The sequence below is a fragment of the Phocoena phocoena genome, chromosome 14, assembly GCF_963924675.1.
Source record: "Phocoena phocoena chromosome 14, mPhoPho1.1, whole genome shotgun sequence".
In the NCBI taxonomy this organism is placed as follows: domain Eukaryota; kingdom Metazoa; phylum Chordata; class Mammalia; order Artiodactyla; family Phocoenidae; genus Phocoena; species Phocoena phocoena.
In genome coordinates, this window is record NC_089232.1 from 28,203,580 (window position 1) to 28,441,256 (window position 237,677).

At 48.6% G+C, this 237,677-nt stretch overlaps 2 protein-coding genes and 1 non-coding gene across 6 annotated transcripts; all 3 read left to right on the top strand.

The window, feature by feature from the left end:
* The first annotated feature begins 67,274 nt into the window (after nucleotides 1-67,274).
* On the top strand, nucleotides 67,275-67,378 carry LOC136134274 (U6 spliceosomal RNA). The gene has a single exon (XR_010656555.1). It is a non-coding gene; the product is annotated as a U6 spliceosomal RNA (small nuclear RNA).
* A 9,965-nt stretch (nucleotides 67,379-77,343) lies between these two features.
* On the top strand, nucleotides 77,344-111,098 carry RAB11FIP5 (RAB11 family interacting protein 5). The gene is given in 8 exon segments (XM_065891559.1): nucleotides 77,344-77,774; nucleotides 97,590-98,026; nucleotides 98,141-98,816; nucleotides 105,133-105,206; nucleotides 105,209-105,316; nucleotides 105,319-107,104; nucleotides 110,447-110,636; nucleotides 110,895-111,098. Coding segments are annotated over 8 exon segments (3,906 nt in total).
* Nucleotides 111,099-114,803: 3,705 nt separating this feature from the next.
* Nucleotides 114,804-228,513, top strand: SFXN5 (sideroflexin 5). 4 transcript variants are annotated; one of them, XM_065890915.1, is made up of 14 exons: nucleotides 114,804-114,905; nucleotides 127,814-127,882; nucleotides 139,446-139,523; nucleotides 154,925-154,951; nucleotides 155,449-155,503; nucleotides 157,496-157,521; nucleotides 174,805-174,858; nucleotides 175,877-175,933; nucleotides 177,292-177,357; nucleotides 188,091-188,181; nucleotides 204,091-204,206; nucleotides 206,198-206,283; nucleotides 212,061-212,178; nucleotides 228,436-228,513. In XM_065890915.1, exons 1-14 carry the CDS (start codon nucleotides 114,804-114,806, stop codon nucleotides 228,511-228,513), a joined length of 1,023 nt encoding a protein of 340 aa, XP_065746987.1. The 4 variants fall into 4 exon arrangements, with proteins under 4 accessions (XP_065746987.1, XP_065746988.1, XP_065746989.1 ...); XM_065890916.1 differs by lacking the exon at nucleotides 127,814-127,882; XM_065890917.1 differs by lacking the exons at nucleotides 204,091-204,206; nucleotides 212,061-212,178.
* The last annotated feature ends 9,164 nt before the right edge of the window (nucleotides 228,514-237,677 follow it).

The following is a 237,677-nucleotide window of genomic DNA, read 5'->3' on the forward strand; positions in this document are numbered from 1 at the left end:
CTGTCTCTAGGTCTGGATTTTCCATACATAATTCACTGTATTTCAGTACATAGTTATCTATATTCTGTTGTTTCACTTATTTCTCCTCAAACTGTAAGCTCCTGAGGATATAGACATTAATATCCTCAATTTACATATAAGTAAGTAGAGCAAAAGAGTTTAACAGACTGCCTAGGTTCAAATCCCCTAGCTATTTGACGCTTAGCAAAATTTGTTTTAATTTACATTTATTTCCCTGAAGACTGTTCAAGTTGAGCATCTCTTCTTAAGCTTATCAGCCATTTGGATATCCCCTTTTGTGTGAAGCGCCTGTTCCAGTGGTTTCCTTATTTTTCCATTGGGTTACTATCTTTTTCTTATTAATTTGTAAGAATATTTATGTATAGATAGAGATAGATATTTTGGAATCAAGTCTTTTGTTAAATATATATATAAGCAAATATCTTCTTCCACTCTGCGGCCTGCCTTTTCATTCTTTTAAAGTTTTCTTTTGGTGAACAAAATTACTAATTTTAATCAAGCTTAATCATCTGCTTTTGTGTCCTTTAAAAGAAACCTTTGCCTATGCAAAGTCGTGAAGATATTCTTCTGTTATTTTTAAAATTCTTTGTTATTTTACCTTTTATATTTAGGTCTGGAATTGATTTTTGTGGAGGTGTTAGAAAAAAGACTTTTCAAGGATGAGTCAAAATCTGAATCAATAAAGGAAAATATTGATTGATTTAAATACACAAAAATTTAATTATAATAATGGTTTGTAACTGTACTTTGTTTTCTAAATGATTTGAGACTAACACATTTGAAGAAAATATTATTAGTGTGAAAGCTAGTATTACTGTAATTTTGATTTGTAATTCCAAATCTTGTTTTCTACATAATTTGAGATTAATGCATTTAAAATAAGTATTAGCTTATGTTTTGGGGCACACACCATATAAAGATGTAACTTTGTTACATCAACAACTGAAAGAGAGTAGGGATGGAGCTGTGAAGAAGCAGAGTTTTTGTATGTTATCAAAATTAAGCTGGTATAAATTCAGATTAGAGTGTTATAACTTAGGATGTAAGTTAAATGTAATGCCCATGGTAACCACAAAGAAAATAGCTATAGAATATACATAAAAGAAGATGAGAAAGAAATTTAAACATTTCACTACAAAAAATTGACTAAACACAAAAGAAGACAATACTGTAAGAAATGAGGGACAAAAGCTATGAGGCATACAGAAAACAGCATGATGACGGAAGTAAGCCACTCCTTATCAATAAAGTAATAATCAATTACTTTAAATAGATTGAACTCTCCAGTCAAAAGACAGAGATTGGCAAAATGGATAAAAACACATGAACCAACTATATGCTCTATACAAGAGACTCACTTGACAAGCAAAGACATAAACTGGTTGAAAGTGAAAGGATGGAAAAAGATATTCCATGAAAATAGTAACCAAAAGAGAATAGGAGTAGCTATACTAATATTGGACAAAATACACTTTAAACCAAAAAAAAAAAAAAAGGGTTACAAGAGACAAAGAAGGACATTATATATTAATAAAATATTCAATACAGGAAGAAGTATAATAAACATTTATGTACCTAATGACAGACCATCAAAATATACAAAGCAAAAATTGACAGAATTGAAGGGAGAAATAGTTCAACAATAATAGTTGGAAACTTTTATATCCTACTTACAATAATGGATAGAACAAACGGAGAGAAGATAAGTAAGGAAATAGAAGACTTAAACAACCCAATTAACCAACTAGATGTAACAGACATATACAGAACACTCTACCCAACAACAACAAAAAATGTAAAAATTTTGTGCATCAAAATATGCTATAAACAGAGTAGAAAGGCCACACAGGATGGGAGAAAATATTTGCAATTTTATATCTGATAAGGGATTAATATCCAGAATATATAGAGAATTCCTAAACTCAACAACAAAATAGCAAACAACCTGATTCAAAAATGGGCAAAAGACTTGAATAGACATTTCTCCAAAGAATATATATGAAAGAACAATAAGCACATGAAAAAATGCTCAAATCACTAATCATTAGGGAAATGCAAATCAAAACTACAGTGAAGGGCTTCCCTGGTGGCGCAGTGGTTGAGAGTCCACCTGCTGATGCAGGGGACATAGGTTTGTGCCCCGGTCCGGGAAGATCCCACATGCTGTGGAGCGGCTGGGCGCGTGAGCCATGGCCACTGAGCCTGTGCGTCCAGAGCCTGTGCTCCACAACGGGAGAGGCCACAACAGTGAGAGGCCTGCGTACCACAAAAAAAAAAAAAAATTAAAAATAGAATTACCATATGATCCAGCCATTCCACTTCTGAGTCTATACCCAAAAGGATTGGAAGCAGGGTCTCGAAGAAATATTTATACACCCATGTTCATAGCAGCATTATTCACAATAGCTAAAACATAGAAGAAACCCAAGTATGCATTGATGGAAGCATGGGTAAGCAAACCGTGGTTTATACATACAATGGAATCTTTCTTCTTTTTTTCTTTTTTTACTGAAGTATAATTGAAAATGATCACCACAATAAATCTAGTTACCATCTGTCACCATACAGAGTAATTACAATATTATTGACTATATTCCTTATGTTGTACATTATACCCCCAAGACTTATCTATTTTATAACTGGAAGTTTGTACTTCTATTTATTTATTTATTTATTTTTATTTTTGGCTGCATTAGGTCTTTGTTGTGGCATGCGGGATCTTTTTGTTGTGGTGCGTGGGCTCTTCGTTGCAGCATGTGGGCTTCTCTCTAGTTGTGGCGTGTGGGTTTTCCCCCTCTAGTTGTGGTGTGTGGGCTCCAGGGCATGTGGGCTCTGTAGTTTGCTGCACGCAGCCTCTCTAGTTGAGGTGTGGGAGCTCAGTAGCTGTGGCGTGTGGTCTTAGTTGCCTCACGGCATGTGAGATCTTAGTTCTCCAACCAGGGATCGAACCCATGTCCCCTGCATTGGAAGGCGGATTCTATACCACTGGACCACCAGGGAAGTCCCTGGAAGTTTGTACTTCTTAATCTCTTTCTCTCATTTCACTCGTCTCCCTCCCTCCACTCTGGAAGCCACCAGTTAATTCTCTGTATCTCTGAGTCTGTTCCTGTTTTAAGTTTATTCATTTGTTTTGTTTTTTAGATTTTATATATAAGTGAAATCATATGGTACTTGTCTTTATCTGACTGACTTACTTCACATAGCATAATACCCTCTAAATCCATCCATGTTGTTGCAAATGGCAAGACTTCATTCTTTTTTATGGCTGAGTAATATTCCATTGTATATGTATATATACCACATCTTCTTTATCCATTCAGCTATGGATAGACACTTAGGTTCCTTCTATATCTTGCTATTGTAAATAATGATGCAATGAACATGGATGTGCATATATGCTTTCCAATTAGTGTTTTTGTTTACTTCAGAAAAATACCCAGAAGTGGAATTGCTGGATTGTATGGTAGTTCTATTTAAATTTTGTGAGGAATCACCATACTGTTTTCCGTAGTAGCTGTACCAATTTCATTCCTACCAAAGCACATGAGGGTTCCCTATTCTCCACATCCTCACCAACATTTTTTTTTGTTGTCTTTTTGATAATAGACGTTCTGCTAAGTGTGAGGTGATATTTCATTATGGTTTTGATTTGAATTTTCCTGATGATTAGTGATGTTGAGCATCTTTCCATGTGTTCATTGGCCATCTGTTATGTCTTTTTGGGAAAATGTCTATTCAGGTCCTCTGATCATTTTTTAATTGGGTTGTTTGTTTTATTGCTATTTAGTTGTATGAGTTCTTTGTATATTTTGGATATTAACCCTTTCTTGCATATGTCATTTGCAAATATCTTCTCCCACTCAGTAGGTTACATTTTCATTTTGTTGATAGTTTCCTTCACTGTTCAAAAACTTTTTAGCCTTATGTAGTCCCATTTGTTTATTTTTGCTTTTGTTTCCCTTTCATGAGGAGACATATCCCCCCAAATATTGCTATGTCAAAGAGCATACTGCCTATGTTTTCTTCTAGGAGTTTTATGGTTGTAGGTGTTACTTTTAAGTCTTTAATCCATTTTGAGTTTATATTTGTATATGGTGTGAGCAAGTAGTCCAGTTTGATTCTTTTGCATCTAGCTGTCCAGTTTTCCCAGCACCATTTATTGAAGAGGCTGTCTTTTCTCCATTGTGTATTTTTGCTGCCTTTGTCATAGATTAATTGACTGTAAGTGTATCGGCTTATTTCTAGGCTCTCTATCCTGTTCCACTGATCTATGTGTCTCTTTTTGTGCCAGTACTATACTGTTTTGATTACTGTAGTTTTGTAGTATAACTTGAAATCAGGGAGTATAATACTTCTAGCTTTATTCTTCATTCTCAGATTGTTTTGGCCATTCAGGGTCTTTTGTGTTACTACAAAAACTTTAGAATTATTTGTTCTGGTCTGTGAAAAATGTTGTTGGCATTTTGATAGGAATTGCACTGAATCTGTAGATTGCCTTGGGTAGTATGTCATTTTAACAATACTAATTCCTCCAATCTGTAAACGTGGTATATCTTTTCATTCGTTTGTGTTATTTTCAGTTTCTTTCATTGATGTCTCAGTTTTCTGAGTACAGGTTTTTAACCTCCTTATTTAGATTTATTCCTAGGTATTTTATTCTTTTTTATGCAATTGTAAAAGGGATTGTTTTCTGTATTTGTCTTTTGGATACTTCTTTTTTAGTGTACAGAAATGCAACAGATTTCCGTATATTAATTTTGTATCCTGAAACTTTGCCAAATGCATTGATGAGCTCTAGTAGTTTTCTGGTGGCATCTTTAGGATTTTCTATATGTGATATCATGTCATCAGCAAACAGTGACAGTTTTTCTTTTTCCTTTTCAATTTTGATTACCTTTTATTTCTTTCTATTGTTTGATTCCTGTGGCAAGGACTTCCAATACTGTGTTGAATAAAAGTGGCAAGAGTGGGCATCCTTGTCTTGCCTCTGATCTTAGGGGAAATGCTTTCAGCTTTTGACCATTGAATATGATATTGGCTATAGGTTCATCATATATGGCCTTAATTATGTTGGGGTATGCTCCCTCTATACCCACTTTGTTGAGAATTTTTATTATAAATGGATGTTGAATTTCATCAAGAGTTTTTCTGCATCAGATAATCATATGATTTTTATTTTCAGATTGTTAATATGGTGTATCACATTGATTGATTTGCAGATATTGAACCATCCTTGCAGTGTGGAATAAATTTTACTTTATCATGGTGTATGTTTCTTTTAATGTATTATTGAATTTGATTTGCTAGTATTTCATTGAGGATTTTTGCATCTATGTTCATCAGAGATGTTGGACTGTAATTTTATCTTTTTGTGGTGTCTTTGCCTGGTTTTGGTATCAGGGTGATGCTGGCCTTGTAGAATGAGTTCGGAAACATTCCTCCCTTTTGAATTTTTTGGAGTAGTTTGAGAAGAATATGTGTTAATTCTTCTTTAAGTGTTTGGTAGAATTCACCTGAGAAACCATCTGGTCCTGGACTTTTATTCATTGGGAGTTTCTTGATTGATGATTCAATTTCATTACTGGTAATTGGTTTGTTCATATTTTCTATTTATTCCTGATTCAGTCTTGTGAGGTTGTACATTTCTAGGAAATTATCCATTTCTTCTAGGTTGTCCTTTTTCTTTTCTTTTTTTTTTTGTGGTACGTGGGCCTCTCACTGTTGTGGCCTCTCCCGTTGCGGAGCACAGGCTCCGGACGCGCAGGCTCAGTGGCCATGGCTCATGGGCCTAGCCGCTACACGGCATGTGGGATCTTCCCGGACCGGGGCAAGAACCCGTGTCCCCTGCATCAGCAGGCGGACTCTTAACCACTGCACCACCAGGGAAGCCCCTAGGTTGTCCATTTTATTGGCATATAATTGTTCATCGTAATCTCTTATGATCCTTTGTATATCTGTAGTGTCGGTTGTAACTTTTATTTCTGATTTTATTTATTGGGACTGTTCTCTTTCTTTCTTGATGAATCTGGCTAAAGGTTTATCTATTTATTGAGCTTTTCAAAGAATCAACTCTTAGTTTCAGTGATCTTTTCCATTGTTCTTTTAGTCTCTTTTTATTTATTTCTACTCTGACCTTTACTATTTCTTTCCTTTTATTAACATGTTTTTTTTTTGTCTTTCTTTTTCTAGTTCCTTTAGGTGTAAGGTTAAATTGTTTATTTGAGATTATTCTTGTTTTCTGAGGTAGGCTTGTATCACTATAAACTTCTCTCTTAGAACAGCTTTTTTAGTATACCATAGATTTTGGATCATTGTGTTTCCATTTTCATTTGTCTTCAGGTATTTTAAAAATTTCCTCTTTGATCTCTTCAGTGACCCATTGGTTGTTTAGTAGTACTTTGTTTAGCATCCATGTGTTTGCATTTTTTGCAGTTTTAAAAATTGTGGTTGATTTCTAGTCTCATACTGTTGTAGTCAGAAAAAGTGCTTGATATGATTTCAAGCTTCTTAAATTTATTGAGACTTGTTCTGTGGCCTACAATTTGATATATACTGGAGAATGTTCCATGTGTGCTTGAAAAGAATGTATATTCTACTGCTTTTGGATGGAATGTTCTATATATATTTATTAAGTCGATGTGGTCTAACGTATCATTTAAGGCCATTGTTTCCTTATTGATTTTCTGTCTAGATCATCTGTCCATTGGTGTAAGTGGGGTGTAAAAGTCCCATACTAGTATTATATTTTTGTTAATTTCTCCCTTTATGTTTTGTTAATATTTGCTTTATATATTTAGGTACTCCTATGTTTGGTGCATATAACTTACAACTGTTATATCTTCTTGTTGGATTGTTCCCTTGATCATTATGTAATGTCCCTCTTTGTCTCTTGTTACAGTCTTTGTTTTAAAGTCTATTTTGTCTGATATAAGTATTGCTAACCTAGCTTTCTTTTCATTTCCATTTGGATGGAATACTTTTTCCATTTCCTCACTTTCAGTCTGTGTGTTGTCTTTAGATCTGAAGTGAGTCTTTTATAGGCAGCACATATATAGGTCTTGTTTTTGTATCCAATCAGCCACTCTATGTCTTTTGATTGGAGCATTTAATCCATTTATATTTAAAGTAATTTTTTTTGGTCATGCCGTGTGACTTGCAGGATCTTAGTTCCCGAAACAGAGATTGAACCCATGCCCCCTGTAGTGGAAGCATGGAGTCCTAACCACTGGACCACCAGGGAATTCCCTAAAGTAATTATTGATAGGTATGCACTTATTGCCTTTTTAATTGTTTTATGGTTGTTTTGTAGTTCTTTTTTGTTCCCTTCTCCTTTTGCTCTCTTCCCTTTTGATCTGATGACTATCTTTAGTATTATGTTTGGATCCCTTTCCTTTGTTGTGAGTGTCTTATGGGAGTTCCCTTGTATATAACTAGTGCTTTTCTCTTGCTGCTTTTAAATATCTTTATATTTATGCCAATTATTTTATATCTAAATATAATTAAATATCTTTAATTATTGCCATTTTAATTACAGCATGTCTTGGTGTGGACCTCTTTGGGTTCATCTTGTTTGGGACTCTACGCTTTTTGGATCTGAATATCTGTTTCTCTTCCCAGGTTAGGGAAGTTTTCACTTATTGTTTCTTCAAATAAGTTCTTTGCCCCCTTTTCTCTCTATTCTCCTTCTGGGCCCTTGGAATGTGAATATTACCATGTTTGATATTATCCCAGAAGTCTCTTAAACTATCTTCATTAGGCACTTCCTTGGTGGTGCAGTCGTTAAGAATCCACCTGCCAATGCAGGGGACATGGGTTCAAGCCCTGGTCCGGGAAGATCCCACATGCTGCAGAGCAACTAAGCCCGTGCACCACAACTACTGAGCCTGCACTATAGAGTCCGCGAGCCACAACTACTGAAGCCTGCGGGCCTATAGCCTGTGCTCTGCAGCAAGAGAAGCCACTGCGATAAGCCCACGCACCGCGACAAAGAGTAGCCCCCACTCACCGCAACTAGAGAAATCCCACACAGCAATGAAGACCCAATGCAGCCAAAAAACAACAACAAAAAATCAAAAAAAAACCTACAGGAAGAATTATATTTCAAAATGAGACTTCCGAAGTAGCCCTAATTAAAGTCAGGAATAAGATGTATATCCAGTATTGTAGTGTCTATTTATCATTGTACTGGTGATACAATGCCATAAGACACAAAAAGAAAGATGTAAGAATTGGAAAGGAATAGATAAAATTACTCTTATTTGTAGACAATATGACTATCTACAGAGAAAATTCAAGCAAATTCACAGAGAAACTATTAAAACTAATCAGAAAATTTAGTAAAGTTGCTGGGTATCTGATCAATATATAAAAATTGGTAAATGTAAATATTATTAGCAAATGTAATAGAAAAATATATCTCATTCATAACTGCAACATAAACTATAAGGTACATAGGAATGAACTTAGGAGATGTGTGAAATATTTAAAGAGAAAAGTAGAAAACAGTATTGAAGGACATAAAATAAGACCTTAATAAATGAATGGGAAGACTCAAGGTCAAAAGATGACAACTATTCCCAAAATTATCCAAAAATTAAATGCAATTAGAATTTTTAAAAATCCCAATTATAGAGCTTGACATACTGATTCAAAAACTGTAGAACAAAACACCAAGAGTATCTAAGGCAATTTGAAAAAGTGAATAAGGTAAAGGAACTTACCTTACCCAATATCAACACTTCTTATAAAGCTATAGTAAAAATGTGGACAGATTATTTGGTTATGAATATGGAAAAAGAAAAAAGGAGATTTCTTTTTTCAAAAGGCATAGTTTTATGACCTCAGGATAAGGAAGACTTGCTTAAATACAAGAAACACAATAAACTTTGATACATTCAAACTTAAAACTTCTGTACAGTAAAAGACACCATAAACAAAGATAAAAGCCAAGTCACAAACTGAGATAATATATGTACAACCCCCAGAGCTGACAGGGTTCAATCAGAGAATCCAAACCCCTAGGGGTGACACGCCATAAGGCATTTATTATGGAAATTTGATCTTATATAATTATGGGTACTAGTTAAACAGTTCACGTACAGCTATTGCTTCTGCATCTAGTACTGAGGCCTCAAGTAGGCAGGGTAGGCAGTGAGGAATGAAAAGTGAACATGAAGTGCGGAGGATAGGGATCGCTGGAACCTTTGAGGAAGAGCTGAAGCTCTCAAGAAGAAACTGGAATTCACTTCTTTCTTTCACTACCTCCAAGCCTCCTACTTCCATGATGCAGGAGATCAGTAGAAGAATCTGGTGTCTTTCCTCCCAGAGCTAAAAATGCACCTAGCCCAGGAGTTGAAGAAGCTGAAGGAGGAGATCCAATGAGAGCTGAAAGAGCTGCAGACTTGGCTCTTGCCTCACACCAGTAAAGTGAACCAACAGGTCCACAACACTGTGCTTGAACTGCAATAACACCTGACCGTACAGCGACCTTCCAAGTATAAACATAGCTGCTGCACTTCTACCTTGCAAATATCATGGAAATTTCTCCTGTGGCCAACCCTAACCTAGAACCATAGAGGAAAGGGAATTCTAGGAAGTATGATTCCAGCTTAGTTAAGGTGATACAGTCCAAAGCCATCACTGCCCACCCTTTGTCAACTTGGCATCCATAAATACCTGTTTTCACCAGACGTAACTTTCAAATAAAGTTTGAAAGCAAACTACAGCGAAATTCTGTTTCTGCTTAACACGATATACCTATCCCTGTACAATGAAAATATGTCGGATCAAGTGGTTATCCATGTGGAAAAAGAAAAAGTTCATTTCTAACCCTCCCCTGCCAAAAGAAGATACAAAGTCTGTGAGTTCATAGTTTTCATAGTTTGGTGATGTTCACTTCTCTTCTAGCTATGTCACACTGCCCCTGTGATATCCTGTGACAATTACTGATGAATAATGTTAAAAACTTATTTAGACAGTAGAGGGATGGGAAGCCGAAGGGAAATTTTGGTTAAAACACAAAAATATTTACATTGAAATAAGAAGAAATTTTTGTCCTCATTCCTGCAACTGGTTGTGTTGTGTTAGCTGATATTTAAAAATACGCTTCCACTCCCCATTTCATATTCCCTGCCTGTTGGGGTGACCCTTGTTTCTGCCAATAGCACTCCTTCCTGCATTAGTTTGTAGAAGTTTTGCTGTCGATTTTAATCACAGGAGGTGAGAATACTTGGTAAAGAGACTCCCCATTCCCCCCTTGATTGTCAGGACCAACCACCCCAGGCAGTACAATAACCTTCTTTGCCTGTTGATTCACTGGCAAGAGAAGCCCAAAGTAGCCAGGGCCAGTCTCACTTTACAGCTCAATGGAACCACTGCTGTGTTTCCTGTGGAAATATTTCTCTTTGGGGAACTAATACTCTAGATTAGCATAGCCCAAAGTTTCAGAGACAGAAAGCAATAATTCTGCTAGAGAAGTACTGTGTGTTATCTCATTTATACTCTGTTTCCTGACTCACGAATCCTTGCTTTGGGAGAAACAGCACCCTATGTCAGTTGCTCATTTAGAGCATAGCCTTCATCCTGAAGGGCATTACCCAAGCCCTCAAGGTGTTGCCACCCAGCTGGAACCATAACTGAGTCTTCAATAGACCATTCTACTGTTCTCTCAGGCCAGCTACTTTACAGTAATGGGGAACATGGTAAGACCAGTGAAGACCATAAACCTGAGCCCATTGTTTCTCTTCATTTGCTGTAAAAGAAATTCTTTGGTCAAAAGCAATGCTATGTGGAATGCCATGACATACAGATAAGGCATCCTGTATGCTCACAGATGGTGATTTTGACAGAAGCATTGTGGGCCGGGAAAGCAAATCCATGTCACAGTTACTGGATATTCCATTGAGAACAAAGCCCTGCTCCTTCCTTTGTAAACAACCTGCCACCATGTGGCTGATTGATTTCCAAATTGGGAACTCAGTGTTGGCTTCTACTGTTGGCAGGTTGGGCACTCAGCAGTGGCTGTAGCCAGACTGGCCTTGGTGAGTGAGAATCCCTGTTACTAAGCCCATCCCCATTGAATGTGGGGAGCCAGATTCAATAGTGTAAATTCCTACCATTATTTTTGGCCTACAGAGAATAGCCACCACAGAGCTCTTCAAGGATATCAGGGCTCTCCTTGTGAATGTGCTTCTCACAGCCTTGGGGAAAGGAGTGTCCTCTGGACTTTCCTGAGCACATTTTTAGGAGGTAGGTAAATAGGTCTTATATGATAAATCTACTGTAGCATTCCAATCTTCCTTAGCCTCTGAATACTTTCTTCTACTGTATACCAAAGAAGTTTTGGCATTCTAGCTTCCAGATTTCAATCAGCCAACTGAGCAAATGGTTGGAACCACTCAAGCTAACACATTGAATCAGAAATTTCTACATTAATAAATAAGTGTAGCCTAATCTGACTTTATATTCCTTCCACCCCGAGTCTGCACGTTAGGGATCCATATCTATACATTTCCCCAGGTTTCCGTTGATATAAATTGGCAAAGTCATGAAATTATTTTGGTGTGTATCACACCTTCTCTTGGGTCATGCTTTGTACTTCACCCTTTGGAGTCTGTTTGGACTTGAGCCTATAAGCAATGGAGGTAGATCCTGAGAAAAATCAATACTTCTATTTCAGGGAAGGCCACTACAGGCCCCACAGGCAAGGGAGACTTCCTCAGGTAGGGGTGGAAGGGCCATTTCTACTGAAAAAAGTCGTTCAGCAGAACTTAGGGACTCAAGGTCCCCAGGTTCACAGGAATCTGTCAATACATGTCTCCATCCTAACTTTCATGGTCCCACTCCTTCCCAATCAACTACCTAATTTTAACAGAAGAGAATTCTGAGGACACAAGCCATAGTCCCTACATGGACCTTGAGATGGGAATGTAAAGCCCTGACTCATCATATTCTTTCCCCAAGTTCTTCAGGGCACTTTAGCAACATACCAATCTCGTTCTAATTGTTATGCTCAAGCAAATACTTGGTCAATCAAAGTATTGACTTCTATAGGCACTTGATTATGATTGTCTACAGGTGAGTTTTTTTTCTTTCCTTCTTTCTTTTTTTAAAAAATTTTTTGGCCATGCCACAGGGCATGCAGGATCTTATCTCCCCAACCAGGGATTGAACCCACTCCCCCTGCAGTAGAAGCACGGAGTCTTAATCACTGGACTGCCAGGGAAGTCCCTACAGGTTATTATTTTAAAACGTTTTCTCCTGTTATATGCCATGGAGTAACAGTGATCCCTTTACCCCTGGTAACCCTTGGTGACCCTTGGTAAGGGTCATTTATGCCTTTAGATCTAATTAGATCACAGAATCAATTCTAGACAATTTAGACCAAATTTAGAGAACCCATCACTCACTAAGGTTCTGTTCTTCTTGGAACTATGTCTGCTAGCAAATTCTATTCCAGTCAGGATCCAATCTGTGAAGCAGAACCACGAGGAGTGACATAGGATAAGGAATTTATTATGGGAATTTGACTTTATGCAATCATGGGAGCTGGTTATAGAGGCTATGTGAGGCTGTTACTTCTTTTTCTGGGGCTAGGGACTGAAATCCCCTGGAAAGGCAGTCGAGAAGGAAAGATGGATATGAAGTGGGGAAGCAAGGACGAACCAGGATCCAGGAGGAAGAGCGAGAATGAGCTGGAAACGGCCTCCATCTCACACCCCCTCCAAGCCTCTAACTTCACTGATGTAGGTGACCTGCAAAAGACTCTGGTGTCCTTTGTTCTAGAGCTAAATACATACCTAGCCCAGGAGTTGGGGAAAGTGAAGAGGGTCTGGGGACAGATAAAGGAGCTTTGTGTCCAGCTGCTGCCCCCACCAGCAAGGGGAGCCAGCAGCTCAGCCGTGATGCGTGAGCCACCCCAGGGCCTACCTCACACAGTGTGAACGTGCTGCCTGCAGCGTCACTTCTGCCACATGAGTATCATGCAGATTTCTCCTGTGGCCAAACCTAGCCCAGAACCATGTAGGGAAGGGAATTCTGGGAAATGTAGTTCTAGCTTAGCTAAGTTGACCCAGTACAGAGCCACGAGCCTATTTATAAAAAGGTTTAAAAAAAAAAAAAAAAAAAAAAGGTTTAAAACATGTATAAGGTAAAACATAAATAAGTGGTACAAGTATAAAGACATTCTTGAGCATGGTAAATATGACAATTAAAATAGGGATGAGCTCCAGGGAAGAAGAAGGGAATGGGACTAGGGAGGGGTACATATGCTGTTAATTTTCTGTAATATTTCTTAAAACAACTAGAGTGAAAATGTTTGATAAAAGTGGGTGGTGGTGGGCATATGGCTATGCTTTGTATTAATTCTCTATACTTGTCTATAGGTTTGACATGTAGAGAGGAGGAAGAGGGGGAAAATGGTGATCATAATGATTGCTAATACTTACTGATCGCTTAAGCTTTGCACTTGGATTATCTCACTTAAGTAGAGAACTAGTTTCTTTCTCTGGACTGAGGGAAGAAACATAGCTGTAGACACCAATATTCTGAACCCTAGTCAGGACCTCAGGGCCACTGGGGACCGAGGAAGTTGGAGAAGGCATGTTGGGAGACCTCTTGGCTCCCCTTTCCTCCAACACCCTCGAGAATCCTTGTCCCTTTTCTCCTTTTCCACCTTCTCTTTCTCAGAGTCTCTCTCCATCCCTCTTTCTCTTTCATCTTGCCAAAGGGAGACTTTTTCACCCAGAAGAAAGGTGCTAACTAGGGAATATGGTGGTCATTGCAGCTGAGATGCAGGGCCCACACACATCAGGCCTCAAGTCCAGCCCAGCCTACAGAAAGAGAAGGCCTGAGGGCCACCTCGGGGGAAGCCCTACACCTCCTCCCCCTGCCCAGCTGTCTCAGCTCCCCCCACACCTGCTTCTCCCCTCATCTGCCCCTCCTGCACCCCCTTGCACCTGACAGGCCAAGAGCAAACAAGTTGTTGTTTGTTCCTCTCTCCCAGGAATGCACAGTGACACAGAAGAGGCACACATTGCTAACACACATTGCACTTTGCAGTTACCTACTGTTTCCTAGCTTTTTCTTATGTATGCTGCTTTTAAGACTTTCTCTGAAATCCTGTGCTCTTTAATTAGACTGAAGTCAACAAACATCTATTTGTTTGAGACCTATTTTATGTCCTGGGTTTATGAGGGGTGCAAAGGAATGAAGACTACCGTTTCTTCCCACTGGGAACTCACAGTCTCATGGTGGGGGAGATTCACAACTAAGTAATGCGACTGTCAAACTAAAAGGGCAGATTCTATGTGAGTATGAAGGACAGAGATTAGCTATAGCTTCAGAGATCCAGGAAGGCTTCTTGGGGAAGGCTTTCCTCTGCAGATACTTCCAAAGAGAGGATAGGCTACAAAGGCAAGGAGTGGGGGAGATTATGCAAAAAGAATGTGCTGTGAGAGAAGAGAGAAGGGCTAGCTAGTATGGACCCGTGTGGACTCCCAGCTTTAAGGAGGGCCAAAGGCAGAGGGAAGAAACAGTGATCAGAGAGGAAGTGTAAGGACCAGGGCAAACAACCCTCATTCAGTGCGACTAGTATGTTTTCTACCCACTTAGAGTACTTTAGAGCTGGTTGGAGCCTTCGCAGCCAACTAGTCAAAGCCATTTGTTGTACTGAAAGGGACATTGAGACTGAACTAAGTGGGGAGAGATTTGCACAAAAGGCAAAACTTGGTCCAGGACTCAGCTTCCAGCTCACTGTACACCATACCCCTGTGACAACCCCAGACCCAGGTCAGCAGCTTCTTTGTCATGTTACCCACCAGCCACGCCTACCACAGTACCCAGCACACAGTAGGTACACACATATTTGCTGAATTGAATTCTATTTCTCCTTTATTCCTCCAGTTTCTAAAGAAAGGAACAAGAAAGAGGGATGGGGGGCTTCCCTGGTGGCGCAGTGGTTGGGAGTCTGCCTGCCAATGCAGGGTACATGGGTTCGAGCCCTGGTCTGGGAAGATCCCACATGCCGCGGAGCAACTAAGCCCGTGAGCCACAACTACTGAGCTTGCGCGTCTGGAGCCTGTGCTCCGCAACGGGAGAGGCCGCGACAGTGAGAGGCCCACGCACCGCGATGAAGAGTGGCCCCCACTCGCCGCAACTGGAGAAAGCACTCGCACAGAAACGAAGACCCAACACAGCCAAAAATAAATTAATTAATTAATTAATTTTTTAAAAAAATTTAAAAAAAAAGAAAGAAAGAGGGATGGTCCTCTACCAAACCACTATTTATACCACAGGCACTGGGTAAGGGGTGTATCTTGTTGATCCCCATGATTCTGCTGTTATTCCCATTTTATAGATGGGGAAACTGGATCTTGAAGAGCTAAGATTTGCAGCTAGTGAACTGTAAGAATTCAAACCCACACTAAGAGTATCAACTTAAATGGCTGAAATTGAATTTAATTGAGTTAATTTCTCCTCTGTGCCCCACAGCCCTTCAAGGCGGAAGGATTATTTTTTCCCTTTGGGGGTACATGGGGGGATAGAGCTGTAGTAGAAGGGTGTATGTGTGTGAGAGAAAGAATAAATCCTTTTAAAGACCAGCTTGTTTCAACTACTCATAACTGACTGAACTTCCAACACCAGTAGAAGAAGTGAACAAAGGTATTGGTTCTTTTTAAAAAGTCACTGACAGGTTCAGCCCGTCTTTGCGTCATCACATTCAAACCTGGTCTGAGGGTCCAGAAACTCAGGGGTGTTGTTGAAATGGAAAAACACAGAAGGAGTTGGGTTATCATGTGTGTCATCTCTCCAAGTGTCTTGTAAGCAGATGGTGTTCGAGGGGGAGAGGATGAAAGAACCACCTAGAAAGTGGTTTCTGTGTTCAGAAGAAAGGAAAATAGAGATGATGGTAGTGGTGGTGGTGGTGGTGATGGTGTGTGTGGGTTGCAGGCAGATGTCAGGGGTGTTGGGCGGGGAGAAGAGGACAGACTTGTCACGGGCCCTCACACCAGCCCAGACCTTCCCTCATGCCCTTGTAACCTTTTTAAGGCTCTTCCACAAGTGGGCTTCTAGGGTTGTCACCAAGCCTCTGCCATCCCCTACTAAGGCTGAGGAGGTCAAGTCCGGGGATAGGGAGAGAACTGGGTGGAAGGGGGCAGTGGAAGTCCTGGGAAACCTCACTTTCCAGGCCAGGTGCAGAGGCTGGTCCTTGCCACCAGCTGGGGGTCTAGGAGTCGGGTGGGGGCTCTGGCTGCCTGTTTGTTCAGCCCTGAACTGAGGTTCCTGTTAGGAAGTTACCTTATTTGTGTTCAGACTGATTTGTTTGCTGTTCACACTCACATGGTGAGCTGCCCCTTGGAGTCCTGGCTTCAAACGTAGGGGTAGGCATGGGAAGTGGGAATAATGGCCAGACTCAGAGCCTGCAGGGTCCAGAGAATACTCTGGGAAAAATCAATGTCTACAAGCTCCTGATGAGGAGAAGGTGGGTTGGACCCCACTGGAAGCTCAGCCCTGGCTCCCTGCTTTCCAGAGGAGGACCACATGGGGCTCACCCAGTGAGGAGTCCTAAGGCAGGAAGCCTTGGAGTTTGGCTTCCTCACTCACCGGGGGAAGTGCCTAGTGAGGAACAAAGTATCCTAATGCCAGGCTCCCACCTTGAAATGCTGATTTAGTTGGTCTGTGGTGTGCCTGGGGCACCGGGATTTGTACAACTTTCCCAAGTGATTCCACTGTGTGGCCAAGGTGAGAACCTCTGTTGTAGAGTCTACTAGCTTCTCAAACTTTAATGTGCATACACAACACCCAGGAATCTAGTTAAATTGTAGATCCAACTCAGTGGGTCCGAGTTGGGTCCTTACATTCTGCATTTCTAACACATTCCCGTGTGATGCTGGTGCTGTTAGTCTGGGGACCATTCCTTGAATGGCAAGCCCCTATACCTGCTTTCAACTTCTCCTTCCAATTATCAGGGGGAAGGGGGTGGGGCCGTGTCCCCAAGCTTTCTGCACCTGTTTACTCGGCCCACCCTTTCCCCACCACCTTTCTTGGAAAAGTGATCAGCATACTTCACAGCCTCTCTGGCCAAGGCCAGTCCTCTAGTCATTTTCAGAGTCTAAGTGGACAAAACAGATCCCTTACCTTACCTGAGACAAACCAATTCAGCTGGCTCCAGCTGGGGAGTGTGGCAGAGGTATGGAGAGGGCAGCAGCAAAAGCAGCAGGAACATCCTTCTCTTGTCCTCTTGGGAACTCTGGCCCTATGGGCAGATAGGACACAAACATTGAGTGGTAGGGCATGTGTCCAAAGATGGCTTCCTTCCCATATGCTCTGTTTGCAGAGAGGCCTTGCCATTTCCCTATCCCCTCTTGTTGGATCTGGGCTAGCCCTGTGACTTGTTCTGGTCAGTAGAATATGAAGAAAGTGACACTGTGTAACTTCTGAGGCAGGACCCTATGATCTGAAGTTTTCCCTTTGCTATTTGGGGTGCTCGCCCTTGGGATCCAGCTTCTATGTGAGGAAGACTAAGCTAGTCGTGTTGAGAGAATGAGAGAGTCCCAGCCTCCCAGCCAACCCTGCCAAGACACTAGATTTGTGAATAAAGCTATCCTGAATGTTCCAGTCCCAGCCAGCATCTGACTGCAAGCCAGACCAGCTACATAATTTGTGGAGTCCAGTGTAAAATAAAAACATAGGGTCTATTGTTCAAAAATAGTTAAGAATTTCAAGACAGCAAGAGTAGAGCATTAAGCCAATTGCAGAATCTCTCTCAGCGTGAGGCCCTGTGCAATTGCATAGGTACCACACCTATGAAGCCAGGCCTGATTGCAACCTCATAAGAGGTCCTAGTTGACACCCTGTGAGGAAGAAGCACATCCCAGCCGAGCCCTGCCAGATTCCTGACCTCCAGGGTTGTGAGCAGGTAAAATAGTTGTTTTAAACCACAAAGTTTTGAGGTGGTTTGCTATGCAACAGCAGATAACCAAAACACATTGAATGGTTTACTCTGGCAGAATGGGAGACTCATGAGAGGAGGATGGGGGAGGTCAGTGATTTGGGAATCTCATGGGTTAAGACCAATGAAAAATGATAATGCTTGTTCACTAAACGGACAGATCTTTGAAGATGAAGACAGCTTACAGAATGCAACAGAGTCAAAAACTAACTACAATCCAGTGTTTGAAGGTGTCATTTCCCCATAATATGCTGATCTGACGAGGGCAGAGGAGGGCAGGGGTAGGACCCCTCTTGCTTTGCCTTTTCTCTGGGGCAGGCAGTGTGGAGGAGCTAAAGAAGAAGGGTCTTTGGAGTCAGACAGACGTAGGCTCACATCAGGCTTGTGCACATTCAAGCTGTGAGAGTTTGAGGGGCCTCCCACCTCCCCATCTGTCCCCATCCTGCTCCCACTACAGCCTTTTCCACCCCAGAAAATGGCAACTTCATCCTTCTAGCTGCTCAGGCCAGAAAACTTGGAATCATCTTTGGATCCACTCTTTTTCTCTCATCCTCACATCCAGTCCATCAGCATACTTCTCATAAGGCTCTACCTTCAAAATATATCCAGAATCTGACCTCGCCCAATCACCTCCCCTGATATCACTGTGGACCAAGCCTCCTGTCTCTTACTAGCATGACTGCAATAATGACCTATCTGCTCCCCTGCTTCCACCCTTGTTCTTCTACAGACTTCAACTCAATGGTTCTGGTAAACAGGGTAAGATCATGTCACCCCTTTTCTCAACTCCACTGACTCCCCAAGTCACACCAGGTGGGGACTGACAAGGCCCTCCACTCCCCTTATTTCTCTAACCTCATCCACTACTGTTCCCGAGTCTCACTCTGCTCTAGACACACTGGCCTTCTGGCTTTCCCTTGACTAAATACACTCCTGCCTCAGGGCCTTTGCACTTGCTATTCCCTCCTCCTGCTTGTCCTTCAGCTATCTGCATGGCTCATTCCCTCACTTTCTTTCAGTCCTTGCTACAATGTCACCTTTAAAAAAAATTTTTTTGTGGGGGGGGCTGCGTTGGGTCTTCGTTGCTGCGCACGGGCTTTCTCTAGTTGCGGTGAGCGGGGGCTACTGTTCATTGTGGTGAGTGAGCTTTTCATTGCGGTGGCTTCTCTTGGTGTGGAGCACGGGCTGTAGGTGTACAGGCTTCAGTAGTTGTAACGTGTGGGCTCAGTAGTTGCAGCATGCAGGCTTAGTGGTTCTGCGGCATATGGGATCTTCCCGGACCAAGGATCGAACCCATGTCCCCTGCATTGGCAGGCAGATTCTTAACCACTGCGCCACCAGGGAAGTCCCAATATCACCTTCTTAATGAGGCCTTCCCTGCCTTGTCCTACGCTCCTTATTTCCCTATACAGCTTAATTTCTTTCCATAGTACTTATTACTATCCAACAAACATACATTTTCCTTATTTATTTATTTTTATTAGCTCTTTCAACAATAATGTAAGCTCCCTAAAGAGCAGAGGTTTTTTTTTTTTTTTTTTTTTTTTTTTTTTTTTGCTGTACGCGGGCCTCTCACTGTTGTGGCCTCTCCCGTTGCGGAGCACAGGCTCCAGACGCGCAGGCTCAGCGGCCATGGCTCACGGGCCCAGCCGCTCCGAGGCATGTGGGATCTTCCCAGACCGGGGCACGAACCCGTGTCCCCTGCATCAGCAGGCGGACTCTCAACCACTGCGCCACCAGGGAAGCCCAAGAGCAGAGGTTTTTTATCTGCTTTGCTTACTGATTTTTCTCTTGGAGCCTAGAACTGAGCCTGGCACAGAATGGTCAGCCCACAAATATTTGTTACATGAATAAACCAATGAGTGAGTGAATGTTACTGATGGTATTAACTTCACCTAATACAGCCCACTTTGTTGGGTTTAGTGAAATCTAAAACAAGTAATAAAGATACAGTTCCTGGCACGGAACAGAGGCTCGTGGGATGTGAGCAGGGCAGGAACAGATCATCAGCCCAATCAATGTCTGCCCCTATGGCCAGGTGTCCCTCTCAAGGGCTCTAAAGGGGCCAGGTGAGCTGCCATCAGCCTGAGTTTCTGGCCCAGGATTACCAGGGCTTCAGCTTTTACTTAAGGAATTTGGGATAGGGATTGATTTAGGCAAATACATTGCCATATTTCTTCAAATGTCACTTTTCTAAGCAAAAATAAATACCTGATCTCAAGTTCCTGCAAGCTCTTCTTGCCATCTCTCCAAATCATCTTATAACTAACTCATCATTTAATCCATTGCCTGTCAACCTTTTGTCTGAATTTGGGAACATTTTTCTTTTTTAATGATTTTTTTCCCCTTTTGGACCTCAGGAGCAGAAGGTTGAGGTAATCTTTCCTACCTGTTCATGGCCATTACCATCTGAGGTCCATACCAGATCCCACTCTTCTTTTTGTCTGTCTTTTCCTCTTTATCCTCATCCCCTTGCCAATTCCCCTGCTACCCTAATAAACCATTTGCTATTGACTATCTATGGACCCATGTAAAACATGTAGGGCTGTTTTGTATATATGTTTTTAATTTACATAAATGGTAAACCTTTCTTTTTCTTTTCCTCTTTACTCAAAACCATTTTAAAGTTCTCTCTTTGGTGCTCTATGGATAGAAGTTTCATTGCTTCTAACAGCTGTTTTCTAGTATTTCACATTGCAGATGAAAAGTCTGCTGTCAGGTTGATTTTTATTTGTAGAAAACCTTTTCTAGTGTTAAAAAGCTTGGAAGATCATTTTATTTATCATCATCATTCAAAGATTTCAACAAGATGTTTAGGTATCTACCTTCTCTCAACTTGCACGTCCTTCCAGCTGTGGGCTGCAGGCAGTTGGAGGGGGGTACTTTTGGCTGTATTGAGGGTGAGTTTTCTGAGAAGTATTCCAGTGGGGACATCTGACAAGAAGTTAGGTAAGAGAAGGTGTCTGGGCTGGATTTGGGAGTCATCTGCATTTGGGTTCTAGTTTGAAAAGAAAAATATGGATGGATGAGATCAAAGATGGAGGAGAATAGGTCAAGTGGGAAGGTGAGTGGGTGGGGCTGCTGAAAGCAGGGGGTTATCATAGGGTCTATTATTAGGTAAGCAATTGTTTTCTTCTCCTTTTTTTATTACAATAAAATATTTCAAACACTAAGAAAGTTATAGATAAAAATATGATAAATACCCAAGAACTCAACATCCAACTTTATAGACTGCAGCTTTTGCTACGTTTACTTCAGTTTTTGTTTTTTTAAGTAAAAGTATATTATGGACACATATGTAGCCCCTTTGCACCTCTCAGCAGTTCCATTCACTGGAGTTAATTACTATTCTAACCTGGTGTTATCATTTCCATTCATGGTCTCATACAATTGCTCCATAGTTACTTACCCATAAGCAGCATACAGCATGAAATGTTTTGCATGCTTCTAAACTTTATATATGTGGCATCATACTGTACTTGTCATTCTTCAGCTTGTCTCTTTCACTCAGCACTATGTTTGTGAATTTTATATAATAGCCAGTTTATTAATTTTCGTTGCTATAGAGTATTCCAAAAATGAATAGACTACAATTCGTTTTTCCATTATACTGTTAATGGACATTTACGGATCATGTGCTATGTGCTGGATATAGCAAAATTGTAGCAGTGGATCCGCATCTCAACCTGTGAAAAATCATGTATGCTACTTTACAGATAAGGAATATAAGGCTCAGAGGGGGTAAGCTACTTATCCAGGTGACACAGCTAGTACATAGTAGAAGGGCACCCTCTCCTCCCTCCAGGATCCTCTGGCCCTGATCTTGCATTGTCTCTTCTTCCCCAGGGAACTCATAGACTCAGCCCTGGGGGAGGAGGTGCTGCTGGAGCTTTCCTGAGCTGGTGCTTTTCTGTTGACTGGAAGCACACCTGGACTTGGTACTGGGGAGGCCCTTGTCAGTGCTCATCACCTGGGTAGGCCCAGCCCAGTGACAGAACAGGTACACTCACAATGCTGGCCCCTGGCCTGTGTGGGCAGCTGACAGGACACAGAATCAGTCCTGCTCCTGCTCTGGGGCTCTAGGTTTTTGGAAGGCAGGACCCCGTTTTCTCAGCCTCCTCAGAGCTCCTCATACAGTGCCCTGGAGGATTTAAGCCCTCTGTTCCCTCAGTGCTTTGTAGAGGTCTGGACATGCGGTCAGGAAATGGAGGCTCTGCTCTGCCCTGCCCCTGTATCTAACTTGCGTGATGTGATACAGCAGGCACTTAGGCCTCCTCTGAAGTGGGATGATAGCCTCGGGGGCACCATTTTGCTTTTTAAGTGCCTGTCCCTCCTGGGCTCTGGCCTAGCAAGGCCTGGGGAACGCACGTAATAGGAGAGGTTCGGGGTCGGGGGCGGGGTGTGCTTGGCACTCAGGGACTGAAGGGCCAAATGGCCGGGCCGATGGGGAGTGTCATTTCTCGCGGCGGGCAGCAGGGAGCGCGCGCAGACCGTGTGATGGGGGCACCGCCTCCGCTGGCCGTCCCCTGCAACCGCACCTGCGGGGTCTCAGCAGCCCCGGCAAGGGCGCGCGAGGAGGCTGCGCGAGGAGGGAGAGGCCCCTCACCCGCGAGGCTAGGAGTTAGGGTCAGCTTGTTGTACACACCTCTCAGAAGCTCCGGGAAATGAAGCCCGATTCGGGAGGTGGCGCGCGGCACTGTGCTCGGAAGGCAGTAGAGGGGGAAGGAAGGACGTTAGTTAGGTCGGGTGCCTAGGATCACTGCTCTCTGGCTGGTGGAGTCAACGCTTCCTAACTGCGGGGTAGAAACAAGCATGCCCCCCTCCTCCCAGGGGGACGAGGATAGTCAATTGCAGGAGATTCCCAAATGTTAAAACGAAAAAGGCTACAATTTTCGTCTGGTTCCCTTCCAGACCCTGGGGCGGGGAGGTGGGGGGTGGGGTGGGGGACGGAGGGCGGGTTACTAGGAAATCCACCCTCCTCCTACGCAGTCACACCTAGGAGGTGGCTGTGTGTCGGTGGGACCCATCTTCCTGCTCCTAGACCACAACCCTTGCCAGCCTCAAATGTGCTTCCAGCCAAGACCCTTCTGTCCTGACAAGATGGGTCCATAGACTTATTCTTCTTTTCTAATTCCAAACATAATATATACATTTTGCATGAAAATTAAACAATACCAAAATTACCATTAAGAAAATGAAAGCCCCTCCATAATCCCCTAACAAAATTACCACCTTTTTTCAGGTTTACTTCTATTCCATACATATACTAACACATTTATTATAATGATTTTTACAAAAATCATTGAATCAAAGTATTTTAAACTGTTTTTAATCTTGCTTTATTTCTCACTTAATATATATTGGACACATCACTGTGTCAGTGTATATACCTCCACCAAATTTTTAACAAATGGTTGCACAGCATGCAAATAGTTGAGCCAGCCCACCACTGATGGGCTTTAAGATGGTTTTCCCTTTCCCCTCATGACAAGCATCCTTATAGGCGCTGTGCTCCCTGCAAGTACTTCTTAGGAGCGATTCTTTTTTTTTGACTGCGTTGGGTCTTCGTTGCTGCGCGAGGGCTTTCTCTAGTTGCAGTGGGCGGGGGCTGCTTTTCTTTGCTCAGGCTTCTCATTGCGGTGGCTTCTCTTGCTGTGGAGCACAGGTTCTAGGCGTGTGGGCTTCAGTAGTTGCGGCATGCGGGCTCAGTAGTTGTGGCACATGGGCTTAGTTGCCCCGCGGCATGTGGGATCTTCCGGACCAGGGATCAAACCCGTGTCCCCTGCATTAGCAGGCAGATTCTTAACCACTGCGCCACCAGGGAAGTCCCTAGGAGTGATTCTTAAATGTGCAGTTCCTGGGATGAGAGAGAGGCTCATTTGAAATGGCTGATGTTGCTGCATTGCCCTCCACAGGCTGTACTGTCTATCTGGTCAGTATATCCACCCATGGTGAGGGCAGGTTCCTTGTGGGTTTAGCCACAACCTCTCTTGAGGTGAGGGCTTAACCTCCCAAATCTTGGAGCTTGCCTGAACTGGTCATTTCTGGAGGTTTCAGCAGCTCACTAAGGACCTCATGAGAGGGTGAAAAGGAAGCTTGTTTGTTCAGTTCAGAGGTGTCAATAGCAAGAGAAAGGACTTCATAACCTTTCTGAGAACAGGGGTGATTACAAAGTGGCCTTACCTCCCAAGGGATCATGGTGGGGTGCAGGATGGAGCAGAGGAGCCAGTCAGAGGAGTGAGGAACTGGGTGGGGTTCCCTGGAAGAGAAACTCTGTCACTCCTAAGGGACAAGGGCCCTCCTGGGCACAAGTGCCTCAGGGACCAGCCCACTAACCTTTTAAGCTCCAGCTGTCTGGAGGCGGGCGGAGGGGGTGTGTGTGGGCAGATCCTGTCCCTGGCCCAAACCACTCAGTTCCAAGAGAACATATAGCCTGACTTTGAAGAAGAGAGAAGGCCAAGACCCACCACAGAGGGATTTTTTTTTTTTTTTTTTTTTTTTGCGGTACGCGGGCCTCTCACTGTTGTGGCCTCTCCCGTTGCGGAGCACAGGCTCCGGACGCGCAGGCTCCGGACGCGCAGGCTCAGCGGCCATGGCTCACGGGCCCAGCCGCTCCGCGGCATGTGGGATCTTCCCGGACCGGGGCACAAACCCGTGTCCCCTGCATCGGCAGGCAGACTCTCAACCACTGCGCCACCAGGGAAGCCCAACAGAGGGATCTTGAGATGGAATCAGATGCTAAATTGGTTGAAAGAGCCTCTGAGCTGGAGCAGCCCTGGAGGGCTTCCTGGAGGAAGAGGTTGGACACTAGATGTGCCTTGGTAGGTGGTGAGGATTTGGACCCTCCCAGAAACCTGAGGAAAGGCATGTTTGTAGTAATGGTCAGTCTGCTCAGGGAACAAGAAGCAGCACGGATTGAGGGTGAGTTGTGGAAGGGCAGGAGGAGCTCTAGCTGGGGATGTGGCAGAAGCCAGTGTAGGGGTGAACCCTACAGCTCCCAGGAGAGGAATTTGTTCTGGGGTCCTAGACTGTCCTTCTAACCTTTGATTCCCTGGAAACTCTGGCTTAAGAGTCTGGACATGTCCTCCAGGGCTCCTGGAGGCCTATCAAAGGCTCACTTCCCAGGGCAGCGAACTCAGACCTAGGGCGGCGGTTAGCGCCGGGCAGCGCGGTCTCCTGAACACCAGGAGGCGCCATCCACTGCCGCGCGGGTCCGGGGCTGCTCCGCCCACGGACCGCTGGATTTTCCGCAGTACTGCTAAGCTCCCTGGTGTTCACTCGAGCGAGGGGCCCACCACTCCCACACCTTCACCTTTGCCTCCTTTTCCTTCCCCATCCCCAACCGGGGGCTCTTTCCCCTTGCCTCACCAGGCAGAAGGGGAAGTAGGGGTTTGAGGACAAGGGTTTGAGCCAGGCCTGGGGGGCGAGTCATGGAGGGTCGGAGGGACTGAAGGAGACCGCACCTGGGTTTCCTCCATTCGCCCTCCCTTTTCCCCTTCCTCCGCCCTTTCCTTGTCCTCCCGACTCCACCCAAGTCCTGCTCTCTCTCCCGTGCCCTCCTTCTTTTCCTCATTCTCCCACCATGATCTTTGGTACCAAGCCAGTTTTTACGGAAGTTGGTCCTCCACGTGTAAGCGCATTAAGGAAAAGATGCAAAATTCATAAATATTTGAAGGAAGAAAAAAAATCCATTGCTTCTCCCGCCAGGTGCCAGTCGGCCCTGCTAGCTCAGCGCCCCGCCCCCGCCCGCTCGCATGCCCAGGCGGAGAGTCCCCTGAGGCGGGCGCGGAGGCCCTGGGCGGAGTAGGGGCCGCGGCCTAACCAACCCGCGTCCGCGCGTCGCCGAGTCACGGCCCGGCCAGCGTCGCCGCGGGCGGAATAGAGGACGGAGGATTGAGGCGGCCGCCGCGTGTTTGTCCAGTGCCCGCCCCCGCCGTCGCCGGCCCTAATCTCCGATACACTTGCGAGTTGGCTTCCTGCCCCGGGGCCCCCACTCCTCGAGCAAACAGGGCGGGCGCGGCGCTGCATCCGAAATGTGGCATTTGAGCAGCGCAGCAGACGAAATCCGGAGCGCGGCCGCTCGGCTGTAATTGCCCTTCCCCGCCCTAATCCTCCGGCCCGGCCCCGCCCGCCGGCTGCGGCCCATTGATTGTTAGCGCAGGAGCCGGGGTCTCGGCCCAGCTCCGGGAGGGGCGCCCCACCCCCTACCCGGGGCCTAGGAGGCAGTCCGGACCCACCTACCCGTCCCCCATGTCCTATCCCTGGCGCCTCTCTCTAGCCGAGGTCAGTCCGGACTTGGAGGCGGAGAATGTCCTTGGAAAGGGCATCGAGGTTGCCAGGGGTAAATGGGGGTGGGGCGAAGAGGGGAATAACCGCAAACTTGCCCCGGCCTGCCAGGCTGAGGGAGGTGAGATCCTAGATCGCGCCGGCCTTTGTTAGGTGAGGCAGGGGGTGCAGAGGACCCACAGGGGCCTGGCTGGGCTTGACCCCCTGAGAGCCCACTATGGAGCTGGGGTTGAGAGGTCCCTGTGTGCCCCAAACCACCCCGTAGACCCCAGTGCTTCTGCTGTGGAGGGGACCCACTTCCTCAGGTCTGCCGGAGTGGCCTGAATCTCACTGCAACCGCATTCAGTCATTCTTCACTGAATATGGGGTGCAGAGTGCCAAGTGCTCCAAGCTGGGAAATAGACATGGTCTCTTCTACAAGTTCTTAATGAGAGACGCCAGTGCCAGGGGAAGAGAGAAATAGCGTGATATGGGAGCCTTTGGGAGCAAACCCACTGAGGCCAAGTGATGGCGTTACAGGGACAAGACTCTGTTCCTCGCTGGGGTGAGTTTTCTTTCTTCCCAGCCTCCCATCCAGGCCCCACAGTGCACCCCTTCCCCTCCCAGCACAGCCACCTCAGGCCCGGGAAATTGAACCTTGGCCTTCTGAGCGACCTCCCTGGGCCTAGGCCCACAGTTCAAAGCTTGGCTTCTCTGTGCGGTCGGTGGCAAGCCTCGGCGCTGTGGTGGTGGTAGTGGGGGGGTTTGGTGGGCAGGGAGCAGGGGCCTTCTCTGACACCCTGAGGCCTAGGGAAGGAAAGCTAGGGCTGAGGCCAGAGGCTGGGCCAGGGTAAGTGGAGGTCTGCGGAAATGGAGCACAAAAACAGAGATATAGGAGAGAAATCAGGCTGCGAGGACTTGATAGCTAGAGGCTCATGCCTAGATGCCTCCCCTTAATGCCCTTGAATGGGGCTGGGATGAGGGTGAGGCAAGTGAGGCACCACTGAGGGCACAAATTTAAGGAGGCACTCCCTTTCAAGGTCGTACACTCCTGAGAGGGAGTGTCTCCTTGCTTCACCCTAGTCCCAGACCTGCCCTCATTGCCCTAAGTGAGCACTCCCCTGTACAAAGGTGGCCCCAGTCATTGCCCACTACCTGCTGATTTGCCTCATAGCCTGACACCACCTTGATATCATCCTTACTATTCACTTGGTTCATACTGACAGTCTCTCAGCTGGAACAGAAGCAGCGTGAGGCAGGGACCTCATTCCTCAAAGCACTAGGTAGGCAGTAGGTGCTGAATAAATAAATAGTTGATGGATGAATAAATGACTGTATCTCCTACCCTCCTTGCCCCCAAGTTTGAATTCTTCCCTCTGGACATGGCCGGCTGCAGTGGCCACCCCGGGGTTTCTTGTTTTACCTCGAAACCCGTTTAATCCTCAGGCCCTCTGCCTGAGAGTGAATTTGCACAATTGGTGTGTGTTTGTTCTTCCATCCTCTGATACTAAGCCCTGCTTCTCTCTCCAGCCTGACGCTGACTCTCTGAGGACAGGGACCAAGCCTGGCCTGGAATTCCTTATCTGCCCTGCAGCACCCAGGCTGGGGTGGCCCTCAATATATGCTGTATGATGAACACCCAGGGCCCTAACACCCATCTGAAGACTTTGTACAAGTCCTCCTAATGCCTTATTTCTTGTTGTGGAGAGGGTGATCCAGGTCACATGTTTCTGCAGTGACAGAACTGAGCCAAACCCAGGGTCCTGCATCCCAGAAGCAGTGGAATTTCTTCCTCCTGTTTCGTAATTTCATCAGGCAAATTATGAAGGTACAATGCTCTCCGCCTCATGCATTTAGGTGCGGCCTGGTGGGGGCTTCTCAGCTTTCTCGTATCATACCAGGTACATGGCCACCAACTGTAATAAATGTGACAGAGCACGTGTGAGCAGGTGGGCTTGTACATTGTATGTGTTAGGTGTGTGTGTGTGTTTGGTGTCTGCTGTGTATGAATGTGTGTGTGCCTGGGAAAGTGTGAGGGTGTATATGGATTCCGTCAGCAGAGGGTGTATACAGCTTCTGTTGGATATGAGCATAGGTTGGGGGGGGTGTTGGCTGGGTGTGTGTGTCTGTTGAGTGTGGGTGTGTGTGTAGTATCTCTTGGGTTGTGTCTGTGTGTTTGCAGTGTTTGCGAAGGATGAGGGTAAGTGGTGTCTGTGGGGTGTGTCTGTGGAGTGTGTGCTGTGCTGGCTGCGATGTATGTATGTGATGTCTGCTCTGTGTGCACGATGGCTAGAGTGCCTATAGGTTGTTACATGATACTGCCTTCCAGAAGCCTCTGTGCAAAATGCCTGATGATATCCCCTGACCAACGACCCTGTGCCTGGCCAGAGGCTGCTGCCTCTAGGCCTAGGCTGGCTAAGGAGCCATGCACGGAGTGTCTGGGGAGTCCAGTGTCTCAGGAGGTCAGGAAGCTGAGAGACAGCAGTAACTACTGTGAGCAGGGGCATGGAGACCCAGGCAGGGACAGGAGCTGGCTGCAATAAGTGGACAGAGGCCAGTCTCGAATCCCATTGAGTATAGATGGCAAGGCCCCACACACCACACAGATCCAGGATGGGGGAGGGGAGTGGACACATCAATCTGGGTCTCGATCCAGTCAACACATTCAGGCTTAGGACAATTCAGAAGAGCCTGGGGAGAAGGCTGAGCTCAGATGGTTAGGGAAGGTGGGACAGAGAAGTGAGTCAGCTCTGAGCGCTAAGGAAGCAGGGGCTGGATCTCAGCCCCACTGCTGACCTGACCAGTGCCCTTGTACAATGTACAGTCTGCCCAAGTGCACACAGTGACCCTGGACCTTGGCCTGGGAACCTGCAACTTCTGCTTACTCTGGGGTAGAGAAGAAGAGGACGGCTTTCTCAGGCTTTGAAGGCGGGGGAAGGCCTGGCTGGCTGAGGAAGGGATGGCTTTGGGGCAGGATAGCTGGAGGCCTGTTGGCTGGGCATACTGACTCCTGGGTCCTGGGCTGACTTTCACAGGGAAGGCAAGGCAGAAGCCACCAGCAATCCAGAACCTCTCCGCTCCACAGAGGGCCAGAATGGCCACTCATTGCCCATGGAAGAGCTAAGACAGGGAATGGATGACAGAAAAGTAGAAGGAGGGCTGACCGAAAAGGGCATTCAGAAAGGAGTTTGATAGAGGAGAGGAGAGAAGCCTCCCAAACAGTAATAAGAGTCACCAAGATGACCCACTCACTGGATTTGCCACCCCCGACTGCTAACTTCTGTCCTCAGTTTTGTCATCTGGTTTTGGGGGTTGAACTAAAACAATTTTAAGGTTCATTTCCCTGTGACTCTAACCACAGAGAACTGGCCTGGCCTCGGCCTGACCCAGTGATGGCTCACACTAGCTCCTGCCCTCAGTCACGGGGAAGCTGGGAGAGTGTGTGCCGCTCAGTGGAGTGGAAACCCAGCCCAGGGCCCAGATCTCGCTGTCTGGAACACCGTGCTCACAAGTGAACAAAGACTTGAAAGGCCAGTTACAAACTTTTAGCTCCAAGGAGGACTGTGTCTTTCTAACTCAATTCTAGAATTAAATTTGGAGCTCACATCTTTAAGACTTCCAGGGCTGAGATTCTGGGAAAGTCCAGCCAAACTCCAGAGCTAATGTGAGTAACCTGCGACCATTTCTTTGGTCACTGAGGCCTTTAGGACAGAGAAGGGCAAGAGGCAGAGAACACCAGACCTTTGGAGGTCGGGAGAACTTGGGGGGAGAACGTGGTGGAGGAGGGAGCCAGCTGTCTCGGCGCTGAAGAGGGAGGGGGGAGTGGTGAGCAAGACTTTCCATCCCTTCAGTAAAACCAAAAAAATCATTTCTCCTATTTCCTTGGCTAAGATTAATGATAAACTGTCTATCCCCTAAAAGAAAATGATAAAGACTCTAATTTTACTTGGAGGCTCAGAAATGCCATTTCTACGCAAAACAGGGAGCCCATAATCAGACTTGAGCGGGGAAGAGCTTTGATAGAAAATGTTTTCCTCTGTCCCTCTATTTCTTCCCCTCCTTTCCCTGTGAACCAAGATGCCCGACAGCTAAGAACAATGCTCAATAAAGTGAAATAATATTTTAGTCAAAATAGGCCGAGACTGCTCCCAGCCAACTGTAAATTAGCATTTTGAGGGCAAATATGCAGACAATTTGAGATAATGAAGCCTGATTATTCAATCCAATGAATGTTAACTAGGGAGCAGAGGCTCCTCCGCCTTATCTCACTCTCTTGCATTTACTTTTTAATCATTTCACATTTGAACTCTTTATTTGTTTCTGTTTTATGTGCCCCCTCCCTCCCTCTGTCTCTGTCTCTGTCTCTGTCTCTGTCTCTGTCTCTCTCTCTCTCTCTCACACACACACACACACACACACACACACACACACACACACACACACACTCGGTCTCCCTCCCTTCTCTCCCCACTCCACTCCTGCCCAGGCTGTAGGAGAGGACCATCGGAGATGGTCAGTCTGTCCATCCAGTCCACCTGGCCTTCACATTGGCTCAGCAAGCCCCATGGAGCACCCACCACGTGCATGGCTCTTTGTGGAGTTGGCAGGGGGTGGGGGACCAGTGTGCACTAAACAGTTGATACAGCCGCTGCTTCTCAGAGCTTAGAGCAAGGCTGGGTACAGGATATGCGAGAGTCACACGCACTTATAGAGGAATATACCGGGGGCTTGTGAGGTGCAGGAATCCAAAACAACAGGAAGAATGCCTTTTAAGGCCTTCAGTCACCCTCCCTGAAAGGTCCATGGGGAGCCCCCACCCCAATCCCAAGGAATCATGGAAACCTTTCTTAGATTATTCTTCATTCCAGGAAGGACTAACTTCATAATCTGCGGGCCCAGTGCAAAGCAAAAATGCAGAGACCCTTGTTAAAACAATATTGAGACTTTCAAGGTGGTGATGGCAGAGCACTCACTAAACCAAGCACGTGGACCTTCTTCTGAGCATGGGGCCTGGGCAACTGCACAGGTCATACATGTAGCTGGCCCTGGCTCCAGGAGCTCCTGGTGGAGGTAATCCAAGAAGGCTTTCTGGGGGAGGAATGAGGCCATTCTTAAGCAAGGAGTGCTGTTCCTGAGACCCTGGGGAGGGTCCCAGCTGACCAGGGCTAGCCCTGGGTGGGTGGAGGGGACAAGGCAGGAACCCCCAGCTTCTGAACAGCTGTCAGCACGGCTGTGTTTCCCCTTGGCAGTGCCTGTCCTCCAGCCCAGAAATGATGCTTACTTGGTTGTGGAACTAACAGCTCCCACCTGGGCAAGGCTGCCCCCATGCTCTGTTGCTCACCTGAGCCTCGGCTTCCTCCTTTGACCTTGACCTCGCTCTTTCCCTCACCAGTGCCTTCCTCCAGTTCCTGCCCCTTTCCCCATGGACTCCTGCCACGCAGTGCCAGGCCCTGTAGCTCCCCTTCCCTCTGTGCTCAGCGAGTGTCCCTCATGGTGTGTGCAGCAGGCAGTCTCCTCCCGAGTAGCCCATGGTCCACCCCTTCTCCACCCTTCCCCTAAGCATGCCCACTCCCTGCCAGACCTCCTGCTCGCTGCTGCCCACATCCAGCACGCTCAGACACCTCAGAGCCTCTGCTCATGTGGCTTCCTCACACGGAGGGTCTTCCTTTCAGCCCCCTCCCACCTCCCATCTACTCTATTTTCATCCCCTTCTTCATACCCAGCCAAAGAGCTTTGGTGTCAACCAGCCCTGGTTCTATGCCCTATTTTGCCCTTTACCTGTGTGTGCTCTTGGGCAGGCTGTTTAACCTCTCTGAGCCTCAGTTTCCCTGTGAGTAAATGGGGATGTACTAAGCCCTGTCTTATGAGGTAGGTGGGAGGATGGAATGAGCTGTGCAGGGGGCTGGGCCTTGTGAATGTGTGAATATGTTAGCTTACCACTCTGGGAGGCCATAAGGTGAGCTGCCCTCTCAGAACATCTGTACCACTTGGAGTCCCCATCACACTATGTGGCCTGCAGTCTTGCACTCTTTCCTCCATCTGAGTTTCCCACAAGTGGGGTGGTGGACACTGAGAATGGTCTCCCCCAACCTCCCATGTCTCCTCCCTCCTTTTGGCTGGAGAGGCTGGAAAACTAAAACCTGCATTTCCCAGTCTCCTTTGCAGCTAGGGCTCTAGAAATGAATAGGATTCCACCAATCAATTGCATTCATGACATCTGGAAGGTGGATGTGAGGCCGAGGCTGTTTTCTGTCTCTGGTTGTTTCTGGGTTTTTGTTTGTTTTCTACAGCAGCTTCACATGGTCCCTTCTCTAGCTTCTGGATGTCAAGAGGCAAAGACAGTGGTGACAATGTCAGTAGTGACTTGATTCTGGTTTCTTGATCTCTGTATTTTAGCTACAGTGGGTTTGAGCCCATTCAGAAGATGAGACCAATAGAGTTTGTAGTGGGGTCAGTTTAGAATTCTTCTGGAAATCATGCCTGGGTGTTCAGTCTCAAATTTACTATTCTGGCCCTTCCAACAATTTGGAAAACACCTAATTCTCTGTACTAAATCTCTCCTTGTTTAAAATGTCCAAAGGGTTTTTCTCCACAGAACCTTGACAGGCACAGGTGCAAACCAGGACTTCTCTTTATCCTGCATACTCACAGCGCAGCAGCTACAAGGTCTCCGCCTCTCAGAGAAAGCCTCACCCTTCACACCTGCAGATCCAGCACCACATGGGCTTCACGTGCTGGTCATTGCTCGTTTGTACTTCCATTCACCTCCTGCCCTTCCCCTGCTCTGTCCCATGTGCAGGGAGCTGACCCTGCAAATTATGTTTCCCAAGCTGCTCTGTCCATTGGTTTCCTGCTGGGTTCAACCAACGTGAGGCACTGGTGGGAGACTGGAGGGTGGGAGGAGGGAAAAGCCCAGAGTATTTCTCATCCTCTCTCTGCTTCCAGTGGCATCTATTTCTGTGTAGCCAGCTTCTGCCAGGCACCACCCTCCCCCAAATGACTCCAGCTCCCAGCTGTTGGCCCCTCGGGGTTGTAGCTCTCACCTGGAAGCCCCAGCCTCTGGCTCTGGTCAATACCACCTCCCCCCCTCATGGTCCAGCTCCGGGGTCCTAGTAGCTTCCTGCAACAGTTAATCTTTCAGTTGCCTCGCCTTCCCCAGTTTTCATCACTTCCAACACTCCCGTAACTGGGTTCTCGAATTAAATCCCCTCTGTAGTGAGCAATCTGGTGTGAGTGGCTTTTCCTGACTGTAACATTATTCCCCATACATGCCAGTAGTGGGGCTGAGGGCCCCGAGCCACATCTTCCCTCCTCAGGGACACAGCCTGTCTCTGGGGCCTGCTTGGCCAGCTTGTCCTGGTCCAGGTTGCAGATGCATCTGGGCAGGGTCCTGCAGGCTCCCCTTCCCTAGCTGGAGTGGGGGCTGGAGGAGGAGCCAGGGTGAATGGCAGCTTTCGCCAACACCTCACTCTTCTCTTCTTGACATGTTTACTCACAGGCTGTCTGGAAAGTGAGAATCCTCCCTAATGGATGTTTCCCCCAATTAAATAATTAACTCAGAGTGTTGCTAAGCATCCTCAGCAAAGCATCTTCCAGTCCTGGAGGCTCCCCCATGCCAGGCCGTGGCTGCTGCCAGCCAGGGTCTGGCCACAGCAGAGACTAGGGAGGCTGGTGGGTGGAGCCAGAGGTTGGAGAGGGGAGGGAGCCCCAGATGTTTCAGGGCCAGGGTAAGGGAGAGGAGTGCACTGGAGAGAGAAGGGAAGAGGAGTGTCTAGAAAAGGGAGGCCAAGGCTCATAGGAGGGGACAGCAGACAATAGGGTAAGGAACCTACAGGCAAGAGGCTAAGTGTGCTGTGGTTCATTCATACTGTGGAATATCACTCAGCCCTTAAAAGACATGAGATACATTTATATGTACAGACAGCAAGAGATCTCTACGATATCATAAGTGAAAAAAATGCAGAGTTTAGGTACACACAGTTTAATTTAAGTAAAACAATGTGCACACGTGCACATATATACCTGCCCATCTATGAAAGAGGGGCAGCGAAGTGCAGCACACTCGGTTCTGGGGTGACCCCGTGCCTGGGAGTGGAGTGAGAAGGAGGCCAGGTTCTTGTTTTACTCGGCACTCCCGAAAGGCTTGACTCTTACAACCAGAATGTATTCTTATGTAACTTCTATAATTAAAACAAAAAATATAGTGAAGAATACTGTTAGGAAAAAACCCAAATAGCTATATTTAAAAAAAATGGCACAGAGGAGGATGTAGGTGTTAGATAAATTGAAGAAAATAGATACTTAATCCCAGGAAGTCTAGACTCTCGAATCAGTAGATTTGAGATTGAAAAAAATCATTTTGGCCTCATGTCATAGTGAGAAATAGGTTTTTAGCAGATCCCAGTACACACATGTATATATATCTGAAATTCCACAAAATGATATTTGCATTTAGTACATGTCATACACCATAGTATTTTCTATTCTTTTAAAAATTTCCCTTTAAAACTATTGGTTGTGATCCTCTAAATAGATTTCAAACATTAATGGGTTCCAAACTGCAGTTTGGAAAACACTGTCTAAACTGATGGGGCTCCTGGGCCCTCTTAAGAGAGTCTTGGCTGTCAAGAGTCCCCCCAGGTCTGGAGAGGAAGCGAGGAGATTTTTGTTTCAAGTCCCTGAGGGAACTGGGAGAGACGTTCTTTGCTGGAAAGACCACAGGGCGGCAGCGCTGGCTGCATTCACTACCAACCCAAGCGTCAGCCCAGAGGTTTATCTTTCAAACAGAACTGAACCATCACCTATGCTCACCCCTACCTCCCAAGGGGCCCCTGAATCGAAAGGCATTACAGGCAGGCCCCCATATAGAAAGCAAAGCAAAAACTCAAAACACTCCACGGTGAGCAGCCCAGACTCCCCCTCCCCGCCCCCCCCCCCCCCCCCCCCCCCCGTTGGTGTAGCGAAGTCTTAAGAATGGAACCAAATCCCATCCAAGTTCAAAAGTGGCCTTGGGCAAGTTCCCTAACCTCTCTGTGTCTCAGTTTCTTCATCTGTAAAATGGGCATAGGTAATAATACCTCCTTCCCTCAAAGAGTTTCAAAGATCAAATGAGTTAATACATATAGAGCCCTAAGAACAGTGCCTGCAGTCAGTAATTGTAAGCTATTATCACACTTCTTTCCCTCCGATTGCTCCCACTCTGGAGATGTGACTGGCGGGCGGGCAGCCCTTTAGTGGTCAAATAACTGCAGACATGAATGAAATCCAGGAGAGTCTATTTCCAGCCTTTCCCTCCGGCTGGGCAATGGGCTGGAGCAGTTGGTCGGGGTGAGGGGTGGTGGAGTGTGGCAGGCACCGATGAGGTTGATAAGCCACGAGCCCCCGCTCCCTTGTGACCCAGCCTGGGGGGCCTGGCCGCCCCGACCCCTGACTCCTCCCATCCCCCCCGCCCCAGGCAGGCCTATCTTGGCCAGCACTGCCCACCCCCCTCCCCTAGCCAGTGGGGCGGGAGACAGACACGCCCTGCAGACCTGGAACGAGTGTGCCAACCTAAGGTCGTTTGGGAAGGTGGGAGCAGCCCGCCACTTCCCTCCTGCGGACTCTGCTCCTTCTCTCCACCACGTACAGCACTCTTGTACAAGCTCACCTCTCCCCAGGGCTTTTGTTCTCAGGTCAGCCTCCTTCCTCTCTTCTCTGATCCTGCTAAAAAGCATGCTTAATGCACCTGGCTCCCCAAAGCCCTTTCCTTGACCTCGGTTAAGCCAGGCCCATCTCAGCCATCACTGGCCACGAGGCCAGCACCTTCAATTTCTTTGTCTTTAGAAACCTGAAAAAAGCATTCAAAAGGGCTGTGTTTGTTTGTTTTAGCTGTCTTAATGGAGACAAACAACACAAGGGTGGAACAAAGAAGCACCAGAGAACTAGCCCCAGCATTTAAATTTGAACAAATTGAAATTTTTCTCTTTCTGGCACATAGTTTTATGGGTTTTGACAAACGCAGAGAGTCCTGTAACTGCCACCAAAATCAAGATATGGAACAGTCTATCACCTCCCCAAATTTCGTCCTCCCTCTTAACTTTGCTCAGCTTCTCTTCCACCCACCCCCTTGCAGCAACTCATTTGTTCTCCTTCCCCCTAGTTTACCTTTTCCAAAAATGTCATATAAATGGAATGCTAGAGTGTGTAACCTTTTAAGCCTGACTTCTTCACTCAGCATAGCCCATTTGAGATTCAGTCATGTCACTGCATGTATGAATAGTTCGTGCCTTTTTATTGCTGAATAATATTCCATTGTATAAGTGTGTCACAGTTTGCTTACCCATTACAGGTGACAGACATGTGAGTAGTTTCTAGTTTGGGGCCATAATAAATAAAGCTGCTATATGTACGTTGGTGTCCAGGTTTTTGTAAGAACATAAGTTTTCATTTCTCTTGAGTAAGTACCTAGGAGTAGGGTTGCTAAGTCACAGGCAAGTTATTTCAAAGTAAAGAGAACAAATCTCCTTCCCAGTCCTCTAGCTCCCCAGGAAGCCTCCATTACATTTTTCTTTGTATTTTGCCAAAGATGTGTGTGCGTGTGTGTGTGAGAGAGAGACACACACACACAGAGAAAACATATAATCTTTCTTTAAAGAATAGAAGTGATCAGATAATACACATATTTTGCTTTTGTTGCCTTTTTCACCTAATGGATCTTGAAGATTATACCCTCCTAATTCACATAGCCCTGTCTCATTCTTTTCTATGAGTACTGGATGTACCATACTTTACTTAACAACTCCGTATTAATGATTTCTGATTTTTTAAAAGTTACAATGTTGTAACAAACATCCTGTACAGGTTTTCCTTGCTGTCTGAAAGTAAAGTGTTCTTATGAAACCTTTTATAAGCTGAAATGGTGTAAAGTGAAGAAGCATATACCTTAGGACACATCTTGCTAACAGATGCACAAAATAAATGGAGATAAAGCACAGATGCTCACGGACACAGTTCAGAGCTATGGCAGCTGATGCTGAGATGCTGAGAGTTGTTCCCAGGGGAGGAGCTTGGTAGTGCCCCTCTTGCTGCTGAGGGTGCGAGCTGCCTCCAGGACAGCTCACTGCAAAACAAACGCAGAAGGCTATTTTCGCTTTTCACTGTAAAAGGGAAACTCCTCTTCAAATTTCTTTTGGTTAGCAAAAACAGTTGCCAATGTCCGTCTTTTTTAAAATCGTAAGATCGAAGCGGCATGGGGTGAGCTTTTGAAAAGTGGGGGACACCTGTATATGCTTCTTGCGCTGTGGTTTGAGCACGACTACAGGGTAACTCAAAGGTGGAGTTCTTTTTTTTTTTTGCGGTACGCGGGCCTCTCACTGTTGTGGCTTCTCTCGTTGCGGAGCACAGGCTCCGGACGCGCAGGCTCCGGACGCGCAGGCTCAGCCGCTCCACGGTATGTGGGATCCTCCCGGACTGGGGCACGAACCCTTGTTCCCTGCATCGGCAGGCGGACTTTCAACCAGTGCACCACCAGGGAAGCCCAAAGGTGGAGTTCTTAAAAGAATAGTGTACATCCCAACTGCCAGTTGCTGCCTGCCTCCACTCCTGCCTGGCCCATAGCAGTTTGGCCAGTGCCCCCAGCACACCAGTGACATGGCTGTCACCAAGGCTACCACTGGCCCTTCACACTCATCCTCCTCAATTTCTCAGTGTTGCTGACACCACCCTTCTGTTTGAAACATTCCTTTCGGGTTTTCTGGTCTCTCTTGGGTTCCTTACTTGTCTGATGATCTCTTCCACATTTCCACTTCCTCCCCACAGTCCTTGCAGATATTCAGCATGATACACTCGGCTCTCTCCTGCGCCCCTTGCATCCCACCCCCATCTTCAGCTGCGCTTGCTATCAGGCAGCTCCTGCTTTAAAGTCCACAGTTCTGAGCGCTGTTCTCAGCTCTAGTCAACGTCCTGCCCACATTGTGAGCCCAACCTCCCAAACCTGACTCAGCATCTTGCTGCCCTCCGCAGCTGTTCCTCGCTTGCCAGCCCTGGCTTTATTTATGCAGCTGCCATGCTTCTAGGAAGCTGGAGGGCTTTGTGTCCCCTCACTCTCTCCTCCTACTAATTAGTCACCCAAAGTTGCCCCTCGTGTGATTCTTCCCCTTCTAATTCCACGACCAATCACTCTGAGGCTGGGCTTCCCTTCACAGTAAGGGCTGACTCTTGCTGAGCATTTGCTGTGTCCCAGACGTGGTACAAGAATTACCAAGTGGGGCTTCCCTGGTGGCGCCGTGGTTGAGAGTCCGCCTGCCGATGCACGGGACGCGGGTTCGTGCCCCGGTCCGGGAAGATCCCACATGCCGTGGAGGGGCCCGTGAGCCATGGCCGCTGAGCCTGCGCGTCCGGAACCTGTGCTCCGCAATGGGAGAGGCCACAACAGTGAGAGGCCCGCGTACCACACACACACACAAAAGAATTACCAAGTGAATGTAAACCTCACATCAGCCTTCAAGAAAGATTCTATTAGCTTTTAAAGCTCAGATCCAGTAGCACATCTAGGAAATGGTGAACCCAGGATTTGGTCCCGAGCAGTCCAGAGCCTGTGCATGCCACTACATCATCGCACCACCTTACTCACTGAGATTGTTTTATAACAGATTGTCTGGCCTCCAGACCTTACCATATCCAACTGATAGTCGGCTCACAGATTGATATCCCTAAAGCCTTGCTCTAACTAGGCCATAACTTGGATCAAAACCCTTCACTGCCTCCAAATGAAACCTTGATGCCAGGCTTGCCATACAAGGTCCTCCATGCCCTGGGCACAGCCTGCCCGTCCAGCCTCCCACACGCACCTGAACCTCCAGCTGTCTGGGTGTGTCCTCCTCAGTCCCACATTTCCATCTCGGCTCACGCGTTCCTTTGCTGGGAGTGCCATTGCCCCTCATTTCAGCCAGGTCAAATCCATGCCATCCTTTATGGCTCAGCTAAATGTTACCTCCTCCACAAAGCCTCCCACTTCACAAAGTAAATAGTGGCCATAAAAAGAGAATACCTTCAACTCAGACTTCTCTCCTCCTTACCAGCCTCTGTACTCCCACTCTCACCAGTGCTACCTGCTCAGAGGTCTCTTTTAACGACTATGCTGGACTGAAACCAGTTTGATGGAAAAAATTAAAATGGATATTCCAGAGTCATTTAAAATGCATTTATTTTTGGATAACAAATAGATTTATATTGTTAAAAATTCTGCAGATAGAAAGGGTATGAAGTAAAATTCTCCCTCTCATCTCCCTGCCACCCAGTTCTTATGCTCACAGGAAACAAATATTATTAGTATCTTGTGCATTTTTTTTCAGAGATAGTTGGTTGTGGTAGTTTAAAAATGTCTAAAAATTCTTTGATACTCCTCCTTTGAGTGTGGGATGGACTAATTGACTCACTTGTGGTAGTGGGTAGACTTCCAAGACTAGGGTGTAAAAGGCATTGTGGCCTTCTCCTTGTTTTGCTCTAGTGGATCTAGCTGCCATGTCATAAGGACATTCAAGCGAGCCCTCTGGAGTGGCCTGCATGACAAGGAACTGAGGCCTCCTGTCAACAGCCATGTGAGGGAGGTGTGTTGGAAGCAGAACTTCCAGCCTCAGACAAGCCTTCAGATGACTGCAGCCCTGGCCCATGACTTGACTGCAACTTGACTTATGAGATACCCTGAGCCAAAACAACCCAGCTAAGTACCCAAATTTCTGGCCTACAGAGATTATGAGATAATACAGTTGATTGTTATTATTCATGGCAGTTATGTTCTATAAAGTCACCAAGAACACTGAATTTTCATATATTAAACCATTGCTCCTAGGGGAAATATAGTTAGGTTCCTGCAAACTTCTGGTCACATTTTCATCAACTGATCAATACATAACCTGTTTTATTTGTGTTTCCGTTTAAGGATACCTTAATTTAACATATATTGTTGATTCATTATCACTGAATTTATGGCCAACAGCACTGCAGCTCATGTCTGAACAAAGCTTCTCTCACACATGTGCTTTCTCTGTAAAGCACATCACAGTCTTCTTATGCCTAAGGGGGCCATTTCAAACAGTGAAATCACCCAAAAAAATACAAAAAACATGGCACTAAATAGACCAAGAAAAGGACACTTGTTTACAGTATGAAAGCTGAATCAGAGCACCTTATTCAACCTCAGCTGGGAATATGCCCACAGGGCAACTCAAATTTTTGCTGCTCTGTACACACACACACACACACACACACACACACACACATGACCATGAAAGCACTTTGAGTATTGATTTGGGGATTATAAATTAATTTTCATGAGTAGGTGAGTTCACAAATACAGAATACACAAATAAGGAGGACTAACTATAAACATCTTTTGTTTTAGTCCACTAAGAATTGGGATAACATACTCTGCAGCAGGAGAGCAATAATATGCATACCCTAATGTGTGCACTATGATCCCAGTTTTTGCTGAATAATGATAAATGCGTAGAAGAGGATCTGGAATAAAAAATGCCAGTGTAAGTATCACTCACTTTGGGTGAGTGATTATGGGTGTTCTTTAAGTGCCTTCGTTTCATGGCATTTTCTGATTTTTCCTGAAATAAGTATGTATTTCTTAGTTGTAAGAACACATAACAGAGACTTCCCTCGTGGTCCAGTGGTTAAGACTCTGCGCTCCCCATGGAGGGGGCCCAGGTTCGATCCCTGGCCAGGGAACTAGATCCTGCATGCCACAACTAAAGATCCCGCGTGCCGCAATGAAGATCCCACGTGCTGCAACTATGACCCGGCACAGACAAATAAATAAACAAATATTAAAAAAAAGAAAACATAAGAAAAGAAAACATTTAAAATTATATTGTTAGATGTTGTGTTTGTTCCAATTAGTTACCAAGCTTTAGACGAATATTTTGCTATAAATCCCATATTATTAGACATTTATTTGACCTAAACAATCCCTTTTTGGATATTTAAGTGATCCCATCCCATCTCAAACCAGATTACTTTTGGCCAGATTGTTTGGGGCCATATGTTATGTTACCTATTCTATCACCAATTCTTGTCCTTTATCTTCAACTTTCTCTCCCTGATTTCCCAGACCCCACTCAGGTTTCTCTCATTAAGACAAACAGCACTCTTCTTTCCCCAAGTATTCCTACATTCGCTGCTTCCCCTTCCTCACTACCAAATTTTCTGTCCACTGCAGTGCACCTGCTGCCTATATCCACTCAGGAAAACCATTCCCTCCTCCATAGTCTCCTTATGGCTAAGTCCTAGCCACTTCTCTGTACCTTTATTACCCTAGGACTTCCCACTGTTGCCCCCTTCCTCTATCTTGAACTACTCTGCCTGGGTTTCCATGTCCACACACCTTCTCCCTACCTGTCTGCCCACTCCTCTGTGGCCTCCTTCTCAGGCTCTTCAGAGTAAATGATCTTGGGGCGTCTCTCTCCTTGGTGCTTTTCTCTCCTCACTCTACACCCCTCTCTCCGGGGAGCCCACTCACCATGGTTGCAGTTACACCTGTATGTTGAGGGCTCCCATCAGGTCCTGTGAGCTCCCTGCTGTCACGTCACACCTGAGCTCCAGCCTGTCAGCTGTCTGCTGGGCAGATGACGTGGAGGTCTCACATGCACCACGCACTCAGTTTGTCCCATTATCTTCCTCCTCTAGCTTTCTAGTCTGTCCTTTCCACTTCCCGGTTCCAGATTCTCAAACTAGGTACTTGGGAGTTCCCCCCGTCCCCTGCCCTCCTTCTTCAGACTCCACACAGTGTCCAGCACTCAGGAACATTCAATTAATACTCATTTAATGATTTTAATCAACCACCAAGTCCAGCTGATTCCACTGTCTGAATGACACTAAGACCTGTTGGCCTCCCTCCACTATCTTCTACTGCCTGTTATTTGTTTGTTCCTCCATTAGACTGTGGGACCCATCTCGGAGGTGGCAGAGCTGTGAACCCAGGACACTTTAATAAGATGCTACAGGAGAGTGAAATCCAGCCTGCTCTCAGGGCACCAAACTGTGGGACCTGGCACAGGGCTTCCCCTTATGCCTCCCTGGCCGCCACCCTCCATCCAAGGGGAAGGGGAGCCTTTAAATCTGCATGTCCTCAGAGTTGCATCAAAAGGGGTAGCTCTTTCTCAACACTCAAAGGCGAGATCCATCCATGCCCAGAGTCTGGTCCAGCAGGCTGCATATCCAACTAAGCCCAAGGAAAGCAGGGGACTCCTGCTTCGGGGAGGTCCCACTCTGCGGTTAGCCAGGAGAGGTGGGAGGAGGGGAGGGGAAGGGGCAGAGGGGCGGTGTGCCTCGTGGAGCAGTGGGTGCAGTGAGGATGGCCAGCAGCTGGAAGAGGGGGGAATGAGCGACTTCCTCACTGCTCGCAGACCTCCCTGGGGGCGGCCTTGCTGGTTGGGGCAAAGCAACCAAATTCAGTGGAGAGATCCAAGTCCAAGTCCAGAGCGACTCAGGGAGCTCAGCGGCTCGAATGAGTTGTAGTTCTTCAAACTACCAGCAGAGGGCGCGCTCAGTTCACCTCTGCTCCTTGCGGGAGGAGTGTGCCAGGTAAGATGTAATGGTAAGGTTCTGATAAGCTATTGAATGTGGGAAGCAAGTGCGAGAGAGAGGTGAGCTGACTTCCACGTTTCTCGCATGTATAACATCCGAAAGTCAGGAATACAGGAGAGGAGCAGTGTGGTGGTAGTCAGGGAAAGTGAGTGGGGTTCTCATACCTGTGGAGTATGAGGTCCTGAGGGACACCCTGTGGGAGATGTGTACTAGGCAATTGATATACAATTCTGGAGCGGGGAGAGATTTGGGGTAAACATGCAGATTTGGGGTCATCATTGTGTATGCAATGGTGCAAGATCTGAAGTGGCTGAGATTGCCCAGGGAGCATGAGAAAGAGACAGCCCAAAGGCAGAGGCCTGGGGAGCCTCAGTATTTAAGGGGCTGGGAAGAGAGGGAGTGGCTATATCAGAGAGGTTGGAGAATAACCAAGGGATAATGTGGTAGATGCAAAGGATGAGACATTTTAAAAGTAGATGAGTGTCCCAACTGCTAGTCCTCTAAAGAAGCAGCTGCCAGCCTGGTCCCAGGATCTTTTATGATGTATGGCCCAGAGAGTGAGAAAAGAGTAGCTCCAGGGTAAAAGAAAATTGGAGGAAGGAAAGAAAAAGGGGCTCTTGGAAAGTATGTTCTTCTAGTAGAATACAAATAGAAATTTCTTTTTGATTTCTATTTGGAGGCCAGATAACACATCTTTGAGGGAAACACATCTTTGAATCACATAGGATCTCAGGTTTATTAGAATTCATTAGACTTTAGCAAGCTAGAAATAGAAAAAAATATTCCTTTACACAACAAAGGGAAACTACCAGAAATCAATAGCATACTTAATGGTGAATTGTTAAAAGCATTCCCATAAAACGTAAGACCAAGACAAAAATGTCCATTATCATTGCTATTACTCAACATTGTACTGAAGGTCCTACTTTGACAAGAAGATACAAAGAAAGTCTACTTTTTGGAAAGGAAGAATCAAAATATTATTATTTGCAGATGTTGCTATTATGTACCTAGAAAAGAGAGTTAACTGAAAGACTATTATAATGAACAAGAGAATTAAGTGGCCAATACAGTATCAACGTACAGAAATCAACAGTTCTCCTACAGACCAACAATAAGTGATCAAAAAACATGAGTCAAAAGATACCATTTCTGGCTTCCCTGGTGGCACAGTGGTTGAGAGTCCGCCTGCCGATGCAGGGGACACGGGTTCGTGACCCAGTCCGGGAAGATCCCACATGCCGCGGAGCGGCTGGGCCCGTGAGCCATGGCCGCTAGGCCTGCACGTCTGGAGCCTGCGCTCCGCAACGGGAGAGGCCACAACAGTGAGAGGCCCGCGTACCGCAAAAAAAAAAACAAAAAAAAAACCATATACCATTTCCAATAGGAACTAAAAACTGAAACACCGTATCGTGACTTCCCTGGTGGTCCAGTGGACTCCACGCTTCCGATGCAAGGCGCAAGGGTTCGATCTCTGGTCGGGGAACTAAGATCCTTCATGCTGTGCAGTGTGGCCAAAAAAACCCCCCCAAAACTATAAAACACTGTGCATATGCACCTTGAAATTGTTAAAATTGGTAATGTTATGTTATTTATATTTACACAATAAAAAATAAAAAACACTATACCTAGGATTTAAATTAATTTAAAAATGAGCAACATCTATATGAAGAAAATTCTAAAGCATTACTTAAAAGAAGAAAAGCTAAACAAATGGAAAGATACACCACATTCCTAGATACTATTGTTGTTTAGTATTTTAATTATGTTTTTAAGCCACACAAATTAGACATTATTAGAATTATTTTATACAGGCAACATTTGTTTAGCTACGTATTTACCAGTTTCTTTGCTCAACATTCCTTCTTAAATCTCTGATGTTCCTTCTTCCTGAAAAAACATTCTTTAGTACAGGTTTATTCGTGCAAAGCTCAGTTTTTGTTTATCTGTATATGTCCCTAATTCACCTCATTCTTCAAAGATAGTTTTGCTGAATATATAATTCTAGCATGGCAGCTCTTTTCTCTTAGTCCTTTGTATATATTATTCTGCTATCTTCTGTTTCCCACTCGTTGTTGAGCAATCTTTGTCAGCTTAATTGTTGTTTCTTTGTAGGTGATAAGACTTTTATTTCTGATTGCCTTAAGAAAACTTTTTTTTTTTTGTCCATACCACGCAGTTTGTGGGATCTTAATTCCCTGACCAGGGATTGAACCCAGGCCCCAGCAGTGAAAGCGCCAAGTCCTAACCACTGGATGAGTAGGGAATTCCCAAAAAAACTTTGTATTATGGAAAATTTCAAATATACCCCAAAGCAGAGAGAAGAGTTTAATGAACTTCCACATTCCCAATACCTCGCTTCTGGAAGCATTTTTTGTTTTTGCTGAGCACTTAAAGCAAATTCCAGATTGTATGTGTGTTGGCCAAAAAAATTCGTTTGGGTTTTTCCATAAGATGCTATGGAAACATCTTATATGGATATATGGATCAGATTGTGTCTTTTAAAAAATTATTTATTTATTTATTTATTTATTTGGCTGTGTCAGGTCTTAGTTGCTGCATGTGAGATCTTTGTTGCAGCATGCAGGATCTTCAGTTGAGGCATGCAAACTCTTAGTTGTGGCATGTGGGATCTAGTTCCCTGACCAGGGATCGAACCCTGGGCCCCCTGCATTGGGAGCATGGAATCTTAGCCACTGGACCACCAGGGAAGTCCCCAGATTGTGTCTTCGATAGCTAAGGACTTTTTGCTTTATTTTAATGTTAATCTCTTAATGTCATCTAATTCCTCATGCATGTTCAAATTCCTCTGTTCCATAAAGGTCTTTTACAGTTGGTTTGTTTGACTCAGCATTCAAAGTCCGCTGTGCATTTGGTTTACATGGCTTTCAAGTCTGTTTTCATCTATCATAGTCCCACTCCACCTCCTTTTTTATGTCATTTATTTGTTGATAAAAACAGGGTATTTGTCCTATAGAATTTCCCACAAACAGGATTTGCTGATTACTTCTTCATGGTGTCATCTCACTTGTTCCTCTAGCCCTGTATTTCCCATAAATTGGTAGTTATATCTAGAACCTGAATTAGATTTAGCTTAAATTATTTTGGAAAACCTGCATAGGTGGCACTATGTAGCTCCTGGTGCATCATGACAGGAGGCACACTGTGTTTGATTGTTTCACTTTTTTTTTTTTTTTAAGAATTGGCTTTTTATTTTACTTATTTATTTTTGGCTATGTTGGGTCTTTGTTGCTGCGTGAGGGCTTGCTCTAGTTGCGGCGAGTGGGGGCTACTCTTCCTTGCGGTGCGTGTGCTTCTCATTACGGTGGCTTTTTTTTTTTTTTTTTTTTGCGGTATGCGGGCCTCTCACTGCTGTGATCTCTCCCGTTGCAGAGCACAGGCTCCGGACGCTCAGGCTCAGCGGCCATGGCTCACGGGCCCAGCCGCTACGCGGCATGTGGTATCTTCCCGGACTGGGGCATGAACCCGTGTCCCCTGCATCGGCAGGCGGACTCTCAACCACTGCGCCACCAGGGAAGCCCACGGTGGCTTCTCTTGTTGCTGAGCACGGGCTCTAGGAGCGCGGGCTTCAGTAGTTGTGGCACGAGGGTTCAGTAGTTGTGGCTCATGGGTTCTAGAGTGCAGGCTGAGCAGTTGTGGCACATGGGCTTAGTTGCTCCGTGGCATGTGGGATCTTCCCGGACCAGGGCTCAAACCCATGTCCCCTGCATTAGCAGGCAGATTCTTAACCACTGCGCCACCAGGGAAGTCCCTGATTGTTTCACTTTGATGTTAAATTCATCCGTTACTGAATTAGGGAGTGCAAAATGGCAATTTCCTTCTAATCTGTCATTCCTTCTCCATTTATTAGCTGGAATTAATCTATCAGAAACTTTTCTTCATTAACTACTTGATTGAAATGCAGTTGATGTACCCTCAAGGTGACTGACGAGGGGTGTGTATATGTGGGATTATGAAATTATGGAAGTTTCTGTATTCCATGTGCTTCAATATACAGTCATTATTATTTATTATTTTTGATGCTGAAATTATTCGATCTTTAGCCAATGTCCCTTCAAACTGCCTCCCATGATCTTTAAAAAATTCCTCAGGTAGTTGTTGACAACTTCTTTACTTTATGGTTCAATAGATCTCCTAGGTTCAACTTGAACGTTTCCTGCCCTAGAGCTGGAATCATCCTTTTCTCCAGGGAGCCCTGGTTCCTTTTTGTGAGAGATGGTATTTATAGAGCAAAGTTTGGTCACTAAAGGTGCTTATTGCTACTGGATTCTCATTTCTTCAGAAGACAGAGCTGGAAAATACATGTTATTTTTTTTTTAAAGTAAGCCCTGAGTTCATATTGATATTTCCAATCCAATTTTAAGATTATAAGATTTTTAACTAAACTTAAACAAATTTTAATCTCTGGCTGCTTTTACAACTCTTTCTTTGTCTTTAGTATTCTCCACTTTCCTTCCAAGCATGTAGGGGTGGATTTCTTTTTATTTATCATGCTTGATATTATACTGTGCATCCATCCTGTATCTGTGTATTCATATACTTCATCAGTTCTGGAATACTCTTCCTCTATCTCTTCATATATTGCTTCTCCTATAGTCTCTCTATAATGCCCTTCTGGGATTTCAGTTAGACAACTGAATATATACTCTATATTATTTTTACATAATATTCTTTTTCATATTCTTTTCCATTATGGTTTATCACAGGATATTGAATATAGTTCTCTGTGTGGTATTATTTATTGATGGAAAAACTGAAGGAAGATTAAATTCCACCCCTGGGGAATGTTTAACTACATTATTGTTTAACTAAATTATTTTAGTTTAGTTTAGTTTAACTAAATTATAATGTTTAACTAAATTATTATATGTACATAAATGAATATTATGAAGTCATTTACATGGTATTGATAAAGTTTTAAAAATAGTGTACAAAATTATCTTAAATAATTTTTTTTTAAAAGGGCTTCAAATGCTTGGCTTATTTATTTATTTTTATTTTTGACTGTGTTGGGTCTTCATTTCTGTGCGAGGGCTTTCTCTAGTTGTGGCAAGCGGGGGCCACTCTTCATCGCGGTGCGCGGACCTCTCACTATCGCAGCCTCTCTTGTTGCGGACCACAGGCTCCAGATGCGCAGGCTCAGTAATTGTGGCTCACGGGCCCAGTTGCTCTGCGGCATGTGGGATCTTCCCAGACCAGGGCTCGAACGCGTGACCCCTGCATTAGCAGGCAGATTCTCAACCACTGCGCCACCAGGGAAGCCCTATATTAAATAATTTTAAGCAGAAAAATCAATATATCAGTTATATACACACTTATCTCAATTATATATAAATTATGCACAGAAATAAAAGTGTGATCCATTGAAAGTAGGATAAGAAAAATAGACAAGATTGTGGTCCTTGCAACACAATAGAGCAGTGAAAAATAAATGCAATATAGCTACACAAATCAACATGAACAAATCTCATGACCATGAAAAAGCAAACTACAGAAAAATACATGCAGTATGATTTTATAGAAAAGTCAAGACTAAATGAAACAACATATTGCTTAGAAGTGGGTACCAGTTTGGACCATGTGGAATTGCTTAATACATCTGTGGTAAAACTATAAGGAAAAGTGAAGTGAAAACACAAAATTCAAAACACCTTAATGTCGTTGGGAATGAAAGGGCTGGGATCTGGGAAGGGCAGCAGGGATTTCAAAAGTTCTGGTTTATTAACTGGGTGGTGGATCCACTGATGTTTGCTTTGTTTTTATTCCTTGTATTTTAAACATATGTAATAAATATTCTTTTATAATTATTCAGTATTTAATAAGACCATATATTTAAAAGAATAAAAGGAAATATATCACGGTGATATTCATTACTGCATCTGGGCATTTTGATTATGTGTGATTTTTTTCCCCTTCTTCTATACTTTTATATGTCATTAAAATTTTATACAGCGAGAATGTATTACTTTTACGGTCAGAAAAAATCTCCTAGCTAAGCTTGAAAGTTGGCAGGAAAAAGAAGAATGTTTTTAGAAATGAGCCTCATGGACTTCCCTGCTGGTCCAGTGGTTAAGATTCCGTGCTTCCAATGCAGGGGACAGGGGTTCAATCCCTGGTCAGGGAACTAAGATATCACATGCCATGAGGCACAACCAAAAAAAATAAATAAATAAAAATTTTAAAGTTAAAAAAAAAAAGAAATGAGTCTTCTATTGGAATGTTTAAAAAACCCCAAAAATTTAGGTGTGATGTTTTACTGTTCCTCATGCATAAGAAGAAAACAACATGTTTTTTTTTTTTTGCATGATGGCAGTAATATGTACCTCACAAGATTATTGCAATGTTCTCAAAGTGATGACACTTAGAGAATGTTACACAGTATTCTACAAGTATTAATTACTGTGAACAATGAATTAGAAAGACTAAGCATAAAATTGTTCATATAGATTTTTTTTTTTTTTTAATTTTTTTTGCAGTCCGCGGGCCTCTCACTGCTGTGGCCTCTCCCATTGCCGAGCACAGGCTCCGGACGTGCAGGCTCAGTGGCCATGGCTCACGGGCCCAGCTGCTCCGTGGCATGTGGGACCTTCCCGGACCGGGGCATGAACCCGTGTCCCCTGCATCGGAAGGCAGACTCTCAACCACTGTGCCACCAGGGAAGCTCTGTTCATATAGAATTTATAAAGCATTCTCTAACAGTAAAACTTGGGAGATTTTACAAATGTTAACAAGATAAGTATAATATCTTTCTCTAGAGATTTAAAAGTAATTTATTATGGACAATTTCAAACATGCCTGAAAAATGGGGGAGAACAGTTTAATGAATTGCTATATATCTATTATCCAGATTCAACAATTATCAAAATTTTGTCAAACTTGCTTCATCTTTTCGCCTTGTGTGTGTGCTGATGAAGTATTTGGAAACAAAATTTAGACTTAATGCATCTCTAAAATATGTGAACTTTTTCTTTCATAGACATAATGCCATATCACATTTAACAAAATTAACAATAATTCCTTGGTATTCTCTAATATCAGGTCATATTCAAATTTCCCCAATTTTCTCAGAAATGTCTTTTCATAGTTGGTCTGTTTGCATTAGGATCCACATACTACATTTAGTAATTGTGTCTTATAAATTTTTCTTAGTCTAGGGCCATCTCTCCTTTTTTTCTTTGTTGTTTGTTTTTCTCGTGACAGTGACATGTTGAAAAAACTGGATCAGTTGTCCTGTGGAATGTCCCAATTTTTGTTTTTATCTCTGACCTTCCTCGTGGTGTGGTATCGTTTTTTTTCTTTTTTTTCTATCCTGTGTTGCTGTAAACTGGAAATCAGCTCTGAAGGCTTGATCAGCTTTGGGTTCTTGTTTTGTTGAGACCACTTTGTACAGTGGGCTGTGTACTATATATTGCATCACATCAACATGCTCATATTGTCCATTTGTTCCATGTTCACTGTTTTCTCACTTTAACAATTCCATTTTTCTTTTCTAGAAGCACTAATTTTTTCTATTCTGTTTTGTCCTTTTTAAAAAATTGTATCGATGTATTTATTTTTTTGGCTGCACTGGGTCCTCGTTCCTGCGTGCAGGCTTTCTCTAGTTGCAGCAAGCGGGGGCTATTCTTCGTTGCAGTGCACGGGCTTTTCATTGCGTTGGCTTCTCTTTTTGCGGAGCACGGGCTCTAGGCACAGCGGGCTCAGTCGTTGTGGGCTCAGTAGTTGTGGCACGTGGGGCCCAGAGCTCGCGGGCTCCAGTAGTTGTGACGTATGGGCTCAGTAGCTGCAGCTCATGGGCTCTAGAGCTTGGCCTCAGTAGTTGTGTTGCATGGGCTTAGCTGCCCCTTGGCATGTGGGATCTTCCCGGACCAGGGATCAAACCCGTGTCCTCTGCATTGGCAGGCGGATTTTTAACCACTGGACCACCAGGGAAGTCCTATTTTGTCCTTTAAAATAGTCTCTTTTCTCTTGCTCATTTGTGATTCCATCTCTTATTTCCTTAAACACTTCATACATAGGAGTTTCCTTTATGTAGCTGATAATTCCACTCTAATTGTGAATCTACATCTGTTGTTTGTTGTTTCTGCTGACTGCCACTCTTCGTGGTTTGCGTGGTACTCTTTGACTGTTTAGGTGAATAGGGATGCTTTCCTCCAGAAAGGGGCTGGTTTTGCTTCCAGGAGAAACTGTGGGCACCAGGGCATGGAAACACCTTGGTTCCCTTATAGAGTCCTGGCCTTGATGTTGAGCCCCAGGCTCAGGTGCCCACCGGCTTCAGTCCTGCAGATTGATCGAGGGCTGCTGTTGGCATTTGGCTCAGGCAGCCCTGACTTGAATTCCTATCATTTACCTTTCTGGTTTCAGCTTAAGGTTTTTGCTTCTTTGTATTTTGTTTGGTTTTGTTTTTCTTTTCTTTTTTGAGATTTTTCTTGTTTTTAGTGAGCTCAGAAAAATTTCACATTTTATATAACCTCTAGTTGGTTTGTAGTAGGAGGGCCCTTCATAAGTATCTAGTAAGCCACACTCTTGCAAGGAAGTGGGAGCCGACAGCATAATTTGTAGAATTAAAATGTGGAAACAACCTGAATTGCATCAGTAGGGTGACAATTTAATGAATTATGGAACATTGCTACAATGGAACACTATGGAATAGTTTAAATCAAGAAGAGATGGGGACTTGGCAGTCCAGTGGTTAAGACTTCGGCTTCCAATGCAAGGGGTATGGATTCGATCCCTGGTCGAGGAGCTAAGATCCCACATGCCTCATGGCCAAAACACCAAAACATAAAGCAGAAGCAATATTGTAACAAATTCAATAAAGACTTTAAAAATGGTCCACATCAAAAAAAAATCTTAAAAAAAAATAGAAGAGATGGATCTACCAGCAATTCCACTCCTGGGAATATGTCTGAAGAAAACAAAATTTGAAAAGATACATGCACCCCAGTGTTCATAGCAGCATTATTTACAATAGCCAAGACATGGAAACAACCTAGGTATCTATCAACTGATGAAAGGGTAATGAGATGTGAGATAATATATATATGGAATATTACTCAGCCATAAGAAAGAATTAAATTTTGCCATTTGCAACAACATGGATGGACATAAGTCAGAAAGAGAAAGACAAATACTCTTATGTTATCATTTATATATGGAATCTAAAAAATAAAACAGACGAGTGAATATAACAAAACAGAAACAGACTCACAGGTATAGAGAACAAACTAGTGGTTACCAGTGGGGAGAGGGGAGGGGAGAGGGGCAAGATAGGGGTATGGGATTAAGAGGTACAAATTACTATGTATAAAATAAGCTACAAAGATATGTCATATAGCACAGGGAATATAGCCAATATTTTACAATAACTTTAAATGGAGCATAATCTATAAAAATTTTGAGTCACTATGTTGTACACCCGAAACTAACATAATATTGTAAATCAACTATACCTCAATAAAAAAGGAGATGGATTTATGCATAATGACTGGAAAATCTCTTATACATGTTGTTAATGAAAAAGCAATGTGGCATTATCCAATTTATATACTAGAAAAAGTCCAAGTCAATCTATATGGAGGTAAATAACTTAAAAAAGCCCTTGAAGAAGCCACAGCAGTCTGTTAATAAAAATTACCTCTGGGGCAAGAAGAGGCAGGGGTGGAGGCTAAGGCTGAATTTTACCCTTTATCTATATCAGTATGGTTTTGAGTTCTTTTTTCTTTTGGAATAATAGAATGTACTTATATAGTATTTGTGTAAATTCCCTTTTAAAAAGGAAGTTTTCTGCTGTGTCAATTGCCTCAGAGAGGCCAAGGAAGGACAGCAAAGTATCTACTGAATTTGGTAACTTGGAGGCTACTGGTAACTTCAGGACGAGCTGTGGGTGAGGTGGACTCCAGACGTCAGGGGTGGTGGGTGGGTGGGGCGGGGAGGCAGGAAGCGCACCTGTGAAAAAGTGAGACAGGCAAGGAAGCAACCATATAGGAGCAGAGTAAGTAAAGGTTCTAATAGGTTCTAATAAGATGGAGCCTGAGAGGAAAGACAGCAGGCCGAACAGGTGTGAGGGGCAAGGTGTGGTCCTAAACAGGCAAACAAGGAACCAGAAACTGGAAGTCTGAAGGATTAGAAACAGGCTGGGAAGGGTAGATGGCTCAGGATGATTTGTTGTGGAAGCTGTGAATATTATTCAAGGGTGTTACTGGCTCGTTTCTCTGAGTGTATGTGCTTATGTGTGATGGTCGGGGATTGATGGTGTTGGTGCCTGATCAAAGGACCCTTTCAGAGCAGGATTGGGTTTTTGGTTTTTTTTTTTTTTGGCTGTGCTGCGTGGCATGCAGATTCTTGGTTCTCAGACCAGTGATGGAACCCATGCCCCCTGCAGTGGAAGCACAGCGTCCTAACCATTGGACTTCCAGGGAATTCCTTCCTAGTAGGATTGTTGAAGTTGGGTGGTAGACCTTGTTTGGGGCAGATGCAGTGGAAGTTTGAGGGGTCAGGTTGAGAGCGATGCTCCTTGGAGCATCCAATAGGAGGGAATGAGGAAGGAAAGCACCTAATACTATACCTGGCACATAGTAGATACTCAATGAATACTGGTTGTCAAGGGATAGAAGCCTCAATAAGATTGAAGAGCAAGCATTGAGAGCCTAAGGGTACAAGAGTTGGAGGGGTAGCAGGTTGGTGTCAGAAAGTGGGATATTGAGAGGCTAGGGTTTCAACAGTGGTTTGGTGTTGGCCATGACAACATTTTAGCTATGGCTTGATGGAATGGGGTGGAAGATAAGGTCTTTTGAAGAAATCACAGGATAGTGAGGGTTTTTGAATGCTGGGAGATCTTAAAATTTGGAGTGCCCTCCTTTGCCTACCAGGGTCTCAGATGTCCAGGCTGTGGTCTCCGATCTCCCTACTCACTGGTCTTTGATTGTACATTTTCTGCCTGTGCCTTCACTCAGCCTTTTCAGTTAACTTCCTGGCTGAGTGGGAACCTGCCTGAGCCCCTGGGTACCCCAAGCAATGACAATAGCCCAGTTGTGCTCTTCCATATGCCTCAGGATCTGCTGTCACCTGACTCATGGATCTTCAGCCTGTGCAGGAGCTTGTCCTCAAGTCCTGAGCATCCTGTGAGGATATGAACACATCTATTTGCCCACTCAGAGAGAAAAGGAACATCACAGTTAGAAAGATTATGTATTTTACAATTGTTCAGACGCTATTGATTTCCAAGACTTTTTTATAAGCACCATTTTGTCTACCCCTCACATTATCCCAGGAAGTTAAACTAATATAGGAAATGTGAGCAGAGGGAGTCTGGTGGTGGGGACAGGGCATGGCACATGACCGTGGAGACATAATAGGCCAGGTTCTGAGCCTTAGGTTTGCTGAACCAGACACTTGAATTTTGTGAGGTCCCCAAAGTGAGCATTCTCACCAGGACTGATTCACACTGGCCAAATTGATAAGGGATTAATGTACAAACCAGAGTTAGAATTTTACTTACAGTAAGGAGTATATTTTTCAAAATATACTCCTGTATCTATACAAAATGCCTCCTCTATTTATATTCCTTCCCCAGAGGATTGCATCCAGACTCATGGCTTGAAAAACCACCTATGCCCTGATGACTCAAATATGTATCTCTAGCCCCAGTCTCTCCCCTTACTTGTCTATCCAACTGTCTAGTTTACCTCTCCTTCGAATTGACTAATAGACATCTCATGGCTGCCCCAGTTCCTGCCAAGATGGGAATTCACTTGAGCTGCTGGCTCCCTCCCTGAGCTGAACACAGGAGGAATTATAGAAAGAAATATGAAATCCTGGAAATAGCAACAAAGAAGAAACCACTGGGGAGCTAAATGGCTACTTAGATTGGACTGTGTGTTTGTGGTTGTGTGTGTGTGTGTGGGTGGAGGGTAGTTACAGTCCAAGGCAAGGGTAGCTGTAACCATAAGGACAAAAGAAAAGTGATTGACTTTTTAAAATTCATTTTTTTCTTTTTTTCCATTATAGTTTATTACAAGATATTGAATCTAGTTCCCTGTGCTATACAGTAAATTCTTGTTTTTAATTTTATTTATGGTAATGTGCTGTTTAATCCCATACTCCCAATTTATCCCTCTCCCCCTTCCCCTTTGGTAACCATAAGTTTGTTTTCTTTTTTTAATCTTTTCTTTATTAATTTTTATTGGAGTATAGTTGCTTTACAATGTTGTGTTAGTTTCTGCTGTACAGCAAAGTGAATCAGCTATACGTATACATATATCTCCTCTTTTTTGGATTTCCTTCCCATCTGGGTCACCACAGAGCACTGGGTAGAGCTCCCTGTGCTATACAGTAGGATCTCATTAGTTATCTATTTTACACACAGTGCTGTATCTATGTCAATCCCAATCTCCCAATTCATCCCACCCCTATAAGTTTGTTTTCTATGTTTGTGAGTCTGTTTCTGTTTTGTAAATAAGTCCATTTGTACTATTTTTTAGATTCCACATATAAGTGATATGATATTTGTCTTTGTCTGACTTACTTCATTTAATATGATAATCTCTAGGTCCATCCATGTTGCTGCAAATGGCATTATTTCACTCTTTTCCATTGTGTGTGTGTGTATATCTATATCTATATCTATATATCTATCTATCTATCACATCTTCTTTACCCATTCATCTGTTGATGGACACTTAGTTTGCTTCCATGTCTCGGCCATTGTAAATAGTGCCGTTATGAACATTGGGGTGCATGTATCTTTTCGAATTAGAGCTTTTGTCTTTTCTGGATATATGCCTAGGAGTGGGATTGCTGGATCATATGGTAACTCTATTCTTAGTTTTTATTTTATTTTATTTTTTTTAATTTATTTATTATTTTATTTATTTTTGGCTGCTTTGGTTCTTTGTTGCTGTGCACGGCTTTCTCTAGTTGCGGCAAGCGGGGGCTACTCTTAGTTGCAGTGCACGGGCCTCTCCTGTTGCGGAGCATGGGTTCTAGGGTGCATGGGCTCAGTAGCTGTGGGATGCAGGCTCAGTAGTTGTGGCTCACGGGCTCTAGAGCACAGGCCCAGTAGTTGTGGCACACGGGCCTAGTTACTCCGCGGCATGTGGGATCTTCCCGGACCAGGGCTCGAACCTGTGCCCCCGGCATTAGCAGGCAGATTCTTAACCACTGTGCCATCAGGGAAGCCCCTATTCTTAGTTTTTAAAGGAACCTCCATACTGTTTTTCACAGTGGCTGCACCAATTTACATTTCCACCAACAGTGTAGGAGGGCTCCCTTTTCTCCACACCCCCTCCAGCATTTATTATTTGTAGACTTTTTGATGATGGCCATTCTGACTGGTTTGAGGTAATACCTCATTGTAGTTTTATGTGCATTTCTCTAATAATTAGTGATGTTGAGCATATGAGTGTTGGCCATCTGTATGTCTTCTTTGGAGAAATGTCTGTTTAGGTCTTCTGCCCATTTTTTGATTGGGTTGTTTGGTTTTTTGTTACTGAGTTGTATGAGGCATTTGTATATTTTGGAAATAAAGCCCTTGTTGGTCACATCATTTGCAAATATTTTCTCCTGGTCCGTAGGTTGTCTTTTCATTTTGTTTATGGTTTCCTTTGCTGTGAAAAAGCTTATAAGTTTGATTAGGTCCCATTTGTTTATTTTTGCCTTTATTTCTATTGCCCTGGGAGACTGACCTAAGAAAACATTGCTATGATTTATGTCAGAGAATGTTTTGCCTATGTTCTCTTCTAGGAGTTTTATGGTGTCATGTCTTATATTTAAGTTTTTAAGCCATTCTGAGTTTATTTTTGTATATGGTGTGAGGGAGTGTCCTAACTTCACTGACTTACATGTGGCTGTCCAGCTTTTCCAACACCACTTGCTGAAGAGACTGTCTTTTCTCCATTGTATATTCTTGCCTCCTTTGTCGAAGATTAATTGACCATAGGTGTGGAAAAGTGATTGACTTTTTGCTCTTGCCTCTCCCACACCTTTGCATTGGACGGTCATTGCTTGTCCTTCGCTGCAGAACTGCAGATGCAGTGGCTCACACCGCTGGTCAGGGTGTCTCTGGGGATGAATTCAGGGCAGCATAAAGCCCTGCCAGTGTCAAGAGTTGATAAACTGGGGGAACAACTGTTTTTGAGTAATCCCTCACTCCTCCACCCTTTGTCCTCCAAACCCCCAGGCTGGCCTTTCCAATCAGTAGAGGCAGCTTCCTTTCAACACAGGGTGGAAAGTGAAAGCAAGAACCCAAGGAGTTTGGGGGCCAAATGCCAACAAGCAGGAGTGATGACCTGTGACTGCGTGATGCCTGGGGTACTCCACTCGAGATCTGAGTCCCTGTCCTCTCCTTGAACTTAACAGGCCAGCAGACACTGAGTGGCCTTCTGTCCTTCCCCCAAAGTCAGTGTAGGGTAGAGCAGCCAATACGCCCAGGGAATATGGGCTAACAAGCCAAAATGTTGAGATACTCAAAGAGTAAAATTAAACCAAAAGAAAAATAAAATCACAACATGTAAGATCAGAAACAGCAGGACAGAAGCAGAAATATTCATTAGTACAGATGGGCCAAGAATTTCAAATCAGTTCTATAAATACACAGAAGAGATACTAGCAGTGTAAAACAAAAACAAGAAGAAATTTGAAAGAATCCAAGGAAAAAGATATAATTGAAATAAAGCAAACAATAATTGAGATATATAACAGATAAAAATAGATTAATTAGTCAGAATATCATATTGAGATGTGAGTCCAAGAAGGACTCATTGAAGAATGAGGAGATAAAAAATAAAAGTTAAGAAATAAGGAGGAAAGAAGTAGAATGCCCACATCCACATAATAAGAATTCAGAAGGAGAAAATGAAACTGAAAAGAAGAATATATTTGAAGAACAATAGATCTACATTCTTCAGATTTAAAAAGGATAAATGACCTCAGATTGAAAGGGCCATAGAGTGGAAAATAAAAGAGAGAAGGGAAAGCCCACATGAGATAATGGATGTCAAAATCTAAAAATACCAAAGAGAAAATTCTAACAGTGTTAAATTGATATTAGACCTCTCAGTCCCAGCATTGGGCACAGAAGACAATGGAGTAATATTTGTTAAGTACTAAAAGAAAATAACTTTGAACCTATAATTTTATATCCAGCCATCTTGTCTTTCAAATGTGAAAAGACTTAAAAAAAAAGTCTCAGGAAAGGCAACCCTCCTGCACTGTTGGTGGGAATGTAAATTGGTGTAGCCACTATGGAAAACAGTATGGAGGGTACTTAAAAAAACCAAAAATAAAGCTACCATATGATCCAGCAATCCCACTCCTGTGCATATATCTAGGAAAAAAGAAAACTCTAATTTGAAAAGACACATGCTCCCTAATGTTCATAGCAGCACTGTTTACAACAGCCAAGACATGGAAACAAACCCAGTACCCATCAACAGACAATTGGCTTAAAAAGGTGTGGTATACAACATACAATGGCATATTACTAAGCCATAAGAAAGAATGAAGTATTGCCATTTGCAGCAACATGGATGGACCTAGAGAATATTATACTTAGTGAAGTAAGTCAGACAGAGAAAGATAAATATATTATACCACTTATATGTGGAATCTAAAAAAATAATACAAATGAATCTATATATAAAACAGAAACAGACTCACAGACATAGAAAACAAACTTATGGTTACCAAAGGGGAGAAGGAGGGTAGGACAAATTAGGAGTACGGAATTAACAGATACAAACTACTATACATAAAATAGGTAAGCAACAAGGATTTACTGTATAGCACAGGGAATTATATTCAATAACTTGTAATAACCTATAATGGAATATAATCTGAAAAAAACCCCTGAATCACTATGCAGTATGCCTGAAACTAACACAATATTATAAATCAACTATACTTCAAAAAGAAATTCTCAGGCAACAAGGCTTCAAAATGCTTGCTGTACTAACAGCCACATTAAAAAAATGTCTCTACGGGGGACTTCCCTGGTGGCGCAGTGGCTGAGAATCCGCCTGACAATGCAGGAGACACGGGTTCGATCCCTGGTCCGGGAAGATCCCACATGCTGCAGAGCAACTAAGACCCATGTGCTACAACTGCTGAGCCTGCACTCTGGAGCCTGCAAACCACAACTACTGAAGCCTGTGTGCCTGGAGCCCGTGCTCCGCAACAGGAGAAGCCACTGCAATAAGCACACGCACCGCAACAAAGAGTAGCCCCCGCTCACCACAACTAGAGAAAGCCCGCACACAACAACGAAGACCCAATGCAGCCAAAACTAAATAAATAAATAAGCATCTGCCTGCCAGTACAGGGCACACGGGTTTGATCCCTGGGCCAGGAAGATCCCACATGCGTGGGGCAACCAAGCCTGTGTGTCACAACTACTGAGCCCACATGCCGCAACTACTGAAGCCCATGGGCTCTGGGGCCCCCGTGCAGCAACTACTGAGCCCGCACGCTGCAAATACTGAAGCCCGCACACCTAGAGCCTGCGCTCCGCAACAAGATAAGCCACTGCAATGAGAAGCCTGCACACTGCAGCGAAGAGTAACCCCTGCTAGCCACCAACTACAGAAAAGCCCACACACAGCAACAAAGACTCAGCACAGCCAAAAAAATAAAAGCTCAGTCCCAGAACATTTCACTGGTGAATTCTATTAGATAATTAAAGATGATATAATATTATCTTTCACAAATTCTTTCATAAGCCGAGGAGAAAGGAACACTCCCCAACTCATTCTATGAAAACAGACCAATATCCCTTATGAACATACTTGCAAAACTCCTTAACACAACATTATCAAGTAAAATCCAGCAACATATAAATAGTTAGTGCAAGGTTGGTTTAACATCTGAAAATCAATGAAGGTAAATCACCATATTAATAAAATAAACGACAAAAACCATAATGTCATTTTAGTAGCTGTGGAAAAAACCTTTGACAAAATCCACCATCAATTAATGATAAAAGCTCTTAAGCTAGGAATAAAAGGGGACTTTCTCAACGTGATAAAGTGTATCTAACTAAAATCTACAGTCAATATATATATACTTAATTTATTTTAATTTTTTGGCTGTGCTGGGTCTTCGCTGCTGCGCACGGGCTTTCTCTAGTTGCGGTGAGTGGGGGCTGCTCTTCATCATGGTGCGCGGGCTTCTCATTGTGGTGACTTCTCATGTTGTGGAGCACGGGCTCTAGGCGCGTGGGCTTGGGTACTTGCAGTACACAGGCTCAGTAGTTGTGGCTTGTGTGCTCTAGAGCACAGGCTCAGTAGTTGTGGCGCATGGGCTTAGCTGCTCCACAGCATGTGGGATCTTCCCGGACCAGGGCTCGAACCCATGTCCCCCGCATTGGCAGGCGGATTCTTAACCACTGAGCCACCAAGGAAGTCCCTACAGTCAATATTAAATATCGTGGTAAAAGACTGAATGTTTCCCTATAAATTCAGGAACAAGGCAAGGATATCTGCTGTTGCCATTTTTTTTTCTTTTTCTTTTTTTTTGAGGCTGCACCGGGTGGCATGTGGGATCTTAGTTCCCCAACCAGAGATTGAACCCATGCCCCCTGCAGTGGAAGCACAGAGTCCCAACCACTGGACCTCTAGGGAATTCCCAGTTGCCACTTTTAATCAACATTGTGCTGGAGGTTTTAGTCAGTGTGATAAGGCCAAACAGTAAAAAATAAAAATGAAGCAATTCACATTGGAAAAGAAGTAAAACTGTCTTTATTCAAAAATGACATGATCCTGCTTAGAGAAAATGCTAAGAAATTCACAAAAAAACTGCTATTGTTAAGATGATTATACTGCCCCAATTCAGCTACAGATTCAAGGCAATCCCTATCAAAATCCCAGCTGTGTTTTTTGCAGAAATTGACAAGCTACTTCCAAAATTAATATGGAAATGCAAAAGATCTAGAATAGCCAAAACAATCTTGAAAGAAAAAAGTTTGGAGGACTCACAATTTCTGATTTCAAAACTTACTACAGAATTACAGTAATCAACACAACATGGTACTGGCATTAAGATGGACATATAGACCAATGAAATAGAATTGAGAGTCCAGAAATGAGCCCTCACACATAAGGTCAATTTAGTTTTGGCAAAGTTTCCAAGGCAATTCAATGGGAAAAAGATATTCTATACAAGTGTTGGCAAGGATGTGGAGAAACTGGATTCCACATACATTCGTGACAGGAGTGTAAAGTACTACAGCCACTTTGGAAAACAGTTTGGCAGTTCCTTAAAAAATTAAAAATAAGCTTACAAATGAAAACATATGTCCACACAAAGCATTGTACATGAATATTCATAGCAGCAATACTCACAATAGCCAAAACTAGGAAATAATCCAAATGTCCATTAACAGCTTAATGGATAAACATAATGTGATTTATTCACACAATGGAACACTACTCAGTGATAAAAAGGAGTAACTACTGATTACTGACACACACTATGACAGAGATGAACCTCAAAAACATTATACTAAGTGAAAGCTAGACACAAATGACCGTATATGATACGATCCCATTAACACGAAGTATACAGAAAAGGTAAATCTATACAGATAGAAGTAGATTAGGGGATGCCTGGGCTGGATTTAGGGGTGGGGATTGACTGCAAAAAATCTGGAATGTTGTAATAGTTGCATAACTCTGTAAATCTACTAAACATAATTGAATTATGTATGTACTTATAAAATTACAATGGGTGAATTTTTTTTTTTTTACAATGGGTGAATTTTAGAGCATATACATTGAACCTCAGTAAAGCTGTTAAAAGAAAGTATCATAGGTTTAGGGACCAGAGTATTGGGATAATTTAGGGACATTTTATTATTGTAGCTGGGGGAAAATCTGAGATAGGTTCAAATCTGAGGGCTATATTCAACTATATACCTGTGATAAGCTGAATAATGGCCCCAAAGATATTCAGATACTAATCCCTGATACTTGTGAATATAATTTTATACATATAGCAAAAGGGACTCTGAAGATGTGACTAAGTTAAGGATCTTGAAATGGGAAGATTATTCTGGATTATCCACGTATGTGGGCCCTACATGTAATCACAAGTACCCTTATAAGAAGGAAGCAGGGGTTGATTTGACTACAGAAGTAAGAGATGTGAAGATGGAAACAAGAGGCTGGAGGAAGGGGTCAGGAGCTAAGGAATGCAGGCATTGCCAAAAGCTCTGAAATGCAAGGAAGTAGATTCTCCCCTAGAGCCTCCAGAAGGAACACAGTCCTGCTGATGCCTTGATTTTAGACCAGTAAAACTGATTGCAGATATCTGGACCCTAGAACAGCAAGGGAATACATTTGTGCTGTTTTAAGTCACAAAGTTTGTGGCAATTTATTGTAATGGCTACAGGCAACTAATAAAATATCCAACCTCAAATGTATTTGATTTATATTTTATAAATTTTGAAATTGCTGCAAACACTAAAAACTTTAAAATTTCATATTATAATCTGAATTTTTTTTTAATTGGAAAATTAGGCAGCACAATTCCCCATCAATATGGCAGAACTTATTCAGAACTTACCCGTTTCCTGCATCCCATCCCCACCCAAGAACACCATCAGTGTACCTCCCAATGTCTGGATTCATCTGTCTGAATTACAGCTTGTGCACAGCCTCACAAAACAGCCCCACAAATGTGCTTTGGCACTGCCAGTGGGGGCCCCTCAGGGTCTCCATATTGAAGAGGAGATTCGCCCTGGAGTACTTCTGGCTGCCTTCCTCCCAATTTCCTGTGGGTAACTGTTTTGACTAGTATATACCCACACCCTTGCCCAAAACTCTGGAGACTGCCTGGTCTGAATCATATTTGTTGAAAATAAACATTTTCTTAATCCACAAATAGTTTTGCATTGCCCTTAGTAGAAAATCCCAAATCCTTAAAGTGGCCCACAGGCTCCTGCCTTTCCCTCCTGCCATCCCACTCCATACTCAGGCCATACCAGCCTTTTCTTAATGTCATAAATGTTCCCAGCAATTCCCTACCTTGGGCCTTTGCACAAGCCCTTTCCTTTTTATGCAAACTGTTCTGGGATTCCTTTCTGCTTCTCACCTTTCTTGGGTCTCACCTAAGGCAATTTCCTCAGGGAAACCTTCCCTGACCAACCAAAATGAAGTCTAGCTATATTCCCTATACTATAGACTCCTACATATAAGCCCCATAATACAGCCTCCCATATCCTATGCCATCCCTTCCCAGTGCTTACTGAAGTTTTCAGTTTTGTATTTTTGTGGTTAAGTATTTAAAACTGTTCCCTCGCGAGAGTTCCTCCCTCCGTGAAGACAGCTTCTTGAGAGGCTGTGTCTGTCCCTCATTTGTTGAATCAATACATGAATGAAAGGGAACCATTTACAAAGACACTTTTCCCCTCCATCCTCGGCAATATAAAATATGCAGAGATTCTTACTGTTTTAAACCTTTTTTATTTTAAAATAGGATGTTGGATATATCTTTATAATTTGCCTAACTAAAAGGCCTAGGGCTTAAGTGTTTTTCTAAAAATAAATGAGAAGTTAGTCACCAAAGCTGAAGTCTAGCAGTATAAAGAAACTCTGGCACTTGGAGACCACAGCTCATCCTGGATGAGACTGAAGGTCTGAGTGACCCTCAGACTCTCAGCACAGGGCCAGTGAGACTACAGCTCCCCTTTCCTCAGCAGCCTGCAGCGCTCATGGCCTTTTCTCTGATATGCTGTGACTTCATCTCTATTAATGGATATTTAGGCTCCATCCCAAGTGGTTTGCTGTTTTAAAGCAGAAATGAACATCCTTTTACAATGTTCTTTGTACATTTATGTGAGGATTTCCACAGTGTAAATTCCTTGAAATAGACTTGCCAGATTATAGGGATAACTTGTTTTAAATTATTGATAGATATTGCTGAATTGGTCTCTAAAAAAGCTTTGCCAGTTTATACTCACCCCAAGGGTATCCTTTTGCCCCCCACACTGGGTATCACTTTGTATTAATTTACAATTTTAAGCTACCAGTGAGGTTAAACTTTTTTGCATATGTTAAACTGCCCTTTGTATTTCCCTTGTGAACTATTTATTCAAATTCTTTGAGCAGTTGAGATGCAACACCAAATATAAAAGTAAACTCCTATATTTTATTCTATTACTTGAGTGGGGTTCTTAATGTGTAGATCTTTAATCTATCTGACATTTTTTTTATGAGCTGAAATTCTACCTTTGTATTTAACATTTATGACTTTTTTTTTACAAGTGGGAAGTAAAGTTGTCCTTGTCTTACATATTTGAGATATCATCTTTATCATAGATTAAATCCTATGCACATGTAAGGCTATTTCCAGACTTTCTATTCTGTTCCTTGTGTGGCCTTGCATTCATGGCCATATCCACCTCCTCTGCAATGGCATATGTGACAAACCCGAAGCCTCTGGAGCGCTTGGTGCTTGGATCCCTCATTACCACACAATCTGTGAGCGCTTCCCATTGCTCAGAATGGCTCCTCAGAATGTCATCGGTTGTTTCAAAGCTCAAACCTCTGATGAAGAGCTTCCGCAGCTGTTCGGGCTCTTTGGGAGACCCTGACTTAGACATGACAGCAGTGGAGGGGGGAGACATCAACGATGCTCACTTGGCGGCATCCATGGGCAGAAAGCCATCAAGTTATTTTAAAACCCACTGACTTTCAATTCTTTTACTTTCAAACTCCTTGAGCATTTTTATTTTAGGCATACCTTTTATTGATAGCATATATTTTCATTAAGTTTTTAAAAACTGTATCTGAAAGTATTTTCTTTCAGTTGGCAAGTCTCTCCCATTCAATTATTGTTATGCAGATAGATTTAGTTGTGTCATCTTTTATAGATTCAGATTGCTTTTTAATACCCCCTCGTTTTCCCTCATTTGCTTTCTGGTCTGTGTTTTCTTTGTTGTTTCTCCCCAACCCCAACAATTTGAAAAATGTATAATTTTTAGAAATTAATCTTTATCTTTTTACTTATAAATAAATATCCTTAAGCCTGTGTAACTTCAAAGTCACTCCCCTTAGAAACCTAGATACCAACAGAACAAGACAAAAATTAGAGATACTGATGATCTAAACAATACAATTAATAAATTTGATCTATTAGGTATAATAGAACCCTACACCCAACAGAGAATTCACACTCTTTTTGAGCGCCAGAAGAACATTTAAACTGGCCGTGAAAGAAGCTGTAATAAATTTCATAGAATCAATATCATACAGACCATGTCATCTGCCCCTAATGCACTAAAATTAGAATAACAAAAGTCGTGCTTAAAAACATATGCCTCTTGCATTTTGCTGGTTCTGCTGTCCCCTCTGATCTCTTCTGCCTGCCCCTCCCTCGTGGATTGCTAGGTGGCTGTGGGAAACTTGAAATTCTTCTCACTCTACACAGCAATTCATGTTCTCTAGCCTCTCTTTGAAAACTCAAACCAACGTAGCATTGCCCCTGTGGACAGCAATGAGAGCCTGTGGTAAGGAGATTCTACACAGCTAGGGAGGCCAGGCAAGGCTGGACTGCATGAGAGATGCTGAAATGATATCAACAGAGGAGTAGGAGTTACCTTGGCAAAGAGGAGGAAAGAGTGTGCCAGGGAGAGGAAATAGCAGGTGCAAAGGCCCTGTGGCAGGAAGGAGCAAGGTAAAATACAAGAGATGGAAAGGAGGCCGGCTTGACTAGGCTACTATGAGTCAGGGAGAGGCTGTACAGGTAGGTTGGCACAAGGTCATTTGGGCCTCACTGGCCAGGCTGAGGCTGGCTGCCCTTATTCTAAGAGCAATGAGAAACCATTATGATTGTTTTTGTTTTTGTTTTTAATTTGTTATTGTTAAATATAACACAAATTCAGAAAATCATATAAAGCAAGTATATCATTTAGTGAATTACTGTCAAGTAAACATCACAGGTGGGAGGAAACTAAGGAGACATGATGACCAAATGCAATGTGGGATCCTGGATTGGATCTTGGAAAAGAAAAAATGATGTTAATGGAAAAACTGGTGAAATCTGAATAAAGTCTGTAGTCTAGTTAATGATATTGTACCAAATGTTGGTTTCTTAGTTTGGAGGAATGTACCTATAAAATGTTAACATTAATGGAAGCTGGGTTAAGGATAAATGGGAACTCTCTGTACTATTTTTGGAGCTTTTCTGTAAACCTAAAATTATCCCCAAAGTTAAAAAAAAATTAAGTTGACAAATACCAAAAACATCCTCAAATCCAGAAAATAATGTAATTTTAAAAAGCTAACCACCTCACATACTTTTGTAATACTTTTCTCCTGCTGTTTTTTGGTTTCATTTGACCATGTCTTCACATAACAATGATTTTGTAATATTTTCTAAAGATAGAATAAAAGGTCTTTTCTCCTTCAGACTGTGCTACAAAGCTACAGTAATCAAAAGAGTATGGTACTGGCACAAAAGCAGAGATGTAGATCAATGGAACAAAATAGAGAGCCCAGAAATAAATTCATGGACTTACGGTCAGTTAATCTACAACAAAGGAGGCAAGAATATACAATGGAGAAAAGAGAGTCTCTTCAATAAATTGTGCTGGGAAAACGGGACAGCTACATGTAAAAGAATGAAATTAGAACATTTTCTCACACCATATATAAAAATAAACTCAAAAGGGATTGAAGATCTAAATGTAAGGTCAGAAACCATAAAACTCCTAGAAGAAAACATGGACAGAACACTCTTTGACATAAATTGTAGCAATATTTTCTTTTTGGTTCTGTCTCCTAAGATAAAAGAAACAAAAGCAAAAAAATAAATGGGACCTAATTAAGCTTAAAATCTTTTGCACAGCAAAGGAAACCATCCACAAAACAAAAAGACAACTTACTGAATGGGAGAAAATATTTACAAATGATATGACTGATAAGGGGTTAATATCCAAAATACACAGGCAGATCATACAACTCAACATCAAAAACAAACAAACAAACAACCCAATTAAAAAATAAGCAGAAGACCTGAACAGACATTTTTCCAACGAAGAAATACAGATGGTCAACAGCCACATGAAAAAATGCACAACATTGTTAATCATCAGGGAAATGCAAATCAAAACCACAATGAGATATCACCTCACACCTCTCAGAACGGCTATCATCAAAAAGACCACAAGTAACAAATGTTGGTAAGGATGTGGAGCAAAGAGAACCCTCGTGCACTAAATGTACAAGTGAAAAGATAAGTTGGTGCAGCCACTGTGGAAAATGGTACGGAAGTTCCTCAAAAAACTAAAAACAGAACTACCATATGATTCAGCAATTCCGCTCTCTGGTATATATGTGAAGAAAATGAAAACATTAATTTGAAAAGACATATGAACTCCCAGTGTTCATACAGCATGTTTACAATGGCCAAGATATGGAAGCAACCTAAGTGTCCAACAATATACATACAATGGGTGCTCGCTTCGGCAGCACATATACTAAAATTGGAACGATACAGAGATTAGCACGGCCCCTGCACAAGGATGACACGCAAATGCGTGAAGCGTTCCATATTTTTTAGAAATTTCTCCAAAGAAGATATACAGATTGCCAACAAACACATGAAAGAATGCTCAACATCATTAATCATTAGAGAAATGGAAATCAAATCTACAATGAGATATCATCTCACACTAGTCAGAATGGCCATCATCAAAAAATCTACAAACAATAGATGCTGGAGAGGGTGTGGAGAAAAGGGAACACTCTTGCACTGCTGGTGGGAATGTGAATTGGTTCAGCCACTATGGAGAACAGTATGGAGGTTCCTTAAAAAACTACAAATAGAATTACCATATGACCCAGCAATCCCACTACTGGGCATATACCCTGAGAAAACCAAAATTCAAAAAGAGTCATGTACCAAAATGTTCATTGCAGCTCTATTTACAATAGCCCGGAGATAGAAACAACCTAAGCGCCCATCATCGGATGAATGGATAAAGAAGATGTGGCACATATATACAATGGAATATTACTCAGCCTTAAAAAGAAACGAAATTGAGCTATTTGTAATGAGATGGATAGACCTAGAGTCTGTCATACAGAGTGAAGTAAGTCAGAAAGAAAAAGACAAATACCGTATGCTAACACATATATATGGAATTTAAGGGAAAAAAATGTCATGAAGAACCTAGGGGTAAGACAGGAATAAAGACGCAGACCTACTGGAGAACGGACTTGAGGATATGGGGAGGGGGAAGGGTGAGCTTTGACAGGGCGAGAGAGAGTCATGGACATATACACACTAACAAACGTAGTAAGGTAGATAGCTAGGGGGAAGCAGCCCCAAGGCACAGGGATATTAGCTCCGTGCTTTGTGACAGCCTGGAGGGGTGGGATAGGGAGAGTGGGAGGGAGGGAGACGCAAGAGGGAAGACATATGGGAACATATGTATATGTATAACTGATTCACTTTGTTATAAAGCAGGAACTAACACACCATTGTAAAGCAATTATACCCCAATAAAGATGTTAAAAAAAAAAAAAAAAGAGTCATGTACCACAATGTTCATTGTAGCTCTACTTACAATAGCCAGGACATGGAAGCAACCTAAGTGTCCATCGACAGATGAATGGATAAAGAAGATGTGGCACATATATACAATGGAATATTACTCAGCCATAAAAAGGAACGAAACTGAGTTATTTGTAGTGAGGTGGATGGACCTAGAGACTGTCATACAGAGTGAATTAAGTCAGAAAGAGAAAAACAAATACCGTATGCTAATACATAGATATGGAATCTAAAAAAAAAAAAAAAAGGTCAGAAGAACCTAGGGGCAAGATGGGAATAATGATGCAGACCTACTAGAGAATGGACTTGAGGATACGGGGAAGGGAAAGGGTAAGCTGGGACAAAGTGAGAGAGTGGCATAGACATATACACTACCAAACGTAAAATAGATAGCTAGTGGGAAGCAGCCGCATAGCATAGGGAGATCAGCTCGGTGCTTTGTGACCACCTAGAGAGGTGGGATAGGGAGGGTGGGAGGGAGGGAGATGCAAAAGGGAAGAGATATGGGGACATATGTATATGTATAACTGATTCACTTTGTTATAAAGCAGAAACTGACACACCATTGTAAAGCAATTATACTCTAAAAAAAATGTTAAATATATATATATATATATATATATATATATATATATATACACAATAGAATACTACTCAGTTCTAAAAAAGAATGAAATTTTGCCATTTGCAACAACATGGATAGACTTGGAGGATCTTATGCTTAGTGAAATAAGTCAGACAGAGAGAGACAAATACTGTATGTTATCACTTATATGTGGAATCTAAAACATACAGCAAACGAGTGAATATAACAAAAAAGAAACAGACTCACAGATATAGAGATCAAACTAGTAGTTATGAGAGGAGAGGGAAGGGGTAGGTGCAAGATAGGAGTAGGGGATTAAGAGGTACAAACTACTGTGTATAAAATAAATAAGCTAAGAGGATAGATTGTACAGCACAAGGAATATAGCCAATATTTTATAATAACTATAAAAGGAGTATAAACTTTAAAAATTGTGAATCACTATGTTGTACACCTGAAACTTATATCTTATAAATCAACTATATCTCAATAAAAATAAATAAACGAATTAATTTTTTAAAGGTCTTTTCTTCAAAATAACAGGTAAAACTAAAACCTAGCGTTTAAGGATCGCACTTGGGGGATGTGTTAGGGACGTACACGGCTCAGGTCCCCTCAAGGAAGGACATGTCTCATAAATTTCCTCCCATCTCTGATGGTTATCATGACCTCGACACTTTTGAAGGGTCCTACTCAGGTATTCTGAAGGATGCCCCTCAATTTGGATTTGTCTGTTGTCTTTCTCTTGTTTAGAAAGCAGCTATGAGTTTTTAGAAAGGCACAGAGGTGAAATGCCCTTATAGCATTGGGAACATGCTAATCAATATGATTTATCACCAGGGATGTTGATCTAGATCACTTGATTAAGGTGGTGTTTGCCAGGTTTTGTCACTGTAAAATTTCCATTTTTCATACTCTATTCTTTGAAGGTGAGTCTCAGAGTCCAGTCACACACAAGGAGAGGGGAATTAAGTTCCACTTCTTGGAGGGGGCAGTATCTATTAGAATTCTTCTGTAAGGAAGAATTTTCTCTTCTCCTCATTTACTTATTTATTCATTCAATCATTTATTGATATAACTTTAGACTCATGAATATTTATTTTATTTTATGGGTTATAATCCAATACTATTGTGATATATTGTATTACTCAAATTGTTCCAGCTCTGGCCACTGGGAGTTCTTTCATGTTGGCGTCTGTGCTCTTTTGACACTACCCTTCTACTTTCCCTGCTTTTCTTCCTGAGGATTTCCTTGTTTTCTGGCTTTACAAAATCATACAAGCTCATCTTGTATTTTCCCTGCCCTAGTCCTAGAATCAGCCATTTCTCCAAAGAAATCTCCAGGGAAAGTCTGAGGATTGAAAAGAGAAGAGGGCTGAGAAATAAACCAATGTTAAGAAATGGGGGAGGAAGAGAAGCCCCTGAAGGAGACCTAGAAGTAGTGAGTGGAGGAAGAGGCAGGAGTAAACGCGTAGAAGAGCCCAGGGACTTCCCTGGTGGTCCAGCAGTTAAGACTCCCTCCGTGCTCCCAATGCAGGGGGCCTGGGTTCGATCCCTGGTCAGGGAACTAGATCCCACATGCTGCAACTAAAAGCCCGCATGCCACAACTAAAAGATCCCGCATGCTGCAACTAAAGATCCCGCATGCTGCAACTAAGACCCGGCACAGCCAAATAAATAAAAATAAATTAAAAAAAAAAAAAAAAAAAAAGAGCAGGCCCAGAGGCAGAGAGTGGGGTTGAGGGAGTTTGGAGAAGGGAGTGATTAATGCCAAAGAGAGGTCAAGTAAGATAAAGCCTGAAGGAGGGGCCTGGAATTTTGCAATCACAGATGGGGTAGGAGCTTAGAGAGCCTGGCTGCTGTGGTTTGGGGTGTGAATGAGGAAGAAGGGGATAAAGACGAGGAGGGTAAATCATCTTCAGGAAACCTGAAAGAAAGGAGGACATGGTACAGACTGATAGAGAGGGGGAGTTGTTGTTTTCTCTGTTTTTATTGGGAGAGACGAACATATTTATATGATGAGATGAAGGAACCAGTGGAGAAGAAACAGAAATGAAGGAGATGGAAGCTTAGGCTGCCCCAAGGCAGAGAGGAAAATGAAGCACACAGGAAAACCTCTTTCTCTGAGATAGGAAAAATGCAGGTGGTCATAGGTTTGTAGGTTTGAGGTAGGAATCTGGGAATGAATATTCATACACACTTTTTTTTTTTTTCTGTACGCGGGCCTCTCACTGTTGTGGCCTCTCCCGTTGCGGAGCACAGCCTCCAGACGCGCAGGCTCGGCGGCCATGGCTCACGGGCCCAGCCGCCCCGCGGCATGTGGGATCTTCCCGGACCGGGGCACAAACCCGTGTCCCCTGCATCGGCAGGCGGACTCTCAACCACTGTGCCACCAGGGAAGCCCTTTGCACACTTTTTATGTAAGACGCATTTTTCATTTCTCTGGGGCATATTTCTAGGAGTGAAATTGCTGGGTCATATGGTAGCTCCTATGTTTAACAATTTGAGTAACTGCCAAAATGTTTTCCAAAGCAGCTGTACCGTTTTATATTCCCACCAGCAATGTATGAGGGTTCCAGGGTCTCCACATCCTGACACTTGTTATTATCTGTCTAGAGGGAGTGAAGTGGTACTTCATTGTGGTTTTGATTTATATCTCCTTAATGAATAATGTTTCTGATACCTTTTCATGTATGTATTGGCTATTTGTATATCTTCTTTAGGGAAGTATCTATCTATTCAAATCATTTGCCCATTTTTTAATTGGGTTGTCTTTATTGTTGAATTATGAGTTCTTTAAATATTCTGGATACTAGCCTCTTATCACATATATGATTTAAAAATATTTTCTCTCATCCCATAGGTTGTCTTTTTACTTTCTTGATGGTGTCTTTTGAAGGACAGGAGTTTTTAATTTTCATGAAGTCTAGTTTATCTATTTTTTCTTTGGTGTTGTATCTAAGAAGTCTTTGCCTAACCCAAGGTCATGAATATTTACTTCTACATTTTCTTCAAAAAGCTTTATAGTTTTAGTGTTTATATTTAGGCCTATGATCTATTTTGAGTTAACTCTTGTGTATGGCGTAGCAAAGGGGTTCAACTTAATTCTTTTGCATGCAAATATCCAGCTGTCCTAACACCATTTGTTGAAAAGACCATTCTTTCCCCATGGAATGGTCTTGGCACCTTTATTGAAAAATCAGTCAGCCGTAAATACAAGGGTTTATTTCTGGAATCTCAATTCTATTCCACTGATCTATGTCTATCCTTATGCCAGTTACCTCATTGTCTTGATTTGTAGTACGTTTTGAAATCGGGAAGTGTGAATCCTCCAACTTTGCTTTTCGTTTCCAAGACTTGTTTGGCTATTCTGGGTCTCTTGCATTTCCATATGATTTCCTGGATCAGCTTGTCAATTTCTGCAAAAACAGCAGCTGGGATATTGATGGGGAATGTGTTGAATCTGCAGGCCAATTTGGGGTGTATTGGCATCCTAACAGTATTAAGTCTTCCAATTCATGAAAGTGAGATATCTTTCCATTTAATTAAGTCTTTGTTAATTTCTTTCAATGATGTTTTGTAGTTTTCTTTTGTTATACTTCTTTTGTTATATTCTATTCATTTCTAAGTACTTTATTCTTTTTTATACTTTTATAAATGGAATTGTTTTAATTTTAATTTTTCATTGCTAGTGTTTAGAAATACAATTGATTTTAATATATTGATCTGGTATCCTGTAACCTTCCTGTACCCATTTATTAGTTCTAATAATTTCTTAGTGGATTCCTTAGTATTTTCTATTTACAAGGTCATGTAATCTGCAAAGAGATAGTTTTACTCTTCCTTTCCAATCTGGATAGTTTTATTTTGTTTTCTTGCCTAAGTGCACTAGCTAGAACCTCCAGCACAATGTTAAATAGAAGTTGAGAGTATGGCTGTTGTTTGTAAAGATGTCAATTTTTCTCAAAACAATTTCTCTCACAATTCCAAAAAGCATTAGAGCTCATGTGCATGAATACACAGGTGAGAGTAGCTATAAAAATCTCTGAAGAAAAAGAAATAAGTAAAGATTTTCTCTTCTGCTGTATAAAGCATTTAAAAGGCAACAATAATTAAAACAGAATAGCACTGACAAAAAGATATAAATCTTAGTGGACTAGAGTACAAAGTTCAGACTCTCTCTATAGTATGTATACAAAAACTTACATGAGAAAATCAGTGGCAAAGGGATAGGGTTTTTCAATAAGTATTGGGAAACTTGAATAGCTGCTGGGGAGAAAAGGTTAGATTTTCACCTCAAATCATTCACCAAAATAGTTTCTAGAAGAATTTAAAGAGAATGAAAGAACAAAGAAAAAGCCAAACAATTTAAAAACTAGAAAAACTATGAATGGATATTTATTGGACCTGTGAGTGTGGAAGAACCTAAGCTTGAAACAATGGAAGAAATTCAACGACTTGACTACTTATGTCAAAACATATTTGCAATAAATATAAAAGACAAAGTGTTATTATTAACATAGAAAGGGTTAATATAAGTGAATAAGTTAAGGTTTCAAAGAAAATAGACAATTCAGAAAATAGACAACTCACTAAAAGAGGAAATATAAATGACTAATAACTGAAAAAATGTTCAATCTCATTAGCAATCGAAGAAATGCAAATCAAACAATAAGGAGGTACAACCTTTTGCTTTGAGCAAAGATTTCTAAGATGATATTACTCATCACTGCTTAGAGTATGTTGAGATAGCTCTCATGCTAACATTATGAAGTGATTTCCCATTATTAGGCCCATTTTATAACATGGAAACTGAGACTCTGGGGTTCAGTAATTTGCCCAATCTCATACTGCTAGTAAGTTGTGGCACGAGGATTTGAACCTGGGCTGTGTGACTCTATTACAGTGAAGGGCCTAGAATACAGATGTGGGAGGGAGGGCGAAGGACAGGAGGAAATGTAGCTTGAAGAGTCAGGCAAATATATTTGAAGTGCCTGTCTGGAAGGGTTATGATATTGCAGAGGGAAGCAATGAGTGGAAATTACACAAAGGACCACTCTTTCAAAGCAAGAACTGTCCCTAACGGACTAGAGAGGCCCAGGGAGGCGGTGAACACGTCCAGCCCTGGGGAGGAAGAGGAAGTAGGAGGGTCCTCTCTGTAACCCTCACATCAAACTGCAGTGGGTGGGGATGGGTGGTCTCATCTTCCAGAGGAGAAAACACCTCTAGGTAACCAAGACCTCAGTGTCTTCAGAGTTTCTGCTCTTTTCTCAACTGCAGACAGCTAGTAGAGCCCGCCCTTTCTTCTAGGGCTAAGTGACCTGCAGGGGAGCCCTTCCTGGCCTTACTGCCTTCTTGCAGCTGCAATCTTAGGCCAGCAGGAAGCCTGACCTTGCCAAACTATGAGGGCCAGGGCAGGAAGAAGGAGAGTGGGAGTAGCCCATCTGAGTTCTCTTTTGCCCGTTCCTGGAGCCTTGCTACTCCATGGGGGAGGCAGAGGGAGGTGGGAGGGAAAAGGCAGTCTGGTCATGTTGAAGAGCTAAGAAACAGATGAAACAGAACCATTAAAGGACAGTGACAAATATGTTAGCTGTGGTTTGGTAAAGATATCTTCATTTGCAAAGCCCCTGGGGAATCCATTCTCAGGGGCTTCATCCTGACTCTATAATCTTGGGTAAGTCTGTTAACCTTTTTTGTACCTCAATTTCTTCATCTGTAAAATGGGTATGACAACATTCCCCGCTTTATTGACTTCAGATGATGTAGTGCTTAGGTGACCAACAAGCTAGTGTGAGGGCAGAGTACCAGAGGCAGTAGAGTCACTCAGACCTGAGTTCAAGTCCACTCTCTGCAATTTTCCAGTTAGAAACTTGGGGGAAAATCACCCAAACTTTAGCTGCTTTAGCTTCCTCATCCGTGAAGCTGAGAGTAGCAACAGCACCTGCCTTAAATGGTTGTGTTCAGGGGTAAATGAGAGAGTACACATAAAGTAGACGCTAGGACCAGGATTCCACAGCCCACAGGTTTAACCATTACAGTACAGTTGCCTCACAACCATAATGCATAGAAAACAACAACATATAGTGTAAAGACTGGAAAGCAATACAACAAATTGTTAACAGTGTTTATTTCTGAACGGTGATATTCTAATCTACTTTTATTTCCTTCTTTATATTTTTCTATATTTTCCAAATAACTTATAATCAGAAAAAAACTATATATGATGTTCAGATGCTTTGAGATCATTTGTGATGGTTTCCACTGTGTTAAAATCTTTGACAATATTTTCTCATGTCAACTTCTCAGCAACTGTTTCAAGTAGGAATCATCATCCCCATTTTCTAGATCAGGAAAGAAGGCTGAGAGGTTAGAGAGCTGACTTAATCTTCAGGTCTTATTCCTGCTAAGTGGCAGAGAGCCAAGATCCATAGGCAGATCTGGCTGTCTCCAAAGCTAGGTGCTGTCCACAGGGATGCTGGGCTATGGGGCTCAGTGTAGAGAACTCCTCCACCCCATTTTGATCACAGTTAAGGTTGTTAGGATTGAGCCTTGGTGCATATGCTCCCATGAGTCTCGGGTGCCCGGTGTACAACCTTATTCCTGGTAGGGGACATGGCCCGGAAAGTGGGATTTTGGCATCCTCCTTTCACAGCATAAAAAAGTCAAGAGGTACTGTGGAGAGTCTCCCCAAGAAGAAATAAAGGTTTCTACTATCGAGGTATCCAATAGAGGAACTAAAAAAAAAGCATAACTACATAGGATTGAGGGAGGGAAGTGGGTGTGAGCTAAATCATTATCTATCATAGGAGGAAGACAATAGATAATGGCCAGTCCTGAAAACTCTAGATATAGTTATGTAAGCATTTTATGTAGAAATATGGAGGTAACTACCAGGCCTGAAAACACAAATGGCTTTAAGTGGTTATCCCTGGAATGAGGGGTGGAAAGGGAATGTTTTGCTTTTCATCATAAGCATTTCTGTCCCACTTGATTTTTTTACTTTATTTTGTTTTTAGCTGTGTGTTACATGTCTTTTTAAAAATACTATTTTTAATACAGGCTCTGAAAGTTAAAAAGAAAAGTACAGACTTTGGGGTCATCTGTGTGGATTCACATCCCACCTCTGCCAGTTACGGATCTTGGGCAGGTTAACCTCCCTAAGCTGCAACTTTAACCTTCCTGAAAATAAGGATAAAAACCATACTTACCCCACAGGGTTGTTTTGGGGATAAAATGAGGTAACGCATGTAAAGCACACGGACCAGCATTGGCCGAAATTCAGCATCTGTAATTATTAACCATTGTTATCATTATTAATAATAAACCAAGCGTGCAAGTAATACCCAGGGCTTTGCACATAGTAGGCACTTAATGGGTGTAAGTAATTGTTGAAAACCTCCACCAGAGCCTATAATTTCCCCCAACTCGTGACGCATAAGCCCCAGCGGTCCGAGGGAACACTTAAATACAGATGTGGTTACTCATTTGTTCACCACTCTGTTCTCCGCCGCAGTGTCCGCAGAGGGCGAGCCCTGCTCCCTGGACTCCCGCGCCAGGTTCTGGCTGCACACGTGATTCCTCCCGCGCGCGGAGGAGGGAGACAGCGGCAGCTCACCCGCTTTCAGGTCGCTGATGCGGGGCCATCACGTGGCGCAGCGTGAATCACTTCTGGTTTCACGCAGGAATCTTCCCGGGCAGGGGCGGGCTAGAGGAGGGGGAGTGCCGCTCGAGACTGGGGAGCGGCCCTGGTCCGCATCGCTCCCACTTGCCAGCGCCAAGGGGATGGCCATGCCGGGAGGGACGGGGCGGGGCAGTTTTACGGCGACAGCTTTCCGGAGCAGGGACGTCTTGAAGGACGACTTGGGATTGGCCGGGAGACGCGGAGCGGGCATTTCATACCCGGCCGAGGGTGCCGCGCTGCCCGCAGGCGAGGCGGGGTTTCCTGGGGACGAACGCGGGAGCCCCCCATCCCCCCGCGGAGGCCTTGCGCTCCGCCCACGGTCCTCGCGGCGCTCAGCGACCCTGCAGCTCCAGGCTGGTCTGCAGTAGACGGGGCGAGGGCGTGCGGGCCACCATCCCCAAGCTCTGCCGCACCTCGGCGCGGGTACGGGTTAGGTCGCGAGTCGCGGGACGCCGGCCGCTAGGCGGGGCGGGAGGCGGGGCGCTGACGTCGCGGCGCGGCCGGCAGCCGGGAGGCGGGGAGGCAGCGGCCGGCTCGGCCCGGCCCAGCCCAGCCCGCAGCTGCGGCGGCCGAGCCTGGGGGCGGCGGCGGCGCTCCGAGCCGGATCCTGACCGCCCTCCGCCGCTGCCCAGTTTCTCACTTGGTCCGGGTTTCCACGCCTGGTTCGGCCAGCCCTCACCCGTCGCCGCTTCCCCCGCCATGGCCCTGGTACGGGGCGCCGAGACGGCGGCTGGGCCCTCCCGCTGGCTACCCACGCACGTCCAGGTGACTGTGCTGCGGGCCCGCGGGCTGCGGGGCAAGAGCTCGGGCGCGGGCAGCACCAGCGACGCGTATACGGTGATCCAGGTGGGCCGTGAGAAGTACAGCACGTCGGTGGTAGAGAAGACGCTGGGATGCCCCGAGTGGCGCGAAGAGTGCTCCTTCGAGCTGCCGCCCGGCGCCCTGGACGGCCTGCTACGGGCGCAGGAGACCGACGCGGGCCCGGCGCCCTGGGCCGCGGGCTCCGCCGCCGCCTGCCAGCTAGTGCTTACCACCATGCACCGCTCGCTCATCGGCGTCGACAAGTTCCTGGGCCAGGCCATGGTGGCGCTGGACGAGGTCTTCGGCGCAGGCCGCGCCCAGCACACACAGTGAGTGAGGGGCGCGCGGGAGTGGAAACGGTTAAGGGCCTCTTGGGGCGTGTCTGGGGAGACGCAGGACCCCGAACCTCGGCCTGGGCGGTGCGACCTTTTGCCTAGCGCTCAAGGGCATAAACCGACAAGTTGGTTCTTCGCATAACGGGGTCTTCTTCCGATCCCCAGATGTGCGCTGGGCTGTGCTTGGCCGCTGGTGTGTCCTTGGAAGGCCGGGGGGAGGTGAGATGGTGGCCTACTGTTAGGAGTAGATTGTCAAGTAAAGTTAGGAGTGGGATCCAGAGCCTCTTGGACTGTGGGAACCTCAAGAAGGAAAATCTTGGGGCCTCCGGGCGTGTTTCACTTTCCTCGAAGGGGAGGGGAACTGCCTTCGGGCGCCTGTTCCACACCAGGCCCGCAGGGGAGTGGGGCGGCCCTGCCTCGCCCTGTGGGGGAAAGAAGGTGCAGTGTTGTCCTCGAGGAGGGCAGAGGATGAACGGAGGCGCCCCACCAAATCTAGAGGCTGCAGAGGGCATCTGCTTCTTGCCTGGTACTGGGATGCCCTCTGTTGATTAGAGACGCCCCCGATTCTTTCCTTCTGTGTCTCTGGTCTGAGAACAGGAGACCCTTTCAGTAAAGGAAGGAAACGCTTTAATCAGGCTTCAAGCATCTTGACTGAGGTGGAGGCAGCACGTGCTTAATGGACAGTAGGAGACAATCTCCCAGTCACTTAAACCTAGAAGGGCCAGAGCGTTTACCAGTGGGTTTTAAAAAATCATTTATTTTGGCAGCGTTTAACTTTCCCTGTGTTAAGATCAAGGCTTCAGGCTTGGAGCCTCATTTCCTGTTTTGGGCTTGGGCAGGATCCGGAAGCCTGTCCGCAGGGCTGACAACCTGCCCTGGGTCACTCAAGTGTTTAACTGGGGTGACGCCACCCCTAGGCCCATGGGCCCTGGATGGGGAGGGTAAGGGGTTGGTGACAGTTGCTGGAAAGGTTTACCCAAGTGGAATGGCATCCAACTGAGTAAATCTAGGAAGGCTTGCTGGAGAAGGATGAGCCTGGTACAAACCCAAATGAAAGCAGGATTTGGATAGAAAAGGATCTGACCTTGAACATTTCAAAAATGTGGGTAGAGAAGGCCTTCGTGGCTCTTTGCAGCCTGGGGTGGGAAACGGGTTAGCATAGGGCAGGTTTGGGCAGGGCTGTGACTTAGCTCCATCTCCCCCTCCCCTGGCCTTCTCTCCTTCCCTCATGACTTGCTGTTTGGTTGCTGGGTGTGGATCATGTGGTATAGTTTGGCCCTTGTTTTGTTTTTTTCCTCCCCTTTTCTGTCCTTTCCCTCTTGCCTGGCTCAGGGAGCCCAAGGGGGTGGGGGTGAGGCAGAAAGCTCTCCTCTGGCTCTTGTAGCCCTTTCTTCTTCTGAAGAGGCTCCTGTCCCCAAATTCATTCCACCCCTTCTTTCCCAGTCCTTCAGTCTCCACCTCTCAGCTAATCTGACCTGACTGGTAGATAACACATCTCGGGCTGGGGGTGGGGGGCACTAGAGGGGAGACTAAGGGGCAGACAGAAAAAGTCTCAGCTTGTGGGGAGTGGCTTCTCTGAGGTCAGTGACTTGCACGGGGTGGGGGAGGGGCTTTGATTTTTTTTTCAGTTCCTGCCCTTGCTTTCTTCTTGGCCTCTGGATCTTCCTTAACTGAGCTGTCTATGTCTGTCGGCCCATGTGCGCCTGTTTGCAGCCAAGGACAGTCCCCTTGATCTGAATGGGAGCCTTATTTACTTTATAGAAGTCATCTTTTCCACCAGGATCTTTCCACACCCACCTGGCTGCCTTTCCTCTGATGCATTGACCTGGGTTATTTATAGAACCTGGAGGGGGCAGGAGGAGGGGGACTTGTAGTGGGCAGCAGAAAAGTCTGTGAAATCAGCCTGATCTTTTAGTTTACTGGACCAAACAGCGTGCCCACTGACAGAGGGTGAGGGCTGCTGACCCCACTCCAGTTTGCACCTTCCACCTCTGGCTCTCATGGCCACCCTTGGTGGCCTTTCCTGGAGCATCTTGGCGTGAGCTGCTAAGATAGTGAGTCTGCACATTTTCCATTGGGGAGAGGACTGGGGTGTGCCCTCCTCAGCTTTGGATAATGGTGGCAGAGAACTCCAGGAGAGCACATGATAGCCCTTTGTTGCCCAGACAGAACTCCATTGGGGAAAGGCAGTCTCACGGTTAAGAGGAGGGGCCTGTGGAGTTGCAGATTCCCTTCCAAACCTGCCACCTTGTGGCCAGTCAAGTAAACTCTTGGTGCCTCAGTTTTCTCATCTGTAAAATGGGGCTAATTTATACCTTGACAGGATTGATGTAATGGATGAAATGTGTATGTAATTAGAGCATCTAGTGCAGTTCCTGGATATGCCTGGTGGTCAGTGAACAGCAGTGATGGTGGAGTGAGGTTTTAGTAGCCTGGTAGCTGTGATCTGGGAGATGTCCCCTGTCTCAGAGGAGCCTCTCACGTGATAGGAGGAGGTAATACAGAACTTAGCGTAGTCCTGGAAAGCCCCAGGACTGTGGTGGCAGGGTACTCACAGAAGTATGAGAGCTCCTCATGAAATGAGCTGGCCCTTCACAGCCCTCCACTACTCTCTTTGCTGCCAGAGGCTTGAGAATTGGGGCTAGTCTTGTGAGGCCTCTGCAGTTCTGAAGCCACGCTCAGATCAGCTTGCAGCTCTGCAGCTGTCCTCCATGGCAGGGCAGCATAGTGTTTAAGAACGTGGAGACTGAGGTTTCGCTCCCAGTTCTATCACTTACTAGCAGGCAAGTTACTTAACCTGTTTCCTCGTTTCTGAAAAGGTAACACATGATAGCAATCATAGAGTTGTACAAATTAAATAAGACAGGATCTCTAAAAACTTTAGTATCATTTTAGACACATAGCAGGCTTTCAAGATATTAGTGTTGGGTTACTCTCAGGGCCCTCCTTATGTGAGGGTGGTGATGATGGGGGCTGGGGTTCTAGGTGCCTCAACAGCCCCCAAAGCTCCTTTGTTAGTGGGGTGCTCTTTGAGGTGAGGGATTTCACTGGAGGCTTCCAACTGATTGAAGAGAAAATTGTCAAAACAACATGTAATGTAATACACAAGGAAACTAATTATAACCGTCTCCCCTCAGTAAAGCCCTACATGGATCATCATGGGTCTCAAAATCCCAAGAGCTGCTTCTTTATTTATTTGGCCATGCTGTGCTGCTTGCAGGATCTTAGTTCCCCAACCAGGGATCAAACCCGGGCCCCTGCAGTGAAAGCGCCGAGTCCTAACCACTGGACCGCCTGGGAATTCCCTCTTTAGCTTCTTTAGATGCGTCCTTTCTGATTTTTACTTCACCATCATCCATAGTACTCCCCAGTGCGTGCTCGTGTGGAGTGAAGTGGTCCCTTCTGTAAATAGCCCCCTTCCTGGGCCTGTTGGATGGATGGTTAGAGTCTGGCCCCTTGGGAAGGCCAAGTCTGTGGGCTCGGTTTGGGTTAAAACGTGACCATGGGCAGGCTGCAAATGTGGCCCCCTAAGAGGCTCTGTCAGCCCTGGTCAGACCTGTCTCATTGATTTTATAAGGGCCTATGGGAGGCCTGTGGCTGAGGAGGACTTAGGTTGGAGACCAGAGCTTTCTGCCTGGCTGATGGTGGTGGCCTGAGACCTCCTCGAGGAGGGCGGGCTTGGGGGCAATGGGAGAGGCAGCTGAGGCAAATGCAGCCTGCTGGCCTAAGGTAGACCTAAGGTGGGCATGGTCTTTGAGGGCGTCCATCTGTCCCTTAGCCTCCAGATGGCCTGTGCATTACTGTTGTAGGTAGATGGTCCATGACCCACAGCCTTATCATGTTTGCAGATGTGACTGCTCCCCAGGAAGCAGCTGAGGCCGCGAGGGTCCTTGGCTTTGGCTCCTGCTCCAACCCCCGACCTGGCTGCTGGGCAAGTCTGCTTTGGCCGCGGGAAGGGTGTGGCTGTACTTAAAAGCATCAGTTAGGGCGGAGGCTGCATCTCCCTGAGTTATGGGGCAGTTTTTATCTGGGGTTGCTTGAGCAGCAGTGTCTGGGGAGTGGGGAGTGACTCTGCCGTCAGACTGAGCGGCTTCCCCTTCCCTCTGCATCTGGCCCCGTTCTCCCCTCCCTGCAGGCAGCCAGGGACAGGCGCAACTCAGCAGAGCTCCATCCTAGCGACCTTGAGGGCTGTCCCTTTCTTCTGATGGGGGCTGTCTAAACTCTTTATTGCTGCCACCCTGGTGCTGTGACGCGCTCTCCAGCGATGCTAAACGGCTGGTCTGGCCTCGTCCAGATGTTTCCCCTGCCTTTCCCACCTTGTGCTGGGACAGATAATTAACACAATGACAGGAGCTCTGTGTGCTCTCTGGGAATCAGTACCCTATTTTTTCCTGTGCAGGGCCGACATCTGCAAAATAGTGTGGTCATGAAGAAGCTTTGCCCTTCCCCACAGCCAAGTAATAAGTCCGCGATGTGGGTCCTTTATGCACCTGGCAGTCCTGTTAAGGAAGAGGCTTTGCCCTTACTGAGTTGGCCTGTGGGGGTGGTCCTGGGCCCAGGTCTCTCCGCAGTGAGCAGAATAAGCAAGTTGAGCTCCCAGGAAGCAGAGCTACAGAGTTGCTGGGAGGGGCTTTGTCACGGGCCACCTTGACCTTCAGCTGACCCTGGGGGTGGCGAGGAGAAGCACAGCCCTTAATCATGGAATTCTGATGTCAGAACTGGAAGAGTGCTTAGAAGTGTGGACATTGAGGCTGGGGAAGGAGAGTGACAGGCTCTCAGCTACTCAGCAGTTAGGGAGGGTGGGGCTCTCTGTGGTTTCTTTTAGGCCCTGACAGCCTGAAGAGCTGTCAGATTTGGGATAAGGAAGAGATGGCATTTGGGAAGCTGAGTGCATCCCAAGGTTTCTGTGGAAGTGCCTGAGAGGTTTTAGGGAGAGAGGGACATTTCAGCTGGGAGGGGGAGGGAGCCTTGGGGCTTCTCTGAGACCTGGAGGGACGTCTAATCCACAGGCCTTTCTGCCTGGGCAGAGGACAAGGGAGGCCACTGGTTGGGTGGGAAGTTCAAAGGAGGAGAGGACATGGACACAGCAGCCTGCATGCCCAGAGGGTGCAGTCTTATTAGGAGGACGGACCCCCACATTTGGAGGAAGGGCCATAGCCAGCTGCCGTATTTTGGGGCCTAGCCAGGGAGCACTGGAGATGTTCAGAGCAGACGGAAGCCCTGCGCTCAGCTCTGGTCAGGGAAGGCCTCCCTGAGGAGGAGATGTACACCGGGCCTGTCAGGCTAGCCATCAGAGATCCTGGTCTGCCACCCCACCTTCTCTGAGTTCCCATATGGACAGCGTGTAGCACTCCATTTTGGAGGATTGTCATTGCCTTGTTTGTCTAGCATATCATTTATTAAGCCGTTTTTAGGTGCTGGCACCATCCTAAGGATTTGACTTACATCAGCTTATAGCAACCCCTTGAAGTGTAGGTACTGTTACTGTGTTTAACGAGTGAAGAAACTGAGGCACGTAGAGGTGAAGTGACCTTTTGTTTTAAAGATTTTTTTCTTTTGATGTGGACCGTTTTTAAAGTCTTTATCGAATTTGTTACAGTGTTGCTTCTGTGTTATGTTTTGGTTTCTTGGCCGCAGGGCATGTGGGATCTTAGCTCCTCGACCAGGGATCGAACCCGCACCCCCTTCGTTGGAAGGCAAAGTCTTATCCACTGGACCACCAGGGAAGCCCTAAAGTGGCTTTTCTAAAGGCACACAGTACATGGCAGTCAGGATTTGTACCGAGACAGCCTGGCTTCTGATTCTGTGCTCTTCGCCACCATGCTGTAACACCCATCTGAGTCCTCTCCCATGTTTCCCAGGGTTCAGCTTTGCATGGAAGTTGGTGCTCAGCAGCTGCCCTCCTTAGGGTTCCTCTCTCCTCCCCAAAGCCCATCTCTTTGGTTAGGCTTGGGGGCTCTGGAAGCATGAGCTGCTTCTCCTGTGTGAGGCCTTGGCTGGTAGGGGTAAGTGCATTTAGTCTGCAGCTCCGTGTCTGGTCATATCTTTCTCAGGGGATGGGGGTGTTGCCTGGTACATTGGGAAAGAGGGTATCACTGCCACTAGACTGTCTCACAGGAGCCGGGGGAGGCCTGGAAAGCTCTGCCTTGGCCCTGGGCACCGCCCCCGCCCCCCCCCCCCCCCCCCCCCCCGGGAGGTTTGCTCCCATTGGCTTGTGCACTAGAGCTGGGCTTGGGATCATCAACAGATATAAGACTTCCTGACCTTTCCCAAGAAATCACATGCTTGTTTTACTGTGACAGAACACTCTGAGCCATCCATTCCTCCTCCTACAGTCATGCAGTGGTTTGCTTTTTTTTTTTTCCCCCCTTTCTTTTGTTCAACATCTAAGAAGCAATTACTGGGCAACCACTGTGCCTAGGTCAGGGCTTTGGAGGAAACATGAGAAAGAAAATATAAAGCCCTTTCCCTAGAAGGGCAAAAATATGTTTGAGACAAGACTTAACACAGGAAGGATAATTAACCAACAAAGCAGCATATACAAAATATGAGAGAAGGAAAGGGTCAGAAGAAGGACCAACTCACCAGGGTTGGAGTGATCAGGGTGGGCTGCCTATAGGAGGCTGGACCTTGAATGACAGGTGGGGCTTGGTGGTGGCTGGGTGAGTTTCTGGGAGGGAGACCCAGAAGGGAGGGAAGGAAGGGAAGGTGAGTGTGGTGGGGCTGAGCCAAGAGAGGGAGTGGAGGGGAGCCAAGCTTAGTTTCCTATGTGCCTCTCTCAGCAAAACAACCTGGCTTTCTTTACTTCTTATTTCTTTTTGAGTAGTTTACCTGGTTCAAAACTCTAAAGATACATAGGGTTCACAGTGAAAAATCTCCCTTGTCCCGACCTTGAGTCACCCAGCTCCTCTCTTCAGAAGCAGTCAACATTACCAGTTCTTCTATGCTTTTAAAAGCCAATGCGTTATAGATTTCTTCTCCCTCTCCCATTGTGTTTGCACAAGTGCAGCCTTCTTCACACACACAGGTCTGTACCTATGATAAGTCTGGCTTCCCCACACAGGGGTATTATTGCTTGTCTCCTCCTGTTTCAAGTCTGAACTGAGACCCTGACAGGAAGACAGCCAGTACTTACTTTTGTCCTCTGTGACTGAAGACCCTGTTTGGGGTGAATATGGGGTTAGGAGCAAACTGGGGAGGGGAGTTTGGTTAAGTAGAATTTCTTCCTTATTCCCTTGTCTCCCCTGGGAGAGGTCATCCTGCTGGTTTTCTCCTTTCTCTTGGGCGGGGTCATCACTCTTTGGTCCTGGGCCACCTCGCTCCCAAGGGGCTGATGACAGCCTGTAAAAGGCCCTGACAGACAATAAACCCAAATCTTTACGTGTGGGTTGGCCTACTTTTCAGAGTGCTTTCCCAGCAGCACCTCACTTCCTTCTTCCCTGAGGGCAGGGAGGGTGACCCCAATTTTTACTGAGGTCAAGACTGGGGTCTCAGGAGTGGAATGACTGATCCAAGGTCACATGATTCGTTAGTGGCAGCCAGATTTCTAACCTCCCGAGCCCAGTGCTTTTTCCCTACATCATGCTTTCAACTATACATACTTCTATTGCTGTGTGGTTAGACTTGGCTCCAAGCAGGCGTGGGTCCCTGGCCTCTGTCCGAGGCAAGCTGACAAAGAGATAAACCTTTGGAGCCTACAGCAGCAGGAGGGCTGAGGACTGGCTGAGATGTTTGTGGCCAGGAGGGAGGGAGGCTGGTCCTGGCTGGGCTCTGAGGTGAGCTGAGCAAGCCATGCCCATGGAGCCAGGGGTAACTAATGAAATGATGGTTCTGGGCTCCAAGGACTGTTGGTGCCGGCACAGAGCCAGAGTAGGTGATAAGAGGCCTGATAAGAGGCACTGTCCTCTCCTGCAGTTGTGCCTGGCTTGCAGTTTTACCATCCATACCAAATCAAAGGCAGGATGAGGTTGTGAGTGTTGGGAGCCATCAAGGATTGGCCTGCGGCCCACGCGTCTCCTCTCTGATCGTGTGTGAGGAGGACTGCCTGAGTGGGGGATTTGGAGAGGAGGGAAGGCATCTAGATGGAGGAGCCTCTGGGGAAAAGGCTTTTCCAGCCGTCTCTTCAAACTCCATGTAATACAGTTTTAGTTGACATTTCTCCCTGCCCCTAACTGGCTTATTTTATCACCCTTCTTTGACAGAGGTGAAGTGGGTGGTTGAAAGCCACTTCAGATCCAGGACTAGAACCTGGGTCTCCTGTCTTCCAACCCTTGCGTTTTTCCACTATTCCTTTAAAATAATTTTTTTCCCACTTAATTTTGGTACTGAAGCTAAGCCCTGCCAATGCCATCTCATTTATCCAGCAGGTGTTAGAAGGTATTCCATATATCAGGCCCTTTCCTTGCCTGGGTTGGGGGGCATAAAAGGTGAGTAACATTTTGTGCAGTCAGTAAGCAGTGAGAGCACAGGTGGAGTGGCTCTGCCTGAGTGCCACTGCAGGGGACGAAGGGGGCACTTGGAGAAGGGCACTGCAGCCCCTCCTACCTTCCCCATTGCTCCTGTCCTAGTTTAGGCAGGTTTTTTTTTTTTTTTTAAACATCTCCTCTAGACTGTTAGCATAGCTGCTACAGCATTTTTGTAAGCCAGAATGCCAATTTATTAATTTATGATGAGAAATAACTGCTGAGGCACAAGGAGTTGCCTGGGTCAGCCTGGCTGTGGGACCTGTCCTGGGTTGGCCGGCTCTGTGCTGGTTTCTGCTGCCTTGCCCCTCTGCTGCCCCTTTCCCTGCTGTCCTTTGCTCTTCCTACAGCACAGCAGCCATAGGTTTTATCCTTGTTTCCTACCCTGTAGTGCTCTTCCAGGCCCAGAATAAGGCTACAACTCTTTAACATGATGTTTGGGGCAGTCTCCTCTGCTCCAAAGCACCTTTCTGCCCATCTTCACCTCTCCAGCCCTGGGCATCTGTGTATTCTTTTCCTCCCACCTGGAATGTCTCTTTACCTGCCTCCTGACCCATTGTTCGAGGCCCAGTATAAATGTTACATCTGTCAATGAAAATCATCAATAAGAACCTATAATAAGAATAGAAAAGAGTTTTCTTTGAGCCAAACTGAGGACTAGCCTGAATGCCCACTTCCCAGATTACTCTGAGAAACTGCTCCAGAGAAGCATGGTTTCCAGCACAGTTTTATATCTTGTCAGAACAAAGAACATTAAATAAGTCAGGGATACTGTACATTTCAAGAAAACACACACACGCACAGAGATCAGCATCACGTACACAGCAAGTCAGCATGACCTTGCACCTGGCAAAGGAGTCTTATCAAAGGAGTACCAGCATTGGTGTCCCAGGAAGATAAGCGTTTAATCTTTATTTTTAAAGAATGGACATTCTTTACTTTTGGTCACTGTGTCCTTTTCTCTAATAATTAAAGCAGATGTACAATGTAGGTTTGATAGGCCACAAACAGGCTATTTTAGTTAGCATAAGATTCAAGTTAACTCACAGATAAGCCAGAATGACCTCCCTATATCTCAATATGTGAAAATTTCTTTTATCATGTCCTTCACTACTCCTCCCGAAATTGTCTTCTCTTTAACCTTCCTGTGCCTTTTATTTGTGCATTTTTGTGGTGTTAATCACCTTCTTCCTTTATTTATGTAGCCATCTTATTTCCCCACCAAGATGTAAGCTTCTCGAGGACACTCCCTTTCTTATTCTGGCAAATACTTGGGAAACGTTTTGAGCCCGGCTGAGGCCTTCTCTGGTTGGTTGGGATTTCAGTGGCGAGTTCCCTGTGCCTCTGAGACTTTGTGAGTGTCAGGATGAGCTGTCGGGATCTCACACGCCACGCCCTGTGCTGAGGCTACTGAGATGAGTAGATAGTTAGCACAAGGCTCAGGGATTCAACCAGGAGCAGGGCTCAGTCATAGGACAGGGAGAAAAAAGCCTGTGTCCTGGCCCAAGGCTACCCTCTGACTTCCACAGGGATCTAATAGAAAGACCCTGTTAGTCTCAAGTGGGACCAGAAGGGGAGTATAGATGAGTCCATAGGTGTTTCTAACCATCTCCAACAGATGCGGGTGCTTATTATTTTTTTTTTTAAATAAATTTATTTATTTTATTTTTGGCTGCGTTGGATCTTCGTTGCTGTGCGCGGGCTTTCTCTAGTTGCAGCGAGCTGGGGCTACTCTTTGTTCCGGTGCGTGGACTTCTCATCGCAGTGGCTTCTCTTGTTGTGGAGCACGGGCTCTAGGCGCGCAGGCTTCAGTAGTTGTGGCACATGGGCTCAGTAGTTGTGGCTCACGGGCTCTAGAGCGCAGGCTCAGTAGTTGTGGAGCATGGGCTTAGTTGCTCCGTGGCATGTGGGATCTTCCCGGACCAGGGCTTGAACCCGTGTCCCCTGCATTGGCAGGCGGATTCTTAACCACTGTGCCACCAGGGAAGCCCCACGGGTGCTTTTTAAAAAACATAATCATGATGCTTGTATCACACACACAAAGTCAACAGTTCCTTAATAACCATCCAATCAATATCCAGTCCATATTTAAATTCCCTTAATATCAGAACTGTCTCTTCATAGGTGGTTTGTTGAATCAGGATCCAAACAGGGCTCCCTTCCATACTGTGCCTGGCTGTTAAGTCTCCCAGGGGAACAGTTCCCTCTTGTTTCATACCCTTACCTGATGGAGGAGCTGAATCACTTGTCCTTGAGAACATCCCACATTGTAGCTGATGGGTTTCTGCCAAAGCAGAAATTGCGGGGCCTTGGGAGCCTGGGGAAACGGGGACAGGGTGAACAGTGTCTGAAGGCTTCAGGCCTTTTGAGAGCAAGCGATTTCATCAATACGGTGTTGCTTGAAGTGGCCGATGGCTGGCCGGCCTGGATTATAGGAATTTGGGTTAGATTGTTATGTCCATCAGAATGTTATGGACAGGTATCTTGGTGTCTTCTCCTAGAGTTTTCCCCAGCATCTACTTTCTGAGTTGCAGTCTCTTCCCCTCTGGAACCCTGCAGCCCCTGTTTGTACTGACTCCCTAGAGAAGCTGGATGGGGAGAGTGAGGCCAGGAAAGGAGAAATGGATCAGTATGTCTTTCCTTCACGTTGGTTCTTCACTTTTCATTCTAGAAGATTCTCCAGCCAGTACACTGGGCAGCACAGCTGTCTTCCTAGGGCCTCTTGGCTTCCTTTGTCTTGGGGTGGGGTTCAATTCCTACAGCTGTCAGATTTGCAAGCCCGTCATCCCCAGCATGGTGGGAACTGTTCCCTAGCCTGAGGTAAGACCTGTCTCTGAAGAGGCCAGGGCAGCCACGGCCCGAAGAGAGAAGCTGCAGACCTGGTGGGCTGTAGCCAGAGCAGGTAAGGCTCAGGTGAGCACCAGCCCAGTTACATTGGAGATTGTGGTATTGGGGACATGAGGAAAACAAGCTACAGGAGCAGTCTGCTCCCTGACTAGCAGGTGCACCCAGCTGTTTTTGTTTCCCCGGAGTCACCTTCATTGGCATGCAGGGTGTTTGAGGGTCAGACTGAGCACTGTGGCGTGACGCCCGGGAGCCGCAGGGTCTTTGGCCAGTTCCTCGCCCCTTACCAGGCCCCTGCAAGGCCCTCTCATACCCAGTGGGACATGAGGTGCAGTATCTGTCATCTGATTTGAGATCTCAGCCTGGGAGCCGTGCGTTGGGGCAGGAAGAGGAAGACATGCACTCAAGTGTGTGTTTTGCAGTGAGCCTTACAGAGGCAGCGCATCCCAAGCAGTGAGAGTGGCACTGCCCAGCTCCTTCTCTGGGAACTACATTCAGCACCTCACATCAAGCCCTCGCCTTAGCTTTGAACTGTATCTGTAAGCATCTGTGCATTATCTTTATTTATTTTGTGCATCCGTTAGCAAGATGTGTCCTAAGGTAACTGCTTCTTCACTTTATGCCGTTTCAGCTTATGAAAGGTTTCATAGGAATGCTCCACTTTTGGATAGCAGGGGAAACCTGTAACTTTAAAGTTCAAAGTAGTGATGAGTATAAACAATATTTTGTGACATCTGCAGCAACCGTAATGTGGTATGAAAATATCGGTTTCTCTTGGTGACATATTCATAGGTACTGCTGCTATACCACTACAGTTGCAAAAATTCATAATTGAAAGAAATACTAAATTTCAGTTAGAGATTGGGGGAAATAAAGATGTAATTTTTCTCCCATCTAACACAGACCCCCTGTTTTAGAGAAATCCTTTGGTTGGGCAGGGACATGGGGTTTCTGGGCCCGGGTGTGTGGTGTATTGCACTTGCAGAGGGAGGCATCCTAGTGCAGTGATCAAGGCCAGAGGCCCTGGAGACAGGGAGCCTGGGTTCAAATCCTGGTTCCCTGTGTACTAAAAAGAAGCATCTGGCTTAACCCTATGGACTTCTCCCTGCCCTAGTGTTTGCATCTGCAAAAATATATAAGAACTAACACTTGTGTGGCGCTTCCTGTGTGCCAGGCCCCATTCCGAGTGCTTCACCTGTAATCTATGCAATTGTCAGAGTGGTCTTGTGAGGGGATTGGACGCCCATTACCCCCATTTTATAGGCAGGTGTGGAAATGCATAGAGAGACTGGGTAACCCACTCCAGGTCGCACAGCGGGCGTGTGGTGGGCTGGGGCTTACGCCAGGCAGCCCTGGCTCCAGATCCATGCTGGAGCCACTCTGAGGTCTGCTTCCCACACCTGCCTCCTGGGGCTGTTAAGAGGATGACTGGGATCTGATTTGGTGTGTTGAGTGCTTAGCATAGCGCCTGCACACAGTAGGTGCTAAAAGAGAGGTATGGTTGTTAATGGTGATAAGATTAGGGCCATAGTGATGGGCTAGAGTGGGGTCAACACCCGACCTCCATTCAGGAAGTGGGCACTTCCCGGATCTGGATGGTGTATTCTGTCAGCGAAGTTACTGAGATTCTTTGCTCAGAAATGGGGGATGAGGGCTTCAGGGTTAAAGAAGGTGCCCTTTTGGAACTGTCTGTCCCCATGAAGCCTGGCACGTGGCTCCTTCCTCAGGAGGCTCTTCTTGGGGACAGGGGGCACCCTCTTTGCTCTGGGAGCTTCTGGTCTCACGGTTAAGACCTGTGGGTTTGTGATGATAGAAACATTACACAGTTGTTCAGTTGTGAACAGGGACAAACAAGTTCCTAAGTTAATTCATAGATTAATTTGTTAGTTCATTGAAAATATATTTGAGAGACCACTCTTTTAAGTCTGGTGACACACAGATGAGGAGAATAAAGTTCCTGCCTGTAGAGCAGGGGAAGACAGACATTAAACAGCCGTGTATACATACATCATTTTACTGTGTGGGATACACACACACACACACACCCTGTGTCAGGTAGTATTAATTATGCTATAGAAATAAACTGGGTAAGGGGCAGCTGTAGTTGGGGTACTCAGGGAAGACTAAGGAGATTCAGATGAACTGAGACCTGATGTGAGTGAGTAAGTGAGTGAACTGTGGCCTGAAGATCTGGGCCTGTGTCTCAGGCAGAGGGAAAAGCAAGAGCAGTGGCCTGGAGATGGGAACACTGAAGGCCAGTGTGGGATGAGAAATGCAGAGAATCAGAAGACCCGGCACCCAAAGGATGAGCCCCTTCTGCCATGCTGAGGAGTGGGGTGTGATGTGCTCCAGTTTCACCTGCCTGCTGGGTGAAGCATGGATGGCAGGGAGGCAGGTGAGCAGGGAACTGTAATGTTCAGCAGGGAGATGTTGGTGGACTGTACTGTAGGGTGACAGTGGTGAGAGGGGGTTGAATTCTGGGTATAATTGGTTGGTAGAGCTAAGTTTAGATGTGGGGTGTGAGGGGGAAAAAGAGACAAGGATGGTTCCTGGGTTAGGGGTGTGAAATAAATGATGTGTGGAGGCTTAGGAAGGGGCACCATTATTTGGGTCTTAAGCTGAACTTTGCACTGATAATGTTACCGAACCGAACTCAGGTCTGCTTGCCTGACGTGTAGGAAAGCCAATCTACTGACACTGAGTTGTGGTGAAGGAAAGTACAGTGTTTATTTTCAGGGCACCAAGCAAGGAGAATAGCCAGCTCATGCTCAAAAGACCTGAGCTCCCTGATGGCTTTCAGGCAAGGATTTTTAAAGACTGTGCTAGGGGAGAGGGTCATAGGATGCCTGATTAGCTCATGGACCTTCTTCTGGTTAGTTGGTGGTGATGTTTTGGGAATCTCAGTCATCAACCTTCTGGTTCCAACCAGTCTGGGGTCTACATGCTTGTGGTCAGCAAGTCGTCACCATCCTCTACCAGATTGGGGAGGGGTCTTAGTTTCTGTAGAACATCTCACAGATAGGCATCAGATTGTTATCTACATCCCTTCTGGAGGAACTCCTGAAGTCTTGCAGCGCTGTTTTTCTAATCATTAACTACTTGAGTCTGCTCTTTGGAACTCAGGGAAGGCCTAGGAGACTAAAGCCTTTTTTTCTTCTACAAACAAGAAACAGGGGACACAGAGGGGCTTTTGTGTCCCAGAAGGCCCCGCAGAGTCCTGCTTGGTTTCAATTTCTCTTTTTCTTTGATACTCCTCAATCCTGAAGGGAGCAGGGGCAGGACAAGGAAGGGAATAAAGTTTTGAATAGAGAGATTAATCATAAACTCAGCAGGTTAACTCAGTTTTAAGGGGACCAATTTCAGTAAGAACTGGAGACAGGCCAGGTGTGTGCCTGGGCCTGTGGCTCTCAAGGGCCCAGCACCCCCAGAGTGACAGGAGCCACCCTGGCACTTACATGTGTGTGTTTGACATCGCCCTAGGTCTGCTTCTCAGAGTGTTGAGATTTTTCAGTTACACTATGTGGCAGCTGTTAGCTAGCCCAGCTCTGTTTACTGAGAAATGGGTGGAGTGCTGGGTATGGTGGGCCTGGGAGCCCCACTAGCAGGAATAACTAGGGCCATAATCTTGGTTAACAGGTGAGGCAACTACCTCCTCCCTTTATCCCCCCTTTGTCTTCTGCCCCTGCAGAGGGTGGGGGTGGGGCTGGTCCCGCAGGGTAGGAGGCTGAGGGCTCCTAAGTCCACACTGGGCCTGCTGAACTTTGTCAGGCAGAGGGAGCCTGGGGGAGGTACGGTGGCTGAGCAAGGGCCCTTTTTGAGCTTTTCTGTGGTTCTGCATCTGCTGGGGGAGGCTTGACTGCTCTCAGACATGGTTTTAGTGGCCTGGGGACAGGACAAAACCCCGAGGTTCCCTTAGTGACCCTTCAGGGCTCCATCCTCCTGGGATTGTGCCAACCCTTTGAAGGGGGTTCTGGCCTTCATACGCCACCTCCTTGCCTCTTTGGACCTCTGTGGTGTACCTTTTCCAGCCTCTGTCCTCTCAGGGTGTCTGGAGGCCCAACGTTTGCATTCAGCTTGATGACAAATGCTGTCCCTCGAAGGTTAAGAACGTGGGCTGGGAGCCAGGCATCTTCATGTTCTAGTTCCGACTGTATCACTTACTAGCTGTTTGACCTTGGGCAAGTCACAAACCTTCTCTGTAACTTAGTTTCCTCATCCACATAGTGGGGATAATGGATCTCGTCTCCTGGACTGTGTGGATAGCAAAAGAGGTACAGAGTTTGGCACACAGTGAGCATGCAGTAAGTCTAGCTCTGCTGATTCTGTAGCACCAGTCATTTGTCCTGCCTCTCAGGTGTGGTCCACAGGCCAGCAGCCCTGGCATCCCCTGGAAGCTGGGTAGAAATGGAGCCTCTCAGGCCCATCTGCACCCATTGCATCAGAATCTGCATTTCTACCAGACTCAGCGATCCTTTTGTACTTTGCAGTTTGAGAAGCGCTGTTGTATGTCACTCCCGAAGAGCAGCGTCTGTAGCGGCACATACCTCTTACATGCAAGGAATTCTCCCTTACTGCTCCTTTCCTGATGGAGCATGTCTTGGCTGCAGTCATACCTGGGACAAGTCCCAGATAATGATTATCTTTGTCAAAACCTGTTTCCTGATCACACGCTTCCTGGGCTTTGGGGAGTTCAGGTGCTCAGACAGTGCAGGGGTTGAGGTGGGTGCCACGTAGGTGGAACAGTTCAGTACCTGCAGTGAAGGATGTGCAGGTTGTTGTTTTACATTCTGTAGGGGCTGAAGAATCTAGGCTTTGAGAGCTGAGTGCGTGTCAGGGAAATTGTACTGGGGCAGAATCACTGTCCTTCTTCCTGTCCTGGAGTGCTGTTTCAAATGCAGCTTTGTGGAACAGAGGCCTTGTTCATTTTAGCACTCTTTATTCATAGAAAGTACTTACTGATGCCTGATCCTCCCCCATGTATGTGTTCCTTTGATAATTTGTCCCGGGTTGGGGGGAGGGGGAGAGAGATGAGGGTTTCTAGGGTCAGCTCTCTCGGAAGAAGTGGGTTCAGTGGACTTTGGAAGGCAAGCCTTGGCTGGGCAGGGGAGAGACGCAGGTTTCTTCTGTGTAACAATTGAGTGTCCTTGATGATATACCCAGGTGGAGGGAAAGTTGGCCTCTGATCCATGAAGTGATGTAGAGCAGGCAGGGGACCGTCCTACTGTGGTTCTCACACTGGGTCTGATGAATTCAGTCACCTGAGGAGGTACTCCCTTCCACCTTGAAATGTAGATTTCTAGGCCTGGCCTTTCTAATTCAGTAGGTTTTAGGTTGTATCTTAGTATGAATAGATAAAAAAGAAATCCCGCACTGATACATGCAGGTTCGGGTGCCGCAGCTGTAGAGTTTTGAAGATGAGTCTGTCTCGTGAGCCACCATCTAGATATGTGCTGGGGCCATGGTCAAATCCTAATTGGTTTTGGCCAGGTCTCAGCCACGGATGGGAGTGACAGGCCTTTGTCCACAAGCTGTTGGTTGTGTGGCCTTGCCATCACCATCTCAGCCTGTCACACTTCTGGGAGAAGGCCTGCTCCAAGTAGCTGGCAGGGTCCAATGAGTCCTGCCCCTGACTGATAGGGAGACAGATGGCAACAGTGACTGAGGGTCCAGAGGCAGGTCCCAGCCATTCTCAGCCTCACTCTGCTCTGGAGGGGGGAATCTCAGAAAATGGTGAGGAAAGTCTTCTTTTCCCTCCTGGCCTCCCTGAAAAGCAAGTCCAGAGAAGAACCCCAAATTCCCTGGGGAAGAGCAGGGGAAGCAGAAGTGACCTTATGGGGAGGGGGTTGGGAAGGGCGGGGGACAAGGATCCTTTGGGCCGAGGACCTGAGCCTCAGCTGGGCTAGTAATGTAATGCATCCTCTTTCATCGAGGGGTCGGAGGGAGAGGCGAGGAGCCTATTCTGTCTCAGCCAACTGAGAGGATAAGATAGGAACGGGAATTTTCTTTTGTCTCTTTTTCCTATTACGACAGTAATATATGGCTCTTATAAAAAATTCAAACAGGACAAAAATAGGCAATGCAGGAAGTGATAGTTCCCTGCAACCTCACCCCGCAGAGATAACCAGTGTTGCTGCTGTGGTGTGTGGAGTGTGACCAGCTGGGGCTCAGGACCCGTGACCCTTATGCCCAAGTGAAGGATGTCTGTGCCTGCGGATTCCCGTCGCTCAGGGCTTGGTGGGTCTGCAGCTGGAGTCCATATACTTCTCTTTGCCCCACCTCCCAGACTCTTTCTGTGCTAAATGAGGCCTGGTCCAGGTTTGGCCAAGGTGACTTGGCCTTGAAAGAGTTAAGGGGTCAGGCCCAAAGTGGACGCTGGGTTGGGAAAGCAGTGGTGTGAGGATGTTGATGCTAGCTGGTTTGTCTTTCTATTAAATGTCTCCTCGTGCCCCCAGACACATCCTCACACGCATCCCGGCAGTCTGTCTCTCAGCTCTCTTCTCCGCTCCCTGCCCCTCCTCCCCCATCTTTCCTCCCTGTGCCTGCTCATCACGAGAGCGGCACGTAAACACCCACACACCCTCTGAGCATAGCCCTCCGCCGTCCCTGCTTGTGCCACCGTCTGTCCTGACCCAGCCTTAGTGGGAGTGGTCTCTCAGGTTTGGGAGGGAAAACCGACAGCCCAGGCTCCCTTCACTTAGGCCATCCAGTGGTCCCCAAGCCATAGCCTGCAATGGACACCTAAGAGGTTAGTCATTGTGGACTCTTCCAAAGGGATGCAATTGGAAGTGTCTCTGGGAAGACCTTTTCTTTTCTTTTTTTTTTAAAGTCACAGCATTTAAACCTACCACCACCACCGCCAAGCCCTTGCAGTGACTTATTTCTGGACATTTGGATGTGCAGCGACTTTCATACAAAAGATCTCCCACTTAATGTCCGTGAGCAGCTCAAGGAGCTGGTGTTGTGGGGTGAGCGGATCTTAGGTGGGAGATGACCACCACAGCATGGACTGAGGCGTGTGGGGTGTGGTACAGTGTGTAGTGTTTGTGTGTGGTGTGGTGTGTGTATCCTCTGAGGGACTTGGAGCCCTTCAGTGACCAATTTGACCACCTCCACCGGGCTTTATTCCATGTTCATGCTTGGTTGGCTGAGTCCAGAATTCTATGCTGGAAGCTTTTCCTTCAGAATTTTGAAGGCATGACTCCATATGGTGCCCAGTGTTACTAATGAGGACCTGATGCTATTCTAATTCCTGAATGTACAAACCTGTCTCCCCTCTTTGGAAACCTTCAGGGTCTCCTGAATGTACAAACCTGGTGCTCTGAAACCTTGCAGTGATACCTGCTGGCTGGGTCTTTCCTTGTTCACTGTGCTGCATGCTTGTGGGCCCTTCTGTGCTGGTGCTCATGTCCTTCAGGAGAACTTTCTTGTATTGTTTCTTTCATGATCTCTTGCTCATTGTGTTCTCTGTGTGCTCACTGTGTCTTCTTTTTTTAATTAATAGAGTTTAGTTTTAGTTTTAGGTTTACAGAAGAACAAGTGGAAAGTACAGAGAGCTCCCGTATATATTCCCTCACACCCCCTCCTGCTCTAGTTTCCTCTATTATTAACCTCTTACATTAGTGTGGTACATTTGTTATGAGTGATGAGCCAGTAGCAATACATTATTATTAATTAGAGTCTCCTTCCTGGCTGCTTGTTCTTGGATAAGTTACTTCACCACAGAGCTTTGACCTCCTGATCTGTAAACTCCCAGGTTGGTTGTGAGGTGTAAATGGAAGGGAGATGAGCACCCCCGCATTCCTTTGTCACACACCGTAGATGCTTACAGATGAGTGAGTGCTCTTCCCCTTCCCTGGGTCTCTTGCTTAAGGCCCGTTTATGCCTTCTTGTCTGTTCCTCCAGCTTGCAGAGGTGTTCCTGGCAGGGCTTGGGGTGAGTAAATGAGCGGGTGAGGTATGTGTGTGTGTGTGTGTGTGTGTGTGTGTGTGTGTGTGTGTGTGTGTACATGCACTAGTGTTCCTGGCCCTGGGCCTCTGGGTGAGCTGTTCTTTCCTGGACTCACTGGTGGCTCAGAGCAGAGCTTAGGCTGGGACTAGCCAAAGGAGATGATGTAAATGGGAAAATGTGGGTAGGTGTGTCTGTACCTGGGGCCTGGAGTTGAAAGGGTTCCTCTCAGACCTGGCCTTGCTGCTCTGGGCCTCAGAGTTTCAGGTGTAGGGGGCTGGGACAGGGGAGGTCTCTGAGCTCCAGGGAAGGTGCCGGGGCAGGAGGGTCACTTGGCTGCCCTGCCTGGTAGTGCCAAAGAGCTTCCCCTACGTGGGATGTGGTTTCCTTCATCACAGAAAAGTTGTGGGTAGTTTCTTAGCTGTTCCTGTGGCCTGGAAGGCGGCAGAGCTTATGCGTCAGAGCAGAAGCCTGTGTGGGGAGGCTGTCTTGGCTCCTGAAACAGAGAGGGGCTCTGAGAGGTACCTGTGACCAGAGCCTCGGCACCCACTTCTCACAGGTGGTACAAGCTGCACTCGAAGCCAGGCAAGAAGGAGAAGGAGCGTGGAGAGATCCAGGTCACCATCCAGTTCACGCGCAACAACCTCAGTGCCAGCATGTTTGACCTGTCCATGAAGGACAAGCCTCGGTCCCCCTTCAGTAAGATCAAGGACAAGATGAAGGGCAAGAAGAAGTTTGATCTGGAATCCGCCTCTGCCATCCTCCCAAGCAGTGCCCTGGAGGACCCCGAGCTGGGCAGCCTGAGCAAGATGGGCAAAGCCAAAGGCTTCTTCCTCCGCAACAAGCTGCGGAAGTCTTCCCTGACCCAGTCCAACACCTCGCTAGGTTCGGACAGCACCCTGTCCTCAGCCAGTGGGAGCCTGGCCTACCAGGGCCCCGGGGCCGAGCTCCTCACCCGCTCGCCCAGCCGCAGCAGCTGGCTGTCCTCTGAAGGGGGTGAGTGGGGAGGGGGGAGGGGAGGGGAGGGGGGCAGTGCGGGCTCTCCCCTCAGGTGTAGGGAAGGCCGGGCCAGGCAGCGGGCTTCTAACTCGGCGTGTGCTTCCTTTCCAGGCAGGGACTCTGCACAGTCCCCCAAGTCGCTCACCCACAAAAGGACCTACAGCGATGAGGCCAGCCAGGTGCGAGCCGCTCCTCCCCGGGCCCTTCTTGACCTTCAGGGCCACCTTGACGGGGCCTCCCGCTCCTCTCTCTGCGTCAACGGGAGCCACATTTACACTGAGGAGCCCCAGGGGCCCCTGCGGCACCGCAGCTCCATCTCTGGCCCCCTGCACACTGTCTCCTCCCGACCCTCTGAGGAGGGTCCGCGCTCTGCGGATGACTCCTGGGGCAGAGGCAGCCCCCGCACCGGCAGCTCAGAGGCGGTGCCTGGACAGGAGGAGCTGAGCCCGCAGGTGCTGGCCGTCGGGGCCCGCTGCTCTGGAGAGGAGGAGGGGGCCTGGCCCTCAGAGGGGAGGCCGGTGCAGGTCGCCACACCTATGGTGGCCTCCTCTGAGGCTGTGGCCGAGAAGGAGGGAGCCCGGAAGGAGGAGCGGAAGCCCCGGATGGGCCTTTTCCACCATCACCACCAGGGGCTGAGTCGGAGCGAGATGGGGCGCCGAGGCTCTCTGGGGGAGAAGGGGGTTCCCACTCTGGGGGCCTCCCCACACCACTCGTCCAGTGGGGAGGAAAAGGCCAAAAGTAGCTGGTTTGGCTTGAGAGAAGCCAAGGAACCAACTCAGAAACCCAGGTACGTCCTTGGCAAGACCAGCTTTGATCCCTGGGATGGATGCTGGGGTATTTGCACCGAACCCCGGGGCAGGGAGGATGGAGCAGGATGGAACCCTTGGGCAGGCTGCTGGGGCTCTGGCTTTGCATGGTTGAGCGGGGAACCCTGTCTCCCTAAGCCGCGGCTTGTTGTCTGCACGTGGACGCAGGTGAGTTGAAGGGCACAGCGCTCTGGGGGTCCTGTGGGCCTCACTTCCTGAGTTGGCACACCCATCCCCTGCGGGAGGGGGAGGAATAGGACAAAAGCAGGAAAGGCGGTTTGTATGAATTCTTTGCTTCCCAACCTCTACCTCTTGCCCCCTGGCCTCAAGGTCACCAAGCTTTGGCAGGTAGAGAGGTGCCCCACCCTTTCTGAAGCTAGATGACTTCCCACCAGCTGTCCCAGCTGTCTCTGTGCTCTCTTCTCTCTGGGAGATGGGGGTTGAGTAATTGATGTGTCCACCCCCTCCCCTATATACTCACCCCCGGTTGCTCCCCGGCCTTGGCCAGAGGCTGTGGGCAGCTCCCCTGTAATCTGTGACCTACCCTGTGTCCTTAGAGACTCTTGGGGCTCTGGCCCTCTCTGGTGTCTCTTGGTCTTGGGGTATGGCAAGTGCTGATGGCGGCTGCTCTGTTTTGAATATGCTGAGTCCCACCTGGGAGAGGAATGCAGGAGTCCTTCAGCCTAGGCCTGGGACAGAGTCCCTAGCCCTCACCCTGGCCCTCTGATCTCCTCCTAAGTTGGAGCCAGCGGAGGCTGCTTCACTACCCAGCAGGGCCCAGGGAGGGGCTCCGGGCTTTGGCCAGGAGCAGGTGTCCCCCTCTGCCAAGGGCCCAGGGCCAGCCCTGTACAGGAGCATCTGTGACAACCCCAGCCAGTGTGGCAAGGGCGGCCGTTACTGTTCTCTCAGCAAGCCTGCCTGTCCCCATCAGTGGATATGTGGGCCGGAGGCGGGGTGGGAAGAGTGGGCGCAGTGGTAAAGGGCCAGGAGATAGGGCAGAGGGAGGGGCCCTAAACCTCTTCCCCAGCAGAGGGGAGAAGACTCCTGAAGTCCTGGTTCTTTTCTTTCCCTGTGAAATTCTGAGTTTGCTGAGAGGACCAGGGAGAGAAATGCAGGGCCTTTCAGGTTTGAGCCCTGGCCGCCTGGCAGCTCTCCGTACAGCCTCATAGATGGGTGTGTGGGGTGGATCAGTCTCTGGGTGATGTCTCCCCTGCTTAGGAGCAGCTTCGGTTCCCTGCTGCCCAGCCCTACTCACCGGAGCCCAGGGGAACTGCTGGCTACCTGCAGCCTAGAGGAAGAAGGGGATGGGCCTTTCTCAGATGCCCAGGCTGAGCTGGTGGCCGTGTGACAACTCAGAGGTTGTAGGTGGTGTGGTGGAGGGAGGGGCACAGACCATGGGCTCAGTGCTGTTGTCCATGGGGTGTCTCTGGGCCTCTTCCAGGGTGGGATGGATGTGGGGGACGTTTCTCTGTGAGGTTGTTTCTAGGCGAGTGCCAGGCTTTGGGCTCAGAGCTCTGCAGGCCATGACTGAGTGATGTTGTGGTTGCCGTTGCTGGTGCTACAGCCTCTGTTTTCCTTCTGTTTCTCCATGTCTCCTGATGGCCTTTCAGAGGCAAGGGAAGTTGGGTGATGGATGAACATAAGGGAGCTGAGGGTTTTGCCCTTCTCGTACTTGAATTCCAAGCTCGTCCTCTGCAGGTCGGAGGGCAGATGGGGCCTCCTGCCCTCCCTGGGACCCATTTGCTTACAGTGGCTGAAGGGGCAGGCTTTGCCTCCAGGCAGGGTGGGAGGGACTATTCTTGGGGTGCACTGACCTGGCCTGCAGAGGTGTGAGACCTGGACATTGAGCCCTGTCAGCATCACGCTGGCCCTGTGTGCCTCGGAGGCAAGGGCTGGCCTGGAAGAAACCACCCTTGGTGCTTGCCCAGAGGTCTTGGGGCCTTTGAGGAGAGAATAAGAGGTGAGCTGACTTGCGGCAGGAAGCCATAAGTTGGACACCTAGAACTGGATTGACCGAATGTAGCTGCGAGACACCCAAGGGGATCCTGTCCACAGGTCCAGAGGTTTGGGTGCCTCTGCCCTGGGGCTACCATTGCAGATTGCTGGGTGTTCCCCACTAGGCAGGGCAGCGGCGCCCTCTAGTGTTCCCACATTGCACTGAGGCCCCGTGCAGAGGCCAGAAGCAGTATGTGCTATGCGCAGTATCCAGAGAAAAAACTGTTGCTGTTGGAGAAGGCAGCAGCTGGGAGAGGCCGGGAAGATGGTCCTCCTGTTCCTCCTGACCTGTCCCTCATCTGCCAGGTCCCATGACTGTTACACTAGCCCCCACCAGCATGTGGGCGGGGGGCTGGGGAGTGGCTGGTTGAGGTTTGGGCCACAGAACTCATCCCTGCTCACCAGCCCCGCTGTGAGCCATTCACCCTGAGCTGCAGCACAGGTCACTTTAGTGTGTGTTTAGGACCATCAAGACCGTGTATGTTGAAACCGCCAGTGCCAAAACGAATTGTCTTTGTGTCTGTCCCTTTCTGACCCTTTTAGGGTATGTGTAAGCTTTCTGAGAGCAGGTCATCTCAAGCTCCCGTGTCCCCTCCCCTCACACTGACCACAGAACTTTGTGCACAGTAGGAGATCAAGTGTTAGATACAGACATTTTTTTAAATTGGGGGTAAGCATGGCCCAACACAGAGGTAAGTGTATCGTGGTGGCCTTCAGCAGTCTCTGCATCTGCCCCAGCCCCTCACCAGGTGGTGAATAGTGAGGTCCTGATGAGCCTGGAGTGTGCGCTGGCTGCCAAGAGAGCTCGGGGTCTCAGCGGCGTTCGCAGTGGTGTAAATGTGTAACTGTGTTGTATGCCAGTGACTTAGAGTTAGTGTGGCCATAAATCCTGTTTGTGCCTGTTTTCCCGGCATAGTTAATAGTGCCCCTTTACTCTATTAAAAACATTCTGGTTTGGAAGATAAATTATATGGTCTGCCTACTTAGAGCATGCAAGGCCCCACTGTGTCACCTCACTGTGCCCAGATGAAGGGAGAGGATGTGTCCAGTCATGTTTCCTGGACATCGGGGCACATCTCAGACAGACACCAGGAGATGGAGCCTTAGGAGAGCGGGCTGAAGGCATTTTGGCTGGGATGGGTATGCCTGAAAGGCTGGCTTTAGCCTTTTCAGGGCGTGCCTGTGGGAGAGTCTTTGCAGATCCACATGCCACCTCTGGGACCAATGCATGGAAATAACAAGGACACATAGCTCATCTCAGTCTAAGGAAGAGCTGTTCACCAGTGAAACCTGGCCCCTAGCTACAGAGGTGTCCTGGTGGTGTAGTGAGTTACCCAGCAATGGCTGTGTTTAAGAAGAAGGGGGGCTGTTGGAGGAAACAGGTGATGGCTGTATTAAGTGGCCGGTTCATCCAATTGCTCTAAGGTTCTTAAGCAACAGTAAGGCCCTGAAGTTTTATTCTGTCAGGTCAAAGGGCAGAGACATTTGGACTTCTGATTTCTTTCCCCAACTTTTGGTCCTAAAAGAGAAGACAAGTCAGCATATGTTGTAGCCCCTGCTGCTTGGCGGGGGAACAGCAATGTGCTGGGCTACCATGGTGGGTTCTGTCCTCTGAGCATACCCTGCAAAGATGACCACACATGGGAATGTGTCTCTGATCTGATCTGTGCCAGGTGGAATGGTAGGCAGGGGAATTTTTTTTTTTTTTTTTTTTGGCTGTGCCACACAGCTTGTGGGACGGTAGTCCCCTGACCAGGGATTGAACCTGGGCCCTCAGCAGTGAGAGTGTGGAGCCCTAACCACTGGACCTCCAGGGAATTCCCGGGAGGGGACTTTTTCAAGTAAGAACTTTCAGAATGTGCGCCTGATGTTGAGCAAGGGTGAGGGAGGCATGGGGGCATGGGGACGTGTTACTGGGTAGGAGGGATGGACAAGAGGCTCTCAGAGGTTGTGCTGGCTCTGGGGAGGCTGCCAGGCCTGGCATCTGGGGCACACCTTCCTCCAGGGAAAGCCCTTTGCTGGTTCCATACCAACGGGTTTGTGTGCACCTCTGGGTAGCCAGTGCAGGGAGGGTTGCCAGCCGAGCCTGGGGCTCCCAGCCCTTTCCCTGCCCTCTCCTGCCCTGCGGTCTGACAGTCAGCCAGATTGCTGCAAGACTGTAAGAGTGAGTGGGGTCAGGCTGGGGCTGAGGGATGTAGAGCTAAGCTTGGTGCTATTTAATGTTGATGGAGCTGCTTCCATCAGATCCCTCTGTCCACTTGTCATACAGGGTACTGGGGAGAGACAGCTCAGAGTCCCCCAGCCCTGTTCCTGGGGGCTGAGTCCTGCTGGCAGGGTTGGGCTGTGTCGGGAGTGGGTGCTCCAATGGTGGGGGTGGGCTGAGGGCAGGGTCTTGACCCACATGGTGGTGGTACCTTGCTCTCCTTGGTCCCCAAGGTAGATATATCTCGATGAAGGGAGAAAAGGGGCCTTTGGAGGTGTTGGGACTCTGGGCTCAGGATCCTCCCTCTTTCGGTGTCTTTACCGTGCCTTGACCGCAGAGGCAGAGCTGTTCTGGGAAGCCCTGGTGGGGTGGGAGAGGACGGGACTTTCTATGCCCGCCCTGGCCGGGAGTTATTGTCGGGCAGAAACAGAATTAGGAGAGTCTCTGGAAGCTAGATTCTTAAGAGAAACCCAGGGGTGGGGATCTGGCTGTGTCTTGCCTGTGAGGCTGGGCTCATAGACTCCAGCCTGTCTGGGTAGCCCACCTGTGCTGCTGGTTGAACTGGACTCCTTCCCATTGCCTGCCCCCGGTGTCTGCGGATGAGCTGGCCCTGCCTCTGCCCAGCTCTGTGTGGGACCTGCTCCATCTGGCCCCTGGGTTCCCGGAAGAATCCTGGCTCCAGACTCCTGGGCCTCTTTCCATAGGTGCCCCTCCTACCCCAACCATCGTTCCTCGTGGGCTGATGGGTGAGGCCTGGCTTCTGGGACCTCAGGGCTCGCCCCGAGCATTTCCCCGTGGGAAGAAGCAGCTTGAGTGGAGAAGGTGGATGTGTAGGAGTTCTTCAGGATGTTTCCACCTGGGCTGGCAGGGGTCAAGGAATGGGGGTCTTGGGGCTTAGAGGGGGGCTGAAGGTGGGGGTCAAATAGCAGGCAAATCCAGGCCACTGACAGGCCACTGAAGTCTGGGCTCAGCTGCAAGGAGCCTCAAACCATTGTCAGACTGCTGAAAGCAGGGGTGTTGGGTCCCCCTTTTCCCCTGCACTGTCTTTCTGGACTTCTGTCTGTGTCCGGGGGTTGTCCCGGGGAAGCCAAAAACTCTAATTTTAGAGTCTATTCCTTCCCATTCCCCTCAAGTCAGCTGCATGCTGTAGATAAGGTACAAGTGCAGGACATGCCCCCTCCAAGAAGACCCTGGAGGGGACACCTGAAGGCCAGCACGTATCTTGGGGAGCGTGAGTGTATTATCAAGGAGAGGATTTCCCAGGGGGGCCAGGGATCTGTGCGGGGGACCCTGGGAGGCCCCTGGTGACATCCAGAGTTGCTGCTGCTGCCTCTGCTGCCACATCCCAGCCTCTGTCTCCCCAGCAGCGTCGCTTCCAAGGCTGGCCCGTGGGTGCCCTTGGTGAGGGAGGCTGCCTGCCACGTGCCAGGCCAGGTGGATGCCTGACAGCAGACATCCTCAGCAGTGTCTTGTCCTCCTTGGCCGGTTATGGTACCCTTCCCAGAAGCGAAAAGGCCACGTCCTCTCCAGCTGACACCTTGTCCTGCCTGTTCACAGCCCCATCATTACCTCTCATTTGTGCAAGGGTTCAGGAGAACCCAGGCTGTTTCAGGAGTCAGAATGTCGGGCACTGGCTGGTTTCTGTTAGTGCTGGCTTCATCCAGCCAAATACCTGGGCCTTGCTTTTCTCTGGTCTCTTTATCCTGTCCAAGCCAGCTGGTATTTTCTTTCCTCTGTCTCAGTCCATAAAGGGATGTCAGGTGCTTTCTGGTTGGTTCTTCAGGTGTCAGTCTGGCCTCGAGTAGTCGTCAGCATGGGGTAGTAGTTGGGATCACTCCTGTTAAGTGGGATTCTTGCTCCTCGGGGTTGGTGTGAGGACCAGATGAGCTCTGTCTAGAATCTTCATCCTTGGGTGATGCCTTGTCATGTACACGTCGGGGTCTTCTCTCCGTCCCCTGGCCCACGTGCCCGAGCCCAGCTCGGGGAGCACTGTGGCACCTCTTCCCCAGGCAGGTGGGGGGCAGGGGTGTGGTGTTCAGCAGGGGAGTTTCCAGTCTTGGCATTAACCAGGAGGCTCACGGTTTTGTCTCCCTCCACAGCCTGGACGTGTCTCCTCAGGTAGAATCTGACCCAGCTGCTCTTCCTCACCACGTCCCCTGCTCCCCCTGTACTCCGGCCCCCCCACTCCTGCTCCCACCTCTGCTCCTATGCTAAGCACTAACCTTTTTGCAGCCGCCTCCCCCGCTGTTGCCGCTGCTGCCGCTGCCACCGCCATCCCTGAAGCCACCCATGGGGATTCTTGGGTCTTACCAACCCGTTCCTCTCCTCCCTGCAGAGCAACCCTTTCTTCGAGGAGCTCATAGCCGACATAGCACTAAACTCTCCTTCACCTGCTCCCTCTCTCCCCAGTGCCTCGAGGGCCAGCCCCACTCCCCTGGCCTCCCCTGGGAAAGCCCCGCCTGAGTGGGACGACACCTTCAACATCTTTGCTGCCAGCAGGCTGCGTCCAGAGGCCAGGAGTGAGATCCTGGCCCCAGCAGGAGTGGGGCTGGAGGTGACTGGGCAGCAAGACCCAGGCCCTGGGGCCGTGACAATGAAAGCAGCTGAGCCCCAGGGGGACCCTGGGGGAGGAGAAAGAGGTGGGAGCAGCGTGTGGCTGGAGCCCAGAGTTCCTCTGGACTTGGGACTGGACCTTCAGAGCATGAGTGTGGTTGACCCGGGGCCCCTCGGGGCGGAAGGCGCCTGCCTGCCCTCCGCGTCAGCCCAGCTGCACCCGAGAGCCTCAGACTCTGAAGCAGACAGGGAGTTGCCCGCCCCAGGAGGGGAAGCAGGGCAGGGTCTGGCAGACAGTGCGACGTCTCTGTTTAGCTCCCCAGAAGTGATCAGTGTGTGGGAGAGGCTGCCTGGGCCAGACAGCGCCCCTGAGGGCCAGGACGAGGAGGCCTCCCGAGATGGCAGCCAGCTTTTCCATGAGCTCGACACAGTTGACGATTCCTGGCCGTGGGATGTGGTCACCGTTTCTCCTGCAGCTGAGGCTTCCTCACCAGTCCTGCGGGGAGAGTCCGACGAGCCGCCCACTCCCCAGATGCAGCCAGAGTCGCCAGAACCTGTGAGCCCCAAGAGGAGTGAGGGGCTTCCCCCACTGGAGCTGGAGTCAGAGCCCGAACCTGAGTGGGTGTCGAACGAGGGGCTGCAGCCCAACACAGCACCGCCCAAGCCACCGCGTCTCCTCATACCCTCAGATTCCCAGGAGGCAGCGGTGGAGGAAGAGAAGGAGAAAGCAGCAGGGGGGCTGGGTAGCAGGGCGTCAGAGATGGGAGGAGAAGATGTTTTCCCAAGTGCGTTGATTGCTGGTCCCCAGGCGGCCGAGGAGGAGGAGGGCGGCGAGAAGCCGGAGTCAGAGTCTGACAGCCACTCTGGAGCCACGCTGGGTGGGCCAGGCCTGGAAGATCTAGCAGAGGATGCCAGCCCTCCTGTGTCTGGGCCCTGCCTATCTCGGCCCACCAGCTGTCCTCAGGGTCCTGCCCCTACACCCTCAAAGACCTTGGCTCTTCAGAGTCAGCAGATCTGGGTGGCTCCAGAGAGAGGAGAAGGCCCTGAGGCTCCTGAGGCCCAGAGCCAGGAACCAGTAGGAGAGGCACATGGGTTCCTGTCAGGCAGCTCCCAGCAGGCTGACTTGTGGGTCTCGGAAGAGGATGCCTTGAACCCCTTCTTGCCTCAGGGGAGCCAAGATCCCCCCAGCCTCCCGTCCACATCCCTTCCAGGGTCCAGGGACCCTTCCGTCCACTGTGGTCCCGAAGAGCTGCCCATCCCCGCAGAACCTGCCTTTCCGCGGCCCCCTCTCCCACCCTGGGCCAGCCGCCACCACGGGGGGTCCAGCCCTCCGTGCTCGCCCCTGCCTGGAGCCTGGCCCCTGACCTCTTCCTCCCCGCCCCCCGGGGAGCCAGCCTCCCCCACTGGGAGCTCCCCCCCTCCACTTGGGGAGGACCACGCTGCAGTCACCCCAGCCTCCCCGCTTGCGCTTCTGCCCTTGGAGACACGACCAGCTGAGGAGCCACAGCCCAGTGCCAGGTGAGCGGGCACCCAGAAACCAGTCTCTAGGAGGAAGGGGGGTGCAGAGCAGCCCAAGTGCTGAGGTGTTCACATTCCAGCTTCAGCTTCTCCAGGGGTCGGTGAGGGGTTCCTTCACCCCAAGGCAGGACGGCGGAAGCTTTGGAGACGTGAGCCTTCCGTGGTACTGTCTCTGAAGCTGCTTCCTCTTGGGACCTTGGACCAGCAGGTGCCCCCGTAAGCCGGGGGTTTGGGGGATGATGAGGAGGTGGGGAGAGGTGATATGGGCCAGCAGGGAAAGGGGGATGTGAGCTCGGGTTCTCAGCACAGGAGGGGCTAGGGCAGTGCAGCTTGTCAAATGGCGGCCCTTGGGGGAGCAGACTGTGGAAGGCAGAGAGCCAGAGGGGAGGGACTGGTCCTGAGGTCAGAGAGGAGAGCCAAGATACCTTTAGAGGACAAAAGAAAAGCTAAGATGCTCCCCACATACATGACCCTCAGAAAAATGTTTTTTTCCTGACCCCAGCAGGTGCCTCATCGGTTTGCATTTGTGCCTTTCAGGGGGTGGTCCTGACGTGCTTAGGACTGTGCTGAGTGGACAGTGGGTGCCTGTGTGACTGTGGTCACTGTGGCATTGGTCTCTTTTGGAAGAATTATGAGGCCGTGACCTCACCGGGTGGCTGGTGAGGGGTGACCAGAGCTGAGGCCCGGAGAGACAGGTCACTGTGGGGAATGGTGTACGACTTAGCCGGGGCAGCAAAGTCCAGAGGGAGTCTAGCACTTCAGGAGACCTGAGTGAAGAAGTGGGGCGTGGGGAGGAGCAGAGGGGCACAGGCTCCAGCACTGGCCGGCCTCTGGGAGGCCCCCAGCCCACCAACTCATACCTTTGGTCATCCGGATTCACTGAGTGTCGACTGTGTGACAGGCCCTGAACAGAGATGAAAGACACGGTTCCCACCGTATTCCCAAGGAGTTCCCAATCCAGAGGGGAAGATAAAAGTGAACCGGGGAAGGGAAACCCCAGGGGGCCAGTGCTGATAGGCGAAAAGTGGGTGGGAAGGAGTCTGGGCTGCTCCCGACTGCTGTTCCAGTGGGAGGAGGTGATGCTGATCCCAGAGGTGAGAGAGAGGAGGTGGTTAGGGCTTCCTTGCTCTGATGACAGCATCCTCAGCTGGCCCTGCCACATTCCAGCACCACTTCTAATTATACTCACCACTTTCTGGAAGTTTTATTCTCCTCAGAGTTGGCGTCACATCTGTACTTGGCATGTTCCTTCCATCATGACGTTGATGGGCCAAGTAGAGCTGTCCCCATTTATCAGATGAGGAAATGGAGTCTGTGAGAGCTGCAGGGTCCAGGGTCCCTCAGATGTGGTGGGGGGGGAAGTCAGACTGAGAGCCCAAGACTCCTGGCCCCCCATTCAGGGGGTTTTTATGCTGCACTGGTATTCCTGCCCTCCCTCAGCACAGCCCAAAGGTGGCATGAGAGCTGCCTTTACATCCTCACCCTTAATGTAAACTCCTAGATGGGCAGGAGGGGCTGGGATGTGTTCTTTTCCCTACCGTCTGCTCCCGCCTGGCTCTGCCTCTCCTCCCGGGTTGTGACCCTGAACCCACAGCCCTGTCCTGAGTATCAGAGCTGGCTTCTCTGGGTCTGGGTGGGCCTCCCTTCAGTGGTGTTCGGGGGCCTTGGGAGAAGCTGTTTTGCTTCCTCCTCCTGAATGGTCCACTTCCTCTGTGAAGTAAGTATACATTTAGGAGGTCCCCTAGAGGCAGGTTAAGTTGATGTGGAAGCTGACGCTTACAGTTTGGGTACCCGTGACAGGTACAAGGTGCTGGCGGATCCCAGAGGAGAGTCACCTTAGTCAGCGTGGGGGAATCAGGAAGGTTTCCTGGAGGAAAGGGACTTGCACAGCTTTGAAACATGAGTAGGCGTTAGCAGGCCAACAGGCAGAGGGGCAGTGTTCCAGACAGAGCAGCAGCTTTTACAAGAACCTAAAGACGAGAGAGAGCACGTTTTCCTCTGGCTGGAGTGAATGAGGGAGTAGGGGGTCAGGAAGAAAGGGCAGGGGCCAGGTTGTGTTAGAGATTGTGTTTTCTTACCTTGATAGGGAGTCACTGGGGAGGCGAGACCCTTATCCCACACACACAGAATGGAGGAGTGGTTGGAGGTGGGCACGATTGCCCTGGAGGAGCTGATTTAGCAGTTGGGTGTGGCTGGAAAAAGGTTTACTCAACGCTGGCTTGGAGAGGGGGGGATAGTGTGAGAGAAGGTGAGAAGGGCTTGATGTTTGTCAAGGCTGAGGTGGGAGTGGGGGCGTTCCGAGGGGTTCCCAGGTTTCTGACTAGAGCCGTAAGAGGCTAATGGTGCCTGGCACTCACTGTGAGGGAGCGTAGGAAAGGGCAGGCAGGCTGGAGGGGAGTGTGGATTCCTCTGGAGCCAGCCTGCAACTGTCTGCCTAGGTCTAGAGCTCAGGGGTGAGGTCTGGGCTGGAGATGGAGATTAGAGGTGGAGGGGAGAAAACCCAGGGGCAGACCCTCAGTTGAGCCTGGGAAGGATGTCAGGTGTCAGGAAACCAGACGGAGGTCTTGGGGAAAACCAGGGAGGAGAGCAGTCCAAAGGAAAGAGTGAGTGAGCACTCCAAGGGTCAGTTCTGCAGAGAGGTCAGTGAGGTGAGAACTGAGGGGTTGGTGGCCTCAGCAGGAACACTTGTCACGGGCCGGTGGGGGCCACTGTCCTAAAGGGTTGAGGAGTCAACGAAAGGTGGGAACTTGTAGAGACAGAATGTGGTCCACATGCTCTGGAGAGGCTGGGTGAGGAGGAAGAAGAGGTGGGGATGATTGAGGGTGAGGGCTAGGCGAAGACAAGGCCAAGGGAGGGTTTCTCAGGCCTCTGTAAATGCTGATGGCAAGCAACTGGTAGAGGTGGGCGAGTGACCAAGCACCCCAGTTTGCCCAGGTCTTCCTTGGCTTTAGCAGCACTGGAAGTCCCACATCCTAGGCATCCCCGGTCCTGGGAAAATTAGGAAACTGGGAGGATTGATCATCCCCCTAGAGAAACGTTACAGTAGAGAAGAGGAGGGAGGGGGGCCGGCTGGAGGGGGTGGCTCTGGCAAAGACTGGGATTAGGTACAGAGAAGTCTGCAGGACGGCCTCTGCTGTCCCTGTGAAGGGGGTGTGGGGCGCGACCCAAGGGAGTGAAGCGGGGAGGGGCAGGTGGTGGAGTGAGGAGAGCAGTGAGGGCAGGGGCGTGGGGGGGCAGTCACCGCCAGGCGGTGAGACCTGCTGGCCCCACAGAGAAGGTGGCCCCTCTTTTCCTTGTGCCACCCATCCCTCCCCATAACGCATCTCCTTTCTGTCTTTGCAGTCCCCACCCTGTGAAGCCCCTCAGTGCTGCCCCAGTGGAGGGCAGCCCTGACAGGAAGCAGCCCCGCTCTAGTCTGAGTACAGCCCTGAGCAGCGGGCTGGAGAAGCTCAAGACAGTCACATCTGGCAGCATTCAGCCTGTGGCTCCGGCCCCCCAGGTTGGCCAGATTGTGGACGCCAAGAGGCTGAAGGTGAGGCCCAGCAGGGTGCCTGGGGCGTCAGAGCGGACGTTTGGTGCTGTGAAGAGACGTCGGGTGTCTCGAGGTCAGGGGCCGGGTGCTGGGCAGGGTGGAGCAAGGAGCAATCCTGGCCCCCCTCACCAGAGCCTTGAAGCCAGTTAGGCTGTCCCTGGCATTGGGACAGAGGCAGCTCCTAGGGCCCGTGTGGGGAAACTGGGGTGCGGGTGGGCCTGAGGCTGTCCTGCTCACTCTTACTCCCTCTGGCCTCAGGACTCTGGTGTGCTGGACCAGTCAGCCAAATACTACCACCTGACCCACGACGAGCTCATCGGTCTGCTCCTGCAGCGGGAGCGGGAGCTGAGCCAGCGCGACGAGCACGTGCAGGAGCTAGAGAGCTACATTGACCGGCTGCTGGTGCGGATCATGGAGACCTCGCCCACACTGCTGCAGATTCCCCCTGCTCCCCCCAAGTAGCCCTCTTCACCCCCATCCCCAGAGGCTTGGCGCAGACCCACTACCTAGCAGGGCTCACGCCCTCCCTCCCTCCCTCCCTCCCTCCCTCCCGCTGAACTCTCACCTGGGTCTGGGTGCAGCCTGTCCTCTGTTGTCGCCCCTTGTTCCCCCTCTCTCCTGCCTCAACTGGGGCTGCTGGCAGGGGAGCCCTTTGGACTCCCATTGGCGCCATCAAGTTCTGTGTACAACTTGTGTCTTTGGAAGCCCTGAGTCTTTCCCATCTGCCTATTTTCATACCCCTTAGCTTTGGGGGCTCCAGGGAATTGGAGCAAAGAATTTCACCCTCAAGAGGGAGCAGGGGTGAGCTGCAATGGATGTGGTGGTATCTGGGACATACTTTATTACCCGCATTTCTTCCACGGCTAAACCCTTGTCCTCTCCACCTCCCTCCAGCCTCTGGAGGTCTCCTGGTAGTACTGGGGCTGTGGCAGGGACCAAGCGCCCAGTTCTCTGTGAGTTATGGGCAACCAAGGCACCTATTCTTCAGCCTCACGTCCAGTTCCCCTGGGAGCAGGGAGCCTGTATGGTCTAGTCTGCCGTGTCCCAAGTCTGACTGCTTTCAGCTGTTTGCCGAGCGAGTGCAGCGTGGATGGCGGGAGATGATGGGGGCCGCTCCCCACCCTCGTCTGCTGACTTTTGCATTGAGTGTCATGTGTGAGTGCATGGAGAGCTGGGACAGGAGTGGGGAGAGCACCTTCTCACCCACCTCCAGGCTTTGGGCTGCTTATGTTTGGGGATCAAGCCTCCAGCTCTGTTCTCATTGCCTGTCCAGATGCCAAAACTCTGTGCTGCTGCAGGGTTTGAACTTTTGGAAACCAAATAAAATGTGCCTTTTGTGGGTAGGGTCAAAAGCCTCCGGATGTAGATCTCTCCCCGTAGTTGGTGTCCCCCTCCCCTCCTGTTGAGCACATGGGGTTGGATCTTTTGGGGCCCTGGGAATGGGACAGGAGGGTGGGGGCAGCCCTGCTGCATGCTCTGCCCCTCCCCTAGAGTTAATTTCAGCTAAGGTTCCGGCCAGGCTGCCCTGCCATCCTCTCCTCCTCCCTCAACACAAATTGAGGAGGGTCCTAGGATAAAAACTACATTCTGGGAGTGGGAGGTCCCCCTCTGCCTATACTTAGGAAAAAGCCTTTCTTGCCCTCCCATTCACCCACTAGCTGCTGACCAGACCAGAGGGGTCTGCTCCATGTCCTTGCCTGTCTTGGCTGCAGTGCACTTTGAAACAAAGTGTCTGTCCTTTGGCCCGGCCCCTGGTTTGCTTGCAGAAAACACGACAGACTTGCCCATGGTATCTGCAGGGACTCTTTGGTGGCTGGGGGTACTCTGCCTTAGCATTGTGGGGTGAGGAGGTGCTGAAGGGGGATGCTTTTGGCCCACCGAGAAGGTGAGAGCTCCTCTGTGACTACCTCTTCTTCATGAGACGGCCTGTGGGGTCACTCAGACAGCCGTGGAAAGGGATGTGCTCTCTGGGTCATGTCTTCCTTTTGCCAGGATGAAGCTGAGGAGTCCCACACATGGGGGAAAGCCCCTGTCATGTTATCTACCTTAAGAATCACTCGTCAGAGCTGAGGAGTGTTCACAGGTGCTCAAGACTTTGATCATGTTTTGGGAGGGTCATTGGGGGTTGGATGGGTGTCTCTTCAGGAGGAAGGGGATCACTCCTCCACTAGGTGTTCCTCTGGGCTCTATTCAGTCTCAGTCCTGATCCTGGTCTTCCACTCGCCCTTGATTATGGGCCTCCAAAATGCCCAGGGCAGGGATGTCTTCAGAAGAGTTTTGAGCTGAAGCCCGGGGTTCTTGTGGCTGTTTTTGCTCCTAGCCATAACTTGGAGGAGAGCTGCAGGTGGGGTGGGCAGGGAGCAGGCACAGTTCTGCTTTGCTGTTTGTCTTCCTAGTTGTAACGCCTGTTTATAAAGAGCTTGTTCTTTATGTTTTGAGCACTTTATGAAGAATAAAAAATTAACATACTGCAGGTGGCTCTGTTGTGTTACTGTTTTGATAAGTGTATGAAGGAGGCTTCCCTGGGGGAGAAAGCAGCCTTAAATCAAGATGATGCGGTTCTCGGATGATAACCGCCCCTGCCCTAACCTCAGGGGCAGCAGCACAGTGTTGCTGACCCGGCCGGGCTCTGTCTTTTCTCATTCCCGGGAAACCCACGTGTACCGAGTGATGTGGGGCATACAGAGGGATTTTAAAAGACTTGATTCCTACTCTCAAGCCACTTAGTCTAGTAGGGAAAGATGAGATACAAATCCAAGATACAAATGGTTTCTTCACGGCCAGCTAGACTTTCTCCAGCTAGGAAAAGTCCATTTCTTGTGGTTCGACATGGAAGAGGAACTGACTGCTACAGATCATGCAGTGTCCAGAAGGCATGAGCCAACCCAGCACTTCACCATAAACCTAAGGAGATTCAAAGTGCGGGCGTGGGGGGAGGGGTGGGGGGGTGTTTAGTTTCCTAAGGTCAAAAACCAAACATTTCTACTGTCCTCTTGGGCAAAACAGGCAGCTGTCCCTCAGTCATTCCCGTAGCCCTTCCCCCCAGTCTGGCTCACTGACCAGATATTTCAGCTAGGAATCTGCTACTCTAATCTGCATGGGTGTTTATTATCCCTGCTAGTGCCTTGCTCTACAATCTGCAGTACTTCCCCCCTTACCTAAAGTCCTTGTAGCTGGTGCTTGTTAAGCACTTCTGCAACCCCCTTCCCCTCCCCCCACCCCAGTTCTCTTCCAGCCCAGGAACTGGGCCCAGGGGAGATCTCCGGTTGGCCAGAGGAAGTGAAGGCTGCCAAGGCTCTTAAGTCCTTGCTGTTTAACTCGTAGAGCAACAAATACTTGAGTTTCTGCTGTGAGCCCTCTCAGCTAGCACTAAGGACTTAGCAATGAATCCAAAAGTCACAACTGCTCTCTGGACCTCACAGTAGGAAAGGCAGATAGTCAAAACCACAAATAATTATAAATTGCAAGGGCTTGCGAAAGGAAAGTGCTGGCTGCTATAGGAATATGTAGTGGATTTTGCGGAAGCAGGGCGAGGATTGGCAAATGCAATATTTAGGCTGAGACCAGAAAGAGTCAGCATCAGGCTAAGATTAAAAAGTTAAGGTCTTTTGGGTCAATGGCGCGGCAAGCGCCCAGCATGCGCCAGGAACTGAGTTGGAGAGCAAAGGACGAGGGGCAGGGTGGCGACGGAAGGAACTGCATGAAGATTCTGCAGGGCAATTCTTTGTACAAAGTTTTCCGGGATTACCCTACTGTCTGGAGTCCTTGCCCATCTGGTGCAAGGGTCGGACCCACTTCAGTAGGACTCTTCTGGGCTGCAGCTCCAGGAGCGACGCCCACCGCAGCAACTCAAACTTCTAGGGGCAGGTAACCAGCGAGGGGTCGCTCGATGGCCCCCTATCGAGACCTTAAGAGTCGTACACGCACACTCCTCCCGGACTGCCGACGCCTGCAAAATTAGCGGCGGGAACCGAGACCCGGTCTGAGTCGGTGCAACTCTCCGCAGTCTAGGGTTGTCAAGCTCCGTGACAAGAAAAACTACACTCCCCACAACCCCTTGCGCCTCCGGCTTGCTGCGGTTGCTTACGGCCAATCGGGAGAGGCAGCTGTGGCGGGGGCCGAGGAGGGACATTTTAAAAGGGCCGGAGATTGCGGGCGTCAGTGGCCATGGCGGATACAGCGACTACAGCATCGGCGGCGGCGGCTAGTGCCGCTAACGCCTCGACCGATGCACCGCCTTTCCAGCTGGGCAAACCCCGCTTCCAGCAGGTGAGGACCGGGCTGTGGCTTGAGGGTCGGTGGGCAGCATAGGGAGGGCGAGCAAACTCCTCTCCAAAATCCTCTTTAGCCCTAGGGTCTCCGACCCGCGGCCACCAGGGAGCCTGCAGCTACTGCCTGGGGGAACCTCGGCCACAGTCGCCTTTTTCCCATTGGTCAGCGGGGTGGGCGAGGGCTCCCACCTTGGCTCCCTATTGGCCATCGGCGCCGTCACTCCCCATCCGCCCGTGCCCTCCCGTCCTTCCTGCCCGAGGCTCTCTGTGATTGGCCACTGCCCGCCGCGGCCCGGGATCCGAGCTCCCGGGTCTGAGCCGCTTCTGCAGGGTCTCTTGGGCAGGGCAGCCGTCCGCTTCAGGCGGAAAGTTCGAGTCCGGCCCTGGGTGAGAAGTTGGTGTGGCCGAGATGCCTTCTAACTTATTCCCCAGGTGGTGACCGACAGACATTCTTTCCGAGCTGCCCGCGGAGCCTCTGGGCAGCATCCGTGCCCCGCGGCCCCGCTCCCAGCCCTCCACCCCAATCAGGGTCCGCGGTGGGGATGGGTGAGGGCCGCGAGCCGAGGGGTACCCGCCGCCCGGCGACCCCTCTCCCCTCCGGCGGGGGATTCACTGACGTAGCGAGTCGGCCGGCTGGTGCCCTGCCGGAGATGGAGCGAGGACGTTCGGGGAGAGCCGGGGTGCGGAGGAAACGCTGTGTCATCCCAGGGGACCGCCGGCCGCTCGGAGGGTCCGCTTCCCCGGGAGCCTGCCCCAACCCCCTACCCCGCTGCGACCTCCACGGAGCGCTCTTCTCTGTCCGACCCGATATGGTTCTTCGGGGCACTGTGACAGTAGTCCTTTTCCTTCGGAACCCCAGACAGGGCGTCTCTAACTCGCCCTCGGCCCAGGAGACGGGGATAGGGTCCGCAGCCGGGACGTGCGGCCCGGGCTGGAGGCTGGGAAGGGCCGTTCCCACGCCGCATTCCCGGGTCCCCGCTGCCTCCAGCGATGAGGAAATGGACTTGGTTAGGAAAAGGGGCAAAGAGACTCAGCTGAAGTGAACCAGGCTTGCCGGGGGTGGGGGGCAGTGGAGGCGGACGGAAAGAAGTTTGCAGGAAGAAAGGAAATTGTACAAAGGTCGGTGCAGTGGTTGATTGGTTGGTTGTTTTCATGATGGTGGGAGAGGGACTCGTTCCAGCAAAGTGGTGCACTGAGCTTTGCTGATATTAAGGAGTTGCGCTTATGAGCCTTTTGAGAAAATGTCCCCACTGTTTTTAAACAGGACTTTAATTCCTTTAAAAAATAAACCATCTCAGCATGTAGGTATCTGAGGCGAGACTGGTGTCATCCTGTCAGTGCAGGGTGCCACCTGGAACTGCCTGTCAGGGGTTCCTCTGCCTGGACTTGAGTGACACTTCATTAGCTGACCCCCTTCTCCGCCCTCCACACACATTCTGTTGTACTAGTCCTTCAAGACTCAGGCTGGCCTCCTCCCCTAAACACTTCCTCCCTTCTTCCCCTTACCCCCTGGTGGGCCCAGGTCTCAGACTCCCTCCTGCCTGCCTCTTTGGCCACCGCAAGTGGGATCCTCAAAGGTCAGCCTTTACAACAGTCTGCCCTGTGGTTCTCTGTGTGATTACTTGGTCTCCTCGACACTTGTGAACACCTTTTGAGAGGAGGGGCTGATCTTGCTCTTCCCTTGTCTCCATCCTACCCTGAGGTGGGGCTTGGCACATAGTAATGTGCTGAGTAAAGATTTGTGGGTTCATTTTTTCCCAGTACCTGTCCTGGGACATTCAGTCACACAACAGATATTTGAGAACCTCCTAGTGGCTTTAATGACTGAGCCCTTTGCTGTGATCACCGCTGGAGCCATAAATGCACATTTGAGGCTACTGTTCAGGCAGCCATTGCTGGTACCTCTTTTTGGCACCACTCCTGAGGGCAGCTAGTGTTTGTTGTATTTGCTTTTGAAGCACCTCTCCCCAAGCATAGTGACCTGCATAAAGCACAGTGAGTGTGATATTCATTCATGTTAAGGAACTTCCCTTTCCTCCAGATCTGCTCCTCCACACGATTCCCTGGTTGTGCAAGCAGCCCACCCTGCCGCCCAGATGACTCTCAAGAAACTGGGAGTCACCTGTATACTTGCCTTCCTCTCCTTCACCCTCTAAATGCAACCAGAGGCCCAGGGTTCTCATCTCAGATAGCTCTCAAATCCACTTATCTCCACTGCTGGAATCCTAGACTGAGCCCCCATCATCTATCTCCTGAGCCACTGCAGAAGCCTCCTAACAGGGCTCCCTACTTGCTCTCTGGCCCCCTTCCAATCCCTTCCTTTTCCGCATGGCAGAGTCCCAACAATGCAGGTCTGATCAGGTGACGCCCCACCCTCTCGCCCAACACATATGTTCTTAAACACCTTCCGGTGGCTTCCCCTGCTTCTGAGATAAAGACCTCTGTTTGGAAGGCCCCAAAGGCCTGCATAGCCCACCCCTGCCGGCCTCTTCTTGCTCCAGTGGAAACCCCACGCATCCCCTTGAATCCTGCCTCCCACCACACTGGCTACTTTCAGCCCCTTGAACCCTGAATGGTTCATAATCCAGGGCTCAGTCCCAGAGCCCAATCCAGGGACACCACTCTCAACCCCCAACCAGTATCACTGCTTTCTGCAAGACTAGGCAGGATCTTTCCTTACTCCCTGGAGTCCCCCCAGAACCCTTCTTCCTTTCATTCCTCAAGGATCCCTCTGTGAAGAGGGTAGGGGGACGAGGGCCACTGAGCAGTGTCAGAGGGTGGAGAAAGATAGCTTGCCTCGATGGGCTTTGGTCTGTTACCGTCTTTCTCCCCATAAGATGATAATGCTAGCCAAGCATCGTTCTAACCTTTTTGTGCATTGACCTATTTGATTTTCATAACGACCGTGTGAGACAGGTACAGTTATCCCATGTATTATAGGTGAGAAGACCGGCACACAAACAGATTCAGTTACTTCCTAGGCAGTCGGGCTCCAGAGTCTACGTTTGTCTGTTTATTGTCAACTTTTTTTATTATGCAGGCTTTCAAACACGCAAAAGTGGAGGCAATTGACAATGAACTCCTGTGCACCCGTCACTCAGTTTCAACAGTTGCCAGTGTGAGGCCCACCTCATTTCACCTATATGCCCCCACCCCAACCAATGAATTATTTTAAAGCAAAGCCCATTATTTCATTGTATGTGCTGTAGGTATCTCTCAAAAGTAAAGACTTTTTTGGTTAGCTTTTCTAAATAAACTTTAAATTTTTTGAAATAATTTTGTGTGTACAGAAGTCAAGTAGCAGAATTCCTGTATAACCTTCACCCAAGTTTCCCCTAATGTCATCATCTCAGATTACCACGGTACATTTGTTAGAACTAAGAAACCAACATTGGAACATTACTATTAACTACACTCCAGACTTTGTTGGATTTCACTATCTTTTACACTAATGTTATCTTTCTGTTCCAGGATCCCACATTCCATTTGGTCGTCATGTTTCCTCAGTCTCCCCTCGGATCTATGACAGTTTCTCAGACTTACGTTGTGTTTGATGACCTTGACAGTTCTGAGAAGTACTGGTCAGATATTTTATAGAAGGTCCCTCAACTTGGGTTTGTCTAGTGTCTTTCTCATGGTTAGATGGTTATGGGTTTTAGGGGGAGAATGTCACAGAGGTGAAGTGCCTTCTTTTTCACATGGTATCAGAGGGTTTTTTGATTAGTTTTAACATAACCATCATACCACTAACACACCTAAAATAATTATTTCTTAATATCATCAAACCAGTCATTATTTGTCTTAGTCTGTTTGGGGTGCTGTAACCAAATACCACAGATTGGGTAGCATATAAACAACAGAAATTTGTTTTTCACAGTTCTCGAAGCTGGAAGTCCAAGATCAAGGCACTGACAGATCCACTGTCTGATGAGAGTCAGCTTTCTTTTTCATAGATAACATCTTCTAGCTGTAATCTCCCATGGCAGAAGGGAGGAGGGATCTTTCCGGGGTCTCTTTTTATAAGGGCACTAGTCCTAATCATTAGGGTAACCTCATCACTTCCCAAAGACCCCAATTCCTAAAACAGTCACCTTGGAGGTTAGGATTTCAACATATGACTTTGGGGGTGGGGTGGGGACAAGCATTCAGTCCATTGCACTATTCACATTTCCCTGATTGTCACATCATTTTAAAAATAATTGATTTGTTTCATTCAGGATCCCACAAGGCCCACACATCATATTTGACTGATAGGTTCCTTTCATCTCTTCTGATCTATTGGTTCTTCCCTCTTTCTTTCTTTCTATTTGTTGAAGAAACTGCGTTGTTTGTCCTGTACAATTTCCCTATTCTGAATGTGACTGAAGGTATCTCTGTGGTATAAGTTAAGATGTTCCTCTGTCCCCTGTTGTTCCTGTAAACTTCAAGTCCATACTTTTTTTTTTTTTTTTTTTTTTTGCGGTATGCGGGCCTCTCACTGTTGTGGCCTCTCCCGTTGCGGAGCACAGGCTCCGGATGCGCAGGCTCAGCGGCCACGGCTCACGGGCCCAGCCGCTCCGCGGCATGTGGGATCCTCCTGGACCAGGGCACAAACCCGCGTCCCCTGCATTGGCGGGCGGACTCTCCCACTTCGCCACCAGGGAAACCCTTAAGTCCATACTTTTAACCACTGCCCCATATTGCCAGGTGAAGGGAAGATGGCAGGAGTGCCTGGGGGAGCTCTGTGAACTGACTGCTCCCTTTCCTCCTCCTTTTCTGCTCATTTCCTTTCCTGAACCCACTCTTTTCTTCCTTCAGTCCTGACATCGTTTTTGGCAATTTGGGGCCCCAGGACAGGAAAGAAACACACATGATTCTTCCCATTTGTGATTCAGTCTATCCAGAAATAAGTTTGCTTTATTTATTTATTTTTTAAACTTCCTTGTTTCTTCTGAAGTCTCACTTATCTGCTATGACGACTGGGGGTATGGGTGTGCTGTGTGTGTCCTGGGTCCAAAATCCACCAAGGCCTACGGTAGCAGAGCAGGTGGGTTGCATAGGGCTCCCTCTGGGGTCCAGGGAGCTTGTGGGCAGGAAAACGCACTCTTCACTTCAAGATGGAGAGGTTTGTGTGGGCTGAGAGTCAGGAGGCAATGGGGAAGCTTCTCATATAGTTTGCCTGAAATAAGTTCTAAAGTGAAAATGCCTGGCAGGTAGTTATACATTTACGTTCTATAGGCTAGAGAGTGACTGTTTCCCAGGGTTGGTCCTGCGGCTTGTTTGTGCTGTGGACACGGTCAACACCTTCCAGTCCAGTGGCTCTCAACCCCTGCTGCACAGTAATCACCTGGGCAGGTTTCTAAACAGACACCGATGCCTGGAGCCCACACCAGGCCAATAGCATTCGAATCCCTGGGTGTACAGCCTGGATTTTAGAAAACCCAGGTGATTCAGTGTGTAGCCTGGTTGAACACTACTGAGCTGGTCCAGCCTTTCCGCCTTTGGGCTGCAGGTTCAGTGATTTAGAGGTCTGGGTGCAGGCGGGCTGTTAGTTTCTTCTCAGGCCTTTGCCCACAGCTGCTGCTCCCGAGGCAGCTCTCTGGCTCTGCTCTCCTGGGCCAGGCCCTAGAGTTAGGAAGGCAGCAGGCCTCGAGCCCCTGCTGAGAATTAGCTGACTCACCTTTCTTGTGAAGGGAAACGGAAGGAATTACTTGGCTGACTCATTTTTCCAGTGAAGCAAAAGGGAAGGAAAGGGGCTTCCCTGGTGGTGCAGTGGTTGAGAGTCCGCCTGCCGATGCAGGGGACACGGGTTCGTGCCCTGGTCCAGGAAGATCCCACATGCCGCGGAGCAGCTGGGCCCGTGAGCCATGGCCGCTGGGCCTGCGCGTCCGGAGCCTGTGCTCCGCAACGGGAGAGGCCAAAGCAGTGAGAGGCCCGCGTACCGCAATAAATAAATAAATAAATAAACTTTAAAAAAAAAGGAAGGAAAGACATCCACTGATTATCTGATGGGGTAAAAGTGGGGTCTGAATTTTGGAGGGCAAAAAAAGTCATACATATTAAACTATTGAGAAAGTAATAAAAACTAATTAGGCCGAGAAGATAGAAACCTTCCCTGCTGTGTCCTACATCAGGCTGGGAGGACAGACACATAAAGGCAGCTATAAAGAAGAGTGCTTCTGACTAGGGCCTGCTCAGCCCTGAGGTATCCCAGCCACCTCCTTCTTTGGGGAGCCACTCTTTCATACTCACTGAGAAATCACATTCTCCAAGGTCATAGATTGCCAGAAACTTTGCTGTTTAAAATGTATCAGTAGTGTCGACTTAGAAAAAAACAAACACAACGTTGATTCTTTTGTTCTAGTTCTGTGAAAAATGCCACTGGTAGTTTGATAGGGATTACATTGAATCTGTAGATTGCTTTGGGTAGTAGAGTCATTTTCACAGTGTTGATTCTTCCAATCCAAGAACATGGTATATCTCTCCATATATTTGTATCATCTTTAATTTCTTTCATCAGTGTCTTATAATTTTCTGCATACAGGTCTTTTGTCTCCTTAGGTAGGTTTATTCCTAGATATTTTATTCTTTTTGTTGCAGTGGTAAATGGGAGTGTTTTCTTAATTTCACTTTCAGATTTTTCATCATTAGTGTATAGGAATGCCAGAGATTTCTGTGCATTAATTTTGTATCCTGCTACTTTACCAAATTCATTGATTAGCTCTAGTAGTTTTCTGGTAACATCTTTAGGATTCTCTATGTAGAGTATCATGTCATCTGCAAACAGTGACAGCTTTATTTCTTTTCCGATTTGGATTCCTTTTATTTCCTTTTCTTCTCTGATTGCTGTGGCTAAAACTTCCAAAACTATGAGACACAGACCTACTAGAGAATGGACTTGAGGATATGGGGAGGGGGAAGGGTAAGCTGTGACAAAGTGAGAGAGTGGCATAGACATATATACACTACCAAACGTAAAATAGATAGCTAGTGGGAAGCGGCCGCATAGCACGGGGAGATCAGCTCCGTGCTTTGTGACCACCTAGAGGGGTGGGATAGGGAGGGTGGGAGGGAGGGAGACACAAGAGGGAAGAGATATGGGAACATATGTTTATGTATAACTGATTCACTTTGTTATAAAGCAGAAACTAACACACCATTGTAAAGCAATTATACTCCAATAAAGATGTAAAAGACAAAAACAAAAACAAACAAAAGCCCCCCACAAAAACACAGAACATAAGAACTGTGAGTTGAGTTTATTTAGTGTCTTACTGAGGACTATAGTCTGGAAGACACCCTCTCACAGAGCTCTGAGAAACTGCTCTGAAGAGGTAAAGGGGGAGGTCAGCATGTATATGATTTTGGCGAAGGGTACTTGTAATCAAGCACACATCTCAGGAGAAGGTTGCTGCCACGCATGAGGAACAGATATCTCAGTTAATGGTTTTAGTGCTTTTCTAAGTATGGGAAGATGCAAGAATCCATGTTCATAAAAGATTTGTCCTGAAAATATTTAACTCTGAAGGCCTGTTCTGCCAATTTTCCCAGAGCACAGAGAGCCTCCTTCCTGATCTCTGCCCTGAACTCTGCCCTGAACTCCTTTCAGGGTGTCTTGAAGGTTAGAGACTGCAGTGGCTAATGGCTCAATCCTTGTAGAACCAGGTGACATTAGGAATGACACATCCCCCTTTTGATTGGTGGGCCTATGGCACTTTGACTCAGAGAATCAACGCAAGTGCAGAGCTTCAAATAAGGAGCTTTAACTTTATAGTTTTCAAAAAAAAAAAAACAACCCTATGTCTACTTCTCAGTCCAGACCTATGTGGACCCCCTTCCCCACAGCCCTGTTTGCTTCCAGCCTGTTAATGTACTGCTTCATTTAAATTTTACTCTACCTTTCCCCAGAATTCTGCACTAACTCAATTTTTTCCCTTTGTTTGACAAAATGCCTTATAGTTCCTCTACTTTGTGGCCTCCCTCATTGCAGTGAGTCAGTAAGCCTGACTTTTTCCCAGGGTCGTGGGGGAGGTTAGTCTGATTGGGTTAGGACATGTATGCCTAGCATTTCCAACTCAGAACCCCTTTCTTGAATCTCAGGCCTATATGTTTAAGTGTTTGTTGAGAGGTTACATCTGGAAGGCCCTTTAAGTATCACAAGTTTACGTGGCCAATCCAGAACTGTTATCTTCCTCTCCACTAAATCAGTATGCTTCTTGCTTTCCTTATCCTGGTTAATAAGCATTAGTGTCTGACTAGAGATCTAGGCATTACCATGACTGTGTTATTCCTCATTCCCCTAGTCAGTTAACCTTGCTCTACTCCCAGGACCTAGCACAGTCTTAGGCACACAGTAGGTCTTCAATAGCTATTTGGTGAATGACTGAAAAAACCACAGGGGCCTGGTGTAGTTTCTGACCCGAGCCTGCATACCTTTGAGCTCTTGCTGATACCCTTCTCTGCTAGGTAAACTCATCCATCCACTCATCCCAGCTCCTCTGGGAAGCTTCCTGACTCACTAGGGAGGAATAAACTGTGTCTCCTGTGCCCATAATGATGCCTCATTTAGGCAGGGATCACAGTGTTGGTTTTTTTTGTTTGTTTGTTAGTTTTTTTAGAAGATGTTGAGGGTAGGAGTTTATTAATTAATTAATTTATTTTTGCTGTGTTGCATCTTCGTTTCTGTGCGAGGGCTTTCTCTAGTTGTGGCAAGCGGGGGCCATTCTTCATCGCGGTGTGCGGGCCTCACTATGGCGGCCTCTCGTTGCGGAGCACAGGCTCCAGACGCGCAGGCTCAGTAGTTGTGGCTCACGGGCCTAGTTGCTCCGCGGCATGTGGGATCCTCCCAGACCAGGGCTCGAACCCATGTCCCCTGCATTGGCAGGCAGATTCTCAACCACTGCGCCACCAGGGAAGCCCTAGGGATCACAGTGTTTTATAGTTATCTGTTTACTTGTTTGTCTCTCTTGATGGTCTCGGCTCCTTGCGGGCTTGTTCGTCGTGGTGTTCCCTCAGCTAGTTCAGTATGGGTTTGTAGGTATCAATGGAGCAGAATGTTTTACTTAGGACTCTCTCCCAGTGGCAGTGGTGGAGAGTAATACGAGAGGGCTAGCAGGGCCGGGACAGGATGAAGGCAGTGACAGACCACAGGGCAAGTCCGAGGCTGGATGTTTGCACTGGATCATCTTCAAGAAGCTGCTTCCCTCAGGCCGTTCTCCTTCAGGCCCTCACCTCTGCCCCTGCTGATCCTCTTCCCTCCTTGGGCTGCTAACTGCCATACTCTTGTCCCTTTCAAATCCTACCCTCCCTTCAAAGCTCAGCTGGGCCTCCATCACTCCAGGAAGCCTCCAGGGCATTGGCTGTTCACCGGCCCACTCATTCATTCCTGTGGCCAGTGTGTTTGTGGAGCCTCTTCTAGGTGTGTAACACAAGACCAGGAGCCAAGGAAGATAATACAGAAAGAATATCCAATAGCCCACATCCTTCAGGAGCTTATAATCGAGTAATAGACCAGTTTGTATTTTAATTTAAATATATATTTAAAAAATAGAATATTATTTATATTATACATAATACTGATTTTTTTTTCATTTTAGAAGCAATATAAAAGATATGGAAATAAAAATCCTATTACAGAGAGGCGACCTCTGTTAACATTTTAATATATTTTCATCTAGCTTTTTAAATAATATGATTTTGAAATCCTAATTTTGAAACAGTTTCAGTCTTACAGAAAAGTTGCAAGAAGAATACAGAGAAATTCCATATACCCTTTGCTTAGATCCACTAGTTTTTAACATTTTGTCACATTTCCTTTATTATTCTTTGTCTACAGATGATCATAAAGTCCAGAAACATAGCAAATATACATGTTACCAAGAACATCTTCAATCTGTAAACAGAATAATAATGCCTACATTTCCAGATTTTATTACCACCCTGTATATTTACACGTTATTTATTTTAATATTTATTTATTTTGGCTGCACTGAGTCTTAGTTGCAGCACGTGGGATCTTTAGTTGCGGCATGTGGACTTCTTAGTTGTGACGTGCATGTGGGAACTAGTTCCCTGACCAGGGATGGAACCTGGGCCCCCTGCATTGGGAGCGCAGAGTCTTATCCACTGGACCACCAGGGAAGTTCCTATACATGTTATTTTTTCTCAACCATTTGAAAGTAGATTATATTCATTTATCCCTTAATACTTCAGTGTATCCTTAAGAACAAGGACATTCTCTTACATCTCTTAGTCTGTTTGGGCTGTTATAATAAAAATACCATAGACTGGGTGCCTTATAAACAACAGAAATTAATTTCTCCCAGTTCTGAAGTCTGGGAAGTCCATGACTAAGGCACTGGCAGATTCAGTATCTGGTGAGGGCGTGATTCCTGGTCATAGACAGCTCACTGTGCTCTTACTTGGTGGAAGGGGCAAAGGATTTCTCTGGAGTCAATATAACAGCATTAATGCCATTCATGAGGGCTCCCAAAGGCCTCATCTCCAAATACCATCACCTAGGGACTTAGGATTTAACATATGAGTTTTTTTTTTTAAGGGAACTTTATTTTTATTTATTTATTTTTGGCTGCATTGGGTCTTCGTTGCTGTGCAGGCTTTTCTCTAGTTGCAGCTAGCGGGCGCTACTCTTCATTGCGGTGCGTGAGCTTTTCATTGCTGTGGCTTTTCTTGTTGAGGAACACGGGCTCTAGGCATGTGGGCTTCAGTAGTTGTGGCACAAGAGCTCAGTAGTTGTGGCTCACGGGCTCTAGAGTGCAGGCTCAGTAGTTGTGGTACACAGGCTTTGTTGCTCCAAGGCATGTGGGATCTTCCTGGACCAGGGCTCAAACCCATGTCCCCTGCCTTGGCAGGTGGATTTTTAACCACTGTGCCACCAGGGAAGCCCTAACATATGAATTTTGAGGGGACGCTAATATTCAGTCTGTAGCAATAACCACAGTACAGTTATTCAGGAAATTTAATTTGAGTACACTACTTTTATTAATCTATAATCCTATTCCAATTTCGTCAGTTTTCTCAGCAATGTCCTTGAGCGCATTTCCCCCTCTAGTCCAGGATTCAGTTGAAAATCATGCATTGCATTCAGTTGTCTTGTCTCTTTAGTTTCCTTTAATGTGGGGGCAGTTCTTTAGTCTTTCTTTGTCTTTACGACATTGACATATTTGGTGGACAAGGCCAGTTATTTTATGGAATGCTCCTCAGTTTGGGTTTGTCTGATGTTTTCACACGATTAGACTCAGTCCCTTCAGAATACTATGTGAGCACTATTGGGAACCTCTCAGAGGCACACAACGTCTATGTGCCTCTTGCTGGTCCTCTGAACATGCCCCATCATTTCGGGGTGTGGCACTTCATTACTTTCTAGCACAACAATATGTGCCAGTCTCATCGTGTACCTTCCCTGCCCCAACCCTGGAATCAGCCACTTCTCTAAGGAACCCTGGTTTATTCTAGTGGATGTCATCCCGTCTCTTTGCTATCCATTTAATATCCATCTAGCTCTATTTATCTCCTGTCTATTAGGTTGGAATCATGCATTTTACATGCATTTCACAAATCATAAGCAGTTTTGCATGTCATAAACATTGTCTGAAAACATGATTTTAAAGGGCTGTGTAGTGTTCGATCATGTACACGGATCGTCATTTTAACAATCTGCCTTTATAAATAATGCAGCAGTGAGTGTCCTCAGCATATACCCCTGACCACACCTCTGAACGTCTCTGATTGAGCATCATGTATAAATCGGGAAATAGCTTAGGCCATTTGAGTTATAAGAGGTTAGAGAAGCAACTGTTTTAGTTAGGAATGGTGTGGAAGCTTGATGCGTCTGTGAAAGGCTGGGGGTGGAAAGGCTGCTCCGTGCAGGGGGTGCCATGGTGAGCAGAGAGATGAAGGTGGCATGGGGCCTGGTGTGTGCGGGGGACCTTTTGGTGACCCGGGTCCTTCTGTGGTCTTTATTGGGAAGCGGAAGGAGCGGAAATCGGCTGCAGGGTCTGGTGCCCCAGTGAGAAGGGAAAAGAGTGTGGAGGCTTCTTCCTCCACCGAGCGGAGGATGAGCCTGGAGAGCTGTGGGGCTCCAGGGAGGATTTGGGACACAGCCTGAGTGTAGTGAGGCATGAACCCCCGGCGTTTGCAGCTTTCCCCTTTGTCCCCTAGCTCGGTGCCCTCTCTCCTCCCCTTGAGCTTGGCTTTGCCAAGCTGGCCCTGTCCTGAGGGCAGAAGGCCCAGCAGCAGCGTTGCTTGGTTTCTTTTCATTGTGCTCTAATGCCTGTGGCCTGTTTAGCACAAAGCCCTCCTTTTCCAAGGCCCCTGCTCTGGGGCAAGGATAGGGGAGCTGGCCCCTTGTCCTGGGCCTCACAGCAGCAATGGGGCTATGGGGGAAGGAAGGCCTGAGGGCTGCGAGCTGGGCACCACTGTGTTTGAGTTCCACCTGTGGGGAGCTTTCCCTGGGGGGCAGTGCCTGTGCTGGACTTTGGGGAGGGACCCTACCTCACTCGAAGGTCCTAAGTAAAGCAGAGAGGCTGTGCTGGGCAGGAGAGACTGGGAGAGGGCTGGGCACCTCCCCTCCAGTCTGCATGCTCAGTGGTGCCTGGGAGCTGCTGAAAGGCTTGGCGTAGATCTCAGGGCATTGGGAGCAGAATGGGAGGCACGTGGAAGAGACATTGGGACAGTCACTGAGTGTCTTAATGGTTTTTCTGAGTTGACTTTAGAAAACCCTCAGACCTGGGAAAGCTGCCCTCAGGTCACTGAGAAGCAAGGCCTCATTGGTGTTCCTGACCTGCTTGGGGAGTCCTGGGGACTGTGGGACACTGGCAGTAAGGATGAGCTGTGGGTAGTGTTCCCCATTGTCTGGAGGACGGAGTACAGAAACTCATCCAGTCTCCTCTCCCACCCCTTCTCCAGACATCCTTCTACGGTCGCTTCAGGCACTTCTTGGACATCATCGACCCTCGCACACTCTTTGTCACTGAGGTGAGTCATGGCTGTCACTCTCGATGGAGACCCCTTGGCCTTTATACCTTGTGACTTTGGAAGGTCCATAGGTCATCTGTGTGTTTGCCTTATACACATTATCTCATTTCATCTGAATCTCACCACATTCCTTCAAGGTAGATATATGTCATTATTATTATTTCAAACTTCAATAAAATTATTACCAAGTACATGGATTATATTACAAAAGTTCATGCAGTTCAGATGCATTTAAGTAGAACAGAAAAGGATCCTTCATACCCTCTCCCTACACAGTTCCCTCCTCGGATAGGTAAGGATGAGTATAAGGTATAGTTTACCTTTTATGTGTGAACCATCCTATGAGTTTTGACAAACATATTGAGTCGTGTCCACACCATGATGAAGATGTAGAACGCATCTGTCACCCTAGCACATTCCTCATGCCCGTTTATAATCCATCTCCCACACCCCATGCTGAGCCCCTGGCAACCATTCATCTGTTTTCTGTCCCTGCTGTTTTGCTGTTTCTAGAATGTCATATAAGTGAAATCCTACAGTATGTAGTCTTGTGTGTCTGGCTTCTTTCCCTTAGCGTGGTGCTTTTGAGATTCATCTATGTTGTTGCATGTATCAGTACTTCATCCCTCCTGACCACTGAGCAGCATTCCATTGAGAGGAGGTTCCAGAATTTGTTTATCCATCCACTTGCTGATGAACACCTGGGCTGCTCCCATTTTCTGATTAGTATCAATAAAGTTGCTCTGAGCATTCTTTGTGTGGACGTATGCTTTCATTTCTCTTGTGTGAATAACTAGGACTCGGATTGCTGGCTCATACGGTAAGTGTGGTAAGTAAATGTTTAACTCCGTAGGAAACTGCCAAACTGTCATTTAAAAATTGCTGTACATTTTACATTCTCATCTACAGTGTTCTAGTTGCTCCACCAGTCCTTGATACTATCAAATTTAAACGTATTGTCAGATTTATTTGAGCCATCCCAAGAAGTGTGTCTTTATATCCTTTGTATTGTATTTACAGATGTGTACAGGAATGCATACACATGTAAAGCAGCACATATTTATTAAGCATTTTCTGTGAGCAAGGCAGTGTCCTAAGCACTTTACATGTAGAAGCGCGTCAGATTAACTCAAAGCAACCCTATGAGGTAGATTCTATTCTAAGTTCCATTTTACAGATGAGGAAACAGACAGACAGAAGTTAAGTCTCATGCACATGGTGCTGGCCAGTGATGGAGCCAGGGTATGAACGCAGGTATGCTTGTCTCCAGAACCCTTTGTGTTCCTGTTCAGGTAACTCAAGTTTAGGGAACCCCCCCCTAAGATCACTCAGCTGGAAGAAGGCCCACATACCCTGAGGCAAGTCATTGAGCCTCTGAGTTATAGCCCCCTGAGTAGACAGCACATCTCTGCTCATCTTCTCTGTGCTGGGCATTGGCTTGCTTCAACTCTTGGAGGGAAAAAAAGCACACGGCCTGCTAGGTACCTGGACCTAGAACCATTCCCATTGTTCCTGGGAGAGCAGCCCAGTAATAGGCAATGTGGGAATTACCCTGATACGTGATTTCCTCCTGTATCTCAGGAAGGATGAAGGACTCAAGTATTTAACTGGCTGACCTTACCTCTGGATGTACTGCCTCTTAAGGGCAAGGCTGTTGTACTTCTGGGCCCTGTCTAGATTCTCCTAAGGAGTAATCAAAGTGATTCCATAAAAATTTGGAAGAGCACCCAACTAGAGAAACTACTTACCTAGCCTAGGTTATGTGTCTTTCTTGAAAGCTCCCAAATGGTGCACAGCTAGAGTTGCAACACAAATCCCGACATAAATGCCAGCTGCTTGATGGAGGAGGCAGTAAAGGCCAGTGCTTATTAAGGGTGGACTTCGAGGCATGTTGAGAGATGGTGGAGGGAGCCTTGGGAGGTCCGGAGGTTCTTCAGGGCTCCCCTGATTAACAGAAGCAGGCAGGGACTTTGGGGATGGATGGGCAGCTGCAGAGCAGCACGCCGCCTGCGCTGTTCACAGGCACCTCTCCAGTCCACCCTTCTCTCATTCCCAGACCATTTCATTTTACTGCTCTCTTCCTGTACCACATTTTTATCTTCAACTCTTGCATTTTGAAAGGTCCCAGCATTCTTGTATATCACTAAACCATCTTTTCCCTATTTCCCCATCGGTAAATTTAAAAATCTCATACATTTTTTTTTTTTTTACTATTAATTGAAATGTCAAGGAAACTTAACTATTTACTGACTAGGAAATAACCAGTGCAACAGAAATTTTAGAATAGTTTTCAAATTTCACATGTTTCTTCCCCTTATCAAAGATTCTGATAGGCTTCCTGGAAAGAACTAGACCTCTCCCTCCTGCATCCCAGCTGGGAACTGTTTCCAATACTACTTGCTGGCCTTTTGGAAATTTTCTGCCCACAGAAGATCTTCTAGGCCCTAAAAAATCTGGAAGGGCCATGAGTGGGCCCTTCATGCCCTCCCTGGTTCTAGTCGAGGCAGGTTGCTTAGCAAAGCCACTTGCATGGAAACAATGAGAAATTAGAGGCACCAAGAGGAAAGAATCTCTTACCTGAGCCCCTCCCCCCAAAACTATGGTGCTACCAGGAGGGCCAGTTCCCCCTTCTGCTGGGCTCAGTCCACAGACCATGGCTTATGTCTTCAAAGCACTGTTTCTCTCCCAGGGCCCTTGGCTGGTGTCCTGGGAGGGAGCGTGGGGTGGTGGCTGCCCAGGGGGAGGAGATCTAGACAGGCCTGTTCATCTGTGAGGATGGGAGGAGAGTGGAGAAGGTGAGGAGGTGGCTCTGGAAGCCAGAGTGTCCTGAGGTGGAAAGATCCTGGGCAGCTTGAGCCTTCTGGTGACCCGGTTCTGAGGGGCATTAGTTGAGTCAATGGATAGACTCATCTTGAGAGAGTTTTGCAGCTACTTGTTTGCAATTTATAACAGGCCAAGCTTTAAAAAGATTCCAACCCTTGTATGTGTAATGAGGTGGAGCAAGTTTTATTCACCATAATTTCTCTTAGGAAGAAGGCTGTCATTGTTCTAAGAATGTCTTGAGCAAGGCTTCAGAAAGGGGGGAGGTTGGCCTGCTTGACAGAGGAGGAAGAATTGTGCTTTTTGATCCTCCCAAAGAGAGGAGAGAGAAGGAACAAGAGGGAAAAACAGTGGGAAGGAGAGCGAGTAACCACGATGAACTGGAAGGCTAGTGTCTGTGGGCCCTTTTGAGATTGTTCATACATGCTTGTGAAAGTTGCTGTCCGCTCCACCATCATTCCTGTGATATTGTCATAAAATCTGCCTGGTTTCTAAAGTCCAGCAAGAGTAAATTCTTTGGAGGGATCTTGAGGGGCTGTGGGTCTACTGCCAGGGTGCCGTGTGTGCAGGATTGGGCCTGAGGAAGGAAACCACCGGGACCTGGCAGAAGCCCTAGCTTTGTCCTTCCACATAGGTCATGGAATTAGATTTAGATCCCTAAGGGCAAGGCTATACCAGCTGACATCTAAGTTACTTTAAATTATGAACTGAAGATGAAAGGGGTTTGCTATTCTGAATTCAATAATTATTTGAGAGAATGAATGGTTGGCAGATTATCATTCTGAAGGGCATAGAAAACCAACTGAAACAGTGTTAATAACACCAACTCATTATTAGTACTCGTGTAGTAATCTGAAACTATTTTGGGTGTATTGTAGGACAGAATAAATCGTTATACTGATGTTGGGAACCAGGGTTCTCACCATGGGAGTAGGGAGATACAAATATGGAGTAGGGGAAAAGACAAAAACTATGTGATGTTGTATTTGAATTGGAGGTATCAATATGAACTTATGATTTACACACACACACACACATACACACACACACTTACATTTATATTTCTCAACTTCCTGGCTGTGTTCACTGAAAGGTCCAGGATACCCCAGTAACAATGAACGCACTTAGCACTCAGATCTTGGTTTCTAAATACCATTACTTACAAAAAGGACCCAGGGCTTCTTGGAGAGATGGCCAAATCCACACCCAAGGCAAAGAGACTTGCTGCAGAAAGTAAGAAATTGTTCATAGGCTGATGGAGACACAGGAACAGGAAGTGGCTGCATCCCACTAGCCACATTTGGGACAATTCGAACATTAAGAAAAAGAAAAACAATGGATTATAATACATTGAATAATAATAATAAGAATCCATGAGTCCATAGTAAAACTAAAACTGTGAAAGAGGGAAGCTCATATTCACAGAAGAATGTCAGCTAATAAATGTAGAAGGAAATAAGCATTGGGTAATCCTCAACAAAATAACTGATTTTGACAAGGATCATTAATGGATGCTATTTTCATAGAGTAAAAGTTGTTGGGAAACAGGATATTCTTATGCTTTCAGGTAAGTATCACCTCCAAATATTATTTAGCAATTACTAAGGGGAAAAGGTACCTTTACAGTGGAGAGCTTGGAGGACACCCCTTTAACCAGGTTACGAGGCAGCATCACTAACCATGAAAACAGCTGATATGGTGGGCCTCTTGATGTGATGTGGGTAGTAATCTCTAAATATTAAAGTCTAAAGAAGAAAATAAAAACTGCTCATCATCTCACCTGCAAGAAATAATCACAATTAACATTCTGGTATATGTATATGTACAAAATTAGGATGGTTTGTATAATGTGTATATAGATATAGATATATATGTATCTATATCTCACTCTATCTCTGTACAGACAGTCCCCAACTTAAGATGGACTTTATGATGGTATGAAAGCGATACACATTCAGTAGAAATCATACTTCGAATTGTGAATTTTGATCATATCCTGGGCTAGTGGGTACAATACTCTCTCATGTTGTTGGGCCATGGAAGCCACAGGTCCCAGTCAGCCACGTGATCACGAGGCGAAACCACCGATACACTTAGAACCATTCTGTACCCACACAACCATTGTTTTTCACTTTTATTACAGTATTCAATGAATTGCATGAGATAGTCAACATTTCATTATAAAATAGCCTCTGTGTCAGATGATTTTTCCCAACTGTAGGCTAATGTAAGTGTTCTGAGCATGTGTAAGGTAGGCCAGGCTAAGCTATGATGTTCGGTGGGCTAGATGTATTAAATGCTTTTTCAACTTCAGATATGATATTTTCGGGAATTCCCTCGTGGTCCAGTGGTTAGGACTCCGTGCTTCCACTGCAGGGGGCACAGGTTCGAGATGATATTTTCACTTATAGTAGATTTCTCGGGATGAACCCCATCATGAGTCAGGGAAGATCTGTGTGTGTATTATGTATATATATGTATACATACATATATATATATTTAAAATCATATGTGATATAGGTATACATGATACATATTGTTTTTTTCCATGTAGCATATCATGAGCATTTTTCCTTGTCATCAAATGTTGTTTCAAAATGTGTTTAATAACTGTATAGTAATCCATCATGTGGCTGTTCTCTAACTTAATCATTTTCTCAATTGACCATTTGGGTAGTTTCAAGTCTTTTGCCATCATAAATAATATTGCAATAAATATCCTTTGTACGTAAATCTCCTCATATTTCTCTTTACTTCCTTTGGATAAATTCCTGAAAGTAGAATTTCTGAATAAAAGGCATTTTAAGGCTTTTGATATATATTACCAAATTGCCGTGTAAATTGTACCAACCTGTACCAAGATTATATCAGTTAAGCTCTCAGTAGCAGTAAGTAAGGATGTCCACTTAAATGCATTCTAGACAGCATCAGATAGTCTAATTTTAAAAATTTTAATGGAATTTTTAATTTAAAAATTTCCAAATGTCAGTACCCTTATACACTTCAGGTTTTTGCCCATCTGTATCCGTTTTTGGCATACTTATTACATTGAACACAGACTTTTTATTTGCTTTTATCATCAGTTTCCAGGCCTTTATAATTTTGGGAAATCATGTCTTATAGTATAAATAACCATCCCTGTTAGACTTTTAGGTCTAACAGGTAGGTTGTTTCCTACCATTTTTGCTTTCCTGCAAAAAATAGTCTCTGGCAAATCATTTTTCATTTCTGCTAAATTTAATTTTTAGAAAAAAATTCCCAAGAGTAGGGTATCCAGGCTGGAGACCATGATTGTTTTTATAGTTCTTGGGGTAGCTGGACAGATTTATTTTCTAAAGGTCTGTACCACCTGTCACGCTGCCAGAATTATATGGGTTTACCTCACATCGGTGTCCTGAAGGTGATCAGAGGTCTGCCACAGGGAAACAGAGCTCTCCCCATGTGTCCCTGGTTTCCCCTTCCCTTGGGCCTCCCAGAGGGTAGCTCATGGTTGGCGTGAGCCAAGAACCAATCTCAGCACAGATAACCCCGTGGGTCCCCGGACCGCTGGGAGGGAAGATGAGAGAAGGGCTTGAGACTCTGCCTGCACAGAAATTATTAGCTTTGGCCCCCAAATCCCACTGCTTGGGAGCCACAAAGAAATGGTTTAAGCTGTGGTTGCAGACAAGGTAAGCACGCCCGGCCCTGCCCTTGTCAGGTGCAAGACTGGCCCAGGTGAGAGCAATCAAATACTCAGTGATCAGGGCAGGACGGGAGGTAATCTGCAGGCCCCGCCCCCCCGCCCCCAATGCCAATTCATTCTCCCCGACCATTGACACTCCCCTTCCTTCCTTCCTCCTTCCCTCCCCCCACCCTTTTTTTTTTTTTAAAGTTCTGCAAGCTTTGAGACTCCCAAACTTCTGACTGCTTGAGATGCCCATGTTTCAATTGCACCACTTTGGCTAAACATGCTCTGCAATTTCTCTGTGTGCAATTTCTCCTTCCCTTTCTTATCTGGGGTGCCTGGCCCCAGTAGGCATCAGCTTTTCAGGATGCAGGCGTTGCTGTGGTTTCTCTGGGAGACCACCCCTCTTAGTTACCGACTGTCATGAGGACAGGAGGCTCTTCTGTGTTCATGTCTCATAGAAATGGCCCAGAGCTGGGATTGAGAGGGGACTTGGTGTTCCTAGGTGCCACCCACCCACTCTGTGACCCTGGGTGCCAAAATGCCCTTCCCGCTCGGGCCCCAAATGTCTCAGAGAAAGGAATGCCTACGTGGTTCTGTAATATTCACACACAGGGGTATTCTCACTCACATCCTGTGTGAACTGGGCATGCATGGCCTCTTGGAATCCCAGGATTCTGTAAAACCAGCATCATCATTGAGGGACTCTGGCCTGCTGCTTTGGAACCTGGATCCCTAACCCTGACCATACCCTTCACTTCTCCCCCCCAGCAGTCTCAGTCATTCATTTTTGTTAAATGCTCATTATGTGTGGCCCTGTGTTGGTGATGGGCTGGGGTAGGTGTGTCCTGCAGTTCTGCAAAGATACCTAAAACCAGTCCCTTGCTCCCTGCACCTTGCAGTCTCTGACAGATAACATGCGCACATGCTGGTAAGTGGTCGGGGACCTCAGAGAGGTACAAACCAAATGCTCTCTGGCTGTTCAGAGGATGGAGAGAACATTTCTGGAAGATTCCTGGAGAAGGTGGCCCTGAGCCTTGAAGGATGGTTGGGGATGGGGATGGGTGGTGGTGGGAACAGTGTGGGCAAGATCAGGAGGTGGGAACCTGCAGGTACCACCTGGGGAGTGGGTGGGTCCTTTATCAGAAGTGGGGGTGAAATGTTTCTGAGTGTTCCTCACATCCTGACCAGGTGCTGTCACTCCCATCCTATATTTTAACATATTAAATATTATAATAAATATTTAAATCATTTTGACATCCTCCCTAGACAAGCATGGATTATACTCAGTCTGCATTTAGCTTGGGCATGGGCTACAGGGTACCCCCTTCCCTCAAAAAAAGATTAGCTTTGCTTCTGATGACTGTCCTCATCTTTCTTTTTTGTGCCTTTCCTTCCTGTGTCCCACCATCCCCATTCCTGTCCGGTAGGGTCCCCTGCCTCTCTGCCACCACCCTAACACTCCATGCCTGCCCTTTTGCTTCCTTCTTCCCCTCAGGGCCTTGGGGTGGGACCTCTGTTCGAATTCTCTGCCCTGAAACAGACCTCCCAGGTGCCTGTTTCCTGAGGGAGTTTCCGGAGACCATGCCCCATCAAATACACGTGCTGTGACACTTTCTGGCAGTCTGGTGATGGAGTCTGGGAAGCAACATTGGGCCATCCCTCCCCCAGCCCAGGGCTCCAGAGAAGGGCCTGCAGCCTAGTCTCCAAGCCAGCTGGGCCCCTCACCATCTTTGCATTGAGGGCCTAGCTGCCTGTTTGTTCCTGGTTGAAAAGACCTCCTACGAAGTTCACCCTGCCATTGACCCCCAGCTTTCCCCATCCCTCTCAAGCATCACAATGCACTGGGGTGGGAGGAGGGTTTAAAGCAAACCTATCCCTCAAGTCTCCCTGAAAACCATCCCCTTCTCTGCTGTGAGGAGTCCAGCTCCCAGGACAGCCAGCCCTCAGGGACCTCTCAAGACAAGTGGCCTGGGGCCTTGCCTGTCCCACAGAGAGGCTAGGAGCCCCGACCCCTCAGCCTCTGACCTGGGGGGCCAAGCTGAGGCTTAGCAAGGCCCAGAGGCGGAAAAGCACGTTGTAGCTTTCCCCAGTCCTGCATTCTCAGACTTGTCCTGAGAAACTTTGGATTTGGTTCTTTCTCAGTGCATGCCAAGATCAGGGCTCTTTGGAACTTACTCCTGAGACAAGAGGCCTCCCTTTGATGACCATGTCAAATGAGATGGAATCTGGCCAGGTTCTTAGAGGAACTCAGGAGAATCCCTGGAGTGGGAAAATAATGAGAAAGCGGGGCCATTCACCATTCAGGGTGGAAAGTAGAGCATTCATTGTCGGGGCAGAGGCCGAGGCTGGGAGGAAGCAGGCTTGCGGTGGGGAGCTGGCCGCATCACTAGGAAGTTTTGGGGGGTTGCAGGGACAGCAAGGGTCTGACTAAACTCTGGGCTCGAATACTAAACCGCTCACTTTCTGTGTGACCTTAAGCAAGTTAAAACCAACAATCAACATGAAAAACAAATGTATTAAGTCTAGAAGGAAAATCATCACTTTGCAAGTGGTATGTTTACAGGTGATTAAAAATTTTTTGTGTGCTTTCAATTTTTCTGCCATTTTCTCTAAACAGCATGGATTACTGGTATAACTGGCAAAACAAAAACAAAAAATACAAAGCTATCTGTACTTTGGAAACAAACAGATTCTGGGAAAGGACTCTGGAATTCAGGGATTGATATGCATATATTTGAAAGGGGAGAGGCAGTGCTTTCTAGCAGTCAGGCTACACCCAAGTGAGACAGTTTCCTGGCCCCCTGACAGCCCGGCTGGCTTGTCGGTACAGGAGGTGGCTGTTCATTTCCCATCCTATGTGACCACTGTCAGCCTGCTCAGCAAATGCCCCACGGGGTGCCCTCCCTGGGGCTGCATGCTGCCTTTAGGCCAGGGGCTTCTGTTGAGGTCTCTCTGTACTCCCGTCCTTAGCCAGGTTTGTCCCTTCGTCAAAGGGGAACACGGTGGCTTCCCTGGGTTTCTTCCCCCACGATGAGCATCCCTGTTGCCTGGGTTCCTCATCTGACCTTGACATAGGCTGCCTTCTCTCACTGTTGTCACTGTTTATTGTTGATTTTTTGAGGTATAACATACATACAGGAAAATGCTCAAATCTTAAGTGTATGGCCTAATGGATTTTGACATATGTTTATACCATGTAACCACCAGTCAGATCAAGACCTTGAACATTTCCATTATTCCAGAGGGTTCCCTCATGCCCTTTCCAAGTCAGTACCACCACCACCCCACCCTGCCCCAAGGTAACACTGTAATGACCTCTACCACCATAGGTGCATTTTGCCTGTTTTTGAATTTTATATATACATTATTTATTTATTTATTTATTTAGGCTGCTCTGGGTCTTAGTTGCGGCACGTGGGATCTTCATAGTGGCATGTTTAGTTGCGGCATGCAAGATCTTTAGTTGCGTTGAGGCATGCGTGTGGGATCTAGTTCACCAACCAGGGATCGAACCCTGGCCCCCTGCACTGGGAGCGTGGAGTCTTACCCACTGGACCACCAGGGAAGTCCCATGAATTTTATATATACTTTTCTGTGTTTGCCTTCTTTTGCTTATCATTATGTGTATCAGCCTTCTATTATTATGTAACAAATCAACCCAATATTTAGTGGCTTGAAACAACAAAAAGCAATTCTTTTGCTCACTGATCTTCGTTTGGGCGGGGCTTAGAGGGGATGGTTTGTCTCTGCTCCATGCAGCTTCGGCTAGGGCAGCTTGACTGGGGAAGGTCCATTTCAAGATGGCTCACTTTCATGGCAGGCAAGTTGGTGCTGACCATTAGCTGGTGGCTTAACTGGAGCCCCGGGCCCTCAGTTCTTATCCACATGGGTCTCTCAGTAGCCTGCTTGGGCTTCCTTACACTATGATGGCTGAGTTCCAAGAGAGTGAGCATCCCGAGAGAAAAAGGTGGAAGTGCAAGGCATTTTTAGCCTTGCATACCTAGCCTCAGAGGTCACATAGCCTCACCTTGGCTATACTCTATTTTTGAGGCAGTCATAAAGGCCTGCTCAGGATCAAGGGGAGGGGACATAGACTGTACCTCTGGATGAGGCATGTGGGAAAGTTCTAGAAGAACATGGGGGATGAGAGATATTGAGGTGCCAATCTGGGGAAGATTCATCCAAATTATAACATATTTGTAGTTTGCTTTTTAAAATGAGGTATAATATTTCATTGTGTGCATATACCACAGCTTACTTATCTAATCTATTACTGACATTTGAATTGTTTGCAGTTTGGGGCTGTTTGAAGAGTGTCACTAAGAATATTCTTATACAGGTCTTTTGGTGGATAAGGGCTGCCTTCTCTCACTGTTGCTGTCTCTTTAGCTTTTAAGATTTTAAAAATCATAACAATTCTATCCTTTTCTTTTTTTCTTTCCCCATCAGTTACTGTGGCCATATGTATTTTAGTATGTAAATCTCTGCTAGTGTTTTTTAAATGTTGGGAAGAAATTATATAAGTATTTCATAAATACGTTCTCTTTATAAAAACATTCAATATTACAGATAAGATTAAAGTTCCTCCCGACACCGCTTGCCAAGTTTGAGCCCTTTCCTCCTACCCCGAGGTAACCCCTGTCACCAGTTTGGTGGGTCTCCTTCTAGAGCATTTTTGATGCATCTTCTCACATAAATACTCTCATAGGAAATATTATTTTCTATGTGTGTGTGTTTTGTTTGTTTGGTACAACGAACGGCATCATACAGCTCTGCAACTTGCTTTCTCACTTAAAAAGATATCTTGGAGATACGGCCATGTAGATCTCCTTTACTTTTAAACTGCTGAATAATGTTCCATAGTATTATGCCACTGCCATTTATCCATTTCCCTATGAAAGGATATTTAGGCTGTAGCCTTCTTTAATGTTTTGCGTGAGTCCCATGAACTGGAGGGCAGGCCTTGTACATTGTAAATATAGTTAGTGCTTGATCAGTACTGATGCACCCCTTCAAGGAGAGGGTTGCCGGAGCCTTGGATGTGTGTCCCTCAATGTCCCTTTTCTTTGCCTGCAGAGACGTCTCAGAGAGGCTGTGCAGCTGCTGGAAGACTACAAGCATGGGACCCTGCGTCCGGGGGTTACTAATGAGCAGGTAACTCTGCTAGAGGTGGGGAGGGAAGGGAAGGTGGCAAATTCACCACCACCCCCCTCCCTGCAGCCAGAACCACTTCTCTTCCCTTCAGAATCCACTTCTACTGCTGCTACATCCCTTGTGGACTTCTGGCTTTTTGGAAGGGATATTCAAGTCTCTCCTGTAACCTGGGTCTGGTAGGGAGGCTGATAAGGCTAGAGAGGCCTAAGGCAGTAGTTTGCTGGAGCTAATGTGTGCATCTTTTCCCAATTCCACATTCAGTGACATCATAGTGATGGCTTGAAATCATCCACAATAGGAGAATTTACACCATGGAAATTGGCAAATACTATAAATCAGGACTTTTTTCTCAAAGAATCAAGTATTAAACATTTACCAGCATACCACTACCCAAAAGTTCAGATTGAGGGTGGGAAAGATGGGGGAGGATAGTGGGGATGAGGTTAAAACACTGTAATTTCATTATTTAAAAAAATTTATTTATTTAATTTATTTATTTTTGGCTGCGTTGCATCTTCCTTGCTGCACATGGGCTTTATCTAGTTGTGGCGAGCGGGGCCTACTCTTCGCTGTGGTGCACTGGCCTCTCATTGCGGTGGCTTCTCTTGTTGCAGAGCATGGACTCCAGGCATGTGGGCTCAGTAGTTGTGGTGCACAGGCTTAGCTGCTCCACGGCACGTGGGATCTTCCTGGACCAGGGCTTGAACCCATGTCCCCTGCATTGGCAGGCGGACTCCCAACCACTGAGCCACCAGGGAAGCCCAATTTCATTTTTTTATATCCTGTAGGAACTTGAATTAGAACTAATTGAAATGTTGATGGTTTTGTTTAGTTTGGGGGAAGGGTAGGGAGATGTAGTTTAGAGCGCAGCTCTAGAGCTCTAGTGACTGTAGAGACAGATGGTTGATGTGCTGAAGTTTTTCTTTTCGTTCATAAGCTTTATTTTAAAATCTATTAAAAATTAATTTCACAGTTTTTTTCAAAGTAATCTATGTGCATAGTTCAAAAAGTCAAATAGTACTAAAACACTTGTAAGGAAAAATAGTATGTTGCCCCATCCCTCCTCAATTCCCATTTCTATTCCCCAGAAGGAAATACTGTTAGCTGTTTCTTCAGTTAGAAACCTATATTTCAAACTAACATGCTTATCTATACCGCTATTTCTCAAGTAGTTCTTTTGTATTATCTATTACGGTAGTTGAGGATTCAGCTCTCTTATTATTCACTCCCATAAACACATTTCTCTCCCCTACCCTCATCCCCCTCCCCAAATAGTTATCATAGTTTTGGGGTTTATGGATATTCAATATTCACATTATTACAATTATATGAATAATATTACAACTTTGTTGTACATGATTATGTTTCCTCTCCTTTTCAACTTTATGTTTTACCTGGATTTAATAATTGCCTCATTTTTTCTCATTAACATAGTTTTCCTTGTACCATCTCAAATTCTTACTGCACCCTGTAGCAGCCTTTTGATATTTTCAGTGCCTCCTTTCAATCTGAAGACTCCTGTCCTTCAGTTCCATTATTTTTCTCTGAAACTTTCATTTCTGGAGACCACGTCCCTCCAGGCCTTCCTCTTGGTGTACGCCTTCATTTTGGTGGAACACCTCTTCTGGTGGCTTCCTGAAGAAAAGGCAAATGGGAAGAAAATTTTGAATCCTTTTAGAGCTGAAAAAAAAGGTAATTTGTAATTGTAATTCTGCACTCAGCTTTAACTGACAGTTTGAGGAGAAAATTCCAATTTTTAGGTTGATAATCATTTTCCTTCAGAATTTTGAAGACATTGCTCTTCTGGCTTCGGGTCTAGCTGTTGAAAAAGCCAATGCTATTTTATTCCTGATTCTTTGCAAGTGACCTGTTTTCTCTCTTTGGGAATGTTTAGGATCTTCTCTTTATCTATACAGTTTATTTCTAAAATTCCACAATGCCATCTCTTCTAAAATTCATTATTTTGGGTTCCCGGTGACCTCTTTCAATCTGAAGACTCCCATCTCTCAGTTCTGGCAACTTTTCTTATACTGTTTCTTTGATAATTTCTTCTCATTCTGGAATTCCTATTAGTCAAATATTCAACATCTTAGATTAACACTCAGATTTTCTTTTCCTTTTTTTCTCTCCTATTCCTTCACTTTGTCCCTCTGCCTGGCTTTACAGGAAATTTCCTTGAGTCTATATTCAACATGTCTATTGAATTTCTAACTTCAGCTAGTATAATTTTAATTTCTGAGAGCTATTTGATTGTTTCTTTTCTTGGTTCTTTTTAACAGGATCCTCTTCCTGTTTTGTAAATACAGTATCTTCTCGTTGGTCTGCATTCTGGAAGCCAAGTAGGGGAAGGAGGCTGGAGTCCCAATATGCACTTTGCAGATTTTCATTAATTTCCCTGCTTTTAGCCTCACCTGCTCCCGCTCTCCACTGGGCTAGTGTTCCCAAGTCTGGAGTCACTTGGATTCAGTTTCTCTAGAAGGTTGATAAACTTCCATTGTCTGGGGGATACAGGTGAGGGCGGTAAGAGTCACCTAGCTGTGTGGGGAAGGCCGAGGGGTTCTACTGCTTTGAATACAGATTTTCAACCAAATCCCTGTGTTTAGCCCTATGATTAACTCTTTGTTCCTGGGGTGCTTGGTCCCTCCAAGTCCTGAACTTTGCTGGTGCCCTGGGGGTGGTGGCCTGGCTTCTTTTTATTTTAAGATTTTTTTTTTTTGATGTAGACCATTTTTAAAGTCTTTATTGAATTTCTTACAATATTGCTTCTGTTTTTATGTTTTGTTTTTTTGGACGCGAGGCATGTGGGATCTTAGCTCCCCGACCAGGGATCAAACCCACCACCCCCTGCATTGGAACGTAAAGTCTTAGCCATGGGAAGTCCCATGGCCCAGCTTCTTAAGTGTGCCTTCTGCAGGCATTGAGGGGAGGCTTCCTCCTCTCTGCTGGATCAGTTACTAAAACTCTACTCATTCTCCATCCAAAACATGTTGCTGTCCCTCCACTGTTGTTGTCTTCTCTTCTGTTCCGTTGGTGACTCTGTGAGACATCGCCCCTGCCTTCTAGCACCTTTAGGTACAAAGCCCAAGCTGAGGCCCTGTGCTGCCACATGACACACTAGTACCTGGTGGGGTGTTCCATAGGGTGGGTAGCTAAGCCATCAGCCCTCCCCAGTCCAGTTTGTTTCACTATGTATTTATGGAGCACCTACAGGCCAGTGTTGGTGCTAGGGCCTGGGGAGAGAGGAGGGGAAAAGCTAGAGGAGGGTCCTGCCTCGTGGACTCCCCAGAATCTAGGCAATGACAGTGAAAACACATGATGCTGTGGGAGAGCAGAGGGAGGAGTAACCTGCCCAGACTAGGGGAGTCTGGAAGAGATTTTTAGCCAGCCTGAGACTTGAGGGATGAGTAGGGTCTGGTGAGGAGGAGATGGTGGATAGGAGGAGTCCAGGCGAGGAAGCACATCATGGACACAGAGAGGATGGGGCCTCTAGAGGAAGGGACAGGCGAATGTGCTGGACTGCAGCCCACAACGTGGAGGGAGGGCAGAGGTGCCAACAGAGGCAGCCCCTTGGCTGATGTCCTTGTGCGGGGCCCTGGAAGTGACGTGAGCTGCTGCAGTGCTGGTAAGGCAGGGTCCATCTTCAGGTGTCTGTGTTGCCTGCTGAGTTGGGGGCAGCCATCAGCAGGGAGGGCAGGCTGGGATCTCCCCATTCCTGAGCGTGGTGCTGCCCTCTGGCCATGGGCACTGAGGAGCCTGGGTGGTGTGACCTGACACGCCCCTCTCTAGGCCAGAGTAGTCCTCAGACTGTGGCAGTTCCTCGTGGACCTGTCAGGGGTGGTCCAGCCTCCAGGTCCTTCCTGATCCTGTGTCTGCTCCCAGCCCAAGCTCCCCTCTAGCTGTCTTCACCCCTTGGGACTCCTTCCTGCTTTCAGAGTTTGGGGAATGAGGCCATGTTTCCCCTCTTTGCTCCCTTCTGTAGCTTAAAGCTGCCTGTCTTGTTTTCTGGGCCTCCTTTGTTTTCTATCCTGAAAGCCCCCATGTGCCTCCAGGGAGCTGGGAGGCGGGGAGAGGGTGGGGGGGCCCTGGCACTAGCTGTACTTCCTGGTTCTGGCTCACGTCGGTAATGCCTGCAGTGTCCATCTGGAGGCTGGGTAGCACAGTGCTCTAGGTGTGAGCCTGCTGTTCAGTCCCCCAGTAAACAGATTGCCCGCCCCCCGCCCTCCTGGCTCCCCAGAGCATTGGGATTGGGCTCTGCTGCAGATCTCACAGTGCTTCCCTCCCTGGGCCTCATCTGCAGAGCCACAACCCCTCTGGCTTCCAGAGCCACAGGAAGAAAGGATGGGTGGTGACATACCAGCTCAGGATCTGGGGAAACCTCAGTGGTCGGGAATTCATGAAGTCCCCATTCCTGGTTCAGGCTAGCCCTGCTCAAGGGTCATGCCTGTGCTGTCTGAAGAGCACAGATCAGATCATTCTGTGCCAGGTAGATGGGGATGGTTCTTGACTTCATTGTGGAGAGTGGCCTTTTGTGTTCTTGGGCTCTGTGCCTACCCTGATGTCCTTTTGCAGGTGTGTGAGTCAGAAGCCCGTGGCTGTGTCTTGATGCCTGTGGGCCTGTCCTGATGTCACGGGCACCACTGGGTATCCTATGCACTATTTTGTTATCTAACCTGCCCTCCAGTTACAACATCCCACCAGGGGGTTTGTGCAAGCAGATTGATAGTTTATTCCCCCCTGATGGCCTTGGTTAGCAGGTGACTGATATCTCCTCCAGAGACTGTTAACTTGTTGAAAAGTTGCTGTACCGATAAAAAATTAGTCCTGAGGATAAAATAAAAATAAGTATAATTTACTCTTTGGGCTTGACAGGTAGAAATTTGATGGGCTAGGAACCCTAATAAGGACTGCAGCTATCAGTTAAACAACAAAGCCATAGATGAGAGCAAAAACGTAAGCCCGGGCAGCTAAGTTCCTGGATGTTTGCTGTGCTGTGTGCATTTTATATGCCAGGGCCTTGCTGGAATGGTTTGACATGGATGGAGATGGGTGGGGTTCAATATGGAACGCTCCCCCATGGTAATGAGGCACCACTCACTGTGAGCTCACCAAGGGCCAGGAGCCGTGTTAATATTGGCACTTTACAAGTATTAACTCAATTAATCTTCACAGAAACGCTGTTTGGTAGATGCCTATATTAACCCCATTTTAAAGGTAAGAAAAGTGAGGCTCAGAGAGATTATATTACTTACCTCAGGTCACATAACTAGTATGTGGTGGGACAGGAACGCTGGGCCTGGAAGATCCAATGCCCATCTCTCACCCACTATCTGAAGGTGGATTTGGAAGGGAAGGTGATACTCTGGAGTGGAATGTGTATGCTAACACGGGGCAGAGTGAGTGCGGGGGGTAGGGGGATGCTGTCAGAGGAGCTTGGTGTGTGTGCACGTCTCACAGCCCTAGTCACACTGTGCGGTTAACCCTGCCAGGCCAGGTCATGGGCATCTGCGGGGCACCCAGTACGTGAAAGGTGCTGCAGCAGGTGGGCGCGGGGCAGGTTCCTGCCCTCACGCAGCCAGCTCCCGCGCAGGTGCACAGGTAAGCAGGCGCCTGGAGGTAGGCTGGTGGCGAGGCAGTTTGGAGTTACGCTACGGTAGAAGGAGTTCAGTGGTGAGAGACTCCTGAGAACGTAGGTGCTGAGGAAGGGCTTCATGCGGGGGAACGCAAGTGGTTGGATGTAGAATGTAGGGAGAGACCCAAGGCCTGGGAGGGACGTCCCCGTAAGTCACAGACAAAGGCCGAGAAGTAGAGTGGAGAGAGAGAGAGAGAGCATGATGAGAGAAAGAGAGAGAGAGGGAGAGAAGTTGAGAGAGGAAGCTGGGAAGTTTCGGGCCAGATTGTGAAAGTTTTTGAAACCCAGAGAGATGCTGGCTGTGTTGTACTGCAGCAAGGGAGATGCAGGACAGTGGAACTATGATCGGATCATTCTGTGCCAGGTAGATGGGGAGGGGTAATTGCCGATAAGGAAACCAGCTTGGGAGCGACTGGGGTGGTCAGGAGTGAGGGGAGCAGGTCTCTGGGAGCCACCGTAGGCTTCTGAGTGGCTGTTCTGGCCCATCATTACACATTCCCCAGAGGCTGGGAACCCGCCCACCTTACTCCGAGCCTACGCAGCACCCAGCATAGCATATTGGCTGCTCAGAGGCCCCATGTAGGATGGATTCTGCCTGCCACCCGCCAAGAAAGGGCAGCAGAGATGTAAGAGATACTGCCAGTCTCCTCCCCTGGCAGAGCAGAAATGGGGTCAGCTGTGTTTGGGCTTTGCTGAAAATAGAAGAGAAGATACTGGAGAGTTAAAAATACTTGCACCCTGAATCTTCTCTGGGTATCAGCAGGATTTTCAGAAGCTTGGCTGACATCCTCCTCTTACCCTGACCCCTAGCCAGAGACTTCTGGGAACCTGATCAGCACCCAGCCCCCCTGGGGCAGCTACATGTTGGCCCTTATCGTTAGCACAAAATAGGCAAGTGATTAGTATTAGCTGAAGCATATGTATGATGCGCTAGGAGTTGTACTGGGTGCTGTAGACTCATCTCTTGGCTGGGTCATTGTGGTGGCCTCCTGGGTGGTCTCCCCATTCTACCTGGGCCCCCTCTGTTCATTCCCAATATAGTACTCAGAGTGATCTGTGAGAATATACATCACACGGTTCTCTGCTCCAGGGTTTCTCGGCCTCAGCACGATTGGCATTTGGGGCTGGATGGTTCTTTGTCGTGGGGGCTGTCCTGTGCACTGTAGGACATTTAGCAACACCCCTGGCTTCTACCCACTGGCTGCCGATTAATGACAACCAGACATTACCAGATGGCACCTGGTGAAAAATTGCCCTCCTGTTAAGAACCACAGCTCTAGTAAAAACTCAGAGTAAAAGCCACAGTCCTTAGCACAAGCTGCAACACCCCAATTCCTCTCTGATTTTGTCTCCTACTACTCTTTCCCTTATTCAGTCCACTTCAGTCACACTGGCCTCCTTGATGTCCCTCAAACATGCTGGGGAGGCCCACTCTGCCTCAGGGCCTTTGCACTGGCTGTTCTGCTGGACAGAATAATCTCCAACCAGATATCTGCATGGCCTCACTCCCTCCTTCAGGTATTTCCTCCAAAGTCACCTCAATGAAAACTACCCTGACCACCTTACTATACATCATCCTACTTGAGAATTTCTCCGGGGAAAGAAAAGTCAAGGGAAGCAAAAGAAGGAGCCACTAGGGTCAGAGGCAGGACAAGAGATGGAATTTTGGGGGTCCATGGCCAGTGGGGGGGATCCAGGGACTAGAGGTGCTTCTGGGGGTGGGGGAATGCAACCTCAGTGTCTCACCCTTCCCTCTACCACCCCAGCTCCAGCCCTGGTCTTTTCACCCCTCTCCCCTATGACAGGAGCTGTGGCCCTGGTCATGTCACTGTGTTCCTGTGTCCCCTGAGTATTCCCCATCCTTCATCCCTCCTTTTGTGAGGACCCTACTGCAATAACTTTTTTAAAAAATCCATCCTTGCTGCTAGTACACACTCCCTATGCTTACCCTGTCCTACTTTCCCATGTTTCTTGAAGCCCTCATCCTTCTAACATATGAGAAAATTTACTTTTTATTATTTTTATTGTTTGTCCACACAAGCATGTGAGCTCTACAGAAGCAGAGATTTTTGGTCTCTTTTTTCACTGATATATTCTTAGTGCCTAGAGCAGTGCCCAGCAAATAACAGGTGCTCAATAAATATTTGTTGGATAAATGAATTTTCTTTAATCGTCACAAGAACCTTGAAAGTAAGTATTCATACTCCTATATCACAAATGAGGAAATGGAGGCTCAGAAAGATTAAGTAAATTGCCCCAAATCACAAGTAGGAGATCTGGAATTCCAATTCCCAGAAAATGGTTTGACTGCAGGGTCTGGCCTCTTAAGAGACAGAAGCTGTGTGTACATGAAATTCGCGACTGCTAATGTGTGTTATGTAGCAGAATGAGCGGGGATGTTCCTTCTCCTTTCATCTGTAGAACTGGGGAGTACCTTTGCCCCACATAGATATGCATTTGTATCTATTACCTGGGAGTAACCATGGCAACAAAATTAATGGTGAGGAATAATGGGATTGGCCCAAATGATAAATTAAGAAGATTTCTTGTTGTTTTATGGAGGGATCCTCTGCCTTACAGAAGGATCCCCTTCAGGCTCTGTTTAATTACCTTCTGGAGGTTGTTTTAAATAGGCTCTGTCTTTGCTGCTTCAGAGGTTTGGAGAAGCAGCTTGGAAGGAACCAGACTGGGGAGGGGAAGGAGCCAGACTGGGGACAGGGCCTGGGCAGTGACTCCTCCATCTGGGGTCTGGGCACTAGAGGTCTCTGCCCTGAGAAGGCAGGGCTTCTCCTCCTGAAGCTTGTTTGGGGCCCACTCTCTACCCCTCCCTTGGCTTCTACACTGGGTTTCTAATAGGTTCAGATGGCAGCTCAGCTGAGACTTAGGCCATTTCTGAAATCAGCAAACTTCTGCATTGTTCCAGCAACCTTTCACCCAACTGTTTCCCCACACCTTCTGTGTCCTCATTCTCCAAGTTGAGAAATCAAGAAAGGTCCAAAGTCTCACATCCACAGTGGTTTGTTGCTGCAGCCAGTAAGTTCTAAGGGATCAGGGTTGCACTTTTTAATGTTCAGCCAGAGGCACAGAGAGAGATGGCTGAGCCCAAAGTAGATCAGGTCACACTGAGGAATTGTACTTTAAAGTGGAGCTGCTTTGGTGGGCTGACAGAAGACATGGGGGCCTCCCTGTCCTAGATTCTCAATGTGGATGGACTGTCCATTGCATCTCCTTTGGCCTCTCATCAAATGCTTTACATTCCAGGACTATCCTTGCTTGTAACCTGTTTGCAGGGCTGGCTCATTAAACTGCAAACTAGCAATCAGCTCTTGGCTTGTGGGTGGTATCTGCTGCCATTTCTGCATCCAGCATCTGACCCATGGGTCCAGCAGGTCCCAGGGAAAATCCCAGACCCAAAGAGTCAGACCCGAGTCCTTGTCCTGTGCTCTCTGTAAGCTGGGCCTGGCATCATCAGATGAGAAGGGACCCTGGAGGGACTAGCTTCCACCTCCTGTATGATTAATTCAAAAAAACAATGTAAGTCTAAGGAGTGAGGTGACTTGCACAGGAAGACCATGTGAGTTAGTGGCTAAGCCAGGCCCCAAATCTGCGACCCTGACTGTTGTTGCTGCAGCCTGGAGATGGGATGAACCCAAATGAGATCAGGTCGTGACTAGGAAGTTTAGTTTAAAATGGAGCTGTCCCTCCCACCTCACCCCAAAACCTCCTGAGGTGGGAGCAATGCCAGATGCCATGAGAAGAGCCTCAACACTACTTAGTGCTCACTCCTTCCTCCCTCCACTGGAAAGGCTTCTCTGACATCGTGGGAAACAGTTTCCCAAAACCCCAAATCGGTTACCTTAGTTAGGGCTATACTAACTGCTGTAATGAAATGATCTCAAAACACACCAGCTCAAATAAGATAGACGTTTATCTCTCTCCCATGTAATAGTTTGAGTTCCAGGTGGGCAGGTGGCTCTGCTCCACAGGATCATTCAGGAACCCAGGCTCCTTCCATCGTGTTTCTCCACCATCTCCTTGGGTCCTCCTCTCTGCGCAGCCCAGGCTGCACTGCAGCCACATCCTTGCTCTGGCTCACAGGCAGGTGACAGCAAGTATAGGCTGGGAGGTGCTAGCCAGGCTAAGGCACATCTCACTTCCCCTCGGATGCCACTGGAGGACTCAGTCACATGGATAAGCCTAACTGCAAAGGAGGCTGGGAAATGTAGTGCAGCAGGTCAGCCACCTGCCCGCTACCTTTCTATTACCGTGGACGTGGACGAAGGGGCATAGGTTTTGTCGGAAAGTTAACAGTCTATGCCATAGAGGTCAGTAAGGGGCTTGGAAGTTGTGCCTGCCATTTCTCTTTTTCTAGTGGTTACTCTTAAATTTTTAACAATCATTTTTGAGTAGGTAACACGTGAACAATCTACGGAATTCTAAAGCTATCAAAAAAGTATAGAATAAAAAATAAGTTTCCGCAAGAGGGAAGAGATATGGGAACATATGTATATGTATAACTGATTCACTTTGTTATAAAGCAGAAACTAACACACCATTGTAAAGCAATTATACCCCAATAAAGATGTTAAAAAAAAAAAAGTTTCCCTTTCCCTGTCTCCCCGTTTCCCACTTCTCCCTAGAGTAACCATCAGTTTCTTCTGTATCCTGCCAGAGATATCTGCATACATTTGTCCTTTTCCTTTAAGTGCTAATGATATAATAGTGATAACTCCAGGGACATTCAGTGGAGCATGGTTGTAATAGCAAGAAATGGGACAGTGACAAAAGGACAAATATTGTATGATTCTACTTATATGAAATATCTAGAGTGGTCAAATTCACAGAGACATAAAGTAGAATGGTAGTTGCCAGGAGCTGAGGGAAGGAGTACTGGGGTGTTAGTACTTACTGGGTACAGCATTTCAGTTGGGGAAGATGAAAAAATTCTGGAGATGGTTGGTGGTGTACAACAATGTGAATGTACTTAATGCTACCGAACTGCCGCTTAAAAATGGTTAAATGGTAAATTTTATGTTATTTATATTTTACCACAATAAGGAAAATAGGAGAAGTAGCTTAAAAGTCCACCAATAGGGTGCAGTTTACAGTATATTCATTCAACGTTTCTGTTAGGAAGAGTAAGGCTGCTCTCCATGCTCTGATGTGGAAAGATCTCCACATATATATACTAGATGCCTAAAGGGACAGAACAGTGTGCACTGGTATGCTAGCATTTAGAGATGGCACATGGGGATTCAAGAGTGGGGGTTATGGAACCAGACTGCTCGGGTTCAAATCCCAGTGCTGCCATGGGATTGTGGGCAAATCACTAAATATCTCAGTGCCTCGGTTTCCACATCTATAAAATGGGAGATATACTGGTCCCTGCCTCATAGGGTTGTTGAGGAGATTAATAAGTTAATATGTACAAAGCCCTGAGAAAGGTGTCTGACACATAGCACTTATTCACTCAATGTGACTGAATGAGTCTGCGTCCCAGGTCACGAGCTGTAGTTCTGGCTCCACCTCCGAGACCCTGGGCGTGGCTCTGAGCTTTACTTTTCTCATCCGTCCTATGGAAACAGATTTCTGAGTGTGAGACTCAAATAGTTAATGGGACCATTGCCACTTATCTGTGACACTAGCCTGCCTGGGCCGTGTGTGGAGGTGTCATCGCAGTTGGAGAACACGCCTGTGAGCTCTGGGCTTCTGGCCTTGCCTGCTCACACCCCTGCTGAACTTCTGCCTTTGCTGCTGAGCTGGTGCTGCCTGAGTCTCCATCACTGCTCTCTGGGTGGGGGCGGAGAAAGCAGCCCTTGAACCTGAGGGACACAGATGCAGCTATGGATTACAAGGGCTGCTTGGCTGGACTTGGGTGGGAGGGGAGGAACAGGTGCTGGGGAGGAGCGTCTGCTGCCCGGCTGCAAAGGGAGGTTCTGGGACCTCAGATGATGTCAGCCAAACTTCTTCCTCTTCTCGTGACTCAGGCCTGGCTGTCACCCTGGCCAGACCAGACATCGGTGTGCTCCAGAGGGCCCCTGGAGAACAGGGGGGACACAAGTCTGGAGGCAAGGAGGCTTGGGTGCCCATCTCCATCCTGCCACCAGGCCCCTGGAACCATGGCTGAGTCACTTAGTCTCTCTGAGATGAGTTGCTTTGTCTGAAAGTAGTCTACCCACCTCACGGGCATGTTGTAAGAATAAGACAATAGAGATGAAGTTATTTTGAAAAATAATTAAGTCCTTTTAAAAAATACTGCTCGGGCTTCCCTGGTGGCGCAGTGGTTGAGAGTCCGCCTGCCGATGCAGGGTACACGGGTTCATGCCCCTGTCCAGGAAGATCCCACATGCCACGGAGCGGCTGGGCCCGTGAGCCATGGCCGCTGAGCCTGCGCGTCCGGAGCCTGTGCTCTGCAACGGGAGAGGCCACAGCAGTGAGAGGCCCACGTACCGAAAAAAAAAAAAAAAAAAAAAAAAAATACTGCTAATTTGACTGACTTCCCCTCCATGTTAGGCATTTATGGAGCATGATCTAGGGGCCAAGTATTTCAGCTATGCATGTTTCAGTGAACCTCTGTATCAGTCAGTATAAGCCAAGTGCTTGTAACAAACAACCCCTGGATTTCAGGGATTTATGCAGTAAGGTCTGTTTCTCACTCATGTCAGAGTCCAGTGCAGCTCAGGAACCTGGCACATGCCGTGGTCCAGGAGCCAGGCTCCTTTTACCTCTTGGCTTTACTGTCTTCTAGGGCCTCATTGTCCTCCTCTGGATCCTCTGTGGGAGGCTTTGGGGCCAAGCCTGGAAGTGGTGAACTCCACTTCCACCCACAGTCCATTAGCTAGAACCCAGCCATGTGAGGCCATCTGACTGTGGGGGAGGGTGGAACGCATAGACTTAGCTGTGTGCCCAAAGTGAAATGCCAGCTGCCAGGAGCACCAAGCATAGTCCCCGCCCTGCCCTTACAGCACCCCATTGTACTAATGGAGAAACTGAGGCATGGAGGCAAAGTAATTTGCCCAGGGCCACACATCCAGTAAGTGATTGGAATGCAGGCTGCCTGGTCCTAACACCTGCTCTTTACACTGTTCTTTAATGTCTTAGATCAGTGTTTTCAGCCCAGGCTGTTCATCAGAATCATGGGGATTTTTTTCTTTATTTATAAGAATTGTATGCAGAGATCTTGAGTTTTTTAAAAAATAAATAGCTTTAGATTTGCTGTGTGCATGGCTCTAGGAGATGGTGGGGGCTGGCACTCAAAGGCAGGCCCCTGCTCTGAGGGGCTGGGCTATGACTGTACGAGGTGTGGGGACCCGGACCCAGGAGATTCTGATTTGGGGTGGAGAGCGTCGGGTGTTAGGAGTCTGTGCCCAGGGCCTGGGGTCACACCTGGGATGATGCTGGGACGTGGTGGGATGCACTGCAGAAGGCACTTTCTGAGCAAAGAAAGATCAACCTTTTATCATTTTTTTTACCTCTCTGCTGTTATGCTCTCACATACCGTCTTTGGCTAACAGTGATTCTACATTTGGTTTTTCTTTCTTTAGTCCCCTCTGTTCCTCAAATATAATTAAGAAAAAAATCTACTGCCTCTAATGTTTCTGGGTCTGGAATAGCAGACAATCAAATATGTTTGAAATGTATCTAAAATCAGAGTGATTAGGCTGTGAATTAGGCTTAAGGGACTGCTGTTAGTAAAATGCATAAACTTTAATACAGATGGTCCTTGACTTATGATGGCTCAACTTACAATTTATAGACTTTATGACGGTCTGAAAACGATATGCATTCAGTAGAAACTGTACTTTGAATTGTGAATTTTGATCTTTTCCTGGCTGGTGTTACGTGGTCTGATACTCTCGTGATGCTGGGGAGGCAGCGAGCCGCATTTACCAGTCAGCCACGAGATCGAGAGGGAAACCACCCATACACTTAGAACCATTGTGCACCCACACGACCAGTCTGTTTTTCACTTTCAGTACAGTATTCAATGAATTACATGAGATATTCAGTACTATATTATAAAGTAGCCTCTGTGTTAGATGACTTTGCCCAACTGTAGGCTAATGTAAGTGTTCTGTGCACATGTAAGGTGGGCCAGGCTAAGCTATGACGTTTGGTACTTTCGGAATGTTAAATAATTTCAACTTACAATGGGTTTATTGGCACATAACCCCACTGTAAGTTGAAGAAGATCTGTATATCAATTTTATAACTCTATTATTGCTACCCAGTAGCATTCTGCAGCTTACTTTATATCGCAGATGACAACATTGCCGTATAAATGAAACATAACTATTCCGTTATAGAACTTTAAACATCAATGCTGACCACGTCTCCCCTCTTACCTCATACCCTTCTTGCTCTGTTAAAAATGCACTGGCCTTTGGTTTGCCCACAATGTAAAATTTTACTTGGTATATTTTCTTGATTCTAAAAAGGCTATTTTATCACATTTTATCATCTCTTAAATGGGATGAATCTTTTAACTGATGGACGTCTTGGCGTTATGCCACCGTTTTCCTTTTTTTTTTGGCGGTACGCAGGCCTCTCACTGTTGTGGCCTCTCCCGTTGCGGAGCACAGGCTCCGGACGCGCAGGCTCATGGGCCCAGCCGCTCCGCGGCATGTGGGATCTTCCCGGACCGGGTCACGAACCCGTGTACCCTGCATCGGCAGGCGGACTCCCAACCACTGCGCCACTAGGGAAGCCCTTTTTTTTTTTTTTTTTTTTTTAAATTAATTAATTTATGGCTTCATTGGGTTTTCGTTGCTGCATGCAGGCTTTTCTCTAGTTGTGGCGAGTGGGGGCTACTCTTTTGTTGCGGTGCGGGGGCTTCTCATGGCGGTGGCTTCTCTTGTTGGGGAGCATGGGCTCTAGGCACACGGGCTTCAGTAGTTATGGCACGCGGGCTCAGTAGTTGTGGCTCGTGGGCTCTAGAGCGCGGGCTCAGTAGTTGTGGCACATGGGCTTAGTTGCTCCACAGCATGTGGGATCTTCCGGGACCAGGGCTCAAACCCGTGTCTCCTGCATTGGCAGTCAGATTCTTAACCACTGCGCCACCAGGGAAGCCCCATAGTTTTCTTTCTTAGTGGCACATAATAGTATGTCTTAGGATCAACGATGTCTTAGAGTCAATGAAATGCAGTATTTTTATCATTTGAAGGAATTGACAAATTGTTCTCCAGCCCAACCCCATGCTGTGCTGGAAGAGACAACCTCCTCATTCATTTGAAAGCACACAACCTTCTTATAACAATAACAAAAATAGGAATAATAATATCTACAAGATTTAGCACTTGTAAAGTACCTACTATGTGTTCAGCACTGCTCCAGGCACTTTTCATATGCCTCTTCAACAATGTTGGAGCACAGCTATTAACCCCATTTTACAGATGAGGAAATTGAGGCTCAGAGGTAGAAGTGGCGAATCCAGGAATCCAGGCAGTCTGTGTAGCTCTGAAAAATTATGCTGTGCTGCCTCTAGTGATTCTGGGAGACAGCTGGAGTATCTTCATTTAAATCAGGGCTTCTTACCTGGCCACACCTTAAAATGAACTAGGGAGCGTTAGGAAAATGCTGGAAGAATTCTTCAAGTAATTTTACGGCACAGCCAGAATTGAGAACCCTCAGTTTAAATAATCTGTGTGAGATCCCCCAGCTGGATCTCTTGGTTAGAAAATGTGGCTTTGAGACCTTAAACTGATACGTGCTTTTAATCTTTGTTTTTTCTTTTCTTTTCCTTTCTCTCTCTCTTTCCCTTCCTTCCTTCCAGCTCTGGAGTGCACAGAAAATCAAGCAGGTAATTCTATTTTGGATTCTTTTCCTTCCCTTCTGCTGTTCTCAAAGACCCTGCCCTGCCCTGCCCTGCCCTGGCCCGACCCCCCTTCTTTCTTCCTCAGCACCAGGGTCTGAATTTCTGAAGACTAGAGCTCAGGTCAGCCTGCCTTTCCCTGGGCCCCCTGACCTCCTTCCCCATGGGCTCCTTCCACAAAACCCTTATTGTGGGCCTGTTGTGTGCGTGACATGCGGGACAGAGGGCCTGCAAGGTAGACATGGTCGGCTCTGTGCTGCATTCAGCTTTGAGCACTAGTTAGGAGGAGAAGCTCTGTTTATGGCCCATGTTTGGTTTTCTCTTGCCCCGAGTGGTGGGAAGGATCTACTGGCCCACAAGGCAAGGTGGGATACAGCCATTGGCCACCTAAGTCTTCCTGGGGGAGCTGTCCTCCCCCTCCCCCCTCCCATGTCCCATCTCCCTCCCCAGCTGTCACCCTGTGCTCTGTTCCCGGCTCTTGCCAGGCTATTCTACACCCGGACACCAATGAGAAGATCTTCATGCCCTTTAGAATGTCAGGTAAGCCCTTGGGAACCTCTGGTTCTGCCTAGCCTGGGCCGATTACAATGCTCACAGCTCCAGGAGTGTCCAGATGCGCTTGGCCTGAGGGACGTACAGAGCCTGTTACACACACGACCACACTTGCACCTGCATGGTCACTTTGGCTCAACTGTACAGGACTGGCCAGCCTGTGGAGCTTTTAAAATGTGCCTGTCTGCCTTTTCTGCCTGAGCAGTTGGGGTAGAATCGAGGCCTCCACAGGTGAATCTGGTGCCCCCAATGCCAGGTTACACCCCATTCACTCAGCAGCAGCCCCAGGGTGATGCCTTCTAGGGCAAGCCCTGCCTTCCATGAGCCACTCCTCTCTTACCTGTGCACACTGAGTGCCTTCCTTCCAAGCCCTGCTCCCTACTCAGCCTTTTCATGCAGTTAACCCCCAGACTAACTCCCTTGTCTCTGATCCTACTTTTAGCCTGCCCTTCTGAATGTATGCACTACATTTGTACCACTACACACACAGGGAGGCGGATTCCTGTTCTGTGGAGACCAGTGGGTAGAGAGGGTAATGGAAGAATGGGTATAAGATCCCTGCCCTCAGGAAGTCCCTGCTCTGTGGTCACTAGAGGGACAGCTCTGTTATGTAGAGCTTAATGGCCTAGAAAGCACTTGCCCATACACTGGCTGGGGCCGGCGTGGTTGTCCTGCCTACAGTTCTGAGAGGCTAAGGGCTTTGTCCAGAGTCACACAGCGGAGGTCAGACTCACACCAGCGTGCTGATGCCTCCTCCATGCCATTTCTCAGTGCGACGGAGTGTACCCCCCACCCCTGAGTCACAGGGCGGGTGGGAGGGCTGGTGGCTGCTGCCTTGGAAAGCCCTCAGGCGGCTGGAGGAAGGGTCCCTACCAGTGGGTGTTCTCAGTCCGGGAGGTTAGTCAGGGTCCCCCCCCCCCCCACTCAGAGAGCCTGAACTCATGGGGCTGAGAGAACAGACAAGCACATGATGTCATTGTGCAAACGGGCAGTTAGTGTCCGGTGACCCTTGCTTTGCCGTAAGGAACTCCAAGTCGGTGAAGGCTCTCGTAGCTGCGGCTGCAGGTCCTCCCCAGTGCCTACGTGGGGCCATAGCATGCTCTCCACCCGAGACTGGCTTATTCTGCGATTCTCTGATCAGTCTTTGGGCCTCTCCCTGGAGGGGTGCAGGTAGGAGAGTGGCGGCTCATGTGTACAAATATGCACACGCAGGATACCAACCTTTGCTCTAGACGTAACCCGTGCAATTGTGGTTCCCTGCTGCTGGGCCACCAGCTGACTGGCTGCTGTAAGTTAGTGGCTGGGACAGGAGGATGCCCACCTACAGCAGTGAAGCTGGGGGAGGGGGCCTTGCCATAGTCTGGGGGCCCTGAGCCGTGGGGAGACGGCCAGGGCCCAACTGCACTTCATGCCAGCCCTTTCCTGCTCTGCTGAGATGTCCAGCCAGGGCCCTAGAGATTCAAAGAGCTCTGGCACTTAGAGGCACACATCTCAGGTGGGTAGAGAATGCCCTTTCCAGAAATAGTCATGAAGCTGGGAAAGTAAGGGTGTGTTTTAGAAAGACAGGCTGAGGGAAGGAGGAGGATGTCCCAGGGCCTCCAGAGACATTGTGGTGGGGTTGGCGGGGCTTCGTGGCTCCTGGAGGAAATCGTGAGAGGACCACCAAGTGCAGAGTGGTGGCGCCCCGGCCGCGGGCGCCTCCTTCAGGAATGGGCCCCTGGCTTTGGGGGCGAGTGAGGACTGAGGGGAACAGAGACAAGGAGGTTGGGGGGACACAGGGGAGCCCTCTGTCTTGGGGAGGGCTGGGCTGGGAAAAGGTCTGGGGCTAGAGGTGCCTCCCGCTTAACTGACCTGAGCCCTCTCCCTGGGGCCACTGCCAAGGCCGAGGCCAGAAGTCTCTCTGGCCTCCCAGTTGAAAGGCAGGTGGGGCAGAGTCAGGTGGGATTATAAAACCCGACTCTTCTCTCTGTCCTCTCACAGGTTACATTCCTTTTGGGACGCCAATTGTAAGTATTACCTTCAAAGGGTTTTCTTTTCTAAAAAATTTTTTTAATGTATAACTTTACATCGCTGTTCATAAATATTTGAGTTGTTGATTTAGGATAAATTCCTGGAGGGGACTCACTGGAGAAAATATCATATATTTCTTTTTAATTCTTTTTTTTTTTTTTTTTTTTAATTCTCTTGATGTGTATTGTCAGACCTCTTTCCATAGAACGTGTGCCAATGTACACCCAACAGGGCCTCAAAGTGCCTGCATCCCTGTATATTTCCCATTTCAAGTATTGTCGTTAATTAGGACATGCTGGTTTGATTACAGGGAAGTTTTCCCAGAAAGCTTGGGAAGTCGGAAAGTAAGGGTGCCTTCTGAAAACTGGAAAATTCAGCATTATTTTTGTTCTGTTTTGAAATCAGGATTAAGCTTACTGTTAATCTTTTTATACTGGAGTAAAACAAATGTACAGAAAGGGTGCATTTGTCATAAATGTACAGCTTGATAAGTTTTCACAAAGTGAGCTCATCTAAGTAAATATCACTTAGATAAAGATATAGTGCATTACCAGCGTCTCAGATACCTCTTATGTACCCCTCTCAGTCACTAACCTCACAGGGAACCACTTTTCTGACTCCTTCCTTCATTATATTCTCATTTTGCCTGTTATTGAACTTTATATAAATGGAATCACTTACATAAATGTACTTTTTGGGGACTTGGCTTCTTTCACCCAATTGTTTATGAGACTTACTGTTAAATATAGTATTACCTTGTTCTTTTTCATGGCTGTATAATATTCCACTGCTATAATTATATAGAAATTTCTTTATTCATCCTACTGTTGGTAGACATTTGGGTTGTTGCCAGTTTGGAGTTTACAACAACATGCTTTGAACATGATTGTACAAGTCTTTTAGAGGATATATATAGAGATACACACACATGCACACACACACACACACACACACACACCTACACACATCCTCATTTCTCTTGCATTGTACCGAGGAGGCTAAAGAGATAACAACTAAATGTGGGATGTGATCCTAGAACTGGGATTGGGATCAGGGCAGGTGTATGTGGAAAATGGTATTGCAGTTTCTTATAAACATACACTACAATGTGAGCCAGCAATCCTACATTTAGGTATTTACTTCAAGAGAATATGTCCACACAAATATCTATATATAAATGTTTATAGTAACTTTTTTTCATCTTAGCCTAAAGCAGGAAACAGACAAGAATGACCAACAGATGTTAAAACCACTAAGTGAAAAACTGATTGGGAACAGGATATTTACCTAGTCTGAAAGTTTCCTATATATTTCATAAATATCATTCATTCATGTTTATTAATTGGCAGCCTCCTGTAAATAAGGGTCTTCCCTTCTGCCTCCCATTTTCTTGTTTTTTAAAACTATCAGTATGGTCTTGTATACTTTTTGTATTCAGTGGATAGTAATTTACTTTTTTCATTGTTCATTTTTATATACAAATTGTGCCAAATTTGACCAATAGAAACCCTTTAAAGCAATTTCAGTGTCCATTTGACATGTCTTTTTTATGTTATGAGTATGTACGTCAATACTTTCTGGCACAATGTATGGATATTCCAAACTCATCTTGTAGTTTCTCTGCCCCATTTCTCCAAAGAGCCCTGGTTCCTTTTAGAGGGGAATGGTATTTAGGAACCAAAATCTGGATAGTTAGGTGTGCTCATTGTTACTGGTGTGTCATTGTTTCTAGGCCCTCTTAGCAGACAGAGCTAGGACATACAACTTTTTAAAAATCATGACTACATACTAATACCTCTAATTCCAATCCAACATCTCAGAGTTCTTCCCCTCCTTCCAGTCCATATCTACGTCTTCCTTCTCCCTGAATGAGAATACAACAACAATGTATTTATTCAGTTACTAAATCTTATATATACAAATAAAAGAACTTCAGAATTGCTACATTAATGCCACTCAAACATGTATTAATCCCTGCCCCCGCCAAATGTATTAAGTAAAGCTTGAGATTTCTTTGAAGTTCTTTTTGTCTGTTGAATAGATCCTACTGACAGTATATAGTCAGAGAATTGTGTTCAAAAGTTATTTGAATTAAACAAAAGTTATTTGAATTAATTATTTTCTTCTGTGTGTATATGTTATTTATATGATATACTGTTAGGTTTATTCATTTCTGTTGCCACTGAATTTCAGATGTTTCCCCATTCTTAGTGATTTATTTTGGGAACTACATAAAATGTCAACATAGTTCAAAAGTCAAAAGCTATGTAAAAAAGGCATAATAAAAGTCCCATTTCCCTCTCTATCCCTTCTACCTCCTTCCCACCCATCCTCTCTAAGTAAATATTTTATCCTTCCTATTTCTTTTTGTAAAAATAAGCAAATACAAATACATTTCCCTTTCTTTTTTCTATAAAAGGTACCATATTATATAACCCTTTTGTGCAATGTCTTTTTTTGCTTAATGACATATCCTGGAAATCACAATGTATCCATTTATAGTGATCTTCCTCATTCTTTTTTTTTTTTAAATAGCTGCGTAGTAATATACTACATGGAAGTACCATAATTTATTCAACTATTTTCCTACATATGGACATTTAGACTATTTCCATTATTTTGCCAATATGAATAATGCAAGAATAGATAGTCTTGTGCATGTATTTTGATATTGTTGGAGATATATCTTGAGGGTAACTTCCTAGCTTCTATGTAAGGACTAATTAAATAGACATTTCTGGCAATACTGGGCAAGAAAAAAGAAGATACAAATAAAAAATGCTAGGACTAAAAAGTATAATAATTACAGATATAATAGAAGTTTAAAAGATCAAAATGCATTGAACAATCTGGGGCAGGAAATTTGAAGACTTAGGAAAATATGGATACATTTCTGAGAAAGTACAGGTTACCAAAAACTGCCTAGCAAGAGGAAATATAGAATTTGAAAAGACCTGTAAATAGAAAGAAATTAGATCAGTTGCTTAAAATATATGCACCAAAGAAGTAACAAATCAAAAATTACCACTAGGCTCCCATGATCTTTCAGGTGACTACACTCAAAGGAATAGCCAAACTCAATCTTTACAAAACTCTTTAAAGAGAATAAAAAAGAGGAAATATTCCCCAATTCATTTATGAGGCACTTTGAGACCAATACCAAAGAAGTTAGTATGAGAAAGAAAAATTATAGGCCAATATCACTTACGAAATTATACATAGTCTAAATGAAATAATAGCAAGTTGAATCCAGCGCTGTATTAAAATATATCAAAAAAGATTTACCAAGGGGCTTCCCTGGTGGCGCAGTGGTTGAGAGTCCACCTGCCGATGCAGGGGACGCGGGTTCGTGCCCCGGTCCGGGAAGATCCCACGTGCCGCGGAGCGGCTGGGCCCGTGAGCCATGGCCGCTGAGCCTGCGCGTCCGGAGCCTGTGCTCTGCAACGGAAGAGGCCACAACAGTGAGAGGCCCGCGTACCGCAAAAAAAAAAAAAAAAAAGATTTACCAAGAATGGTAATAGAGAATGTATTAATATAGTTCATCACATTAACACATTGAAGGAGAAACATGATGATCTCAGTAGATACAGAAAAATCATTTGATAAAACATAACTCCATTTATAATTTTTTTTAAAAGAGAAGGTTAGTTAGGTCTAAAAGGGAGCTTCATTAACTTAATACAGTATCTGTCAGAAAAAAAAAAAACAAAACCCAACCCCATAGCAAGAAGCATTCTTAAAGATGAATCAGATAAATGTAAAATCTTAATGTCTGGGACAGGGTAAGAATGCCTGATAGTAATGCTTCCATCCAGCATTTTCCTAGGAGACTAACAAGTACAATAAGACATGACAAAATAAATGACCAGTATTAGGATTGGAAAGGAAGAAACAAAATTTTTCATGAGAATAGGCAAACTATTGGAACTACTATTTTATAAGATTTCTGGATGTAAGACAAGTATACAAAATAATTGCTGTATGCCTATAAACCTATAACAAACATCTAGAACATGATATTTTTTTTAAAAAGAAAGCATTTATAATAGCACTTAGAATGATAAGTTACCAAAAATAAATTCAAGAAAGGATGTGCAAGATCTTTATGGAAAAACTTATAAAACTTTATTGAAGGACATTGGAGATCTAAATAAATGGAGAAATATATCACCTTGGGTGGGAATATTCGTTATCATGAAGATACCCATTTTCTTCAAATTATATTTAATTATATTCAATAAAATTCCAATCAAAATCTCATCAGGATTTTTCATGGAACTTGACAAGTTGATACTAAAAATTATATGAACAAGCTAAGGGCCAAGAACAGCCAAGACAATTTTCAAGAATGAGGTGGTGGGACTTCCCTGGTGGCACAGTGATTAAGAATCCGCCTGCCAATGCAGGGGAAGTGGGTTCGATCCCTGCTCCGGGAAGATCCCACATGCCACGGAGCAACTAAGCCCGTGTGCCACAACTACTGAGCCTGCGCTATGAAGCCCGCATGCCACAACTACTGAGCCCACGCCCCGCAGCTATTGAAGCCCGCGCGCCTCCAGCCTGTGCTCCGCAACAAGAGAAGCCACCAAAATGAGAAGCCCGTGCACTGCAACGGAAACCCAACGCAGCCAAAAAAAAAAAAAAAGAATGAGGTGGTAAGAGGAGAGTCACCGTACTAAGTTGTATAAGACAGTTTGGTTTTGGTTTGGAGATAAGCAAATAGATCATCGCAACAGAATAGAAAGTCTGGAAACATGCCCATACCCATATGGAAGTTTGATATTTGACAAATCAGTGGAGAAGAAGGATGGACTGGACCATCTAACAAATGGTGCTACCTATGTGAAAAAGAAATAAAATTAGATTTCACCTCATACACAAAACACATTAAATATGAAAAGAAAATATTTGCAGCACTGTTTATAATAGCAAAAAGAAAGGAAACCACTGAAATGTCCATCAAGAGAATGGATAAATATTCATGATTTGGTCATGCAATGGAATACTTAACACAGGAAAGAAAATAAAGGACAGGGCTACATTTATCAATATTGATAAATCTCAAAAACAATGATGAATGAAAAAACAGTAGCAGAGTAATAATACTGTCTGATGTCATTTATATAATGTTTTAATATGCAAAGCAATATTATATATATATATATTTATGGGTATATTTTTCAAGGATCCATAAAAACATTCATGGGAACAGTTAGCAACAGATTCATGATACTACTTACCTCTGGAGAGAGAGAGAAGGCAATGGAATCTAACAGAGCAGGAGGTGCTTCATTTGTATCTGTTATGTTTCATCATTTAAAAAGATAAAATTTTCACAAAAATTTGACAAAATGATAAGATTTGGCAGTATGTGGATATTCATTGTAGTATCCTCTAGACTTCTTTGTATGCTTGCAATGTTTCATTTTATACATATATTTTAAATATATATCAACATGTATAGGGAATATCATTCTCATCACTATCCTTTTGTAGTTTCCCTGAAACTTCTACATTGTTCTGAAATATTCTGAGAAAGTATTATGTTTTCCCCACTGTAATTGTGTGCGTTTAATTTCCTTGCATTTCTTATAGTTTTTGCTGTATATATTTCAGTGCAGTGGGGTTTGGTGTGTTCATGACATTTTTATTTTCTTGATGTTATAATCTCCACCTTCCCACCTCTCTCACTTTCTTTCTTTCACACGCACACACACACACACACACACACACACACACACGAAATATCCCTGTTTCATAGAATATTGTCTTGAATTCTACTTCATCTCATATTAATATTTCTATTCCCATTTTAGTTGCCTTGTAAATTATTGCCTACACATTTATATCAGAGTGATATTTAATTTCTGTTTATATGTCACTCTTAGACAAAATTGAGCAGCATTCTACTTTTTTTTTACCCAGTTTGAGAAACTCTGTCTTTAACTTTAATAATTAATGGAACTCATTCATATTTATTCTGCCACTGGTTATTGTGAGCACTTATTCCAGCCACCAAGTAGCTTGTTTGTTGGTTTGCTTATCAAGTTTGTTATTGTTTCCATTTATTTTCCTGATTTGTACTAGAGTGGTAATTTTCATTGGTCCTTTTGATTTCTTAAGTGGTTTGGAAGGGGAGCATCCTAATCCTCTCTAATTACCATTCTCCTATAATTTTTTTTTTTTTTTTTTTTGCGGTACGCAGGCCTCTCACTGCTGTGGCCTCTCCCGTTGCGGAGCACAGGCTCCGGACACGCAGGCTCAGCAGCCATGGCTCACGGGCCTAGCCGCTCCGCGGCATGTGGGAGCTTCCTGGACCGGGGCACGAACCCGTGTCCCCTGCATCGGCAGGCGGACTCTCAACCACTGCGCCACCAGGGAAGCCCCTCCTATAATATTTTACGGAGAGATTTAGCTGTATCTACCTTATCAATATCAATAATTGAATAGTAAATAGGACCTCCCCAACCCTACCCATAAAGGAAGAGACTTTTAGTTTTACCCTACTCTCTACTCTACCATTTCACCCGTACACACCTGTCAAGATTTTGGAAATAATCTGGAATCTCACCAGTTTTTTGAATCCTTGCTTAACACCTATATTAAACTTCACAATTTTTTAGGTTTTTCGTGTGTGTGTGTGTGTGTGTGTGTGTGTGTTCTCTATGTTTTGTTAGAGTACTTCTTTGAGTAATGTTGAGTGTGTGGGCAATACTTTCTGAGTCCTTCCATATCTGAAATGACGTTTTTTCCCTCTTATACATGAACAATAGTTGGCCTGATTCTCATTTTCTTTATTGGTAAACCTCCCCCACTCCCTTTGGGAGCTTTTGGTATTTTTTCTCTTTATCTTTGGAGTGCAGAAATATCCTTAGGATTAAAAAAAACCTTCTCCATGTATTTTATAAAATTATACAAGTAATACATGAATATGTTCTTTGGAATTCAAAAATATCACCAAGAATATTTTTAAAGTTATACAAGTAATACATGAATATGTTCTCTCAGCTCAGAATTCAAACAATGCAAAAAAAAAAAAAGTAAAGTTCCTCTGACGACCCTCAACTCCAAATCTATTCCCAGAAGTAACCTCTGTGAGAAGTCTGGTGTGAACTTTCAGGCTTTTTTCTAGGCATTTGCAAAGATATGAATCATCACTAAAAATTTGTTTTTAGATAGATATGTTTTATAAGTAAAAATACACTTATTTATCTACAAATAGCTTAATTACACTTAGCAGTTTGCCTACATAAGGATCCCCTCCCTTCCTTCCTTCCTTCCTTCCTTCCTTCCTTCCTTCCTTCCTTCCTCCCTTCCTCCCTCCCTCCCTCCCTCCCTCCCTCCCTCCTTCCTCCCCTCCCTCCCTTCCTTCCTTCCTCCCCTCCTTTCTTCATTTTTCCTGCTGAGTAGCATTCTCTCCCATAGTGATGGATTTAGATTGTTTCTGATTATTTGCTATTAGAAATAACAGTGCTGTGAAAAATCCTTATAAAGTTCTTTTTGCACAGTATGATGATTTCTTGAGGGCCCATTCCAGAAACTGAGTTTGCTGTGTAAAAGGCAATGCACATTTCCCTGAACACCAAAAAGATCTCACTTCTTTTCATATATTTATTGGCTATTTACATTTCCTCTTCCGTGAATTAGCTGTTAACATCCTTTGTCCATTCTTCCATTTGCTGTATTTTCCTAATTGATTTGTAAGCATTCCTTATATATTTTGGATATTAATCCTTTGAATTATATATATTACAAATCTCTCTCCCAGCTGTTCTTCCTTTACTCTCTGGTGTCTTTGTTGTAGAAAAGTTTTAAATATTGATTTTTAAAATATAATGATCTTTCCTTGGACTGAGTTTTGAGTCTTGTCCCCACTTCTCACCTCCATCTCCTTTATTAAAATAACTAGATTTGTGAGAGTTGTGTCTGGGAATCAGCTGTTAGATGTATCCATCAATTCTTCTGTTTTCATTTTCTAATTTATTCATGTTTTCTCTTGTTTTTATAATATCCACTTTTCCTCTTTGATTTGTTTGTGACTGGTTTTTTAATCTTTTGCCTTGAATTTATTCTTATTTATTCTCATTCTTTCCTTCTAATGAAGCTGTTTAGGGCTCTGAATTTGCTTCTGAGTATATCGAATACTTGGTTTTCATATATAGTGATCTATGTTTTTATTTTCTAAATAAGTTTGAAATTATAGCTTTGAGTCTTCTTTAGTCTGTTAGATAGTCAGAAGAATGCATTTTAAATTCCAAATGACTGGGTTTTAAAAGGATATATTCTTTTGTTATTATTTTCTAGTTTATCTCATTTTCAGAGAGAGTGACCACTACAATTTTGCCATTTGAGATTTATTATGGTTTTCTTTGTAGCATAGTATATGATTATATCAGTTAGGAGTAGGACCACTTCTATATAACAAAAAGTTCAAAATAACAGTAACTTTAAGAAAATAATTTATTTCTCTCTCATACCAAAGAATTTTGGAGGTAGGCAGATCCCCACAGTCATCAGGAATCCAGGCTTCCATTTTTCTACACCATTCTCAGTGCTGCCTTCTAGTGTCAGTCACCTCATAGCCCAGAATGGCTGCTGAAGTTCCAGTCATCACAGCCACATCCCAGGGAGGAGAAAGAAGGGAGATGTAAAAGGATGTACCTCCTAGCTGAGTCATTTCCCTTCAAGTAGTCTTCTTCAAAGCGTCACAGAACAGTTCTGTTTATATTCCATGTAGAACTTAGCTGGATATATAGTCAATCCCTAATTATAGGGATTCTGTTAGTGAGAAAAAAGTGAAGAATAGCTATAAGTAGGCAAACAAGAATCTGCCATAGTAATTTTAATAAATATTCCATCAATGCTTAAAAATAAAAAGATATATCTTTCAGCAGTATCATCTCTCCCAAGCCAGAGAAGTTGAGTTTGGGGCTTATTCCTCATAAGAGGCCAACTGGACCCTTTCAAAATCAATGGCTGCCATCAACTGTGATAAACTAGCTAACCCAAGGGATGCCAGCACTGTGTCTAGTTCACAGGTGTTATTGAGGACACCCCATATTTTTCCGCTCTCTCCTCTTCGTAAGACCAATCAATCACTTCAGGGTCACTATGGCCTTCTAGGCATCATGGGAACTTGGGTGCTGATCCACTCCCATGTTGTTCAGGGCTTTACTGCTGAAGTAGACGCTGTGAATGTCCTATCAGGACCAGTCCTCTTCCAGCCTGGAGCAAACATCCCTCTGTGGATAAATGTGTAGGATGTGAGAATAGGAATCCCTGGAATCTGAGATCCTGTATGAACACTTGACTGAGGCGAATGGGCAGCATGACCTGGGATGGCCTCAGTGGCAGCCAGGGCCAAAATGACAGGCTTACCTAGCCTCACTTCCTAGCCCCGATTAGTTGTATTCTGGGATTCAGAACAGCTGGGCCAGAGGCCAGGTCCCAAGAGGAGCCACTGGTCGTGGAGAACCTGTAGCCTTCCATCCAGGCACTTTGACGTGGATGAGCAATGTGAGGACTCGTTGGTTCCACTCCCTCCCGGGGCCACTGCCTCGCCCAGTAAGGAGGGAGCACTGTGGCTGTCCCGGCACTTCCACCCGAGGCCTGGCTCCCACCAGCCACATCAGCTCCCCTAAGACCCTGCTGTCACCTGGTAGCACTGAACATCTCAGCAAACGCCTGGTCTGAAGGCAAGTGAAGGTTCCAGTCCATGCCTTAGGGAAGCCCCTGCCGTGATAGGATGGGTAAGAAATATACACATGCAGAAACCACTAAAATGCTTACCAAAATAGAAATGGGGTGCCAGCGAATGTGCTAGAACTGGGTCCCTGAGTGATAAAGGGAAGGAGTAAGTAAGGCTGGCAGGTGCCTCGACTAAGATGCTTCTGGAAGCAACATCTAAACTGCCTCCTGCCCAGGTGAGCATCCCTGACTTGAACCCCCACGCTGTTGTCACCTTGCCTGAGAGTAACCCCGCCCCTACCCTGCTCACTCCCAGAGCTCAGGAGAAACGAGCTGGTTTTTTCCCAGAAGCTGGTGCCAGTTTAGTCAGCAGATTTCACAGATCTACTGGCACCCATGTAGTGTCTTATTTTAAGCTTAACATTTGAAGATGGAAACTTTTCCCCCTTTGATGTGTGGCAAAGAGATCCCAATTTATACATAAGCATGGCGGCTAAGCCAGTGCACCACCAAGGCTGTTCCCAAGGCTGGTGCAGTTCATGGCTCCCCTTTTTCAGGTACCTTCCCAGAAGAACCCCACCAACCATGGTCACTTCTTATAATTGGCATCTCAATTTCCATGTTTCCACTGAGAGGTGTGCAGCCCTGTCCTTTCCGGGCATGTGTGGCTGGGGAGAGGCAGGGCCAGGGTCCTGGCCCCCATCCCGTCCTCTCTGCATTTCCCCAGCTGCCAGCCTTTACCCTTGGCTCCCATAATGTCTCAGGGCAGGGCGCTGGGTTTCTCTTGTGGGCCTGAGGTTCTCCCAGGTGACATCGTGCCCCCCCTCTCAGCCCTGAGCTCCCTGATGCTGCTGTCCTCCTCTCCCCTCCCCCTGTCATTCTGGAAGTCTCAGAACTTAAGGCCAGAACCCCGCTATCCAGCTGGGAGACTGAGGAGGGCAGACCAGGAGCATCCTGTCAGTGAGTCCAGAGGCCTTGGGTTATGTCCAAACCAGATTTCTGTCTTGGGACGTTTGGAGCTTGGACTCTACTCTGAACCCTCTCATTTTAACACTGCAGATGATTGTGTGGACTTAGAAACCCCATTTCTCCAGAAGTGCTGGTGTAACTCAAGTCATCTCTGCGGGGAGGAAGGGTGGACCATGGAGGGTTCACTTATGTGAGGATTTGGCTGAGTCCCAGGGCCTTTCTGACACCTTCCAACCCTCCTCGTCCCAGACTTGGATACCAGTCATTTTGGCTTAATTTATGCCATCCAAGAGTTGTTGCTCATTAAGCTGGAATTGACCAGTCAGGGACAAACATTCATTTGACAAAAGATATTTTCTTTAACCGGTTGGGATCCTTTAAATAGCAGCACCCCTAATGCACCGAAGTGTTACTTTTCAGATCATTAGCTATATAAATCAGAAGGTGGAGACAAAGTAGAAGGAAAAAACAGGCAAATTGTTGAGTACTGGGGCCCATGGAAGGTCTTTTGAAAAGTAAGAGGAACGTTTAGAATTGAGTGAGTCAGTGTGGAGGAAAAGGGTATGATGCCAAAGGACTACTGCTTTGCCAACGAGGACTCCCAGGTATTTGAGAAGTGAATGTCATATGGTCTCACCCCTCTGAAGCTTCTGGAAGCTCTCAAGGAAGATAGAATTTAAACAGATATTTACTACTGAGATGAATACTGCAAAGAAGGCAGGCAGGGTGCTGAGAGAGCATATAATCTAACATCATGCTGAGGGCCAGGGAAGGCTTCCTGGAGGAAGTGACAACTAAGCTGAAACCTGGAGGATGAGGAGGGATTAGCCAAATGGAGATGGGGTAGAGGGTGGGAGGACCAGTTATTTCTGCCATTATCTTGCCAAGCAAGGCGATTCCGTGCCCTGTGGTCTTCCCCTGACTTAAGTTTCACCACCCAGTTGTTTTGGCACACACCCTGTTTCCCCTCTGGATTTTTTTAATACTTTTAAAAAGTTTTCTTCTTCTTATCGCTTAAGTCACTTTCTTATGGGGTAGGGGGTTGCTCAGTTCTGAGTCCCAATATCACAGTGCACAGAATTGTGACCAGCGGCCTTGCTTCCTTGTCCTTGTCTTCAACTGTTCGTGTCCCACTTCTGGCCAAGCAGATTGAGATATTTGGTGGTGCCTCTCTCTCACGCTGAGACCTCATCTCTCTGCAGAGGTTAGAACACTCTGACTGCGGAGGCCTGAAGTGAAGATGTGATTTTTCTTGTGAGCCAGTTGCCATATGGGTGCAATTGGCCCCATTCCTGATTCTGTCCTGAGACGAGGCTCAAACACAAACTTCCCTTCTTCCTGGACTAGCCAGGGAGGCCGCAGAGTTGGGCCAATGGTCACCAGGTGGAGTGGGTAGATAAGCTAGGCTGCTCAAGAACCAGTATCACTAGGGAAGATATAATTCAAGGTGCGTTAGTAATGGTAAAGAATTTTTCTCAGGGAGGATAGCATATTCACTCTTCATATGTAGTAATCCCTGTATCGATCACCTCTTGCTACTATAGTGCTGTGTAACAAACATCCACAAAATTTCAGTGGCAGCCATAAGCGTTCATTCTTGGGGATCCGCAATTACCCAGGGTTTGGCTGATCTAGACTGGGCTTGACCGAGGCAGTTTTGCTTCTCACCGCAGGTCTGGGGTCACCTGGGAGTCAGCTCACCCAGGCTGGACTCTGCTCCTCACATCTTATCCTCGGATTAGGGCACTAGTCAGGGCATGTCTCCTCTTGGCAATGTTAGGAGCACAGAGGGCCAGCAGAAACATATGAGGCCTCTGAGGCCTGGTCTTAGAACTGGCACACTGCCACTTCCTCCCACATGCCAATGGCCAAAGCAAGTTATATGGCCAAGCAACACCAAGAGCATGGAAACAAATTCCTCCCCTGGCATGGATATGGGTGCAGGGAGGAGTGAAGAATTGGGACCAAAACTCAATCTGCCCCCCTCTCCAAAGGCCAATAGCCTCATGCAATCAGACTTTAATAAAAGGACTAAGGAAGAGATGGGTGATGGTGGTCATTGTCACAATCCATCATGGATCTTTTCCCTAGCCGAGAATGAATGAATGTTCTTAATAATGAATTAGCAATGTTCTACCAGTGTGTGGTGTGGGCCCAGCTTTGTGCTGAGTGCTTTGGGGGACATCAGAGAGAAAAGCCCTAATTCTACCATCAGGAACTTACTATCCTTTATGGGATAAGCCTTGTGTTCAAAGACAAGATTGGGGCTAAATGATGCTCAATTGTGAATGTAGACTGTGGAGTTCAGAGAAATGAGAGGCCAGCAAAGGCTAGAAAAGAATGAGGTAGAAGGAAAGGAACGCTACTAACATTTAACACCTAGTGAGCACGTGGTGTGTGCCAGACACTGTGCCAAATTCTTTCCACGCCTTACTTCCTCTCTTGATCATCCAGAGAGGTACCAGGATTGTCCCCATTTAACAGATGAAGAAACAGAGGCACAAAGAACTCAAGTAACTTGTGTGTGGTCACACAGCTGGTAAATACTAGAACCAGGACTTGAGTCCAGCTCCTCCCACCACCAGAGCCTGAGCGTTGATCATCAGGGCCCATGGCCGGCCACCCAAGGGGAAGGGGAATCAAAGGCAGACAGATGTGCGGAGAGGACAGCTGCCGGGGGTGGGAGCTGTGGAGGGGACCCCAGTCGTGTTATGAACTATAAATGGGAGCAAAGATAGGATGTGCGATTTGGCCGAGGTCCTGCAGCAAGATAGGGTGCAGGCTGGGCTGGGAATTCTGGCTGTTGGCTCTCCTTCTACGTTCCCTGGTCCCAGCCGCTTTCTGGGCTCTCTCCACCCGCCACGCGGCCACGCCTGAAGTGTCTCCTTGGAAGAGGTGCAATCCACTGGCATTGAAGCCGGCGGACTGGCTCCCTCTCTCTATTCATCTCTTTCCTCCTTTCCCCTGCCATGTTCTGGAAAGGGCAGCATGAGGGAATGTGGGCAGGTTGCACCAGAGATATACATCTGAGAACTGAAGGAACATTTATTTTTAATTTAGACTTAAAAAGAAAAAAGGAAATTATAAAATATCTGCTCTTGCTCCTGGGATTGTGCAGATGGTGCTGCGTGTTGCCTAATAGGGAATGGGGCTGGCACCTGCGTGCTCGTGGCCCCACCAGCCTGACTGTAGGACCTGGAAGGCAGGATCCCTGTTCCTCTTGCCTCAGCCTCAGATGGCTCCCTGGGACCCCGTTTGGCCAATGTGGCATGGTGGTCCGCTGCCTTCTCACCTCACCCTCCCTGGAATCCCATCTGCTGATTTCCTGAACATCCTCCTTCAATGAAGCCAGCCTCTCAGCTGTTCCTACTCGCATGAACACACACATGCACACCTCAGCTCCATCCTGTCACCCCCTTTGGCAGATAGCCAGACCTCTCCCTTCCTGAACTCCTGCTTGGATGTTAGAATTTATCAGTTTGACACACATCCAGATACCTGTTTAAACCATCTTGTCATTTTCATGCCCAGGAGTTATAAAGGACATTCTCATATATTTTCCTGTTTGGTCCTTGTGTTTATTGTGGTTAGATGCTATATATTCCTCTCTTCTGGTAATCTCCACTGGGAGCGGTATGGGACTCAGTGCATAGAAGATGCTCAAAAAGGGGCATAGAATGTGACTTTTCTTTTGTATTCAGGCGGGTGATCTGGAGAAGGAGCCCCTAAAATCAGAGAGTTGGGGTCCCCAAGCCAGGAATCAGGAGACCTGACTCTTTCTCTAGCTTGCTTTAAAGCCTTGGGCAGATCACTGAATTTCTCTAAGTCTCTGTTGCCCCATTTGCAAAATATAGAAAGTAATCTCTATTTTGTCTGAGCTCCAGAGTTATTTTTTATTTCTTTTAGGGCATTATCATTTCTTTCTTTTTTAACATCTTTATTGGAGTATAATTGCTTTACAATGGTGTGTTAGTTTCTGCTTTATAACAAAGTGAATCAGCCCTGGAGTTATAATAAGGATCATGGCAAATGACATAAGGAGAAGTGCTTAGCAAAATCAATCAATCAATTCATCTCTTTAAGAAAGCATGCAGAGTCAGAGGTGCCCAGCATGGACATCAGGCCCGTGTTTGGGCAGAAGTTAGGGACAGGAGGCTGGTCAGGTTGGCCAGTATGGTGAAAAACTCACTGGTTATACTTTGTGTGTGTGTGTATTGCATAGCCTGGGTATTAGTTTGGTTTAGTTTAGGGCTATGGTTTGTTCTGAAAAAAACTTGATATCACATAAAAAAATGCATGCCACAAGAAAAAACAAGTAAGATGACCTGGCCTGGGCACCTTGACAGTCAGTGCAAAGAGGGACACAGTTGAATGCCCAGTGTTTGCAAGACAGATGCAAACCAGATGTTCAGAAGTATAAATTTCTGATCCTGAGATCAGAAAAATTTCCTCCACATGGATTCATAATGGGGTCCAACGTAATGAGCAGTGAGTGTCCTGGACAACAGCTGAAGGGTAAATACGAGTCCCATGGGCCACATCTTATGACGGTCCTGGTGAGCCAAGCACAGTTCAGGGGGTGCAAAGGGGATTGAGGGGGAGAATACAATGTAGTTCATAACACACCAGTTTTATATAAACCAACGGATTAGGGGGAACGATGTGCTGAGTTCCCAACAGTGGAAAACAGCTTTTATATCCTCAGGCTTTGTGAGGCAGTCAGACATGCGCATGTTTATACATACATCCACATGCATACGAATGCACAAACACAAATTCACACACACACACACTCGCGGGCTCATGCTGTCTGTTCCCAGATTTAGGCCTCTCTAGGCTCAGCTTCCTCTCTATGGTCTGGATCCTGACTGGGGCGCTAGGATGAGGCCCTGGGTCCCCTGAGGTTACTTCTTGGCAGGACTGGTGGGAAAATTCCCTTTAAAGACGATGGGACCATCTGTATTGACTTCACACCTACTACCTGGAACCTGAGAATAGAATTTAAACTGAGACAGGACCTCCAAGGTCAACCTGTTCGCTCTATAGGGGAGAAAGCTAGAACCCCAAAGGGGCATGTCTTCTGCTGGAGATCACACAGGGATGGAGCCTAGGCTAAGACCCAAGGTCTCCTGACTCTCACTCCAGCACTCTAAGCTGTCATTGCAAAGAAAAATCAAGTTGGGATCTTATTTTGGGGAGAAAAATATCATAAAGTAATTCTTCATTGGACTATGGAATTAATTTACATTATGTAATTTTATTCAAACTGATATGGGCCAATAAATATAACTGTGTGCGTGTTTGCTGTTTTAAAACATTTTAATGTTTAAAACATGATTTACTAATGCTGCTAAGGATGTCTAGAATTTGATTTACTGCATAGAATTGAATGTTTACACATTCCTTACAGAAATTCTTGCCAAAGAGCCATTTTATCTACAAGAATAATAAATAAGTCAATATGTGGATGGCTGTGCACATTTTTTCCATATACAGCAGCACTTGGTAGATGTTATTTTGCACACAAGCACTCAAAAGGTAAATTTGAGAGACACACATGGATCCCCGAAGTCTAAGATTTGGTCAGTGTCAAGATCAGGCAATTAATCTTGACTTAAACCAAAAAAAACAAAGTCACTGAGTCTAGGTCTTAGGTGATATTTGGGCTTTGGGACTAATGGATGCACACTTATGTAACCAGACTTGGTCGTATGTGTGTATTTGTTCATTCATTCGCACATTCAACAAATACTTATTAGATATCTATGTTTTATTCAATAGCTTAAACATAGTGTAGGTGTTGCTTCATGGGGGCCCAGAGATAATATATAAATTTCCCTACTTGTCTTTGTAAAGCACTTAAGGCCTTTGAAATGATTCTTATTGAATCCTCACAAAAATCCTAATGGAGGGCTTCTCTGGTGGTGCAGTGGTTGAGAGTCCGCCTGCCAATGCGGGGGACACGGGTTCGTGCCCTGGTCCGGGAAGATTCCATGTGCCGCGGAGCGGCTGGGCCTGTGAGCCATGGCCGCTGAGCCTGCGCATCCGGAGCCTGTGCTCTGCAACGGAAGAGGCCACAACAGTGAGAGGCCCACGAACCACCCCCCGCAAAAAAAAAAAAATCCTATTGGATGGCTAGGGTGTGAAGGAGCCAGGTTAGTTGGGTGGAAGTAAAGGCGTTCCTTTTGTTTGCTGGTTTGTTTTTATTGTTCCCCTGCCCACCAATTACAAAAATATGCATGTCCGCTGTTAAAAAGAACACAGAAATCTTCAAGAAGAATGTGAGAAAGTACCATGTAACCTGACCTCCAGGGACGTCTACCTGCCGTGCTACAGATTTTTTCATGCCTGGAGATATGTATATGTATGTGTATTTGTGTATGTGGGTGTATCTGATGAGATTTTTTTTTCTTTATAAAAATGGGATTATGTTGTCATATAATTCTGCAACCAAGTTTTTTCATCGTACATCATCTCACTGTGGGCAGTAGTTTGAATATACTTATCATACACATCAGTTTGTACAGATCCAGCTCACTTTTGTTCATGGCTGTGTCATTTTTCTTTACAAAAGCATAGGGCGTTTCTTTTGCCTTCTTCAGCCTTTTCTCTCTCTCTCATAGGTGGTTGGTCTTCTCTTGCCCAATCAGACATTGGCGTCCACTATCTTCTGGCAGGTAACAGTTTCCCTGCAAGCAGAGGGCTCCTGAAGGGGGCACCCAACACGTGCTGGTTGGAATAGCCTGTCCCAGTGTCTCCTCTCCATCCAGGCCCCTCGGGGAAAGTCACCCCACTTCCTACTCCTCCCTAACCCAGAAGCCACTGGGAGAAACCCCAGGACTTCGGGCCCGCAGCCCAAGTCTTGGGCCATTATAGGTGCTCTGACTTTTGCACAGAGGTGATGAGGGCTGGCGGGTGCCCTCACCTGGATGCTTGTCCCATGGCCAGTGACCTTGAGCCCTACAGCCTCATTTTGACATCAGCCTTACCCAAATCTGTGGGGAAGGTAATCCACCCCCAACTCCAAGGTAGTGATGTGGGTGAAAAAGCATCACAGACCCTGGTCTCTGCCCTTGGAGGTAGTCTGGGGCGTGGCTCTCTGAAAACAGTAGAAGCTCAGTATGTATCTGTGTAGAGAGAGAGGGGCAGGAAGAAAAACCTGTCTGTCTTCAGGAGAAAATGTCAGAGTCTTCCTGAAAAAAGAAAAGCTCCTAATAATGTCTGTGTCTGGGCTCTGCAGGTGGTGTAGGGCACTGGGCTCTGTGAGTGGTGTAGGGCACTGAGGCTCAGAGCTGTCGGGCATTCCGGGGGCTTAAGTGTCCACCTTCTGTCCAGTCATTAGTATAAAAAGGGTGATGTGGCAAAGGCAGTGGGGCCCATTTGGGGCAGTGAACACCAGAATTTTGGGAGAGGTGGCCATCTCTGGACTGAGATGGATAGCTGGCCTGGGTGGGACCAGTGTCTTGGTTTGCCAGGAACTGAGGGGTTTCCCAGGACCGGGGCCTTTCGGTGCTCAAACTGCGCTGTCCTGGCGAACCAGGATGGTTGCTCACGCTAACTCAGGGGATGGATGGAACTACCGTGAACTAGACACCCGTGTCTTTCTGGAGGGGTGTGGCCTCCCAGGTCCAGGCCTGCTTTCAGGGAGGTGACCACACCTTTCCTGACTTCTCCTCTCCCCGCATTGCCTTTCAGTGGCTGAACCAGAGCCACAATGCTTGTGTCAACTATGCAAACCGGAACGCTACGAAGGTGAGCATCGCAGACCACCACCTGGTGTCAGGCTTCAGGCTGGGGTGACCCTCTCCCTCCCTACAGTGTGGCATGCCACCATCAGGGCTTCTCCTCTGGGTTTTACTGCCAGGCCTTCAGGAGGGGCCCTGCTGGGGAGGGGCTGCTCATGCGAAGTGACGAAGGCCCAGAACGTGGGAGTGTGGCGCGCGCGGCCAAAGGGATGAGCTCCGCTGGCTTCAGAATTCCCCTCGGGCAGCGCTTATACCCAGATCTTGGATCAGGACAGCATCAGCCACGTGGGGACTGACTTCCTCTAAACTTCCTCCAAGCTTGCCTGGAAGCTGCCTCAGTGCCCTAGGATTGTCAGCTGCAAAGCTAAAGGGCTGCTCTTGAGGGTGAGGGGTCTGAGAGGACTGGCACGTCCTCCCCAAAGTCCCCTGCACTCCTGGGACGAGCTCACAGTGGAGGTCCAGCCACCCTTCTCTTGTCTAGGAAGGGGCTGGGCGCCTGCTTCGCTGGCAAGGCTGCCTTTCCCCTTGGTCCATTCTCCCACATTTCCGTCCAAAGGCAGCAGAGGAGAGGAATCTAGTTCCCCTTGGGGGGCTGTCAGTTTGGGGAGGAGAGGGTCTGGACACTTATATCTTTGGTGGGGAGTGATAGGGGAGTTATGAGCTGTCCTGGGTGGTAGGAACTTCAGGGCCTGATACCCTGAGGACCTTCCCCCTCCTCCCATCTAAACCTTCGACCCATGCCTTGCTCATATGCTTCGCACACAGACATCTCTGCTTAGATGGCTCCCATTCACCTTAAACCAAATATCTCCAGAATTGCTGTCGTAGTTCCTCAGCTTTTCCTTAATTTTTTGTGTTGCAACTTGGGATCCATTTTCCCATAGAAATATTTAGCAACTGTCTCCTACTGGCCTGAAAGCCCTGCATGGCTGACCAGGACCGTGAGAGCCAGCCAGGCTGTGGCCACCTTGACACTGCCATGTCCCCCGAGAAAATGCTCTGGGTGCCAAACGGCCCACTTGCAACATTTAGCCTTCCTAAACTGGATCTGCTTGCCCCAGCCATAAACGGCCCACTTTGGCCCTTGCTATTTTCTACCCCCAGCCAACAGTGTTTGCCAAGGGCCTTTCTAGAGCAGGGCAGAAGGCCCTTTGGCGTCTCCCTAGACATAGCTGCCCTGTGTTTCCATGTGCGGAGCTGCGCTGAGGGAGGCCTAGATCCTTTTGGCTTCCAGAGGCCTTCCTCCTTGCCTGCCCCTCCAGGCTCGGGGGCAGGATTGCCTCTTACTGGTTGGGCCATTTGCAAGGGTGGAGGGTGGGAGCTTGGGACACCCAGGGGACCTGAAATTCTGTCTCTGTTTTCCAGCCTTCACCTGCATCCAAGTTCATCCAGGGCTACCTGGGAGCTGTCATCAGTGCCGTCTCCATCGCTGTGAGTAACCCCAGACTCCCCGCCCCCTGGGCGTCCTCTCCATCCTGCTGCTCTGTGACTGCCCCACCCAGCATCTCAGGCCAGACCTTATCTGAGGGTCAGGGCTGGGCAAGGGGCATGGGAGACAGGGTTTCTGGGTGTGGGCCGTCAGGGCCGTCTTCCTAGGCGGAGAAGAGTAGACCCTGGTGACGCTTTCACAGAGGGGGAGCACAGGCCAGTGCTCCAGGTTTGGGAGAGCAGGCGGGGAGGTGAGGCAGTGCCTGTGGGCCACACGAAGGGCTGCACACTCCAGCCGGGGGCAGGATGTCTGCCCTAGAGGGGCCCATGTTTACCCGACACCCTCCTCAGAGGAGCTGGTCTTCATGAAGCCGATGCAGGAGTGGAGGGGCTTTTGATCCATCCCCAAAGTTGGCCCAAATGTCAGCTCCCCTTTGCCCTTTGCCTGAGTTCCCTGGGTCCCCTCTTGGTGGCCTCAGTCATGTGGTCACAGCTCTAAGCCTTCCTGGAGTCCTGTGAATTCCTCAGGACAGGGGCAATAGGCTCATTTTGAGAATATAGCAGCTACTAAGTAGGGGAGGTTTATAGACTGACTGTGTGAGGGTGTAAGGATGTATCCCAGGTGACACAGCAAGGGGCCTGGGCCAGAGCCAGAATAGAAGCCCAAGCTCCCGAGACCTTGGCATGTTCATCCCACCCTGTACCTCCATCTGGTCCTCTCTCCATCCTGGCTGGGTGGTCTCCTATAGCCCACTCCAGAGGTCAAAAGTTGCCTCACAACTTCATTACACGATAAATACATGTAATTGGTAGGAAAAGTAATTAGGAAATACAAATTAAAAAAACATTCACATCTAATAAAAAATTCACATCTAATAATCTTTTTGTAAAACGCACTTTCTCATGTCATCAGATAAATGTAGTTGTTCACGCCTGTGTACTAACCCATTGTACCTACTGTGTACCATCATTTATTTCACTGCTCTCCTAAGACAGGGATTTGGGGCTGTTCTGAGATGGCCTCGTTTACTCTGCTCCCATGTGGACCAGGTTCACCTCCAAACAGCTGTTAGGTGGGTGGGTGGGGTCCCCACTTCATGCCCAAGATCACTCTCCTTCCCTGAATCCTTATGTCTTACCCCAAGCATGAAGCCAGAATTACCAAATCTATTTAGATCGTTCATCAAGAGACTGCTGAGCTTCCCTGGTGGCGCAGTGGTTGAGAGTCCGCCTGCTGATGCAGGGGACATGGGTTCGTGCCCCGGTCTGGGAAGATCCCACATGCTGCAGAGTGGCTGGGCCCGTGAGCCATGGCCGCTGAGCCTGCGCGTCCGGAGCCTGTGCTCCGCAACGGGAGAGGCCACAACAGTGAGAGGCCCGCGTACCGCAAAAAAAAAAAAAAAAAAAAAAAAGAGACTGCTAACCCCACCCTGGTGGTCCTGCAACCCAGCATGAGACTTCATTTGAGGGTCATACAAACTGGGGATCTCTGATTCTGGTGGGTTGCTGGCCAGCGTCAGGGGCTCTTGTGAGAGAGGAGAAAGGCTCTGTCGCCTCCTTCCTGCTCCTTATGGCAAGAGGAGCCCATCACTTTGCCTAGTTTAGCAGCTTGAAAATCCCATGTTCCTTCTTTGAGATTTAAGGGACCGTGTAGAGGAGCTGGGAGGGGGAAGGCCCACGGGGAGAATCCCGAGCGGCCTTGGCTCGGACGGGCTTGAGTGGAGGGGACGACTGTCCTGCTGGGACATCCTCCTCCTGCGGGCCTGGGGCTGCGGGGACACGGCTTCTTCGGAGGGCTCCGGGCTCTCTGCTTCCGCAGTCCTCACCGTCCCACCCTTGAGGTCCTCAGTCATTCCATCCCAACTGCTTCATAAGGCCAGAACCAGCCCAGATTGTGGGTTGGGGGTTCTGATACCCAAGCTGCAGAGTTACTGGGGGCTGAGGGCCCTCCAGGGCTCTCAGAGCCACGGTCTTAACCGCAGGGACGGGGACTCACGCTGGGCTGTCATGGCCCCCAGAGAGTGTGCCTTGCTGGGGACACCCTCCTTCCCCTTCCCCACCTAGCTGCAGAGCCCTTCCAGGAGGTGTTTCCCCAACCATGCCAGCCCCAAGTCTTAGAAGCTTCTGTCCTTCTCATGCACTCACTCAGTTACGCCCCATGTCCTGTCCACTCATTGTTCTACTGGATTTCAAGTTAACCAGGGACAGGCCCTGTGTCTTCTCCCCCACGGAGGAGGGTGGGGAGCATTGCTCCATAAATACTTGTTAATTAGGTTGCTGATCGATTGCTGGCCTCAGGAGGCCCCTCTGTGCTCCATCCGCCAGGGGCTGCGTCCCTCTGCCTGACGTCTGCGCACAGTAAGGGTCTAACTCCGGCAGATGGAGTGGAGTTTCTGACTTGGAAAATTTGCAGCTTGCTTGCTTTTCTTTTGTGTGTGTAAATCACAAAACCTCCAAAGAAAGAGGCTTTATTTTATTTTCCTTTCCCTTGTTCTCTGGAAGCCCAGGCCCTGCGGCCTCATTAACTGATCTCTGCTTCAGTTAGTGACAAATCCCCCACCAGGGTGAGCCTGTTAGGAATAGATGACCTGCAAACAAGTGTCACGGCCCCAGTGGTTGGCCCAGTTCTGGTATTAATTAAAATGAGTCCCTACAAGCAGGTGGCGTGGATGGGGGTGACAGGCCAAGGGCAGATCCCAGGGATTGAGGACCCGCTGGAGTAGAGGCCAGGCCCTGGGAGTCCAGCCTCCTCTCCGGACCCAAGAGAGCCCTTTCTCCTCTCAGAAGAGCCCCTGACCTTGGGCAGCAGCCCCAGGAGTCAGGGATCCCTAGTGTGCATCCTTAACTGCAGTCTCATGCTGGTGGCAGGACCACCGGCAGGGGGTTAGCAGCCTTTTGGTGAACCCTCTAAATAGATCTGGCAATGTCTGGTTTCTTGCTCGGGAATAAAAAAGAAATTTCGTCTTAAGTTATTTTTGAAATCTAGCAGTTTGCTGTCTTTTAACAAAGGAAGTTCTGTCAGCGCTTGCTGTGCTTTAGTTCGGGCTTTTGTGTTGAGCACTTCTGTGGTCAACCCCGCTGAGCCCTGACTACCAGAGGGATACCCATTCTCTCCCTTCAGGGGTGCAACTGTGCCGGGCCCTTTGCAGGTGCTGGGGGGGTTGCACAGACTGGTGTGTCCTTCAAGATGCCGAGAGGGGAAGCTGAGGAAACTCTGTGGTGTCACCAGAATTATGATGAGGTGACTTGGGTGAGGGGGGACTCAGGGGAGCGCCCCCTAATTAACACAGGGCTGACTCTTAGAAGACAGACTGGAGAGAAGTGAAGGCAGGGTCCGGTGCTCCAGAAAGAGGGCACAGCACACAAAGAGGCACGCAGGAAAAGGAGAGCATGACAGATTCCGGAAGCTGTCAGAAAGTGAGTGTGGCTGCCGTACCAGGAGTGATGATGACCGGGTGACGTGGAAGCGGGAGGGGCCGGGGTAGTGGGGGCTGGTCATAAGTCATCACGGGTGCCTTGTCAGGAGTTAGGAGAGCCATGCCAGGAACCTCTGCCTGGGCTCAGGGACCCCGGGGTGTTGCAGGGGGTACAGGCAAAGAGGGCTGGGGGGAAAGTCGTGGGGGGGTGGCTGGCCCAGCAGATGGACCACCCTTGTGGACACGGGGTCCTGGATGAGAGTGGACTTGGGGCTGGAGAGGAAGGCTCAGGGCTAAAGTCCCACATGAACGGTCAGGAGCTGGATGGTGGAGCCAGAGTATGAGAGTCGTATCCTCAGACGCTTCACCTTCAGCCAGGTCCACGCTGGCCGAAGACTTGCCCTGTTGGAGAAATGCTGACCTCTATTCCTAAAGGGCTTGCACCCTGGAGGGTCCTTTCTGTATAGGATGCAGTGACTGTGTGTTACCCTAGACAGCAGGGCACAAGGAGGTATCCCAGGGGAACCCTGGGCTGAACCCCTCCCCCTCCCAGCTCCCATTGCTTACTGGAGCTCCATGTCCCTGTGATAGTTAGGCTGGCAAGTAATCATAATGGCTAACACTTGTGGAGTGCCTACAATGTGCCAGGCACCGTTTGGATGTCCATCTCCTAAGGCACACCCTGAGCTACCCCCTCAAGCACAGAGTGAGCCAGGGGCAGTCTTGCAGAAAGCCCAGGAACCAAGTACGAAGGTGGGTGGAAGTGCAACCCCTCGTTACTCTTAAAGAGCCCCTCAAAAATGTTCTCCCAGTCCCCACTGTTCTCAGGGTACCTGGGAGGGACTTGTTTACCAGAGTGCATGGTAACAGTTCCTCCAGCTGGAAGCCGAGAACACTGCTTGGCTTTTCCCACCTTCTCACGCCACAGGGGAGCAGGAAGAAAAATGTGTCCTTTGTCAGCAGAATAGTGTCTGATTAAGCCAGCTCTGTCACTGACTTCACCTCTGTGCCTCAGCGTCCTCATTGGTGTCCTCACCGGTGTCTCCTGTGGTACATGGTGTAGCTCATGGTGCCTCCGTGGTCCAGGGTGTAGCTCAGGGTGTCCTCCCTGATCCAGGGTGTAGCTCAGGCCCAGCTATTCTTCTCTGAGCCTGATGGAGGTAGGAGGTCAACAGCCTGAGAATCCAGACCGTACTGTTGTCTCACTGCTTTCACTCTGTGGGGCTTCCAGGTTGGAGGGCCCATGGTATGGACCCTGTATCAGAATCTGAACTGTTCCAAAAGCCCGCAGATGGTGATGCTGGCAGTGGCAAGTCTGATGCAAATATCGGCTTCACATCTATTCTGGGGAGGACAAGTTGTTGTCCTTCCTAGATGGAAGGGGTCTGATGTCATTGGCTTTCTAGCAGGTAGCCAGCAGGTTCCTATGGGGAATGGTTCAGGGATCAGTGTTGGTCACTATTGCTAGCAGAGAAGCCACACAGCTGCAGCTGGAGCTGCGTGGTGTGTGAAGCTGTGCATAACTCTGTCCTGGCTACCTTGGCCCTTTGCTCTTGAACCAGTTGCCAAGTGAGTTTGGTTGGGGTTGCAGGACGGTTGACCTCCATAGAGGGTCAGGGTCCACTGGTTGTTACCAAGAGTTTATTCTACAACACGCGCCCTCTGGTGGGCATTTTTGGTACCTCACAGATTCCTTGACCTGCCCCAGCCCTTGCTCCACCAGGGTCCACAAAAATCCCTGACCACATAGTTATATTATCCACCACCCAAGAGTAGATCCTAAATTCTGACCTCATGCCATCCCTCCTTTCAGACATGCCCCTTCCATTGTTCTCCAGGGCCCCTTGGACCCCCTTATGGCAGGTGCCAGTAGAGTCTGCAAAGCCAGCTGCAGACAACCTGGTATTTCATGCTTCTGAAGCCTGCTGAGTCCCCCTCCCTTCTTACCTGGCTGCGTCCTACTCTCCCTTAGGGCTCAGTTGGGCATCCCCTTTCTCAGAAGCCTTCACAGCCCTGGGGGCTGCCCCCTCAAGGCCCCTCCTCCTGGCAGAGTGGGTGAGCCATACGCTCAGGTGACCTTAGACCTGTGCATGCAGCATCTAGCCCCAGAGAGCTGTGCTTGCTGAGGTGGACAGCAGCGGCTGCATCAGGCGTCTCCTTCATGGCTCTTTTTTTTCTGCCTCAGAAATCAATCAATCACTTGATTTATCTAGAAACATTTATTAGGAACCTACTCATTTCACCAGGCACCAGAAATTCCATGAGGAATAAGAGAGTATACACGGTCCTTGTGCCCAGCACTTAGAGCCTATTGGGAGAGATGGATATTTAGTAAAGAGTCCACAGGTAAAAATGCTTCTGTGCAATTCTGTTTCTCATAATATACATGTGTAACTTTGATTCCCAACATTTTAAGAAGTAAATGAATATACTTAGGGACTGTAATAGGTACATGGGAGGAAGAGTTCCAGGTTCTCTGAGAGGCTGCAAAAGGAGAGCCCCGAGTGAAGAGGAGGCCTCTTTGAGGGCTTGATGTTCAAGCTGAAAAGTGAGGAAGCCAAGGGACAGCAGGGCTTGAGAGAGAGGGAGGGAGGGAAGGAGAGAGGGAACTGGCTTGTTGGAGAGGCAGGGCGGCAGCAAGGTGGCTGGAGCCTTGCAAGCACGGCCTGGAGGTCATGCAGGGCCCTGCGGGTCTTAAGTGCAGTGAAGCCACTGAAAGACTAATGCACGCTGGTATCCAGTTTTGGAAGTCCACTCTGGCTGCTGCGGATTATACAGGGGATTAGAGGGGTCAGGTGTGCGAGTAGGGAGCCCAGTTAGGATGTGGGTAGCTGTCCAGGGAGAAGCGATGGGTGCTTAAGCTAAGTGGTAGGAGCAGAGAGAGAGAGAAGTAGCTGCATTCAAGACACTGAGTGGATAGAACAGGGAGCTCTGCCCCGTGGGCTGGATGTGGGGTGGCAGAGATTCCTGTCCAGGTAGACTTCTAGGTTTCTGGCTTGAGGAGCTGAGCTGGGAATGGGAGAGGCAGACCGGGTGTGGTTGAGGAGGAGAAGGATAGCCTTCATTTGTGGTGTGTGCAGGTGGAGTGCCTGAAGTCCATCGAGACAGAGGCATCCCGCAGGGGACCAGAAATGTGGGCTGGAGTGGAGGACACAGCCTGCGTGATGCAGGCATTGCCCCAATCCCATCTGAGGTCTCCTCTCAGGCCTTGCAGAAGCTAGGCTGGTGTTGGCCTGGAAGGACCTTCATACTCAAGGAGACAGTTATCAGCCATGTAGCACATGACACTGAAGGTCTTGTGACATGGAGCTCCCACCCCACCCCAATTCTTGGTACTGGTCAGCACTTATCTCCACCAAAGCGGACGGCCAGGGAGCCAGTCCTCCCTCCTCTTCCTCTGACCTTCTCAGCTGCCCATGGCAAATTTACCCACCTGGGAGCCAGAGCTTGGAGAGAGGTAGCCAGAGAAAGTCCACTGCTTCCTCCGGCCAAATCTGATGTCCCATGGGTCCTGGGCTCTGGCTTCTCCCAGGACCCCTGTCTGCTGGCCACATGGGGAATTCTTATGAAGAATCTGCACCCCGTTTGTGTTCCTCTCCACCAAAATACAGCCCCTGTTTGGTTAATTTCTGTTTTGTGGCTTATCTGGAAGCTGTTAAAACAGACCCCGGGGGACCCTCTGCAGTGATTGTTCCATATCTCATTATCTTTCCTGAACCCGATTGTTAGCTCAGATTTTTCTGATCGCTAGCTGCTGTTCGTGATGAGTTGTGTGCCATTAATGCCAGCTGGTTCCCTTAAACAGGACCCACCATGCCAGGGAAAGTGAGCTGGCATTCAGAGCCACCAGCCACTTGGCTTTTTAATTTTAATGGGCTCCACCAAATGTTCCAGGCCAAAGGGTCCCCAAGGAACCAGAACAGACAGGCTCCCAACCCAGTCAGCAGCCCACCCTGGTTCCTTCCCAGGCTGTGGCCATCCTAGCTGTTGGGACACTAAGGTCTGGATTGGGGGCCTCCCCTGTATTCATGCCTTCTTGCCACCAGGCACATCCTTGATGAGTGGACAGCGTGACCTCAATGGCTCCTAGCGAGCTTGCAGCCACACATGTGCCTGGGCCTTCTCCCTACTTTGCTGGTCCCAGCCCCTTCCCACACGCTCAGGCATGTGGGCTGCGCACTTAGAAAAGTGTGTGCGCCTCACTGAATCTCACCCGTCCATGTTGGGAAGACCCTGGTGGCTTCAGGGAAGGGGCAGTCAGAAGAGACCTGGGACCCAAGAATTGTTTTTCTCTTCTTTCCTCCTCCCTAGCCTGGGCTCCCACCTGGGGTGGGGGAGACAGGCTGGGTCATCACTCTGGGCTGTGCCAATCCTAGCCGGTGGGAAGAACAGCCAGCCAAGGAGGGGAGGGCTTGAGGGCAGTGGGCATGTCTGAGTGTTTGCTACAACCAATGATCACTATTCCTTCCTGCCCTCCCACCACCCTCCAGCCTGGCCTGCCCTCAAGAGGCTGCCAGGGAAGGGTTCCAGCTCCCTGCTGGCTTCTCAGAGGACTCCTGCTTCCCATTCCTCCAGCACTTCCTGCATCTTTCCAAACAAATGTGGAGGGTTTTGAACCCAGACCTTCTATATTCTAGCTGCCAAGGGCAGAGGTGGCTCAAGACCCCTATCTTCTCTGCCTTGAGCTGCCTTCCAGGCCTCTGGGCCCCAGCCCCAGGCTGGTCTTTTCAGGGAGGCTTTTGCTTTGCAAACAGCCAGTTTTAAATGGCTTGTAGTAATTTTAAAAGATGGCCTGTCAGACATTCCTCATTGAGATGGAAGACAGTTGGAAAGTAAATAGCACAGTGGCTAAGAGCAAGGCTTTGGAATTAGCAGACTCTGGGTTTGAATCCTAGTTTCACCTGCCTCATAATAGTGTCTGTCCTTGGGCAAAGTTACTTAACCTATCTGAACCTGTCTGAACTTCTCTGAATCTGTTAAAAGGGGCAACACGCCCTATCTGTAAGCCTGCTAGTGGGGATTTAATTAAGATGTTTCATACGGTGTGCCCAGCACTTGGCCTGGTATCTCCACATGCCCCTTTCCTTTTCCTCACGGCTAACGCCCCCCTGTGTGTCCTCTGGCCTCCCTCCACAATGGCACCCTGTAGGAACATATTCCCTGGTATTTTGGGGGGTTGGGGGAACCATTTCTGAGTCACAGAGGTAGTCACTTACTGCTGAAAGTGGGGAGACCTGGCCTTGGTGAGTTCCATCTGAGCAGCAGGGGCAGCCTGGAAGCAGGGCCACAGGGGCCAGGGTAGGCGGGCAGCACCCCCCAGCCTGCCCCCACCCCCTCCACTGAAGTGTGTCCAAGCTGCCGCACGTCTCTGTGCCTCCCTGCCTCCCCTTGAGCAGGCAGAGAGGATAAGAATTTGACTCTGACCACCAGCTTGAGGCTTCAAATGGAGGCCAGGCACCTGAGGGCCCAGACCGGCTTTGCCTGGCAGCACTCTGGCTCTGCGGGGTCCTGGACTGCCCAGGGAATGGCGAGCTGGCACTTCTTATCTTCCCAGGCCTCACAGTTATGGCCTGGGCTGGGCCATTCGTGCCATGCCTGCCCTGATTTGACTGCTGCGGGCACCCTGCAGCCCTGGAGGCTTTCCCAAGGTTTTTCATCTTCCCCAACAACCCAGAAGGTTGAGGCCAGAGCCAGGGTGGCCTGCTGAACCACCAGGTGTGCCAGGCCGAGAGCAGGCTGTCCCCAGCCCCATCAGGTCCACAGTCCCACAGGGGAGGGCTGGCCCTGGCCTCAGTTTGGGGGAGCAAAGGCCTCTATACACCCATCTTCTGGTCTGGCCACAGACATCCTCTTTTGTCTCCCCGCGCCTGTGCGCATGCGGTTTCCCCACCGGAACGCCCTTCACCGCAGCCGAACTCCACCTTCCTCTCCTCCAAGAAGCCCCTCTTCCAGACTTTGCTGATCTCTCCATCCATTCACTTCTTTGTTGCATTTATTCCTCAGCCACTGCTTCACTGAGCATGTACTCTGTGCCATCCCCTGCCCTAACGGCCAGGCATACAAAGATGAAGAAGGCCCAATCCCTCCCTCTCAGTCCAGCGGGGGCATTAGACCCACAAACAGGCTACTGAGTGCTGGGAAGGAGGGGCTGGTGATGTGCGAGGGAGAGACTTTCTGCCTGGGAGAGGTGACGTCATTCTTACATAGATTCATTAATCGAGGCCTCTGACATGCCAGGCTCATGCTAAGCACTGTACATACATTCTTATAACAGCCCTGGGGTGCTGTAGACGTTACTGTCCCTTTTACAGATAAGGAAACTGAGGCAGAGAAAGGTTAAGTGACTCCCAGTGTTAAAGGCACTGGGAGGTGGCGCTCAGAGCTGGGCCTTAAAGAAAAGGCGTAGACTGAGCAGGGGAAGGAAGGGGTTTGGGGCATAGAGACCAGCAAGAGCAAAGGCCCTGAGGTGGGAAATGCACATAACGTTTCAGTTGACTGAACTCACGGAGAGAGAATGTGGGTGTTGGGGGAGTGGGGAAGGGAGGTTATAGAGGCCACAACTGCTGCATGGAGGAGACTCACCTACTTGCACAGGCCATGGGGAGGAGCTGTCACGGCGGACAGGATTGGATCTGTGTTCTAGGAAGACGAGGGTCGGCATGGGGGATGGACTGGAGTGGGAGTGCCCAAGGCAAAGGCAAGGGGGGCCCAGGTGTCCTGCGCTGGGTGAGGGGAGCTGGAGTCTGAGTGAAGATGGACAGAGAGCCCAGGAAGTCCGATGCACTCCCGTCCTGCTCTGGGCGGCTCTGCTTACCTCTCCAGTCACCTGCGAGTCCCCCTGTGCTGAGTCCTCCCTGTCTGGCCAGACCCATGCCTGGGACACCAGGAATGTGGTACTTAAGAAGCTGGGTGGGAATGAGGGGCATTCTATACTTCACTTATTTGCAGATTATAGATTCTTCTAACAGCAACCTCCACACCGTCCCTTTTCCTCTCCCCAGAGAGGCAATAGGTGTGCACGTGTGTGCGTGTGCATGTGCGTGTGTGTGTGTGTGTGTGTGTGTGTGTGTGTGTGTGTGTGTAGCTGATGCTTTTCCTCTCCCTCTTTCTCATGGGCCGGTTAACTGGGACGACTGGGCAGTGATGCTTTAAGGAGCCACACTGGGGCTCGGCAGCACGAGGTCATGCTGAGGATGTAGGGTCTGGAGTGCAGTTCCAAGGCAAGATGGTGCCCCTCGCTCTCTGCTCTTCCCCCAGCCTGCCCCTTCCTCCCATGGGCCGCTGTAGCACCACACACTCTTTCTGTTTTCTCTTTCTAAGGTGGGCCTTAATGTCCTGGTTCAGAAAGCCAACAAGTTCACCCCAGCCACCCGCCTCCTCGTCCAGAGATTTGTGCCGTTCCCCGCCGTAGGTAAGCCTTGCACAGTGAGGAGTGTCTGTGCGTGTGTGCACAGGCATGCATGTGCCACCTGTGGGCGTGTGGGGCGGCTGGGCTCTGGGGGAGCTGGACGGCCCCTCCACACCTCTCCTGACACTGGGTGGGCGGGTGTCTCCTGGCTGGGGCGACTGGAACAAAATGTGTGTAGGTAGAATAAAGGGTGACTGGGGTGCCACTGACCAACTCTGTGCCTGAGATTCTGTTTTTAGCACAGAGATTCTTAACCGGGGATCCCTAGACCCCCAAGGGGTCAGTAGATAGAATGCAGTAGATCTCGTGGACTTGGTTGGGGAAAATATTTATACTAACCTCTAACTGAAATTTAACATTTCCTTCCATCATGAATGTAGGCAGCAAATCACAGTAATCAGCAGGACTTGTGTCTGTCGCCAGTAGGAATCACAGGTATTTTCATGCCACACTACAGTTGTTACAAACATCTTAAAACATCATTTATGCGCAACACTGATTCAAAATTATATTTCATAGATCCACCAGTAGATCTTGTCTTTTAATTAGTTTAAAATCACATCTATTACTGTATCACAATTGAAAACATATTTTGATAACTTATTTCAATATAATCCCTTTGTAATCCTACATATTTTGTTTTATGCACTTAGAGACATTATTTGGGGAGGGGTGCATAAGGCCTCACCAGCCTGTCACAGGGGTTCCTGACACAGAGGAAGGTTTAAGCCTCCCGCTAGTCTGGTGCTCCAAGCCCTTGTGTGGTGGGCCCTTTACGTTTCAGGGGCCTCCAATCATATTCAGGTAACTGTGCGTGCACGTGTGTGTGTGTGTGCGCGTTTGTGTTTGTGTGTGTCTTTGTAGGGGCTTTCGCCTGCTTTCAGCAGAGTCTTTGCTGGTCTTGGAGCCCTGAGCTTACAACAGGTGCCCCAGGCCTGGGCCCTGAGATCCCACAAAGCCCAGCCTGGCTCTTAAGAAGCCTACACCTTATTTGGAGAAAGGGCACAACAGTGAAAATTTTTTTTTTTTTTTTTTGTGGTACGCGGGCCTCTCACTGTTGTGGCCTCTCCCGTTGCGGAGCACAGGCTCCGGACGCACAGGCTCAGCGGCCATGGCTCACGGGCCCAGCTGCTCTGCGGCATGTGGGATCTTCCCAGACCGGGGCATGAACCCATGTCCCCTGCATCGGCAGACGGACTCTCAACCACTGCGCCACCAGGGAAGCCCTGAAGATTTTTTTAAAAACTAAAAAGAAATACACAACACTGACACTGAAAGAAACACAAGGCTGACCACCATTAGTCATCAAAAGAGAAGGAGAAGCAAGTGCTTGAACCATGACACTGAGTTCCCCATCTCATGCCAGAAGACAAAGCTGGAGCAGGCCCAGGAGAGGCATGAGGTCCCATTACCTCCCTGGTACCAAGGCTCAGCCTGAAGAGCCAGGCATGAGACCCAAGCTCATGGTCCCAACCCTGTTCTTCATCTCCAGGGCTCAGCTTCCCCATCTGTAAAATGGGGGCACCAGTACCTGCTTTCCTACAGCCTTGAGCTGAGGATCAAATGAGACCACAGACCAGTTCCATTCACAGGAAAGTGCTTTGAAGCACCTGAAAAGCCCCTGTGAGTAGGTGGGAGATCAGTATTGAGCAGCCCCACCTCCTTGTGGGCCCAGAGGCTAAGGAACTCCCAGGACCAACCACCTGGCTGATCCTCAGCCGACCCAGATAATTGCTATAGCAACTCCACACTTCTAATGAACTCTCAGCTATTTCTGGTGTGGGCCATTAATGGAATAACTCTTTAGATCTGACTTTGTTAAGGGGCCTAATTGAGTGAACACAGCTGCCGATCTTGCGTTCCTAGCCATCCTGAGCTGGAGGGTCAGATGCAGCCTGAGGAGGGGGCAGCTCTCAGCTGCACTGGACTGGATTTTGGTCTCAGCTGAGATGTAATCTGTCCTTGAACCAAATTCAGATAAGGACTCCACCAGGGTACCATTCCAGCCTTGCTTGGCCAGACGTCTTGCTGTGTGACCTTGAAAGTGGTCTTAACCTCTCTGGGGGCTCTCTCAGGAGGAGGGCCCCTGCTTTCAGGTTTGACCCATTCTGCACCCGCCCCACCACCACCACCTGAGACCTTCTGACCTGTCCCTCTTTGGGCTCCAGTCGATTCCTCTCCTGTTTTCTTGTCAGGGAGGAGCTGCAGCCCCTCACGCTGGTCCAGCCATTATGGAGGGTCTTGCAATCCTGCATATCCCTAGCCAGTTGCTCAGGGTATACATGGTGTGGTTTGCAGCCCTGATAGTCCTTGCTCGCCAGGATCCTGAGAGCAGTAGGCCCTTTCTGGCTGCTTCCTCAGGCCCACTACCCAAGTCCTGGCTGTGTGCCTGCCTGCCTTCCACCCACTGCCCCTGTCTCTCCTCCTCCACATGCGGGCTTCCATCTCTCTGGCCCCCAGTGTCCATCCCAGGCCCACCTGCAAATGGGCACTTGCCAACCCCCTGGCTGGACACTGACACAGTGGTGTACAGGGGTAACAGGCATGCATCTCACCCCCCAGGGGCTTAAAAGCCCCCTGGTCTTCTCAGGCCACTGACTAGTCCCTGCACTTGGCCTCTCTGCACCTTATCCCCCAGGGCCTCCAGCCGGACAGAGCATCTGTTGGCCCAACAGCACACTGGCAGGGCCTAGGTCCCTCCAGGTGTCCACCTCTGCTTCCCATGGCAGGTGAGACCAGACTGTACCAGGCCACCATTAAGGCCACTGAGAAGCCTGCTTAGGACTTGCCTTACCTTGTAGAGGGTCCTTTGGCCCTCTGGCCCCCTGGCCTGATGGAGAGGCGGGACTCACGGAGCCCTGAGTGCACACGGGGAGCAGGTTGATGCAAGTGGAAGTGATCAGATGAAGCCCTGGTAGTTGGGGGTGGGGGCGGGGGTGGGTGGAGCAGAAGGGGGTCTTCAGTTCAGGGGAGAGCAGGTCCTGGAAGGGCCCGTGTGCCCTGTGCTCAGCAGCCACACCCCTCCGCCCTCTCCCCTGGGCGGGCTGGCACTCAGGATCTGGGGAGCAAGGAGGCTCCTGGGGTCAGCTACTTCTTCCCGCTGCTCTGTCCTGTCCTGCTCTAGCTTGAAGTCCGGGAGGTGCCCCACTGCTGCCCAAGAGAGAGGCTCGAGACTTCCGGGCACAGGATGCCTGATTCCTGCACCTGATTCGGCCACTCTGACCGCTCTCTGGCCTCAGACCAGACCCTGTTTCAGCCCTTTCCAACGGGGGCCTCTGTGAGAGTGGCTGCGGGCCTCCCGCGGGTTTGCAGAGCCCGGTGCGTCAGCGGCCCACGGCTCTCCATGTCTCCCCCGGCAGGCCTCTCTTCCCCCTCAGTTCTCCTCATTCTCTCTCTGGGAGGACCCTCTGGCAGAGTGAGCCATCCCCGTTTTACAGAAGAATAGACAAATTCAGGCTTGCTGAAAGTTATCCTTAGCTGGCCAAAGCCCAGGCCTCCCAGGCTCAGGCCAGGGCTGCTTCAAGTTCACCTGGATACCTCCTTCACCCCTGCAGGGAGAAACTAGCTGAGGGATGTGGTCCAGGGGCAGCTGGGGCTCAGCACCCACCAGGAGCACTCCACCAGTCGGCCCCTGGCTTTTCAGCTGGGGTTGTGTGCACGTGTGTGCGACTGATGTGTGTGCATGCGTGTGTGCTGAGTACCTGGGAAGCCCTGAGGATGCTCACTGCAGCCAATTCTCTCCCTCAAGGTGGTTTCAGAGCCTTGCTGTGCCCTGGTCTAGAACAGCAATCATGTGGGAAATCTCAGTTTCTATTTATACATGGAGATGTTAGGAAAGACGGTGAGCCCAGGAGCATGTGTGCTGGCATTGGAATTGATTGGGGACTGGTAATTAATCTGTTTAGACCTTAATTAATTCTTCAGTTCTTTCTTATTTGTGGACTGTCACGCTTAATTGTGTTCAGGAGTTCGAGCTCCGAGCAGGCCCTCCATTAATTGATGTGTGGTTGCTGTGAGGTGGAAGTTAATGGTTTGGGGAGCTGGGCAAACAGTGTAATTAAAGGTCAATCGAGGAGGCATCGGAAAAATACCCCTGCCCCCAGGTCCAGCCACCAGTCTCCATGAGCGGAGTCCATTCCGGGGGAGGCAAGCTCCACAAACAGCCTTCTCGTGAGGCCTTGAGGTGGGAGCTGGAGGAGTGGCAGGCAGGATGGAGTGGCAGGTCCCAGGTGCCATGATGGGGCACCAGGGAGAGGCACAGACTTATCTTGTGAGGCATGGACAGGGTGGGGGCTATGAGCTGGAGCTGAGGGCACGGCTGGGTACCCAGGCCTGTCTGTGCATGTGGCGGTGAGGGCCGGACAGGAAGCTCTGAAGGTTGCCCCCAGGCTGCCTGGCTGGATCCACGTGCAGCAGAGGGCAAGCCATGTGTGTGCTAATCAAGAGCCCCATCTGGGCCTGAGCTCCCGGCAGGGGCGGCCTGAGCTTCAGCACCGCTGGCCAACTCCTTGCACAGGGAATAACCTTCCTTCATGGACCGGAAACGGCAGCCTCATCATCCCTTTGTGGGAAGTGACTTCACCCTGCGCTGTTGGCAGCAGTCCCTTACGTTAAATGTCACAGCTCACTTCATCGCCATGATGGAGTCTCTGTGTCCAGAAGTGAGTCTGCTCCTCGGGGTGTCTGGGCAGTCTTTGGGAGAGGTCTTCTGCTCGTTCACACCAGTGTGCCCCACCTCTGCCCCCATCTCCACGCTTCCCTTCACGCCCAGGCCATGGGTCTTCCTGGCATTGATTCCCTCTTCACTTTACCACTCTTCCCCTGGTGCTCAATCCACCCTGCTTTCTTCACCCGGGAGGTGGCCCCGGCAGTGTGCCTGAGCCTCAAGGGTCAGTCCCCAGGCCTCACTTCCTCCACCCTTCATCCCTGTGGTTGGAAGACAGCAGAGTGCACCTGTGTCCGCTGTGTCCTGGGCCTCGTGATTTATGCTCCTTCTGTCCAGGTCAGTGGTACTTAATGTGGCATCCACGGCGCTTAGGCCATCGTGGAGGCCCTCAAGCCGCTTCCTGGACCTGGCCTGGCTCTTGCTCATAGCCCATCACACTATGGTCGTATGGTCAACGTTGTGACCTCCCTCCTGCCCTCTCGCTGGGCCCCAGGCCTTTGCACAAGGCCCTGCTTGATTGGAGTGCCTGCTCTTCCCCACTACCTCAGTTCCACACTCTGCCTTCTCTTGGCTGCCAGGCCTTCGTTTCTCACTTCAGACATCACCTCCTCCAGGAAGCCCTCCCTGGTAGCTCCAATCAGGATTAGACCACAGCACCCTGTGTGCCTATGTCTACCCTGGAACTACCCATTTTGTCTCCAAGTCTCCCTCCCTCATCAGATTCTGAACTCCCCAAGACAGGGACTAGACCTCATTCATCACCAACCCCCAACCCCCCCTCTGTGCTTGCCACCCAATGTTCAGTGTGGGTTTGTTCAGTGAACAAATGAATGCTTTAGTAGAAATGGTTTGAAATTGGGCGTCCCGTAGTAAAACCCTACCCTGATGGCACTGGTGACCACATTCTGTGGCTGCTTGGACATTTATTCTGGTATTTTTTTTAATTGTTCTTTGAATGTTCTGTTTTCTTATACAAGTTTTCACTATCACTGTCATTCACTCAGTCAGCAGGCCTAGGGTGGATGACCAGGTCATCCTGGGCACATTCTTCAGCCTTTCTGGGTTGGATCTGGAAGGGTAGGCTGGACTGGGTGCCAGAATCAGGGGCAGCCCGAGAACTGGCCTGGGGCCCCGGTGTGTGTCAGGCTCCAGGTGGACAGGGCCAGTGGGACCAAGTCAACCAGAGGGAAGTCTTCAGGGGTGTGTCCTAGGGCTCTGCCTTCAGTCTCGTCCCCTTCAGTTATTTTACAACTGCCTTGGTCAGAGGAGGCCTACGGGTCAGACTCAAGGAACAGGGGTAGCAACCTGGTAGTGATTATGAATTCACAGGCAAGAGTACCAGGATCCAAAAAGATCTCACAAGGTTTGATGTAAGGCTTGCTGTTCAAAAAATGCGGCTGCAGAAGTATAGAGGTGCTGAGACCTGATTTGACCAGAGTACTTAGGATAACGATCCAGAGATTGTGTGGGCTGTATGCTCGGAATAGGTCTGCCGTGTGGTGTGTGGCTCTGAGGCTCCCTCTGACCTCAGCTGCATTATTAAAGATAGAGTGGCCAGAACAAAGGAGTCTGTTTAGTTCTGGATCCCACACATCCAGACTAGCACTGATAAGTGGAGCCAAACAAGAGTACCAGGATCTTCTGAAAAACTGACCGTCTGTGAATGGAATGAGCTGCCTGACCCCTGGGTTAGGGAAGTGTCTGAATAGTAGCCTGGTCCAAAAATCTGAGAAGGGCACTTATGTGTGAGCAACTCACCTGTTCTGGGCAGCTTGCCCAGGACCTGGCATATACATAGTAGGTGCTCAGAGAATGCTTACTGAATGAATGGCCTTCCAATTCAGATATCTTATAATTCCTGAAATACAGAAGGCAGAGAAGTCCAGAGTCAGAGGAGGTGGAGAAGCACGAGGCAGGGGAGGAGGGGTTATAAATGTGGAAGGAGCAGGCCTGGTTGGGGTGGGCCAGGCCTGCTGGGGAAAGGGGAGGGGAAAGGGCATGTTGGGGCCTTGAATACCAGCTGAGAGTTGGAGCTTTAGCTTATGATTAATGGGGGACCATTGAAGAATCTCCAGCTAGGGAGTAGCTGTGATAAAAGGGTGCTTTTCAGAAGGTGAATGTGTTAGCTGGAATCTTTTATTCGGAGATCCCTAACTTCAGAGTCAGCCTATACCTAAATCTACAGGCTGATTTTTCAATCCAGAAATTCCCAGTCCTGAGTTTGTGACACTTCAGTATAGGTTGTGAAACTCCCCCCAAATTCTCAAGCTATTTGAAAGAAAATCTGTGCCATATAGCACTGCCTCTCAGGCAGAATGGTGGAGAACATCATGAAATCAAGGAAATATTAAGGTGTACATCCCCATCTGATAACCGTCACGTCCCTAAAGACAGAGGGGCTATATAGTCTGGTGCGATTCGAGTGTGTGTGTGTTTGTGTGTGTGTGTGTGTGTGTGTGTGTGTGTCTGTAAGGTGATGATGTACATACATGTCAGCTTGTAAATACATAGACTGTGTCTGGCAGGGACATGAGAATCTGGCTAGAGTGGTTGCCTCAGGGAAGGGGAGTGAAACTAAATTGGAAGGAGACTTTTTTTTTTAATAAATTTATTTATTTTATTTATTTATTTTTGGCTGCATTGGGTCTTCGTTGCTGCGCGTGGGCTTTCTCTAGTTGCAGTGAGCGGGGCTACTCTTTGTTGCAGTGCGTGGACTTCTCATTGCTGTGGCTTCTTTTGTTGCAAAGCACGGGCTCCAGGTGCGCGGGCTTCAGTAGTTGTGGCTCGCGGGCTCTAGAGCGCAGGCTCAGTAGTTGTGGTGCATGGGCTTAGTTGCTCAGAGGCATGTGGGATCTTCCTGGACCAGGGCTCGAACCCGTTTCCCCTGCATTAGGCAGGCGGACTCTTAACCCCTGCGCCACCAGGGAAGCCCAATCCTAACCTTACTTTTTATTATTTACCCTTTTATGTGATTTGGATTGTTTATCGATGTACTTGTTACCTACAAAATAAAAGAGAGGGAGGAAGTGGAGTCTGGAGAACTTTGTTCAATGTCAACCTGGAGGCAAGGTGGGAGCTCAGGTCTCCTGGGGTCCACTAGAGTGTTTTTGTTTTTGTTTTAATAAAAATCATTCTATTTTTTTTCTGATAATACATGATTGTAATATAAGTTAAACAATCGCCCTCCTCTCCCCAGAGATTAGTTTGGTATATAACCCTCCAAATTCAAATAAACATCTAAAAGTGTAGAAATCTCTGCCTAGTTATTGTATCTATCTATAATATAAATATGCCTATATAAATATATATCTAATACAAATGAGATCATACTGTGTATACTGTTTGTAAATCACTTTTTAAGCTCACAGTAAATTTTGGATGTCTTTCCATGACAGTCATAAAATCCCAACTTATCCTTTTAACAGCCACAGTAACTCATTCTGTGGCTGTTTTCTAAAGATTATGAAATATTATTTCAAACACATGGAATATTATAGAAAATAGAGAATAAATTATTAGATGTACCCAAAGCCTTCTTTGCCCTCTGCCTTTTTGATTCTGGTTTCCTCCTTCTCTCTTGAGGAAGGCTGTTGACTTGCATCTTCCCCATTTGTGTTTTTATATTGTATATTATGTGTATATACCATAAACCAGAAATTGTACTGTTTGTGTGTTAAGTTTACATTAACTGTGTTGTGTTGTGCATATCCTTTTAAAACTTGTTCGTCATTGTAGTTTTGAGATTTATGTGTGTTAATACATATGCATTCATCTCAGCTGCTGTAGGCTGCGTGAGTCTTCCACAGACTAACTGGGGACATCTAGGTTGTTTCCAGTTTCTCACTATTATACGTAGTACTGCACCAGACAGCCTTATACACATGTCCATGTGCACATGAGTAGGAGCTTCTCCAGGCCAGAGGTTTTCAAACAACCACCTGGGGAGCTTTAAAAAGAAATGCAGACATCTGGGTCCTACCTCAGATGTGGTTCCAGTTGTACAGCCAGTGTTGAGAATCAACAGTCTAGGGTCTGTACCTAGAAGTGGAGTGACCATGTCAATTGGAATATCCATCTCTATCTTTACCAAATGAGGATACTGGCTTTTACTCTGCCTGCAAGGTTTGGATTTTTGTTTCCCTACATCCTCTTCAACATTTGGTATTATCAATCTTTAAAAAATTTTTGTCTATCTGAAATGGTTCTTTTCTCCTTTTAATTGGCATTTTCCAGTTCCCAGTATGGTTGAGAATCTTTTCTTAACTTTGTTGGGCATTTGGGTTTCCAAATAGAAGAGAGAGAGAGAGAATAGATTCCTTTTCATACCATCCACAAAAACAAATTCCAGATAGATTGAAGACCTAAATGTGTAAAGTAAAATGTCAAAGCTTCTAGAAGGAAATATAGATGAACACTGGAGTAGAAACATAGAGTTTCTTTTTTAAAATTATTTATTTATTTATTTATTCAGGCTGCGCCGGGTCTTAACTGTGGCATGTGGAATCTTCATTGCGGCAGGCAGGATCTTTAGTTGCAGCATGTGGACTTCTTAGTGCGGCATGTGGACTCTTATTTGTGGCATACCAGGGATCAAATCCAGGCCTCCTGCACTGGCAGTACAGAGTCTTACCCACTGGACCACCAGGGAAGTCCCGGGATAGATGACAAAAAAAGTATATACCAGAGAGGAAAGGATTGCTTATTTGATAATATATGTATATTAAACTGTATGACAGAAGACACCACCAACAGTGAGAAAACAAGCCACACGCTATTTGTAAACCATTAAACCAATAAGGATTAGTCTCCAAAACATATAAAGAACTCCTGCAGATTGATTTTTTTTCTTAGATTCAAATATCAGTCTTTGACTATTAATAAGTTCATGTTCATTGATTTTTAGAATATTTTAAAATATTTCTTTTATGAATTTTTACTTGAATATTTTTTGGTGAGTTTGATCACTGTATCTTTTTCTTTAATTTTTGTTCTATATTGGAGTATAGTTGATTGACAATGTTGTGTTAGTTTCAGGTGTACAGCATAGTGATTCAGTTATACATATACATGTATCTATTCTATTTCAAGTTCTTTTCCCATTTAGGTTATTACAGAATATTGAACAGAGTTCCCTGTGTTATACAGTAGGTCCTTGTTGGTTATCTATTTAATTTTTTAATTTAATTTTATTTTTTAACATCTTTATTGGAGTATAATTGCTTTACAATGGTGTTGGTTATCTATTTTAAATATAGCAGTGTATACATGTCAACTCCAAACTCCCAATCTATCCCTTCCCCCATCCTTCCCCCCGGTAACCATAAGTTCGTTCTCTAAGTCTGTTGATCACTATATCTTTTTCTTAATAATTGTTAAAACTCTTTATGCATTTTATGATTGTTTTTGGCTGAAAGTAACAGAAACCCTCAACTCAAACTGGCTTAAATAATAAAGCCTCTCTTATTACTTTACAGAGGTCAAGTCTCCAGTGAGGCATCCAGGGCCATTCCTTCCATCTCTATGCTCTGCCAGGGGCTTCATCTTCAGGCTTGCTCCCTTCATGGTTGTAAGATGGCAGCCTCAATTCCAAACATCAGATCAAAACCCACCACTGCCCAGAGGAGAGGAGGCTCTGCCTGCCACCTCTGCTTAAGTGGGAGGAGACTTTTCCCAGAAGTCCTGCAGACATCCCTCACTGGCTAGGATCAGTTACATGTCCCTTCCTAAATCAATCACTGGCAAGGGAGGGGTTATTATAGTTAGTTTAGACTAATCTTTTGGGGGTAGAATAGCTATTGGGAGTCAGTCACCATGACCCTCCATAGATTAATATTTGTAGCCCTTTGTCATATATAATAAATATATTTTTAAAGCTTCCCATTTCTTATAATATTGTTCATAAATAGGTATCAAATGCCATGTTTCTCAATTCTAAGATACCTCAGTTATGAGGCATTAATGTAATAACCTTTCAGAAGAGGAGAGGACTATATTTCACATTCATTTGAAGGAATAAACAAATGTTCACTACACATTCACTCCAAGTCACTTTTTTCAATACCACAGATTCTGAATCTCAGCCTTTTTCACATTTTACAATTCTCTTTTGGACATTGATTGTTAAACACAGCATCATGGCCATCACTGCTTTTCGTAATCTCTGCCTATAATCTTGACTGTTTTAGCCCCTTTTAAATTGACAGTATAATTTCAAAACATATGAAAGATTATTGGTATTATTTTCATTTCCTACTTCGTTATACTTGTGGTTTCATTTTATTCTTTACTTGAAGGAAAAAAATATTCTTGAAGTTAATCAGCTTCTTCAGGAAGTTTCTGAAACAGATGCCTAAGTGTAGGACCCATGAATAGGTCACACCAACCCCTCCTGGCTTTAAAATTTTTATGATCTACTTCAAGAAGATTGGCATTTTCTTTTCAACTTTTAGACAAGTAAAGCATGGTTACATTCTCATTGTAAAAATGCAAACAGTATAGAAAAATGTAGGGTAAAAAAGTGGAAGTTCTTCAATAACCCCTAATTCCCAAATTTGGTTCTCTTCCCCAAGAAGATTACTCGGTGAGGTGTGACCCTTCTAGAACATTACCCAAGGATTTATGCACACACGTGTGTGTACCGGTTGTGGGGTTTTACATTCAGTAAATCATCCTGTACATACTCAATAACTTTGTTCACATAATTTTGTTTTGGCGATCTTCCCACGTGAGTTCCCTAATGGTGGACATTTAGGTTGTTTCTAATTATTTGCTGTTACAAACAGTGCTATAATTAACATCCTTGTAAATGTCTCTTTGTGCATATGGGCAAGCATTTCTTTAGGGTAGCTATCTATGGTTTGGCAATTTCTGCTGCCTTTAATTGCATTGCCTGGTATCTGGCAGACGATCTTCTGCATGTACAATAACTTTTCGTGTCCATGCTCCATTATAGTGTAAGTTTTAAAAAGATGTTTTAGGCAACAATTAGGAATCTAAGTTTAAGTTCAAATTCTGTGTGGATTGCTGTGGGCAGCTGAGGTGACAGTTGCATGAACAGATACCTCTACACGTGGCTAAGTTCACCCATGCACAGAGAGCTGTGATGAAGAGCAGGTAAGGTCCCCCTGCAACATGCATTGTAAGGCACATGGTGATTTTTATAATGTTAAAATATGCGTAAATGCCTCTTAGAGCAGATGAGTTATGGTATTTGGTTTTCCCAGATGAATAGCCCATTGCTCCACCCCGTATTTAAATGGCCCTTACCCTGCAAGTCGATACAACTGCATTAACAAAAATTCATTTCCCCTACAGCTGGGGGTGTTTCTGGACTATTAACTCCATTGATCTATGCCTCTGTTCTGGTGCTAGTTCAAGGGGTAAGCTCCCCTGTAGTCATATTTTTGAGAACTTACTTGCACACTTGTCTTTCTATCTACTGCTCTTTCTTCCCCCCCACACTTTACTTTTCACACAGGTGCTTCATTAGCTCTTCACAATCTGCATGATTTTGCATCATGATGTGTCTGATGAGAACATCTGCAGCAGGCAAGAGCATATTTTCCTGAGGCCTTGACACTGAGTTTGCCATCAGCATGAAGCAATCTCTGTCTCTCTCTTTCTCTCCCTCTCTCCTTCTCTCTCTCTCTCTCTCTCTCTCTCTCATCCACTGACATCTCCTAGCATCACTGCTCCAACATCAGTTATGCTTGAGTCTTGAACTCAATCTGAGTTGAAAATGTGCCAGCTTTCTTAACATTATCACTAACAGACTGCTTAATTAACCTGCTGATATTGTCAATACTGGATCTTGCTGGTGTGCTAGAAAGGAGACCCGTAGCCCATGTTTGGTCTCTCTCTCTCTTTTCATTTACTTAGTCTCTCAGTGTCTATGTCTCTGGAGTTGGACTGTCCAGGAGTGAGATGAGAAGGACCTGGGAGGGTTTGAAAGCAATACAGCAGAACTGAAAGTTCTGGAAGAGATCATGGAAATGAAATCACTAAAACAGGCTGGCATTCTCATTGCTCAATGGCAGGGATGGCTAGCAACCGATGCATACAGCAAGTGCTTAATAAATGGATAACCACTGTACACAGTCAACAGAAGAGATTGCAGGGCATGTGTTGTCTGTGTAAGCAGTTAGAACTGTGGGTGTTCCAAGGGAGGAGCCTGGGGTTGTCATCTTCTGAGGTGGCTTTCAGCGTTTTCTCTTTCTTTCCAGCTAGGGAGTTCAGATGAGATGGGACATTGTCATCCCCAAAAGCATCCAGGAGGGGAGGGAGGCTGGGTTTTCACTTCCTTTCATGCTTTGTCTTTCATCTCAAGTGGTTTTGTGTTTTGTTTTGTTTTGTTTTTGCGGTACGCAGGCCTCTCACTGTTGTGGCCTCTCCCATTGCGGAGCACAGGCTCTGGACGCGCAGGCTCAGCGGCCATGGCTCACAGGCCCAGCCGCTCCGCGGCATGTGGGATCTTCCCAGACCGGGGCACGAACCCGTGTCCCCTGCATCGGCAGGCGGACTCTCAACCACTGTGCCACCAGGGAAGCCCCCTGTTTTGTGTTTGAACCGAAGGCCTGCTCTGTCCTTCTGAGGCCACATCACACATTCGGAAATTTCAGAGAGCAGGCGAGATGCCACCATGAGCCTGGGGCAGCTCCATCACCTCGAAAACCATGCTCTCTCCTGTCTTTGTCTCCATCACATACACACACACACACACACACACACACACACACAGTCAGGCTAGATATGTCTCAGCCACCCCTGGCTTCCCTCTACCTGGAGATCCTGTAAGCTCAGACAGCACCCAGAGATCCCGTGGAGACACTAAATGCAGCCCCTCCTTTTACCCTTGGGAAGCTGGGCAGGGGGTGGGGTTTGCAGAGTCAGCTATTGGCTCCTGGCTTTAAGCAGTTGCTCCTCCCCAGGACTACATTCCTGTGGCCTTGCCTTTCCTGGAATGGTGGTGGTGGTGGTGGAAAGGATTCTCAGAGGGCAGAGATTGATGCCTTTCAGGGCAGAAAACCCCAATATTCTCTCCAAAGAGAGACTAATATTGGGTCTCCTGGGTGCTGAGGGCCTGGCCGTCCCAGGGGTGCGATCGGTGTAGTACATTCCTGCCACCACTAGAGGGCGAGTCACTAACACCCAGGCCAGGTGCCCCTTCCCAAGGCCACTCTGGGGGCCCTGGGGCTGTCAAGAGCTCACCTCTGAGGGCGGGGAGGGGGAGGTGCAGAGTCAGGACTGGAACCTAAGCCCAGCTGGCCTGAAACCCAGGCTCCCATTCTCTCTTCCTTTACCTCAGATTCACCTTCCTGTCAGTCTGTACGTGTGTTAAGACAAGGGTTTTTCAACGTCAGCACTACTGACACGTTGGGCTGGAAAATTCTTTGTTCTGAGGGCTGTCCTGTGCATTGTAGGATGTTTAGTCGTCTTTGGTCTCTAGAGATCACACTAGATGCCAGTAGCAGCCCCCCGTCCCTCAGGTTGTGATCATCAAAAACGTCTCCAAATATTGCCAAATGTCTCATAAAGATGGCCCTGGTTGAGAGCCCCTGTGTAAGACAGGAGAGCACGCCTGCTGTGGAGACAGGAGGAACTGATGCCGAAAAGGTCTGTGCATGGTTCCCACTGCTCCTGTGTGTCGTGTGGAAACACGAGCTACTCAGAGATGGCATATGTGCTGTAAATACATTTCGAAACTGTATTTGGTCTCCTGCTTTTCTTCTCCAAAGACTGCAGAGTATCTCAGTCTTCCTCTCTGTTTATTCCACCTCCCCACTTGACTGAAACAGGAGATTGAGGCTCAGAGACCCCCAGGGCCTCAAGCCACCCCTCACCTGCAGAATCCTGTCCCCCAGCTGCAAGCGCCCTGGACCGCTCTGCTCCCCAGTGTTGGCTTGGGTACCAGGAGCATCTGTGGTCCTCCTCCACCTGCCCACTAGGCCCTGCCGCCCTCCAGCTCCCCAAACCCTGGTGTCCCCCCGCCCCACTGGAGGGAGTGGGGAAGCAGCAGGTGTTGATGCTAATCAGCGTTCACAGCCCAGAACTGCAGTCGCTCCCAGGCTCACACACTCCCCAAAATTAAACACTCATTATACAAAATTAATTGACATTAATTAGCAAAAATTAAAACTTTAAACACAGCAAGGCGCTTTTGGGGGAGGAGTGGAGCAGGCAGGCTCCAAATTTGTCACCCCCCGAACTCCCCACCCTTCCACCACCCCCAAGTCCCCCCACTTCCATCCTGGAACAGGGCCGGAGGAGTTCAGGCGAGGTCAGCACCCACACCCGGCCCTGAGCCCAGGGCCAGCCACGCGGATCCCGGGGGGGAGGAGCTGAAAGAGGCTCCCTGTGCCAGTCACCAGCTGATGGGTGGCCGCCCAAACTCTGACACACAGTGCTGAACTAAGGAGCCAGGAGCCCTCCCCTCAGCCCAGGTCCCCGTGATCTCAGCTGACATGGGGAGGCATGGCCAAAGGAGGAAATCCAAGCACGTGGAGCAGGAACGTAGAAGGTATGCCTTTAGCCGTGCCTGACCCCCACCACACCCCGCCCCAAACCCTTCCATCTCCTGGGTACCCGAAGGATGAGGCACTGTAGCCTTTCAGCTCTGTCCCGCTTTGTTGTGTGACCTCAGATAAGTCACTCCCCATCTCTGAGCCTCAATTTTCCATCCATATGATGAGGGGGCGGTGCCGGGTTAGCACTGAGGTGCCTGCCTGCTCTGGCACCTGTTGTCGGGGAAGCAAATCTCTGGGAACTTGATTCATTCTGAGGAGCGAGGGGCTAAACGTGGGGGGCTGGAATTCAAGAGGATGCCCGGAAAGGCAGCCCAAGGGACTGAGGTGCTGATGGTGGAGCATCAGGCACCAGTGTGGGCGATGCGTCTTCAAGCCCGAGAGCCCTCCCAGGTGGGCATCCACTTCGCCTGCCCGTGGGGCCTGCGCCCGAGGACAGGAAAGCAGCGTCCTTGATCATTGGCCACTCTCTAAGCCCTGAATAGTTTCCCTTTCCTTCCTAACACTGGTTATTTTCCACCTTTGCTCTCCAGGTTCCCAAGGGCCCCCAAATCCTTCACCAGGCTGATAGGCAGCAGAACCACACCTTCGCCCACTGTTTGAACAGACGTGGCATTTATTCAAAACCTTTGTTGCTTGGTGCGGGTGGAGCCCAATGATCTCCTGCGCAGGGTAGAATGCCATCCGCCCCCCTCACGCCGGCTCCCTGCCACCCTCTCTCTCCAGCCAGCGCCAACATCTGCAACGTGGTCCTGATGCGGTACGGGGAGCTGGAGGAGGGGATTGACGTCCTGGATGGTGATGGCAACCTCGTGGGCTCCTCCAAGATCGCAGCCAGACATGTGGGTCCTCTGGGGACTTGGGGGCTGGTAGGGAGGCTGTGGTCGGTTTTCCCTAGACACTTTCATTCCCCAGGGGCTTGTGTCCTCAGTGCCCTTGCCTTGCCCTCTTGAGCTCTCCTCGTCACCCCACTCCCACCCCCACCCCCCATTGGTTTGAGCCCCAGGCCTCAGGTCTGGCCCCAGCCACACCTGCCCACCAGACAGACACCCTTGCTTCTCTCCAGTCGCCTCATCACTACTGGGAAACATCCCCATCTCTTGTCCCAGCCCCTCTGGACGTGCTTTCTCTGACCTCTTACTTGGTAAGGGCAGAGGAGGCCCCCCCAGAGCTTTCTTTCCCTTCCCCAGGACCTAGGGCCTAGGACCTTTCATATCCTCCCGGGTGACAAGAGGTCGCATAGAAGCTGATGGTTTGTGGTTGTGTGCTAATAAGCACTTCTGCAGGTGATGGTCACTAGGGAGTGAGTGCGGTTGAGGCGGAGGGATTTGGGGCTTGCAGGAAGCCACGGGCGTGGTTTGGAGAAGAATGTTTTGTTACAAGAAGGCCCTCCTTCACTTCTGGTTTCACCAGCCTCACCCATCTAGCAATTGTAATTAAAAAAAAAAAAATTCCTGTCCACTTGTATATCTTCCTGTGCTTTCCAGCCTTCATCCTAATGGCAGTTAGTGGCCTGTCCTGCTCTGGCCTCCAAGTGCTGGGTCCCCTCTGCTCCAGCCCTGTCCCTTATGAGCGCCCACATGGCCCCCCACCGCACCCTGTCACTGAGGCCTTCTCCATAAGCCTCTGATGTAGGAAGACCCTTCTCTTATCCTGGTCCTTCCCTCCCCACTGACTGATCTCAGGGAAAGTGTGTGTCTGTCCAAGGCTTGTGAGGGGCAAGGGGCACAGGGGTGCCAGTGCCAACACCGCATCCTCTGCTTCCTGCACAGGCTCTGGGCCCCCTATCATCCCCACACCTGTTCAGAAGACTGGAGGGACCTCTCCCAGGCCTTCCTGAGGCTGGTCATGCAGAACCCAAGTTCCTGGGAGAAATGTTTAGCCCTGAGCCCATCATCAGAGGGGATTTGGCCTCAATTTCCTACATCACCCTAACCTCCTATCCAGCTCTATCCTCTTCCCTACTTGCTGTGAGGGAGGCCAACTGTGATAACTCCTCCTTGTGGTCCAAACAGCAGGGAACCCCAAGCTCTTCTGCAGCCCTGGGCTTCCCTTCTCCTGGCTATATCAGCCCCTTGCCATTTGGGACTCCAGGGACCCGTGGGTTACAAGCATTCCTTGAGCCTTCTCTGAGGGCTGGGAGTCCGTGGGGTTAAAGGAACTCATCACAATGACCATCAAGGTGCAGAACTGCCACTGAGCTGTGCCTTGACCAGCCGCCCCCCACCCCCAGGAATCCTGAGGGAGCCCCTAGAGCAAGGCCCCAGGCAGACCCCATATGGGGACAGCAGACATTCAGCAGAAGCTTTTCCCACTTACAAAGCTGACCTCTTGTCATTAAGAAAGACTCTCATCCAGAGCCAGGAAATGGCAAGATCCTCCAAATCTTTGTCTTTAAGGGAAAAGAAAGTAAATCCCAGAATCCCTCTTCTTGGGCACCAGGAGCCTCAACGCGGCTCAGCAGGCCACAGCTGTTTGTTCTGGCCCTTCCAGTGCCTGCTTTGTTTTTAGAACATCTCAGGTCCTCCATATGTTTCCTCCCAGCCGCTGTACCCCGCCACCCGGTTCACCTCCCTGGGCGCAGGCCCCTTGTTGGGGCCGCTTCTGGGTTGCCTCCAGTCCCCCACATGTGGCAGGTGATGCGGATCTGCTATGGGAAGAGGGGGTGGCTTTTTTCTGTTGTTTGGAATATGGCTTCGTGAGGGATTCCATGAATTATTCCGTTCAGCCAGATGTGCTTAGCAGTGGTACATACATCTAGGGGCTCCAGGGCTGCTGCCCCGAGGCTGTCCCACCCCCGCCCCGCTCACCACGGCCTCTGCTTGCCCCTCAGGCCCTGCTGGAGACGGCGCTGACGCGGGTGGTCCTCCCCATGCCCATCCTGGTGCTACCCCCGATCGTCATGTCCATGCTGGAGAAGTGAGTTGGGGCCCAGGACAGAGGCCATCGTGGCGGAGAGGGTGGGGGAAGGGGGACCTGCTGGCCCAGGGCAAGGTTCCTGGTTTGTTCAAACTCTCCCTGGCAGGGCTGCTGGAATCATCCTGTGAGAATTAATGGACTTTGGCTGCTCAGGACCCTGTGCTAAGTTCTAGGAGGGATGTCCCGATGGACATGGCTGGCCCTGCCCTGGAGCTGGCGGTTCTAGGTTGTGTGTGTGTGTGTGTGTGTGTGTGTGTGAGTGTGTGAGTGTGTGTGCGCGCGCGCACGCGGTCTATTAGTGCACAGCACAGGACCAGTGGTGAAGAGAGTCTGAGGACTATGGTGGGAAGACTAGACTTGGGCCCAGCGCATCCCTTTCCGGCATCTGCCATGAGGCAAGTCACCACCTCACTGAGCCTCAGTTTCTTCATTTAGACAATAATTGTACTAACCTCCCTGCCGCCCTCAGAGGGATGTTCTGAGGACACATTTGTCCTGACCATAAAGAAATAAGGAGATACAATAATAAGGACAATGATGGAGTGATTCTATTAATTAATGAGTGTGAAATTGAATCACAAAGGCGGGAATGCTGCTGGAAGGAGAGGCTGAGGAGAGGAGGGAGGAAGCAGGGCTGGTTTGGGCAGGCCCTGAGGGTTGGGGAATATCTAGGAGGACTGGCAAGGGGCAGGGAAGGGTTCCAGGTATGGGGAGCCAGATGAACAAAGGCTTGGAGGTCTGGTGAAGATAAAAGTGAAGAGGTGATCGCTTCCTCCTTCCCGGTAGCCCAGCCTGGGAGGGGCACCTCAAGGCAGTGGATGAGCTTGGGGGCACTCCCTCTGGGGCTCTGGATCAGGGGCTTCTCCCCAATTTGGGGACCTTCGTATTCCCACAAAACAAATTACAATAACGCTAACACTTAACAGCTAAGCACTGGCTGCATCCCAGTCCTCTCCCAGCCGGGTCCCCCGCAAATGCCATCTCCGCAACGAGGCCCTCCCTGACCACCCCATCGAGATTACAGCCACCAGGACTTCTTCCCCCACTACACTGCCTTATTTTTACTCACAGCACTTATCGATAGCTGAGATTCTTTATCTAGTTATATGCTATCTGTCTGCTTCATTAGAATGTCATCTCCATGGAGGCAGGTCAATTCCTTTGTTTACTGCCCTGCACAGCATCTAGCAGAGTTCCTAGCACATAGTGATGTTCAGTGTTTGTTGAATGAATGAACGATCTCATTTAACCTTCACAACAGTGCAAAGAGGTGAGCATGATGTCCCCATTTTACAGACAAGGAAAGGAAGGCAAAGAGAGGTTGTATCATCTGCTTACAGTCACACACTAGGAAATGGCAGAGCCAGGCAGGGCCCAGGAATACGGCTGCAAAACTGGGCTCTTCCTACCACACTGGCTGCCTCTTGGATTTTTGGATCACAGCACGTAATCCGCCTGTCTTTGGAATCGACCCCACATGGAGACAGGAGAGGGGCAGATTTGGGGAACTGGCCTCAGAAAGCCTGTGTTTTGATAAGGGCAGGACCCACACAAAGGTCAGCTGCAGGTGGGACCTGGCAGTGTGGGAACAGGGTCAGGGTGACCTTGAGGGGAGGGCTGGTCCAGAGGAAAGGGGCTGCAGCTGGCACTGAGAGTAAGACAGGATTTTGGTGGAAGGGAGGGCTTTCTAGGCAAGGTGTGACCCTGTTGCGTGGACCTTGAAGAGCCCAACCCAACAGAAGCAAAGCACGCTCTCTCATTGGGCCTGCTGAAGGGGCCCTGTGTCCAGCTGAGGGGATGATTTCTTCGTCCCCTGGAAGAGTGGGGGAGGTGCATAGTGGGCGTGGCTACCTGAGCAAGGGATGGCGCGTGTTGAACACTGAGACTTAAGAATATTAATCTCCTCTGGAAGTTGCAAAAATAAATCATGGGAAGCGATTCCTTTGGTCCCCCTGAACCTCGTATACGCCGCTCTCTGGTGAACTGAGGCTGTCCCCAAATACCAGCGACTGCGAGTGCACACAGGGACACCACTGGGCAAATGAGGAAGGGAGGGCTTCTGTCTTCAAGGCTACTGAATCTTGAACCTGGAATTTGCTGGGGAAAAATGTGGTGTGTGATGCCTTCTGGGTGCCATCTGAGCTGGGTTTGCAGAAAGTGGAGTGACGGTTAGTGTCCCATTGGTTGGGGGCTTAAACTTAGCTTTGGGAGGCTTGGGAGGTGGGGTGGGATTGTTCTAGTTCTGACTGTCCCAGCCTGGAATCAACCTGGACTGCGGGTGCCCTGCATCTGGCTCAGCTCAGGGTCAAAGGAAGCCCCTCGGGTAGGTGGAAGAGGGTTAGCCATTGGTCTCCTGGAAGCCTCGTATTTAGTTGGTCCTTCCCTGAAGCTTGTGGGAGGGTCTCTGAGGAGGAGAAGGAGTCCAGCCTGGGTTCCCCCAGGAATATCAAGGCGAACAAGGCTCAGTTTGCACCCTCAAAGACGTAATTAACCTCATATACATGGGGCAGGGGGGGTGGGAGCTGCCAGACTGTGAGGTGGGGGGCGGGGCAGGTCCGGCACCAACTGAGACTCCTGGCAGGAGTCCTGGGGGGCTGGTCAGTTTCCCACCTGGAGAATGATGTCACTGCCCCCCTCACCACCTTGTCCACTAGAGCTTGGCACTTTGCACCATCCAGCGGGCCCCTGGCTCTTGGCTGGGGCCCCCCTGCCGAGCACCCCACGGCCTTTCCATGCCGGGTGCTAATGGAAGGGCCTCTGCTGAGGAGGCTGATGGGGGAGGCAGCCCTACCCTCGACCCTCGGGAGCCCCCAGTTGGGTGAGGGAGTCAGGACAGCCAGGGAAAAAAGACAAAAGAACACTTACAAAGCAGCCTGCTTGCAAATTAATGGAGCGCAAAAGTAAAACTGCTCCAAGTGCTGAGGGAATGCACGGCAATGGGGAGACAAGCTGTTGTGTGGCAGCGAGGCTGGCTTGGCCCCGGCCTCAGTTTCTCCTCTCTGGGAGGACCCTGGCTTTCCTGCTGGGATAGCAGAGGCGGGCGGCGTATTCAGGTGTCCCTGTGTCTGAGATGAAAGGAAAAGGGTCTCCCGTCAGAAGCTGAGAATCCTCCACTCTGCCGAGCAGGGCCTCTCTCTGAGGGGTGTACGCCCCACCCCTCACTCTCCACCGAACCTTCCCTCAGGCCCAGGGCTCCACTCCAGCTCCACTGTCCTGGGGAGGAAGCTGGTTTTGGACTCAGGGCCCGGATAGTAGCCCCGCCCCCCAACTCAGAGGCAGCTGTGGGGGGGGTCTCTCCCCCAGCTCTGCATCCCTGGCCCTGGCCCGGGCCTGGACTTTTCTGCCCTCCCAGGCTGGGTCTCAGCTTGGTCAGGGTTCAGGCCACACCCTCCACGGTAGCTCCTGCGGCCGCTCCCCAGCCTCCCTCATTCCCGGGGATCCGGGTCTTTCCTCTCTCCCAGGCATTCGCACATCTCTCCATCTGCATATTTTAACTCCCCCAGCTGCCTTTCCAATTCCTCCCTGCCATTTCCCTCTCCTCCTCCCCTCCCCCTGTCCTGCTGTGTTCACTCTCCCGCCTGGGCTGGGACTTCAGAGGCTCCTGTTGGCTGCTGTCTGAACCTTCCTCCTTCCTGAGTGGGGAGGACAGGCCTGGGACTTTCTGTATCCCTTTCACAGTGGGGACTTCAGCCAGCCACCCGGAGAGAGGAACCAAGGTCGCAGCCCCACGTAGAAGGGGTCTGTCCAGTGTCCCCACCGAATGAGTCAACGTCCTGCCCCTCACCTGCCAGGGAGGGAACCTCCCTCCCGTGATCCTCCCTCGGGGGCTGTGCCTCCGGGGACCACACACCCTCCTGTCCCCTCCCCTCTGCTCTGGCCACCCTCAGGGACTGAGGTCCCAGTCGCTGCCACGGGAGCAAGAGTGCCCACCTTCTGGTCCTGCTGGAGAAGTTAATCTGAGTTGAAAACATCTCAGGACCCATCTCAGCCTTATCCCAGCCCTCCATGACTCCCATGGAAGCCCAGGAGGCCTCAGGCTGAGTCCGTGGGGAAGAGGGGGGTAAGGCTCACCTGGAAGAGAGGGAGAAGATGGGGGCACTGGACCAAGGCAGAGGGGATGCCAGAAGGGCTTGAGTTTGATTTGGGCACCTTTGTCCCCCTGTTCTTAATCCTGTGGAAATTCTGCTCCCCAATAGCTCAGTTCAGGCTTAATTCAACAACTGGACAGATCTTGGAGTCTGGGCCAGTGGGAAGGGCTGGAGGACAACCCAGCCACCAGGATCCTCCCTCCTTCCTGCTGGTAACAAGGGCAGTAACAACAGCAATACTAACACACCTCACTGAGCACTTACTGTGTCCAGGTCTTTTACTTGCATAGAATTTACAAGTAATTGGATTGTTATTGGTACCTAAGTAGGAACATCCTGGGCCAGAGTTTCCCAGAAGTGTGGTCTGGGGATCACCTGTTTTAGACTCATGGAAGGTTCCCAGGTGTAGTACCAACTGAATCAGGATCTCATGGAGGAGTCTGCATTTTTAACCACTGCCTAGATACTAAAGTTTGAGAACTGCTGCTCCCAGTTTTGCTGTCGCCTTAGAGCCAGCTGCTCTTGGGATTCACGTGCTAGGAGGTGAAGGTGGTGCGGGGTTTGCCTGCCCCGACACTGAGGCGCTGCCCCCAGAAGAGCCTCTCCCCTGCCCGTGGCCACAGCAGCGCCAGGAGGGGAGGGGCAAGAGCCCTGGTTATAGCTTCTTCACACCAGGAGCCAGTCTCAGTCCGGTGGAGGTTGACGCTTACCCAGGGCAGCGTGTGTACCCACCCAACATCCCTTGGCAAATAATCCATCTTGCTGACACATGCCACCTCAGGCCTCCCCAAGTAGAATGACTGGTGGATTATACAGAGCGAAATGTTCTGATGGACAACGCAGTGAAGGTGGACTCGCCAGCTGCTATGCCCTCCACTCTGTCTGGAGAGGCCGTTTTGTCATGGGGCTGGGGGACCCAGGGCCCTGGAGGGAGGCTTTCGTACCCCTCTCCTGCCCAAGAATCCCAGCTCTTTTATTCACCGTGGGGAGGGGTGCCAACTGTGAACTGGTGATGCAGTGGGCAAAGGATCCTTAAGGCAAGAGCCAGAGCAGCTCAGTGATAGCACTTTTAGGGAGTCAGAGGAACCCACAGAGCAGCCCTGCCTGCCTCCCACAGACTTGGTCTTGGCCTTGGGCAAGTCACTGTGGCTCTTGGATCGAAGGTGACAAGGTGATCAGCAGGGTGTGTTCTGTTCCCATACCCAGAAGAGGTCATCCTCTCCTGGCTGTGCGCGCGTGCGTATGCGTGCTTGTGCGTGCATGTGCGTGAATGCGTGTGTGGTTTTTTTCGCTATTGCAATATGTGCTGCCTTCAAGGCCCATCTTCCTCCGCTGTGTCCCCACGTGGGCCCCCCACCCCCTGCACAGGAGCAGGGGCCGACAGCCTCCTCTATCGTCTACCCCACACGTGGCCTTCTTTGCACAGGGCTGGACGCACAGTGGGGTGGGTGCCCCACAGGTGCTCATTTATGATTTATGGTTGAGAATTTAAGCAGCAACGTCCTTCAGGGCAGGGCCTGGGGTGAGGGCTGCCACCGACGGACGGTCCCAAGGACAGAATTCCTCCACAGCTACTTAGCTATGGGCTGGGCCTGGCCCTCAGACCCAGTGGGACCCGGCATGGTGGTTAATGGCCAGCTCACCCTGTCTCCGGGTCTCATGGGCGCCCCCCTTCTCTCTCCCCAACAGGACAGCTCTCCTGCAGGCGCGCCCCCGGCTGCTCCTCCCCGTGCAAAGCCTTGTGTGCCTGGCAGCCTTTGGCCTGGCCCTGCCGCTGGCCATCAGCCTCTTCCCCCAGATGTCAGAGGTCAGTGGAGGGAGGGGCTCAAGGGCAGGACAGGGAGGGTTGCCGTTCGGTCATTTATGAACCAATACCTACTCGGTGCTGACACCTTAGCACTGTGCTAGCTAGGTACTGGGGTTAGACGGTGAATGAGACGGGCCCAGGCTCTGACCTCTCAGGGTCAAGGGTCAAGCAGTGAACACAGCGATGAAACGGAATAGCAAGTGAAGGGTGAGCAGCGTTAATATGGGAGGAGTTTGGCCATGGGAGGAGACAGTAGGGGCCCAAACAGAGCTTAGAGAGAAGTGGCATTTCATGCGGGCCTGCAGGATGGGCTAGAGTTGGCCAGGTGTGTAAGAGGTGAGGGGACACATAGGCTGAGGTCACCTGGTGTGAAGGGAGGCGGCACACAGCTGAGGAAAGCCTGCCTCTTGGGCAGAGAGTGGGGAAGATGAGGTGGGCCAGGTAGGGGGCCCTGACGTCAGCGGGTGCCGGGAACTTGGAAGCCAGCGCAGTGGGTAAACGTTACCAGAAGAGCTGGGCAGAGCAGGACCACGGATTCCTGATTTTGAACGGTCCCCATGCTGTATGGTGAGGCTGCGTTGGAGCTCTGGAGAAGGAGCCTTCAGGAGGCGGTGGCGGGAGTCCAGCGAGAGATGATGGCGGCTTGGACCAGGCTGCTGGCAGCGGGCATGGAGGGAAGTGGATCCTTTAAGAGAGAGTTAGGAGGCAGCTTCATCAGGATCTGATGAAGAACTGCGTGTGGTGGGAGGACAGGGAACCGGCAGGATGTGCGCCCGGCTTTCTGGTTTGAACAACCCGGCAAGATGGAGATGAGGAGGGGCCGGCGTGCAGGAGGACAGCATGTAGAGCTGGATGCACACGTGGGGTTTGAAGAACCTGTGGAACTTGTGAACAGAGGTGCCCTGTGGAAGCTGGCTTTGGGTCTAGAAGCCAGGAGAGAGGCCTGGGCTGGAGGGACAGAAGTAGGAGCCCCCGGCATAAAACAGTGATGGAAGCCAGAATGGTGGGTGGGATCAACCCAGGAGCGTGTGGAGAAAATAGGCCCTGGGGAGGGGAGCTGCCCAAGGACAAGTGGCCAGGGAGGTAAGGACAGAGCCAAGTGAGACTGGAGTTGGGGGGCATCCACTGGGTCAGACCCTCCCGAGAGGTCAAGCTCCGTGGGGTTGAAGAGCGTCCATTGGTGTCTCAGTTTGTGAAGGGAAACCCCATTCTGAGGGGTGGAGCCCAGCTGGGGGGTAAGGAAATGGGTTGACAGGCTGACCGCTTGGTCTAGAGTCTTGGTACCGGGGGAACAAAGAGAAGCAGACCCAGAGCTGGAATGAGATGTGGGATCAAGAGAGGCTTTTATTTATTTTCACTCTTTTAAAATGGGAGAGACTGGAGCTTGTGTAAATGCAAAGGGAAGGCACCAGGAGAGAAGGACACTGGAGGAGGAGGACAGAGAACAAAGTCCATGAAGTGGGGGAGTCAGAACGCAGACAAGGGGTTCAAAGGATTCGCCTGGGTGGGGGAGACCAGGCGAATCCTGAGGAAAGCCTGCCTCTTGGGCAGAGAGTGGGGAAGATGAGGTGGGCCAGGTAGGGGGCCCTGACGTCAGCGGGTGCCGGGAACTTGGAAGCCAGCGCAGTGGGTAAACGTTACCAGAAGAGCTGGGCAGAGCAGGACCACGGATTCCTGATTTTGAACGGTCCCCATGCTGTATGGTGAGGCTGGTTTTCCTCAGCTGTGTGCCGCCTCCCTTCACACCAGGTGACCTCAGCCTATGTGTCCCCTCACCTCTTACACACCTGGCCAACCCTAGCCCATCCTGCAGGCCCGCATGAAATGCCACTTCTCTCTAAGCTCTGTTTGGGCCCCTACTGTCTCCTCCCATGGCCAAATCCTGTAGCAGGGGGAGGCAAATGTTGGTTGGGGGGGTGGAGTTTGGGGGTGGGGAGGTTAAGGAAGTTGATCTGATAGCTCCTGTGTTCTCATGACTGAGCAGAGAGGAAGGAGGTGGGTGGGAAGGGGGAGGTCAAAGGTCAGAGGACCATGGAGAAGGCTGGAGACCTTCAGAGGGGAGAACAGGAGAGACAGCAGACTAAGGAAGTCAGAGAGCCTGGTGGGCAGTGCTGGGGGTCAGAGGAGGGGACGACTGGGGGTGGACACAGGTCTGTGGGGATGGCCAGGGCCTGTCTACCCAGAGGTACGGGGCCTGCTCCAGTTTCGTCTGGTTGGGTGAGGCATTCGGGAGGTTGGTAGGAGTTCAGGAGGAGCAAAGGACCCCAGAATCTTAGCTGGATGGGGGTGAAGAAACATGAGCAAGCCGAGTGGGAAAAGCAAGGTTTGGTGCAGAGGCAGACCCAAGGAGGGCAAAGAATGACCATGGTATTTGGAGTTACAGAACTCATGGGAAGATGGGGGCTGTGGCTACAGATGGACGCTTCTGAATCTGTGACCACAGGACTGACCCTGCAGGGCGGGAGGGGTGCAGGTTCCTCCAGGGGAGTTGGGGAAGGTGGAAATAAGGGTCCTGGGGTGTTACACTGGGACTGTGAGGACTGGAGACCCAGGGTCTTAGAGTAGGAGGTAGTGACCCAGCCTCCAGGGCCCGAAGAGGGTGAGGACAGAAGTCACTTGCCTCCACTGAGCCCCAGAGCTTCAGGAGGAAACTGTAATGGGATGGGGCTCCTATGTTGGGGGCCAGGCCAGTGCACACAGGATGGGAAGCTCAGCAGTATCCTCATACCCACAGGGCCCAGCCTTGCCGTGGAGCAGGGATACGCCTCCCCATCCTTCCCCTCAACCTAAAAGCTGAACAGCTATATCCTGATGCTTGGGGACTCCAGATAGAGCTGGGGGCTCCAGGTTGCCTGGAAGCTCTGAAGATGAGAGGGCGGGCACTTCTCGGCAGTCCTGGCATCCCTATCTGGAAGGCCTGGGCCCGCCACTCCCTAAAGCCACTGACGGCATCTCTTTGTAACAGCTGGGCTGAGTCTGCAGTTCTGGGCAAGAGTCAGAGTGCCCCAGGTGCTTGCAGGCACCACTGTGTTCAGAAGCTTCAAGTAGCCAGCTCCCATAGCTCTACCTGTCTGCACAGGAGAGGGAGCCAGGGCAGAGAAACTCCATGAGCCTGTCCCACTGGAAGGATTTTCAAGGTCACCCAGTTTACCACCCTCCTGGCTCTGCTGGGGCAAATGGAGACCCAGAGCAGCCAAGGGCCCGGCCCAAAGTCACAGAAGCCATGTGCAAATATGGAAGGACACCCCAGAGGCTCACTCCCAGTCCAGAGCTCCCAGGAGATGTTACATCTGCTTGTTCTGTAGGATTTTCTCTTCTCACTCTTTTCTCTTCACCTACCCTGAGACAGTGTAGAGAGGAGGAAGCTGGGGCCTCCCTGTGGTGGGGAAGAGTCTAGGAGTGCTGTGGGTCTAAGGGTGGGTGTTCCTTTGGGGCAAATAATGGAGAAATGGCCACAGTCCCCCCACTCGGGCCTCCAGCTCTGGCTGCAGAGAGGTGTTCTAAGTGAGCAGCCCTGGCCTAAGTGAGTCAACGTCCAGGCTCCTCCCTTCCCCCATGTCTGCCACAAATAGGCATGGAAGTTAGTTCTTCTGGGTGTCTAACCAAAATCCTTCTCATTGCAACCCAAGCCTCCTCTAGTGGGAAAGAATATAGTCATTTTGTAATAAGTCTGTTCTCTGGGAAAGGAAGGTAGGGACGTGATCTTCAGAGCCCCCTCCTCACCTGCATCAACCCCAACAGGGTGCAGGCGGGCCTGTGCATAATGGGGTGTTTGGCTGAGAGGACCTCGTTCCCCCATTCTTCCTCCCAATTAATTCTCTCTAACGAGGTGCTGCTTCTGCCATGTGGGGATCATGTCTCACATCCCAGAAGCCAACGTGATTTGCCACAGTAAGTCTGGACCTGCTTGGGCTGACCCAACCTTGCCAAGAGCCACCAAGGTTGTCAACAGGAGTAATCACTGGAACGCTAATTAATTAATTAGGTGACTTGGAGATGGAATTTAGGAACTGGTTCCTAGAATGGCTGGCCTGCAGTGACTGGTGTGGGGTTTCCAACCCACTAACCCCAGAGGTTGCAGAAAGAACTTCAATCCTCTCTTCAATCCCTGGGAGAAAGTTTTGGGGGTGTTTTTTAAGATTTTTTTTTTTTTTGATGTGGACCATTTTTTCAAGTCTTTATTTGATTTGTTATAATATTGCTTCTGTTTTATGTTTTGTTTTTTTTGGCCGTGTTGCATATAGGATCTTGGCTCCCCGACCAGGGATCGAACCCACACCCCCTGCAAGGGAAGGCGAAGTCTTAACCACTGGCCGGCCAGGGAAGTCCCCCTGGGAGAGAGTTTTGTCCATGCTTTTCAAATTAGTATTTCTGCCTATTAAAATGGTGCTAATTTTAAAATTAAAATTGCAAATAATAATAATACCTACCGTTTGCCAAACATCTACTAGGCCAGGTAGTATGCCGGGAACTCTGCATGCCTTGTATTAAATCTTCCTAATGCCCCTCAAGTCCAAGGTATTACTGTTTATCAAAGGGTGTTGCCTAGACAGTTAGATGTGTGTGTCTCAGGCTCTGGGGCGAGATTTTGGCTGGGGAACAGGGAACCTTTGATGCATGGCGGGGACTGAAGTCCTGGAAGGGTTGAGGTCTCTGTAGAAGGAAGAAAAGCTGTTAAAAGAGGGCAGGAGCAGGCAGGGAAGAACCCCGATGAGCAGTTTCATGGACGCTGAGGACAAGGGCATTTCGAGGAGGAGGGGGCTCCCTGCAAGTGAGCTGCTGCCAAGGGCACTAGGAGTTGACAACAATCGGGGGGTGTGGCTGGGCGAGGCAGTCTAGGAGGCAAAACGGCAGTCAGGTTTCTCTCTTTGTTCAGAGAAATGAACTCAGGGATGGGAAGCCATTGGAGAACAGCAAAAATAATTTCACTCATTGGTGTTCTGTGAGATGGGGGGTTGGGGGCCTGGAGAAAAGGCAGTGATGGGGAAGCAATCACACAGCCCAGGGTAGAAAGGCATGGCCTCCAAGAGGTCCTGGGGTCCAGTAAGTACAAGGGCCTGGTTGACTGTGGTGGTAAAATGTGGACCCAGAACATGACAGTCCTGTGAGGTTCGTACCAGTATTATTCCACGTTTACAAATGAGAAAACTGAGGCACATCAAGGTTAAGGACCTTGCCCAAGGTCCAAAGTTGGTAATGATGGAATAAGCTCTGTACCCACAAAAGGATTCCATAACCCTCCTCAGCCCACCCCCATCTCACTATAAAATGAAACGGCCCAAGTCTGAGCCCCAGATGGCTCCTTGCTAATTTATCGGTAGGAACATTCCAGTGCCCTCACCCAGCCCTCCTCCTTCATGGGGAATCCATGTTCAGGTTCACAGGGACCTTCTGAAGCAGGTGTTTGTGCCTTTGTTCTCTAACCCAGAGCTGAGGCAGGAGGCGGGGGTAGGGGGTCTATGGGCCAGCAGTTTGGGTAGGGAGCCTCCTTAGGAACTTGGGTGTGAGGACAGGGGAGCAAGGTCTGGCCTCCCTTCTGAGCCCCGGTCCTGTTGCCGGGAGTGTGGGGTCTGCCCCGGTGGACACTGTGACCTTCAGATTAAGGCTGTAGGGCATTGGCCAAGGCCAGCTCAGCCCAGCATGGATGGGCCCATCTGGACCCAGATACTGGGGTGATTTCCCCTTTTTCTTGTAACTTGGAGGGCCATGTCATAGCCCCCTGCTCTCAGGGAGCCTCTGTTCTGGGGGTGCAGACAGAAGCCAAATAACCAAGGAATGTCAGGTGATGGTGCAGCTATGATGGAAAGGAGAGGGCTGTGTTGGAGCTTGCCCAGGGCTGTGCTGGGTCAGGCGGGTTGCAGAGGCCTCCCTGTGGCATGTGGGGCCTGATTTGTGGTGACCTTTCTGGCCCTGCCCTCTCTGGAGATTGGGGCTCTGGGCCCCAGGCCAATGTGGTCATCTCTGTCCTCCCTCAGACATACACATGCATGCGCGCGCGCGCACACACACACACACACACACGCACGCACACACATACGTATGCTGGTGTCTCAGCTTCCTCGAGGGAGATGTCCAAGGTCCAGTCTCTGGGCCCATGGGCTTGGCTGCCACAAGAGGCTGGACCTGGGGATGGTGAATGTCCCTCCAGTTCTGACAGCCGGTGTTCCCCACCTGGGAGCGCTTCCAATCCCATTTAATGAACCTCGTTAAGGTTCAAGAAGCAGTACCTTGGCCAAGTACCCTGCCCATGGCCCTGCCTGTTTCTCTCTCTCTTTGTGCCTCTCTCCTTCGATTCCTCTGGGCTCTCCCCCACCCCGTTTCCCTCTCTTTCCCTCGCGATTCCCCCCCCGGGAGCTCTGGGAGGGGGGAGGCTGGGGAACTGGGCTGCACATACAAGCCGGTGCCATTGTTCGACAATCTGTTTTTGTCTTCATCTTGTTGGCAGGCGGCAGGAGAGGAGCAAAAGGTTAATGAGACACTGTGCAGTGGGATTACCGACGGCGGGCGGGCGAGCCAGCCATGGTGACAGGGAACTAATTAGGAGCAGTTTAACAGGAGGAAAAAGTGAAATCTCCTCTTCACCAACTGTCAATAATTAGCTGATTTGGTGAGGTTGAAATGTGCCCACAGGAAAAGTTGGGGCTTTTCTGTGGATGAGTGAGGCTGTGGGTACGGGAGCCCCTGGGGGCTCCGCCCTGTCCCTAGGTGGGGCTCAGGCCGGGGGCCGCCACACATGCCCCAGGTCTGCCCTCCTCCCATCTGGCTGGCACCCCCCAGCCTCAACTCTCTGTATGACCTTGGTCTTCGCCCTAAGGACCTCAGTTTCCCCTGCCATAAGATAAGGTGTTGTATGTAAGCTTTCTCCTGGTTCCGCCCATGAGGATTCTGGAAGTGAAACCATGAGACCGGCCCCTGGTACTAGAGCAGGGAGAGCCGATGGCGGGCTGTGTGGCCTTAAGTCAGCTGCAGACCCTTGGATGCCTCTCCGGCAGCGTGGCTGTGCCACCCTCTCGGGCCAGGTGTGGCTTATGAATGGTGCTGAATGCCGAATGGGCAGAACCTTCCTCGGAACATGCCTTCTAGCCCCTGGACCCTCCCTCATTCAGCTCCTCTGTCCTCCCAGCAGCAACAGGGGCTGAGGTTGGGGCACAGGCAAGGTGGGGCCGGGCTGCTGCCATAGGGCTGGGGGCTCCTCGAGTGTGTGTGTATGTGTGTGTGTATCTCCCCCCAGCACCAGTTTTGCGGGGTCCACGTGAAGCCAAGGAGTCAGGTTCACTGGCAGCGAGGGTTGTTGCCCTGCAGTTGTCTATTGTTGGCTGTTGGTTTGCTGGCCCCTGCCCTTTGGCCTTCCCTGACACCTCAGCAGAGGACCCCCTCCCCACCCTCCCTCTGCCTCTCCAGCTTCTGCCAGACACCTTGACTGGAAGAAAAGGCAGCATCTGAGCCCCCCAGGGCTTGCTGCTCAGAGCCTCCCCTGTCAGCCCTGCTGACCCCCCAACCCCCTCCCTCTCAGCCCAGCCCCTCCTCACCTCAGCCCCGGAGGGTCCAAAGAACCAGAAACCTAGGCCCTCCTTCTGTCCTCACACTAGTCACCCTGGCCCCAGAGGTTGGCTCTTAGAGGTCACACGCATGCTGTAGATGAGGTACCTGAAGGTCCAGCTCAGCCATGCCCCGGCTCCCCCCACTACCTCTTCCAGCTCCCCCTTCCAGCTTCCATAGTTACGAAACAAAGAGGCACATCGTCCCTGTATGGGGAAAGAATGTGGGTACCCCCAGTGGGTACCAGAACCTCCACCATCTCTCTCCCCATCACCAGCCCTGAAGAAAATGGTAGTTTTGATGAACCAGCTTGGCCGGGAGCTGTGACTTAGCAGAAGCAAATGTCTCCCTCAGCTTGCCTCCATTTCTCTGAGAAAGCATTTGAACTCCCGACCAAGAACAGGGAAGAGTTGGGAATGAGCTCAGGTCCACATTCAAGCTGTTCTAGAAGAGGTCCCTCCTCCAGGAAGTCCTCCCTGATGAGCCCCCCTAGGATCTATCTCTCCCCACACATGTAGACTCTGGTCGCATGCGTTTCCTGCGTCCCATCTCCCTCCCCAGGACAACAGTCCTTTCTCCATCCCTTGACTCATAGGGTGTCCCTAAGGCTGAGAACTGGCACGATTTATTAACACCTAATACAGAGTGTGGCTCACCTGGGCTCACCTTGACTTCATTGCTTCCTGCATCTCCCACTCTTCCAGGGCTGATATGAGGCCAGAAGCAATGTCTAGGGGGTAGTGTGTCCCTCTTGAGTCCACAGAGATTCACCATCTCCCAGAGCACGTGCCTCCTCCCCTCCAATCTCAAATCCTTCTCCTACTTTGCTTGGAGATGCTTGTTTGGGGCTTTTCTCCTTTACTGCTTTAATCAGTCCCTATTGAACTCTGAAGCGGGCTATTTTTGCCATCAGAAATCTGCCGCCTCCCTGCCCGCTGCTTTCTTGGAGTTTGCCCACAGGACCCCCCAGGAGGGACGGATGGGAATGGCAAAGCCGCTTGGAGCCCAGGAACGCCAACGCCACCTGTCACGTTGCATGTTCCACACACCCCCACCCCAAACCTGCGCGTGCACGCAGGCCCACACATGAGCACGTGCACGAACATGTGCACACATGCCCCGGTGACAGGCCTCAGCAGGGCCACCTCTCAGCCCATCCCTCCCCAGTTCTTTCTAGGACCTTCTAAAACACCTAGCTGAATAGAGGACAGGGAGGGAGGAGGCTTGGTTGTGCAAAGCTTCTGCTGAGAGGATTAAACGCATCAGTATGTGTGAAGCATTTAGAACGTGCCTGGCCCACAGCGAGCGCTCGGCCCTGCGCGCCACGAGGAGACACAGGCGAGCAAGACCCGGCCTGGCGGTGGGATAGCCACGGGGTCCTGCCTTCCTTTAGCAGGTTTTCTAAGCCTCCAAAGGGCCTTCTCATCCATTTCTTGGTAATATCCACATCCCAGCCCCAGGAGTAGAAAAATCTTTCCACCTCACATGTGGGGAAACTGAGATCTTGAGAAGGTGGAGGACAGAGAACTATTCTGAGTTTGGTCCACCAGAGGGCACCCAGGAACAGTGCAAAGCTCCAAAATGGGGGGAGGGGGTGGTCTGAGCGTTCTGTGGGTGCGCATCGCACGGGGGGGATGGAAAAGTATAAGATAAGGATCCCTGAACTTGGGGAGTGCAGTTCAGTTTGATTCCACTTTTACCGAGGGCCGACTATGCACATGGCACAGGGTGACTTGAGCTACCCTGAGTGGCTCACGCTGGGGTGGGGTGGCGGGGGGGGGGGCCCTGTATTCACAGCTGGCCTGCCTCTGGGGGTGTAATCGGCCGAGGGCACCGGAGGAAGCAGCAATGGATTTGGTCTGAGAAGATCAGGGGAAGCTTCCTGGAGGATTAGGCCTCAAAGCCTACACGTACAACGTACTGGGCATGAGAGCAGCCAGTGGGTGAGGAAGCTGGAGAAGGTCGCAGAAGACCTTGAGTGTCCAGCCAAGGAGCCTGACATTCACTGGGAAGGCAGTGGGAGCCCAGAGCCAGCACCCGAGGCCTGACCCACCGATCTAGGCTCAGGCCTCAGCTGCTCCCCAGCTCCGGCCTAACACTCCTGTCCTCCAAGGACACTCAGGATAACACTCAGGCCTGGACGTGTGTATCTGAGCAGGACCTGAGGCCCGCCTAGCCCTGGTGACAGAGGGTGGTATGTGGCTGCCCAGTAGGCAAGTTGGTTCCGGACCTGGCAGAGGCCTCAGGCACACAGGGTCAGCCAGGTGCCGGCCTGGGCTTTGGACCTGTGTCAATGTCGCCACCACCTGCAGACCCTCAGAGGCCCAGACCCCTGGCCAGGAGCAGGAGGCCGCTTTGAGCCATGTCACAGGGTCATGCTGAACACCCCACCCCCCAGCCCAATGCCTTTGAAAAGGAGGCAGAAAAGCCACCAGAAGAAAGGCAAGTAGGAGGAACTTCTTTGTAGTAGGTAAAAGCCCCTGAAAGTGGGGCACAGGCCGGGGATCCAGTTTCCTGTTTATGTCTCGGCACCTTAGCTCCAGGTTCAAATATGTAAACTATCTGCTGGCTGCTGGCTGCAGGTGTGTGTGTGCTCTGAGGCTGCAGAGGCAGAGGTGATCCCAAATGCATTCCTGACTCTGGCCCCCCACCCAGGATGAGCCAGGAGACAGAGGCAAATAGCTCAGGGTTAACCCTTCCAGCGCCACAAAGGAAGCCCTTCAGGCTGCTCTAGGGGGCTCTGGGGCCAGCTGGGCCTGGGGGTGCTCCAGAGAGGCTCGTGCTTTGTGTTTGCTGCCTCTGACCTTAGATGCAACCGGAAATCTGGGGCTATCTGCTACAAGGGGCAGCAGGCTCTGAGCTGTGTCTGGAGGCTGGGGTTTGGGGCTCTGATAGGTTTGGGGTTAGGGTTAGGGTCTGAGAGGGAAGGGCATCCGGGTGAAGCTGTCTGGGAGCCAGGGTGCAGGTTCTGCCTGGGAGTCAGGGAGTGCTAGCAGGGCAATACTGCTCACCTCATGGCAAAGCGAGCCGTTTCCAACAGGCCCACGTCTTCTGGGCACCCCCAGTTCTGGGGCTGGAGGGTACCATCAACCAGTGCTGATTGACCACTTCAGCCAGGGCTCTGGCCCCCATACCAGACCCCGCCTTCCCTCGAGGGCCCCTGCTGACTGACCGTCAGGCACCTGGGGAGGAGTTCACCAGATGAACGGAGGGACCCACAGGTTCCTGCCGGCCCCCCACTGGCTGCCTGGACTGGGTCACCCCTTCTCCTTGTGGCCACTCCTTGCACAGCCTTCCTTCTCCTTGTCACCTTCTCCCCAGAGGAGGCCCCTCAGAGCTTATCTGTGGTCAAGCCCCTGCCCTTGGCCTACTACCCTGGGGCTCTAGTCTTTTCTGGGCTGACCTCCTTGCTGCATCCACTCCTCTCACTGGGCCTTGGGACCTCCCTCTGTCCACAACCCACCTCTGAGCCACTGCGGCCACCACACCATTTGTTCTGCTGCTGACACAGAACATGGAGCCGGCTTCTGCTTCTTCCCTTACCTCAAATAGCAGGGGGACCCCAAGGGAACACACACACTGTCCCTAACTCTGGGACCCTGAAGCTGGTTAGTTGCCCTCACTCAGTACTTGAATCTCATTCATTTACCAGCACAGCCCTGGATGTGATTTCTGTGGAGGGGACTCAGGCCCCCCACACCTCAGAGGGGTGATCTTCATGGGGTAGGCAGCATGGGGGTCCCTGCCCCAGCTTCCTCCGCTGAGCCCAGTGGTGAGGACCCTCAGTGGTCCCGACATCCATGAGCCCTCGAGACGGTGAGCCATTGGCTCTACCCCCAGCTATGGTCAGAGAACTAGAGAGGTCTTAAGGAATGACCAGTTGAATTGGCCCAGGATGGAAGTGAGAGGCTGAGTGAGGGTTAGGAAATCTGGACTCTAGGGGGTCACCAAATCCCACCAAAATCCCTCTGCCAAGACCAAAGACCAAAGCCTCTCAGCCCTCACCAGGGCCACATGGAAACTCTGTTTGCCTGGTGTTGCCATGCTGCCTGTTGTCTGTGGTGCCCTCCGTCACTGCCACCGCCCCTTGGGCTGGTCCCCCAAGGCCGCCATCATGGGCTCGTTCCCTATACCCGCCCCTCAAATGTGCCTGTCTCCCAGGCCTGGCGCCCTCCCCTGCCATCTGCTCTTCTGGGCAACTCCTCCACTCCAGGGCTCTGGCTGTGCTCACGTATCCAGGGCTCACTCTTCTGACCAGGCCCCTGCCCAGAGCTCCTCCCCCAAGACCTGTCTGCCTCACTGGCTTCTCAACCTGGGGGACCCAGGCCTACCACCCTCCCACCCTGACCCACCCCCCCCGTATTCCCCTGCCTCTGAGAATGGCGTCACCAGCCACCCAGGCTCCTGAGCTAGAATTAGGAATCATCCAACGCACAGTCATCCTCGACACCTCCCTCTCACCCCCACATAGAATTGGTCATCAACTCCTGTGGATTTCGTCTTAGAAAGGATCCCCACCCAGCACACCCTCCTGTCAGCCCCCACTGGCAGCATCAGAGGGCAGGACCTGCCACCTCTCTCTGATTCCCTCAGCTGCCCCCTCACTCACCTCTCCAGCCCATCCTCCATGCTCACCACCACCAGCAAGACAGGGATCTTAGACCGCCCCTGCTCAGAATCCTTCCGTGGCTCCCCATTGCCCTCAAGTAAAATGCTGACACCTTCACGTGGCCTACGGGGACCTGCCTGCCCCAGCCCCACCTCCATTTCCTGCCACACTCCCAGCCTGCCCAGCATTGCCCACACCAAACATGCCATGCTGGCCAGCTTATGCTTTTCTCTTCTCCAGCAGGCTTTTCCTGCCCTCTCTTATCAAAACCTTCTGTTTCTTTCTGGCCTCCCTCCTCTGAGAAGTCTTCCTTCCTTGTTCTTTCATCAATGCATGGTAACCCCCACCCCCTCCCAGTTTCCATGGCACTTGGTTTGTCTCTCTGGGATCCATCTGCTTGCCTTTCTGACTCCTTCCCTAGACTTGAAGCTTCTCAAGGGCACGGGCGGCTCTGGTCCATCTCTGTGTGCCCAGCCCTGGTGTATGGAGTTGGCAGCTATAAACATCTGCTGACTTGAGGGCCGATGGAATTGAAATGAGAGGAAAAGGCTTAGATGCCAGCTCTGTCCCTAAACGCCTGCTCCTGAGTGGAGGGCCTCGTCCACTGCCCTCCCCCGCAGCCTTCCCATTGCCTGCGTCTCCCCACCCTGCTTCCCTCCTACCTGCTGCCCTCAGCACAGTTGGGAGCCTGGGTCTGCAACAGCCCCGCTGGGAGGGGGACGCCTTGGTCTCCACCAGGGCCAGTGCTCTCCAGGGAACGGGCCGAGTAGGCCGTGGCCCTGGCCCGTGGTCCTCCACTGTGGTGGTGAGCAGCCTCTCCGATTTTAATGCGGGCCTCAGTGCTTCAGTGAAAGCCGGCATGGGAAGTTGCTAATAATGGCACTAAAATAAAATATGCTACATCTGTTATGGGTAGCAGAACAAAATTAGCTGCTCACACCTCTGACATCCAAGATGTCTTAACTTAAAATACTCCTTGGCTTACTTTACATCATTTACTGATTATATTTAAAAGAAATACAATTTTGCAATTACTGTTCTTTCCAGCGTGATATCTATGCATCATTTTCCTTTTATGTTTATATATTTCTCCTTCATTAGTGCAGTCTGAAGGGTGATTAGGATTCTTCAAACATTTTACAGAGGTTAAACGTTGATTAAGATTTAATTATTACTGTAAATAGCTTGGAATGACATATGGTGCAAAAGCCTGACATATGTGCATTTGAATAAATGAAGTGCTATTTCCCAGGATGCCTCAGTAGCTGTTTAACAGCTTTCCCGAAGGGTTATGTTACACCTCATGGTAAGATTGCTGGGATGTTATATTTTGTTGGTTTTTGCAGCTGAAAGCTAAGAACAGTTTTCCAGTTTTTTAAAAACATTGAATATTTTAAATACCTAAATTGTTTTGCACAAATTTTTGCTAATTTGTCTAACTAGGTTAAACATTTTCAAAAGCATTTAGATTTTTAAGCGTGGGCGCTGTGCATTGTGTCAGTGGCAGCATGGGGACGAGGAGAGCCGGTGGGGTGGAGGGGACTCGGAGGCCGGCAGGGGTGTGGAGGGAGGAGGTGGTTTGAGGAGAGGGGGTGGGGAAGAGGCCTGGTCCCTGAGCCTCGCTCTTGTCTCTTTGGCCCTCTCAAGTGGCCTGGGTATTGGAGTACCAGGGACTACAGGAAGAGGGTGCCCCTTCTCCAGGAACTTCACCGGGCCCACCAGCTGTAGCCCACACTGAATCCCCTCTTGTCTGGTCTCAGACATGACTGAGTTCTCTAAAAGCCCGTCCAGTCTATGGCACCTCCCCCCTACTACCCAGAGTTGCCACGTCTTGATGTATAGCAGGTACCTGGGACCAAGCTCAGCGAGCTGAGTTTCAAAGGCCCGGTGCTCCCTTGACTCGGTCCAGGGCAGGTGTCAGGCTGGGGCCCCCCACAGAGGGAGCGCCTCCCTCCCGGCTCCCTCAGGTTTGGGGGCTCAGGTGTCCCCACCAGATCAGTCCCTGGAGCTGCAGATCAACATCTGGGTGGCTGTGGAGCCTCCAGGGGGACCCCAACCTCCCAGTACCCTCTGCCTCTCTTCTCTCCGCTCATTGATTCAACACTTATGAACACCTACTGTCTCCTGGCACTGGGCCTTGAGGATGCAGGATGAACAAGATCACACACTTGCTGCCTCATAGAGCTCGTGATCTAACATGGAGAAGCGGGAGATGAGTGATCGGGCAGCCTTGAACCACATGCTACAACGGCTATACAAAGTGCAGGGGAGAGTGGGGCTGGAGAGGTGGCCGTACCCAGCCTGGATGAGGGAAGATGTCTAAAGCTGAGGGAATTGGGGTTGGGGAGGAGAGGAAGTGGCAGAGGGCAGCTCCGGCGAAGACTCGGGGTGGGAATAACCCAGTGTATCTGAGGCACGGTGATAAGTGGGTGTGCCGTGTCTCCAGTCCAATGGACTGGGTGGTGAGGGGGAGGCAGGGGCTGGATCTTGAGGGATCCAGGGATCCCACTGGGTCCCTGAGGGCAGTGGGGCCAATGAGCCATTTCATAACAAAGAGAGGCATGGCCAGACTTGCAGCTGAGAAGGCTCCCGATGGCTGTGATGGGGGAGGGACTGGAGTGGGTGACACCTGAGGGGAGGAAAGGAGAGTGGAGGTCAGGAGGCCCCAGGGTCTCTGGCCAGAGCACCATTGGGTGGCGGTGTGGTTAGCAGGGGGCCGGGTGGGGGGAGGAGATGAGGAATCCTGTTCTGCTCTGGATGGGTTGAGTTTAAGTACCTGTGGGGCTATGTGCAGGGAAGAGGAAGCCTGAGGCCCTGAGAAGTGTCCAGTGGGTGTCACACAAAGGGAGCTGGCAGTAACCTTGGAGAGGAAGATTGTTGTGGAGCGTGGTAGGGGCAGAGGCCAGATTTGCTGTGGGTTGGAGAGTCAGTGGGAGGTGAGGAGATGGTGCTGGCCAGTGTGGACGACGCCTTGTAAAAATGTGGCCATTGGAGGGGAGAGAGACCCGGTGGTAGCTGGAGCATAACATGGGGTTAAGGGGAGGTTTTATGGGATGGGAGGTTCTCTGCTGAAGAGCAGGAGGCAGTGGGCTGAAAAGGTGGGAAGGAGGGAGGGCAGTCCAGCGGTCGTCTCCAGAATGGGGTCTTCGGAGGGAGGGACAGCCGCAGCGGGGCAGCTGGAGGGCAGGTCCAGGGCAGAGTGTGGACACAGGTAGGTCGTAGGTTTGACGAGAAGCTGAGGGGTGTCTTCTGATACCTTCTGTTTTCACTCCGAAGTAGGAAGATGAGTGCGGAGCTGAGGGTGGGGATGGCTGAGGACAGCAGAGGAGGTTTAAGGTGGCCTCTGCGGAGAATGGGAGAGGGAGTTGACCGGCCATGTGGCCCAGGGCTGGGGATTGTCTGGCCACTGTGAGGGTCCAGCCAAAGTCAGGGGCAGTGAATGTTGAGTGGTCTCTGCTAGGTGGTCAGGTTTAAGTGGAGAGAAGGTAGATGCATAATTGGGTTCCTCCAAAGCAGAGCTTCTGCCAGTCAGGCCAGAAGGGCCTTGCAGCTCGGAGAGGCTGAAGTGGTTGGCCCTTCGCGTCCAGGTTGGAGAGGGAGGCTGTGAAGACTGAGCCGTAGGGAGTCTGGGGCTGGGGTCTTGGTGGTCCGAAAATGGATAGGGAGAGTGAGTGGGGTGCTGGAAGGACAGGGGATGGTGGGGTCCAAGAGGGCGGGGTTTGGATTTAAGGAGTCTGGATGGAGCAGCCCTGGGGGTGACCAGGCCCAGGGTGTGTCCTGGGAGTGGTCTATGCGGCATCGGGGACAAGGTCCTAGGAGATGAGGGAGACAGAGAGCTCAGAGGGTAGGACGTTCCCCAACATGGACGTGCTGGCAGAGTAAGAGGCATGACCTGGGCTGGAAGGGGTATCGTGAGCCCCTGGGCCGAAGAGCAGTAAAGAAGGAAGATGTATCATTAGGCAGCACACGTGGGCCCTGGCTGGGGTGCCGGGGGCAGAGGGGAGAAGTGTGGGCACCAGGTGGTCCTAACTGCTACTCCCAGCTCCCCACTCACCCCTTCCCTCCCATCCCCCTCACCTTTCCTCTCTCTGTTCTCACTCTCTTCTCAGATCGAAACGACCCAGTTAGAGCCTGAGATTGCCCGGGCCACGAGCAGCCGGACAGTGGTGTACAACAAGGGGCTGTGAGCGGTGGCCGGCCGGCCTGGGGGACGGAGCGTTGTCCAGGCCGGGAGTTGGGGGCAGAGAAGGAGTCCCGTGGGCTGCACCTGCAGGGAGAGGCCAGCTGACCCCCCAGTCCTGGGCTACCTGCGGGAGCCCTCCCCCCACAGTGGTAGGGAGACTAATCTATTCACACTTTAACGTAAGGGACAGGAATTCTGACACATTTACTATGAAGAATAATCAAGTGCATTTCTGGGCCTTATGTGGGGTTGTCAGAACTCTACTTAGCACAATTATGTGTGAAGCTGAAAAATTGTAGAGTGCCCACGGGGTAGGATTATGATCCTTTTATACTTTGGTTTCTTTTTTCTTTTTCTTTTTTATCAGAATCAAGCTTTGGTTGCAGCTGCCCGGATGCAACAGGTGGTGGGCGGAGTAGGCCTGGTGGCCTTGGTGGCCTGGCTGGTAGATTTAAGGTATTACTGTGGCCAGGCCCGATAGCTCCCTGGGCTGTGCTGGGCTGTGCTGGGCTGGACTAGGGAGGGGAGGGGAGCCAGTCTACACTTCACAGGATGAACCAGCTGTGACTGAGTTCCTCAGGAGGTGGCCCAGGAAGCCAAGGGGCACTGGAGGCCTCTAGAAGATTCCTTGGGCAGCTGGCTCTGAGTGTGACCAGCCTTCATGCCACACCTACAGAACCAGTTTCTCTGCATGAAGCCCAGTGACACACTGAGGCTGGTGTCACCCTCCACGGAGCCCTGATCCATTTGAGACCCGGAGATGACCCCAGCTCCAGGCAGGAAGTCCTAAGAAAGAATTATGCTTGGCGGGAACCGTGGCCTGCCCTCTGCCCTCTGCGGGAAGATCTTCCTTCCAGGCACAGGCTGGAAGCTGGGCGTCGGGACTGAGGGTAGGGCTGGAGCCAGGCTGACTGCTGTCCTTTCCAGCCACCGGGCCACCTGCCCCAGCCCACCATTTCCTGAGCAGGAGGGTCTCGTGCCTGAGAGTGCAAAGCCCAGATCTCTAGGCATCTACCTGAGAGCATCAACCCAGGAACAGCAGTCCCCAGCTCTGGCACTGATGGGCTGTGTGACCTTGGACGTGTCCACTACCTTCGCTGAGTCTCCACTCCCTGTCCGGAACCAGAGGACTGGATTGAGGGGTTCCCACCTGCTCTTCCAGCTAGACTTTGTCTTTGCCTGTCCTGCTCAGATCCTGGGCATCCCAGGCATATCCCCAGCGTGGACCCTGGACTGGGAATGGGGCAGGCTCCCTTGGCAATGGCCAGCTGTTGGCCTCAGAACCTGGACCTCGCCCTTCTGTATGTGAACACACATTCCTGGAGCACTTGACCTTTGGCAAACACTTTACAGGTCTGAGGGAAGAGGCAGCGTGCATGCCTGGGCCTGAGTGTAGGCCCACACGCTCATGCCGCTGCCTCTCACCCTGCATGGGCCTCCGAGGCCCGTTGCTGCTGGCTCTCATTTGCAGGCCAGGAGAGGGGAGAGTGCTACAGGAGCTTTGCAGAGGAAGCAGGGCCTGAGGTGGGGGTGAACAAGATAAGGCCCCCTGACCCCCATCTGAAAGGCCCAAACAAAGAGGAAGCCTGGGCCTCCGTGTATCCCTCACCTGACCCCAACTTGAATGGAGCCCTTGATATGCAGCCAAAGGGCCTCTGCTTCCCTGGCGACTTCATCTGGGGAGAGACCTGGCTGGAGATGAACACATGCACTTGCAGGAAAAGGCTATTGCAGGACGGCAAGGGCGTGGCCATGGGTGGCTCTTGCCATCTTTAGGGCAGGGTAGTTGTGAGGTGCATTGATACCATGCACTCCTCAGAAGCCCCTGCTGCCCTCACCACCCAGGCAGGCCCTGGTGCCCCCCAGCTGGATCTGCAGGATGCTTCCCTGAGGGTTCCCCACTCTCCTAAGGAGCAGCCCACCCACTGCCCATCAGGAAAAGGAGACAGCAGAGACAGGCATGGAGGACACAAGAGCAGAGGGGGTACCAGAGTGTTGGAGGGGCAGGTCGTTTTCAGCTAATCCTGCCATAATGTGAATGTGCCAGTGACTGGGGGCTGGGCATGTCTGGGTCCTCTTTTGAAAAGCTCACTTCAAACTCACCTTGCCCCACCTCTCATAGGGTCTTGTTCTTTTGCACTTTATACCTTGGGACCAAAACTGCTCACCCCAGCTCTACTCCCACCCCGTCCAGGGGCCTGGCAGAGATGGGGTCTTTCCAACTCTGCCTCTGTGCTGGTTGCCCCTGCCCAAGCCTTGGGAGCCCTGTGGCCTCGGCATCTCATAACCTACTTACTTTGTCTCCTAGATGCTTTCCGGTCATGCTCCCAATGCAATTTCACATGAGCTAAGGGGGTTTCTCCTGGGGAGTGGGAGGGGTGGGTGGCAAAGAATCCTTGTAGCTCAGGGTAATTGTGACAGAGGGTCAGGCGACCATGCTGCTAAGTCCTGGTCTGGCTGCAAAAAATACCATGAGGGGAAGCTTTTGGCCAACATCCATCCTCTACTCTGCTGAGGACAGAGGAAGGGAGGCCTCGTGGGCAGATTGGTTCATAACTAGGGGTGGTGGGAAGGCTGAGCCAGGATCCACTGAGGGCTGGGCCTGGCCCAGCTGTGCCAGAAGACAGGGCACACCTGCAGCTGGCTCTCTCTCTAGCCCTGTGGACCCTCCTCTGGTCACTTCAAACATTCCCTCAGGCTTGGGGATGCCCTTCTCCTATTCCAGAGAGCGATCTTAGAGCACAGGAACTAAAAGCCCAAGACGTCAAGATAACCAACAGACCCCTTTTCCAATTCCAGACTGTGAGCCAGCTGGTCTCCTGTCCTGGGCCTCTAGCCTGGGAGCAGGGTGACGTCCTGAGAGGACAAGGGCAGTGGACGGAAGCAAGGTGGTTTTCTAGCCCTGGGCCAGTGTGAGTGAGACACCAGCACACACGCCTTGGCCACTCCCAGGGGACTTTGCAGTGTCTTTTTAACCTTCTCAGAAAATTTCTCAATCTCTGTGATTTATGTAATACTGATGAGCTGTGGGCAATAAATGATGGATTTAAAGCATCAGGGCTTGGCTTTGTGAATTGTGGGTGGGAGAGGTAGGGGTTGGGAAACAGTGGGAACAAGCCAAGTGCTGACTGAGGATTTTGTGAGAAGGCCCCTGAGGAAGGTGCAGGCCCAGGCTCCAGGAGGGGTCAAGCCTGCTAGGAGGCCCAAAGGGAAAGAGACAAAAGGACGGAGGGGCATGTGAGGGCAGGAAGCGGGACAAAGCGGGTGAGCTGAAACTCTGCAGAAAGACCCTTTACAGAGTGGTGGCTGAGAGGAGGGCTCACTAAGGGCCCCACTGCAAGGAACTGAGTAGAAGAGGGATTTTGGTAGATTCTTGGCTACTGATATCCAGGGGACTGGGGGGAGGCATGGGAGGGGCATTCTGGACTGCCTGGGGGCCCGGAGGGACTTCATAGGGAGAAGAGGTTTGAGCCCAGTGGAAAGGTACCTGATATTGGCAGTGGTGCATGGCACCATCCCTGGGAACTCTGCCCCTTCCTAACTCCTCCACAGTCCCTCAGGGCCAGGCCTCAGCCACCTCCTGACAGCTTTGCCTCCTCCAACTCCAGGCAGCTCCCAGAGTTCCTGAGGGAGTGAGACCTGGCTTCTTCTCTGGGACCTCCAAGCATCTTCCAAGCCCGCAGGGAGAAGCGGATGGCCTCCTCTACCAGGAGGATAATGTAGCGGAGGTGGGGTTCATGGCTGGGGTAGGGCAGACCCGGGTTCCAGCCCCAGTTTGGCCCCAGCCCGACTGTGACCTCTAGCCAGTCGCCTCCTCTATTCACCCATTCATTCAGTCAGATGTTTATGGAACATCTCCAGCAGAGCCTTGGTGTCCTTAGCTACAAAACGTAAAGAACAGCATCACTCGCTGGACTGGTGTAAGGATGGAAGAGACGCTTCTCCCACACCTCCCAGGTGTCGGGGGGCTGCTGCCTCCCTTTACCTGGGCGCTGGACCTCCCTAGGAGGGTGGGAGGAGGGAAAGGGATGGGGGAGGGGTCTGTTCTCAAAGTGATACTTTTAGGTCAGGGGGCTTCTGGTCTCAGGGGAATTTCTTTGCTAGGAGCCTCACTGGCCACAGCCCCCATCCGGATGGAAATCCTTGACTCTCAGAAAAGACACAAATCCCTCCTGGGAGCTGTTTGTTGTTTTTAGCTAGTTTGGGGGCTCAGCTTCTGCCTAGCCCGGAGATCATTAACACTCCAGGAATGTGGCTTCCCCCGGCCCCATCCCCATCCGCTGGCCCCTAGGGCCTCCCTCCTCCCACCCAGGCCATGGTTAGAAGGAGAGTCAAAATGCTAGCGGATGAGGGCAGTGATGAGTGACCCTTTCCCAAGGCCCTGGGGAGCCGGCTTCCCCTGTCCTCCAGAACTGCTGCTGCCCCTGCTATCTCACCCATTCCACTGCCATTGGTTAGCCCCCCAAACAGGAAAGTCTCAGCCATTCCCTGAAAGGCCTAACCCCACATGCTTCCCTGCAGTACCAGGTGTCTCTCTCAGGCAGTGGCCCAAAAGTGTTTGTTCTCTGTGTCCCATTCCGAGGTAGGTGCCGGCAGCCTGTCCAGGTCGGAGCTTGGCCCCTTTCCGACACGGACACCTCCTCAGCCAGAGCAAGAATCTGGAGACCTACCTCACCCTAGTCCCCTGGGCCTTTCAGAAAGGTAGAGAGAAGGAAGGAGAGAACAAAATGGGGAAAGAGAAGGTGTACAAGTGGGCAGACATACAGAGATACCAGATGTCCCCGTTAAAGACCCCATGCAAATCCAGCGGGTAAATGAGGGAAGGGGGCTGCCATCAGTCCCCAGCCACCTGAGCTGGTTCTCCTTCTCTTCACATGTGAGCATGGCAGAGGGAGGGACAGTACAGCAGGGCCCTCGCTCTCCAGAAGTGAGCTGCAGGAAGACACTGGAGACATAAGTGAGCCAGGGGCTGCAGTGCCAAGGAGGCTGGGAGCCACTGGAGGCTTTAAGTGGAGAAGTAGATTCATCTGTCAACGGAGTGGAGTGCGGTGGGAAAAGGCAAGACTGCTGGGGAGACCGGGGAAGAGGCCATTGTGGCAGTCAAGGTGAGGGAAGATGGGGCCTGGACCAGGTGGTGGGATGGGGATGGAGAGAAGTGAAGAGATTCAGAACTGCTTAGCTCTTGCCGATTGATTGTGGAAAGGATGGCAGAGAAAAGTCAAAGGTGGCCCCAGGTTCTTGGATTGGGCAGCTGAGGACATAGATGGTGGTGCCATTTCTCAGAGCTTAGGGACAGAGAAGGAAGAACAAAACTGCGGAGAAGATGGTACATTCTGTTCTGCAAGTTATTAGAGGTTCCTATGAGATAACCAAGTCCAGATGTCAGGAGAAAACTGAGCGTGCTTGTCTGGAGTTCAGGAGGCAGGGTGGGACTGGATGTGTAGATTGGCATGTTATCCATTTATTGAGAGTACCTGGAGCTAAAGGAACAGAGGCAACTGCCTCTGTGACTCAGGGGGAGTACGTGGTGGGGAGAAGAGGATGACTGGTTTGGAACCTCAAGGAGTCCCCATCTGTGAGGCCTGCTGAGACGCTCAGCTACAAGAAAGGTGCTGTGGGCTGAATTATGTCCCCCCGGTATGTTGAAGTCCCAGCCCCCAGTACCTCGGAATGTGACTCTATTTGGAGGTACGATCTTTAAAGAGGTAATTAAGTTAAAATGAGATCAATTAGGATGGGCCCTAACCCTACCAATGTGACTGGTGTCCTTTTAAGAAGGGGAAATTTGGACATAGACAGGCATAGAGGGAGAACACCATGTGAACACGAAGACAGCCACCTGCAAGCCAAGGAGAGAAACCTCAGAAGAAAACAACCCTGCTGGCACTTTGATCTCGGACTTCTAGCCTCTAGAACTGTGAGAAAATTAATTTCTGTTGTTTAAGCCATCCAGTCTGCGGTGCTTGTCATGGCAGCCCTAGCAGATTAATACAAGAGGTGAGAGGAAGATAAGTAGAGTGTGGTATCCCAGAGGACAAGAGCTGAGAACGCTTCAAGTGGGAGAGGTTGTCCACATATTTAATAGGTGCTGAGAGTTGAAGGAAGATGAAGACCAGGCTGTGTCTCTTGGAAGGACCTGAAGAGAATGGTCTCAGTGGAGCGTGGTCAGGGCAAAAGCCAGATCTCCATGGGCTGAGAAGTTAGCGGGACTTCCACTGACTGCCAACGCAGAGAATTCTTTAAAGAGATTTGGTTGTGAGTTGGGCAGAGAGACATGATGATGGCTGCAGCATCACACGGGGCTAAGGGAGGGCTTTAGAAGGGTGGCTCTAAACTTAAAACTCTAAAGGGTGAGAGTGAAAGAGACTGTAAAGGCAGGAAAGAGGAAGAACCACCCAGAAGTGAGGTCCCCAGGGTGGGCAGGGAGGATCTTGGCTGATACCAGGAGGCAAGTGGAGAGGATGAGTTGGATGCAGGCAGTGTGGGTCTGAGGGTGGGAGGCAGGGGGTGGGGGAGGCTAGCTTCCCTGACCCCTCCAGATCCACTCTGCTCCCTTCTCCCCCACTCTCCGTCCCAGGAGGCTGACTCATAGCACTCGCTGTCTGGCTCCCGCCATCGGGAGTCAATGGCAAGAAACTGGAGGATTGGAGGAGAATGAGACTGGGGGCTTTATTCCCCCTAGAATGCCCTGTGGGCTGTGGGCCTCTTGCTGTAGACGCAGCTCCTGTTTGGGGCCCTCTCCGTCCAGCTGTCCTCTCAGGTTCTGTCTGGTACCTGCTCCTGCCCTTGGCCCCTTCAGGGCTAAGGGCCACATGGATTCCCAACGGTTGCTAATCTTGGGGTCCTGTAGCATCTCGTGTCGGTTTCCCAAAATTTGTTGATTGCCCTTTATTCAACTCTCCTCAGAGTGCTTCCGTTTGAAGAGACCATCTCTTTCTACTGGGCCCCTGACTGATATGAAGGTGTTCCCTTCTAGTGCTTCTAGATGGAAGTAAGTTCCTCTGCTGAGGGTAAAGGGGAAAATGAGGTTTGGGGGAGAACCTTGGGGAGAGGTTTGAGACATTCCTGCGGAGAATGGGAGTGGACTTATTAATAAGGGTGAGGTCTCAGCTGAGGGGTGCCATGCAGCCCGCTTGCCTGATGTCCTCACAGACTCAGCTGTAAGGGCAGATGGGGAAAGAGGTTCGAGCAAGTCTGTGATTTCAGGCAGGTGCTACTAAGGAACAGCGGGACAAGGGGATGTCATAGAGAAAATAGAGGGGCCCATGAGGTCAAAGCATGGTTGTAGAGGAAAGCCGTGTGAGTGAGAGGAAAGAACGTGTGGTCTGAGAGGAAAGGACATCCGAACGTGCGATTGGAAAGAAGGCGCAATCCTGGGCTCTGATACACCCTGAGAGTGGGTGGTGATGAGAAAGGAAGGGGGTGAGAGGTTGGGGTGCCGGGTGGGTTATCCATGTAGACCCTCAGGTCTTGGGGAGACAGGAGAACCAGGGGCCGGTAGGCACAGTCTTTGACAAATGAGGGGGCTGACCGGGACCTGCAACCACACACCCACACACGCCCACACGGTCACACTCACATACGCACGCCCACAGCCCTCCCAGACGCTCCCAGACACCCTCACACGCACTCACCCTCACACACGCCCCAGACAGCAGATGGGGCGCTTGGGTAATTGGTTAAACCTGTTCCCGATGTCTGGCTCCGCACTGGCAGTGCCTGTCTGACAAGAAAGCTGGCTGGGCCTGCACCGCTCAGCCTGCTGGCCCCCCTGCCCCTCCCCCTGGGCGGCTGCCCCAGAGCAGGGGCTCCAGAGAGGCCTATCGGTCCGGCCCGGCTCCCTCCTGGGCAGAACCCAGTTCACGAGGCAAGGGTTCAACAAAGCTGCACGGGAAGCTATCCCAGCACCAGTGAGGAGGAACTGATGTAAACCAGGGTGTCAAGATGCTGAGAGCAAGGGCCATGGCTGCAGAGTGCCCATAGGAACCAAGCTCGGAAAGTCCCACGGTCAAGGGGACGTGAAAAGATCATTCCATTCCCTGAAAGGAAGGCACACAGCTTAGGCCACCAGAGCTGAGGATAGCTCCCTGTGATCCCTCCACTTCAGCCACATGCAACGTGGGGTTCTCAAGGTGCTCGTCAACAATAGCTCAGCCGGTAGGGCTCTGCTGGGCCCAGGCCAGCCCCACCGAGGGGCTGTGACCGGGCCGGCTTGCTCAGGGAAGGCCTACTGAGCGCTGCTGTCCACCCATCCTCGTGCTCACCTCTGCAGGGCCCTGATCTCCGGGGGGGAAGAACGGTCTGGGGAAGGAAGGGAGCATCATTCCTCGGCTGCTTCTCCCCTTCCCAGCTGCATCTGTGTCTCTTCGAGAGAGACTTTGGTTTGTTCCCTGGAGAGGGCCCAAAAACTCCCAAATTAGCAAACCTGGCAAGCCCACAGCTCAGAAAATAGTTCATCCTGATTCCATGTTTTTCAGGCTCACAGAAGCCTTTATTAATGAAGTCACAACACCAATATTTACCGTCTGCGGGGAGAGGCACAACATGAGGGCACGGATGGGAGTACGGCGGGGACTCCCGTCCCACCCCTTGCGGGCCTTGGCCTAGGAAGATTGGCAGGTTTCTCTGGGTCTTTTCCAGCCCTTTATCTGGATGACAGGGGTGCTCTGCTGTGATCTTCCTGCACTCCCTCCCCCACCAAGTGAGAGGAACAATTTACCCATTCCTCCACCCTGGGATGGTGCCAAAAAGATGCCTCCTCTTCTTACCTTCACCCCACCTGGGCATACCTGCTCCCCAGGGGCTATCCAACCTGCCTGGCAGTGAGAGTCCACTGTGAGGTTCAACTTGGACTTTCCTGGTTGATGTCTGGGGAGGGCGTTGGGATGGGACACAGCCCGTTGGTTTCTGGCATCGACTGGACCCAGGAGAGACACTGACAGTCCCAGCAGCAGGACCTTCTGTGCTTTGATCCCTGCAGGTGCCCCAGGCAACAAGGCTTGGCCCTTGACTTCTTTCCAATGACTTCAACATTGATCAACCCCCCTTCCCCGCCCCCAGGACATTCTAGGCGCCAAGAATAGGATAAGTAAAGGCACAGCACAGGCCAAACACGTGGCTCACTGGGGGTTGGGGATGATGTGGGTGAGACTGAAGCAGAGGGCACCA

Bases quoted from the DNA above. Each gene is read 5' to 3' on its own strand.
- SFXN5 (XM_065890915.1), top strand. From the start codon at position 114,804: ATGGCGGATACAGCGACTACAGCATCGGCGGCGGCGGCTAGTGCCGCT. The intron at 157,522-174,804 runs GTAAGTATTACC...TCTCTCTCATAG, and splicing joins TTCCTTTTGGGACGCCAATT to GTGGTTGGTCTTCTCTTGCC. The intron at 206,284-212,060 runs GTGAGTTGGGGC...TCTCCCCAACAG, and splicing joins GTCATGTCCATGCTGGAGAA to GACAGCTCTCCTGCAGGCGC.